Genomic DNA, 280,249 nt, shown 5'->3' with positions numbered 1-280,249 from the left:
CAGAAGCTTCTTCAGCTCTGACTGGATGGTGGGGAATGGAAGGATTTATACTCCTTGCAGACAGCTGGTCATTTGCCTCCTTTTAGAGAGTCGTTGAGGCCATTTGGAGGTTTGTCTGTGTCCTCAGGGTCACCTGAGTGGTGCAAATGGGTGTGGAGCCTTCTTGGCTGCGGGATGTGTTTTTTTTTTCAGTCCTGGGTCCCTTCACTGTTGGAGACGGGCCCAGGCTGTTGGGGATAAGTCCGTGTTGTCTGCATCTCAAACTGAAGTGCAAATGGTTCCTGTGGTCTGCAATGTTTTCTGGAAATCTGTCCATGCTCCTGCACCCTTCAAAGACTGTCCATCCCAAAGTGCATAGCTAAATGTCCATGGAGATTCTCAGTCATCCAGCTCAGGGTTGTCCCAAAGATGCTTTTTTTCAGGAGGCAACTGGACTTTCTTGTATTTCTTTGAAGATGTTTTGCTTCTCATTCCAGAAGCTTCTTCAGCTCTGACTGGATGGTGGGGAATGGAAGGTTTTAAATATGATGGGTCAGGAACCCAAGGGACATCAAGGCTTTGCGTGACAAATTAGCACAGCCTACATGCAAAACCGAATTCATAGTAATCTGTATTGTTTCTCTGCCATTTCTTCAGTGAATTTGGGAGACGTCGCTCTTCTTTCACTAAGGACTTCCACTCTTGGGTTCCTTGGGATGGTCAAAGTGGCCATTTTGTCCTCATTTACACTTCCCAGATAAATACACAAGTTGGTATGTTTTATCTTCTCTTTTGTGCACTTCCCTAAATGGCATTATTCCGTTTTCAGCTCAAAGAAAGCCCCACAGTATGTATGAAAATGTACTTTGTACTTTGCACAAAAGCACATTATTAAGAATGAAATGCCTACAAAATGAAGAAGAATAAGTGTAAGAGAGGGCTCCATTCAGTTACATAATGTAAAACAACTCTGAACAACTGCAACAACTGCACTAATCTGAACATGCTTTGATTCAGCTCCAAACTGCATCTAACTGCAGCCTTAACTCTACGTTATACCGTGGCCAATTTATTTAGGACTGGAGTGTCAGTAAAATATATAAATGACTGTAAAACATAAAATTCAGGACTTGGCAAGGAGTGGCCATGACCTCACCAAGAATGTCATGCAAATAGGTATTCAAAGCAATCCAATTTTATCTCAAAATGTTTCTATTGGTGGCTAAGACAAAATTTGAAAGACATTTTGAGTTTCCAAAGTAAAACATTTCAAGCATTTTAAGAAAAATGAAAAATTGTTTTGCCAATACTAGTAAGATCTCACAGGGTGAGCCTGCAGAGTTCCAGCTGTTACTGGTAATGTAAATTTGTCTTACAGCTGATTTTTTGGAAAAGGAATAAAAGGGAAGCTTGTCTTGTTTTAATATATACAGGTATCCAACTTTGGCACAATCCACTATGAAGCAGCTCAATTTGTAGTCCACATACTAACCCTTCCCTTAGCCATCAATACCTCCTTTTCCTTCCTCTTCGTCTTCCTTATTGTTATTACAAATAAGTTCAGTTCTCTATTTAGTCTAGCTTAGGAGGTGGGAGTTGATTTGTCCTGTCTTGCAATCCAGTTTTACTGAGCAGTTCTTTTCCCAGAAAAAATAATTTATCATTTCCTGAGCAGCATCTATTATCCTGGCCAACTACCAGATCTCTCTCTTTTTTTTTCAGCAGGAACCTAATTCAGCAGAACCTCAGAGAGCAGCAATGACCCCTCAGGTCAGCCCCAAGCTACAAATTTTCTCTTTATTAGAACGTAATTATTATGAGAGAGAGGGGGGGAGGGAGGGAGGGAGGGAGGGAGGGAGGAAGGGAGGGAGAGAGAGAGAGGGAGGGAGAGAGGGAGGGAGAGAGGGAGGGAGGGAGGGAGGGAGAGGGAGAGGGAGAGGGAGAGGGAGAGAGAGAGAGAGAGAGAGAGAGAGAGAGAGAGAGAATTGAGAAACATGTTGGAGAAATCATAATGATAGTATGCCCTCAAGTGGCAAAATACAAACTCCACCTAGAGAGTTATAGACAATTAATCACACACCAAGTTCTAATGAAAGTGATATCTGGTTCCATGCCAATTTCCTGGGGACACACTGGCCTTTGTCTTCCTTCAGACAGGAATGTAAAAATATATACAACATGGTGGGCTGAAAACACAAGAGGCACCTTATTCCGCTTTGACACGTTGTCCTGGATTGTTCACTTCAGTCAATACATTTGGTCGGTTGCATTGTGATTATTTCATTCCTTCTGGGACTCCACATTCTTCGCTTTTTCATGCAGACGTGTTCTTGCCTAGAAAGAATATTCAAAGGGAACTCCAGCTTTGCGCAGGTAAATCCTATGTTTAATGTGTCACCGCAGAATAGGACTCCCCCCAAGCCAAAGGGACGGTGCCTTCAAAGCCCCACTTCTTAATATGTGATCCTTATAAACAGGACATCAATCAGACCGTGGGGTCCGTGGTGTTCTCTGAGCTGGGCTGTTTCTTGCAGATGTTTCATGACCCAAACCAGGTAACCTCATCAGTGCTAGCCCTGGTGATGCTACCTAGTTTGGGTCATGAAAGGTCTGCAAGAAAACAAGCAAGCTCAGCGAGCACCAAAGAACCCTCATGTCAGTCCTGAGCTACAAATATTCTCCTTTATTGGCATCCCTCAAACTCTCACGGCCTGTCAGTCAGGAAATTGGCATAACCAAAGATGAGAAGGAACAACTGGTAAGGAAGGCAAGTGGCTTTGGCTGGCAGCAGTCTAAAAATGTCTATGTAGCATGTAAAAAAATTTTAAAAAACAGTTTTTCAACATTGTTTTTCTTTTCTTTATTCTACCTTAGTTTTTATCTTTCTTCTTTAAATGTTTTAATTAAAATGAAATGTAAAAAGAGTCAACGGTAGCTTGATCACTGTCATCATCGGGCCAAACGGACTCACTTTGTTTTTTCTTTTTTTCTCCGCTTGCTAAAACTTTCAGAGCAATCCCTTCCTTATTACGGCCTTAGCCAAATTTTCATGTCATCTCCTGAAAAATCTGCCATTAAGAATGACTTGAGCCCGCATAAATATGCATCCAGTCTTTTACTTTAAACATTCACCCTGGGGCAGTTGCAATGTCTAAGCCAGAGAGACGCAAAGACAGACTTCCTCATATATTTTTTTTTTTTTCCCTGCCGAAGGAGAGCTCAGAAAAACATGAAACTCAGGGCACTCAGCAATTCTGATCCGCCAGAGCGTTCCTTTCAGTGCATCGGCTGTCAGACAGATAAACTTGTGAACTGCTGCAGCCTTTCAGCCCCCTTCTTCAAAGCTGCTCTCTTTAAAGAAAACATTGATTTCCTTCTGATCAGACCAGGCAGTGAACACCTCTCCAACATACAAATTAGAAGACACCCACTCTTCCCCCCCAAAACATCAGGTTTCTTCTTTTATTTATACAGTAGGAAGCCTAGACTGAGGTTGCGTTTATAGCAGAGAATCAGAAGCCCCAATCTTCCCATCGCTACTGAAACTCAAATGCTTCCAGGAAGAAGAAAAGCCAGCCAGTGACATTCTGACGTTATCTTTCTATTCCTCTTTTTTAATTAAAAGGACTCATGGGTGGAGCTTGGAGTACAACACAGAACACAGAAGGAAGTTAAATTATAAATATAGTCAAGCAAAAATGGAGCATACCTATGTATGGGTGGCTGTTTTACAGGAAGCTCTCACTGTGCCCCATTGACTGGACCAGAAATGGGCAATCTGGTGACCTCGAGATGTGTAGAGCTACAACTCTTCACAATTGGTTACCACTCGATGTGTAGGGCACAATGGGACTACATGTGCACGGAGGGAAGCAGGCAGTTGGGTACCCCAAGATTCTGTCTTGGCTCCAGTACTCTTTAACATCTTCAAAAATGATTTAGATGAGGGGATAGAAGGGAAACATCAGATCTGAGGATGACACCAAACTAGGGAGAACAGCTAACTCTTTAGATGATTCAGAAGGACCTTGACAGACTTGAACACTGGACCTTACCCAACAAAACACAATTCAGTAGTGAGAATAGGCAAGAAAAAAAGGCACAGGTACATCCAGATTATCTATAGCTGGGGTCCCCAACCCCTGGTCCGTGGACCACTACCAGGTCATGGCATGCCAGCAACCGGTCCACACAAACAAGCAAAGCCCCATCTGCAGGATGCAGGCAGCACACAAAACCACACACTCTCCGGTCCATGGAAAAATCTCTCTCCACGGAACCGGTCCCTGGTGCCCAACAGATTGGGGCCTCTGATCTATAGGGCTGCCCATGATATTGGCAGGGGGGCTTCCCGATGCAATCAGAATGCCCTCGCTGGACTCTGCAGCGTTGAATTGACCACAACTCCGAATATTTCAGCATGGACACCTCGACACCCTTCTGTCTGGACTGCTGCTGAAAAAAACTGCCCTCTTGGCTGTTTGAACAACCAGGCGGAAGGAAGCAGAAGCAGAGATTAGCATATTTTTTTTAATCACACAGCTAACGAGGATGTTTTTTTCATGGTGACCCTGCCTGGGGTCACTGCAAGCCTCCTTGATCATCTGCCTCTGCCTTTCTGGCTGCATAAAGCTTTGGGTATCATGCACTGCGTTCAATTCACAGAATCTCTAGGGGTTATTAGCATTTCTTCTGTTAGATTCCCAGACACAGAAAGTCATTTCCCTGTGACAACTTATGCTTTTTTGTTTGTGCTGTTGCTGCAAGAGTATTAAAGTTATGTGAGTAATGATTATTGCTGAATAAGTCAGGTTTAAATGATGTGGGGCTGCCCCAAAGAAGAAGGGGGGTCAATTTATATATTAAAGCGCCTGAAGGCAGGACAAGAAGCAACGGGTGGAAACTCATCAAGGAGAGAAGCAACCTAGAACTAAGGAGAAACTTCCTGACAGTGAGAACAATTAACTAGTGGAACAACCTGCCTCCATAAGTTGTGGATGCTCCATCACTCAAGGTTTTTAAGAAGAAACTGGACAGTCTATTGTCTGAAATGGTCTAGGGTATCCTGCTTGAGCAGGGGGTTGGACTAGAAGACCTCCAAGGTCCCTTCCAACTATTATTCTATGTTCTTTTTTCTGTGTTGTATGTGTCTGTCTATCTGTCTATCTATCATCTATCTATTTAAATTCTGGAGAAATCAGAATGGATAAAATGATTTTTTATATACAATACATAATTAAAACTTTGGAATTCACTAGACTACACTAGACTAAGTAGACTGGCTTCAAAACAACACACAAGGGGAAAAGGCTGTACCAATGTATGGAACCCCTGAACCGTCTCTGTGCCAAAGCCTTCTGCAGTTGGTTAGCTAGTGTGAGGAGGGACTGCTAGACAAGATGGGCCAGTGGTCCAATCCAGCAGGGCAACATTTATCTTCTTATGAATATAATTATGCATAATTCATTCATAATCTAATGGTTAAAAAATGAGAAATCAGAGGCTGCTCCAATACCATCAGATACTCGGTTTCTATCTGCTGAATTGCTAATTGCTATTTTGAATCACGTGACTCATGCATGAATATTGTAAGTGGACAGATGATTGTATGCTTATGGCATCCAGATCTTCCCCTTACAGATCCAAAAGCTAGGATCTTAGCACAGAATTCCTTTAGTCACCTGCAGTCATAAACACGACATTTTGCCTTATGTGGGTCCCTGATTTATTTGTCAGTTCCATCACCGAAGACTTCTAGATCCTTTAGTCAGTTGTGTTGACTTCTGCAATAATTAGCTTGGAAAGGAAAAGTCTTGTTACTGCAAAGGCTTCTACCGCCATTACAACTACAACATTCTTAGAATTACCTAGCTACAAACATCCTCAGGGTATGTTAACAATGTAATCAAATGACCTGCCAAAGCTGGTATATGAATCTTAACATTTCCTGTTTGATTCCTTGGGAACCAATTTCTTCTAATTGAAAATGTACTACAAACCTGGTTTGAATTTAAACATGTATAAAGAATGAATAAGACAAGCAGCAATTTGTATTTTTTCGTTTTACTTTTTTTATTTGTTGAAAAAATAGTTTCAGCATGAAGCCTTAGTTCCCAGTTACTCAGTGATAGTTTTAATGCTGTGTATTTGCTTGACAAATGATTAAATGTCTGTTAAAATACTTATATCTCTATGTGCTGAGGGAGCACTTGCGAAACAACGGGCAATTATCGGTGACTCGGTAGGGCTGAAATATACAAATTATTCTAGTTATAATGTTCAGCTGGACTAGGGTTTTCCTCCAAACTTCTCCAGCACAGACTGGTAAAATAAGAAATAAAGTAAAATAAAGAGAACAAATAAATGGAGAGGAACAGATACTCAGAATACTCTGCTCTGGGTTTTATACTCTGGGTTGAATTTTGTGACTTTTCTTGCCACAGTTGTGAATCACTACAGTTATTAAGTTAATAATAGGGTGATTAAGTGACTCTGACCCCCCCCATGGACTTTGCTGGTCAGGAAAGGGTCACAAAAGGGGATCACATCACCCAACCGTCATTAAAAAAAGGGACGATGGGGGATGCTGCAGAGGTCCTAAGTGTGAAAAACAGTCAGAAGTTGCTTTTTTCAATGCTGTTGTAACTTTGAACAGTCACTAACTGAATTGCTATAAGTCAAAGACTACCCAGAATTGCCCAAGGCGGTCAGGTTCAATTTCAATTATTCAGTTATTTAGAAGAGACTAGACCAGGGGTGGGCAACCTTGGCTCTTTGACTTCAACTCCCAGAATTCCTGAGCCAGCCCTGCTGAGGGGAAAGGGAGAGGCTTCCATGCTGAGCCAGGCCGCCTCCAAAGGGCCCAGAGTGTCTGCTGCCTTCCATAACAGAGGAGAAAAGCAGCCTTCACCACAGGGATGACGGCTGATGTGTGAAGAAGGGAGCGAGGACAATGAAAAGGGAAGGCGGGATTTCAGCTAGAAAAAAAAAGCCGACGTAGAATGAAAGTTTGAGAGGGCAAGTCGGGAGATAAAGAGATTTAGTGGCTTAAAGATACAAGAGGAAAAAATATACAGCCAGGAACAGAAGGGAGCGATCTCAAGAGATAGGAAAAAGAGGAGAAGAGAAAGGAAAACGGGCCTGAAGGAAGGAAAAGGTGCAATCTTTAATAAGATAAAATTGTGCTTGAATTAGTAGAGGTGGACAGCTTGCAAATCACAGAGCCGGAAGCTCAGTTCATGGGTCCAGATTAAAGCATCCAAGGCAGAGGATGGTCCAGCCTCCACTTGAATGCAGCCAAGAAGGGGCAGCCCATCACTCCTTTGAATAATTGCTTCCACTGATAAATTGCTTTTACCGTTTTACATTTTGGTCAGAATTTCCTGGACCTTAATCCCCTGTCCATCTTATAATGAAGGAGACCAAGGCTTGAACTTCTCCTGGCTGACCTTACTGAAGTACTTGAAGAACAGTCTCATAACTTCTCCTCACCAACCCACCAAATCTTCTCAAGGCTGAGTCCCAAACCCAAAAAGGACGACATTATGTTACTTTGCTCATACCTTTGCGTCAATTAAAATGAAACCTTAGAGAAATCAAACAGAGCTTGAGTGACTAACAACAGTTACTATCTTTTAGAGAAAACAGAACACAGAACATAGCATAACTAGATTGGAAGGGACCTTGAAGGTCTTCTGATCCAACGTCCTGCTCAAGCAGGAGAATTTTCATTGACCAGAAAAGCATAAACCAGGGGCCTGCAATTAATGCTTATCCTTGCTTTCTATTTTTTATTTTCAAGTAAAAATCTCTAAGCAGACTAAAATTTTCTCTGTTCTGGAGTAAGAAAAATGTGGGATGGGGGGAAATTACTTCTGCATAAACTTCCTTTTTTAAAAAAAACAAGTCCAGAGATCTTCTAAAATTATTTACACTATCTGCTGCTGTTCATCACACCCTCAAAATATCCGTATATATAAATATTGATTTTATTGAAGTCCAGGGTTTATAGCAATCTAAGATTGTGGCTTGGCTTATGTTTAAAAATCAGTCTTACTCTTTCATGAGTGGAATTCAGAAATGAATCTCCACACAAAACACATTTCCTGGCCACAACAGACTTCGCATAAAAATAGATTAATGCCGATTGCACAAAACAAGACATTTCTAGAAGAGATCAATCAACCTGAGAAAAATAAAACTTCTAGAAGTAGAAGAAAGCATACAGAATATAGATAAGTAGAAAAAAAAGTGAACATTGTTGAACCAATGTTATAAACACAAAGTACAATCAAGGGAATTACTAAGGAAGTTACTTAAATATGTCAAGAAGGCAGTATTTTCACACACAAAAATGGTGCGATTAGTAAGTTTTCTGGCCCTAAGGTATTTTTCTTAAAGAAAATAATGCACATACCAATTTTCAGAGCTGCACCACTGTGGTTGGTGGAGCAAGGGGGGGAAGTGTTTGGTTTTCTATTTCATGTTTTACAAAATAATATTACCACTCAGAATTCTTTCCATCTTCATTTGCAAGGTACCATGTGGCGCAGCCAAAAATGTCAGGATGACAGCCACAACAGTGCAATCAAATGGGGAATCTCTGGGTGAGGACCTGCAGATAAGAATTTGGAGAGGGAAGATGGCTTGGCCCCTCTGACCACTGCTAAGGTAGTCCTGAACGTGGGCACCTCTCCATGTTTCGTCACATCAGCTCTCTTCTGACGCCATCCCTTTCAGTGTGATACTGCCTTGATAAACTAGGATGTTTCTTAGGTGGGAAGCACAAAAAAAGAGAACCCAGAAGCAACTTTGGCCAGCTCACTATTGGGTCCATCATGTTCCAAGTTTGAAGAGGCTCACAAGGAAACTTTATGACCCGATGTCCTTGCTGATGCTTCAATGAGCTTCAAAAGAGCATATATATGGCCGCTACTTATAAAGCGTTAAGATACATCCCTGGGCTGACTGACTTAAACATGTCTTGGGTACAATAGTATTTACTAGTCTGTATGTAGACATACATACATACATACATACATACATACATACATACATACATACTTATCACCAGTGGTGGGATTCAAATAGGTGAACAACCGGTTCTCTGTGTGACTCTTCTAACAATCAAGATGGAGAAACATTTAGTGGACAAAGATAACAGCTCTGCTGTGGGGCAGAGAAGTCCTGTTTGCTGAAGGCTTGGGAGAAGGGTGTCCCAAACAGAGAAAAACTTCATACACATCAAGGACAGATAATACATTTTAGGCCATGAAAAATGCACATGGGTTAAGCATTGCCATCCCTTCCTGAAACCAGATTATTCTTCTGACAAAATGCCACTTTGTGCCCTCCAACCTTAAATGAGGGTCCTTTGCTTCTGATGCCCCACAGACTGAGCATGTGGAGCTGTTGGGCTCTTTCCTGTCCCTTTGTTGATGTTGCTCCTTCTCTTGTATATATTGGGGTCGTAATGAATCTTCTCCAGGCCCTGAGGACCTTTCTTGTTTTGGATGTTGTTTGCAGCAGCCATTTAGTTATATATATCCTTGAGTATACAGGAAGTCCTTGACTTAGCAACAGTTCATTTAGTGACTATTCAAAGTTACAACAGCACTGAAAACAGCGATCTATGACCGTTTGTCGCACTAAGGACTATTGCAGCTTCCCCATGGTCACGTGATCAAGATTCAGAGGCTTGGCAACTGGTTCCCCTTTAGGACGGTTGTGGTGTTGTGACCGAGCAGCGAGATTCACCTCGATGGTGCTCCATCTCTTACCTTGGCTTCAATCCCCTTCAAAGAAGCCCGTGTTTTGAAAACTTCCTTGAAGTAGGACTGAAGGGGTGTTTATTAGGTCTTGTGGGGAAATAGTCACCCCAGGAGAAGGCCACCCCCTCATCCACCTCAGGCAAGCCCAGGGCCCTCCCTCAGGGAAGGAAGATGCTGCAGGTAGATTTTATTTGGAGCAGAGAGTCTTGAAAAGTCCGCCAAGCCCAAACTTCCAGGGAATCTCCAGGTGATCTACAGCACCTTGACTTATCCTTCGCCTTGGGAGGATTTGACCAATGCTAACAGCGTGGTTTTATTTTTATTTTTTTTAATTGGGCAAGCATAAAGTGTGCCCAAAAAGTAAAGAATAAGGATACAAAAGGCAAAGTTAAAAAAATAAATATAAGTTAAAGCATTGTGAGGACGAATTTTGGTCACACTTTTTCCCTTTCCCCCCCTCCTCATCACTAACTGCTCCTTAACTGTTTGCATTATACTTTAAACATTAAACATTGGAAACTTTTGCTGTATCTGTTTAAAACGTTTCACACGTAATTTTGATTGGTTTCTTATTTATTTTTTCCTAGCAATCATATTTCAAAGGTCTGAATCTGCATTGCTGTGTGATGTGTACTGTATAAAGGAGCCGTTCCTGCTTAAATTCCGTTACATTTCTGTTATGAATGTATAATGTCAGTTTTGCCATTGCTGCTTTTTCTCCAATTTTGGTTTCCAAGTCTTGTATCGTTGGCAAAGTTCCTTTTTTCCCAGTGTTGCACAAGCCTTGCTCTTGCCGCTGTCAGCAAATATCTTGATAGGTTGTGACACTTTCCATGTATGCTTTCTGGAATTATTCCCAATAAAAATATGTGTGGTTTCAGTTCAAACTTTATTTTTAAACTGTGCTGAGGTTTTGATGTATTCACTTCCAATACTCACGAGGGGATTTTTTTTGGGATGACCACCACATGTAATAAAATGGTCGTTTTTATTGAGTCATTTCCAACATTTATTATTATATCATTTGCCCATCTTGGTGATCATTGACAGAGCTATATTCCATCTATAAAACAGTTTATACCTGTTTTCCCTCAAACTACAGTTTGGAATTATTTGTATTTATTTTTATTTTGTTATTCTGAGGTTTTACTGCTTTAAATTTTGCACCCACTTTAATGTGTGACTTTTAATTTGTTCTGCCTCCATATTACATTTCAGTAATAATTTAGAAAAGTATCCCAATAAATAATCTTGATTCTGTATTTCAAATTCTGTTGTTTTTCCTTCTTTTTTAAAGTCACTTTTTTATTCTTCTAACGAATATCTACCTTTATTGAGTAATTGTTGTTGCTGTTGTTGTTTAGTCTGTTTTCTGAGTCTGGATGTAGCATATCAGCAAATCTTAATATATTTTTTCTTAAATAGAATAAAAAGAAACATTTGGCAGGGATGTTAATGGTGAAATTACCAGACATTTCCTTGTTCTCAAAAGATTCCAATTTTTAAATAAACTTTGCCTTACAATGTATTTTTTCGAATTCTTTTCTTCTTTTGTTTATATCTGCCATTTGGAATAAGAAGCTCATTTTGGGCAGTGCATTTATTTTTATTGTCACAATAAGTCCTAGCCAAAAAAGTTTTACATTCTTTCACCTATCAAAATCTGGTTTTATTTCTTTCCATCAATCAGCCACTGCCCTTCTAGAAAAGATGTTTATTGTAGTTGATAACTAGCTTCTCCTCAGTGTAATCATGGCAATAGCACAAAAATCTACCTCAGGCCTACTTGCATTAAAGAGAATATTGAGGCGTTGTCAGCGTCTTCTGGGAGAAGGGAAACTGGTCTATTGCTCAGCACTGGGTAGGCATAAGCTCAAAACTGTCTGACCCAATGAGTTAGCAGACAGATTCAGAACTGGGGTTGCCAAAATACAGTTTATGTATCCCTCTGTCAATGTTCCATGTCAGATCCTCACTGTGCCAACAAAGAGATTTAAAGCCTATATGAAATTTGTTTGAGTCAGAGCAAAAATTCAGTGTAAGATTGATTACTTTGAGACACTGTATATCCTTGAGTTAAACATAAAAGTTTGAAAATCAGATCTCTTAAAAGAGTTTAGTATTCATTGTGTGTAAGAATGAACAGATAAGGCAATGCCAGAATTTGTTATGAAGAAGGCCTTTATTGTTCTTGGATGTTGTTCAGTTTTTAAAAGGCTGTTTTGACAGTTCAAAATTTGTCAATTGGTAAATAGCTAGAGAGCCATAAAATTGGAACAAATCACTTTAAAGCTATCCAAGGGGATGATAAGATATGTTTCTGAACAAACGTCACCTCATAGGAAGTAAATTAATAACTGAGGTATTCAGTGTTTTTTCCCCTTTGGAATTGTCAGATTAAAAAAAATTAAGGGGGAGGTTGAAATATTGGAATTCCTTGTGCCCATTTCTCTTTCTACGCAAATTATCTTCCATATGTACATTGCATGTTCCACACTATGGCTACCAAAGCCCCACTGAAGGCATCCATTCTGCTTTACAAAATTCCATTTTAGTCAGAAAATACCGCCCGTGAACCAAGGTTATTCTATTTTGCAAAAAACAAGGGATACGTAACTCTGCAAATATGGGTACTGGCCTAAAGAAATGACCATCACAGCTGTGGAAGTTCTGATAGACACAAAAGACGGGGCCAAAAGCACCAGGAGGAAATGAGCAAAAACACTGGCCAGGAAACTCTTATGCAACAATTCATTTTGCAGCACAACAGATACATTTTTGTGTTAATGAACTTTTTAAATCCAAGCCAAAAACTTTTTCATTTCAACTCATGAATTGATTTAGCAGAATTTTGCTCTTAGACCCATATGCAACTAAACAGCAATAGCCGTCCTGCTATAGGGTGAATGTTAGCCAAATCTTCCTCAGCTTCCACGGGGGGGGGGCCTTCTGCTAAATTCACCCTCTCCTGCAGTGGGAAGGACATATAGTACTTCAACCAAGACCTGGGGGGAATTGGATCTGACAGGGGGAAAGAGAGCCCTTCTTGTGACCTTCATCCACTAATAGATCACAAATGGATTTCTCTGTGTCCTTTTCTACTTCAGCAACCTTGAAAGTCGGGATTATAGAGGCTGTTGCTCATGCAGTCCTTGTTTTCAAAGTGGGCAAGAGATCAAATTTAAAGATAAAAACATTTATGGACCTGTGCGTGATGACATGACATTAGTACAAAGGGGGAGGGGAGAAACCTTTTAGCAGGCTGGGACAGAAGCAAAGTCTGTAGAAAGGGGGCTGGTTTTAGGGTGTGCCTTTCAGTCTGGATCTGGGAAAAGGTATGGATCCCTCTGCACTATAGACAAGAGGGGAAAGGAGGCCCCCGTGTCTCTCTTAAAGCCTTGGTGACAAAAATGCCTTAAACAGAAATCCCAGATCATCCATCCGTTGACCGGAATCCAAGTCCATCAGAAAGTCCCTGAAATTCTGGGGAGGCCACCGTTCCCAACCTTTTTTATATAACAAGGGATTCCTGTTCCTAGACTTCAAAGCTTGCAAGTGCTTTCTCATTGCAAGAAGCCGTCCCAATTTTTTTTTTCTAACTTTGAGCACACTTTCTGGAAGGAAAGGGAAGAGGAATAAGCCTGCTTGCTACGGAATGAATTCTCCTAAATTGAGAAGCGATCGATCGTAGAATAGATCAAAAATTTCACCCATAATATCTCCCAGAGATCTGGAAAGAGTTTATAAGTGGTTATACTGTAATGAAACTCCAGAATGTATAGGACAGGGGTAGGAAACCTTGCCTCTTTTATGACTCATGGACTTCAACTCCCAGAATTCCTGAGTCAGCATATCTGACTCAGGAATTCTGGGAGTTGAAGTCCATGAGTCATAAAAAAAGCCGAGGTTGCCTACCCCTGGTATAGGATCACCTGCCATGGGCAGGGGGTTGAGCTAGAAGACCTCCAAGGTCCCTTCCAGCCCTATTATTCTATGTTCTACTTACAAATACTCCAGATTTAGGAATTTTGCATCATCCACAACGCATGGAATTTGGTAAGTGTGTTTAGCCAAAAAATGGCTCTAAACCATTTTCAGTCTGCTGTACTAAGGACATCCACAACTTCTGCTGTTTGGGGGGGTGGGGTTGTTCTTCCAGATGGTGGTGGAACTCTGTCTTTGGAATGACAAGACTTTCCTAGAAATCAAATGACATCATGGCCACAAGTGTGCAGTTGTGAAGTATACAAATAAATGCAATATACAGTATTTGTCTATACAGTATTTGACCATTAGCTTATGGACTGCCCATGTAACAGTACAATACAAATCCATATTCTGGGTCAGAGAGCATCTCTTTTTTTAAAAAAAAATGCAATTGTGTGTTGTGAGTATTGATCTATTTTCTAAGGTTACCTAAGCCTCCTGAATATGAAATGTCAAGGCAGTCGGTTCATAAACAGGATGGATGAAGGTGATATTATGCAGTGTGCAAGAATCCCTTTTATTTTTTTAATGTACCAAAGGATATAAACCTGCTAGGCATCCAGAAATGTAGTCCTTCACTTCTGAACTATTGTTTTACCTTAATCGATAAACACCCTCAAAATGTTGTGGAGATCTAGATTTACGATTACGGGAAAAGATTCAAATGAGTTGTACTTATAACCACTCCTTTCTCAAAACATAACCAGATTTCCACTGAAAATTAAACATCTAAACTGCCACTATCATCATCTTCTTCTTCTCCTCCTCCTCCTCCTCCTCCTCCTCTTCCTCCTCCTCCTTCCTCCTCCTCTTCTTCTTCTTCTTCTATCTAGATCAAACTTTAAACTGCCAGAATGAAGCCACCTTCTTGGCTTTGTCATTATAGGTATGAGTTTCTGGTAGTAGCCAACTACCAGCAGATGGGCTGGGTTCTACCTCTCTCTCCACATTCACACAGCATGTTATTATCCACTAAGGAGCCTCCACGTGAGCCTACGGGTTTTACATTTAGGCACTCCAACTCTCAACCTATTCAGAGTCGTCCAAGTAGTATAAGGGAGATCAGATCCTTCAGCCAGATCCTCCTTTAATATTACTCCTTGCTTGATGGTCTCTTTCCTCCATAAAGCTGTTCCTAGGTCTTTCTCTTTCACATGTTCGAAGATGTGCCCCACCCTGGAGGAGCAGCACACTCTCCTGCAGAGACACTCAAGGTCAAAGTTGATGAGTATGCAATGTAGATCGTTGAGCTCTAGTAGTTTATCAGTTTCCTGATGATCTTGTTCCTCATGCTGACATACCATTCCTCTGTGATAGCAAAAAATGCGGTGTCTGAGAGCACTTTTTCCAACAAACTCATTTAATTAAGAGGCATAGCCTTTCATGAGCTGCTGCTCCCTTTGCCAGCTGCACAGACTGGCTAGACTGCCATAGGTTTTAATTTGGCATGAGATATAGGGGAACTTCGGCTATACATATCCAGGGTACACATGAGGAACATTACAACTAAGCTATCAATTAACAATTGTAACATTCTATAAATGCAATGTGTTTGTTCAGACCTTTTGTGAACCCTTGGAGCACTTGACTTCAGCCATCCCTGGTTCAGTGATGCTATTAAAATCTCATTTTTCCAAGACAGTCACTCTGAGATCTGCAATAGAGTGTCTGATGCAGGGGGAGGGGGGGGGAGTTGATATTACTTTGCCCTTGTTTTGAGTCCTAATATGAAATTTGTGCCAATTTGACACAAGTCATTGATTTAGCACAAGTAATTAATTATAGAGAGGTCTTCAGCTGTGCCAACTATATGAAAGTGGTTATAAAATTAGGGGAAATTCCAGAACAACTGATTGTCCTTATGAGAAACTTATGTGCAAGTCTGAAAGCCACAGTACAACAGAACATAGTGAAACAGACTGGATCCAAGCTGCCAAAGAATTATAATAATTATACTACCCCCTTATTTATTTATTTAATTTAAGAAGGACTTTGAAGAAACAATATAGAAAGAGTGTTGATGCTTTTAAACTTTGCTGTTGGAAAAGACTTCAGGGAGTAACATGAATAGCCAGGAAAACAACAAACGACTAGGTTGTAATTGTGATTAATTAAATTAAAATTTAAAAAAGTAAAAAATAAAAATTCTATGGGCAGACTAGGTCTTTTTCTGCCATCAGTTTTCTGTATTTTGATGATATTTTGCTAATTACATTTTGGATCTAGCTCTCTTGAGAAGTCTATAGTGCTCATGAAGATGAAAGGAAAGAGGAAGAAAAAGGAGGCGGCCAAAAGCAAAATGGATGGGCTCAACCAGAGGGGTGATAAGGGGGCCATTGGAAGACCCGAAAGACTTAAGACCTGGTAGACAGATCATCTTGGATAAAATCTAGGTCTTTAGTTGCTAAGAGTTGACACCAAATTGTTGGTGCATAACCAACCAATCACAAATGTGATGACTGACTTGTTCAGGTTCAAAAACTAAGAAGGTTTGGGCCAAGAACATTTTGAATAGGAATCCCACAAAAACGTAGAATATTAACAAGCGGCCTAGAAGAAGACAGTGGCAGACCACTCTTGTAACGTTGCCCAAAAAATTGTATGGACCTGCCAAAGTCATCATCAAGAGTTCAGTTCAACTAGAGGGTGTATTTGCCTTTAAATTATATGAGCTGTCTTCGCTGAAAGGCACCAAAAACATTTTTTTTAATGTTGACACATCTCAACTTCCATCGTGCTATTGTTGATACCTTACAGTTTCCTAATCCTAAGTTTTTAAAAGACATTTCCATCCAAAATCAAACCACAAACACTGAAACTGGGAACGTTAGAAATGCATACCTTTCAGAGAAAGCCATGCTATACAAAGGGCAAAAGGAAAGAAAGGTATATTAACACAAATTAAAGGGTTGAGGTGAGAAAAATAAAAGGAAAAATACTGAACATCAGCTACGCCAACAGCATTTACTGTACCTCTTCCTTTTGCAAACTATCTTTCCTTTCGTGACCCGTGTCCGTGTGCTTTTAAACATCGCATTGTTCTCCTTCTTAGGCTCTCATCAACTCCATCCAGCCATGAGTTTCTTGGCTTCTGGCTCTTCTCTGCCTGTTCACTCTTCTATCACATGTTTGTTTTGTAATTAAATCTCTGCTGCATCTTTTGCTACAGCGCAGAGGGAGAAAAAGCTCCCAATTTCTCATTCCAATCTCTTGGCTTCCAAAAGTCATCTTTTCTTCCATCCTGCTTCAGAAGAAGCAAATTCTTTCTCCTCCTTATTTCCTTTCCTCTTTGGACTATTTCTTCAAAAATCAGCTTGGCCAAAAGAACGCTGGTGGCTCAGTGGTTAGAGTGCAGTATTGCAGGCTAATTCTGCCATCTGTCTGGAGTTCGATCCTGACCGGCTCAAGGTTGACTCAGCCTTCCATCCTTCCAAGGTCGGTAAAATGAGGACCCAGATTGTTGGGGAGCCATAGGCTGACTCTGTAAACCGTTCAGAGAGGGCTGTAAATAATAAAGCGGTATATAAGTCTAAGTGCTTTTGCTAGTGCTAAGTATATTCAAGGAGACATCCTTGCCATCTATTTCATAAAGGATTCCATTTCTTCCTACGCATGCTTTATTTCTGATATGGATTGCTCTTTGTAAAAAAAAACCTTGCATTTATATGAACAAGTTTTATATACTTATGAAAGACAAAAAATGATAAGAAACGTAAAACAGGAAAACAAAAAAATAGCAATAACAAACTAAACAGCAAGAAAGGATTACAAGCTACCTATGCATCTAATTTAAAGAAAATAAATAGTAACACTCATAAAATATCATGAAATCTGTGCCAGGGGATTAAAATAAAACAATAAATTATAGAGAAATTGTAAACAATACTGTAAGCATAAGAATAAGAGGTTAATTTATATTTATACTTTTAACTGCTGACACTTCTTTGTAATCTTTTTTTTAAAAAAAAACAAATTCTGCTCCTTTGTGTTTGCTCTTTTTTCATTTTTTATTCTCAGTATTAGTTCTTGTTAGATTTTGTATTTAAAATTGTAATAAAATTTTATTTTTAAAAAAGTCATGTTCCAAAGTTTTGGGATATAATTCAACACACATTAATAATATCTTTATCATGAAAAGAGTTTCCCATAAACCTAGTTAAGCACATTAAAATATTATTCCAAAAACATTTCAGTGATTCACGAGACCAGGTCATATAAGTGAATGGCTGTTCAATGGATTTACATAAACAATAAAGGGAAATCTGGTATCTCTCTTCTCATTTAAATCTATTAAATCCATTAATAATTTAATGATGCATTATTTAACTTTTTTTGTATTACTTTTAATTACATGTACATTCAGAGGTCTTCAAAAGGCATTTTAAGAAAACTTTCAAAATCACTCTGCATTTTGTCTGTCTTTTTTCATCTCTCTGGCTACGTTCTTCAAGAAATGTTGATATTCCGGTTGTAAAAACTAATGCAAACTAAACCTAGAGAAAGAAAATTTTTAAAAAGGATAAAAATGCAGGAAATATAAAAAGAATGAAAGAAGAAAATGAAAAAAAATGACTTCCAACTTTCATCATGACGAGGATAAACCAATTTAGTAAGGCTTCTTGCCTCTAAAAGATTGCAGACAGAGATGTCTCTTCATCCTCTTTGTTATCTAAAAGTCCATAAAACATCCATTTTTCAATTCTGGTATCAGCAAAAAAATCCATAAAAGGTTCCCAGAATTTTTGCAAAAAAAGTATTATTTTAACCTTCATCAAATAAACCTACTTCATTTTTGTCTATTTCTAACATTCTTAATCAAATATTGTGCTAGGATTTGAACTCTCTTCAATTCTTCTTTATCCCATCACACAGATTTCTTCAAAGGTTTTAACAAAAACCAATAAGAAAACATTTTTCAGGTCACTCTTGGTTTATAATTTGTGTTTCCCTTTTAATTTTTTTTAAAACTTCAGCCAGTTTCTTTTGTATATCCAATAAAACATCCTTTTCCAAATTATTCTCTCGGCCTCTCATTTGTCTTCCATTTTTAATATTTGTTTTCATCAGATAAAATTTGTTCCACATCTGTCATTCCTTTGGACATCATTGCCAACAGCATTGATATTGTAATTACTAATTTCTGAATCCGGTCTTTCAAGAGTTCCCTTCATGTTTCCGCTGTTACAAAGATTTCTGTCATGTTGTAAGTCCCAACATTAGCTGATATCAAGAACAGGCTTGTATGAAATTTTATATTGCATGTTTTCAGCATGCCAGGCTACTTCTGACTGCGGAATACCCCTGGCCCTGGAGGCTGAAACTCTTACGTGAGAATTGCTTGCTGTGCTTTTCATCTCCCTCACTTTTGGGGAAAAATATATATATATTAGAGGATCCCAAATTTTTGCCATCTAGCATTTTGAAAGCATGCAAGTGCAAGTAGATAAATAGGTACCACTTTAGTTGGAAAATAACAGTGTTCCCTGCACATTTGGGTTGCAGCCATTGTGGCCACATGACCACAGAAGCATCTTCAGACAATGCTGGGTCTCTTGGCTAACAAACAGAGATGAGCATCGTCTCCTAGACTCAGACATGGCCGGACAAGAGAAACCTTTACCTTTAAGTCAGAACATCAGCTACGCAGTGAAGATATTTGAGATTAAGTCCCTACTCAATGAGGAATTTAGCAAATCTTGGAAAGAAGCCCTGGTGGTGTCATCATAATCTCCCTTCTCACACTGCAATCTGGATTAAAATGAGGCATTTGAATTATTAACTTTAAAAAGGATGACAGCTCCACCATATTACTGTATAAAATACAGCCAAGTTCTGTGTTGTTTGTTTTTATTTATTTTTTTCTTCTCATTTGAACCATCGTATAATCTCCTCCATCATATTCCAGGCTTTCCCAGTTTGATTCAATGAAACAACGTCTGCTGTGGTGGTCTGTTTGTTTTTTGCCTGTCCAGGTGTGAAAGTGATGTCATTTTCATCAAGATGCTTGGTGTCCCTCTGCTTTCTTCTTCCAGCCAACCTACATGTTTGGCAGAAGGCATCTGGAGGGAGACAGAGCGCTTGAGGAGAAGGGAGACGCTTTCTTAGCAAAGAAGATCCGAAGATATGAGGGGGGGGGAGTAAGATGACAGTGGAGTCGAAGCTCCGCCCATTTTTATGTGTGTTGAATGGGCACACCTTTGATTGTACCCCCTGTGGCTGCCCTTCTGCCATTTTTGAGCACCCCCTGCAGACACTCCCACCTCCTTTTCCTCAAAGCCAAGTTGAAATGAAGCACCACTTCAAAGGTTGGGCAGCCCTATAATTTTCTAGCTGTGCCTCTTTTCCATTCCCCGGAAGATCGCAAGGAGCCGAAAAGAGCTCCACCTTTTTTGTGACTCCGGTTCCCATTAATATAATACAACGATGACTGACACAGATGTCTGAGCAAGATTTTCTCCATAAACTCCTGAGAAAGATATGACGGAAACACAATATTCTGCTAAAATAATAATGCTCTTATAAGCTCGGTCTCATTAACTTGTCAAGTCTAGGGATGGTCCTTAACCGCATCCGCTCATTTTATAGGTAATAAGTGACTTTTCCAAGCTATTCGGCATGGAGAGAATCTTGTAGCTGCTGTCAAGGATGGGCGTCTTCTTTTCTCTCCACAGCTTCAGTGAAAATGGTGGTGCATTTTACATTATTTTTTGGGCAATCTGCCACTAGTGTTTTCAGATGGGGCAGCTAACATTTAATTTATTTCTCCTTTGCCGACTGTACTGCTTACAAGTTTCCAACGCACTGCTTGAAATTTATGATGGCTGGGCCAGAGGCTCTTGTTGAACGAGAAACAGGGGATAAAGAAATGATTGATACAAATTCCTATGAGTAGCGACAATGTCACTACCCTTACACACTCGTAGTAAATGCTGTAAGTTGTGAAGTCGTATCTTATTGGGGTGTCAAAAATCTTCATTCTCACATAGTACTAAATGAGAAGGTATCTGTGTTTGATTTACCCTTGGAAGAAAACATTTAATTCCCTGAGAATTATTGCTTCCTCCAATTGTCTTGCTGCCCAGCATTTGCTGAGTCATCTGGAAGTGAATTCATCCTCTGTTAGTATCTATCATTGGGCAATAAATCTCAACAAACCAAATAAGTCACAAAGTGCAAGAGGTTCCTTGTTGGTTTCGTCTTATCCCTGCTTCAGGTGAATTGAAGATCGACCAAATTTTGTATATTTGGAAATGGAAAGGATTCCCCTTGGGCTAAGGACTGAAGAAATTCTGAAGGAAACGTAGAAGTTAAACATGTGTTCCCATCCTATTCAATGGGGATTAAGTAAAAACAAAAACAAAAAACCTCAGTTGAATTGAGTATAAAGACAATGTTAAGTTAGATTCCATCATGGACAGGGCTGGTATATTGTAGAACATTGAAATCCAGTCAGTCAGATTAAAGCAGGGATGGCTTTTAATCCAGAGCCCTGACATTCGTGGTTTAGTTTGCTCCTTACCATCACAGGTTAGTGGTGAGGAACACACTGTGTCACAGGGAAGCCATCGCCCAGACAGAAATGAGGTAGTAGCTCCACTCAACTTACTCCATCCTTTATTTAAGAAAGAGATAACACTGTAGAGTGGCTAAAAATGAAGCATTATAGAATTTGTATATAGCCAAACTAGAACTAAGGAGAAACTTCCTGACAGTGAGAACAATTAACCAGTGGAACTCCTTGCCTCCAGAAGCTGTGAATGCTCCAGCACTGGAAGAAGAGACTGGACAGCCATTTGTCTGAAATGGTAATAGGGTTTTCTGCCTGAGCAGGGGGTTGGACTGGATGACCTCCAATGTTAAGCAGGTTGTACCTATGTTTCTCTAGGAGGGAGGACACCTGACCACATACGTATACATAAATGTTCACATATATACATCATAGGGTTGCTATCAAAGCTTCTCCTGCAAAGTGAAATTTTGACGTAAAGCTGGAAATTACTCCAAATGAGAGAAAAACCACCACCACTACTATTGTGGACTCTCTTTAGCTAAGCAGTAGAAAAGTCAAAGACTTTTAGTCCAACAATATAATCAAAACTCCATCTTGTTTTTATTTCTTTTGGGGGGGGGGGGCTATACCCTGCAGGCATCTGTGATCTCTTGTAAGAAACATTTTGGCTGCAATAATACAATTTCCTTGTCATTTCACCAAACTTCTCTAATTCTTTAATTAATGCAATTAAAATTCTGCTTTCTGGAAAAAAATGTGCCTTCTGATGTTTTTTTTAATAGAACACCTTAAAAAAGTAAAGCCAAGTAGGTGACAAGGCAATGTCCACAGGCCTGCTGGCGCACGCAGCAAGTTGGGAATCGGCTGCTTTAGAGGGGCCATCTTAGCAGGGATCACACAGGAACTGGGGACCATACAGCTGTGCTAGAAGGAGACTGAATTGAAAGAAACAGCCTGGGAAACATGGCAGTTTCTTCCAAGAGCTGAATAATTTGTCTGCTGGCCTGTCTCTGACCTAGAGTTGAAAGTCTGTGTTCTTCCAAGTCCACCAGAGCATCATCCTGTGCTTATCAAAGCTAAGAGGGCAGCTAAATCGGAATAAACCATGAGAACAGAAGTACCAATTATCAGCAAATTACCAAGTTTCAGTCAAATTGCAGTTACTCAGCAGTTATAAACCTTTGCTATTGATGATCTATTATCTCAGAATATCTGACTGCTGACATTTGCTATTCTGAAGGCTCAAGGTTGACTCAGCCTTCCAACCTTCCGAGGTAGGTAAAATGAGGACCCAGATTGTTGGGGGCAATGTAAATATATATATATATATATATATATATATATATATATATATATATATATAAGGTGTACACCGCTTAGAGAGTGCTTGCACTTAAAGCGGTATATAAGTCTCATAAATAAATAAATAAATAAATTTATATTGTTTTCACGTCTCGGCTCCCATTTTCCCCATAGCCTTTTCATATTATCCCTGGCTTTTTGATCTCAGACAGTTTTCTGACTAGCATGCGTTCTTCCTGCTACCTGACTGGAAGACTGTAGCGGTGGTATTCAGCTTTGGCTGGGCTCCATCTTCTCGTGTCTGGAAGACTCAATAGTTTTGTATGCTATATAGCATTGTATGAATGTCAGAGGAACTCTTAAAACATAGTGTGAATCTGACTAGATCTTTATTTTTGTTCCCTTCTGAGATCTAGTGTCTATGTCTTTCCTAGACTGGTGTTTACTACAGTTGTAGAACAGTTAATCTGAGTATTAAAACAGAACCAATTTCTCCCCGTTCAGTAGAAAAGATCTTGATAAGGGTGATGGATTTTTTCTTATTCTTCCTTTCACCCAGATCACCCTTGCGGCTTAAAATTAAAAACATGTACAACTTTGGATTCAAAAGCCTGTCCTCTGTAACCTTAGAGCATTTTTTATGCTCTTCCAAGCGAAATATATGTCTCTTTATTTCAAAAACCTTATTAAGCAGTCCCCCAGCTGAGTTTCTCTCATGGCTTCCATTTATACTGTGAAACATGCACAGATTTCAGCATGAAGGTGGCTGCCTTGTGCTCTTTGTATCAACAGCTAACTGCTGGAGGTGGGGGTGTTGACTTGGGAATGACTTGGGTTGGAAGAGCAGGGTGAAAATTGGCAAACCTGGTTGAGGAACTGGGGCCATCAGTGGCCACACTTCAAGATGTAGCTGTAGATTCAGATAGCTCCCAAGTCAGAAATAATTCTCAAGCTCTGTTTCACAGAGAAGTTGATGTACGTTCAAAAGTTGAGTAAAAATAGTGTCATAGCCGGTAGTAGGTTGATGTTCAATTGTGTGTTTCTTTCAGAAATGGTCCTACAACTCTGACACCCAATTTGTTTAAGACAGATGCAAACCTTTCTAAAGACGCCTGCTTCAGTCTGAGCCTGGTCTCCAGTGGGTACCCTTCTTAATATTTAGCTTAGTTACAGAAGACTGTACAAATCAGAACTTACTATCGGTGAACAGAATTAGTGAACATGTTTTGACTTTTTTCTTTCTTTTGTTAATCAGCTATGGATAGGTGACTTCACGATACTTAGCACAGCAGGATAATGCCCATTCCAAGACTGCTGTCAATGAAAGCTTATGTGGTGTCTTTCAAATAGTAGGAGATCATAGCCTCAAGACAAGTTTCTTTCTGACAGCCTTGCTGGGTTTTCCATCAGTTTTGACTTTGATCATTCCTCTGTCATTCATTATCAGATAGGGCAATTCATTCTTGTGCCTTTCATGTACCTAATGGTTAACCACTATAAAACATTGTTCTGAATACATCTGCTCCCCAGATACATTGAACGGCAACATTGGTGCCACAGTCTGGGGATTGCCTGGCTCAGATTGGCCATGTTTAATGTATTGTTGTCTTTGATGTTGAGATAATATAGCCTTTTATTCAATAAACTCAACTTTGGTTCTGGGCTGAACTATTAGTTTGGCAATAGTTTATAGAAAAATGAGAGAAGATAGAGAATGTAGAAAACCAAACCACTCAATAGGTGTTTCTGTTCACCACTATTAAAATCAGGGAAATTTCCCTCACAGCTTTGGAAATCTTGCCCTCCTTTTATACTTATAATTTTTTATGCTATCCTGATAATATTCAGGATGTTAATGGTTGAAATCATATGTTAAAAAAAGAGAAAAAATGTGGCAATGTAAATATAGATTAACTAAAGGGAATGAACTGAGCAATCTAGAAAGATTTAGTAACTGCATATCAAATTATGCCTTTTGAAAAAAAAATAATCAAAAAGTGGTACAGGAATTCATTGAGTGAAGATTTATGAATGGAACAATATGTGCAGGATAGCTAATTTCTCCTGCCTTTTAAAGACAGTTGGCCATGTCCAGAAGCCTTTAAAACGTTGGCAAAATAGTGACCAATTAAAACCTAAATCTCACACCATTGCACAGCAAGGTCCAACAAACACGAAGGCACTGTGCAAAATTCCATCTAATCACAGTCCTAGAGATTGGTTTGCCTCTTGACAATATTTAAGAACTCCTGCAGATTTGATGTTGACTTTAGCTAGGTACTGAAAGACCTATCAACTTCCCCTGCAGGTTGTTTGATCAGCCCGTGTCGACATCTGGTGGAAAGCCCGTCATACCTTGGAGTTTGTCAGCCTCCCTCACGTCTGCTTGCCTTTGATCTGGTTCCTCCAGGTCTCCTTCCCCCACATTCTTCCTTAGGCTGCGCTGTATTTCGTATTTCGTGAACAGGATAAAATGAAAACCTGATGGTATGAAGGCTGACGTAGCAAGAGCTCAGCTGACAGGAAAATAAAGCTTCATCACTTTTCTGCTCAGAGCTGCCTCTTCTCTGACAGGCTGACCTTGTCCTCCTAATTGTAACTGGCAGGCCAACTGAACTGGGGAGGGGGGCAAACCCCTCAAAATTGGGGAAGGGAGGGAAGGCGAAGGAAAGAGAGGCATGTTCTTTGACTCCATTGGTGCCGACTTTGACGTGGAAATGTAGAAAAAACAAAACACTGGTCACCCAGCCTGGCCAATGGGTGTCTCTCTCTCTCTCTCTCTCTCTCTCTCTCTCTCTCTCTCTCTCTCTCTCTCTCTCTCTCTCCCCCCCCCCCCGTGTGTGTGTGTGTGTGTGTGTGTGTGTGTGTGTGTGTGTCTTTGAGTCACTTTTGGCTATTGGTGACTAAATGGACAAGGGCATGCAGTTTTTCTGTCTTGTGGACATGATTCAGAAGTGGTTCGCCAGCTGGGTGACTGGCCCAAGATCAACTAGCTTCATGCCAAGGCAGGACTAGAACTCACGGTCTCCAGGTTTCTGGCTTGGGGCTTTGAACCACTACACCTAGCTGGCTTGCCAAGGGGCCTTTCTGCCTTCTACTTTGTGGCTAGTTGCCATCCCGTTCCCTGTTTTTAAGAGTTAATGGAAATCAGTAACATTTTTTTTAAATCTGGCCTATTAAAAATTAACCTTTCTGATCCTCTTTGACCAACATATAAATCAACAGGATTACCCATGAACCAAGGTTCATAAATGTTTCTGGCAATTAGTAGGCTCCTAAAATTGGACCTCCAGTAAAAAAAAACAACTATTTAGTTTCTATGGTAATCTTTTAATCTCTCATTGCTAACCATTACAATCATAATGAGTGTGTTCCATAAAGTGCCTATTCATAACCTTGCTACAAATTTTAATAATCTCATAAATCGCAACCAAGAATGACTTTGCTTTCATACTTCTCTGCTCTTGATCACAACCGTCGCATTTTTAATCTCTGATCAAATTTATGGAAGTTGAGAGAGGAGAGTCCAAAATATGTCCCTCTCAAAACTGTGTCAGCATCGGGAGCCCTCAAGTAGTCGCCTGCTAAATGGTTTATATTGTGTGTAACTTTGGAATGTACTCTCCTATTTTGAAGTTTACCACTTTTTAAACTGTATTATTTAATTGTATTATTTATGGTTTTGTTTCCTCACTTGTTTTTGATTGTTTGATTTGTTGTTACTTTAATTGTGTGCACTGCCCAAAGTCACAATATCAGAATGGTGCAAGTCAGGGTATTCCAAAGAAGTGAAAGTTGAACTGTGAAGAAACTGGACAGGATGAGAAATGACACTTTTGGACTGACTCTCTTCCAAGTAGCTTTTTCACACAGAACTCGTTAAAAAGATGAATTGATGGGTTGGATTACAAGAATTTGTAAACAAAATGAAATTCAATATAAAGGAAAGTAAGGTTCTATACTTAGGCAAGAAAAAACAAATGCACAGGTACAGATTAGGTGAAACCTGAATCAATAGCAGTAACTATGAGAGAGATCTGGGAGTCCTAGTGGACAGTCACTTAAATATGAGCCAGCCGTGTGCAGCAGCAGCCAAAAAGGCCAACACAATCCTAGGCTGCATATAACAGAGGGACCGAATCCAGATCATGTGAAGTTAGTTCCGTTTTATGAGATTCTCAAACCTGGTCCGCTTCCATCACAAATCCCTTTTCCACCTGCTCACAGCTAAGCCTCTTTTGTTTCCATTGCTGTGGTGAGACCAGAGTTTCTTTAATAGAGCCCCAATATGTAATTTTCAGCCACAGGTAGTCTTTATTAAACATACTATGTTATTATTTCAATTTATAGGTTACCCAACTGCCAAACTGGACAGATTACAAATAAAAAATAAAATATATCAAAGAAAAATAAAGAGTGACAACTATTTAGGATAAGTATAATTTACCCCAGGTTTTTTTAAAAGAGAGGTCTGCATGAAAATACAGCAAATTTGCTTTTTGCTCATTATTCATAGTCCTGAAGCATTTAAAGTCTCTGTTCCTCTTCCATTCCAGATTCCACTGATTAAAACTCTGTCCTAACCTTCGGCCATTACTTTCCTTGCAGGATAAGTCAAATTCTTTTAACATGAAATTCTGCTCCATCAGTCTCCCTGAATCACCTTCTCTACCAACCCATAATTAGCTCCAACTGATTCCCTCAACTTCCATCCACTTGTCAATCAAAAGGCTTAACTCTTGCTTGCTTGCAGTGGTGTAAAATCACTGAGTGATGTGTATCCAAATTCTCCACGCTGTGAATTATTGAAGGAAATGAAAGAGTAATTGAATAGAAAGAGATTTTTTTTTCCCCTCTTCCTCCCTCAAACACTCTTGGCAAAGCAATGCTTAAATCTTTCTCTACAAGGATTAAAATTGAGCCCCAAGTTCTCAACTAAGTTAGGCCTCTAAAAATGGGCCGCACATGCCAGCGGGAGCCAAGTTCTTTTAAGCCTTAGTAAGAAGGCTAAACAATATAGCGGTGGGGCTTTTATTAATGTTGACTTAAATGTCTGTCCCTTGGAAGGAACAGCAGCGCTAGCTCTCGGACCAATTTCTCTCACTCTACTTCTGATAGGGATCCTGGTGAGGGGACATTCCAACTGCACTCACTTCTTAGGATAGCCGGTTCTCCCAAATCTATTTCCGAGACGCTCCGTTGGGCTGAAATGAACACAGCCCTCCATGGATATCTAGAGATGCTTTACCGTTTCTGACGATCCTTTCTATTAAGTCTGCTCTCCATATCCTATCAACAGTTATCCAAAGAAGTGTATCCATTACTGTCTTTGAGCTAATGGGAAATATGTCTTTGGCTAGGCATGGCACAGTAGGTTTTAAAGGTCCAAAACAAGATCTGAAAATATATTTTGTTTTATCTCCCTCTATCTATCTATCATCTATCTATCTATCTATCTATCTATCTGTATATATCTATATCTATCTCTATCTATCTCTATCTCTATCTATCTATCTATCTCTGTCTATCTTCTATCTAATTATAGCAGAATGCCATTTTTATTTTTTGCTAGGTCAGTTTCTGTATCCACTGTGTATTGGCTAGGATGGAACTGAGTTTGGACAACAAACCCCTTTCCCATTAAGGCTGTTAGGTCTGGTTTCAGCAGCTTCACATTCCCTCCCTGGGGAAGGGTGCCTTCAATTTTTGTTTCCTGCAAATGCCTAGACAAGTCCCTGCAGTTTCCTTAGCAAGGTTTTCAGAAGTGGTTTGCCACTGCTTCCTTCCTGGATGGGAGTGACCAGCCCAAGGTCATTCAGCTGCAGCTCAAGGCAGGACTAGAACTCACCGTCTCCCGGCTTCTAGCCAGGCGCCTGAACTGTTGCACCAAACTGGCTCTCCGTGTTTCTGCTCCTAGAGCACAGTTTTCAGACTGGGGTTCAGAAAAATGAAGAGGGTCTATCAGCCACCAGTAGCTTCTGTATCTCTCCATTATTATCCGCAAGTCACTTGGAGTTTGCAGTCCAACTACGGTAACCCTGATTTTAATCCAAACGCTGAGCTCTCAGACAGACTTATTTCATTCTTCATGGGGCTGTCATATCATTTTAATACCTAAACAACATAATTTTGTATTTGATTTGATTGCATATGTTTTTATTCAAATTGTAACGTTCATTGTGTTTTATTGTAAGCCATCAGAAGGCTCCGACTAAAGTTTAAATACATTTTAACAGATAAATAAAAGACAAAACAGGAATCTTTCAGTCTCCATTTGTCACCCTATTGAAAAATGAAAGTGCTGCTTTTATCATCAACGGCACCTTATTTTGTAACCATCTCCTAGGTATACGGAGACTCTTAAGAGTGGAGGTGACCTGTTTTTTCCCCGGGGCACAGCCCTGGCGAACTAGCTTGTTATTTCTCAGCTGTTCTGCTCGTGTAGACAAACAGCTTGAATTGAGAGCTGTGATTTCTTTTAACTGAATTTATTTCAATAAACACAAAACACATCACAAAAACTAATTTGTACCTAATGTAATAAGTGCACGGTGCTGATGGCATGAGCAGAAATCAGAGCAATGTTTTGGGGCCAATTATCGGAAAATGCTTTTCTTCCTCTGAAACTAATTAATCAGAATATAAAATAAGAAGCAGCTGTGCTTATAACACGGGACTCTGTATAGCCACTCTGTTTCTTCTCTCTATTGTTAATCAAGTCAAATCTGCTTTCTATTTTTGATGTAATTTGTCTGATGTAATTCCGATTGAAGGATTTTAAGAGGGAGGAAAATTAGGAAACCTCTAAGGATTTATTAAGTACTTGAGAGTATCAAGTTTTGCATCATATTGTGTCAATCTATCTAATAGAGCTATTAAATTCTTGAAACAGACAGAAAATCATCCAAATTCAGGTTTTAGCTTAATGTGCACCATTTGTATTTTAATACTAAAAAAACACATTTTTCTATGGAAAAGCTATCTACTAGTTGAAAGGTCACCCAATATGAAAAAGAAGAAATATGTGATTAATAACCTACTCTAATCAAAAGCTCTGGCTCCTACAGCTTTTTAAAACATATATCTTTCAACCCAGAATATTTGGTGGTGGGAAAGGACAGAAAAGAATTTAACATAAAACCATCAAACCTAAGGCATAATTTACACCAAATTCTTAATCCTGCTCCTGAAAAACTACTCTTAGCTGGTTTAATCCTTTCTTCTTCTTCTTCTTCTTCTTCTTCTTCTTCTTCTTCTTCTTCTTCTTCTTCTTCTTCTTCTTCTTCTTCTTCTTCTTCTTCTTCTTCTTCTTCTCCTTCTCCTTCTCCTTCTCCTTCTCCTTCTTCTTCTTCTTCTTCTTTTTCTTCCTCCGGTCTCCTCCTCTTCTTCCTCTGCCTCTTCCTCTTCCTCTGCTTTGAGTGTTGAGGGAGATATAAAGTTCTGGCTCTTCTGACAGCCTTAACCATGGTTAACTGATGGGATGACTCTTAAGAGCTGCTGTTATTGCAGATACCACTGAAATTGTATCAGAGAAGGGACACAATGAAGAGAAATAGAGGATTTGGGAGGAAAAATCACATTTATTGAGTTGAAAACCAGACCTACATATACTTTAATGCAACCCTAGAAGCTATTTAGCTTCTATTTCTGAATTATTTCTTATTCAGAATATTCCATATTGGAATAGTGCCTGGGGTTAGGTGAGGTTTAATGAAAAGGGTCTATGAAGCATAAAATAGTTAATAAAATGGTATGATGGGCTGAGGCAATGTCTTTATTCAGTTTTACACCTTTCCCAGAATAAACCAATATAACTGAAATTGCCAAATTTGGGATGGAAACACTTCAGCCTTCTGGTACTATGGGGTAGCATTATGCATAAATACTGCAGATCCCTGCATAGTACAAACTAAAACAATGCAGAGAGGAAACACTTGAGCACCCAAGAATTCTCCCCTGGTTCAAACACACAGAAGTGGGATGAAGAATTCTATATTCGTTTACTAAAAATTTGCAGACTTGGCTCCTAGAAACATAATTGTTCCATTTCTCACAACTTTTTAAAATCTCTTTTAAGGAGTCAAGAGAAATTCCAAAATGTTTAACAATCGTTGAGTTATTAAAAAAAAAATTACTGGAGGAGGAGGACAGTTTTATAGAAAATTCAATCATACAATTATGAGTTAGTTTTATAGTTGCCAAGCAAAATACAAGAGATTTCCAGTTATTCCTAAGCCTTGTTCTTCCCATCTTTTTTTCGTGATCATGCCTGATACATTTCAACACTTTTTCTTGTGAGAATGGGTTGGTTGTCTCAGATTAATGACTGTGGTTGTCCCTTGAATTGTGACTGAATTGTGAAGGAAACTGAAAGAATCCTAGATACATTTTTGAGATAAGTGATTAATGTCCTTATAAATATTATCCATGTGAGTTTTAAGCACAGTCAAGAGGAAGTCCTAGTTACGACCAAATTCCAGTCTTAGGGAGGAAGGGACGGTAGGCGGAGCCCGTCCTGCTAACAAAAACCTCAGCCTTGGGTCTTCTGTGATTGGCGCTTCAATTCCTAGTGCCTCTGAGTTGGGAGTTTGCAAGTATTTTCACCCACCAAGTCTCTCCTTTGATATTTCCTTTTCTTTACAAACTATTTGGAAAAGTTGTGTTGTTCATAAAGTTTGCTTTGGCAATATTGGAAACCCAGAAGATTTGGAAGAGAAGGGACGGGATGGGACGGGAAGGGAAGGGAAGGGAAGGGAAGAAACTCACAAGATTTGCCTTTTTTTGTTCTCCATGCTGCACACTTTACAAAGCAACGTGTCATTCTCTTGGTGGTTTCTATTATGTTTCAGAGCTGGGGAGACAAACCCACAATGCTCAGAATTCAAACTGCAGAAGGAAATCAGATTATAATTTCTGTTCAGGCAAGTGACATTTACAATCAAGTTCCCACGTATTAAGTTTCACAACTCAGTTGCATTTGTTTATACAACCTCTTAGGTATGTGTTGCTGTATATTCTCTTTCTTTTCTGGGCAAAAGATTTGGAAATCTTCAAGAAAAGTGTAGTTATATAATGAAACTATATAATTATAGCCCAAGGAAATCAAGAAAGGTTTCTTGAAATCTTCGGGAAAATTATATCTTAATGAGGCCTTTCTTACCACTAAAACACACTGTTTGTGGCACCTGAAAGGCTGACTCATTCCCTCAGGGATAAGCTAATGGATTCTTAATGCCTGCTTTAAATGGCTGTTTATCATTATACACCACCGAGGGTTGCTTCAATAGTTGAGGTGGCTAATAAACTGACTAAATAAATATACTTCCGTCTTGCAAACCAGGATGTGGTACTGTAAGTGCTGGACGGGACCAGCTGGAAGAACATATATTAGGACAGACAACATGGCCTCCGTATCTCCTCGGTGTAAAGTCCTTGAGGAGGAAAATCTGCACAGGTGGTCTTTGATTTACCATCCAACCCAAAAATGGGGATTTGCAACCCCGATTCAAAGTTTCACACTGTCGGGGGCCCTCCTTGTCACGTGCCAAATTCGAGGCACTCGGGAACAGGGCCCAGTGGCTACATTTTGCAATGTTTTTGCCGAAAACCAGCACTTCTGGGTTTTGGCAAATCTGTGCCCATAGCAAACCATTGGCACACTTAACAACTGTGATATCCGCTTAATGACCACAGCAATTCATTTTGCAGCTGCTGATTTGTTAATAGTTCAGCCTTTGCTTCAGTAACACCAATCTGCAATATTTTTAAAAGGGTGAGAATAGTCTGGAAAATGACAGAGGCGTATCATTTGCGGGAGTGTATAAAAAGGGTATTTATGTGTAAACCAGATGTAAGACTAAATCAAAGACATATAGAAACTGAGTATGCTAATGTTTTATTAGTTGAGGGGCTATTTTTTTTTTCTGGGAAAGCTTGCCTCACAGTTCACTTGAAAATATATTCTGCATTTTCTTTTGTGCTGCCGAAATTGAGCCCGGAATCTGACTTGGTGTTCCAGGTTCAGATGGCAAATTCTGTTGTAAAACAATTCAGGCTTTATTTGTTGTGCTGCCTCAGACTTCAAGGCAGATATCCTATTACCATGTATTTTTCATTTTCCTCCTGTTATAAAAACAGGTGTTGCCTATTGCAAATCACAAAGAAGATTATATCTTTATTCACTTTCTGCAATTACATGGTGTGCAGGAGAGGGATTCTCACAGTGTACTTCTCCATTTGAACTTTTGCTCCTTGACTATGATTTCTGCCAGAAGAAGAAGAAGAAGAAGAAGAAGAAGAAGAAGAAGAAGAAGAAGAAGAAGAAGAAGAAGAAGAAGAAGAAGAAGAAGAAGAAGAAGAAGAAAGAGGAGGAGGAGGAGGAGGAGGAGGAGGAGGAGGAGGAGGAGAAGAAGAAGAAGAAGAAGAAGAAGAAGAAGAAGACGAAGAAGAAGAAGAAGAAGAAGAAGAAGAAGAAGAAGAAGAAGAAGAAGAAGAAGAAGAAGAAGAAGAAGAAGAAGAAGAAGAAGAAGTAGTGAGGAAGCGGACTTGATTTGTCTTATTCCAGAAAAGATGACAGCTGCTTTTTGATTTCCCACCAGACTTTACTTGAGGTGGACTTCTGTTCTGGCATAGACTGAGCTCCTAATGATCAGAAGACCATCAGTTTACCAAACTATGGAATCTCTTTCTGCTGCTGTTGTTTCCTTTCCTGAATTATTTTTGTTCTCTCTCAGAACAAACAAGAAGCTGGACGGCTTTCCTACTGCATCATCACCTCCCAAGAAACAGGGGGGTTTTTCCTACCTCCCCTAATAAAAAATAGAAACAGTTTCCATTGGTCAATCGAGCCGAGGTGGCGCAGCAGTTAGAGTGCAGTACTGCAGGCCACTTTAGCTGATTGTGTTCAGCAGGTCAGCGGTTCAAATCTCACCGGCTCAAGGTTGACTCAGCCTTCCATCCTTCCGGGGTAGGTAAAATGAGGACCCAGATTGTTGGGGGCAATGTAAATATATATTCATTGCTTACTGGTGTACACCGCTTAGAGAGTGCTTGCACTTAAAAGCGGTATATAAGTCTCATAAATAAATAAATAAACTTCCCTTTCTGTTCACTCCACCTAGAACATAGAAGATAGAATAATAGGGTTTGAAGGGACCCTGGAAGTCATCTAGTGCAACCCCCTGCTCCATCAGGAGACCCTGGCCTATACTATTTTGGACAGGTAGGTGTCCAGCCTCTTCTTAAAAACCACTAGTGATGGAGCACCCACAACTTCCATTCCACCAGTTAATTGTTCTCACTGGCAGGAAGTTTCTCCTTAAATCCAGATTAGATCACTCATGATCTCCCATCCATTGCTTCTTGTCCTGCCCTTGGGCGTCTTGCAGAATAGATTGACACCCTCTTGTCTGTGACAGCACCTCAAGCCCTGGAAGATCACGCCTGGTCCTTCCCTTTGTTAGATTAGAATTACCCAATTCCTCAACCACGCGTATAGTTTAGCCTCCAGTCCGCTAATCATCTTTGTTGCTCTTCTTCACTTTCTTTTGAGGGGGCTCAACATCTTTATTTGTATTGCAAAGAAGGGAAGCAGGAAGATTGACCTGCAAGTGGTGTTGTTTCCAGGGTTCCAACATTAGGTGTTATTTCATATTCCAGATATGCTAGAAAACGGCATTCTTGTTGCCCCAAGGGCTCAGCTTTTAACTCAATTTCAATAGCTGCTCACCCATAACAACTCTTGATTTAACGGCGGTCTGAGTAGCGTCAAAGCGCGCCTGGAGGTTCTAAAATCGCTAATTTACTGTTAATGAAGAGGCTAACAATTGCCATCCTCCCTCCCCCTTTGGACTCCTCAGTTCTTAACTGCTGCTTAAATATTTAAGTTTAGCTTGACAGATTGTGCTCTATTGTGGAATATAGTCTCGTTATTAAATGCTAACCCAACAGTCATAAATTTCATCAGTGTATAGTATATAGAACGGCAGATAATAAAGTTAATAAACGTGGACCATTGTAGAAGGTTATGATGCTGTCAAGCTGAGTTTAGGATGTCTGAAAGAAATCGGTTTTCAGTAAAATATTCCAAGTATAGGCAAAAACATGAAACACCAATAACCACCTTCCTCTGCAATACATCACCATATAGACACTGCGGAGGAATATAATATCTTTTGCTATGTAGCTAAAACTTGGCAGCTCCTTTGTAAAATAAGAACATTATTATAGATTGCTTTTTAATAATGCATCTTCTGGGATTCCTAAAAGAATGTTATGAACCTCTTTTTCTTCAGCGTGCCCCTGCTGAGACTTTTACCAAAAAAATACCCTTGTTCCCACTCAGGGGATAAGTAGGCGATGGCAATCCCAAGATTCAGAAGTTCCTCTTTTGCCTCTTGTTTTGGAAATAAGGCCTATCTCAGCACTCTTAGTGCTTCGACGGGGCCCCACCTGAAAATATTAGAACTGCAAGGAAGACTGGCAGGCTTCTCGGATTGGGAAAACCAGGAAGGTAAAGCAACATCCCAAGACACCTCCATGCTACTGTCAAGACAATGAATTGGAAGGGGTGATGGAGTCAAGGTCCCCAGGAGCTCAGCTTGAGAGACTTCAGTTTCACTGCTAGATACATTTCTTGGTGGTGTTGGTTATACTGATAAAGTGAAGAGATGCTTTGGTCTTTTCAATGATGCCATGGATGGATGGATGGATGGATGGATGGATGGATGGATATAGATAGGAGAGAGAGAGAGAGAGAGAGAGAGAGAGAGAAGTCAGGTTCACTTAATGACCTTATAAGTCCACTTAACAATTATGGCAAGAAAGGTCATAAAATGGGGCAAAATTCATTTAACCATTGTCTTGCTTAGCAATGGAAATTTTGGCCTCCATTGTGCTTATGCATTGGGGAGTATGAGGTGCGCATTTTTTTTTATGTACAACCAAATTCCTTGCACATAATTAATTCCTTAAAAACTTCCTCGTGTTAGTTTTTTTTCTTTATTTTTCCCTTTTAAAAAAGAAGGTAGCACTTGCTAACATGCAACTCTAACTTATGAGGAGAGCTGCAGAAATCAACCCCTCCTTTTAACAGCAGTTCATTTTCACAGCATCGTGACTTCCCCTTCCTGGTGCTTCTCTTGTCCCGTTTCTACCCCAAAGGGAGGGGATGTTATTGCAAGAGCTACGATTGCCTAAATTACAATTTAATTAATGCCAAATTGAGAAATAGCATTAATGAACAAACCTTTGTGACGCGTCCTTGTGAAAAATCCCTTCCAAGTCATTAAGGGATGTTGCTAAGGATTAAGCCCTGATTTCCTGGCAGCAAGAATGTCACCTTCACCTGGCCGTGTTTGGAGAAATGTGGGGCTCAGTTGGGGTGCTTCTGGCACTGAGAAGTCCCTCCCATCCCCATTCAAGGCCTAGCACATAATAGGCACCCCGTCTGGGAGTCATGTGGAGAAAAACTAACGCCCGTTTGCCTAAAACAAACAAAATGAGGCTCAAGAAAAGCTTTCTTTTTTTTCTTTCTTTCTCTCTCTCTCTCTCTCTCTCTTTCTTTCCCTTCTCTTCCTTTTCTTTTCTTTCTTTGCCTTCCTTCCCTCCCTCCCCCCTCCTTCCAGAAGATCATGTACCATAACAAGCTATTCCTCTGGACACTGGAACATGGAGGGCAGAAGTTTCATTCTGTTGTTTTGAATCGGGTGAAAGCATTTTGCCTGCTCTGTCAGTAGCTCCTCCATTTCTCAGGCAGAGAAGTTCACCTGTCTGGTAATCTGACTCTCCCTTACAAAACAGGTGGCACCAGCAGGAGGACTGGACGCAAAGATTATGCCCAATGTCTTCCCAAAAATATGGCAGTAAGTACCCCGGTGCAGAGGCTTGAAAAGACTCCCCACCTCTTGGAAGGAAAACCTTGCCAGTTTTCATTTATGGTCCCTCTTAAACAACCTGGCATTAGAAAACCACAGGCTTCAAGCAGAATCCCAACTGTCCACTCACGGGAGTGTGGCTGTCCCATCACAACTGAAACTGAACTCAGTGCTTAATCTCCCTGCAACTGGTGCTCTGAATTAGCCCCACGGCAAGCCACAACACCTGTCTGTGAATTCGGCGATAATAGATGTAAACAGGGGAGAAGAATCCCAAATGACTTCACACTCTTTTGCTTCACCACCCTGTGACATAACTCATTTTTTTCACCTTGCGGAGAGTATTTCAAACTCCCACTCGAGAACTCGGATGGACAGGCACAGACTCTCACTCCAGGGAGTTGTAACGCTGAGTTAGCTTGGAAAGCTCGTCACAGATAAATCACTGTTGACTTGTGTTCAAATGTGGCACCACTGAGCTTTTGTGTGGAGGTGTGGAGGCTGAAAGGACCGTGAAGCATTTGTGCCTGGCGGCTTGTAAATCTGAACCATGGAAAAAGGGTGCAGCCAAGAGAGTTAATCCTTCCTCTCCCAAGCCGGTTCTCCCTGCCTCGCCTTGGCTGCTCAAAGGCCCTCAGTGGAATCTCAGACGAGACCCCGGGCCCTCGGGCAGAGGCTGGCTAGGAGGGAACCATTCAGGCTTCCTTTTGCGGAGCACACCTCTTGAAAGGTGAGACAGATCAGAGGAAAACAGGTTATGTTTACGGACTTGGCAAAAGAGGGAACTTGCATTGATCTAGAGCAGGGGTCTTCAAACTTGGCCCTTTGGTGACTTGTGGACTTCAACTCCCAGAATTCCTCAGCCAGCGTTGAAGCCAGGTTTGAAGACCCCCCTGATCTAGAGTGAGACAGAAGTAGCAGAGATTTGGCTAGGAATCCAAGGGCCCTCAAAGAGCTCCTTGCAGCAACCTTATTGTGCCATTTTATTTTCTAACGAAAACTTAAATTCAGATTAATTTTAGGAACTTAGAAGAATTTCTAAGAACTTCTAAGAATTCCACAAAGATTTTGTAAGATGAAGTAAGCGCGGGGGGGGGGAATCATGTGTTATTGTCAACATCACTTATAATAGCTATATGCTCCCTCCTCCCAGTGGTGGGATTCAAATAGGTGAACAACCGGTTCTCTGTGTGGATGCTGCTTCCAGAAGTCCATTCTGCACCTGGGCAACAAAAAATTAGCTACCGGTTCTGCCGACGTGGTGCAAACTGGCTGAATCCCACCGCTGCCTCCGCCCAAACTGACCCTCCGAGGCTTCTTTTATTTTGTCTTTAGCAAATCCTTAAAAAATATAAAAATAGAAAGTATAATAAATAGTTACCATGCTATTTGTTTGTTGGCAGCCAAATTAATAAACTGAATATTGTATTTTACTAGCTGCATTAAAACGCTGCTTTCCTGGCAATGTTTTGTTAGAGCAAATGGCAACACTTGATTGACTTTGTTTGAGCTCCTAAACTAATCTGGGATAGTCCTGATGAGTATTTGGATGGAGATCTCCAGGGAATACAATACCAAGATTGTGGATTAGGCTGGGAAATTGAAAGAATAATCCAGAAGAAAGCAGGCTGGCACAGAATTTTTGTGGAGAAAACCTGGCGGGAAGGTCAACAAAATGGCAAAATCTGAAGCTCACTTTGAAGAAGATGTTCCTTTTGAGACACAATCCCTGACAGAGAATTAAAAATGATCTCCCCCGGAGCCCTTTGGTAAATTCCAACTCAGAAAAGCCCCTCTAAAGGACACGACACTTAACCTCACAATTTTACAAGATTTATTTATTTTTAACGGTACAAGGATGTTTATAGTGCATGCTGAAGCTTTGTATATGGAAGGCAAACAACTGGAAAGCCGGCCCTCTTAAGAGACGGGAGAGAAAGAGCCGGGGGGGGGGGGGAGCCAGTGCAAAGATGTAAACCACAGAACCTGACAAGACCCTCCACAATCACAAAACAGGTCCTTTTTGGGTTTTTTAACATAGTCACCTTAATATTTGGTAAACAGCACGTTGTCTGGGTTTATATCTAAAAACAATCAATAACAATTAATTTCTATAATTTCATAATCCACATAGTAGTTTTCTTTGATTTTCTCTTCTTCCAATAATATTCTTTTACCAACCTTGAATTAGTACATTTCTTAGTATTTTGATAGATAACAGTTGAATATAAACATTTTTCTAGTATTTAACAACCACGTCAATATAAAGCTTCTTTTCTAATTGATCATCTTAATTACCTCATCATAGATCCTGTTTTCAAAGTTCTTATTTAGATTTGTTTTCCCCACAATGTTCAAAACATTCTTACCGGTTAAGATTTTCTCAGAGTTAATTACACTTAAGTATTTAAGTCTTTTTTCTCATACAAGCCATCCCAACAATTTTACATTTCTCATATCTGAAAAGAGAGAGAGAGAGAGAGAGAGAGAGAGAGAGAGAGAGAGAAGAAGAAGAAGAGGAGGAGGAGAGAGGAGAGGAGGAGAGAGAGAGAGAAGAGAGAGAGAAGAAGAAGGAGAAGAAGGAAGAAGAAGAAAGAAGAAGGAGAAGGAGGAGGAGGAGGAGGAAGAGGAGGAGGAGGAAGAGAAGAGAAGAAGAAGAAGAAGAAGAAGAAGAAGAAGAAGAAGAAGAAGAAAGATTATATCTTTATTCATTTTCTGCAATTACATGGTGTGCAGGAGAGGGATTCTCACAGTGTACTTCTCCATTTGAACTTTTGCTCCTTGGCTGTGATTTCTGCCAGAAGAAGAAGAAGAAGAAGAAGAAGAAGAAGAAGAAGAAGAAGAAGAAGAAGAAGAAGAAGAAGAAGAAGAAGAAGAAGAAGAGAGAAGAAGAAGAAGAAGAAGAAGAAGAAGAAGAAGAAGAAGAAGAAGAAGAAGAAGAAGAAGAAGAGAGAAGAAGAAGAAGAAGAAGAAGAAGAATAAGAAGAAGAAGAAGAAGAAGAAGAAGAAGAAGAAGAAGAAGAAGAAGAAGAAGAAGAAGAAGAAGAAGAAGAAGAAGAAGAAGAAGAAGAAGAAGAAGAAGAAGAAAAGAAGAAGGAAGGAGATCTTATACTAATTGAGAAACATGTCCCTCTTAATTTTATAAATTTATATCCTTTTTTTTTTTCTTTTTAAATCCGATCATCTAATCTTTTAAATCTATTCAGAACATTTTTATCAACTGAGATTTTCTCAAGATCAATTACACTTAATTATCTAAAACATTTCCTTCATATAAACCCTCCCAATATTTTTATATTTCTCATATCATAAAAAATACTATGTTACTTGAGGGACCCATCCCTCTTAAACTAAAATACATTTATATCCAGATTTTTTCTATTTTTTAACCATATTCAAACAGGTGTTTAATCTTTAGATATTCCATCTGATAAATCCCATCATCTAATTTCTTAATTCTAATTTTAGCCCCTTTTTTTGCCAAACATCTTTCCTAATCTGTATATTCCACTGAACCAAAAAATCTTCCCATAGTCTTGTAGATGTTGTTGTAAGTACAAGAGACAAATCCAGTAAGATGTTTTTGTGGGGGGGTTTCGCCCCTTCACATTCATTGAAAATCTTTTTCTTTCTTTCTTAATTTGTCTAATCATTTTTTGTCTGTCACATTCTCATAGTTCTCTTGACAGCTCTATAATCCATTTTGTCGCATTTTTTTTCTTGTCCTCAGACTTATTTTGCAATCTTGAAGTGTAGGTTATCTTTCCATGTCCGATATTTCCTGCACGTTTTTCTCCGCCTGGGTTAAATCTTAATTACTTCCATTGAGTTCCATCTTTAAATCTCTTTCTTCTGGTTTATGTTCAGTTGTCTGCTTTATCTGATCACTCTCTATTTTTATTTTCTGAGAGGGTTTTTTGTTGTTGTAAGGTTAAATTGAAGATGTGTTCATTTATATTTTCAAAGTTATTTTTAATTTCCAAATTAATTTTTAATTTGAAATCATTGTGGTTTGAATTAGTTGCACTGGAGGACATCAACTCCTCCCCTGGGGATGCCACTGTAGGGCACTGCAGGCCAAAACAACCAGGTCCAGGGACAGTTTTTTTCACTTGTGCCATCACTCTGCTGAACACCTAATTCTTACAGTGCTGTCTAATGTCTATGGATATTTACCCACGTAGTGTGGATGTCATATTATTATTTATTATTCTTATTATCTTTATTCACCCTTTTATTGGCATTATAATTAGCATTATTATTTTGTTGCTTTGCATGTACAGAGTGCTTTTGTACCAGGGGCAGAGTCCTTGTGTGTCTAATCCCACTTGGCCAAATAAAGTATTCAGTTCGGAGAAGAAACTCAACCTTGGGTCCTGTGGTCAAAAGATGGAGATAAACTGTCTGCTGCTATCAGCCCCAGAAGGAAACATTCAGAGGGAAGGAACTCGTGTTTTTAAGATGGATAGAAGAAAATAGAAGATTGAAGGGCTGTTCAAAAAATTAACTAATTTCATTACATTGTCCAGAGTGGGTATTTCTTGATTCTGCTGGTGGCAAGAATAGGGGTCGGCAGAGAGTGGCCATCACTACTGTTCTTTACCCACAATGCCTTGCTACAGCATCAGTCTGCTAAGCAGGAAAAAAGGAAGAAATTAATCCATTTAGAGTGCAGATTGTCACTGTATTAGCCTCACTCTTATTCAAATTTCTTGAGGAAACCAAAACCACAGCCTTGTGAAAACAAATACAGGAACCTATTAGGCTGCCTTTATTCCTCCATCAGTAGGACGTGAGAAAGATATTTTTTTTAAAAAAAAAAAAAAAGAAAGAAATCACCCCAGGATAAAACCTGAGTTAATAAACCCAAAATATGGAGTGCCAAACCATATGAGAATAAATTAGAAATAGCACAGCCCAGAACGCAGCATCAGCCTGAAGGAGTGTCTGCAATCCCTCCTTCCTGTGCAAAAAGTTTGCCCCATCATTTTACCCATCGCCTCCCCATAAGGGGCTGCAAAAATGTCTACACAGATAAAGAGCCTCCAAATGTGTGTGTGTGTGTGTGTGTGTGTGCTGAGCAGTGGGAAAGTGTGGGATAGTGTTGGATTGCTGTGCAGTTGCAATCCTGATGGAATCAGAACATGGGGCTTCTAACTTTCTTGGTCACAGAGGAATAATGCGGTGGGCAGCACCTCTCATGAGCTGGCAGGCAGGCAGCCAGGGATCCTGCCATCCCCAGGGAGGCTTCTGCTGAGAAACAGCCCTCAGAAACACAAAAGCAGCCGATTTCTTCATGCTTAGGAATGCTTAATGTTTTCCCCAGAGGGTTTTCTCTCCTCTTCTCCTCTTCTTAGTGTCCACAGCCTGAGCAACGAACACCTGGCCAGCTTGTGGAAAAACTCTCCCAGAAGTCAGCTCAGCGTCCTCCATCAGCATGTCGCAGCCTACACTCTTGTCCCATTTTCGGCTTCAGGGCCTGGGGTCGTCTCTCCACACTTCCTCGTCAAAGAGCCATTTTCCCACCGTTCAGTCGGGAGCTGAGGGTCCCTGGGGGTTTGCTTCCCTCCACAGGTCAAAAGGCCGACCTGGAGCAGGCGGAGGGGGAGGGTCTCCCACTGAGGGAACAGCTGAGGTTCACCTGGGTGATGGCAAGTATGCAGGCTGACCGAAGGAAGGGAGACCTTGCAAGCTGGGGACTACAAGGCCTTCTTCCCCGCAGGGCCATTCTTTTTGGCCGCGAGGGGAGACAACGGCCCATCCTCCCGTTGTGGCTTTCATGAGACTGTAGTCTGTTGGCCATTTGTTTGTATATTTCCCTTGAATCTTTTGAAAACGACAGTCTGGGTGATGGAGGAATTAATGAGGAAGGCCATAAGTGTTCTTCTTAATATATCCTGGTGAAAGAAGGGGAATGCGCACACAGAAATATTTTGCAGTTGTGTTGAAAAATTGTGACTACACAGCTGGGATAGAACATTAGTTTTCTAATGGGAAAAGCTGTGATTGTTGGATATTTCTCTCTTCCTTCCTTCCTTCCTTCCTTCCTTCCTTCCTTCCTTCCTTCCTTCCTTCCTGACAAGGAAATAATCTCTGTTTGTGAGCATGGAAAAATACTTTGAGGAATCAAACATATTTGCTACACCTTCCAGAAAATTGTGTTTGGAGGAGGGGGAGAATCACAATTTTCATAAGACAAATAGACTCACCTACCACACCCAGGTTACAAAAACCCAGATAATCATACAATAAAAGATTGAAGACTTTTCTGAATTTCTTTCAGGATTTTTGCAACACAGTGGTTGGATAAGCAAAGTATAGTTTGTAATGTTCTGTTGATGCTTTCCTTTTTCATTAAGCTCCTGCTGACCAGCCATTTTAATTAAATACTGTATAAACATCTACTTCTGAAGTCATAGCATTGACATATCATTGGAATTTCCAATTTGAAAGAGAGAGGGAGGGAGAGAGAGGGAAGGAGGGAGAGAGGGAGGGAGGGAGGGAGAGAAAGAGGGAGGGATGGAGAGAGGGAGAGAGAGGGAGGGAGAGAGGGGGAGGGAGGGAGAGGGAGGGAGGGAGAGAGAGAAAGGGAGGGAGGGGGAGAGAGAAGGAGGGAGAGAGAGAGGGAGGGAGGAGGGAGGGAGAAGAGCTGGGCTGCATTTGGAAATTTATCTTCTTCTAATTCCATAATAATTAACTCTGGTCCATTGGGAAGTTACATGCGTTATTGTTGACATTGTTGTCAACAACCCAGTGCTTTTACTAAAGACCTCTCTATTTAATGAGTGATTTCTCTCAAATGGAAGAGAGGCTCCTCAGAGCAGATTAGGTCTTTGGCCAATAGCAATCAAACCCATCCTTCCACTGAGCTTTGGACCTCAACCTTCTGATGCGCTCAGAACTCCTAATACAGTCCCAGGTAGCTAATCCTCCTGGCTGGTTTTTCTGTTACACAAGCAATATTTTCCAACGTTTCCAGCATGATAAAAATAGACTTATTTTTGGATTGTTCCTCCTAGCAATGATGGATGGTGTCTAGGATTAGTTTAATCTACTCATGGATCTCCAGAGGTGCAAGATGAAACTTCTGCTTTTTACTGCTCCAATGATTGGTACTCTTCTAAATAGCATATCCCGTTCCTGATTCCGAGGCTGCTCTAGCTTCAGGAAGTATGGGAAGAAACGGCTTGGACCTCACATAAATTCAGCCCTTGCCTGAATCACAGGAGCTTCCCATCTTTTTCAGCTGGCCTGCACTGTGAGGGCCAAACTATTTCATCCAAATTATTTTCAAAGCACGCGCAACTGATTTTTCTCCTTCTCCGCCAATGGTGCTTAGCTGTTGAATATATTTGAGCGTGTTGGACAGTAGCTGTTCTGCTTCTCTTGCTAAGCATAACAGTTTTGTAATTTTTTATTTTCTTTCAAAAAATACTTTGGGCTACAGTTATGTGCTCACATGTGGGAGAACATTCGGCTTAATTATACTAACTGCCAATAAAACATTACTTGACGCCATATTTATCTGTCAATATACTGTGATGACTTTCACAATCTTACCTTGATGTTATTGACGGAAGGACGATAGGATTCTGGAATTGGAAGGACCCTTTCAAGTTTTAGTCCACGTCCCGTTTGAGGTAGGAATCCAGATTAAGATATCCTGGACAGATTAGCATTTCTTGAACTTCAATTGAGGGGTCATCGCCCTTCTGGATCATGGGGTCCCCTGTCAACTCTCTCGTTAGAAAATGTTTTTTGATGTTTTGATATCTTCCTTCCTGTAACTTAATTCTTTCTTCCATGTCCTACCCCTGGAACAAGATAGAACAGATCCCAATCTTTTTCTATCTGACATCTTTTTAAGTCTTTGAAGAGTGCTATAAGATATCTACTGAAACATCCCTGCCTAATGCTAAGATATTTTGATCTCTTTTCATAAAACATGTTGCTATTCTGTAGTCATCTATATTGCTCTTCTCTGAATGCGTTCCAATTTCTCTGAATAATTCCTAAAAGAGGGCAGCCCAAACTGGTCAAATTATTACATTGGGAATCTGATTAATGCAGAACACAGTGGAATAAGTTCTTCCCATGATATGGAAATTATAGTTCCATTGTCACAATCTAAAATTGCATCTTCCTTTCTTGCAGCTAAATCATAATGCTTTTTCACAGAGCAGAGAAGACTCTATTCTTCCATTGAGCATTTGATAAAATGACTTATTATTGTGGTTTGAATAGTAATATGGCCATGTTTTTCCTGGGCAGCCATGTTATTCTTTTTTTGTTTAAGATGATTGAATCCTGGGTTTTTAATCTTACTGTTGTAAATCTAGCTGCAGGAGATGACCAGGCTGAGCCCAAGGGAAGGGGGGGGTCAAACGTGTCATCAGTCTGGAGTCTCCATGTTCCCACATGGAGTTACGTTAATTCTTATCTACCATTAGTAGTTCAGATTCTTATAGAGAGTTTTCGCATACAATAAACCTATATATTCCTTTGAACTGCCCGGATTCCAGATGAGCTGCAGTTGACACTATCAGAAGTATATGACCTGGGAAGTATATCTGTATGATCTAATAAATAAATAAATATTCAAATTATAGTCAACTACTCTCCCAAAAACATTTTTATGAGTTCACTCTCCATCCTATACCTGAAGAGTCACAACTTTTTTAAAAAATGCAATGTTAAGTGTACTTTTGATCAGTTTTTATTTCCAGTCCTCCTTGGGGCAAAGCCATCTACAGAACTTTTGGGACAAGTGACACTAATTAGCTGGATGACAGCCAAGGGGCGAGAGTTAAACACAGACCCCTTTTCTATCTGGCTGAGTACAAAAGGTGGCCTTGTCCTTCAAGGAAGAAATTCTCGGCCCAGCAGAGTTTTCTGGTCAGCCAGATTCTCCTGAAGAAGAGCCAGGCCTGTGATAAGACAGAGTGGGGGGGGGGCGCATCCTGAGAGGAAAAAACAGCAACAAGATGCCAAAGGACAAGACTTTCTGTGTCACGACATCACCTAAGCAAATCTATATTCCTCTAAGTGGTGTAATCCAGTGGCCAGTGATGAAACAAAGGTTAAATGCTAATCTAGCAGCTTCTTGGATTCACTAGGAATAGAAGAATAAGCTCTAAAAATCCACTTCCTCCTCTGAATGAGTGAAGAAAGCAGTTGAAAGTCCATGAATGATGAAGTGAAAAGACTATAATTTTGGAAGACAATTGAGAATTGAATCCAACAAACGCAGCACATAAAAGTCTACTCCAGAGGTAATGGGGTGAATGGAAGTTTCTAGGGAAGAAATTAGATGGAAGAACAGCTTTAGGCTTTTGAATGTCATCCTGGATCCAATATCGACGCCTTACTTAGCTATCTAATGGACTCAAATGTCAAAGAGAGAAGGAAATACGCATTTGTTTCTATTGGTAGCCAACTGGGAGGCTTAATGTCTTTCTCCCTAGAGAACCAATAAGTGGATGCAATTACTTGTTAACAGTGAAAGACTGATAATGGAAACACTTTATTCTTGATCTAACTCTTGCTGATCGCTTTGAAACTACATGATCACCCCTGAACCAAGCAACCTTTTTGGGGAAAAGGAGAAAACTTTTAGCCATAAAACAAACCTTTTGGCTGTTCCTAGCAAAGATGTTAGGTGCTGCCCATTCAGATCTTTGCTTCCCAAATGGGTTTGATTGGGGGAGGTGGGGGTGGGAAAAGAATTCAACTGCCAGCTGGCTGTCAACCACAGCTGGCACAGCTGGCATAGTGATGTGGTTCTCCACAGTTCCCAGGGAGACAATATTATAATATGCAAACATTACAAGGTGGGACACAGCAGCTCCCTGAATGAACACACTGAAAACATTTGTAAAACAATGAGTCCGTTCCCAGAGCAGATGCCACCTGAGCAAGCAGCCTTAGACGATCTATTGCTGCAAGTACGGATGCAAATAATATGCTCAAAAAGACAGTGGAGGCTTGTTTGAGTGGCAGGCTGGACCGGCGTTGAGACAGAAGTCTATTCTGTTCATTATGAAGCCTTCATATGGGATGGGATAGGTTGAGAATCACCTGGACCACTTTTGTTATCAGGAAGAGGAGGAGAAATACAGTTTTGGATAACAGATGAGGCAGTGTCTGGAGAGGGCAGAAGAGAAGAGAAAAGAGTAAGAAAATCACAAAATACAAAGGCCCAGAAACAAAAGTAGCTACAGTGGCAAAAGAAAGCAGAGGTATTAACCATTAGGCACTCTGGATGAAATCCCGAAACATCTGGAGAACCACTTGAACAAAGGCCGCTTTGCTCGGAAACAGCTAGCATCCTGCAATTTCATTAAACAACATCTGCCCATCAGAGAGTCTTGGAAAGGAGTGGAGAGATGGACAGAACTGCCACTTCGAGTCCTAATTTTTGTCTGACCGTGTAATCAACCATAATAATCGTAACAGCAACATAGGATTAAATTTTGTAACACTTTACATTCCTGAAATTGAACCAAAGCCTAAATAAGATTATTTATAGTCAGCTGTTGTGTCAGATATAAAAACAGAAAACAACAAGTTTCTCCTCCTGCCTCTTTTAAATGCAGGGGTCTAGAAGACTGCAGAGGAGGCAATTGCTTCTCTTGTCTCTAAAACACCGGGCACTGTAAAACCAATTTTTCTCATCCACTTAGAGAAATAGAAAGGAGCATTAGAGTCCCAAATATATTCAGTGTTTTGCTTCTCTCTTGAAACTCCAGGCCTTCATTCCTTCCCTGTGGTCTGTTTATCAGCCCCCTTGATTGACAGCAGTGGTAAGTCCATGCCAGGCGTCAGGACTCCTGTGGAATTTAGCTTCACCTTTTAAATTAAGGTCTGAAATGCACTTTTCTTCTGCCCTGGAAACATTTCCAGGCTGTAAAAAAGACAGGCGTGAGCTGGGGAGGTGCTGGAACTCCCAAGGCTTCCCCTGCCCCCGAGGCTCTGGTTAATTACCTGTGTGGTCCATTTAATGACTGCAACGGGGAGAGGAGGGATTCGAGTCATTAAGTGAGGCGGTCATGTGGGCACCACGCTTAATGGCCATCGTGACTTACGGCCACAATGGGCAAGCTCCACGACAGTCATAAATAGAGAACTACCCATAATGCAAATGAATGAACGAGGGAATTTACAGTGTCATAGAGATTATCACTTTCTAATATATCACGCATTACGTGCAAGGAGTTAAATGTATTGTATGCATTATATCCCATTAAAAGACTGAGAATCATTGTAAAAGCCAAAAGTGAGTATTGTGAAATGTGGTCGACACAACACAAACCACTGAATAAATGAATGCAGCTGGTTCTGGGGTTACGACGGCAGTTGTAGTGCATTTTGTTGTCTTTGAACTGTATTCAAACCATCACCCTCCTGAGAACAGCCTCATTTGAAATCTCTCAGTGTGGCCCTTTTTACAGAGGTGTCCTTAGCCATGTTGGCCCCACAAGAACCCAGACTCTCTAGAAAAAAAAGTAACTGAAACCATCAATTAAGCAAGTTTATGCACCCGTTCCTACTAGCGTTAAGAAATGCATACTTGGGTGACTGAAATGCCTATATATATATGTCGATGTGGTGTAATAGTTGGGCTGCTAGATCTGGACTAGATCAGGAGCTGGGAGGCCATGTTCTGGTCCTACTTCAGCTATTGGGTGACCTTGGACAAGAATCAGCACAGGGTAATGGAGCACAGTGGTTAAGCTGCTAATCTAAGGAATGGGGAGACCCAGAAGGTCTGAGCCCCTGTTTGGGCATGGAGTCATCTGGATGACGCTGGGCCAGTCTCTCTTCCTCACTCCAGATGGAGAGGTTGAAGAACATCTGTGTACCAACCTGAGGTGGACCAGTACAGTAGATCGTGATCTACAATATTCAAGAAAGAGTCCTTCATCCTGCAGCAAATTAAATGATGTCTATATATTCATTCTGATAACACAAAGGTTTCATACTGGGTAATGCTGTTCGTGGAAGCTTCTCCAGTGAAACCTTATTCACAGGACCTGTTTAAATTTGACAGTAATGCTGTTGGACACAAATCTCATTGGCAGATTTCATGCACTCTAAAGCTGTGTTTGCATTTAATATAATTGCAGGTGTGGGTGGTCGCCATACAAAGCTGTTTCTACCGTATCCCAAATGCATGTTTGGAGATCATAGCAAATCATGGCTGAATATAAAATTACAACTAAACAACAGAAGTTACGTACATTTGATCAGTTTATATAGCTAACCATCTCACTTTGGGTAACAAGCACAGGATTTAAACAATTAAAACAATAAATAATAGCAATAAAAATGATAACACAATAATAACACACTGGCGCCTCAGGGCAACTAAACTCAAACCATATAATCACAGTCAGGTTAATGCTAGTAATGACTGTGATCTGCAAACCGTTGCCTTTCCTGGCATCAGTAAGATCTTAGTGGCTTAATGTGATCTGTTAAGAAGCCTCAGGGGAAGTTTAGAAAGCCACACTCCACCTGAAATCCAGATTGAAGTTGTCAAATTAAACAAGAGCACTGCTGCTCCCGATGTAATGATATCAAGATTCGATTTTGCTGTGTAATTCAGTCTAGGGCTGCTAGATTTCTGCTACAGAATTCAGCCACCACTAGGGCACAGCAAAACTTATACAAAACTCTAATATTTCTGCCACCTAGTGGCCATGTGGATTTATGCTGCCCGCTTCTGATAGCCAGGAGCAAAGACAAGTGGACAAAAATCCAGCATAATCCAGAAAGCATAATCCAGAAAGTGAGAATTAAACAAAAGGGAATTATAGCTTTTGGGTACAGTGGGAAGCAAGATCAAAATCATTCAGAATACTGCATTCAGTTCTGGTCACCACAACATAAAAAACACACTGAGACTTTGGAAAGAGTGCAGAGAAGAACAACAAAGATGATTAGGGGACTGGAGGCAAAAACATGAAGAACAGTTGCTGGAACTGGGTACATCTAGTCTAATGAAAAGAAGGATTAGGGGTGAGATTATAGCAGACAATATTTGAAGGGGTCCTACAAAAATGAGGGGGTCAAGCTATTTTCCAAAGCACCAAAAGGCAAGACGGGAAACAATGGATGGAAACTAACCAGCAGTTAAGACAGAGGCAACCTACAACTAAGGAGAAATTTCCTAACCATGAGAGAAATCCACCAATGTAATAGCTTGCCTTCAGAAGTTGTGGATGCTCCATCACTGAAGGCTTTCAAAAAGAGACTGGACAACCATTTGTCTGAAATGATATAGGTTCTCCTGCTCGAGCAGGGGGTTGGACTAGAAGATCTCCAAGGTCCCTTCCAACTCTATTATTCTATGTTTTAAGAATTCCAGACTCAAAGGAAAGGAGTTAATGAATCCTGAAGGGGCCCATGTACCATGGCTCTGGTAACTAAGAAAGATCTTGTCTTTTGCCTTCTAGTCTTACTAAAACAATTAGTCAACTCAGTGACCCTTGAATAGTTAATCAAGGACAATGGCAATTAAAATCACCAAAGATTAATAGTGTTAGAAATAATATTGGATAGATGAAGGTCATCTGCAGAATGACCTTGAAGTAGTACTTCTAACTCCACCACTAATAAACCCAATGGGAAGGGTTGAGTGTAAGATATAGAATCTCATTTAGTGTACAATAAATCATATTTTATGGCATGTTTACAGTGTTACCTTAAAAGCAATGCCTATTTTTAGCATAAAACATTCTTTATAAATATGACTCTTCCATAAAAGCTTAGGAGTATTAGTATTAGACTTATAGTAAGCTAGACACTTCTTGAAGAACTAAATTATTACGGTTGTTCCCACAGCCAGATGTTTAGTCTGGATCTGGCATTTTTATCCACCTATCGAGTCCTTCCCATGGATCTGGGGTAAGGAAAATTTATTGTTTGATGTTGTTAAAAGGATGTCAGCTTTTCCAAGTAAAGCTGCCTTCGGAAATTGACTGATGGGGATTTTGTCAAGGCTGATGGGGTTCAAGTGGAGCTACAGATGTGTTGGGATTCCACCCAAAGTGCCTATCACTACTGGTACTCTACTTTTATTTTCAGGTCTTTGTGTTTTGTGAATTTTTCCAGTTCTTTATCTTCTATTCTGCTAACTCAGAATAACAGAACAATAAAGTTGGAAGGTACCTTAAAGGTCTTCTAGTCCAACCCCTTGTTCAGGCAGGAAACTCTATACCCTCTCAGACAAATAGTGGACCAATCTCTTCTTAAAGACTTCCAGTGTTGGAGCACTCACAACTTCTGGAGGGAAGCCGTTCCACTGATGAATTGTTCTCGCTCTCAGGAAATTCCTCCTGTCCTATAGCCAGAGAAACAAGTGCTGCATCTAAAATATCAATCTGTAATTTTAAAAATTAATTTTTAGGCAGGGGTTAATTCCAACTGCCAAGGGCAGTCGTTATCTCCTGTTCATTATCTGACCAGTGTCCTCCCATCCATTTAAAAATCTCCTTTTAAAGATCTGACATTCTTCATTCGGTATGTAAAAGCAAAGGCGAAACCCTTAAGGTGACTCAGGCTCCCTTCTCTGGGCTGCATAAATCAGTATATGCGCTGTCCACGTGGCAAAGGAATAAATATGTATCTAGCCTGTGGCTGATTTTTAAGTTGATATATTGACAGAATTAATGAAGATACTTGAGGATAAAGAATTTCTGAAAAAGGAACATTTTTTGTAATATTGAGAGTAGATCATAGGAAAATTAGACATGAAAAAAATAAAGGGGTGAAATAAACTGAAGAGAAGAATGATGACTAGAAATTGGAAGACATATTAGAAGACAAATTACTGTAATGTGGCAATAGATGGGAGTAAGGAGGGGGTTGTGTGCCTTTTCGTTGCCATCTAGTGGCCACTCAAAATTTTGCAGCCCAAATATGGAACCCCAAATGCCATTGCTTTTCTCCAAGATCTCAAGGTAACATTTATGGGGATACTCCTTTTTATCCCAACTCTGCAAGGCAGAACAGAACGAGAGAAAACGCTTGGCCCGAGGTCACAAGTGAATGTCTAAAGTCATCGTCTTATATACCAACAGAAGCCTTGCACGTTTCTCTGACTTTCCCTTTAATGACATGAAACCAGAGTAGAAAATGCCAAATTGGGTATCTGTGCAAAATAGGATATTGCTATTTTCAGCCCTTGTGTAGTATATCTTGCATCCTAAAGAAAATCTTGCAGTTTTTCTCTCCCTGTGAAAAACAAATAAAATAGCTCACACTTAATAACCTGGATCTGCAGCAATTCTTGGTGCCCACCGTAACTTTTCAATTTTGCTTGTGAGATGAGCAAGGAGCACACTAAAATTAGCAAATTCATTTTCTACTCTTCTTTCCGTCTTCCTTCTGTATTACTAGTTTATCATATTTCATATATATTGGAAATTATTCGATCCCATAGTATTTCATTTGCAGGAAAACGAAATAGCCCACTTGTGTTTTCTATTAAACTAGAACAAAATGTAGAAAGAGGCACTTAATGCAATATAAAGTTATATAACATCATACACACACTGCAGCCGCTGATAGATTTTATTTCATTATTATATTTTTTTCCAGTTCTGAGCCTTCTTGCCTCTATAGGAAACCTCTATAGTTTTTACTCCTAAGCAGTTCTGCATGAGAGTCATTGCAGTGCAGATTGTGAAATTAAAGAAGCTAGTTTAAGGGAGATTCCTTGACATCTCCTTCATTCAGGCCCAGCTTTCCCCCAATTATCCAAGTATCTCCAAAATCAGACCCCATGCCCCATTTAAGTATGAGACTCTCAGCTGTGCCCACCTGTAAAATTGCATGCTATTTCCAGAAAGCGTCTGAAGAAAGCAAGGTCTGACTTGCTCTGAAAACTTGGAAATGTCCATTAGAACATTTAGCCTGCATCAACAGACGAGACTTAGAAGATCCATGAATTAAAATCCAAGCAAGGGAAATATTCAAGGAATTCACATTTTCCCTTCAAAGGATGAATGCTCCTGTCTCTTTGCCTGGATGTCCAACTTCTAGCAAAAATCACTGCTTGGAGCAAAGGGTCAAAAAATATCAAGATGCAACCGCACGACTGAAGCCCCGCCCCTTCCGCATGCACAGTGCCTGTACAAGGGGGGAGGGGCCTGGTCCAAGGATTGCGACCGCCACCCTGGTTTTTTTCTACTCCCCCAGCTGACATCTCCGTGTGCTCTTATTCATGAAGGATGAGAAGAGAAACGAGACGCCCCCCTGAAAGCTATTCCTGAAATTAATCGGAGAGACGGATTCCAAAGCCAACTTTTTTTGTTACAATCACTCTGAGAATTAAATACTATTTTTCCACTGTGCTTCCTCCCCTCAGTTGCTTTTCCTGGCATGAGTTCCTGCATTTTCCAGTTACATGTTCTTCAGCAAAGCATAACACAATCTCTAGCTGAAAAGGTTATAGATTCTGGGTTGTAAAGTGAACTAATCAATGGCTGTTTGCTGTCAGAGGTCAGGATCGCCTCCAGATACCCCAGAGGAATATTTTGAAGGGGATTAGAAAGGGCGATGAATGAGGAAGGGTTAGAGGTCTGGCTTTTTCAACAAATTGCTCAATGACTTCACAGCTGAATTTTGATAATCATTCACTGGATGAAGCCTCTCTTATGATCACCATACATGGCCCCTCCTGTCATCCTCATTCCAGTCAGAGGACTAGGTTAGTTTCACAGATGTTAAAGTTTCTGTTGAGGATGTTCACGCATTAATGTTGTATCTATTTAGAAAAGTGGGGACATTCTTAATTGTTAAGCCATATAATTGGCTTGCAATGCCATTTGATGCATATTTATTTAGAAGTAAACCCTACTGAGCATAAGAAATATGCTTGGCTTTGAAGTTTATATTAGTGTCTTTTGATGGCCAAAATAAGAATAGCAAGAAATCCAGAGACTGTCCCTGCCTATGTCAGGGGTCTTCAAACTTGGCCCTTTGATGACTTGTGGACTCCAAGAATTCCTCAGCCAGCATGCCTGGCTGAGGAATTCTGGGAGTTGAAGGCCACAAGTCATAAAAGGGCCAAGTTTGAAGACCCCTGGCCTATGATGTTGAACAAGACAAAGGTGACCATAGGAAGGCAGGGGTGGAGTAAATCAAAAAGATATCAAGAGGGAACATTAGGCTAAAACCCCACATCCTTTGTAAGAGTGTCCATGTTGCACACTTATTAAAAAAAAGGAATGAGACTTTGCATTCCTGCAAACACTTTGCCATGTTTGAATGCTGCTGACAAAAGACCAGCCTAAACAGATTCCGTGCTGATGGCTACGCAGCTTCTGATTTTACACCAGTGATGGGAACCGTCTCGGGAACCCACCAAATAACAGAAAGTTACCTCTTTGTTTTCCAGAAGCTGACCAAGCTCTGTGGTCTGGAGCAGACTGTTCTTCTCTCTGTCTGTTTTATCTCATTTCTAAAAGGTTCCCTGGAATCAAAAACACCTGGCCAACTTCATCCATCCAGTTCTTAGACAAAATTAAAATGAGTCTTCACAAGTAAACCTCAGACAGGCTAATACAGAGCCATCTGACACTGAGAGGTGCTGAAGGCTGGTAGCTGAGGATGGCTTGGAAGCCAGAGTCAGCTTCCACCTTCATACCTTGTGCCAAACTACGTTTCGCTTCGTTTTTCTTTTTTGTCTTCCACCTCAATACTTTCACAGAACTGCAAGCCACAGTCCTACTAACCACATCTTGGCTAAAAGAATCAGTCATTACCTCATGCTGAGATCTGGAGCCTATCAGAAAACGGTAATGAAAAAAAAGGAGGGAGGGAGGGGAATTCTCTTGCCAATCTCCAAAACGAGTCTAGCCGCTTGTCAGCATCCAGCTTGCAAAACGTAACACTGGAAAGGTCTTCTCAAAGAAAAGAAAGAGAGAAAAAAAGCAAGCCCTGAGCCTTCTCAGCATCACCACGGAGCCTAAAGGATTTGTCATTCTATTGCCAGGACCAGATGTTTTCACACTGATTTCCACACCAGCCCACATCCCAGCCAACTCTCAAACCTCTAGGAGAGCAAAGGACACATCAAAGTCAGTAGTGAAGAGGAAGGCTACCAGATCTGGATTAAAGAGATCTGTTCTGCATCTCTCTGCTGTCACCTAGTGGTTGTCTGACGTTTTACAACTCAGTTCTGGCAGCTCTATAGTACTTTATATAATATCCAATTCTCTAACAAAAATACTGTTCCTGGAAGCCTTGCTAAGAATATGACCCCACAGGACTGTGATATATCAACTAAAAAGTCTGGTTTTAGGGTTGAGAAAAGAGTGAAATATTGGGGGTCATATTGACAAATACAAACACAAAACTGTTTCAAAATAAATATGTGCCTCTCGGGAATGATATTAAAAAGGACACGTTAAGATGGGATAAGCTGCATTTATCCCTATTGGGTAGAATTTCTGTAATTAAGATGAATGTCTTGCCAAAGATGCTCTTTTTGTTCCAGGCATTCCCAATACTTGCAACTGATACTCCATTTAAACAATAGCAGAGGGATATTTCCACGTTTATATGGCAAGGGAAACAAAAGCAAGAATTAGATATAAACTATTGCAAGATGCTAACGAAAGAGAGGGTTTGGGTTTAGCATATTTGAAACTGTATTTTGATGTTTGTTGTTTGGTCTGAGTAAAAGAGCAGGTGAACCTTCAAAATAAGAGGGTACTTGGTTTAGAATTAAGATTTGGATGGCACAGTTATTTATGGTATGAAAAGGTTAAAGTAAATGTTGATTTTTAACAATCACATTGTTAGACATTCTAGAAGTCTGGAATAAATATAAAACAAGGTGTTTTTTTTTATGAAGATGTCTCTTGGGTGTCCCCTCAGGAAACTTTTTTCAGAAAAGAAATGGTGGTGAAGACGGACTGGTGGATCCATGGTAAAATAATATCATTTATTCTTGGTGATCCATTTCAACTTGAAAATGAGGATTTTATAGACATTCTTAACAGAATAATACAAAACAGAGTTGGAAGGAACTTTGAAGGTCCTCTAGTCTAACTCCCTGCTCAAACAGGAGACCCTATAGTATTTCAGACAAATGGCTGTCCAATCTCGTCTTAAAAGCCTCCAGTGTTGGAGCATCCACAACTTCTGAAGGCAAAGCTGTTCCACTGGTTGATTGTTCTCCCTGTCAGGAAGTTTCTCCTTATTTCTAGGTTGCTTCTCTCCTTGATTTTTAAGCTATTGGACAGTTCAAACCTGACATGGCATCCTTTCATATCTTTGGTCCTAGCAATATTTAAAAGAAAATATATTCTCCCATTGGTGCTAGTTAAATTATTCTCCCTACATAATTTATTTGTTCCAACCCAAAGTCCACCTCTCTGGTGTTTTAGTAAATAAATTTGGACCCTTTAATAGGGCAACATTAGTTTTGCCTTCAAAAAGTCCAGCAACTTCGTTTCTTCCCTGATCTGAACTGTTTTGTCTGCAGGCTATACCTGTACAGTCCAGTAAGAGTATTTTTCACTTTGAAGCCTAATCACGCTATGCATCTTCATATCTCCCGCCAATGGTTCAGCTCCCAGAACATTAGATATGGAGAAAAAATAAATTAGCTAATCATCAGAGGCTTGATTCAGTTTTAATGACCCGTGGAAAGACTCCTTCCATCTTAGATCAACGTCTTTGGCAGAAAGGTCAGCCTTACAGAAGAGAAACATTTATTAACTTTAGAGTTCCCCAAGGAGAGAAGACCTTTCCAGAACCCCTTTTCCCCAATCTGCCCATCAACAAGGTTGCTCAACTCATCCGTTTCTGGGTTTGCAGACTACATTCAGCCATAAGCCAACCAGACAGGTGAGCTTCATATGATATACTAGCATGCTGAGAGAGAGAGAGAGAGAGAGAGAGAGAGAGAGAGAGAGAGAGAGAGAGAGAGAGAGAGGGAGGGAGGGGAGAGAGCGAGAATCCTGATTGTTTAATATTAATCATATTTTGCAAAGGAGAACTTTCATTGACTTGGTTAAGAATGTTGGGTGAACACAGACTCTGCTTCTAGCTATATCAGTTCCTACAAACCGACGAGACCACTTCTTACTTCTCAAGTAATTGGTTTTCCCTGTGCTTCTTCTGTGGTCCAGCAAGCCCAGCCAGTTGGCAATCAGGCCTCCAGCCATGAGGATGCCTAGTGATCAAACCACACATTCAGGAAAAGAATGCTCATGGGAGCGTGTCGTTATCCATGAGCGGAACGTATTATATTAATATGGGATTGGGTGGCCCATCAATCAATCTACTATCATTTTATTTGTATTTATGAAATCTATGGGGGGCATGAGGGGGCATCAGCAGTTAAAGAGGCTGAGCTTGTCAGCTGGAAAACTGACAGCCCAGGTTCAAAACCTGAGCACCACGGGACGGGGTGAGTTCCCGTTCCTTGCTCCAGCTCCTGCCCACCTGGCAGTTCGAAAGCAGGTGAATGCGAGTAGATAAATAGGTACCACTTTGGTGGGAAGGTAACGCCGTTCTGTGTGCTTCTGCATATAGTCATGCTGGTTACATGACCACGGAAATGTCTATGGACAAGCATGTTGGCTATCATGAGAAGACAGAACACAAACATTTGTTTGTTACATTCTGTAATTGAGCTTAGTACATTTTGGGTGCCCATCCCAGCCCTTAATGGGAGGACAGCCATCTAACCCTCACAGCCACACATCTTCCATGTATGGAGCTACCATATCTTACCAAACACCTAAAGGATGGAGCTCAACTTAACTTTGCATTTCTTTGCATAATTTAACTTCAAAGTAAATAAAGCAATCACAATGATAAACAATTCAGAGATACACATACTACCAATGCCTGCAACATTTGTAGTACAGTGTTGATTAGCAGCTTGAAATGTCAAATAATTTTGCCTCAGAGGACTTTTATTTGTTTAGCTTTTACAGTTATAATCAAAGAGAAGTCAGATGTTTAAACCATATGGCATGCTGCTCTGATTTTTATCTAAGCAAATTTAATTCAGATTTAATAAACGCTCTATACATTTTTCCAGGTTTTTTCTAGTTCCATAAAATGTAAACAAATTACATATTGTATCTCATGATGTTCGGACTGTAGTCATTCGAGCAACGATTGCAGAATTTATTTAAGATTAAGAAAAATGGAATCCTTCCTATATTTTAGCCTCCAGCCCCTTAATCATCTTAGTTGCTCTTCTCTGCACTCTTCCTATGAGTTTCAAAATGAGTGTCAAAATTTTTTTTATATATTGTGGTGAGCCAAACTGGATGCAGGATTCCACGTGTGGTCTTTCCAGGGCATTATAAAGAGGTAATTAACATGTATTTACTTTCACTCAGAATTCTGCTAAACATCTTCCCAGAGACACCAAACAAAATAATATTCCAATAGGCTTTTTTTTGGGGGGGGGGGTCTGGGAAAGGTAGAGGGAGAAAGGAGGAGGAGGAGGAAGAGGAGGAGGAGATCAGCGCAGGGTGGATGAAAATGGTTACAGCGGCAATGAGTACATTCTTGGAAAACCTGAAAAACCAGATAGAACATCATGAAGAAAATCTCTCTGTGGTTGCTAGAAGTCGAGAAAAGAGCTTGATGGCAGATAATCAATCAATTAATCAAAATACTCCCTCCAGAGTCCTCTCCCTTCAGCTTCACCTCAGGCCAGTTCTATTTTTAACTCCACAAACTGTGCCAGAAGCTCCTTCTTGAGTCCTTGTCGCTTACTTCCAAAACAACTTTGCCTTCCTTAACTTTGCGCCCTTTGCTCTTTCACTCCGCTTCTGGCAACTCCACACTCCACGCCAGGGATGCCTTCTTCACATTCTCCCTTTTGCAGCCCTGGCCTTGTTGCCTGGCCTTGTCAACATCCGTGGCCTTCTTCACACCACCGTTCCCACAAAACATCCTTCTCTCTCAGACCCACTAGCCCAGGGGTAGGCAACCTTGGTTCTTTTACGACTCGTGGACTTCAATTCCCAGAATTCCTGAGCCGGCACACTCTTGTGACAGTCTGAGTTTTTTTTCACTCTTTTCCAAATCAATTCCCACATCCTCTTCCCTTATGATTATTTTCCATTCATCGCTTTGGGAGAAACTGCACTTTCTCTCCTACAAAAGAAGAGCGGTAAGAGCTATTTAATTAGCCTGTGTTGGGCTGAGTCAACAGGGCTTAATCCTACCCTAGCAAAGCATGTACAGTTTCTCTGCTTATGCCCTTGTTCTACTTCTTTGTTGCAGAAAATCCACCACTACACTGGCACACCAAATTCCTTTTCTTAGAAGCCCCTCATTTAAACAGCCCCTTCCTCAAAAAAACATCTTTTGTCTTTGGAATTCTTGAGCCAAAATGCAAAGTTGATACAATCTCTTCAAAGCTTACTATCAATGTTCATTTTTGAATTGCTACCAACTAGGCGAGTAAGAAAAATAATATGTTAGCATATGGAAACATTGAACGGTAGAAGAAGAAGCATAATTTTATATATATATATATATATATATATATATATATATATATATATATATATATATATATATATAATTATGCTTCTTCTTCCACACACACACACACACACACACACACACACACATACATACATACTGAGACAACAGTATAACCGTCTCAAGAGAATATTCACCAATTCCTGACAGCTTTTAGGAAGACCACAATGGGCCAGCCTCAGCATTTCCAAGGGAATCTCAGCACAGGACAGTCTAAGCATTAGATTAGAATTTATGACACTTTGCCTGCCAATCCAGCTGACAATTGCAGCTGTTGACTATTTTCCTGGCATGAGATCTACGATTGAACTTGTGTTTATCCATTCTACATTGGCTATCATTATAATTAATTCTACTGCATTTAGATTTAAAAAAAAATGATTTGTGGATTTAATTTGGAAAAATGGATTTAATTTGGGTCACCTTTAGAAGTGACCTCCATTCGAAAGAAGAACTTCATATTTTAAGTCCGTATAACGAGTCCTTGTTTTATTCCAGTGTGGTTTACGGCCACCCCGGGGGTTAAGCCAGCCTGAGCATTTAAGTTGGACCCAAATATCCAGAGACTGATACTGAACTGCAGTAACCGCCTCCAGAAGTTGCAAATGCTCCAACACTGGAGGCTTTTAAGAAGAGACTGGACAGCCATTTGTCTGAAATAGTATAGGGTTTCCTGCCTGAGCAGGGGGTTGGACTAGATGACCTCCAAGGTCCCTTCCAACTTTATTATTATTATTATTATTATTATTATTATTATTATTATTATTATTATTATTATTATTATATACAGTCCCAATAAGCTACATAATTCTTTACATAATAGTAACAATTTTAACTCTTGTGGAATACTTTTTCACCTTTTATGGGTTTCATTTAGCACAGATATAGGGCAGTAAAATAAAGTTCTGTCCAAGGCCCAAAGCAAATCTCTCAGAAGGAACCCTTGTTTCCAAGATTATTCACATTACAAGACAATAAAAATACACACCTGCAAAAAAAAATAAAAATCAGAATGCTGGGAAATAAGCAACTTTGCAGTGGTGATTCAACACTTGTGAATGTAGAATAGAATAGGAGCTGGAAGGGACCTTGGAGGTCTTCTAGTCCAGCCCCCTGCTCACGCAGGAGAACCTATACATCTCAGACAAGTGACTGTCTAGCCTCTTCTTAAAAATCTCCAGGGATGGAACATCCATGATTTCTGGAGGCAACTTCTGTTCCACTGGCTGATTGTCCTAATGTTAATGTCATGGAAATTCAGTTCCTCCTGGCCATTGACAATTAAAAGAGGAGATGAAGACAAAGAACTGCCTCAAGGGGAACTGTTGTTTTCCCCTTTTCCTATTCTCCTCTCCCCATTATCAACATCATCCACGGAAGAAGAGGACCTTATTCTCTTGTGACTGCGGGAAAGGAGAATCGCTGGTCCAGCAATTCTCCATTTTGAGAACTTTCAAGGTGTATGGATCACTTCCCAGATTTCTCCAGCCAGCAAAGAGGTTGAATAACCCCGTTTCTGGCCAATGAAGGGATCGACGTTGGTCAAGAATAGGTCAGAGGGAAGGACTGGGTATTGCTGCATGACATGGCTGAGTTGGCAGCTGTGGTAACTGCCCACCTCATTGCTATTATATTTTGCAAAATTGGGTTTTTCCCCCTCAAATCACATAATCGCAAAACACTTGCTTCTTCATGTTGTTTGGGAATTTAGAGTCAAACCTGCCTACTTCTTGACTGAAAAGAAAACCCAAAACGATGCACTGCTGGACTTATTTTTAAAAGCACCGAGAAAAGTAGGAAGTCCGGGGGAAATAAAAAAAATGGCAATAACATATTTTTGCCAGGGTTCAAAGCAGCAACATACTATTTACCAGGCAAGAATTATAATCATTGTGCTGTTGTAGCATTTCTGATGAGGAGAGATTTAAAAGACATTAGAAAGGAACAGGAGGTTATTTGTATCTGTTGCAGATGCCCTTTCACGCCTATACATGCAAACAGACCTGTTAATGTATCTGCATAGATTAAGACATACATACAAGCATCTACGGTAGATACGTGGAAGTGCCCAAGGAAAATCCTCCCACAGAAATAGAAGCAATTGTCAACAAGGCAGGAGGGCAGAGGAGCAAGAGTGCTCCTGAGAGTGTGTATCTCCAAACAACTGCTAAATGTTGTGACCGGATTATCATGGGCCAATTTATAAAACATCCTGAATGAAGACAGGACAGAAACAGCCTAATAAAGCCTTGGTACAGCCCAGGAACATTTTTTGTATTTCTCTGCTGCTCTCTGGTGGCCATCTATAGTTTTACCGTACAAATATTTGACGCTGTAAAAATCCAAATGACCCTTATACAGACAGGCACTCCACGACTTACAGCAGTTTGTTTAGTGACCAAAGTTACAACAGCACTGAAAACAAAGTGACTTATAACTGTTTTTCATGCTGACGACCGTTGAAGCATCCCCACGGTCATGTGATCAAAATTCAGACGCTTGGCCACCAACTCGGATGGCTTACTTCGGTCACTTGCAGGGAATTGGCTGTTCCCTGGTTGACTTTTTTGTGAAGACAGTATTGATGCTCCCTCAACCATGTCTGCAAGCCGATTCCCATGTTGCAAGAACAACGGGCGCTGGCTTGGGGACAAGAGGGATATAGTTCCTGTCTGACATTTGCACGGTGCAGCCATCCAAAAACCAGCCTTCTTCTTCTGCTGCTTAAGCAAGGAGCGGCCACTTAAGAAACAGTCTTGCTGAGAGGCCCAGCACCAGCGCTAAGTAGATTAATGCTTCCCCTTCCAAAAAATTAGGAACAGGCAGGCGGGAGAACCCTCCTTAAATAATCCTCTTTAGATTTCAAAGCAGCTGATCTTCAGATATCCCAGTAAAATGGGGAAGGGGGAGATCTTGAATCTTTGAAGCCTGGGTGGAAAAAGGCAGCTGTTAAGCATCCATTCGGGCTCCCAATCAGCTTCTCTTTTCTTAACCGTCTGTGTGCGGTTGGGGGGGCAGAGGGAGACCCATGGATGGGAGAAAAAAAGCCCCTGAGATCCAGCCAAGTGGGTGCTCAGCAACCCAGCCCGGTCCCAGAGCCTATTTCATGACACACACACACATCGGGCCTTGGGGCTTAAACTCCAGATAAAGACAAGTGGAGGAAGGATCAAACGCAGCTGGGCCGAATAGCGGTGCCCGGCCTTGGGTTCTTGTGTGGAGGCTGGCATGAAAATATGGACCGATGTTTTATCCCCTGTGGAATTGTATCAGCAGCCACCTTCCCACCATGATTTTGTCATCCCATCAAGTCCGACATCTTAGTCATGACATCAAAGGAGAAGCATAATCCAGAATTTGTATAAAACAGAAATGGATATTAGTGGGCAAGTGAACATCTGAAGAGCTGAGCCAGACCTAAAATGGTCCATAGTAAATACTCATCGTGAATGGAAAAGTGTTGGCCTGCTGGGCCGTCAAATGGGCGAGTTTGTGCATGTTCAGTCTCAGCCCAAGAGGGATGCCAGAAAAAAACCTTATTGGGAGAGCAGATCCATGAGTTAAAAAGAAGCAAATTGAAATTCTTAACAGCAGAAGATCTAAGAAGATTCCAAGGGGGGGGGAACATTGCATATGTGACAGGAAAAAAATGCATGCGGAAAGCCACAGCTGAATTTTAATAGAAATGTACAAAGCTTGAGGACAGCCTAATAAAGGGTATCCATAACAGCTTTTCTAATGAGAAGATGACTTGAAGTAATCCAAAATGTTAATTGTACAATATTATTTCAAATTGTTCTTGTTCATTTCACTGCCTGGAAGCACCTATTTCAGCTAACTGAGGTAATGAGTATGATTAGCTCATAATTACTTTTTCACACTAAGATAATTTTAGTTGTCAATCAATCAATCATGCTTGTCGTATTTGTTTCCTAATCGGACATTTTGCACATGTCTGAAATCTTTTGCTTAAAAAAATGTAATTAGTCAGATTCTCTGGGTATTGCAACACCATTTTGATACATGCACAATCTCTCCGGTGCTTAGAATTATAGAACCATAGAGTTGGAAGGACCTTGGAGGTCTCCTAGCCAGCCCCCTTCTGAAGCAGTCAAATGGTTGTCAATTTCTTCTTAAAGATTGATGGAGCACCCACAACTTCTGGAGGCAAATTGTTCCACTGGTTAATTGTCCTCACTGTCAGGAAATTTCTCCTTAGTTCCAGGTTGCTTCTCTCCTTGATCAGTTTCCATCCGTTGCTTCTTGTCCTGCCTTCAGGTGCTTTGGAGAATAGCTTGACTCCCTCTTCTTTGGGGTAGCCCCTGAGATATTGGAAGGCTGCTATCATGTCCCCCCTTTTCTTTTCTCTAGACTGGCCATACCCAATTCCTTCAACTTTTCTTCATAGCATCCAGTCCCTAAAAATCTTCCTTGCTCTTCTCTGCACTCTATTTTTTTACATTGTGGTGACCAAAACTGGTTGCAGGGTTCCTAGTGTGGCCTCACCAAGGCCCTATAGAAATCTACCAACATTTCAAGTGGTCTCGATTCTATTCCCCTTTTACTGCACCCAGGGCTGAGTTGGCTTTTTCATTCCCATTACGACGGTTAACTGAGGGCTGCCTGTCCTCGCTTTAATGTCCTGTGCAGGAGAATGGAGCTTAAGGGGACAGAGCAGGCTTCTCCCCCCGCCCCCCCCCCACACACACACAAGAAGAGGTATGGTTAGAGTAGGGCAACAAAATGCAATTGTGGGTGTGTTTTGGAAAAGTGGACTTCTACCCCATCTGATTCTCCCCCCCCCGACGCCTTCATCTTTTGCATCATGCACAAAGGCACTTGAGCTGATGTTTCCATATCCCTTTGCTGTCTAGAAGAGATTTGGCGGAGAACATCATCCAGTGAAGGTGTCAAATCACCTACTAGCACATGGTGTCTCCGGCCCTCAAATGTTGGGACAGAGTGGCAGAAATTTCAAAAAGCAAAATCTCCTTCGACACGAGATGGACTCCTGGCGACCTTCAAGACATAACCAGAGCAGTTTCCTCTGGTAACACAAAGGAAGCACAAACTTGGTTTGCAATTAGGTTTGCTCGCAGACTTGTCTCCACGATACACACACATACACACACACACACACAACACACACATACAGAACAAAAACCGGAGGCTTGATTCAGTGACCTGCTTGTGGCACCCTTTTGACGCTTCTGCCATCCTCTGCCAGCATCAAAGATAATTTCCAGGATCTGTGAAATGCTTTCACTGTCCCTCTGTTCCATTCTGCTTGATAGCTCATTTTACTGACATCTACAATCAAAAGAAAACTGTTTTATCAGTCAAATATTCCTCTGTCTATTTGGAGCCGAAGCCCACGCAGAGGCCGAAGTGAAGGAATGCGGCTCCAGGCCATTTTCAAGTGTCACCCACGCTGGACAACCCTGGAAGTTGTTGACTAACGTTTTAACACACCGTGTCAGTTTGTATCATGTTACGACACGCCACAAGCCATCCTGTCCACCAGGCACAAATATGCTGTGACCGTTATCTGACTGGCAGCAGGACTGGAGATGGGGTGGCCAAGACCGGCTTAAACCAGCAAAGGGTGAGGGCTCAAAGGTTCAGTCCCGGATGCAAGTCAGCTCCGATGTGAGATGGATGGTTGCAAATTATTCATTTCTACCTTTCCAGAGGCTGTTTTCTGCAGGTTACTTGATTCATGCTTTGTCAACATGTATGTACGGTAAAAAAGAAGAATTTTAGAAAAATACTTTGTTTATTTCCCACTAAGAGGCACCAGCAACATGTCATTCCGTCTGTGTGCTTTCCTTAGGTCCAAATTCACACTGAAGCCTTGCTCTGCGTCTCTTTGCAAACTCTGAATTTCTGTGTGTTTCGCATTCAAATCCAGATCTGATTGCAAAACCCCGTTTCATTTATGACCGTTGTTTTCTGTAGATTCTCACTATGTACAAAACGGCTCATGCTGCAACCCATCCTCAGGGAGAAGTTCTCTTTACCAGAGCATGTGCCTTGGGTTGCTCTATGTGTAGTACTTACTCGGTGCCTGTTTGTGTATGGCAAGCAAGTGTAAATAAATGTCTTCAAGTGAGTTACTGAGGGAAAATTGAAAACTCTTTGTCATTCAATCAATTTTTATTATGATCACAGACAAGCATTACAAATAAAAACATTGAAATGTTTTTCTTTCTTTTAACAACCCTGTAATCTCTTGTCTTGTGGCGGGGTTGGGGTGAGAAAATGGAGACGAGCATTGACTAGCTGGATGCCCTTCCTGTTGCCTATGCAAAGCTCAGAGCAGATATTTTCTCTTTGCATCCAGACAGAGAAATATCTGTCACTACCTAGGATTGAACTCACGGCCTCCCGATTGCCACCACATCACTCTGAAAAAGAAAACATTAAAAATAATAATAATAAATAAAAAGCAGAAAAAATAATATATTACAATTAGTGGTGAGTTATCAGTAGGTGGTTAGAGTCTGCTGAATTTCGCATACAGCATATGCTCGGTGTAGTCTGTTCATACCGTACATGCCTTTTATACAAACATCTTTCCAACTTACAGCCTTCATCGTCTGGATCCCATCGTGTGTAGCCCTTGGGCTGGCTGTTTGCTCACAACCTCAGTCATTCATGGCGCGGGGGGATACAAAACGAGCTAAAGGCTCTGGAAGGTGGCTCAAAATGCCTAGTTTGGGCTCCTGCGCCTGGTTTGCTTGACGAGGTTTCTCAGCCAAATTGGAATTTGGAAGGAAAGAAGGGCCAGCCGAGTGAAACTCACCAAACAAGAACGGAACAGGAGGGGGACAACAATCTAAAGTCCCAGCTATGCAGTTGTGAATGGTCGTTCTGCAGACTTGTCTGGAGACCCAAACAAAATTAAAAAAAGGCTTCTGCAAAGTGGAAGCCCCAGAAGCAAAGATGTTTTCTTCAGGGGAAACAATTGGGATTCAATCCATCCCCCCTCCCCGAGAGAGGGCCACCTAAAATCTGTGCCCCCTTTCTGAAGGGGTTGGTTCCAAGCCAGCAGCATGGGCACTCCCCTCCCCCCACTCCTTCTCTGTCTCTGCTTCCCAAGAGCCAGGCTCAACCTCAGGCAGGTTCAGAAGAGGCCCAAAGCAGGTGTGCTACTTGAATGAAGCTATTTTTCTTCTGGTTAGGCTTCCCCCCCTTTTTTTTCCATGCACAATAACACAATCCTGCTTCCTGCCGGCCCTCTCGTAGGCCATAAATACATGTCTGCATTGTGGGCAAAATTCGGGAAGGCGCCAGGACTGGAGTGGACGGGGGCAAAGGCAGGAGCGTCTGTGCCTAATGAAGCACTTCAGACTCAGCTCCCTAAAGGAGGGGAGGGGAGGCTTCCAACTTGGCTGTCTGGAGAAGCAAGATGATAGAAGGAGGAGGATGAGGCCGGACCCACCGAGAGCAACCAAAACCCTCAAAATCCTTTTCATTCTGCAGAAAACCCCCACCGACTTGGCCTTTGCTGTGCCGAGAACTGTACAGATTATGGCCTCCGTCGAGTTTGCATTTCACTCTGGAGGCTCTGAGGTTTAAGGGTGAGGTTTTCTCTCTCTGACAAAACCAATATTTGTAATGTCAACAAACATTGGTCTGTAAGCTTTCTTCTTCTTCTTCTTCTTCTTCTTCTTCTTCTTCTTCTTCTTCTTCTTCTTCTTCCTCTTCTTCTTCTTCTTCTTCTTCTTCTTCTCCTTCTCCTTCTCCTTCTCCTTCTCCTTCTTCTCCTTCTTCTACCATATCCGTTATCGGACATTGGCGATCATGTTGGTGATCCTGTTTTTATCAGCAGCTGCATGAAAAACTGCTGCTGAGTTTTGTCCAAACCAGTCCCTTAGATTTTGAAGCCACGATGTTCTTCTTCTGCCTGGACCTCGTTGGCCTTCCGTCTTTCCCTGGAGGATTAAATGGAGCATGCCGTGTTTTTCTGGGTGTCGCATCACATGTCCGAAATATTCTAATTTTCATTTTTTAATTGTTTTGATGATTTCCCTTGGCTTTCCCAGGTGGCTTGTAAGCTTTGGAGTTCCCAAATTACATTTTCCTATACCTGCTTAGGACGGCAGACAATTGGAATCAAATGCATAAACTCTTCTTAAATGAGGCCCCTTCAGACCACGGTTGCATAATCTCACATCTGAAGGTTTTCCCAAAGAGAGGGATGAGTGGGGGGGGGGATGGCTGCAGCATTTCCACCCAGAGAGCTTCCCATCCCCCTCCCCCCCCCCCCCCGTGGATAGATCCTCAGGCCAGGGACACAGGCAGCCAAGATCCCGTTTGCCTCCAGGAATTGCCCTAACTGGGCTTGACAGAAAGGCGCTTGCTGCAGAGTCCCAAATAACTAGAACTGCTAGAACGGATTGAATCCCAGTTTTTGGAGCCAACGTAAAACCGTATTTAATCGCATTTTTAAATAAAGTAGATTTCCGGGACTCAAATAAGACACAGCCGTAAAGCAAGGAGAAAACAGCTCGATAAATGAAAAGGTCAAAAGGGGGGAGGCTGTCCTTCTTGAATTCTGAACGGGTCTCTGGCAGACCTGCATTTCTTTAGTGTGTTGCTTACCATGCTGTGGGAATGTTGTGTTGTGCAAGGCCCCACCGCCATCTAGTGTCCACCTAGACCTCTTCCGTATGACCGACCTTGAATGGAGAGCTATTCGTGCTTAATTTTAAGGAACATTGCCTGCCAGATACAATTCAAAATACAATTTTCTGGCTTTAATGAGGAAAAACCCATTTGCTGCAGAAAGAGAAAGTCGTTAGCCTTTAGTGAACACAAATGCACCAGACACTCCGTCCCCAGAGTATTATTATTCACCTTGATAAGAGATGTATTAATAAAGCAACATACAACCAGATAAAAGAATAAGCTTGTGTGTGACTGTTAACTAGTGGCAAAAAGTGTGTGGCCTCCCCTGGGCTACCTGGAGTTCAGTGCAGGAAACGAAGGTCAGTTTCTTCTCTTCGAACCAGCTTGCCAGCCCCTCTCTCGCCCTCAGACCAAAATTAGGATATCAGAGGCTGAACGGGGGGACGGGGCTTCCGACTGTTCTGGCTCACTCAGGGCCCCCACCCTCGTGTAGTTGTGATCCAGGCACTCAGCGCCCAGCTGGCCATTGTGACTTTGCAAGGAGCTGCAGTTGCGATTTCCGCAAGGACAATGGCAAAGCCGGCAGGAGTCGCACACCTCAGTCATGTGGGATCCTGATTTAATGACCCATGGATTCCTCGCTGACCAACGGCAGCGGGATGGCCGTCGTGAAGTGACGTGGTCATGTGGCATCACACTTTTCATGGCACAGCAACAGAGTTCTGGTCCCAATCGCCATTATCCCCTAAGCAATAGCAATAGCAATATTTTAGACTTATATAGCGCTCCGCAGTGCTTCACAGCCCTCCCCAACAATCTGGGTCCCTCGTTTCACCCATCTCGGAAGGAGGGAAGGCTGAGTCAGCCTTGAGCCAGTCGGGTTGAACCTCCTGGCTGTGGGAAGAGTTTGCCTGCAACGCTGCACTCTCACCTCTGCGCCATCCTGGCTAAGGACTACCTGTACACAGCAAAGCCCATTGCTAGTGAAATGCTTAATTTTGATCTTGAAAACTACACTCTCCAAATCCTCAGAAATGTTATCTAGAGAATTCTCCTCAAAAATTTTCCTCTTTCAGGATGTATGCTTTCTTTGGGATCCCCTATGGAAATACAGGCCCACATTTTAGCTGTCTGGGTCATGAACCCCACCTACGAGTCCTAAAATCTTTTTCTTTGCATTCCGTTAATATCATTTGGGCCTGCAAGGACTTCCTGTCATCAGGTTTCCAGGAAAACCCCACCATATCACAACTGATTTTCATACAGTAACAACTGGAATCCTGCCAGCCCCCAGTTTTGCTAGTTCTGTGGCTCTTGTTACTGACATCCCACTTCGACCTTAATGTACCACTGGGATGGTAGCATTCTGCATTAATAATGCAGGAGTACATTTGTGGTAGATAATAGCAACTGTGTGGGCCCTTTGAATACCTGGGTCTGTGGCATGGTGGCAGGATGAAAAGTGCAATTGTTGTTAGCCACCACAAATGAAGTCCTGCTAACATCAAGATTTTGCTAGCCTATCATTCCAGAATCCCGCATGATCAAATGCAAAATGCTATTAATCCCAATTGTGTATTAATTAATGTCAGTAAGAAACACAGAACTTGGGTGTCAAACTTGTTAAATTCCAGATAATCTGATTTATTGCTCATGCCCATAGGTAAGAATCTAGTCAACTAACGGTCAGCACTAAACTGGCGCTAGATAAGAGTCAATAGGACTCAAAAGAGGCTGGACTTGGAACGCTTATGGGAACATAATGACTCGAGGCTGATTCCTTTCTTGACTCCACCCTCAGGCTCTGCCTGGCCTTCTCCTACAGCCCGTTTTTTAGGAGCATCGCACTGGTGCACTGCAGCGCAACCTCTTAGCCCCTCCCTCCCGGAAGTGCTTTAAGTGGATATATGTGGCTAGAGTCCCAAAATTCCCACCACTTCAAAGTTCCTACATTTTTCTGGCTCATATTCAGGTTTCCTCAAATTCTGGAAAGGATAATAACTTTATTTAGGGGGGGGCTGGGGAAGGAGTCTTCAATTTGGGAGTTCTGTGTTTTCCTACAGAAGCCCAGGAAAGACTCAAGCAAAGGCTTTTCATAGCTTTGATGGGGAATCTACCAGCTTCCAAGGTTGACATCTTCCTTGCAAACAGGAGCTTTGCTGCTAATAAAGCTAAATCCAAAAGTTTCACAAACACCCCTCCTTTTGTTTGTGCATTTAAGGTAACCTTTACTGTCATTTTTTACTGTGGGCACACTGGCACACATTAAAAATGGAATTCTGTTGCCTGGTCTCAAAATTGCACATATACATAACACACATATAAACATGCTATATACATACATATGTATATACCTACACCCATACACATAAATACATATAAATATTAATCACTGTGCGTCTTGAATACATAGCGGAAGGAGGAAGCTTGAGAGTTCATAAGGTTGATACTGTATGGAACAAAACTGTGACTGAATCTGGATGTTCTGCTTTGGATTTGTGTGTGTGTGTGTGTGTGTGCGCGCACTTGTGTTTCTGTGTGTGTGTGTGTTCGAGGTCTTAAGGAGGTAAAGGCACAAAATGTTACATCTTGAAAATTATTTGCTCACCTTTGTTTAAGCAGATACAGCTCTTCCATTTATTTCGTCTCTAGCCAGAAATTACTATTGGAAAATTGTGCTTCAAGGATTCCCTGGTGTCTGCACATTTTAGATTTGCCCTCTCTGTGTGTAGTTTAGCTACAGATGGACATTCTTTTGAAATATTTCCAAAATAAATTGTGAGGAAACAATTACTGGAAGCAATAATTAAAATAAAATACCATGCAACAGAGTATAACTTAAAAACACATTTGGGAATACAAGGCGGTTTTGGAAATTGAGCTTAGTAGACCCTAATCAGGAAATATCTGAAAGTGAGGAGCTGAGATAATTCTCCTCTTCCTCATCATGGAAGGCAGGGCTAATCAGCCCATGGAGCAGCCACCTGCCAAGACTCCTGGATCCTTCATCCACAAAGGGGGGGGGGGAATGGTTCAAGGAGAAAGTTGCACGTGGATATAGCAGCTCTGCCCCCATTTGCAGTGGGGAAGTGGTGACGACCCTTTTCCTTTGGGGTTTCAGCCGGTTCTCCTTCAACAGAGGGACAATGAAGAAAATCTGCAAATAATTTGGTCACCTATGCAGCTTCTCAGTCATCAGGGTCACGGCTGACCCAAAGGCGCTTTTTTCAAAAGCAACTGGATTTTCTTTGTTTGCCTTTGAAGACGTTTTTCTTCTCATCCAAGAAGCTTCTTCAGTTCCCAATGAAGAAGAACTGAAGAAGCTTCTTGGATGAGAAGCAAAATGTCCTCAAGCAAAAACAAAGGAAGTCCAGTGGCCTTTTTGAAAAAGCACCTTTGGGGAAATAATTTGGTTAAACGTCATTGAGTTGTTTTGCCCAGCATTGGATACCCAAATCTGTCATGTTTGCATTTACTTTTTCAGTTTAGATTACTGGATAGAATCTCAGATATACGTGTAGCATAACCAGTGTGTCTGTAAAAAAACAAAAAGTACGGTATAATGTGGACGGAATAAAGATTAAAAATCGATCAATTCCCATCGAACAATGGGCGTCTAGATGGACTAAGGCCAATCCCTTTAGCCCTTCCCTTCCTTCCTTCCTTCCTTCCTTCCTTCCTTCCTTCCTTCCTTCCTTCCTTCCTTCCTTCTTCTGTTAGTTTTTTTCTTCTTCGGGGGCTGGTGTTTTTTACTTTCTGGAGCATTGCAAGAGTCACCTAAGAGCTATGATGAATGACTGCACATTAATAACTTGGCATGCGCTAACAGCTGCCACGGAGCCATTTAAAATGACCCTAGATGGAGTCAGCTGCTAATTTACAACATGGCTGGGATCCCTCTAGATACCATGAATTAGTTTTGAAAAATGCAGTGAGGGAGAACCCTGTCTGCTTCAATTTGTCCGGCTTCTGCAACATTACAATATTCTTTGTAAATACATTGCAGAAGGCTTTATTTTTTTTTCTTTTGCTTTAAATTTTTCTTCAAACAAACAGTGAAAAATTACAGCACGTGTTGGACTGCCTTAGAAAATTAATCAGATCTTCCCAGGAAACAAAATGTGGGGCTATGTTTTCTTTTCTTTTTCTATTTATCAGGAGTTACCTGCAAAGTGAAAAATCTGCTCGGGGACTGGCTCAAATGACGTATATTTCCAGAGGCATCCAGCGGAAAAAGCGAAATGCCCAGATTCTGTCTGAAATCAAGCAACCTTAAACCATTTTTTTTACAGGCAATATGCGTCTGTTACATGTATAATGCTGTAAACACGTCTTACTTACCACCCTGATGAAGTGGCAGATGCCATGGATGCTTCCAGAGGACCCCGATCCCCACAATTCCTTGTCACCGAAGAGCTCCTAACGCTATTGAGGATGGTTCTTAATTTCTTTTGATAAAATTCACATGGTTTCTTCTACATGGAAATATCCCCTTATTTGCAACTCACAAATGTCATACTTGGAACACTGAGTCCAGTTCTAATCGCCATGATTAAAAAAAAAAAAAGTTCCTGAGACTCTAGAAAAGTGGTGCAGAGAAGAGCCACAAAGATGATCAGGGGTCTGGAGGCTCAATCCTGCGAGGAAAGCCTGAGGGAACTAGGTATGCCTAGAGTCTAGACCAGCGGTTCTCAACCTATGGGCCGCGACCACTTTTCGGGGGTCGCCAAAGGCGGCGATCCGCCATTTTGTCCCCTCCCGGGGCGGCGCCGCACATGCACGCCACGCATGGGGCGGCGGTGCGCCCCCGGGGGCGGCGGCGCGCATGCATGCCACACACGGGGCCCCGCCCCCATGCGCGCCGCACACGGGGGTGCTCCCATGCGCGCGCACCGCGCATGCGCATAACATTTGTGTGACGGGGGTCACCGTCACACAAATGTTGAGAACCGCTGGTCTAGACCAAGGGTAGGCAACCTTGGCTCTTTTATGACTCGTGGACTTCAACTCCCAGAATTCCTGAGCCAGCCATGCTGAGAGGAAAGGGAGAGTTCCCAAGCTGAGCCAGGCTGGCTCAGGAATTCTGGAAGAGCCAAGGTTGCCTACCTCTGCTCTAAACTAATAAAGTCTACATTAATTAACATTAATTATGCTTTCATATGTTCCTCTAAGTGAGGGGTCTTCAAACTTGGATCTTTTATGACTCGTGGACTTCAACTCCCAGAATTCCTGAGCCAGCCATGCTGAGGGGAAAGGGAGAGGTTTCCAAACTGAGCCAGGCTGGCTCAGGAATTCTGGGAGTTGAAGTCCACGCGTCATAAAAGAGCCGAGGTTGCCTACCCCTGGGCTAGACTAAGGAAGAGGAGGATTTGGGGAGGACATGATAGCACTCCTCCAGTAGTGGAGGGGCTGTCAGAGAAGAAGAAATTGACGTATTCTCTAAAGCATCAGAGGGCAGGACGAGAAGTAACAGCTGGAAACTTATAAAGGAGAGATCCAAGCTAGAAGTAAGGAATAATTTCCTGACAGTGAGAACAATTAATCAATGGAATCGCTTGCCTCCTGGAGTTGTGGCTGCTCCATCATTAGAGGTTTTCGAAAACAGAGGACAATCGTTTGTCCAGGATGGTGTATAAGGTGTCCTGCCTTGAGCAGGGGTTGGGCTAGAAGACCTCCAGGATCCCTTCCCGCTCTATGATCCTATATTCTGAGTATCTCTTGCTCTCCAGGAATTGGCCTCTAATGTTCTCCTGGATCTAACCACTGCTTCCCCTACTAATCTCCCCACTCTGTAGTAGACCGCAGGTGGACCCCAGCTGCAGAACTGTCCATTCCTCAGGGCTGCTTTACTAATTCTGCTCAGTCTATCCCACTGAGCTTTATTTATTGCCATCAGCTGTCGCACTTTGTTGACCTTTGCAAAGTGCAATCTAAGGATGCACACCAGCACAATATATTTCAGATATATTTCCCTATTAGAAGCACCATAAAATTTAAATTAAGGAGATTTGGGCATAATGCTCGTAACTTACGTTTTGGTATTTTAGGAAAGGTGGTAACAGCTTTTCCTGGAATAGCTACTAATAATTAGGATCTGTGCTCGTCTGCCTTTGATGGTGTGGGCACAGAGCGAAGCGAAGCAGAGCTATTTATTCGTGCTGTTGTCACAATTACAAAGCCAGTTCCCCAAGACATCATTTCAACCTATTTATGGCTGGGAAATTAAGATTTAGTCCTATGTCTCCTGAGACTAGTGAATCTAATTACTTTCCCAAATCTAGAAAGTGTTTTATTAGCTAAGAAGCTGAAACTAACACAGGGACCTCATTACTTCTTATATGTTATTAATTTGTCTCGACCTTCATTATTTAAATTGCTAATTAGAAGTAACAATATGAAATTGTTGTAACAAATCTGTTCAGAGCATATGTATACGGGAAGCCAGGGTTTCCGCCAACAGCCACTGTGCACTATGGATTCCCTCTCCCAAGTTTACCTTGGATGGACTGGATATTTTATCCATGAGTTAGTGGCTCATTTCCTACCTGAGCAGCACGATGGCCTAGAGGGGAAGACGCTCGCCTCCCACTCAGAAGGTTGAGGGTTCAATCCCAGGCAGCAACAGACGTTTCTCTACCAGGGAGCAAAGAGGAAATGTCTGCTGTGAACGCTGCACAGGCGTCAGGGAGGGCAGCCGGACAGCAACTGCTCAGCTCCACTCAGTCGCCCTGACCCCACCCCGAAGCAAGGCATTAGTTACACGGGTGCGTGCGCCAGCCGGCCGTTCGTGCAGCCCAGTTCCCCTCCACTCCCTCCCCTGGCCAGGCCACCAAGCCCCAAAGGCAAAGCTCTAAGATCTTGTCCAGCTCATCATATATGAAATCCTTTGCTCAGGTCCTCAGCTCCCAGCTCCCATTTGCCTCATCTGCAAACAGCTCTTTCAACCTACACTCAATACTGAATTTGCTACTGCACAAAAGTTACACAATAGCTGCTGAACGAGGCAATCATCCCCCTCCAGTTCTTGGCAATACAGATCTGGGAGGAGGCACCACAACGACAGGCCTCTTTCTGCAGGGTTTCCTTCGAAGAATAGCCCCCCCAAAGCTGGCTCTGAGATGTGCAGGGCAAGTGGACAGGAAGGGACATTACTTAAAAACGAAAGTTTGAAGAAAACCTGCTTGCAAGAAGAATTTGGGTGGCTGTTACAGTTTCTCAACATAACTGTGTTGAAAACTATCTCAGGTCTTGGAAAAAGGATTCCGACATCTGGAAAAAAGCTCTGTATTTTTATGGCAGTAACTTGCCTGTTCTTTGATCCAGCCCAAAAACTTTTTAATGGGTCAGGTTTTTTTATCATGACATAAAAATTATTATCACAATACCAAAACATGTTGGGATTCTAGAAAGAGTGCAGAGAAGAGCAACTAAGATAAATTAGAAATAACAACAACAATAATAATAATAAAGTTGGAAGGGATCTTGGAGGTCATCTAGTCCAACCCCCTTCTCAAGCAGACAAATGGTTGTCCAATTTCTTCTTAAAGATTGATGGAGCACCCACAACTTCTGGAGGCAAATTGTTCCACTGATTAATTCCTCACTGTCAGGAAATTCCTCCTTAATTCCAGGTTGCTTCTCTCCTTAATATGTTTCCATCCCTCGCTTCTTGTCCGGCCTTCAGGTGCTTTGGAGAATAGCTTGACTCCCTCTTCTTTGGGGCAGCCCCTGAGATATTGGAAGACTGCTATCATGTCACCCCTAGTCCTTCTCTTCATTAAACTAGACATACCCAATTCCAGCAACAATTCCTTGTATGTTTTAGCCTCAAGTCCCCTAATCATCTTTGTTACTCTTCTCTGCACTCTTTCTAAAGTCTCAACATCTTAAGGATCCGGAGACAAAAATATATGAAGAACAATTGCAGGATTTGGGAATGGCCAGTCTAGAGAAAGGAAACACTAGGAGTACATGATACCAGTATTCCAGTATTTGAGGGACTGCCACAAAGAAGAGGGGGGTCAACCTATTCTCCAAAGCACCAGAAGGCAAGACAAGAAGCAACGGATGGAAACTGTTCTGAAAACACTATAAATGCTTCGCCTGGATGTTTTGGTTTAAATTTATAACATGTTCATCTAGCTGTGGCTGAGAGTGATGAGCAGTGCAGGCAAAGGGGGCGGCATTAAACACGCCTCGTTTGAACCCAACTGCCAGTGGCGTTTTCTTTGTATGGTTCATTTCACAAACAAATTATATTTCAAATTGATCGTTATCAGAATGTCTGTTCATCACTTTCTGTATAAGAAAATTGGAAAAATTGTCATGGTAATTAGTGAGCTACTAGATCAATCAAATGCAATGTGTCGTTGATAAACTTTAAAGAATCCAAGGAGGTTTTTCTTATAGGCAAAAGTCATTCAAATTTAGGAAAGTTAATCATCTCCCCACAGTTTCCCCCCACAAATTCCTCAAGTGCCCCATGATTCCCTTAACCGTAGTGATTAACAAAAGTTGCAAAAAAGGTCATAAAAACAGATGTGATTCATTTGACAACTGCCTTGCTTAGCAATGGAAATCCTGGTCATAATTGCTGTCGTAAGTCAAGGACTGTCTGTACTACGACATAAACATGTTGCACTGAGGGGGTCCCGGATCCTCTCTGAGCTCGGCTGTTTTCTTGCAGATGCTTCATTGCCCAGCCTGGGTGAGGCCCTCACTGGCACCGATGATGCGGGGCGGCCTAGTTTGGGTGAGGAAACGTCTGCAAGAAAACTGCCGAGCTCAGAGAGGACGCGGGACCCCCTCAGTTCAACCCAGGCTACAAATATTCTCCTTTATTGATACTCGGTGCTTCTCCTGATAGAAATGGACTGAGCAGAGACGCTTCTCAGATCCATGTAAGTATGCCAGGAGGCTCCTCTGATGCCCAAGGCCTTAAAAGGGAATGTCCCTCCTTTGAAGTAAGCCTTGTTGTGCTCTGTAGAGAAGTTACACATTTAGAAGGGGGGCAAGGCGTCCATTGTGCCATCTTGATCCCTCCTGCGTGGCTGGAGGGTTAGCAGAGCAAAAGCACCTTAAAACCCGTCCCTTCCCAAACAGCCAAGTTCCGCCTATTTCCAGATAAAAATGATTTAGGACCTTGGCAGGTTTGTTGCGTGCAGCAGAGGAGGGAGAAAGCCATCAGCTTCATTTTAAGAAATGCTGAGCCAGCCAGAATATGTCTATAAATAAAGAGATATTTAGCGTTTCTGGCAGCCTGGCAACCTCTGTAGACTCTAAAGAACCCCCAGAAGCTCAGCTCCAAAGCACAGCTTCATAAATCTCACTCCTGGTCCTTTATCATTCATTCATTTGTGCGAGTAGCCTTTCATTTATTTATTAAATTCCTAATAAGGCTCAGTTTCCAAAAGTTTAATTTCACTGGCGTGGTTTCTTTCCACTGAGAATGATCGTGAACCTCGCACAGGATTCCTTAAAGCTTTTTGTTTTAAAAAACTTTTTGTGTGTGTAAATAGTTTCATTTACAGCTTCTTCTTTTTTTTAACATGCCCATGAACAATTTAACAGCCCCCTCTTTTAACTGAAAAATTAAATTCTATGTCTACAATGCTAGGCATAAAAGAAGCCTATTTACCTATTTTGTGAGGATTCTACACTAACATTAGTTGAGAATGAAATTCAGTAAACGGACGAAGAGCAAGTGAAATTCTTCACACACACACACAAACACGTAACGTGGTTTTAGCAAGCAATATAAGAACACTGCTGGAGCGACCATTTCTTATGAAGAGCAACCCAAGATACAGAGCACACATCCGGTATCCAGCGGAGCCACGCTCAGCCTTGCTAGTTCCCGGCGGCCGCCACCAGGGGTCAGGAGCGGACGCTCTGGGAGGCAGCACGGAGATTCGGCGGCTTCGGGCGCCATCTCTCTGGAGGCGCGCAGAAACCGGAAGCGGAGGGAAGCGGGTTTCCGGTTCCGATGCCGGGGCGCGATGGCGCCTCTGTGGCGCTTCGTCCCGGTCTTGGCCGGCTTGGCCGCTACGGTGGGCCCGACCCCCCCCCCACCCCGTCGCCTCCTTCTGCCCCGGGGCCCACCTGGGGGACGGCCGGAGGGTGGAAGCAAGGCGGCCATCTTCCTCTCGGTTACCCAAATTGGGCGACACCATAAACGCCGGGAAGTGGGGGGGGGCGTCCGTTTGATACCCCTGCGGCCCGCCCCGTCGGGGTCGGTGGTCTCTTGGGAGGCTGTCCTCGATTGGCTTCACGAAAGGTCTGCAAGGAACCCACCCAGCTCGGAGGGCACCGAGACTGACCCCTCGCGTCAACCCCGAGCCACAAATATTCTCCTTTATTGGTGCTACGCTTAACTGGTCTCCTGTCCGAAGAACTGGCATTCAGTCCAGCCACGCTACTCCCTTCATTTAGTTATGCGTCGGTTTATTTTTAGATTCTAAAGGCTTCAGCCTCATGGGATAAACACCCCAATCCTCTTTTCGGCTGAGCCCCTTTTCCCGTGCCCAGATCAAAACAGCCAGGCAGCATCTTTTTCAATATAACAAGTTTGGCTGAGTTGAGCTGGCTCCCTTTAATAAAATTTGTTAGTTAGAAAAAATGCTATCAGGCCCCTCCCAATTTTTGGCTTTCAATAGACAAATATAGCTCCCCTCTTCTCCTAGGGATCCCTCTTCCAAGGATGATCTGGGAATCTTCTGGTTAGATCTTACTTTAAATTCTCAGTTGTAGCTCTGGCTTTATCTCATTTTAACTTCTTACACCTCACATTCATAATCTTACTGTTTTACTGTTATTTTACTGTATTTTGTGATACATTATGTGTTATGACCTGTGGTTATAGCAATAAACTAACCAACTTATTATATGGCCCAAACTGATCAGAAAAGTCACAGTCTACCATGAGGCTCCTTGCTGCTCTCTGAGCTTGGTGGTTTTCCTGCAGACGTTTCACGACGCAAACTAGGTGACATCATCAGTGCACCCACCTAGTTTGGGTCATGAAACATCTGCGACAAAACAATGCTCTCCAGGACTCACAATTTAGCTCCACGGACTGACTCCATTCAAAAATGTTCTGAGAAATGAGCTTTTTAGTAAAAGGGGGAATCTATACACTATACATTTTAATGCATAATGAATATCCATGATTAAGAAGATAACTCAGTTAAGCAACCCCAAATGCTGGTCAACATTTTTGTTGTGCTGTTCCTTTTGTCCTAGGAACAGAATAAAAGATAGAAGCTGCCATGAAGCTGCTTGTGACTTTTTATTTAGCAAAGTTGAAGTAGCAGCTCTTTATTGCCCGGCGTGATTCGTCTTTGGTTCAGCTCGGTGGCTCCATGGGCATAAGAGCAGGAGGCCGAGGGCAGAGGGCAGCCTTGAGGGTGATGCTGGTCGAACCAGCACAACCGAGTTTTTGTAGCTTCAGAAGGGAGACGGGCTCTCCTCTGCTTCCTGGGCCTCTCCTCTTCTCTCCAGTTGCGGATGCAAACTTTCCCATGTTGGACTGAGGGGAGGAATCATAACGATAGGCCAATTAGTGCCAAAAGATAAACCCCACATGCCCCTCCCCCAATCTTACTGAAGTAGGCACACGCAGGATCCTTTCTCCCATAGAAATCCAATTTTCCCATGGATCTGAAACCTAACTCAAGTGCTGGGGTGTTTGTCAGCTTTGGGGAATAACAATTGCAAGACTGGGAGGGCCGGGATTGCGTGAGTTGAACGAAGGCAGTCGTGTGTGGGAACCATGCAGAACAAATGCTTCACTCAACGACTTAATTCGGATGCAAGTCAAGGATTACCTGCAAAGCAAGTTCATCCATCTCCCCCCTTCTCCCACCGCCGGTCCCTCAAAGAGCCCCACCTTCCCAGCAGTGAGAGAAAGGGCAAAAATGCGTCTCTTCACGTTCCCCTTGTGTTGATTGCAGTGATTTAACAGTCATATTTTACATTTTGTACCTGAACCCTTGAGGGCTTTTAGAAACAAATGGTGGAGTATAAATCTTACAATAAATAAAGGTTTGTTAATATCCATGCAGCTGACAGTTGGAAGGGAGGAAACTTTTGCTCTCATCCCATCCATCAATCTTAGTAGATCAAAACAGTCTGTCTAGGATTTCCCCCTTATTTTGGCAGCTTGAGAATCCAAGTGATGTACAGATTAAAACTTAAAAGTAGTATTTTTACCTGTTGCCCAACCAACACATCAATGAGATTATAGGGAATTACATAATTCATTTATCATTTTAGGAGATCCTAAAATTTGAGAAATAGTGATACACAGAACTAGTTTGCTGATATTAAAAATAATAAAGTTGCAGATAAAATTGTCTTCCTTCTAGACACCCACTGCCCTTGACCTGGAGGAAACATCTAGAGATCTTCCCAGGATAATCAATCACACCCCAAGTAGATGCCTAAAGGAAGAAGAGAGACTCTAATCTATGACTCACACCGAAAGCCTCCAAATCTCAGCCCAGAAAGGGACAGTGACGGAACTAACTTCTTACCTTTAAATACCTGATAATTATTTCTAAGCAAGGTCTGTAGGCCTCCGTATTCCCTCTTCAGAGTTTTCAATGTGTCCTTGTCTAAATGTCCCGCAATTTCACTCAAGGGAAGACTCTCTGCAGAAAACAAGGTTTGTAAAAAACTTAATTCTCTGGAAATTCATGTCCTCTGGATTATTCACCTCTCCCTCCCCCCCTCATTTGCTTTCCCCCTTTTTCAAGATTATATCCCACGCTGTGCTTTGTGAGCCTCCAGACGGATATTAATCTTTTTATGATGTCAAGCATCGACACAGATTTCTTTTGTTACTGGTGAGACTCGCGTTCTATACAAACTCTTCCGCCACTGAAGAATTGCTGAAAGACCCAGGATGTCTGTCGCTAATTAAGAGTGTGGTGAATTTGACCTGCTCGTTCAAATCGCCCTCCGGAGCCTAACCCTTCAGGTGCCGACCTCACAGCTGGGGCTCACCTCCTCCGTTCCAGGGGCTGGAGGGTCCGCGGAGGCTCCCTTCCGCCTCCCTCAGCAGCAGGTGGGCTACTTGCAAGGCCACCCGGTCCACGAAGGCACGCGGGAGGGCGGTGCAGTTCCTGACCTGCTCCTTGCCCCGAGGCAGAAACCCAGAGGGCAAGGCAGTCCTGCCCTCCCTCTCCCAGGGGGCCTCTTCGCACAGCCGCTGACCGACGGCCTCCGCTGCAGCCGAGAGACCTTCCTCCCGGGGGTGTGAGGGAAAGCCTTTGTCCGATGCCCGGCTCAGGTGGTGGGGCTGGCGCCTTCTGATGTAGCCCCTTCTCTCCTCCGCGAGCGCAGCGGCCTCTGCCGCCGGACAGGTTCTGGACGTCCCGATCAGACAGACCTAAAACAAAGAGGATTCCTGTGCTTAAGAGCCTAATAAGGGGATCATCTGGGATCTACGTGCAAAGGCCTATCGGGGCCGCCAACGGCTCCCCTCACGCAGCCGAGGCTCAACAACCATAAGGCTGCTAAAATCTAGAAAGAGCCACGAAAGCAGAAGTTACCCTTTTTGTGGAAGGAATTCTGAGGCAATCTTCTTCTACTTTAAAGCCGCATACGGCCCCGACTTCCGTCACGAAATCAAGATATTCCCTGTACTGGCTCGTCTGACTCCGCCTCCGGTTGTATTTCCCATAGAAGTCAAAAAAGCAGCAAGGCAGCAGAAAATAGCGACAAGAATACGACGACCTGCAAGCAGGGGCACAAGGCCGAGTCAGGCACTGCTCACAAAGCCTCCACACCACGGCCTCCCAAAAGCCTCCCGGGACTTGGGATGACGTGTGCCCATCGAGCTGTCAGAAGCCGAGGGAGGGAGGGAGGGAGGGAGGGAGGGAGGGAGACTCTGGGAAAAGGAGCCAATTAACTCCTACTTTATGGGGTGAACAATGTCTCACAGCTTTCTAAATACTGGATTAAATTGTCTGCTCAAAATGGACATCTGCAGTTGGATAAGCCTGACTAAGGCTTCCAAACACTCACTACTAAACACAACCGCTAAATACTGTGAGCCGCATCCTCTGGGTACTTTACGGGTGTGTGTGCGTGCAGCTCCATTTGCAAGAGTGGCAAGCGTGCATGCCCGCCATTTGTGCAAACGGAGCTGTGCCGGCACACGTGCTTGCCCGCCGCTCACGAGGAACCATCCCTTTCCCCTCCCCTGCTGGTGCACAAAGCCAGAAAGGTTGGGGGCCTCTGACTTAATAAGCGGCACTGCTACTGCGCTGGTTGCTGTGCACCCTTTGGGAACCGCTACGGACCCTGTGAAAAAATTCAGAGACACTTAGGAATGCTACAAACTGAGAAAATTTGGGAAACTTTGCTTTAGAAATTTAGTTTAGTATTCATGCTGCCTTCACCCATTTCCACTTTCTGGAAATTTGTCACAACTAATGTAGAATTTTGGGCAGTCTGTTTTCTACCCACTCTCTGCAGGAGCTCAGATGCTGACTGGCCTCCAATTTCTATTCCACCAAATCGAAACTTTCTTAAGCTCCTTCTTTTATTCATAGCTCACTTCCTCTTTCAGTATTTCCCGAGATTCTTAGTATCACTTTCACTACATACACTCCTTCAGATACAAAACACGTTCCTTGGCGTAACTTAAAGACATCCGTTTTTAACGCCAGTGGTGTTTATACGTGTCCTGTTTCGAACTGCTTGGGGCAAGGCGGCCGTTCCCAAAAGAACGGCTGCGGAAGGCCCGGATCGCTCCGCTTTCAGAGGCCCCCTGGCTGGTACCTGGCTGCCATTACGGGTATCCAGGGCGTCAACTCGTCAGAGTGATTCCCAATTAGCCAGTCAACATCTGGATAAAGGTTGTTTGGGTTAATGGCACTTTCCTAAAATAAAGAGGAAGAAAACAACTTAATAAAATATGGAAAGGGTTGCCAGTATTTTTCCACTGAAATCTATCAGTACAGGTAGTCCTCAACTTATGACCTCAACTGAGCCCAAAATTTTTGTGGCTAAGTGGATCCCCCGTTGTCAGGCTAGTAACACAGCTGCTAAGTGAACCCGGCTTCCCCGCTGACTTTGCTTCTCAGGTGGTCACAAAGGGAGACCACGTGAACCCAGAAGACGCTGCGACCGTCATAAATACGACCCAGTTGCCCAAACATCTGAATTCGGATCACGTGGCCACGGGGAAGCTGCAGTGGTTGTAAGCGGGAAAAATGTTCCCAAGTCACTTTTTTCACTGCCGCTGTAACTTCGAACAGTCACTAACCGAACCGTCGTTAAGTCGAGGACTACCTGTATTTCGGCTTAAGGTCATTTTGCAGAGTGTGGCGGCAGAGGAGCCCGTCGGAGCAGAAGCCCCGGCTGAAAGGAACCCACATCTGCGCCCTACCTCCAGGCGGGTCTGTGGGCCGTACGTGTCCCATATTTTCCTTCTCCTGACATCGACTCCTTTTCCCGAATGCTGGAAGAATTCACACAGGAAGCGTCGTTAGGGAAGCAGCCTTGATCATAACAAGCAAACATTCCTCTCTTTTCTTCTGACAACTGATTAAAAGAAAACAAGCCCTTCGGGGAACAGGAGGCAGCCTGGGGATCGGAGCAGCCTCGACCCTTCGGCTCCCCGGAGGGACAGACGGGGCCCCAAATTGAACACAAGAAGTTAGTCCTCAGGAGTTGTCGGAAGGAAAAGAGGAGAATGAAAACCAGAATGTTTGGGCGTGGAGTTTCAAAATGTTACACTTGCAGGTCAATCAGTTAAGAAGCTGCGGTGGCTACAATGTGGTTGGAGTGTTGTAATTTATGTATCTGTAGTTAAGATTCTTACTTCACCCCTTCATAATAAAAAAAAGTTTCTATTTGGAGACCCAATGCTGAATCGAGGTCAGTAAATGCTTATTTATTTAGAAAATTTATATGGCCACTCAACTCACTCCAACAGCCTGTTTTCCCTTCTACACTAAAAAAGGTTAAATGTAACAGCAGTATAATAAGAGGAAACAATAACACAGAACCGCAACAACACACCAAGGAAGAAACTAAATTGCCAAGGATAAAATCTGGCCTCCCAACTTTAATTAGCGGGAGAGCCAGAGAAAAAGTGGCTTGATCAATCCTGTACAACCGACTTACCCCCTCGTTACTTAAAATATGAACTAGGAGTCCATTTCCACAGCCAAGGTCCACAAAAGACTGCCTCTCGGCCAGGCCTCTCCGAGCTCTCTCATCTTCCCAAAGGATCTAGCAAGACAGGATCGCCATTCAGAAACGCCAAATAACCACCAGCATGGAACGAGTAACTGGAAAGGATCCAAGGGCGAGTTGGGTTCACAGAGGCCCAGGAGATTCCACGTCAGGGCTGGCTCCTGGGGTTACGAGCCCACCTTCCCTCTCCCCGTGGTACCTCTGTGGGGGGAGGGGCTGAGAAGTGGGGTTGAGGCTTTGCCCCCCCTCCTGAGCAGCCCTGCCACTCGGGGGGGGGGCTTTAGAGATATACAAGCATATGCAGACACAGAGGCCACTCCTAGTAAACAAATACATAATCTCCTAACTGAAATTATTAACAGAATTGTGCTCAAAATGTATCTTGTATATCCAGTTTAAAGTGTCAAACATTCACATTCAGAAAAATCTATTCTTTATAGCTGAATTTTAGGAAAGTTATTATTTTGGAATAATTTATACTTTCAGAGTAAACTTTTAATTAGTTTTAAACACCACCTACCAGTAAGTAAGTAGCTATAGCAACATCCTCATACACAAACTTTTCAGGATCTGTTACTTCAGGCCAAACCTACAGGAAAACAAAGGTTCAAATGATTAACTATAAATATAAATTAACTATAGATATTAGAGATTACAGGTTATTTCAAATTTCCAGCAGTTGCCTACCTAGTGCACATTCAGGCCCACAGAACAGCTGCCATAGCAGGTTGGGGAGCCTCCGTAAAGAGAGGGCGACAATCCTTAAGTCAGTCAGCTCTCCCTGCCAACACAACCCACACAGAACACCTTCCCAGCAGAAGGCAAATCTCCCTCCGAAGCAGCCCATCCCCTTTTACTTGCGTGGCTGAATGGATTCAGACGTCGCTTTGGAGGCAAGGATGTCATTTTCTGCACACTGTCAAGAAGATCCATGTTACTTTCAAGAGGAGCCACCATGCTGGGGATAAATACCATTAACTATCCGTTTTCTCCAAGTACCTTTTTCTTCCTTGCCCTCCAAAACTGGCTGACTTTGCCCTCAGCCTTCAGCTGGCACCAAGTGCAAGTGGCCCGGTCAGTCACACGCACACCTAGATCAGGGCACGTCTGACCTCTGCTCCAGGAGTCACACTGGTTGCCAGCTGCCTTCCGGCTTCAATTCCAAGGGCTGGCAACGAACTCTACAGCCTCACCTGGCATGAGGCCGGGCTGAGGGACCCCCCTCTCCAATCACACCGACCTGCCCACAGGGAGAGCACGTTGTGGACCCTTTACACCTGCCGGGTGCCGGGAGGAGAGGCTTTCCTGCTGTGGGGCACCCGCCCTTTGGCCCATCATTCCCCCAAGGTCAGACTGCTCCCACCCTGCCCGTCTTCAGGAAGGGCCTGGAAACTGGACTTTGCCCTCAGGCCTGGGAGGTTAACTATAAAGTCCTTATATTGTTAGGGAAACTGACTTCGGTCTCCTGGAAATTTATGTTTTATGGTTTCACTACTTTTTCTCATGTTCTTTCATTATTAGTTTTACTCCTTTTTATGGTGTCCAGAATCATGTATACTGTGTAAGAGCAGGAGTGTCAAATTGCCGGCCTGCGGACCGGTTGCATCATACGGAGGCCGTACCCACCCCAGCTCCATCAATGCCCAAAAAGTCACGCTACGTCATGACACGTGAAGAGTTTGACATCCGTGTGTTAGAGGGACAGCTGCATAAATTTATCAAATAAATAAGCAAGCACACACCACCCACCTTGAAGCTCATTTTTACAGAAGCAGCAGAATGTTAAATTGGGAAGCAGGTCCTGCGACAAACCCAAAAGTCTGCTTTCCTCCCACATTTACACCAACAGCTCCACGCACGAGACTAGGCGCTGCTTTGCTTCTGAAAGGGATGCCTCCATCAGCAAAAAGTGCCTCCAGATTTCGCGTATCTCATAGCACAAACAGGGCAAATGTTGTACAATAGGACACAGGTCTGGCATCAGGTCTCAACCACGGACAAAAAAAGGCAGCAACGAAGCATTTCAACCTTCTAGAAGCCTCCTTTAAACAGAGCTCAAAGCAGCCACCTTGGGGAAAATCAAGGTGCACTTACTTCCCCAGTGCAATTGAGTGAGATTGCTGAGCTCACACAATTTACAGATTTCAGGCTATCTCAGTAAATCTCAACAAACCCAACAGGTTTTTAACACATTACAATTGTTAATTGATCAAATTCTTGGAATCTGCCTCATGTTTAACTCTCACCTGCATAACCAGCCTGTAATTACATTTCTCCATCAATCTAGCCAGTCTATAAACCTAATGAAGTGAGTTGCAGCTCATGACAGCTTCCTAGCATTTGCTAATCCAAAAAGTTGCAACAAGATTCCCTCAGATTTCACAAACTCGGGTGTGGCTCCGAGAATCATGACGCCGCTTTAGCACATAGTGCATTTCAAGCAGATTAACGGCCAACACAGGCAAGCATCCTCTCCATCTGGCAGTGATGAATTCTCACACATATATGCAGATCTCACGTTTTTCAATCATAATTCATGCTTTCCTCTGACACAACTGGATTTCAGCTTCCCCCTTCATTTCCTCCGTGGTTTTAGGAGGTCTGAATTCTCCACACACTTTCCCATGAAATCAGAGGAAGACTAAACTCGGCCCAAGAAACATCTTCTGTTCCCAAGGCGCAAGCATCCTCGATTTGATTTCCTTATCCAATTAAGAACAAAGCTTATGCTTTTCATTTAAGATAGAGACACTTTTCTGCATGTACATTACATTCAAAAATGTCAAAGCAAAAAGCATCCAGATCGACTTACTTTAACCATCTCTTTGTACTTTTCCTTTAAATCTTGATAAACCTTGCTGTATCTAGCCACAGAAATTAGAGAGAGCGTACTCTTAAATTCATTTTTTGTGATCTCCGTAGACCATTTAACCAGTTTAGAAAGCAATTCACTTCCGAGCCACGTTGCTTTAGGATATACGATTCCATCAGGAACATATTTTTCTGGATTCAGGAGCACCGACAGAGTCCTACAAACAAAACTAAGGATCAGAGTCAATCCGTTAAGTAGAGCACTAATTTAATTGTGCCTCTGGCCAATCAAACAAGATTCTTGATTTAGTTTAAACTGGGATGCAGCAAAATGAGACAATATTTTCTTTCTCAAATGGAAGAACTGAAGGCAGAGCCAGTTTGGGGAGAGGAACACAGCTTGTGGCACACTCTCACCTGCAGCCTTCTTAGAAAGCAGCACTAACCGGCACAGGTGAGCTTCCCTGGATTTTCCAATTAGAAGGATTGGGAAGCTCCTTCATTGCCACAGGGTGAGGGATCTTCATGATGCTGACAATACCCAATTAGAGAATTCCACCCTGGCGAACTAAGCAACTAAGCCATGAACATCTTATCTTGGTGTCAGAAAGCCATGAGGATCTGGGAGGGGAACAGCTGAACCTTGGCAAGACTCGGGTTTTGGGGGCCCACCAGGACTAAGCCATCCTTGCTACTAGATGGAGTTAATACTCTCGCAGACCGGTATGCAATCTTGGAGACCTCCTAGGACCTAGACCAGTGATGGCAAACCTTTTAGAGACTGAGTGCCCAAAGTGCAACCCAAAACCCATTCATGCATCCTCGAGTGCCGAGTGGGTGTGGCCCATTGGCTGGGTGTTGCCAATTGGGTGGGCGTGGCTAGGGTGGTAGTGGGAGACTGGGTGGGACTAAAAAGTTCAATCAATCAATTCCAACTTTGCAAGATCTTTTTTTTTTCCCCGCGAGAAGTTGAAATTGACTGAACCTTTTTTTTTTTTTTACACATGGCAGAGGAGGCCTAAAACGAAAAGGTTTTATAAAACCCAACTGAAGGCCTAGGACTGGGGTGTGCCCACAGAGAAGGCTCTGAATGCTACCTCTGGCACCCGTGCCATAGGTTCGCCACCACTGACCTAGACTCATGACTCCTGCTGAATGAGCAGGGGGCAGTCATGGCTAAGAGGGACTTTGCACACCTGCTTCTGGTGTGCCAGTTGAGCCCGTTCCTGGAGCAGCAGCCCACCCAGTCGCTTGCAGAATGAACTACTGCAATGAGCTTTATAGAGGGCTGGCCCTTGAAGAGTATCCAGAAGGTTCCGCTGGTACAGAAAGCAGCGGTGAGGGCAGCTCCGTGTATGCCTAGAGTAGCGCATGCAACGCTTCTGCTCTGAAAACTGGTTGCAAATTACTCCCAAGTCCAACTCACACGGACTGTGGTGCCAAAGCCCAAATAATATCAAACTGAGGGCAGTGACTCCCAAACCAGATGCAACCTGCTAAATTTACACCTTCATGAAGAAAGATGCCGTATACAAAAAAACCTGGCAAGGCTGAACGATGCAAACAGAAGTAAAGAATGATCACTCTCTTAAATGCATCTTGTACTGTGGTGAAAGGATTCAAGGACAGCAACATCTTCTGAGCACCCACCATTCATCGTCCCGTATGTGCCGGAGCCGAATCTGATAAATATTGCCAACCTTCACCTTGTATTCGCCTTCGCGGGTCTGTTCCAAAGGCAGAAAGGTCAGTGACCCGTTAAGGACATCTGTAAAGAGTTGCAAATTGTACAGCTTTATTCTTTGTAAGATATGCTTCTTTTAGAAAATGACAAAAAGAACGTTACATAGAATTCTGAATTGATTTACTGAGCATATATCGCTTGGCAGGGCCAAACCATCTAGGGCAGGCATGTCAAAGTGGTGACTTTTTCCCCATTGCCGGCAATGGGGTTGGCGCGGTTTTGACATGACATATCCGCCCCACCGGCTGGCAGTTTGACATGCTTGATCTAAGGGGTGGGGGGGGGATGCAGACCAGACTGAGAAATGGAGAAGGTAACCCAGAGGGGCTGATAGAAAACCACTCCCAGACTGCAGGCTCCTTTGTCTCTCTGAGCCCGTTTCCTTGCAGATGCTTCATGACCCAAGTAGGGACCCTCATTAGTGCGAGGTTAGGTCAAACTCCATCCCCTCTCCTGGCCCTGATGATGTTCCCTACTTGGGCCATGAAACACCTGCACAGACCCCACAGTCCTTCCCCTTTCCTTTCCCCTCCCCTCCACAAACCCCGTCCCCCCCTCCCCCTCCCGGCCCTGATGACCTTCCCCGGCTGGGTCAGGAAGCATCTGCAAGGAAAGGTCCGGGGGGGGGGGCTCCAGAGGATTCCTTTCCCGTCGGTGCTTCCAGACTGTCTCCCCCGCCCCCCCCCCAGAGGCAAAGGCGGGCAGGGCGGCGGAGGGGGCGGCTCCCTCTCCTCTGGCCCACCTCCCCGCCCCAGCCCGCAGCAGACCCGGCCCACCGTCCCGCCCAGGCTGCCGACGCCCGCGGGGGATGGGCCTGCTCCCTCCCGGGCCCTGGGGAATAATCCCGGGCGGGCGGCCGCGCCCCCCTCCACTCTCTCGGCCGGCGAGGCTGCAGGCAGAGCTCCCGCCGCCCACCCAGGAGGCCGCCGCCATGCCGGGCGAGGCGAGGGAAGGTGAGGCGACGGGGAAGAGGGGAGGGAAGGCGGGGGGAGAAGGAGGCCGGCCGCCCACCTCGCACCACCAGCTCCGGGACGGCCGCGGCGGGCGGCGGGCGGCGGGGCAGCAGCCGGCGCACCACCAGCTCCAGCGGCCCCTCCAGCCCCAGAGCCGCGGCCCCCGCGCCTGCGCAGAAGGACCGCCAGGCGCGCTCCGCCGCGCCGGCCGCGCCGCCCGTTCTGGGGAGGCGGAGGGGCGGCTCCGCGCAGGCGCCGCTCAGCCGCTTGTTGGCCACCTGCGGCCGCTCCAGCCACACGCCGGCCGCCGTCCAGAAGCCGCCGGGCAAGCGCCCCGCCGGGTCCCGTAGCGCCGCCTCGCCCGCCGCCTCCATGGCTCCGCTTCCGGGTCTGTCCCGCTGGCGCCTGCGCGGTGGCGCTGGCCGGGCGGCCGGAGCCGGAAGGGACGGCGGCCGGGGCGGGACTGTCCTGGCCGCTTCTCGAAGGTCGCCTCTGCGCAGTCCGGAGTACCCGCCCCGCTGCTTTTTCGGTAGAGGCGGGAGGGCGCCCTCGAGATCGTCTGTCCGAGCTCCCAGAGGCTGTTGAAGGAAGGCTCGGCTCGCGGCTGCCTTTCTGCAGGTGCGGAGGGGGGGGGCTCCGTCTCAGCGAGGCGCCGGGGTACTTAGTCATGGGGGGGCGAGATCAGGAGCGGGCGAGGAGTCCGAGCGGGGGCTGCCGGGGGTCGCGAGGCGGGACCTCCCCTCTGGCCCCGCAAGGGGTGGGAAGGGGAGAGGCCGCCCCCTCCCCCCTAAAGGGCAGCCCCGCAGGCGACCCCCGGACTCGCCCCCTGCCCGGGGTGGGCGAGGCTCCCGCAGCCGCTCCTCCGCCAGCCCGGATGGTCCCTGCCGCTGCCCGGGAGCGCCTCCTCGGCCCGGCTCCCTCCCGAAAGGCCGGGCGGGGCAGCGTCAGCCCCCGGAGACCCGCACCGGGACCGGCAGCTGCTGCTTCTGCCGCTTCCGGGGGCGACCGGGAGCCTCTTTCTCCGCCTGGGGAAGAAGCCCTGGGTCTCTTCCAGCGCAACATACCGGTAGTGCTCGGCTTATGACCGCAATTGAACCCGGCATTTCTGTGCTTAAGTGAGACCTTCGTGAATTGAGTTTTCCCAGGAGACGCTTCATGACCAAATGGGGGACTCTCCTCATCTCTGGGCCAGACCAAACCCTGTTCCCCCCCCCCGGCCCGGATGAGGGTCCCTGGTTGGCACCGAGACCTTTCTTGCCAATGTGGTTAAGTGAATAGCTGCCATTGTTCAGTTAGTAACCCGGTCGTTAAGTGAATTGGGCTTCCCCCTTGACTCGGCTTGTCAGAAGGTCACCAAAGGGCATCACGTGACCCCTGGGCCACGGCAACCGTCATGAATACGAGTCAGTCATCAAGTGGCTGAAATTTGGATTACGTGGCCACAGGGATGCTGCGGCGGCGGTCGTGTGTTTAAAACCGGTCGTGTCACTTTTTTCATTACCATCCTAACTTCAGGCTCTCTTAAGTGGAGGACTGCTGGAACGTTTGCCAGGAACTCCTCGGAAACTCCATCTGTCAAATTAAATTAGAAACAGATGGTGATCTCCGTGCAGACGTGGCTGCAGGGCCCAGGGCACAACGTTGAAATGGTAATCTGCACGTTTCTGCCTTCCTGCCCAGCATTTCTGACGTCCTCTCCTCAATTTCAGTTCTATTTCCAGTCTCCAGCTTCCGTATCAAGATGGCTCCGTTTGGGGAACTGGCACCGTCCAGCTCCTCGAACCCCTCGCTGCTGCCGGACCTCCCCAAGGGGCCGTTGTGCGCCTACCGGAAGAAGGCGTCCTTCAAGTGGAAGGAGATGGCCCTCTTTGTGGAGGAGGAAGACCTGATCCGCTTCAAGGTGAGGCTCCGCAGGAATTGGGAAGGAAGCCCGGCCCATATATATATATATATATATATATATATATATATATATATATATATATATATATATATATATAATAGGGTCGTTTTTTTACGGAAGCTATTTGTTCCCTATTGTGTTCAATTTGGGTGTGTCGGTTTTCTTCTGTGTGTTCCCATGTGGCCTCATTTTTGGACAGTCACCTGTCTGAAACGGTCTAGGTTCTCCTGCTTGAGCAGAGGGTTGGACTAGAAGACCTCTGAGGTCCCTTCCTGCTTTATTCTGATTGTAATGATAACAGCTGGATTTTTATCTAGATTTTTTAAAAGGAGACAAAAGCTACTGTAAGAAAAAGAAAATAAGAAATCAAAGAGAAAGGTAAAAGCGCGAGAAGGAAAGAAATAGAAAAAGATACAAAGACACAAAAAGGTACAAAGCCAGAGTGATGAGTTAATAAAAGTTCTGAATTTAGGAATTTACGTGCAAGACAGCTCCATTGTTTGCTTGCTTTTTTGGTGTTCCTGCTGAACTAAATTACTCCACATTATAACAGGAACGTATCCAGAGTTCCTCGTTGCAAGGATTCCAGTCCAGCTTTGTGCTCCAATTGTAGCATTTTCAGAAGCAGGATATTTGTGGCTCAGTTGAATTATGGAGCTCTTACTGTTCTTTGGTTGTTTGCTTGCAGACGTTCATTACTTGGCTCGATAATATCATTGGCACAAGTCAGGGTAGGCTTTGCTGCCTCTTTTCGTTTAGATGCTACACAAAATGTCTGCAAGGAAACCACTAAGCTCAGAGGGCGCCAAGAACGCTGCCTTTCCAGAAATGTTGGTGATGAGAAGATCTCCACTACTGCCACCACCACAAATAAAAGGAAATACATGCCCTATTTTGTTACCAAATACAAGGTTTTAAGAACCCGGAAGTTGCTGTGACATGAATTATTCCTTAGAGGAGCGTTTGAAGCGTCGTCACCCTTTTTTCTAGCGCTAAAGGCTCCAAACTAGCATGTGGAGACCTATCCTGCCTTTAGATTGACAGTCCTAAAGAGGAGGAGGAGGAGGAGAAAAACGCATTCTGGGCTTTTGGGTTCATATTTTCTTGCATTATTTGCCAGAAATGCCTCAAGGATGTATGTCCTGCCGACCGCAGGATGTTCGGAACTGACTTGAGCGTTCTGATTTTTTTGTTTGTGAAGCACAAAATATTCTCAGCTCTTGAAAACGAACCTCTCTTTGCTCGTGTTCCTGGGGAAGAGTTGTCTCTGGAGAAGTACCGGGAGCTGACCTTTCTGCGCTGCCGGAAGCTTTTTGAATACGATTTCCTAACTTTGGAGGAGATTCTTGAAAAACCCTTGAAAGTGGTCATTCTGATCAGCTGCCTGGGCATGTACGACTGGTCCCTGGGAACCAAGTACTTGCTCAACTACCAGGTAGGTGCAGTTCTTCTCACTGGAGCCGCATGATCATCTTTTCTTTTTCCTATTTTGTGGTTTGTTGCTGTTGAGAAACTTCTGGATGGCTGTTCAGCTAGATGTTTACTTTGATGTCAATTACCAACTTCGTTGCTCAAGCCTGTGAAATTGCCGGTGCCAGGCTGCCAGGGCTGGAGCTCTCATTTAAATACGAAGGGAGTAGACTGCCAAAGCTGCAATTCAGAGCCACATTCTGCTCTGAAAGCATTAGCAGCGCTTTCTACTTTAGGCTTAAGCAACGATACAGGTAGTCCTCGACTTAACGACCACGGCTGAAGCCCAAAGTTTCTGCTGTTAAGTGCGACATTTGTGAAGTGAATTTCATCCCCTTTTACGACATTTCTTGCCACCGTTGTTAAGTGAATCCCCACAGTTGATAAGTTAGTAACCCAGTTGTTAAGTGAATCTGGCTTCCCCCCTTATTGACTCTGCTTGTCAGAAGGTTGCTAATGTGGATCACGTGGTCCTGGGGATGCTGCAACAGTGGTAAGTGTGAACCACGGCCATATGTCACTTTTTTTTAGTACCGTTGTAACTTTGAACGGTCACTAAATGAACTCTTGTAATTATTCTTTTGTGAGATGGATCCCTGCTGAGCTGAAAGAGAGAGGGAGGCCGAGGGCGAAAGCTCAGGGCGGGGAGCGAAGGAAATCTCCCGGGCTTCCCTCTAGGATCAGCAGAAGATCCCAGGCAGCCTCAGCCTCTACAACTGTCAGATGGGTGGACTCCATCTCCCAGAATTCCCCAGCCAGCTGGAAGAGAAAGGGGAGGGGAAGCACAGGGCACGAGTGGGGGGGAGGGAGGAGCCAAGGGTGCCCGGCTGGCCCCGCCCACTGAAAGTGGACCGGCTCCAGCTCTGGGGTCTGGGTTTTAGTCTAGCCAGAGATGCCTTCCCCTCAGGCTGGCCTGGCTCAGTTGTTTCTTCTACACACAGAGCAAAACGCAGTTTCCAGAATTTGTTTTATTCCCAGTGAAAAGCGATTTTGTCCTAGTGTATTTCTCCTTTTTATTCACTTTATCTGTTTAATATAATCCTTCATAAAATTGTTGGGAAAAAACTTATCTTGCCTGGAAGAATACTTTAGATTATTTTATTTTTTTAACTTGAGCAGCAAATAGTGCAACATCTTTACATTTAAACTTTTCCGAACATTGCACGATTCTTAACTGGCTTGTTTTGAGTTCTCTGGCTTCGGTTAATGTCACAGGTGTTCAAGGACAACATTGAGAGTTCTGGATCCAAAAGACACAGAAAATTTATTGAACAAGTTGAAAGCATGGAGGTACGTCTTTTCTACTATTTGGAATTTGAATTTGTTGACATCACTTAATTAATTTCATTAAAAAGGGTGATAGGAATCTTCTGTAAAATAGGGAGGCTCTCCCCTTTTCAAGTTTGACTGTGTTAATACTGTAGATTTTCTAGTTGCCGAGGAATCGCCAAAGGGCAGGTAAGATGCTGGTTGCAACAGTGCAGTCCAGCCTCCCCCTCCAGCAATGCACATAAAAAATCCTTGTCGTGGCCACTATTGTGACTTATTTGACACACACACACACCCTGCGAACGCCTTACCAAGAATGGATCTGCTGGATGTGGGTAACTTCCTCTTAGCCCTAAGCCCCAGGCTCAGCTCACAGCTCACCAGTGGAACCATGGCAGAACAATGCTACTGTGTGATTATGTTCCCACTCTTAAGATCTCTTTTGTGTGTCTCTTGGCCACAGATATTTGGATGTTTTGCACTGACTGAAGTCAGCCACGGCAGCAACACCAAGAACATCCGGACGGTTGCAAGATACGACCCAGACGCGCAGGTCAGATTATCAACAACCAGCAGCTTCTAATCCTCCGTCTTTAGTTTTATTAAAATAATAGAATTGGACGGTGAAACTGTGTTTAAATGGACTCAGGGCTAGTGGGGCGTCAGTTTTTCACCAAAATCTGTTAAATGACATATCTATGGCCTTTCAAGCAACTCAAATTGCTTCATTTAAATAATTTACATGACCTCTCTGCGCTGGAAGAATGTATACCTAGGCCTTGTTGCCTAGCAAGGCTACTTTTGAGGTGTCCTGTAGAATATTTCCTGTTTCTGTTTAAAAAGACTTAGCATCAAATACAGGCAGTTCTTGGCTTAGGGCCACATTTGAACCCAAAGCTTACGTTGCTAAGCAAGACATTTAAGTGAATTTTGCCCCATTTTACCACCTTTCTTACTACGGTTGCTAAGTGAATCACTTCGGTTGTTAAGCTAGCAACCCGGTTGTTAGGTGAATCTGGTTTCCCCTTGACTTTGCTAGTCAGAAGGTCACAGAAGGGGATCGCGTGACCCCAGGACGTTGTGGCTGTCATAAATCTGAGTCAGTTGCCAAGCACCTGGATTTTCATCGTGTGACCGCAGGGGGGAGGGGCTGCGATAGTCACAAGTGTGAAAACGGGTCCTAAGTCACTTTTTTCAGTTCCGTTGTAACGGTCACTAAATGAAACCTGTAAGTCGAGGACTGCCTGTAGAGCTGGGCAATTGTTTTCTTCTCTGCTCGGCGCTGAGTGTCTCTCTCCCCCCCCCCAACTGTGCAGGAGTTTGTTCTTCATTCGCCTGACTTCGAAGCCGCCAAGTTCTGGATTGGCAACATGGGGAAGAACGCCACGCACGCCGTGGTCTACGCCCAGCTCCACACGCCCGACGGCCAAAGCCAGGGGCTGCATTCCTTTGTGGTGCAGGTGAGGGGCGCGCTCCGGCAGCAGCTCTGCTTCTCCTTCACACCGTGCTCGATGTGCTCGGCACGGCACAATGTCCCATTTTGCGGCATCCTGACAGAGAGATCCCGGGTGTGGGGGGGGGAAGGGTTTCTTTGGTGCTTTCGGTCAGGGTGGACAGCCCTGCGGTTTTCTTGGCAAGGTTTTGGAAATGGCTTGCCGTTGCCACCTTCTCCCGCGGGCTGAGTGAGGGCAGCTGGCCCAAGGTCACCAAGCTGGTTTCATGCCTAAAGCAGGACTAGAACTCGTGATCTCCCAGTTTCTAGCCTGGTGCCTTAACCACAACACAAACTGGCATTCTTGATGCAGTCAGAACATGTGAAACCTGTTTTCATTGCTTGCTGTCTAAGCCGGCCTCAGTCCCCACTGAAGCCAAGGAGAACCGGGATGGTGAGGTGTTGTTTTCTAGATCAGATGAAACCCAGGTGTGATGGATTGTTCACATATAAACTTTAGGTTTTATGGCCACTCGCTCATGCATGATTCTGGGCAACTCGGGTCCTCCCAGACTCAAGTTCAGCCCAGGCCGTGAAAGGGGACTGGAGGACGGATGTTCCTGTCATGCTGTACAGTAGAATAGGAATGTCTTGTGACCCCAGTCCCCCTGGAGGGGAGGGCGAGAGTCCCAGGCGGTGATGGCCCCAGTGCCCCTCCCCAACGTCTTGTCCTTGTTTCAGAACCCTGGAGAGCTCCTTCCCCTGAGCTTCACCCTCTTTGCCTGGCTGTGTAATGTAATTTCTCAATCATCCAGGTCACAGTTGTCCCAAAGGTACTTTTTCCAAAACTGAAAAAGCTTCTTGGATGAGAAGTGAAACCTGTTCAAAGAAAAAAACCCAAGAAAGTCCAGTTTCCATTTGGAAAAAGCACCTTTGAGGCGATAATGACATCAGTGAAACGAACACCTTCAGCACCTTAATCTAAACAAAAAGGGTTCCCGTAAATGCACTTACTGATCTGGATGTGCCTCTGTGCTTGCAGATTCGGGATCCGAAAACCTTGCTTCCCATGCCAGGGGTCATGGTTGGCGACATAGGAAGGAAACTTGGGCAGAATGGGTTAGATAACGGGTGAGTACCCTCAGGCAGCAGAAAGCCACCACTTCCACTCCGGGTGAGGGTTCAGGCTCAGGCACCAGGTGAGAAGCCGGGAGATGTGCTGTTCTGGCTGAGGGTTGCTTAGTGTGTACGCTGAGCCCGGGAACCCCCCCCCTTTCAACCCTCTCTTGAACTCTGCCAGGTTTGCCATGTTCCACCAAGTGAGGGTCCCCAAAGAGAATTTGTTGAGCCGAACGGGCGATATCACTGCTGAGGGGAAATACACAAGCGCCTTCAAGGTAGGAACTCTGCTTCCTGTCAGGAGCTTCTCTCTTTCCTCTCTCTGCTGTTTTTAATCCCACCTTTATTAGTTTTTACAAACAGTTCAAGCTGTTGAACAGACCTCCTCCTGTTTTCCCCACAACAACAACCCCGTGGGGTGGGCTGGATTGAGAGACGGAGACTGGCCCAAAGTCACGAAGGCCTGACGTAGGACTAGAATTCCCCCTCTCCTGGTCTCTAGCCCGGAGCCTTCCCCACTAGGCTACATTGGCTCTCTGAAGCTGGATTCCTTTGCCTCACCTGCTGGTTTGTCAGCAGAGTTGCCGTCGCACGAGAGGACCGATCTCCCTGCAGGGCTAAGCAGGGCGTGTCACCGCTTCCTTGGGGCGGGGCGGGTTGTGTCTCCTCAGGATCACAAGCAGCGCTTGGGGGCTTCGCTGGGCACCTTGTCCGCCGGGAGAGTTATGATCATCGCCATGTCTGTGGCCAATCTGAAGCTGGCCGTGTCGATAGCCATTCGCTTCTCCGCCACCCGGCGCCAGTTTGGGCCGGCCGAGGCCGAGGAGATTCCCGTCCTGGAGTACCAGATGCAGGTGAGAGCAGCCCGGCCAATGGGAGCTGCCTCAAGGCCAGGCCTGGTTCTTGGCAGGCAATGGCTCTCGCCACGCGGGGAGCCTCGCCAAGCCGTAATTCAGTTGAGAATTCTGGTCATAAGCCATTACGGCGTAGGTACTGAGGCGGCCGCTTGACCAGAAGGAATTTTCCGGCCTTTTTCATGGTTAAGGGAACGTGTCGGTCAATAAGCCAGCATCTTTCTTTGAACCCGAGATGGTGTCTTCCTATCCTCCCGTCACTGGCCTGGGAGAACCTGGGGAAACGGGGCCGCCCCTGGATGGGCGGGAGCAGAATCGCAATGGAATCCGTGAGGTTGTAGGCTGCGTGGGGGGCGCGTTCCGCTTCATCTCAGAGTTTGTGAGGAAAACTGCTTGAAAGGAAGTGACCCCCCCACTCATCCAGCTCACCTGCCCGTCTTTCGATTGCAGCAGTGGCGCCTGCTTCCTTACCTGGCGGCCACCTATGCCTGGGACTTCTTCTCCCGCTCCCTCTTCCTCAGGTTCATGGAGTTCCACATAGGGCTGCTGATGAAGGACAAGAGCGCCCAGCAGGTGGGAGAGTCTCCTTCCACAGCAGGTTTCGTGGCCCCCCTGAAAGATCCTCTTCTGGTCTCTGGGCCTGGGGCAGGCTGGGTGGCTACGCCAGGGACCCCCCAGAATATCACGGGCGGTGTGGGTTTGTTTTTTTTTTCATGGTGCAGACTTCATTGTGTTTGCACAAAAAGGGTGGACGTTGCTTGGGGCAAAGTCCTTAAGGTCATCGCAAGGACACGGAGGGTTCTCCCCTTCTGTCTGCCTTTCCCCAGGGAGGGGCTGCTGGAGGGACCCCCCCCCCCTCCTGCTGTGGTGATGACCGCCATGTTGTTCCTCCTCCTCCTTCCTCTCCCCCAAGGCTGAGCTGGGCCGTGAGATCCATGCCTTGTCCACCTCGGGGAAGCCCCTCTGCTCCTGGCTCACCCAGCAAGCCATCCAGGAGTGCCGGGAGGCCTGCGGGGGACACGGCTACCTGGCCAGTAAGTGAGGAAGCTCTCCTGGGTCCCCTGCCGGGAGGGAGGGAGGAAGGGAGGGAGGGACGGACGGAGAAGGGCAGGCAGGAGGGCCCCCCCCCTCAAAAGGCTGCAGCCGCCTGGTGACCCCCTAGTGCAAAAGTGTACTCCTTTTTCACAAGTTAAAGGTTTGATTCTGACAATATTAACTGGTAAATACAGGTAGTCCTCGACATACGACCATCATTGAGCCTAAAATTTCTGTTGTTAAGTGGGACATTTGTTAAGTGATTTTTGCCCCATTTTAGGACCTTTCTTGCCCCTGTTGTTAAGTGACTTGAGACTCAATGCAGTTAAATTAGTAACCCGGTTGGTCAAAGGAATCCGGCTTCTTCCCCCTTGAGTTTGCTTGTCAGAAGGTCGCAAAAGGGGTCACGTGACCCCCGGGGGACCCTGCGGCCGTCGTAAACCATGAGTCAGTTCCCCAGTGACTGAATTTTGATCACGTGACCGGGGGATGCTGCAACGGTCATAAGAGCAGAAAATGGTCATGAGTTGCTTTTTTCAGTGCCGTTGTAACTTTGAACGGTCACTAAATGCACTGTCGTAAGTCGGGGACTGCCGGTACGTCACTTCCTCTAGCAGCTCTTTGCACTCGACTGAGCTCCTCCTGAGCTCAAGCTCTCTGGATGCTTGAAAATGGATATGCCTGTAGAAGTGAGTTAGATAATTAAGGTTCACCCCAGTTTCCCCATGGAAAGGCAAAGGGGGGGGGTTCCAGGGTGCCCCCCCCCCACTCAGTTACCCCAAGGTTTTGCAAGGCCCGTGCCTCCCCCGGCTGGAGGCCAATGTTTAAAAATCACTCAACCTTGACAGAGATAGATTTATTTATTTTGAAATTTTCAACAAGAAGGGCTTTTGTAGCTTTTAAATAGGTGACAGTCCCTTCATAATGCTTGTGTCTTTTGTGTGCCATTTATCCCTGACCCCCAGTGAATCGTCTGGGCGATATTCGTAATGACAATGATCCAAACTGCACTTACGAAGGAGACAACAATGTTTTGTTACAGCAGACAAGCAACTACCTGTTGCGCTGGATGAGTGAGAGATCCCAAGGTTAGTGGGGGGGGGGCTGGAGGTTGCCATGCTCGGAGCCCAGAGAGGGAGGCAATGAAAGGAGTCAGCACATGCTTCCCCCTCCCCCTCTCCCCCTGCGCTACCGTGCCTTTGCCTCCCCCACTCTAGTGGGCCAGGTAGACGGTCCCTTCAAATATCCCATGTCGGGCTTTGAAGGTGGCAACCAGCACCCTGAATTGGATCCGGCAGCAAATATCCATAGCAACAGCATTTAGATATATATTGCCCCATAATGCTTTACAGCCTTCTCTAAGCAGTTTACAGAGTCAGCCTGTTGCCCCCAACAATTTGGATCCTCGTTTCACCAGAAGGACGGGATCGAACCCCTGGCAGTGGGCAGAGTCAGCCTGCAATATGCCATTCTAACCACTGCGTCCACCAGGGCTCAGCAGCCAGTGCAGCTCCCACAAGAGAGGTGAAATGTGCAAATCCAGACTCGCAGAAAACCAGGCAGACTGCCTCCTTTTGAACCAGTTGATACTTTACACAAGCAGAGCCCCATGTAGAGTGCATTGCAGGAGTCAAACTGCACTTACGAAGGAGACAACAATGTTTTGCGTATGAGTAACTATGAGCAGGGACTGTTGTTCTGAGAAAGAGTGTAACTCACCATAGGCTGAGACATCTCTATCGAATAAATGGTTAGTTTTAGTCTTCACCAATCCCCTTCTCTTGACTTTAGAACATAATGCGTGGAGCATCTGGGATGCAGAGTGGACCCAATTTGCAAAATTTAGCTGTATTTTGGAAACGGTTCCCTCACCGTGACAAAAAAGGGGACTTCTTCTAAAAGCAGATATTTTTAGGAAAAGTCCTGATAGGAGTTGAGACCGGAGGTCCAGGAAAACAGTTTGATGGGTGGCAAAGGCAGGGGAGAGCACCCGACCTCCACAGGGCCTCAGAGCAACAAGTAACTCTTCGTGCCTTTTGGCTGGAGGTTTGGATCTGATGTCGCTGGCACTTCATTTACAGGTCACCCTGTTTTGTCACCCCTGGGATCGGTTGATTTTTTAAACGATTACGATGATATTCTCTGTCAGAAATTTGTGGTTCCATATGGCCAAGACCTCATGGACTCTTCAGGTATTTCTCTTTTCCCGCTGTCCTTCTGGGATTTCCTTTTGGGATCGGGGAATGTTCCGGGGGACAAGTGCCTGCTCCTAGTTCCTTGAGCCTGTGGGCGCTTACCCGCTGCTTGTGGCTCAAACCAGCCTGCGTTGTGTGGCCCTCCTGAGCAAGGTGGCCAGTGGGCGGAGGAGGTGCAGGGCAGAAGAGACAGCAGCGCTTCCGGGGGGGGTAGAGGGGAGTTATCAGAAAGGTGGCTTGAAAAGCTGCGATCTTGGTGCATTGTGAACTTCCCGATGTCAGTGAAAATGGATTCATCCCTGTAGGATTTGTTGGTCACGGTGCCTGTTTATCCTTTTCTTCTTTATGAACTGCATGCAAGAGAAAAAAAATCTCCCTGGCAGGTGCTCTTGAATTCTGGCAAGGCTCATAAAGCATCCAGTGGCCTTCATTACACATATGGCTGCTCGCTGTCCCCTTCATCACGTTGAATTGCCCAAATGAATGTCTAAAACTGCAGTTCCTTCCTCCAGCATCTCTGAGGGCCTACAAGTGGCTGGTTTGTTACTTGCTCCGAGAAAGCATCCAGAAACTGAGGAAGCAGGAAGAAAGCGGCTGTGCTGATTTTGAGGCAAAGAACAACAGCCAGGTAACTTCCGCTTCTAATTTCAGAGCGTTCTGCGTTTTCCTTCAGGTGATAGTAGCAGCCTCCACTCACTTTCATTCCACAGACACCCTGTGTGGAATAAGCATCAATTCATCTGTAAGGCAGAATGTGTTATATTTGTAGCTCTGCTTTTAAATTGTCATCCTGAAGTATGCTTTCCCTTTTCCCCCACAGGTGTATTACTGTCGTTCATTAGCTATAGCTTTTATTGAACACACAGTTTTAGAAAAGTACCACAAACACGTGCACAGTCCCAGCACGCCAGTGAATCTTCAGCCGGTACTAAAGCTTATTTGTTCACTCTATGGACTCTGGTCCTTAAATAAGCACACGGCAACACTCTACCAAGGTGAGGCTGGCTTTATGTCTTCTTGAGAACTCTGTACAATTCATCTTATCTGCTAACCCACTCAGAAATTAAAGTGCCCAAATTATACCATTTAATAATAAGGGTGAAATACATTACATGCCTATAATTTCAGCCTCTGTTTTTGCATTTTTTAGTCATGCCTCTTTTTCTAAAGGATGAAGTATTTCTCTTGAATAACTTAGAGTAAACTTTAAACCTTCCATTCTGTTACTTAACTTATTTCTAAGTTGTCCCAAGTAGAATCGGGGCCAGACTGAGCTCTAAAATAAAACTGGCAAATTAACTTGCTGCTTGCATTTCTAGATTTCCTTGTTAAGAGACGCTGCTCCTTCAAAGGCCTGGGACACACACACCCCAAAGCAGGCCATTAAGAAAGGCCATGCAGCGCTTTGGATTCAGGACCCCCCCCCTCCCCTAAGGTGTAGGCAGGGCCAGGCGGAGGCTGTGGAAAGGGGGGCAGGTGTCTCTTGGATCTGCCTGTCCAGGCCTCCACCCTCTGAGGCACAGTTTGTGAATCCCCAGTGGGATATTGTTAAGAGTCACCCTTCTCCGTGCACAGGTGATGGTTCTGCCTTCAGCCCAGGAAGACCAGCTCCCTCCCTCCCTTCCTTCCTTCCTTCCTTCCTTCCTTCCTTCCTTCCTTCCTTCCTTCCTTCCTTCCTTCCTTCCTTCCTTCCTTCCCAGTGAGATGTGGAGATCTTTCCCAGTCGTGCAATTTCCATATCCTGAAGGCAGGAAGGTCTCAAATGCAAAGCACTGGAGCATTAATCCTCAGTACAGCACCTTCGGTTTATTTCAGGGATTATTTCTGCATATCGTGTATCCAACAGGAACTTAAAGTATGCTTCAGTATGAATGAACTGTTTCATTCTGAATGTATTATTGCTCTAAATACGTTTCAGGTGGCTACATTTCAGGTGAAAACGTCAGTAAATGGATACAGGATTCAATTCTGGAACTTTGTTCAAAGGTATGTGCCAGTAGGGACTACTGAAATCTTGAAAATTTGGCGATCTCATCAGATTTCAGTGGACATTTAAGTGCACGGTGTTAACTTCACCATCCATGATGTAAGAGAAGACCCAAGAAGCTCTTCATATCCTGAACCTTCCTGTGTTTAGCTTCAGTGCAGGACCACAAGCGATGTCCTCGCTTTCCACACCCTTTGTGACCTGCCTGCCCTTCCCAGCAAGTCACAGTCAGCTCAGGTCCCTTTACCGAGAGGGAAATTTGTATTCAGAGAAACAAGAGGGGTCACTTCCCATCTGCCTCCCCTGAGCTACATTTTCCAATTTCAGCTTCTTTGGTCCAGTTTAGAGAGATTCTTTGGAGCCGTTTGCAATCCCTGTTGGGTGTTATTACCCTTATGTCATTCATGAAAATGTGTTAGTCAGGTTCTCTGAAACAAAGCAAGTATGGACACGGCTTAAAAACCAAGGCTGGATAGGCCTTTGCCTGATCAATTAGGCTGGTCTTCTACAGTTGTTGTTGCCGTGGCCAGTTTCTTCCCTCTGCCTCTCTCCTAGCTGAAGGACGAATCGGTGGCTCTGGTGGACGTCATTGCCCCTCCTGATTTTGTCCTCGGCTCCCCAATTGCCAAGGCCGATGGAGAGGTAAGCAGGGCTCGCCCCTCCTTGGGGGTCTGTCTTCTAGCCCGTCTTCTTGCTTTCTGAATTGCATCACACAATGTCAGAATTGCATCCCAATCTCTGATACCAACTTCCTTTTCCTTCCTTTAAAACCTACTGCTTTGACCGAAACCTTTCTTGTATTTTATTATGTTTTTCCAGCTATATAAAAATCTATGGAGTGCAGTTCTTCAGAGCCCAAAAATCCTGGAAAGAGCCTCCTGGTGGTCAGAATTTTGTAACAACAAACCTGTCGTTGGCAAGTTGAGGTCCAGAATGTAAACAGGAAAGCCCATCAAGAGCTGCTAATGAACCTTCATCACTGGAGGGAAAGGATCATGTTAACGGAAATGAAAGAAGACACCGAGCTTAGGAGAAACAACCGAGCAGGGCCTCCCCGAACCGGCTTCTTGTCTGCTTTCAAAATGATGGAATATTCCTTCTCTGCCAGTTCAGCATTCCTTCTCGAACAATAAGCTGTTAAAATAGCTTTCTGACCATAAATTAATGACAATGTTGAAAGCCATCAGCTTTTTTCTTAGATGTCCCTTTAAATATTTGCCTTTGGTCCACAAGATTAATATCATTTTATTCTTCATAATTGTCATTATTTTGCATCTTATATCAGTGTTCCGTCTCAACCCCGAAGGCAATAAAATAAGCAGCAGCCCAATCTTGTAGCAAACAGGAAAGGCGTATTTCAGTTCCTCTGAACTGTCAATTGTGGAAGGCTTTTTTCCTTTTTTAAAAAATTCTCTGCATGCTTTTTAAGAAGTTTTAGGATAAACAACGCTGGAGAGAAAACCCTGAATGTCTCTCTGACTTTCTAGCTGCTAGGTGCCTGGACGGCTCTGCTAGGGAAGAACAGACTGCCTCCAGAGGAAGGGGACTATGACACCCTGGCAATGGACTTTGCAGGTCCCCACTCTCTCTCCCCTTCCTTCCTTCCCAGTGAAATGTGGAAATCTTTCCCAGTCGTGCAAGTCCATCCAACACCCTTTTTATTACTGGTCAAAAGTGTCCAGTGAGAGACCCCAAGCACAATCACCTCCAATTTTTTTTGCCAGTCTGCTTTTGAGACCAGGTTCTTCTTCTTAGCTGGGACTCAGATCAGAAAAACTCTACTTTGAATCAGGAAAGGCAGCCATTTCGGTTCTTAAGCATTATCGACTTACAGGGTTGGAATCTAATCCTGAAGAAGTGGCTGAGGAAATCTGTTTGCTCAGCTGGGATTATTATGGGCCGACTGCTGCATCCTTAGACTCTGAGGATCCTTAGACTTAGACTCTGCATCCTTAAACTTAGATTCTGGCTCCCAGTACCTATAAGGTAAATCTTGTAATCCGTGTCTGGTTGATTCAGTTTTCCATGACTATGTATGTCTGTACAGTAATAAAAAGATATTATGATGTTTGTTCAGTATGTCCATTCAAATTCATAGCAGCTTACAAGCAAAAAATAAAATTGTCTGGTACTACATGAACACCCACAGTAAGACTGAAAATAAAAAGCATCTGCAACAAAAACATGACAATACTCATGGTAAGGTAGAGTTCTAGGAGAACCCCCAATCATTCCACACATTTGCTGCTCTGTTCTGCATGTTGATTTGAGGAAGAAATGCAAAGAACTGGGCATCCAATGTTTCTTTCATTGATCTTCAGTTCCTTCTGTGCTTTTGGGTTGAGGAAATTCTTGTTGGATTTATTCGAGGATGAGGACATACGTGTTCTGCTCCAACAGAAAGAATCTGTTGTAACGCTCAGTTGCACGGAGGAGCATCTAAGGATAATCCTGAGACAGTGACAGTTGCTATAAAAAGAATGTACTGGAAGACACCCAGCTTCCTTATGTCACGCCTTGTCAAGTTCTCTTGAATGGCTCGGACACATTTGAGCTTTTCTTTCTCACCCTAAGAGAAAGAAGACTACGCCAAGGCCCAACTCTCTAGATCCTTCAGAACATCTGAAGACCGCAACTGCTCTGCAGTCCTTCATGGACACAAGAGGCTGAAGAGGATGTTGAACAGAATTTGATGAGCCCGCACTCTGAGAATGCTAGGGAAATCTTCAGACTGTAACTGGGTCCCCCACCAAAAGCTGTTACTTTACTTTTAATTCTTTTTCATATGGAGATCCATCAGTTGCTGCCTCAGGTAACATGCACTGCAAACACCATTTCCCAAACCTGGAACTATTAAAATTGGAGCATGAGAAAATGTTAAGCTTCAGTTTGTATATTATTTTAGCCCATTTATTATTTTCAGTTAGATGCTTTCATTTGAACACGATCACCGTTTGCTGACTTCAACTGTTCTGTGGTTTCATAGCCAGTTCCTTCCAGGATCATCCCAATGCCCTTTTCTTTCTTGACTTGGTCCTTATTTTGGGGGGGAAATGGGTGGGGAAAGAGTGTTGCAGGAACTGAAGCTCTTGGCCTCTGGTGCCAGAAAAAGGGGGGGCTGCTCTCTGCTCCTTGCAAGCCCCCCCCCCAGCCAGTGTCTAGAGGGAGAGCCTCATGGGCCCTTCCTCCTGGGAGGCTGGTCTGGAGAGAGGTTGATTCTGCAAATATTTAGCTCCGTGGCAAAGGTTCTGGCTTTCTGGTAGAAGAAGAGGGACATCTCTCGGTCGATAAGGAAATTGTGGTAAATTATGGCCAGTCTGGTGTAAATCTTCAGTTGCGCCTTCTTGTTCCCCAAGTCCATGGCAGCAGCCAGGGCCAGATTATAGTATCCTGCAGCATCAAAAGGATCCTGAAACATCAAGCAATAGAGGGACTAAGATTACCTTTTTTAAAAAAAAAAAAAATGGAAACAGGCTGGTTGGTAAGTCAAAGTCTAGGAAAACAACAAGGGGATTGCCCAGCAGCTGTCCAAATGAAGTCAGAGACGCTGACGCGAACTTGCAGTTTTATGTAAATAAATATATTTTACATCTATGTAGCCAACAAAGTAGTCAGGCCAACAGGAGCATCATGAGGTAAACCCCAGAGCACCCAGAAGAAAAAAGGCGGGGAAAAGGGCAACTCCCCCTCCGCACCCACAGCAACCAATCACAGAGCCAGCATTCCCCAACCAATCAACGATAACTCCATGATCTGTCTCACTCTTGGCTGCTCCTCCTAGCGGCTCTGCTCGGCTCTGCTCTGCTCTGCAAGCCGGAAGTTGGGAGCTTTGGACGTCTTTGCCCATTGACACCCGCAGGGGTGATGCAGCCACAACCTCCCTCCGTTATTCCAAGCTCAAACTGCAATTTTTTGCTTTAACAAAAAGATGCGGCCTTCCCACACACACACACTCACACACACACACACACGCACACACACACAAACACACATCTGCCACTGAGATTTGGCAAAGGGGGCAAAGCTCATTCTGGGCCAACGTTTCAAGAAAGGCCAAAGCGCCTTTTGTGGTCAGCCCCTTGGCCCCTCCCCTGCCTGCTTCTGCCGGGAAGGGGGCAGACGACGGTGGGGCGGTTTCGGTGCTGCCGCCTCCAACTGCTTTATTCCCCGCTCTGACCCTTCTTCCCCTGGGTCTCCTCGCCATGCCCCTCGTCTGCCTGCCATGGGGTCACTCCAGCCATCCCAGCCCCTCAGGACTGTCCCCCACTTTCTCCCTTTCCTCCCCGGCTTCTTCCTGGGTTTAATCTCTGCATTTCGCTTCTGTTGCGGATGTCACAGGAGTGATAACAGGCCGGGCTTCTCTCCTGGCTTCCCAAGCAGGTGGCGGGGAGAGGCGAAGCTTCCTCAGCCTGCAAAGAAGGCAGGAAGGTGCAGAAGAGGGATGTGTGTGTGTGTGTGTGTGTGTGTGTGTGTGTGTGTGTGTGTACACGAAAGGTGTGCAAGAACAAGCATCTTGTGTAATGAGGACTGCACATTCCCTCATCTAAAATTAGGAGCCATTTTCTACAAGAACATTTTGCACCTTTGAACTATTTGTAGGAGGCTGTGGACTGAAGGCCGCAACTTGATTGCGCCTCTCTTTTACACAAATTCTTCAAAAGGGGCCAATGCACGGCGGGGGGGGGGGAGAGACAGAGGCAGCAGTTGCTGGGGGAAATAGCATTGGAAAAACAATCACAGCCCGGGTTCTCTAAATCAGCAAGGCTTCCTCATCAAATTAAAGGGGAGAGGGACACAGGGAAGCTGCCCTTAAGAAGAAGTCATGAATCTTGGGAGATACAGGCCAGCCCCTGATGAGCTTCTTCTTGTGGATCTCTGCCTTTCTGGTAAAGTGATCCAATTTATTTTGGGCAAAACATGACAAAAGCCACCCTTAGCATAAATTGTCTGAAATCATCCCAGCTTCTCCTTCTGGTCCGCTCTGTTCTCCCGTGTCTCCCTTCCTAGGAAAGATTCCACAACCAGGTGAAGCGAAAGGGATTTCCTGTCTTCAGGTTCTCATTCCTGTCTTACCTTCAGGTCGTAGAAGGTGATATCTCCCAGGAGAAGGTACACTTTGACATAATAGAGGGCTTCCTCGTCAAACTCCAGCGGGGAGGGGCAGAGGGAAACGGCTTTGAGGAAGAAATGCTCAGCCAGTTCACTCTGACCCAAGTGATGGTGGATGACCGCCAGGCGGTGGTAGGCCACTCGCTCACTTAGCTGGTCTCCTGGCCAAGAAGCAGAGAGAAAACCAGCCATCAAAGAGAGGAAGACGGCAGGCAGCAGACCAGGGATGGTCCTGGTTCACCATGTTTGGGAGTGAACAGCAGACCCAAAGTATGCCACCAGGAGAATGTTTCCTTAGCGCAGGACTTGGCTCTTTGCTTGTGCTGAGATACCTGCTTTGATAGCGGCAATAAAATCTATTAAAGTTGGCCACTATGTTTGCTTCTACAGGGGATTTCCAAGGATGACAGGAAACATAATTTCCCAGAATAGTTTGGATTTTGACTCGCCTGCTTGGCAAAATACCAGCTGCCAAACAGTCTTTGAAGCCTCCAAAACTGGCCCTTGAGATGTTGCTTCAAGAGTGGTCCAGCCTGAGACATGGGGCTGGGCTGTTGGGAGTAGGGGTTGGGGGAAAAACAGTCTCAAAAGAATACCGAATGTAAATACTTAAAACAACTCTGGCAAAACCTGCCAATCCCTGGATTCAACCCTCCTTTTCCCCTCTTTTCCACCCTGCGCACCGCAGAAGCATTTGTGGAGAGTGCTCTGACACAAGGCCAACAATGCGTCTCTTTAGCTACAACCCTGAATCATCCTCAAGGGACTGAAGGTTGAGTCATGGCAACTGGACTAGTTTTTTCTTAGCTTGAGACGTTTCGCTGCTCATCCAAGGGGCTTCATCAGCCAGAGCAAGTCAGGTGAGCAGAGAGTCATTCAACCTTCGGACACCTTTGCCTGCATGACGGAGAGTCTTTGTCGACATATTGCAATGTATTTTGGGGAGAAAACCCCTGAGGTTGGTGTGGCAGGCGTTGGTACATTTCAGGGATTCTCTGCCTAACTAGCTTGCTCTGACTGATGAAGCTGCTTGGGTGAGCAATAAAACATCGGAAGCTAACAAAAAAATTAGTTGCCACGATTCAACCTTCAGCCTAAATGACCGAGAATCTTCATCGACACCCCCAGGTGACTTTCGGAAATGCACCGGACAGGTTTACCTAAATTGACACTGAGCATTAACGATGTCTGGGCGTATCCGAGGCATTCTTCATACTTCCCTAAGGTCAAGAACAACCCAACCAACTTGTTGAAGAGACGAAGTTCAGCGCTGCTGTTTTTGGCCTTCGTGGCGAGTGGCAGAGCCTTGTCCTAAAGCAACAGCGGGAGAAGAACACGAAGGGCCGTCTCGCAGAGTGTAACGTCACAGAGGTATCAGTCACCCAGCCTTATCTGCCCAATGTCTCGAGGACGACCCGTGAGAAGGTGGGAAGAGTATACCCACCCTGTAGAAGGGCGCTGCCCTTTCCTTGTCCCAGTCTCCGTTGAAAAATATATCTCCTGAGGCTTCGAGCATTTCCATTTCTAAATTGGGATCCTGAGAACTCAGAGCCGTGTTGTGAGCAACCTAGGAAGAAAGGAGGCTTCTACCAGACGGAGCAACACAAAAGGAATCGTTCCAACAGGAGCCCTACATAACCAAAAGCTGCTTCTAATCCACTTTCTTCTCCTTTTTCCAGTGTTCCCTAAATAGACCTTATGGAATTAGAACTGCTGCTAGCTGCCTCTCCCTGATGTCACATTTTACATTTGAATAAGAACTGGGTCATTTCCTCTTTGCTGGAAATGTAAAAGATCTTCTTGAATCACCCCAAATCCCATCATTTCAGCTAAACTTGGTGACATCTTGAAGATGCTAAAGGCACCACAGAGAAGATGGTCTAGGCAAGAGCTTCTGGAAGAATCCATGGGGGCTGCGATTCAGGACGTGCTAGTGGGACCCGATCTAAAATAAGATTCCCACCTCTAATTGGCTGTCCGGAGAAAAGCACACTTGCATGCAATTTTTCAATTGAAAGGGATAAAATTTAAAGGAGCAATGGACACTTCCAGTGAGAGGAACACTATCTATTACAAATTGTGAAAGGGATACATAGTTAGAGAGTGTATACTTCTATTCATTAGAAAAGTATTTATAATATTGAGATATATAGAAATAATAGGTAGAAAGAATTAATTGCAAGCACATTTGCTCCTCCTGAGAAAAGTAAACTTAGTAAGTTTCAGAGGGCATCATGGAAGACCCATCTCCTACTTATACGACAGCTCGTTTTAAAAACAACCGAATGAGCATCTTTTGATTTCAAAAGATTTCAAAAGATGGTGGCTGAGGAATTCTGGGAATTGAAGTCCACAAGTCATAAAAGGGCCAAGTTTGAAGACCTCTGTTCTAGGCAGTTATGTCAAATTTATTACACAGGTAAGCCCTTGTTTAACAACCACAATTACAACCGCAACTCAGTCATTAAGTGGTTGCTAAGTGAAACCATGACCGTATTTATGGTCTTATTTCAGCTTTCTTTTGCTTTACAAAGGTCATAAATGTAAGAATTGGTCACAAAATTACTTTTTCACTGTTGAAACTGTGAGTGGTGACTTAATGAGTCAGTCACTAAACGAGGACTATTTATGTAGCATGTTGAAAGATATGCGCTTAATTTAAACTACTAACTTGGTAACATTTGAAAAACACTGAATCACTGAAACACACATTTCTAGATTTGCTGTCACATCTTTTTCCTTTTTCAGGTAAAATAACTGAGGAAAAGTTCAGCTCCGGTGACCTCCCCAGATCGTCCCTCTTACCTGGATATAAACATCAACCAATTCATTCTCCCGCAGAGCGTAGTAGATCTTTCCCGCCTGAAGCCAGGCCTGGGCCTCCTTTTTTTTGGCTTGAAGATCGATGAATATCCCGAGGCTTCTCTTGAGATACTCCAGGGCGGAACGGCAGGCCCTGAAGCGGACAGAGGAACACCATCCAGCTGACCTTGTACTGTTATTCTCAAAGCCTCTGAGGACCAGCCAACAGACCTCTTTGGTACGTTGTGGATCCTTTAGTTTAGATCCTTCTGCCATAGGCAGGAGACCCGTGAAACCAAAACCATGTTTGAGAAGCTTCCCGTTCAGTTCAGAACTGAAGACGCTTCTTAGATAAGAAGCGAAACATTGTCAAAGAAAACACTTTTGGAAAAAGTGCCTTTTGGGAAAAAGCCTCTTTGGGAGTGACAGGGGAGAATTGTACATTCAGACTTGTTAACGTAGCTTTACAATAAAGCAGAATTAGCTTATGCAGCCATATTTCCTATCTGGTCTACCTGGAAAGCTAACATCAGTCTTGCAAATCTGAAAGTACAGAACTCCCACTATCACCATTACAGTCTGATAACTTAGAGAGACTCTGTCCTGAGCCAGTTGCTCTATCTGCTGTGGGATATTCTCCCTCTTATCAGCTGTGGAAACCATTCTGGTTAGAAACTTTTTGGAGGCTGTGATCAAACTAGCTACACTTGGGCAGAAATATTACGAGATCTAAAGTAACATCATTAACACCAGCCCTGCAAGCTAGAGATTCTCATGCAGAACTGCAGTCAATCAATCTCTCCCGGCTGGTGGAATTTTTTTCTGGCATGGTTCCTGCACCACACAGGGATAAAAGTGGAGCACATAAAGCTCTCAGTATGAGAGAATTTAGAAAAGCTCCACCAGTTGAAATTCTGCTTGTCGTGAAACTCATAAAGTCAGAAGGAAGGTGGCAGGCCAGGGTCCTCCAGGGCTTTCCCTGCAGTATCCGAAGCCGGGTCTTCTTTCTGGGGGTCTCTTAACTCAAAAGAGCGGAATGCCTGACCCCCTTAGAGAGAATGTAGGCATCCTGCAGCAACTGTGAGGAAGGGCTGAACAACAGAGCTTGTCCAGCAGAACTCATGCCAGGACAGGGTAAACTGGCTCGCGATGATGGAAACTTTAATCCCGGACATCAGAAGAGGGCCTGTTCTTGGGATAAAATAACTTTTTGTCCGGAGGAACAGAGCCTCTTCTGCATGCAGAAGGGCACTTTTGTGTCCAGCTCACTAACCAAGTGGCCGAGTGACAAAAACCTCTTCATCCGAAAGGCAGAAGCTTGTGCATTGCAGTTCTTACCTTTCGGTTCCCAGAGACAGATAGAGCTGGCTGATGGTCTCCAGCACCTGCCCTTCCATGACCTTGTCAGACATCCTCCTAACCAAGGTGAGCTGATATTCGTTGTAAAGGACACATTGCGCCAGATCTGGGACAACCGTGCTGTAGAAATGACACAGATGCTGGACAGCCTGGAGTTGCCCTAAAAAGGAGGAGCGGTTGACCGATTAATGCGGCAAAGTCTTTCAACAACAAGACACCTTCAGCCCCCACAGCTTTTCATCAGCCTGCAGAGCAGCCATTTATGTGCATCAAGGAAGAAGGCAGTCAAGGAGAAACTCAGTCTTACTCTACACAGAGCCTTGCTCAAAGCATAATCCGAAGAATTTGCAAAGTCTTAGAAGCTTACAAGTTCTTTGGGCATTGAAAGTAAGAATAGGAATAACGGGAGGGGGGAGGATGAGGAAGAGGGGGCAGAAGCTGCCACCGTTTCTTCCTGTGTCTTCTGCCCCTTTATGGTTCCAGATCATAGCAGAGGGAGAAGCGAAGCAGACTTGCCTTGAAATGTGTGCCTGAGCAGACAAAAGAAATCTGAGCAACACTCTCAAACCATAAGATATCCAGCTTAGCTCCTCCAGGCAGTGGCTCTTAAACCTTGGTAGCTGGGGAAAAGCTGCACATTATTTATCCTAATTGTGAACCCTGGAAATGAATTTACCTTCCACATCCTCAAGTTCCATCGCGACCAGAAAGGCCCACTCATAGCAACTCCGCCCCTTCTCCTTCTGAACCCCACAGGCATAGTGGTGCCCCAGCCGGAGGAGGATGGCCACAAAGTTCCCCCCACATTCTTCACTGGAGAGTTGGGAGAAGAGTTGGATGGCTTTGATCAAGAAACATTCCCCCAGGCCTTGGGCCGACGAGTGCAGGCACAAGATGCCCAGGTTGGCCAAAGCCACCGCCTCATTAGCCACGCTTCCCATCTCTCTGGAAATGCTCAGAGCTTTGAAGTAGCTCTCTGCGGCTCGCCTGGACTGGTTCTGCCGTCTCAGACTAATGGCCGCCATGTTATGGATGACACCCAACTGCTGGCGGGTGCTCCAGGGGGACTCTGTGACCGCGTTTAAAATGTGCAGAGCCGTGTCATTCTGCTGAAGGAGGATGTAGAGCCAGCTCAGGAAAATGAAGTGCTCAACAGTGTCTTCCATCTGTACACTCGTATTTAGCTCTAGAACCTCCTCCATGTAACCAATGGCTTTTTCGTACTGCTTGTATTGGCTATGCAGCTGAGAAAGTTCATAGTAAATGATGCTGCACAGTTTCTGGCTGCCCCTGCTCCCTTCCAGCTTGCTAAGCAGTTCTCTGAGGTAGAAGGCCATGAGGGAAGGGTGCGTTTGTCCCCCAGGTGTGGGACTGTGGACTGCGAAGGCGTTCCTTAACACCAAATCAATGCTCCTGAACAGCTCCTGCAGAGAACAGGAGCTGTGGGAAGTCACCACCTTGGCGCAGCTGAGCGCCAGACGGGGCAGGCACTTCTTGCTGTAGAGTTGGCCAAGCTTCAAGTAGCAGTCCACGGACCCTCTGCTGTTGGGCAACCCCTGGCGCGTATTCAGCAGCTGCTGCAGCCTTTCCAGGAAGGGGGCCGGTTCCTGCCCTTGCTTGAAGCTGAGGCAATGCTTTGCCAGCAGGAAGCAGGCTCTGGCCTCAGCGTTTCTGCTCTGGCTGAGCACGGCCCTTTTCAAGGCATATTTCAAGATCTCCAGTGACATCTCTGCGCCGTCTGTGTCGCTGGCCATGCCCATCAGCAAAGAGGCAGCTTTGTCAAGGAAGCGAGCACTTTTTTCCACGTTCTTCTGTTTCAGATAAATGCCTGTTAGATGGATGTAGAGAGTAGCTACCAAGTGGAGGTCACGGAAATCCCCCCGTAGGGTTGCCAGAGCTTCTTCAAAATACACCCGAGCCTGAGACAGCTTGAACTTCCGGAGACTCATTCTCCCCAGCAGGTAGCACAGCCGTGTCACGGCCCAGGGCAGGTCGGCTTGTCTGGCCACTGCCCGGGCTCGAGCCAAGAAATCCATCAGCTCTTGCTCAGTGGCATCACCACAGAAGGACGTCTTGAGAAAGGACAACGGAGGGTCGTAGAGGCCCCCGAAGCCGTCTTCGTAGCCTTCCCGATTCAAAAATGACAATAACGAATCAGGAATTTCTGGCCCCAAAGTACCATCCTGGCGCATGGAGAAACGTGGCTTTTGCAACAGGGGAGGATCCTCCCGCCTGTCGGAAGTGGGGAGCTGCTGCTTCTTGTCCTCAGTCGGTTGAAAGTCCTTCATCTTCATTAATGACCGCACCGCTCTGCATGGAATTGGACTCTCCTTTTCATTAAAGAAGGAAGATGGCATTTCTGAAAGACAAAAAAAGAAGAACTCCCAGGGTTCGTTGTAGGTTGGATCGCTCCTTGACAAGTTTCCCTCTGTTGCTTCTTGTCTTTCCCTCAGGCCCTTTGCAGAGTAGGTCAAACCCCCTCACTCTTCTCTGTGGCAGCCCCTCAAATGTCAGAAGACTGCTATCATGTCACCCCCACTCCTTCTTTTCATTAGCCTACATATGAAACATAACTTCATTAGGTATCTTCATTAAAGGTACCACATAAAGCAGCGATTCTCAACCTATGGGTCGCGACCCTATTTGGGGTCGATCGACCATTTTTCGGGGATCGGCAAAGGTGGTGATCCGCCATTTTTCACGGCGCCGTGCACGCACGCCGCGCATGGGGGCGGTGCCGTGCACGCGCGCCACGCATGGGGGCAGCGACGCGCACACGCGCCGCACATGGGGGGCGTCGTGCACGCGCGTCGCGCATGGGGCGGCGTTGCGCATGGGGCGGCGTCGCGCATGCGCATCGTGCATGGGGCGGCATCATGCACGCGCGTCGCACATGGGGCAGCGTTGCGCATGCGCACCGCGCATGGGGGCGCCCCCATGCGCGCGGCGCCATGCATGCGCAGAACGTTTGTGTGACGGGGGTCGCCGTCACACAAACGTTGAGGAGCACTGACGTAAAGCTTCCATCACGCATCATGTCAGCCCAATGTTTCCTCCTCCATCTTGTTTTACACTTTAAAAAGGGGGAATGTTCCCTCCCTCTTGAATATTTACTCCTTTTACCTTGTTCGCGAGGTTTTTGAAGGCCGGCGTCATTCTCTGCATCTGTAAGATGAGACAAATGAGAGCATTGTTCAGGCCACGTTTGGCTCATTGACTGTCTGCTGTGGGAGGCCTAATACTGTAGTGAGACTCAGACTCCCCTCCTGGTACATCACAGGGGACTCTGCAACAACTTGGGGACAGTATGTGGCAGTAAGCAGACCTTCCCATTTTTCTTAAGTGCAGAAAAGTTGAGAAATGACCTATTAAATCCTTTGAAATTGAGGAAAATCCTATTCCGGCTATATTCATTCTCATTTAAGCTTCACCCTGCTGAAATATTCAAACGATTGAATCTTTAAATTCACGCTCATTCAGTTCCTTGAGCTGGAGACTAACGAAATGTAAGCGATATATAACTTGGTAGTCCGTACAGCCACTTGTATTTTTCTTTTTATCAAAATGTCAAGTCCAAGAGGCGCCCAGAAGCCTTGCACCTACGTTCTGCACAGGAACTGCTCACCAATTTGATAGGTGCTGCAAATATTCTCCTGGGAGGTTTGTGTCAAGAGCCTGGTCAGGTTCTCCAGGAGGGATTCTTCTTTCATGAAAGAGTCACCGTCCTCCTCAAAGAAATCCATATATGGAAGTCTGAGAAAGGGGAAAATATGGCAACTTTAGGACATGTATGGCTTTCCAGGCAGGTCCTCCTTACCAAAAAATGAGGAGGAGCAAAGAAGCAGTGTGAAAAGTAGGGAAAAAAAATGGGAGACGGGAAGCTAAAACCGTTGGCGACATTATCCTTAAGGAAAGTCTGCTGATCGATCCCAAGGCTGTTGTCCTGTGGGCTCTCATCAAGGTCCCATCAGCCATCTTCCTTGATGCAGAGAAAGGGACACAGATGATGGCCAACAGATCTGCTTCGTTATCACCAGCCCGGTTCAGAAACAACCTTTTTTGCCCCACTTGACGTGACAAGTGTCATTGGCTTGAAGGGTGCTTACTCTGCAGCGATGGCCACGAAGCCCTCGGGCACCACACAGCTGCTCTGCACAAAGCCAACCTGGCCCGTAGAGAGTCGCCTTCCCACAAACCAAGGCATGCATTTCATGAAATAGCCCATGATTTCAATTGTGTCTCCTTTTTGGAAACTGATCTCATCCGGCACAACGCTTTCATGGCTGACGACTGCGGCAGATAATCCTGTGGCTGGACGATACAGAATTAGGAAGATATCAAACAAGTCCATAACATGTCAGAGATGTTAATTTTAATGTTGCAAGTTTCACAGGGAGTAACATTAGAAATAGGAGGTCATTAAACCCATTCAGCTTAAACGTGGAGCGTATTTCTTAGTGTATGACAACAACTCTTGGCAATAACCAGAAAAAAAGACCAGATAGAAATAATAAGCTTTGAACATTCCTCATATAGGATCCTGATGATGAGGGCGGAGGAGGTAAAGGCAACTGGGGATCCCATCACAGTGCCGTGCCTATTGGGGCAAGATGGAGGTTGAATGTTATGGTGAAGAGACATCTTCCAGATACAGAAGCAGAAATTAAAAGACCGATTTTAATTATTGTTCCTTACCCGCTTGATCTGTGACTGGAAGTGCAGTTACGCAGGCAAACCCGTCAGAGGCTGCATTTGCTTTCAGAAACCATCTACAAATTCAAGAAAATAATATTCAACCAACCATAAATGCCATCGCTGCAATGCGTTGAAGACAAGCTCAGTCTCCAGAGCTCTCGTTCAGACAGAGAGAAGCTCCGCAAGGGAACTTGGGTACCTACTGGTGGAAAGGCATCGAGGTTTCCAAGACATCTGTGGTGCGGCCATTCTGGACTTGCTCTAGAGCTGCCGATTCCACCTGGCAAATGGCACCTCCATCAGCTATATCAATGTTCTCAGGAAAAAACCCAAAATAGGCACCTGAAGGGGAGAAAACACCACATGAAACGGGGGAAAGTTTGAAGTTGCGGACGCAGTTGTCATTCATCAAGGAGTAACATTATGCTTTGAGTACTACTTATGGGAGAGTGGAGGAGAGAGACCTCATGATTGAAGTAGCTCTTTTTCCCCCAGGTGGAGCAGATGGGCTGCAAGAATAACCTCGGGAGACAGGAGGAAAAGCTACAGCCAGGACAGCAGTTAGACAAGGGATATCTCAGCCCCTCAAGCTAGTCCAGAGAGGAAACCAAAATCGTGAGCAATAACACTCCCTTTAATGTAAAGTTAGAGTAACAGGGTCTTGCCTGAAAGTGCTTCCCCCCTCTCCTGCCTAGGGAGGGTCTCTCTGAGACCTCACTTCCTGCTATCCCTCCAACTGGTACCAGCCAGTCCTTAGGCCGTTTGTTGCACTTGTATTTGAGGAATCCAGAAGGCCAGTCCTCCCCAAGGAAGGGCTTGGGAGCTGACTGGGGACAAATTCCGAGCCAGAATTCCTGCTTTCTCAGCCACCTTGGAGGTCTACTGTGGCATGGACTGCAACAAGGACCTTGCTCAGCCACTTGTCACTCCTTGTTTCTGTGGGAGCCCAGCAGCCAGCAGCTATTTTAGTGGCAAGAATGAAAGCTTTTTCCTTTTCCTGTTTGCAGCTTCCCTCTGGTGATGGAGAGACTAAGCAAAGTGCTGACAAAAGGGGGGAAACAGCTCCCCATTTAATTTTTTACGGGCAAAGATTTTAAATTCTTAGGAGGGATTTTTCATCAGCTCTTTAGCCAGAAAGACTGGCCTCAACTGCAAGATGGAAGTCAAAGAAGACTGGAGAGTATCTTGTATAACTAAATCCTTATTCTTCATGGTGGAATTGGGGGGGGGGGGGAATAAAGGCAGATCAACAGCCTCCCCCCTCAGGGAAATCCCTGTATTTTTCACTGATCAGCAGCCTTTCCATATTTTGTTCTAATTACAATTTCTGGAGACCTTTTTTTTTTTTTTTTTTTTTTTTGAGGTTAGCATCACAGAGAGCACACTGCAGATAACTGTTGTCAAATGCAACCATGTGTGAAGGCAACTCCTCAAATATGCCTCTCCACACAAACACCAGTTCTGAGCCTTGGCACAGCTGAGGAGACGGACGGACGGACAGAAGTGTGATCCCAGCCATCTCCAATTCCCTTCTAACCAACAGAACCTCTTATTTTTTTCTTTATTTGAAGTCCTCTTTTCCTTCCTCACCCAGATGGTTATGGAACTGAGGCAGGGCCCAAAGCTTCTACTCGCATCTCATTCAGCTCATTAAACACAGTTTCACAAGTGCAGATAAAAACTCAGGTACCTTCTTGAACCAAGAGTCCTCTGTACACCCGGTGGAGACAATTTTCATCTAGGAGGACCTCAATTCCAGCAGCTTCTTCTGGTGAAGAGAGCCAGAAAGAGTCGTCCAGCAACAGAGTCTCCAGACAGGGATTTAAGAAACCTATCAAAGGCATTTTTCATATTATCCAACAAGGTTTATTCTTTAAAAATAAGTAGCATTAATCTGAAGCGTATTCTTCCTGGAAGTACCACAACTTTTGATGAGGTACCCAAACTCCTTGACCTCCAGATTATTTCTACCCTTAATCCATCCCAGGTTCAAGAAGAAAAGGAGAGGCAGAGCAGTGGGGCAGCTGTGCCTTATGGGGCAAAAAGGATCCCTTGATCAATACAAATTGGAGAATGAAATGTCCTTATTTTGACAATCGTTGGATTTTCCGATTTTGTCCATTTCAACCTGAATACAGTAAAATAGTAACACAGTCCCTAAACTGAGGCCCTTTCCCACCTCTGAGCAAAATCTCCCTTTCCTGATCCTTCAAAAACTCCCCCAGGGTGGAATTGGCAGATTGGGGCCCGGGGGCCGTGTTGCTTCCCCCCCCCCCAGTTATTTGCCTTCTGGTGGAATACAACAGATTGTATATTCCTGAAGCTGTCCTTGGACGGGGAAGGAAGAAGCGGGGAAGGCGACTTTCACAACCCTAGCAATTCTGTCAATCTCTCAGCTCAGAGGTTGAGAAAACTAGAAAGGGAGAAGAGGGGCAGACGGCGCAGCAGAGTCAAACAAATCTACCCGAAACCACGGTTAGATCTCGGCCTCAGGGAGGTGGATCCAGTCTGAATAGTTCTGGCCTCTACCCGTGAAAACCCCTGGTGTGAAATTGACTGAGGCACTATCAGACACAACATTTAAAACTGGATCTTTAAATTTGATTTCTTAAACCATGTCTTCATATTCACAGGACCAACAACCAGCAAAACACCAAACGTTCTTGTGTGTGTCTTTACCAAGAGAATAGTAAGTTATAAACTTCCAGATTTCCTCCAAGGTCCAAAATGTGATGGCAACGAGGTGGTCTTCACTGCGGATGGACAGCAACCTGGCCGACAACTCCTGAGGAAGGCAAAAAGGAACTGGGCATTTCTTCTGGGAACAAAACTAGTAAATCTTTGAGTTTAAGTGCAAGAAAGTCATCGTGGCAGCCTGGTTCTGTATTACACTTTGCTCCCTTCTTGAACAATGGCACAAATATGGCTGGCCAAAAATGGAAACAGACTTTTGCAGCTAATTTCTGCCTTTTACCGGCCCGGTTACATCTGCTCTTAAAAGTGTTTAAGTTTGGTAATCATTATTCCATTATGCTATATGTTAAAAAAAATCTATTTTCTGAATGGGTTAAGACAATTACATAGGTAGAAACGGACACTGACCTCCATGTAAAGCGCTCTGTGGAATCTTGTGAGACAAAAGCATCTCTAAATCTCTTTAGGAGAGAGAGAGGAGAAGGGATGGGGGAGCAAGAAGAAAGAGGGGCTCACGGTCAGGAGGTCCACAACCCTGATCTCAAATTTGGGAAGAGCCCTCAGCTCCTTCCCACGTCGTTCTTTCCAAGCACACAAAGGGGAATCGCAGAGGAGCGTCAACTGCCTCCCTCCCTGCAGCTGCCATACATTCAAGAGAACCTCTGACATGGGGCAAAAGAGGCCACGGAGGCACCGCCTGTCAGGAGGAGGAAAGCCGTGGCGCAGATGTCCCCCCTCCTCTCCACACCACCCTGGAAATAGGATGGAGGAGCCACTGGGGTCATAAGACAAAGGCTGTCTTTCATCCCACCTTTACAAACTTACACTAAAGACTGCCACGGCCCCTTGGCTGTCGTTCTCCAGGAGACGGAGTCTTCCCTGCAGATACTCCTGCAGCTGAGAATCAGGAAGGCCCGTCCGTCGTCTGATCAGGGTTATCCTCAGGAAGAGAGCTGAAAATGTCAGGTTTACGGGTGACGGAAACGTCCCCAAGAACAGCCGTTCAGTTTTCCTTTCGCCCCCTCCCTGCTGAGGACAGTGGCGCTTCCCGGCCTGTGGAGGGCAAAACCCCCTCTCCGTTTCTTTTCTCTGGGGCAGCTATGGGGCTCAGGTGTGAGCAAGGGAATTTCACTCTGTGTTGCAAAGAGTCAGAAAACAGGTCAGTGAAATAACCCCTACCTTTCCTGAAACGAGTAATAAAATCTTCCCTGCAAACCCGTCCAGAAAGGAGGGCGGCAGGAGGGTCCCTTGGTGCAGAGGGAGATGGAGAAAAGCCCCCAGCCGGGCAATGGCCAGATCAGAGGGTCCTGAGCCCGGCCAAGAAGCCCCCTTTCCTTCCACAGGGGCCAGGAAGAGAAGGGGAGGGAGGGGAAGCACTTTCAGACCTGGCCAGAGCTCTTCCACAGACGTAGTCCTGACCCTCCATGGCAACTGATGGACCTTGCCTGGCTGAGGCCTGGTCTGGCCTGCCCAGCAGAGCCCCAGGTGGCCAGCAAGAGGAATAAAGATCTTCCCCCAAGCTCTGAATACCCCCCCCCCGTGGACTGCTTGACCCCCTTCTCCCAGCACTGAAACTGCACGTCAGAGCTTCACTTTTCCATCCTTTGAGGAACTTAATCTCCATGGCAGACTTTATTCTCTTTGGCATATTTAATTAAATACTCTCCTTTTGCTATCAATTTTGTTTGTAGCCTTGAGTGCTTCCAGGGTAGAAAGACAGGGAATCAATCCAAAAATAAAAGATAAACATTAAAATACCATTCCCGTTCCTTATGATAAAAGTATTTATCCATACTTATTTTTGGCTGATGTTATGTATTACTTTAGCTGATACCCATCTCTCTTTGCTACAAGCCATGGGGTGGTAGGAATTGTGCCCTGCAGCAGTTTTTAATTTGCTGAATCACAAAAGCTTTGGCATCTCAAATTAGTAAAACGGTTATTCAGTGTCACAAAATGAGATCACAAACTTTCACTCTGGCTTCTGGCCAACCAGAGATTATATGGGGGGGAGGGTGGCGGGGGGAGCATCCCTAAAGCCCAGAGAAGAAACCCATTCAAAAGTCAAGGAGCAGCTGGAAAGATTGGGGGGATGGGGGGGGTTGTCTCTCTCTGTGTGTGTGTGTGTGTGTGTGTGTAACCTTTTTGCGGCTGCTGCAGTGTAGCTCCCTCCTTCCCCATTGGAGACGGCAGGACTTTCGAGTGGGCGGGTGGACACATCTGTCCGGGGTCCGGTTGTCCCAGGAGCTCAGGCTCTTCTTCGCAGCTCGGTGTCTGCCCTGCTCCGGGGTCAAGGGGAGCGCCAAGGGGAGGCTTTTCCCGGGGAACGAAGTCGGACGTGGTGGCTTCAGGGCTCCCGTCAGCTGCTTCTGCTGCTGCTCCTCCTGAGGGCTCCATGTTTTCTAGCTGCGGCCTGGGCAGCAGAAACACCCGGTCACACAAGGCCTACATGGTGATAAACCATCTTAGGTTAAAAGGTCGCCTTTGCTAGGAGCCACGCGCTGAGTGGACTTTGACAAGGCGTTTCCTCATAGCCCCTTTTTCACCCTCAGCTGCGCAGTAAGACTGTCCGGCTGCATGAATGCAACTAGGTCACGTCTGGGAAGTTTCTGGAGCCGCTGAAACCACCGCTCATCAATTTAATCGGAAAGCGAATTCACCCGCTTTATTCCCGTTTAGCAGTTAGCCGTCCTGCATAATTCCCGCAGACAGGTCTCCATTTCTGACAGATCTGAAGAAAGGAACACACCTGGACACCAACTCTCCTAAAATGGAGATCCCCTGAATCTTGAGAAACGTGTGTGTGCCGAGGCTGCCTCTTTATTTCTTTGATTTCTAAAAAGATGGGAGACCTGCCTGGGCTTAGGAGACTCTCCCCGAGCAATGGAACATCTGCAGCCATGACGATGGAAGTTGGAAGGAAGGGGACCTTCTCAGCTGCATGGACCAAGATTTCTCCCTGCCTTTGGCTGCCGGGGGAGGAGTGCTTGCTGGGGAGGGTTGTCAGATGGAGAGGGGCAGTTTCGTGCTTCCCAGACGCCCGCAACCATCCTAGGGGACGCTCCCTCGGCCCTTTCCCTTCTCGGACATCTTAAGGGCCCCTGGGACAAAAGGGCAGGGAAGGCGGCAGGGTGCAAATCTCAGAGGTTCCAAGGCCCCTCCCCTCCTTGCAAGAAGGCCCCGCCCTCCTTTTCTCAGCCGCTCAGACTGATGCCGCCTTTGGGGAAGGGCTGTTGGTGCCACTGCAGTGCCCCTTTCCACCAATGGCCCTGGGCCCACCCTGGTGTCCGAGAGCGAGCAGCTGCGCCGGCAGCCTTTTTGACATTCCTGCCAAACGCTGATCCCCTCTCCTTGCTCAGGATCACCCCTAAAGTCTTGCTCATCGTCCAGGTCGTGAAAAGAACCAGTAACACCCAAAAAGCCAACTTAGCAGGCGCCTACCTCCTTCAGTCTCGCTCGCTCCAATTTTCGCTCTGCCACTCCAAAAGTGCTGATCCTTCCCTTCCTGTTCAGGCTCCCAGCTCGTCCCCCACCCAGTTCTCTCTCTCTCTCTCTTTCACACACACACACACACACACACACACACACACACACACTTCTTTTCCTGTTGGCTGTGGGCTAATCGGGCCCTTTCTGCAAACACAGCATGTTGACCTTTAACAGGCTCTGTTAATCTTCACAGCCTCTTCCTGAAGGTAGGTCTTGCTCAGAAACAGCCTATCTGACCTCCTGGGCCTGAGTGAATTTATGGACCTCTTTTTTCCCAAGAATTCCAGGAGCCGAAATATCCCTGCTTCTTCCTAGCCGCAGTTGTCAGCCCTGCCACTCTGGCCTCCTGGAAACGGCTGCCGGCCAGGAAGCCCTTCCGAGACAAGGCGTGGGAGGGGGGCTTTCGGACCCAGGGGCCTTCAGAGCCCCCAACAGCAACTTCTGAGCTGGCTGCAAATTAACCACCAACGGTATGAGGGCACACGTTGCGATGCTTTAGGCTTGCATAAATTGAACAGGCTGAGAGTGACCACACATTGAGGTTGACCTCAACACCCAGGGGCCCCACTCAGAAGCCCCATTCAGGCCCTTTGGCCCCATTTTCTGGATCAAGGACTCTGTAGAGTCTGTTTCACCCTCACGGGGCCAGTCCAGGCAACGGTGCTCAGACTCACTGGAGCGTTTGGAAAGCAGTCCAGCCCCCTTTTCTCACCTGTCCAGGCTTGGAGCACAGAAATGATCTTCTTTCCTCCACACACACACAGACACACCTGAGGTTCCTCTCAATGGCTCATGAATTACGGAGCCTGGAGTGGACTGCTGCTTCTGCATCCAGACTGCTGCCTTGGGTGCTCAATTCCTCAGGGTGGGGGTCTCTCACTTCCCTAAAATGCCACCACAGAAACATCTGTGAAAGTGCCAAAGATGCTCACAAGAAGGGAGAGTTAACAGAGGCTCCACCGTTGGCTAATTCTACAGGAAGCTTTTCACTTTCCTTTCTTATACTATAACCGCCATTGCCGTGTCGTCTTCAGCCTGTCCTTTGGAAGCTCAAGGGGCGTCTTCATTCATTTTATCCCACAAAAGTTTCCTGCTCAGGGGAATGGAAGGAGAGCTGGACAGCAGCCCCAAAGCACCCAAGAGCCCCCACCCCACCCCGCCCCCAAGTCATCTGAGTTCTGGAACTGGTAGAGCAAATAATTTGTCTCAGAGTGCCGGCAAATTCACAACCCATCTAGCTTCACCTCACTTCTTATCTCCTGCTTCACCACTTAGCCATCCACAAGGGGGGTTTGGAGCATGCAGGAGGCACCACCTGCATCTGGGGGGGGGCTGGGGGGAGCTTCCTTTCCCTGCCAAGGGCCGAGGTGCTGCTGGACGGGGGGAGGGGAGGACCTGATGTTACACTCCTCCCTGGGCCCGTGCCAGACCCCTAGCCAGATGGCCTGAGGCCATACCTGCATTGGCCCCCCAAAGCCTAGCGTCTCCCCAAGGCCTGCACAGGAAGGGAGGGGGCAGGAACAGAGCCCCCCTGCTATGAATGCAGGGTCCTGGGGGTGCAGCTGAAGGCCCTCAAGGACACCTGGTTTCACAGGGCCCCTAGAAGAACTGGGAGCACCTATTTAATATGGGAATTGTTTCTAAGTTATTCCCGAGATGTTCCTTTGGTGCACCACCCTAGAGTCCATCTGACTAGATCAAATATCAGGATTGACCAATAAAAAGTGACTGAGGTGTCCATATGAGCGAGAGCAGATTCTATTCATGCCGCAGAGGGCCAACACATGTCACAGTCAGTTACTGTCCTGGCAGGACTGGCAGAGAAGGATTGAGACCTCCTCCTCCTCTTCCTCCTCCTCCTCCTCTTTGCTGGAATCTTTTTGCAGGCAAGGAAAGGGGAGGCTCAACCATCAGGAAGGGATTCTCCTTGCTGAAAGATTTCCCTATGAGGATGACCAAGCCTGTCAGAATCTAAATGGACTCTCTCCCTTCTGACAGCAAGTATGACAGACAGTTGTGGGACTGTGGGCAGAATTTCCAATGGATGCCCTCATTTTGATTGGAATTCAGCCCTTGGTCACTCAGGTAGATAATCTACACTGGGAAGAGGAGGATAACCACGCTGGTTCTGCCGGATCCCTTATCGAGGACAGAACCAGAGATCACAGGATCCCAACCTGAAGCACTTCTGGAGTAGAAAAGTGGAATAACAACATTTTAAATAGACTTTTTCGTTAGGCCATTTGATGGTGCACAACGTTCTCTTTCCAGATGCCCAGATTTGGACTTCCTTGTTTTTGCTGCACATCAAAACACAAAAACACGATCCCTCCCTTTCCAAATTCCTTTTCGGTGGATCTGCTGTTTTGAATTTCTCTGAAAGGAAGCTGTGGACACAACCAGCGTTGGGATGGTGGGACTCCAGCGCTTCCTTTCATTGTTTCCTTTAGGACCGGCCTGTTTCCTGCTTCATTGCCCTGCCCGCTTGGCTGGCTTCCCTGCAGAGTTTCTGTACCGTCTGCTGAGGAACATCCACACGATGCAGGGGCTGGGCCGGGGTTGGAGCAGAGAGCTGGACATGGGCAGCCGAAGGGATTGTGGCTCTCCTCACACTGAAAGCGCATCACGCAGTGCCTTGCTCTACGTTTAAGAAGAGCAGCTCCTGAAGAGCATTTAAGTCGCACCTCTGCACAAACTCTGGCAGTGGGGAGGTTTGGAACAGTGTCCTCTACGCCTCTGAATTCCTGTTCAGAAATGGAGATTGCGAATTACTTTGCTGAAAAGAAGGTGCCTCTCGACTCTCACTAGCAAGCCAGGGAATAACGGGCAGAAAGCAGGTCTGTGTGAGGTGGATCCCGGCTACTCCAAAAGGACTCGGAGTCTCCTTGGTGACCCTCATCAAGGGTGGGAAGGGTCAGTTATGGACCAGGTCCACTGCTCTGTTAACAGCTTAGATCAGTGTTTCCCAAACTTGACAATTTTAAGGCATGTGGACTTCAACTCCCAGAATTCCATAGCCAGCAATGCTGGCTGTGGAATTCTGGGAGTTGAAGTCCACATGCCTTAAAATTGTCAAGTTTGGGAAACACTGGCTTAGATAATGGAAATCGGGGGTGGGGAAATAGCTGTGAAAGGGGACACTCAACTGTGAGGTTCAGCTCATCCTCCGCAGGACAGGGACAAAATTTAACATGGTTTTGAGTGAGCGAGAGAAGCAGACTGAGAAGAACAAGCTGAAATTTACCAGAGGCGAATGCAAAGTTCTTGACTTGGGAGGCAGGTTTGCAATCCTCAGACTTGATCACAGCAGCGATGGGTGCCCAGCACTGTCCGGAGGCCTGAAGGGCTTGGTTGGAGACTGACCATCTTAGAGAAATCTATCTATGTGGTGGCTAAGAGCCAATGTCAGTTTGATAGCTTATAAGCATTGTGATCAACCAGGGTTATGGGTCCAGGCCAATTCAATTAGCAGGCCCAGTTTTGCTTTTGGTAAAAAGCTACAAGTATAAGTAGTCATAAAGTACTAGCTTATTGCATACATTTAACTGTATATCCTTGCATTTGCATTCAAAGCAGCATTTTTATCTCTCTCATTCGGAAGTAAGAAGCTTCCTGTGTAATTTTATAAACTGTCTTTCTGACAGTTCATAAATCTTTCCAGCGTTACAGAAGATAGCAAGCAAAATGTACTTTTTTCTCCTAGTAAAAGTTTGGGGAACGTCAACCGTCAACAAACAAATGAACAACGCCCAAAGATCATAAACTCACAACAGCAACACCTGAAGGGCAACAGGTAGCTGGCTCTACTGGCATGGCCACAAATAACTCAGGATTAAAATGCAGGCCCACACTGAGCAAAGGATGGCTTACTGGTTGGATGGCTGCATTTTTTATCCCTGTTCTTCACTACTACACTATTATTGGAATCAGAAAAGCAGGTAACATAATTTAATTTCATCACCAGGTTTAAGGCTTTTGCCTCTAAAATGTTAGAAAGTGTAACTGAAATATTTCTTCAGTTCCCCACTGTCAACCAATGTTAGCTTTTCATCTACAGAAAGCTGCTAATAAGTAAAAATAATTTCAAAAAAAGGTGGGGGGGAACCTTTAACTACGAGGTTGTAGTAGCCACAATTTTAAAAACAAGACTTGCAGTCAGGAAAATATTAACTCAACCACGCCTCAGAAACAGTCCCTGAAAAATTGCCAGAGCCTCTTACCTCTTTTTGTGGACTCTTGGGGCTATTGGTAGTCATACCACCAGACCCCAGAAACGAACCAAAAACCTGGTGAGAAGGAAGGATAATGAGATGCAGAGCTGAGGGGGGGAAAGCAAAGCAATTTAGCAGCAGGAAAACAGCCAGGGGTGGTTTCAGCCAATAAAGAGGGGAGGAAGGCTCAGCTTAAAGGATCCCCACAAGGCCACTTCTGACCACCCCCTGCATTTCCTTCCTCGACTGAGCACCGTGTATCCGAATCCACCCCAGGAGGAGCTTCCAACGGCTGCTTTTCCTGCAACGAAGGCTGCCTCCTGGCCCAGCAGTCTGACTGCCACTCTTTGAGCAGGCCCGGCTGAGGAAGCAGGCCTGGCTGCCTCCGCTGCCCAAGGAGTCCCATTTGCTAATCAGGTCCTGGGCTCTCTTGGTGCTTTTGGGGTCACTTCAGCAAGGGAAGGTCACCGGAATTCAGGTAGGAGATACTTGAGGGGAAGTCAGGCAATTCGCTTAAAAGAACTGGGTAATTTCCGAGACCAGCAATTGGGTGAAGGGATTGGAGCATGTGTGAATTCTCCTCACACAGGGGGAGGAATGCTCCGCCTGCGCCTCCCTTACAGCCCTGAGGACAGTGCAAATTTGGCCACTTAACTGTGGCTTCACTTTAGGCTTCCGGCCTTGGCTCAAGGCGGGAAAACTCCAATTAAAGCCCAGCTAGATTGGTGCAAAAGGTATTTGTGAGGTAAACATGAGAAGACAAATGTTTTTTTCTTGTTCCCTTTTCTTGCATTTTTAGCTTTCTCTTTGATTTCTTCTGTCTTTTTTCTCACTTTATATTAATCTGGTTTTTTAAATAAAATATTTAATACAGTTATACCACGCTCACACAAAAAAAGAGTCCGGGTTTCAATGTTGTGGTTGCGTCTGCCATTCTGTTTTGACTCCCGCCCGGAGCTCCAAGGAATAACCCCAGGAACTAAGTAAGAAAATCTACCTGACAACGAAGCCCAAATGCAGATTTGGGGCCTTTCTCAGCAAGAATTCAGCACTTGTTGATTTTAAATATTCCATTTCTACCTTTCTTGTTGAATTAGGCGATCAAGTTCATCTGAAGAACAGAATGACAGGGTTTACAGGGGCCTGTCAGGGTGGGCGAGGGGACCCCATGAATCTCATAAGACTGGGGTTTTTGTGGTGTATGTAAACTTGGGGGGCTTTGAGGGCACCCTCATGACTCCTCTCCCCTTTGTTTTTCTTTCTCTTTCTGGACTTCACAGGCCAAAAAATGAATCACTCCTCAAGGAGTTAAGACTTGCTGCCCTGTAGACCTTTGTGTGTTACAAGAAGAATTAAGACTACAAGAGCAGCCTCAGTTTAGCAAATGAGCACCAATTCTATTTTGTTTGTTTGTTTGTTTTCAACAGACACGTGTCCTGCCTCCCATGAACTTGTCCTGAAAACCGTTGAGAGTATTGGATATGTTTTCATTTGATTTTTATCTGGCCTTCTAAATTAGGATGAAGTCTGGCTTTGACTAGACTGCTTATTCTTCTCCTTTTCCACATATAGATGTAAATACCTGGGCAATTTTAAAGACTGTGTACTTCAATCCACAGAATTTGGGAAGTTGAAATCCTCTGTCTCAGCTGCCCTGATGGAGGAAACCCAGCAGCAACGCATCAGGGTCCATCCGGGCACCCTGAGGAGTCCTCAGATTGTGAACAGTTAATGGAGTGTGCGCATCGGTCATAACTCATGACGGTCATAAATTGGATCAGCCACCAGTGCGATTTTACAACTTTTTTTGAGACGGTTGTAAAGCAACTGCCACAGTCATTAAGTGAAGCAAGGGTTCGCTTTAGGCCAGTTTTGCTGAAAAAAATGCTGCTTTTTAAGAAAAGAGGCATAAAATGCTGGAAATGGTCATATATACAGCCCGGTTGCCAAGCTCCCAAGCTTTGAATCCAGGTCATAAATGCCCCCCCCCGGGGATGGGGGGGATAGGGGTGTCCTTCACAACTTCAAATGGTCAATGACTGACCAGCTGCAAGTCAAAGACTAGTGTTTTATTATATAAATTATAGAAAAAAATAATAAAAACAGCCTTATTGTTGCAGTAGTTATTAACACGGTTATTAAAACAGACAATTTTCTTCCTTTTGATTAGTTTATTATTTGCATAAAAGGAATACATCGACCGTGCTGGAGCTAGGAAAAATGCCCCAGGCTGCCTGAGCCACCAGCCACAGGTGCCAGGAGGGGGGAGCCCAAACCAGCCCGCGCCCCATCTTTGGCACAGCCTCGGTCGTGGGAACCCGGAGGAACATTGTCCATGGGGTCGCGATGGGTCGGACACGACTTCGCAATTAACAACAACAACAACGGTCCTGGGAGCCAGGAGGCCCAGCCCCTCAGGGACCGAAAAGGCGAGTAAAACCCGAGTTTGCCGCAGGGCCAGAGAAGGTTCCCCACTTCGGGGCGGCGGGGCCCTGGCTCCTCGGCCGAGGCATTCGTGCCGACTTTCAGCCTGGTTTCTCGGGTGGGCAGACCGCCCCAGGCGGCCGTTCCCGCGGGAGTGGGGTCTCCGCCGAGGGCCGGAGCAGCCTGCAGAGACTCGCGGCGGCTGCGGGCAGGTCGGAGGCGCTCTCGGTGCCTTCCCGTCCGCGATCTTGAGCTGAGCCCGGGAAGTGCCGTCCGAAAGCCGCCTCGACCCCCAGGCCGGATCGTGGGGCCCGCCGCCAGCCCAGAGCCCGCCTGGCCGCCCCCAAGAGATGCGCAGCAGCCCGTCCAAGTTTGCGCTCAGCCGCCCCCGCCCCGCCCCGCCCCGCCAAGCCCGCCAGGAGCTTCACCGCCCCCCCTCCGCGCCCAGCTGCCCCTTCCCCGGGCCCCGCCCTCCCCGGGACTGCGGGGGGGCTTGTGCGGGGGGGGCGCCCGGGTCTCTCATCGCGCCTGCTGTCTGCGCCGGGTCCAGCTGGCGCCCAGCCCAGCGGCTCCGCAGAGGCGCCGGTACCCGGCGGAGCGTGGCCGTGCCTGGCTGGCTGGCAGACGGCCGGCGCGGATTCCCTGGCCCCGCCGCCGCTCGCCCCACCTTCTGCGCCGGAGATCGACAGCGCGGAGGAGCGGCAGCCGCAGCCGCGCACAAGCGCCGCGGCGCGCCCGGCTGGCCAGCCGCAGGGAGGAGGCGGGAGCCCGCAGGAGCTCCGCAGAGGAGCCGCCGCCGCCGCCCCGCAACAGGTGCCCGGGGGATGCGCGCCCCGCAGACCAGCGCCAGGGGCAGCCCCTCCGCGGCCGGGGCGCGAGGCGGGCAGGATGAGCTCGGCCACGGCAGGTAGGCGCGGGGCGGGCGGGTCTGGCCGGGCGGCCACGTCCGACTGCGGCGGCTGCGGCTGCCGCCCCTCCGGGGAAGCGGGGGAGGGCGTCCCCCTGCCCCACCCCGCCGGGCCCGGGAAGGCCAGGCAGGCCGAGCCGCGCGGGCGGGGGGATGGGCGAGGGGGCTTCCGAGCGCTGCCGGCCCCTCCGGGCGCCCCCCGCGGCCCAGGCACCGCTGCGCTTGGCAGGTGCCGGTGCCCTCCGGCGCCGCTCTCCGGCCGCTGCGGCTGCGGCCCCGGCGGAAGCAGGCTGGGCTCGGAAGGCTCCGCGAGGCGCCGGGTCTGTCCGCCGGGCGCCTCGGCCGCAGCCCCTCCCCGGCGGGGCGGCCTGGGCGTTGCTGGGAGCAGGTGTCGCAGCGACGGGAAGCCCCCGGCTGCCTCCTGCGGCGCTGCCCTCCGCCCCGACCCTCAGGCCGCAATGGGGGGCTTAGCTCGGCTTTCCCTTTCGGGCACCGGGCGCGGCGCTAATATCCGGCTCGGGGAGACGATTCTGCGATGCAGACATTCCAGGCGGAGAGGGTCGCCGTTGCGGGCGTGGGGAGCCCGTGGCCCTCGAGCGGCTCCTGAACTACAACTCCCGGCATCCCTCGGGGTCGACCGGTCCGAAGTCCGGGAGCGGAGCGTTCTCAGGAGCATCACCCGAGGCCTCTCCGGGTTTGCTCGGCTGCAGCAAATTCAGGGCAAGCAATGGCGGTGAATTTGCCAATAGCAGCAAAAAGACAGGCGAGGGCGGGGGACTGGACGAGGGGGGGCACCTCCTGCCCCTGGGAGGACCCCCCAGTCCCTGCTCTGCCTTCCAGCAGCCGCCCCTCCCTCTGGCCTGGCAGCCAAGAAAGCGGAAGGCCGGCCCTCCCGCCTCCCCCAGTGGGACGCCCGTCTGGGTGCTGGGCGCCCCGGGCCAGGAGGGCTGCAGCTGAGAAGGGCCCCCGGGGGCAGAAAGGGCAGAGCTGGGGAGCCTGCTGAGGGTCAGCCCCACACTTCAGTGGTCCAAAGACTGGGGAAGGGCCTACTCTCCTCAGGGCCCAGGAAGAGCAAACCCACTAGATCTCCCTGGACTCCACCCGCGGATGGGAGATCTAGAAGATCCTGGAGGGAGAGGAATGGCAAGAGGCAGTCATGGGGGCAGACGAGGGAGGCCTTGGATGCCCAGCATGGTGGCTCCTGAGAAGGTGAGCAGGCGCAGGTGGCCCAGCTGCCCGTGGCAGCTCCAAGAGCTCCTGACAGAAGCCCCCCCCCATCCCCCCATGCAGCGAGTCTTGCCCTGTCAGCTGCCTCTCAAGAGGGAGGGTGAGGCACCAAGAGAGAGAAAGAAGAGGGATTGCCCCCCCCAATCAGGTCCCACAAGAAAAAGAAAAAGACTCAAAAGTCCCACTATGAGATCTATATGGATTCCAAACAGTGGCGTCTTCTTGCTGGAATCCTTATACTGGGGCTTCTTTTCGCTTTAAAATCTTACTAGAGGGAATGCTACTGTTGTATTTCAGTTCAGGTTGCTGCCAAAGTCTTGGGCCAGATTGCCTTCAGCACCAGCCTCAGGCCCATCCCAGAGAGACCCTTTAAACACAGAGGCTCCTGACCACCTGAGATTATTCCCAGAAATGCTGGAGGGAACCGCCTGCCGTAGAAAAGGCAGTATAAGCAGGCAGTGGAGAGGCCAGAGCGGGGACTTTGGCTGTTTTAATCAAATGACTTAAATACGTTTGTTATCTGTAATTTGTGGTGCTTCAAAATGCTGCTATGTTTTGCTGTTAATTTGCACAATACATGGATTTCTGCCAATCTGATTAGTAGGCTACATTGAGTGGGTTGGATGGCATGACAGGTAAGGGAGTACAAAAATCATGGAAAGGGACTCAGGGGTTCCTGTTAAACTGGAGGGATGGAAGAGTGCTGAAAAGTTCGGCCCACTGAAACATTTTAAATAATGTGTTTGATGAGGGAGGTAAAGGATGCTTATCAAGTTTGCAGATGACATAAATCGAGCGGGATGGTTAATATTCCAATAGACAGAAATAAACTACAAAACTGTCTTGGTGGATTAGAGAAACGAGCAGAAGGAAATGTCTTTAATTTAAAAATCAGAAATGAAATGTCCAGGTATAAAATAGGGGATATTCACAAAGAAGACATTTGAATTATAGTTGACAGTAAATTGAATAAGATTCATTAGTCTGACACAGCTGTGAAAAAGGGCTGCAGATTCCAAATGACAAAAGCTCCACTCTCTTTGGGTTGGATATACCCCACCCCTGCCCTGCGGACAGGACTCTCGGAAGGATCGGAGGAGAGCATCAGAGAGGCCTGGAGGCCTGGAGAAATAGGAGAGTCCCTGAAGGGAGATTCTTCGGATGGACTTGGTTAGCCTTGAGAAGACAGAGGGGGCTATGCTAGCCCTCTTCAAACACCTGAAAAGGTGTCGGGCAAGAGAAAATTAAGGGGGGGGGAAATTGGGTCAAAATCTTTTAGTGTAAGCTCGTGAAATAGTTGAGCAATGGGTTCAACAAAGAAGCCGTTTGCCCTCTGAAGCAGGACAGGTGGGGGCATTTTTAGCCAAGCATGTTGATTAATTTGATTTACACAGCCCCCCAGACTCTTGCCTGGACCAGAGACAGACAGGAGAAGCGTGCTGGTGCCCTTTGCCCCTAGGAATCTTGCACCGTCTTTGGCTACAAGAGGAGGCGTCTTCACATGCTCTGCCTGTCTTGTTTCTACTTCACCTATTGCTAGTTCAATGTGTCTCTGTTTGAGGGAGCTTCTCTTTCTCGTGTTTCTTCAATGGGAGAAGGTATCGTGATTGGGTCTGCAACTGGCGCACGGGGCACAGGATCCATGATGCACCCACTCAAAGGATGGAACAGCGAGCGTAGCTCTCTCTGAGGAGAGCAGGGCCAGCTGAGGGTCAAGCCTCAGGATCTCAACCCAACAGCCGCTAGCAGACAATCCCTCTGCCCTATTCCCTGTTCCCTCTTCCAGGTCAGTTTTACAGTGCTGGTTGAGGTGCAGACAATTGCAGAAACCTAACACACACACACACACACAAGTCAGGTTAATGGACAAGATCCAGGCACATGGGAAACACTCAAATATTGTCCGTTTGGAAAAACAACAAAAGACTAGAGTGTGGCCGCTTGAGGATTACGAGGCCATAGAACTGGCGAGGACCCTGGTGAAACTATCCCTGCTGCTGCTGCTGCTGCTGCTGCTGTGGAAATGCCAGAGGCAGCCAGAGGCACGGAAGTTCTGGACACAAAGGCCTTTCTTGCACGGAGAATTAGAGGAAAACATTGCTGTGGTTTGTTTTGTTGATTCATTCATTTATTTAACAGAATAATAGAGTTAGAAGGGACCTTGGAGGTCTTCTATACCAGGCAGGAAATCCTACATCATTTCAGACAAATGTTTGTCCAGTCTCCTCTTAAAAACTTCCAGTGTTGGAGCATCCACCGCTTCTTGAGGCAAGTTGTTCCACTGATTAATTGTTCTGTCAGGAAATTTCTCCTTAGTTCTGGGTTGCTTCTCTCCTTGATGCGTTTCCATCCATTGCTTCTTGTCCTGCCTTCAGGTGCTTTGAAGAATAGCTTGATTCCCGCTTCCTTGGGGCAGCCCCTGAGATTTTGGAAGACTGCTATCCTGTCTCCCCCTCGTCCTTCTCTTCGTTAAACTAGACATATTGAGTTCCCGCAACCGTTCTTCATATGTTTTGGCCTCCAGTCAAATCTTTATGGCTCTTCCAGTCAAGTCTTTGTGGCTCTTCTCTGCACTCTTTCCGGAATCTCAACATCTTTTTTACATTGTGGCGACCAAATTAATCCAATCTGGGTGAAAAGCCTCTTGGGATTTTGGAGACTGAAAGAGATGAAGAAAGAAGTCAGCTCCTCAACTGAACGCGGCATTTGGTTTAGAGCACCTGGAGGCTCCTCCGGTCAGCCTCCTTGTGGAAGCCAAATTTCCCAAGGGAAGATTGAACAGCGAAGCTGGGAACAGGAAATAGAGGAGCAGAGTTGGGGAGCTCCTGGATGTGTCGACACAAACTAGACCAGAGACGGTCACAGTGGGGAGAACCGAAGGCAGGAAAACAAGTGCCAGGCTAACACAAGCAGGACTGCAGCCAGAGGGCTGGGCGGAGGGCTTAACTCCTGGGGGATGAATTGAGCTGAAGTCGAATCTGCCAGCCAGCAGCTACCTTGAACCATCCGGCCACCTGGATTCAGACTGAGCTGAGGATAGTCTACAAGTGGACATCACATCGGTGCAGCAATTGGCCATAACCCGTGGCTGAATAGGTTTTGTCTGGCCAATTATGAAGCCACAGGGGCTTGCAAATCACTAGAAGAGCAGCCAGAACAAAAGCTTCTGCCTTTTAATAAAAAAAGGGCCGCCAGCCTCTCCCTGATTTCTGGCTACTATCTTTGGAGTGGCTGAACTCAAGCTTGTGCTAATTTTAGGAGAGACAAAGGTGGTATTCAGTTCTCACAGAAAGAAGGAATTCATTACTGTGAAGAGAGGAGCAACTGACGCCAAACAGTCCTAGTTCTGGATTTACAAACTCCAGACATGTCCGTCTGCAGGACTGGCTCCCAAAAGCTGTTGGCGGCTGATGCTCTGAGGACCCTGGGAGAAGATGGTGGCCAAGAGGAGGAGAACGGCCTCTTCTCCTCCCATTGGCCACCACAAAGGCCGATGCTGGGAGATAGATCAAGGGAAGCCCCTGCCTCCGTCCATCGGTGAGTCTCGTCTTCCAACTGGTCTGTTGTTATCTGAAGGACCCCTTGCGTGTGTGAGGGTCAGGGCCCTTTCATTTCTCTTGTCCCCTGCTTGCCCCCCTGCCCACAGCTTGCCTCTCTCTATCTAGTAGCCTAGTTAGAAGTGAAACTTTCCTAGTCTGCATATTTCTTCTTAACAAATGGAACTTTCCCTAAAAACAGTGTAAGGAGTATCTGCCAGCATTCACTGAAACACAGGCTTAAATCTCCAAGGTAACTATTTTTTGAGCATTTTATTCTCTTTAAAATGACTTTCTGCTGCATAATTACCATCATTAATTTAGCCCAGGAGAACATCCTCTCTCCAGGCTCCTGCTGGGTGTAGATCCACAATGCCAAGCTTACTTGCAGCCAAGGAGGGCAGCAATCCAATTAAAGCCTGGATGGGTAGGAGAGACACCGCTCGAGCATCAGTCCTGGTGCAGCCAGGCCACCATGAAGGGTCCGGCTTTGATAGGAAGGCAACGTACTGGGCAAGTTCACAAGCAAACAACCTGATGCCTGAACGATCATAAAAATAGGGGACAAGTAGACAAATAGCCTCTCTTATTCCATATAAAACACTTTACTTTACACACCCTGTAGGAAATGAAAATGATTATCGCTCTTAATTTCATTAAGGTAATTATCCGATGATAGTTAAGGCGGTCTGGTGGCCTAGAGGGGAAGACCCTCTCCTCCCACTCGGAGGTTGAGAGTTCAATCCCAGGCGGCGACAGATGTTTATCAGGGCATGAAGAGAAAATACCTACTGCGATCTCCACGTAGGTATCAGGGAGGGCATCTGGCCAGTAAATGCTCAGCTCCATTCAATCGCCCAGACTCCACCCCGATAGAAGGGATTACTGGGACCTTGAGCTTGTTTGGAGGTTCTAGCAGGGGAGCGCAGCTATCGTATACCCTTGACCGAAGATCGGTACACTTGTTTCATAGGTTATGGAGTTAAAGGTTAATTATGATAAATTTTTTTTCTCTTTTTTCTTTTCTTTTTTTTCTTTTTTCTTAATTATTATAAATTTTGTTATTATTAACCCTGTATTCTGCTCTGGGAAGTGAAGGGAGGGGGGTTGGGGGCGGGAGGGAGGGTAAGGGGGTGGGTTTTTTTTTCTACTTTAAAATTTTATTGTATTTTTATAAATGCTTGTATATTAAAAAATAAAAAAAATTCAATAAAAAAAAGGGATTACTGGGTCGTAAAAAGAAAAAAAATCTGATAATTATTGAGTTAAAGAAACCACTGTGGGAAATGGACTTTGTCCAACGTCCTCTCCACCCCATCTCAAAATTTCAGAAACAATCCCTCTCCATTGTTTTCATGGATCTTTTTATGATCTACTTGAGGATTCTTCCAGGTGCTGAGGACAGTGAGTGGTCTATACTTCCTAAATTATCTTTTTTTTTTTTTTTGCCCTATTTTCAAGCAGAAACAGTTGTTTTCCTTCACTTGTTGGTTCTTGCTGGCTGGGGAATTCTGGGAGTTAAAGTCCACAGGTCATAAAATGGCCACTGTTAGAGACCCCCGTTCCAGGACAGGCAGAGTCGGGTCGGTCTCTGCTGAAGGACCAAAGCAGGGATGGAAGCCACCTTCTCTGTAACCCTCTGAATAAAGGCCGTTTCCCTTTCCAGCAGCCTCCCAGCGACAGGCTGTGCACAGCCACCTGGAGACGCCCTCCGGAGCCGCCATCCTTTGCCACAACTGTGGGAGTCCGTGCAAAGGAGAAGTGCTGAGAGTGCAGAAGAAGTATTTTCATATTAAGTGTTTCGTTTGCAAAGGTACGTGCGATAACTTCTGTAGTGGGAAAATGACGTGAACACTGAGCTTTTTTGCCATTTTGCTATAAGGGGGCCCGGATGTTCCTCCCTAAAATTTGCACACCGGCACGCTTTGCAGACATTCACACATGGGAAATAGGACAGTTAAATTAGGGGAGGGTCCTGTCCCCTTTTTGCAGGTATTGCATGCAGGAATCACATAGTCACAGCCAACCGCTGGTCTTTTTTGACCCACACACATGCTAACCTTCTCCTCCCCCCCCCCCCGTCTACGCATAGCCAGGGTATTATATCGTTCCTTATTTCTGAACAGAGGTTTAGATTTGTATTATACCCCAGAGCTGAAAATTAATTGAGGGAAACATAATTTGCACGTGGGAAAATAGGACAGTGAAATTAGGGTGGGGTGTGACTGTGCTACTGAGTGTTGACGATCCAGTTGCTGCTACAAACACAAAGGACGAGGCTTGGGAGGAAAGGCCCTCTCCGTGGCGTTAAGTCTCTCCCAAGCCTCAGCCTTCAGGGTTTGTAGCAGCAACTGGGTGTCAACTCTCAGTGGCGCAGTCACACCCCACCCTAATTTCACTGTCCTGTTTTCCCACGGGCGAAGAAAGGCCCAGGACCCTTCCAGGGAAGGGAGAATCGGATTTTTTTCTGGTCTTGGCTTTTCCTGGGAAAGGAAGAGGGGCCTCTTCTGAGCACATCAGAAGGAGACCGAAGCATTCTGCGACGGTCACAGATTGGCCAGTGAGGAGACTGCAGGGTTAAGAGGTAACTTCATAGTAAACACTATGTAAACACAAGGCCATTGCTGGCGGGGGCGGGGGGGGGGGGCTCAGGCAGTTGGCCCAGAGCAGACCCCTCCCTGGGCAAATCTAAAAATAGGGTCCTTCCAGAGAACTGAAATGTCATCCTGGAGAGCCGGCACACGGCGCGAGAGGGACGGGCCAGTGGCTGGCTGGAAACAGTTGCTGGATCATGAAAGCTAGAATCAGGGCGTCCGCGTTCCCAGGGCCAACCAGGAGGGCACAGCAGAGACGCCGCGTCCAAAGCAGCGGCTGTGCCTTGGCGTAAGCTGGGCTGCAAAGGCCCGGTGCCCCTCACAGGCTCCCGCTCGGTAGGAATGCCGGGGGTTGGGGCCCTTTGGAGCAGGAGAGCTTATTACCACGGGGCCTCTGTGGCCGAAATGCAATGCTGGCCGTGGGCTCTGGCTCGGACGCGGGCGCCTGGACGAGAGGACCTGCAGCCCTTTTGCAGAACAGGCCACGGCCTCTGTTCATAAGAATGAAGGCAGCTCTCCAAACAACCCAAAGGTGTGTCTCGGGACTCCTGAGCAGCTGGTCCCTTAGATTTCTGGGGTGGGGGTGTCGCTGCTGCTTCTCTCGGTGGGGAGAAGCGCCTTGTGAGCTGGTGGCCCCAGGACCTTGGACATCTTCTAGTCCGACCGATGCTGGAAGAGGACAGGGACCTCTCCCCCCCCCATGGTTTGGTTCCCAGGGGGTCCTGCAGGAGGATGAGGGGGAAACGGTCAGATGCCTGGCCTGTTCCCCCACCGCTCCCGGTGCCTGGCCTGGGGCCTCGGAGAGGGAGGCTTTGTGCTTCAGCTCCCTGGGTCTGTTTTGCTTGCAGCCTGCGGATGCGACCTGGCCCAGGGGGGCTTCTTCGTGAGGCAGGGGGATCACATCTGCACCTCGGACTACCAGCGGCTCTACGGCACCCGGTGCTTCAGCTGCAATGAGTTCATTGAGGGCGAGGTGGTCTCCGCCCTGGGGAAGACCTACCACCCACGCTGCTTCGTCTGCGTGCTCTGCAGGTAGGCGCCTGGGCGCCCCCTTTTCCCCTTTCCAAAACGGGTTCGGCCCACGCTGTTTTTCCCCTGGGGCTGCTCCAGAGAGTGTCCAGGGCAGCGGACAAGAACCTGGGGCGCCATCCAAGAACCGGCTTCACTCCAGTTCAGATCCTCTGCTGATGGGGAAGCCGGAAGCCTCCATCCAGGGGCCCAACATGGCTCCCAAGTGCTGTGAGCCTCAAGGGCCGCCCAGATCTGTTTGTCCCTGTAATCCCAGAACCCTCCCCTCCCCCCCCCACACACCCTCTAGAAGGGAGAGAGGCAGCCCAACAGCCTCTGGCCTCTTTGTCAAACCTTCAACAACCGGAGAGGCCGGAATTGCCCAGGGTGTTAATAATCCCATTTAATGCCAGGAGAGAAAGGGGCTGGGATGCAGGCAGAATGCCGGCCTTTGTTGATTAGTGAAATCAGGAAGGTGACTGTCTCTCCGAATTGCTCGACTTTCTTTCTCCCAGATTGCGAAACTGGGGGTCTCGGAGGTCTTTGGAGAAAACTTTTTTCTGCTCTGGTTCTCAGCTTTTGAGATGCTCCTTTTTTTCTCTCTCTCCTCTGAAAACTTGTCCACTCGGCTGCAGCCTTTGGGAACACATCAGAATTCCCCAAATCTCAGAGGAGGAGAAACTTTGATTTCCCGCCTGTGACTGATGATGTCCAGTCCTCCAGGCTGTTTGTTTGGGGGTGATGGTGGGGATTTCTTGTGTCCTTCTCCATCCCTGCTTTGGATAAGACCTAGAAGAGTTCTGGAGAGACTTTGTGCTGGTCAGAGTGTATAGCTCTCTTAGGAATTAAGAACTCTCCCCTTAAGGGATAGCCTTCTGGGTAATGTAGTTTAAGTTACCTGGTCATATCTGTATTCGGACTGGCCACTGGGAGGGACTTCAGATTAGGTACCGGATTTCCTGGCTACGTGCCAGCCAGCGAGGTCTTTATGAAGTCCAGCCACAAGATCTGTTTGCTTCGTTAGCATGGAAGAAGCTATCCTTTTTTAACTACGTGATGGGTCCAGATTATGACCTGTATTTCAGAAGGATCTCTACAGTAACTGTAAATTAATGTTTGGAGAATGCCTGGTGAATTAAAGTAATCTGCATGCAGCCTTTCCGTGGAGTTAATCTGCCCGTATCAAGTAATAGGTAGCAGCAGCCTCCTTGCTTGATACAGAACAGACTTCGTGCTAGTCGAGAGAGGTCCAGGCAGCTTCTCAGATTCTTGGAGAATGACCCTTTATAGCTTTCTCATTCCAGCTCATGTGGTTTGTGTAAAATATACCCCTTCAGAAAGTGAACATTGTGCCCTTCAGTGTGTCTGCGCAAAGACGGTTAAATGTTGGTCTGATCTGAAGGGCAGCCACAAGCAAGAGTCATCCGGGTGACTGAGAAGGGGAGTGAAGGAATGTTTGTGGAGGAAAATGACCCCTTCTGCAGAGGATTTCCACGGGGGAAAAGATTGAAGGGAGGGGAGACAAAGGGGAAAGAGAGCCGGAAGACCCCTTTAGTGATGCCGTTTCTACATCCTTCTGCAGGCAGCCGTTTCCTCCTGGGGACCGGGTGACTTTCAATGGCAAGGAGTGCATCTGCCAGAAATGTTCACTGCCCCCTGCTGGTGCCAGTTTTCCATCCCTCCGAAGTAAGTCGTTATCTTTAGGAATCTATTGCGAAGCGGCTGCTTTTAATAGCTGGAGGAAAATATCCTCCCTGAATATTTGCCTCTGGAGCCTCCAGTTTGATGTTAAGTAAACGGTGCCCAGAGTACCTTTTCAACCTCTGGCTGGCCTCCTGCAATGTGCGGGACGTGGTGCTGCTGATGGAGGCAGCCTATGCCAGCCAGATTCCTCCCTGTTTGGGTGAGAATAGGATGGATCCTGATTGCTGATCCCTGGCTCTGGGCCCAGTTCACGATGTGAATCGCTGCTCGGTGGTGGAGCCCCAGGACACCCCCTCAGCCTGCTCGGCTTGATCTTCCAGACAGGGACACACACACACCTGAAGGGGCTCTTAATTGTCCAGCTGTGAGGCTGCCCCCAGGCCGGTCTTGTCGGATCCCCTGCAAGGCCTGGTGGGTGTGGCAGGTGCAGCTTCCGGAGGTTTGACTTCCTCTTCACAGATTGCGGGAACTGTGGCTCCGAAATCAAGAACGGCCAGTCCTTGGTGGCTCTGGACAAGCACTGGCACCTGGCCTGCTTCAAGTGCAAGGCTTGTGGGAAGCTGCTCACCGGGGAGTACATCAGCAAGTAAGTGGGGGGCCCCCTTCGGTCACCTTGCGGGGGGGGTGCAGGTTGGGTAGTGCCAGCTGTTCTTCTGAAGTGCTGCGTGGCCGTGATCTTTTCTCCCCTGCAGGGATGGCGTTCCATACTGCGAAAGAGACTATCACGCTACCTTTGGGATCCACTGTGACCGTTGTGGGAAGTTTATCACCGGCAGAGTTTTGGAGGTAAGGCGAGGCTAAAAGAAAGGCGCAGCAGGAAAAAAGCAGCAGAGTTTGACTCGTGAGGTACCCGTCGGGCCCCAAGAACGACACATGGAGTTACTTCGGAGTAGTTTCCTTTACTGTTCTTCGCCTACAGGATCTTGCTGGAGTGAAGCAAGAAGAGGCTTCTTAACACTCTTCCTGCCACCCAAACTTCCCAAAGCAGTCCCTCCCTCCTGGGAATCCAGGCCACATTCCATCACAGTAGCAGAAGCTTTGTTTAATGTCATTTAAAAATCAGGAGAGACCCTGTTTCTCGAGGCAGACATCTTTATTTTGGATAGTTCTCTTGCTCTTCCTTCTCCAGTCAGACCTGCTTCTTGGACACTGCAGGATTTCAAGGAAGGCGAGCAACGGAATCTGGCCGAGGGGATGATGGGGGTTCCCTTGCCTGAGACTCCATTGATTGCCTCCCCCCTCCCCGCTTTTCTCACTTTTAAAATCCAGGCTAGAACTTTAAAAGCCCCCTTTTAAAACTTGGAGCAGAGAACGGAGGACAGATCCTGAAAACCTGAGCCCGGTGGCGTCCATCTGCTCAGGGCAGCAGGCTCTCTGCCCCACGCCCTTCCTCCCCTCTGGAAAGGAAGTGCCCCACTCATGATCGTGTAATTTCATTTCTTACCCTGCTCCTATGGGAGGAAGTGACTTTAAGGCCTCAGATGGATTTTTATCCCCTGGGGGGGAGTTGTTCAACCATGGCAAACCCGGCAGGCAGCGGGTGCTTATATGCAAAGCTCAGGCTAAATCCAGCCTTCTATTTAAAGCCGAAAGATCAATCACAGGCAGAAGAGTTACTGCAACTGGTGGAAGAAACTGGGCAGGGCGTGTGGAAAGGAACTGGCCAGGCACCTGCTGGAAGAGATCATAGATTTTATGAAGTGCCACTAGAAGAGACAGGGAAACGCAAGCAGTGACAAGCCTGGGGGGGGGAAACCCACAAAAATCATCATTTCAAAACACAGTAAAACTGTAAAGCAGATTTTTTTTTTTACATTTTGTCATCTGTTTGATAAATTACTAGTTACAGCCTTTTTATTTTCTTTTGTAAAGCAAGGTTGTGACTGTATCTCCGCTGTGAAGTAAACCGGGAGTATTTAGGATCTTTTCACATATTTAAAGCTGCCTCTTCCCTGAAGCCAGGCGGAAGCAGTTTTATGTGTGACTTGCGAGTCGGCTCTTTAACACAACTGGCCTCGCACTTCAGGGGACAGGAAGTGATTGTGCCCTCCGTGATTATGTTCACATTCACTACTTCCCCCCTCCCCCAGGCTGGAGAAAAGCACTACCACCCCACCTGTGCCTGCTGTGACAGGTGCAGCCAGATGTTCGCCGAAGGGGAGGAGATGTATCTTCAAGGTAAACCAACCCCTCGGACAGCCAGGCCTGCGAATTGACTGGCATTTGGGGTGGGCAAATGTTTCTCATCCGATTCCAGATATTCCAACCTCGAGATATCCTGTCAGGAGTTCAGGACGGTTAGTTTGTGTTTGAAATGGGAGGCTAAATATGATTCTCAGTCACGGTTGTCTCCAGGGTGCAACTGGACTGTTTTTTCCTTGAGGAAGAAGACATTTTGTTTCTCATCCAAGAAGCTTCACCAGTTCTGACCGATGAAGGTTCAGAAGTGATGAAGCTTCTTGGATAAGAAGCACATTGTCTTCTTCCTCAAAGAAAAAACAGTCCAGTTGCCTTTTGAAAAAAGCACCCTTGAGAAATGGGAGACTGTCTCAACAATTCCAGTAGCGAGGAGGAGCTGTATATTGAATGCAAACCACTTCCGGGGTGGCCAGAAGAGCTGTCCTCCAGTCTGCAACAGCTGGCTCTGGGGCTTCTTAAGCAGGAGGGACAGCCAGTTTGCAAGGTTTTTGTTTCATACGCAATGCCAGACAGAGCTTTCACTGGGATCATTCACTTTCAGTAAGGGAAATAGTCTAAAAAATAACTGAATAAACGGGCTGTGATTCCCCCCCCCAAAAAATATATGTACAATGTATATTTAGGACAGGGGTAGGCAACCTTGGCTCTTTTATGACTCATGGACTTCAACTCCCAGAATTCCTGAACTTGCCGTAGCCAGCTCATTGCGGCCAACTCACTGCGGGCAGCTCACTACAGCGAGTTGTCCCATTGTGTTTCTAAAAAGCTGCTGCTGGTTGCTTAGTAATACCCAAATGACCTTTGTGTGTCCGGTGACCGTGATACTGAAAGGATCAAAACATTGTCCCATACTTAGAATCGTGCAAATAATTAACTCACACGTGGAGACATCACCCTTCCCTCTGAACTTGGTTTAGCACATTCACCCCAACTCCAGAGGAATGAAACCTTCCCTGTTTAATTCCTGGCTGTCCAGCTAGATGGCGGCATCCGCCTGAGTGATGGAAGGTCAGACTGGCCAGGAGTTGGAGGGAAGCCCCCACCCCGAAGAAAAGCTGTGGGGATGTTTGCAAGGAGGGCGACCCATGAAGGAGGGCAGGGCTGGGTCTGAAGGGGGCTCCCCTCTGTAATCCGTGGCTGGGCAGAACCGTCCAGTAAAGCGGTCATTTGTCGTCTGTAGGCAGAAGGCTGAAGAAAAAACTTGGACAAACAGCTAACTGAGACTCTAATTCTGTTTTCAGGATCTTCTATTTGGCACCCAGCCTGTAGGCAGGCAGCCAAAGGTGAAGAAAAGGCCAAGGTAAGGGGGCCCGGCTGGATCTTATTTTATATCCTGCTGGACGTCTTTCTCAGAGCACAGGGCAGCATCCAGCCGCCTCTTCCTAGCTGCCCAGAAATCCCCCAGCCACCAGCCGGGAGCTCAAAAGAACCTCCTCTTTGAGGCAACGCTGGCAGAACTTTCCATTTTCCTCCGAGAAAGCAATGAGGAAATGTCCTGGGAATCTCCAGGCTCCACTCCCGGGACTGCCATCGCCCTAACTCACATCTGTCAAACTGGGGGTGCTTTTTCTTTCTTTCCAGAGCCATTGAAGGTGGTTCCCCCATTGTGGCGTGGAGGCCAAGCTGGGTTGCATTGCAGCTGGGCCTCTGTGGAAAGAGGAGAGTCTAAATGCCCCTCCCTCTAACAGCTCTACCAAGGCCGTGGAGAGCCCAGCCTCCCTCCTGGTTGGCCTGGTTGGACTGATTGATCCCCCCTGCATTGGCCCATCCCTCCAGCCCACCTGGGAAAGGAACGCATTCCACTGGGTGATCTTGTGAAACTTCTGCCACCCCATAAACAGGCAGGCAAAGCAAGAGGTTTTTGGATCCTGGGCTTAGAGTGGCAAACGAATTCAGCCTCCCTTTTTTAGGCAGCTCTGCTCCTGGGTGGGGAAACTATTGGAGGCACAGGACCATACGCAAATCTAGAAGCGTCTCCCTGTTGGTTCTCTGTGGTGCTTTGCCTGTTGCTGTCCTGGCAGGAGAATCCAAAGGGGATTCTCCTCATACTGATGGATGATGTCCTTGTGCCTGGAGTGCCCTGGAACTCTTAAGTCACACTTTGCTCTGCAGCCTTTGGGGCAGAGAGGCTGGAAACACCTGGTCCAGTGGGCATCGCAGGAGGTATAAACTGCCCTTCTGTCTAACCGCCACTGGCCACTCGGTACAAGCCCACATGGCTGGCAGGGGCTGAATTTTGCCATGTTCAGGATCAGCAGCCAAATTCTGACCTTGCAAGAGAAATGTACTGTTCCTAGAAAGAATTTTAGTATCTTTTTTTTTAACCTGGCTTCAAAGCTATATTTTATCTGGAAGACATACCTTTTCTTTCTCTTTCTTTTGTAAGTCATGACCATAAATTGAATAAACTGAGTTAAACACTCAAGGGAGACCTTACTTTTTACTGGGATGGGTCTTGTCCCCATCCTCTCTAACCGTTTGGAAAGTGAAAGAGAAGAGCGTCTCCCGAACGGAAAAAGGGAAGGTGAAAAGGATGCAGACCATGAAATGTTAAGAGCAGCAGCCTCCGTGCTCAGAGTTAGTGATGAGTAAAGGAAAGGGGGCAGTGTTGTTGTTTTCTTTCTTCAGTTCAAGAGGAGACGGGCAAAAGAAAGGCAAGTATAGATTTAGCCAAGATAAAGGATGGGGACATTTTGAAAGGGAACCTGAGGGTGAAGACCTTGGGGGACGAGGGAAAGAGATGTTGCCTAGGAAACAATCAAACGAGAGAGGGGGGGAGTTAAAGGTCAGAGGAAGAAATTTAGGAAGTTAAAAATGGTGGTGGGAAGTCTGCAAGCATCTGTTAATGTGGCTTTACGATGAAGTAGAATTCGCTCACCACTCATCATGTTTCCTGTCTGGTCTTCTTGGGCAGACTCTCGTACGTCTCATCTAGTCTACAACTAGTCAAAGGAAGTTGTGCAACTGTGCAAGTGAGATAATTGTGAGAAAAATGTTCCTTTGAGCGATGGATTTGGAGACGGTTACTAAGAGGAGAGTCCCTGTAGCTCCCATGCTAGCGAAAAACGAGGGGTAGTCTGTTTCTGACTCACACAGTTTATTTATAGGCATAAGTTTTGATGAGCTGCACTTTCTCCCTTTAAATAAAATGTATGAGCTGGAAAAGAAAATAGCAGACTCCAGGAGATCAAGAATACCAGGGACAGCGAGTCTTTGTGGCGTTTCTCCGTCATCCAGGTCATGGTGCTTGTCCCAAAGGTGCTTTTTTTTTTTTTCTAAAAGGCAATTGGACTTTCTTGGGGTTTTTTGCTTGAAAACGTTTTGCTTCTCATCCACGAAGCTTCTTCAGTTCTGAAGTGCAGAAGCTTCTTGGATCAGAAGCGAAACATTTTCAAAGAAAAATCAAAAGAGTCCAGTTGCCCTTTGGGAAAAAAAGCACCTTTGGGTCAGTACTGGAGACTCTTGGAGCTGAGAATCAGCAAACGGAAACTGACGTATTGGACTTTGCTAGGTGGTGGGGGATGGACCAGGAAAAAAATGACTGCACCTGGAAAGGTTGAGAGAAGTAGGTAAAAAAAGGATCAGGTGAGTGGACAGAATCAAAGAATGTCCTGGAATGTCCTCGGTGTGTTGTTTACAAGACGGGGAGCATTTGGCCCAGAAGGCTCCTATCAAGATGGTGGCACTTTTTCAAATTCCTTGATTTTTGGCTTGCATAGATCCAGTGATCCGGCTCTCCTCCTTTGCTTCCTGCGTGATCCCGGACATGAGAAATAAGAGGAAAATGGAAATGGGGCAGTGAAGGAGGGACCTTTCCTATGGAGTGAAATTCTTATTTTCCTCGTGTTGCTAGAACTAAAAATGGTTGGTTATAAAACTAGTTGGTTAAAAAAATTCCAGTTTTGAAGTAATTGAGCCCTTTACCCGCTAATTTTAGGGCAAAGTTTATCTGTAAGCAGGAGGCTTTTAAGGTATTTTTACAAAAATAGATATGTTACAAAATTCATACCTATATTTGTTTTCAGTTGCAGGAAACCCGAACATCATCTGAAAGCATAATTTCGGTGCCTCCTTCAAGTACATCAGGTTCCCCAAGTCGAATAATTTATGTACGTAGCCGTGGGTAAAATGCAAAACAAAAAACAAAACAAAAAACGGGAAAGTAGGAATTTTTCAGAATACAACCATTTAGAAAACCGGTTATTTGTAAGGGATCGTCACCCGGAGTTCTTTGGGAGGAGCCTCTGGGTTTGGTGAGGTGGAGTGCTTGCATTTATTTTTATTTTTTTATATTGAAAATTTTTACAGTTTTACAATAAAATAGTCCCCCTCTCCCACCCTCCCCTTCCCCCCATACCCTCCCCCCTCCTTCCCAGAGCTGAATACAGGGTTAATAAAAACTAAAAAAAAAAACCTTACAACTTGAATAAACATCAAACAATTATAAATACATTCAAAAAAACAAATTTTTAAATACTTTAACTCCAATATATAAAAACAAAACAAACCAATAGTTCAAGTCGTTACCTTAAACATAAATTATTCAAAAGCTAAGTAATACTTTTTAATCTCATATTTGTGCTGTATAAAATTCACCCATCTTTTCCACACCAAAAAATATTTCTCTTGCGATTAATCTTTCAAATAAGCCTGAAATTTTTGCCATTTCAGATAAATAAGAAACTTTAAGAAACCATTCTTCTAAAGTAGGCAAAAACTCCTTCTTCCAGTATTGCCCTATCAGCAGCCTTGCCGCTGTAATTAAATTCAACATTAAAATAATTTCTTTATCATCACAATCAACAATAATGCCTAACAAAAACAATTGTGGTGTAAATTTTATCCTTCTATTAAAAAATCTTTGAATGTTCCACCAAATCTTAATCCAAAAAGCCTTTATATTTTTACAGGACCACCAAACATGATAGTTCGTTGCATCCAAACAACCACATCTGAGGGCTTGCATTTATGTAAGACACTTGTGTGGCTGACCAGCTCAGACAGCTGTCCAATATCTGGACTCAAACAAGAAAATAAAAAGAACTCCCATGATCACAGTCAAAGTCAGAGTGACAAGAAGCAGTAGCCAATTGGGAACACCAATATGCCTTAGGCCTGCCCTGGCAAGGATGCCCACCATCCTGGCCCCAGAGCTCGTTCCACCGTTCGGAGGGCCGGCCGCCTCGGGGCTAGCCGGACATTGGTGGGAGGCCATTGCTGAGGCAGGCCCATCGGACGGCCTTGTTTCAGAGAAGGGACCACAATCACGGGAGAGGCTGTGGGGGTGAGGGGACCCTTGGAGCAAGGTGGAGGGGGCAGGCAGAGCCTTCCTCCCTTCTTCAAGAGCTGGAAGCCAGAGGACGGTCGGGAGCCGCTTGGGCAGAGGCCTCCCTCACGGGTCCCTGGGCCGTGAGGAGGAGGAGGAGGAGGAGGAGGAGGAGGAGGAGGAAGGTTAAAGCATCATCAGATTGGCAAGGCTGCATTTGTGTAGCCCATCTCCATAAAAGGCCTAGCTCTGGCCTTCCTTCTGGCCCGCTCTGCCTCTGAGGGGGCCGATACCACCCCACGAGGGCCGTCCTGGAATGGCTCTTAAGCAAACTGGTGATCATTTCCAGTAACCTTCCCCAATCCCTTTTTAAAACGGAAGCTACTACTGTACGTTAGCTATTTTCCTGTTCTTAGAAATAGATGCTATTTCAGGAAAAAGTTTCATTTTCTTTTCTCTTGCTGTTGGCAATTTCACACTGTAAGTTCTCTAAAATCTCTGGGGGATCCATTGTAAGGAGCCAGGATTTTTTTATTATTATTTTTGTTATTCCCTTTTGCACTTTGTCAAGGAAGCTGCTACCTTCCGTCCTTCTCTCTTCTCGTTCAGGCGAAGCTCGGGGAGGAAATCCTGGACTACCGGGACTTGGCCGCCCTCCCTAAGAACAAGGCCATCTACAACATTGACCGCCCAGACATGATCTCCTACTCTCCCTACATCAGCCACTCGGCCAGCGACCGGCCCAGCTACTACGTTGAGGTACTGCCGGTCCCTGCGGGTCTGGAGCAGCGCCCGTTGCACTGGGACTCCAGTCTCGGTTTCCTCTCCTGCTCGGGTGTTCACGCCCTTTCACGGGGCAGGTGTGAACACTCGAGTTCAGCGCAAAGCCCTGTCCGTTACACCACAGTCCGGCCTAAGTGCCACATTTGTTTCGTATCTTTTGCTTCCTGAGGGGGGAGATGAAAGTTCGCATTTTTTCTAAAACTAAAATCACAAAATTGTGGGATCCAACCTCCTGCTCAGGGCAAACAGTCCCAAGAAAGGAACGTTGCCTACCTCAGGACGGCTGCCGAGGGCAGGGCTGCCTTTCCCTCTCCTGACGGCGTAAAAATAGGTCCACCTTCCCTGCCTTCTTCACAGGGTGACCAAGAGGACCAGCCCCTCAAGCCGGGCCGGATTTCGAGCCCCAGTTCCACCAGCTCGCTGGGCTACGGGCGCACCACGCCTCTCTGCGCTTCGCCTCCGAATTTCAGCCGAGCAGGTAAGAGGCCCGGCAGGCTGAGGCCCATCGTCCTTCCTCCCCCGGAAGAGACCCCTTTCCCTCTTCCGGAGCGGGTAGCCAAGCCATCCCAGACTGGGGGGCCGGTGTGGCCCGGAAGGCTTTAAGCACGGTCGGACAGCCCTCTCAGGGAGCCCTTTCTGACCAGCAGCAGCCCGTATCCCTGGCCTCCAGGCCTCTCCAGGGAAGGAGAAAAGCCACGTAGCAGTAGGGAGCAGGGAGCAATTCTTCCGCCGTGGCCTCTGCTTTTCTGGGGGGGAGGCTGGGGATTCCCTGGGCTGCCTCCTTCTGAAAAATTAATGCCATTCAAACGGGTCCCGGGTGTCGGAAAGGCCTGTGGATAAACACACCTGAGTTGACTGGCCATTGTCATGCTTGGCAGTTGTCTGGGACTGATTTTATTATCCATCTATGGTATTTTTTAGGGGAAAGGCAAAACATAGACATTTTTGCCAAAGATATTTATATTTTTCTGGTGTATCTGCATGTGTTTGTATGCCTTTGGCTAGAACAGTGGTGGCGAACCTATGGCACGGGTGCCAGAGGTGGCACTCGGAGCCCTCTCTGTGAGCACGCACGCCGTCGCCCCAGTCCTGGGCCTTCAGCTGGGTTTTATAAAACCTTTTCACTTTAGGTCTCCGCCACCGTGTGCAAAAAAAAAAAAAAAAAAAAGATTCAATCAGTCAATTTCAACTTCTCGTGAGAAAAAAAAAGATCTTGCAAAGTTGGAATTGATTGATTGAACTTTTTAGCCCCTCCCCCAGTCTGCTGTTACCACCGCAGCCATGCCCACCTAATGCAGCCTTTGTGAGCAAACGGAGAGTGTGAGAAAGCCGGCCCTTGAGGGCAATTACCTTGAACGCCTTTCTCTATAGAAGAAAATTACGGACGTTTTTAATAAGACAGGAGACATACGTGTGCCTTTCAGTTTCTTTGTTTGTTTATTTCGTGTCTTGTTCTGGATGAAAGTAAGGGATGAATCGCCTTCCCCTTCTTTAAAACTGCTGAGGAAGCGCTGGAGAATTGCGAAGGCTGGGAAAAGCCCAACAGGCTGAAGAAAGAAACAGGGGTGGAAGAGGCTGAGCTTCAGGATTCTGCCAGAGCCCTTGGCCGAGGGGAGAACCTTGAACCCAAACCACCGGCCTGCTCCGAGAGGGTGGAGTGCGGGGGCAAATCCCCTAACCTGCTCTCCAGGGTGCTGCCCTCTTGGTTTGGCTGGGCTGAGAGGCAGGCCGGATCCCCTAGCAAAAGACCCAGAACACGTTCACACAGGGAGGCTGAGACCTGGGAAAGGCAGTGCGAGGAGGAGGGGGGGTGGCTTTCGGTTTTCCAGGCAGAGCTGAGGGTCTTGGGGGGGGAGGGGGCGGAGAGGGCCCTCTGCCAGTGAGAAATGTCCTCGTGCCAGGCACTCCCTTTCCACAGGAGGATCCGTCTTTGAGACCCTCGGGGGGGGGGGCACATCATTTTATTTGCAAGCAGGCTTTCTGAAATGCTTCTGGGATGGGACTTTTTTCTGACATTTGCCTCTTTTCTGTATTTCCAAAACTGAGAGGAGCTCAGTAGCCCCTTTTCCAACTAACCAAGCTGACTGGAAGGCGTAGGCCGCAGAGAGGGGGGTCTTGGGGGTAACGCCAGCCCCACTGCACCGGCCGGCTGCTCCCCGAGGGGCTGGCGGCATCTCCTCGTGACCTGCATTGGAGGGCTGGGGCGCTCGAGAGCTCCGAATAGTTGAGCCTGATTGGCAGAGCCAGCTAATCCAAGTGGGCCTTTACAGATGTGGTCCTCTCCCTGCCCCCAGCCCGCTGGGGAGACAGCTGTCACTCATGCTTTTCTGCCACGCGTCAAAATTTGTGTTTTCTGGATCTCTCTCTCAAGTCCAGCTGTCTGGATGGGTCGATGGACGAGAGTGCTAAAGCCTCCCATGCGCACACTACAAATTCCCTCCTGAGCCAAGACCTTCACTCTGTGGTGTGCCGCAGAAGTGCTCTCGGATAACCTTCGGGGCCATTTTATTTCTATTTTTAGCACATTTATCCACAGATTGGTGAGAAAGTTGGCTTTAAAAAAAAAAAAAAGAACCAGTTTCACTGATGGAGCAGTCAGAGGAAGGACCGGTCTTTGAGTTGTGCTTTTTGTTTGTTTGTTTGTTTGCATGTTTGCATGTTTTTGTGTTTGGCCTGCTGAGATTGGCAGGAGCCCCGCCTCTTTCACTCTCATGTTGTGGCATGGTGACGCAGGCCCCGCCCCTTTCCTAAGCCTGTGCACATTCACGGAGCCCATGTGCCAAAGGAGAGCTGCCATTGGGCCAAAGCCATGCTGTGTATCCCACCCCTCTCTCTCCACAGTCAGCTCTGCTGGACCCTCTAGAGCAGGGGTCCGCAAACTTGGCCACTTTAAGACTTGTGGACTTCAACTCCCATGGCTGGCTGGGGTGTTCTGGGAGTTGAAGTCCACAAGTCTTAAAGTGGCCAAGTTTGAGGACCCCTGCTCTAGAGGGTCACAATGCCCCTGATGTGGGCCTGGCTTTTCCGCCAGAGGGGGGGGACCTTCAATGTAAGATTGCTCTCCTCTTGGCCAAATTGCCAGGAGTGGCCCTTGGAGACTGGAGATGTCACCCATGGCTGACAACTGGCTAGACCTCCTTGCTCGCTCCAGCACGGCTACCTCAGCATCTCACGTTCCCCCCCCCCCTCTCTTTCTCTCTCTGTCACACACACACACACCCTTGGTAAGAGGAGGCCCCATTCCTGGCACTTCGTTTGGGCTTTTGTGATATTGTCTGAAGGGCGTTTGTGCCCTGGCTGGTGTGGTTGACGTTTCCCAAATAAGCCATGAGTTTGACACTTACCTGTGTTCACGGACTTGATGGCCGTGGTCCTGAGTGACCTTGGGGATAAGTAGTTTTTCTTCCAAGTCCTAAAGGAATAATAGCACGGTTTAGTTACTGCTTTCCTGTGGCTAGTAAAGAGCCTTTAATACGGTCTCCCTTTGAAATTCAAATCAAAATGTACTAATGGGTATTAAGATGGACCCTGCTGTGCCCTGCACATATTACACCCTGACACATTAATTTTAAGATTAAGGTTTTTCTTTTCATCCACTAAATAAGGTTGATTTTACACATGGTGCAAAACATGAATGCCTTTGGGTGCTTGTTTCCCTTTTATGGGGTTGGATGTTTAGGGTGATGTATCAGCCTAGGGACTGTGCTGATAAGACATGGTTTATGGCTACGTGGGCATTTCTGTTGCAGACCCCCTGGTGTGAGCAGCAGCTGCTCCTTGCTAAAGCAGCCTCTTTTCAGGCTCCAGAGCGCTTCAAGACTTGCATTGGTTTAAGGAGATTCCTCCTTAAAGCAGCCACATCTTTTTTCAGGTTCATAGGAAAGCCGGGGGGGGGGGGGATGGCTGTTTTATTGGTTAGCAAAGAGGTGCTGTGTGCACATGAGATCCATGGGACAATTTCCAAATCTCTTTCAGGCTGCACACCCCCATAATGGTCACGTCTGAACTATGCCACTGTGGTCTGTTCAAGTAACCGTTGCTTACTGTGACTTGAACCAATGCATTGCTGCACAATTGAGATTAATTATGGACACCCTGACTGGCAGAAGTAGTGATAATGGGGAAGCCCTGCACTGGGCAGGAGAACAAGGCTCCAGCTAGGAGGGCCCTGCCAGGAAGCGGGTGGGCTGTGTCCAGACTGGGAAAGGAAGGGGGCAGGACCTAGACCACCCCTTTTCTTTGGGGTGCACTTCCTACTGAAGCAGAGGGGCTTTTTGTCCTGGGTGCAGAGCAGAGGGGCTCCTGGGGTCCTTGGCCTGAGAAACCGGCCGGTCTGGGGCGCTGCCTGCTGCCAGGATGGCAGTCTGACTGGGATGCTGGGAACCGCCAGAGCCACGGGAAAACACGCATTGCGTGCATTGAAAGATGTGTTTGTGCGAACTTTCTAGCAAGTGAGAGAGCGAGTTTGTTTTCACTGAACTTTCTGTTGCCCCCCCAGCTGGTACCGAGACCCCTGGTACCAGTAGCTGCATCTCCCTGCCCACCTACCCCAGCCTTCCCTCCGCATTCAGACATCATTACGTCCCCTTCTTCAAAGGTAAGGCTCAGGAATGTGCTGTGGTGCCTGTGGACATCTCCCGCTGTGTGCTCCATGCCTTGTGTGTCTGCATGTGCCTGTGTGGCGTATTTTTTCTCCTGACGTTTGTGAGTCCTTTCTCACTTTAATTTCCAGCCCAGGCCCTCCACGAGAACAGAACGGTTACAGAAGGCAAAACTTTTTAAATTTGATAAACCATGTTGCATTATTTTAAACAGGTTTTGTCACTGTTTGGGTAAAAAAAAAAAACCCAAAAAACCCTCATGGAAATAAAGAGACTTTGCAGGATCAGACGCAGAATTTGTGTGGGGATTTGGAGAACTGGCCAGGACGAGGATACTGAGGCAGGGATCTCTTGCCGTTCGTCGCTGTAGCATCGCAGAGGCTGTTTCGGCCTCCCCGCGTCTCCGCCGGTTGCTGTGGGCCGAAGGGGCTTTGCTAGCTTCGATGTCAGTGCTTGTGATCAGACACAAGGGGAGGGCTCTGGGGGCCCATTTGAGACCCTGGATGACCTCAGCCAAATGCAGGAGGAGGAGGAGGAGGAGGAGCTGGGCTAGGAATGCCCTGAAGCTGGGTGGGCAGCCGTCCACCTGACCTGCTCTACCTAGAGGAGAACAAAGCCACAAGTGGCCTCTGGGATCCCAGAACCGAAGCGGATCCCAGAAGCCCTTCCCCTGATCCCTGCATCCGATCTGCCAGAGGCCCCTGCCAAGGGATGGCCTTCCCAAGAGGGTCGCTGCCCTTTGGCCCTTTCCCCTTAAGACGCACACAAGCACCCTTCTCACACCGGGTGCCCCCTTGCTGGTGCCTCCTTCGGTGCCCCTTCCTATGGCTGATGGGCCACCCTGGACCTGGAAACAGGAGGGGGGGGAGTGCAAGAACGGAGGGAGCAGAATAGGTACCAGGTCAGAGAAAGGAAGCTTTGCTGAAAGTGGTTCCCACCATCCTCTTCCCTCACCCCTCCCCCCACATCCTGACCCTGAGTCACGCTGGGTCCTTGATGGTCTGAGTTTCTTGCTGGCAGCCGTGAAACTGCAGGGGACCCTCAGCTGCAGCCCACTCGCCCCTTACCAAACATAGCAAGTTATTTCACACACAGAAGCAGCTGTGATGATGCTTCTGCACCTTGTGCTTTTTCGTCCTGCCTAAAGAGTCTTTCAGCTCCGTCCAGGGGAGGCCTTCCTTCGCGGGGCCCCTTAAGACCCCCTTTGAAAAGAGCCAGGAGACGAGCCGTTGCTTGTCACATCGGAGAGGGGGGACGCTGAGTTGTGCAGCCGAGTGGTGGGCCGGCCGTGCCCAAAAGGCCGAGCAGAGCAGCCGGAGGGAGGGGGCTTTTTTGAGAGAGGGGGGGAGACCTGTCCAGAGAGCTCATCACATGCGTGGGGTCTTCCAGCTACAGGCTTTGCCTGGTGAGACAGAGGATGGCGATCAAGGAATCCCCCTGGCGTCCCAGAATGATGGGTTCCTTCCAGATGTTCGGGGGAAACAAGCAGGCACAGTAGCCCTTCTGAAGGCGGTGTTTTGGCCCTGTGAATCCGTGACTTGATAGTCCCACATCTTCATTTATTGGAGAGATAATTCTGAGACCGATTCAAGCTTTTTGGCCCCAGAATCAGAGCCAGGGCTGAAATATGAGTCCCAAAGTGTTTTACGTGAATATTTGTTGGATTAACAAGTTATTTGAAAGAAGCTTTTTTTTTCTATTGAATTTTATCTATTTTGCTTGCCATTTTTTTTGTTTTGTTTTATATGCTTTTTCTTTTCCTTTTCCATTTTTGTGCTCTTCCCCTTGGAGGCAGTGAAAGTGGCCGGAGCACCCCAAGCTTATCCCTCTGCTCAGACAGCAGATCTGCGTCCTCTCTCTACCCGCAGGCACCCAAACATTTTCATATTCCAGGTAGGATTCACGACTCCTTTCTCATCCTCCCTTGGGGCCCTCTGCAGCGTCCTACAGGCGGACAGGGGGGCTGCTGGGTAGTGAGAGGCAGAATGAACAAAAATGCCTACGTTGTATAAGATCTAAAATAAGATTTTCTTTAGAATAAATGGCATGTTTCTGTGGAACCATCTCTTCAGAAACCCTCTCACTGGTGAAAAGCCCTTCTGGAAGCATCTGCAGGGAAAATAATTCTCCAGCATCTGTTCCTTTGCTAACAAGGAGTAAAAAACAGAGAAGTCCTGGAGTTTGCAGATTCCCCAGTTGAAGTCAGCGGTGTCCCAAGCTGGCTTTTTAATAGGAGAATTTCACCTCCGTCTCTCCCCACCCTCCTTCCTCTCTCTGTCACAGGGAGAGGCTGGTGCTGGGGGAGAGATTGAGGGAGGAAAGGGAGGAAGGAAGGAAGGAGGGGGGGAGGGAAGGAAGGAAAGGAAGGAAGGAAGAAAGGAAGGGAAGGGAAGAACAGTGAGCTTCCCATTGGCCTGGATCCCAATGTTCTGCTCCGTGAAGGGGGAAGGTGAGGGGCTCCAGGGAAGCCGGTCCTTCCTTCCGTGGGAAAGAAAGTGGCACTGCCCCCCCCCAGAAGAAGGTGGAGTCCAGTTCAGTGCCCTTGCTTGAGACGGGTGGGGAAGAGGGCGGGAGGGCTTCCAGACAGAGAAATCCGGTTTCCATTGCTTGTTTTTTTCTTTCCTTTTTTTCTTTCCTTTTCCTCAGAGACTGGAATAAAAGATAACATCTATAGGAAACCCCCCATCTACCGACAGCATGGTACAGTCTGCTTTGCTCAGCTGCACTTTCCCCTTCTTGGCACACTCCCCCCCCCACATACACACACACTCCCGGGGCATGTGGGTCGCTGCCTTGTCCTCCTGCAGTCAGTCCTGGGCTGCCATTGGGGCATTTTCACACACACACACACACACACAGCAGCCCTCTGGAGTTTTGCTGGCCAGCCACCGGTGGCCTGCCTGGATCTGGCTGTCCTGCTTTCCAGGGCGGGGTCTCCAGATCACGCAGGGCCCCTCAATCCGAGCAGCCTCTGGCTTCTGGGGCACCTGCCTGACTTGGGGGGGTGGGCTTCGTCCAGACGGAAGGCTTGGCTCTGCAGCCCTGCTTTTCTCCAGCCCCCGAGGGGAAGCCCTCCCGAGGTGGCCTGGCGCTTCCATGAGCATCCTCTGTGCCGGCCCTCACAGCCCTGGGCAAGTTGCGTGGTGCCTCGGCTGCAGCGCAGGTCTCCTTTCTGCCTTCCTGGCTGCCTCTTCTCCGTCCTTTCTGGGGAAAGGAGAGTCCTTGCGGGAGGCAGCTGGTCTCCTTCAACACCTGAGGGATGGTAGGACAGGATCAAAATGTCTTTTTCAAGAAAACGTTAGCATAAGAAAACGTTAGCATAAATTCGTGTTCTGAAGACTTGGCTGTGTACTTAAAGCTCACTTTTTCAAGAAGAGTTTGTAATTGCTCTGCAGCCTTTGGAGTGTGTCTGGATGTCATTGTGTGCAGGGTGGATTGTACAGGCGAGGAAACAAGGGCGTTTGACTTGTGCAGGAGGGCGCGTCCACCTTTTTAAATGGAAAGAAAAAAGTGAGCTCCACTGGATCTCAGGCTAGACACGGCAAAACCAAGAACGTTTTGTCTGCAGAGAGTTGGACGGTTCCAGGTGGTCCTCGGGCGACCTTGCTGGCTTGTGATCATCCTCTTGTTTCAGTTTATGGATCGGAATAGCTTTGAGCCCCCAGGACGGACAGTGCCTCTCGGGCTGCAGTCGGCCACGTCACTTGAGACGAACGCTGTTTCTAGAGAACAAGCAGGCCACGGCTGTCTTTTGCAGGTCTTAAATATCGACCAAACAAGCGTTTTAGGAACTCTTGTTAGCTTTTTTTTTTTACATTTTATTGTCACTCAAGTTTTCTGTCTGGATCTCAGAAAATCAGGCATGAGGTTTCCAGTCTGGGCAGATTAGAATGACTAAGAGGTGTCGCTGTTTGGAAATCACCACTGGCCACGTGACCTGAACACCCAGAGACAGTGAGGGATTTCTGTGGCCTCTCCCACATCTCTCCCTCCTGGAGGGGGGCAAACTGGCAGGTCCAGCTGCTCTCTGGCCCCTCGTCCGGCCCGCAGGGCCTTCGGACACAGGTCCTGAGGGCAGGCAGGCTGTTTTAGCCTAGATGTAATGGTGCAGTGGGAGGGAGCGTCATCACTCTACCAAGGCTCCAGCCCCACACTCTTCGTGATCCCCTCTCATGGCAAAGGGCCCCTCTTCAGGGGGGTGGTAAACAGCCCCTAGGAGCAAGAGCGACTGGGTCCCAACAAAACTCAGCCCCCCCCCAAAGTGCCACCATAGCAGGGGCTGCACAGTGAGACTGAACGGTGGGGTCAAATGGCCAAGCTGGGCACCTCGGCTCTCCCTCAGGCACCAGGCCAGCCGTGATGGCAGTTGAGAGCACGTCGGGCATGGCCTGTGGGCCGGGGCTGGGAGGAGGGTGAAATGAGACTGTCTGCGGCTGACTGACGTCATCCCCACATTTCTCCTCCGGGGCCAACTCCAGATCTGGTGCCTCCCCGGCAGGGAACCAGCCCTCCCCCCTTTGCCTCAGCAGGGATTCCACCAGCTTCCTTCCTCCTCCGAAGGGACCCCTCCCCACCTTTTCGCCACCTCCCATCTGTTGGGGCAGAGAGAGAGAGAGAGAGATTTAAAGTCAGGCCTTTTTCTCTTACTGGGACATTTTTCTATGGTCTAGCCTCAAGAATATCCGATGGCGACAGGAGCTCCAATCAAGACAGCAAGAAGGTAAATTTCAGTGGGATCCAGTGAGGATTCCCAGTAGCACAAGAGCCCTGTTTTGCGGTCCAGTACTGCGTTAAAACAACAGTGCATGTGTTTAATTGTGGTTGTGTTCAACACTTGAACAAAAATAAACCAGCTTTCCAAACAACCCTTCCTCCTCCCCTTCCTTCTTCACTGTTGTGATAAGTCTCAGTGATTTAAAAAAATCCCTTTGGGTAAAAGCAATGGAAATGGGTTGTCCCCAGGGTAGAAATCACTCTAAAGCTGGAAGAGAAATGCAGTTTTCTTGGTTCACCTAGAGAGCCCCCTTCCCTCCCTCCCTCCCTCCCTCTTGACATCAGACGAAACGTGGGAGATTTCTAACGTGGGACCTTGTTTCTCGCAGCTAAAGTCCAGCTGGCTGACTTTGAAAGGGGACATGGATTTTAGGACTAACTCTCCCGATCTGGATACTCAGTCGCTGCCTCAAAGCCCTGGGACAGACCGGCAACTTCAGCGGCTGCACAGCAACACACACTGCACCTTCCTGCGTGAGTAGCTGGCTGCTGCCAGGCCTGCCTGCCACGGGGCCGGGGGTGCCGGCCCTTCCAGGAGCTCCAGAGCAGGGAGCCAGAAGGGCAGAGCTACGAACGAGCTCCTCTGGGATGGAATAGAATAGAGCGGGAAGGGGCCTTGGAGGTCTTCTAGTCCAGCCCCCTGCTCTCCCCTGAAAGAGGACTCTTTCCTCTTCCCTACAGGATTCCCCTATTCCAAATCGGCTTCTCTTCCCGACTACGGAAAGCACGGCTTGCAGCAGCAGCAGCAGCACGTAGGTGGAGGACGTGAGAACGCCACACCGGGGCCGGGTGGACGATGGACCGAGGGTTGGCCCTTCACCAAGGCCCCTTTTTTCTTGCGCAGTCCATCCGGGGGTCTCCCGCCTCTCGGCTGCCATCATTCTTGGGGGTCTCTGGCCCCTTCCCTGAAACTCCCCCAATCCTCTCCCCCCACCCACCACCCCAGGTTTTCAGCAGCATTTTGAGAGCCTGCAAGCTCTGCTTGCTTTGGGCCTCCTCCCCATCTCCTGACTGGGAGAGACGGACACAGGATCTCCTGGGAAAACCTCTTGGCCCACGCTGGCCCCCCCTCCGCAGGCTGTCGTTAAGCAAATCCTGCCAGTCCTTATCCAGGGAGCCACCCCAATGCAAGCCATGGACGGGCTTGGCCCATAACCCTCTCAAAATGGGCCTAACAAATAACCTTGTGATGCCCGCTGTGTGTGTGTGTGTGTGTGTGTGTGTGTGTGTGTGAACGTGTAGGAATTGACTTCTACAGCAGCCTTCCCCCCCCACACACACACACATTGAATCTTCCTTTCTTTCCTAGGCCGCAGTGGTGGGCCCAGAGGACCCGGAGGCCGCCTGGGGGAAAAGAGGTACTTAGTCCACCCCACCCTCCCTGGGGCGGGCAGCAGGGGGGGGCGAAGGGGGTTTTTCCCCACAGGATGGATGCTGCAGCCCACAAATCGGGCTCCACAAAAGCCACCATCAAAACAAACGGGCCACTCCAGCTATACAGGACGGATGCGAACTGTAAAGCTTTAGGGGTCAGTGGAGGCCGGACTCTGGCTCCGGATTAGCCCCCTCGCTGGGCCAGACAGCCCCTCCCTCCTCCTCTGTCCTTCTGGCTCCGGAAGCGCACACCTGTTCTTCCCCCCCCCCTCCCCTGGCGCCTCCCCTGTGGTGCTGCCCCTCAGCCTCGCTTCCTCCCTGCACTCGCTTAGCATCCAGCCCTGAAACTTGGGGCGAGAAAGGAGTTGGTCTCCCCTGGTCTCTGCTAATCCGGGGATGGACCTGAACTGGCCAGGCCAGAGGAGAGGGTCAAGAGGTCCGTGTGCACCTGTCTGGCCAGCCCCCTTACCCCTGCTCATTGCCCAATGCAGGACCAGCCCTTGCTCTGCCCCAAAGGCCCCACCCCCCCACGACGGGGCTGCAGCAGCTGTCCTGCCCCCAGGCAAACCAGGGCTGCCCCTCCCTCCCATGATGGCCAAAGTCCTGCCCCTGGGGGGGGGCTCCCTCCCTCCTTGCTTTCCCCCAGAGAAAACAGGAGATTGCAGAAAGAGGCACACTGTATTCTAGCTGAACCTGCACTGATTAGTTTATTTTTCTTTGTCTTTTGCAGAATACAAGGTAAGGACATCAAAGCATGTTGAAATTCAGCCTTTTTGTCCCAAAGGTTGACTCCTTTCTCTTCTTTACTCCGTGTAAAAACTGAGCAAGTATGTACATCTCTCTAAAAATGGCCGCAAGGAGCCTGTTTTTCCAGGAATCAGACTTTTCCCCTTTCCTCCCAGGTCTACCCGTATGAAACCCTTATTGTCACCAACCGAGTTCGGGTAAAACTACCAAAGGATGTGGACAGAGCCAGACTGGAGGTAAGGAAGGAGGACATGGTTACCCTGGAGATTAATTGCAAACGTGAATCATAACAAACCCATCTCACAGAACTTCCAAGATTGGTTTTAGATTGATAGATTTCATTTTCTTTTTTCACACTGGCTTTCACACTGGCACAGACATCCTAGAATGTGAAGTGAAATGGGCCTTAGAAAATCTGAGCATCAACAAAGCTAGTGGAGGTGACAGTATTCCAGCTGAGCTATTCAAAATCTTAAAAGACGATGCAGTAATAGTGCTACACTCAATTTGCCAGCAAATTTGGAAAACTCAACAGTGGCCACAGGATTGGAAAAGGTCAGTTTACATTCCAATTCCAAAGAAAGGCAATGCCAAAGAATGTTCAAACTATCGCACCATTGCACTCATTTCACATGCTAGTAAAGTTATGCTTAAAATCCTACAAGCTAGACTCCAGCAGTATGTGGATCGAGAACTACCAGAAGTACAGGCAGGATTTCGAAGAGGCAGAGGAACTAGAGATCAAATTGCCAACATACGCTGGATCATGGAGAAAGCTAGGGAGTTCCAGAAAAACATCTACTTCTGCTTCATTGACTATGCAAAAGCCTTTGATTGTGTGGATCACAACAAATTGTGGCAAGTTCTTAAAGAGATGGGAGTACCAGACCATCTCATTTGTCTCTTGAGAAACCTATATGCGGGTCAAGAAGCAACAGTGAGAACCGAACACGGAACCACTGATTGGTTCAAAATTGGAAAAGGAGTCCGGCAAGGCTGTATACTGTCGCCCTGCCTATTTAACTTATATGCAGAGCACATCATGAGAAAGGCAGGGCTAGATGAATCAAAAGTTGGAATTAAGATTGCCGGGAGAAATATCAACAACCTAAGATATGCAGATGATACCACTCTAATGGCAGAAAGTGAAGAGGAACTAAAGAGCCTCTTGATGCGGGTGAAGAAGGAGAGTGCAAAAGTTGGCTTGAAACTCAACATTAAGAAAACCAAAATCATGGCATCCGGCCCTCTCAATTCCTGGCAAATAGATGGGGAAGAAATGGAGGTAGTGACAGATTTTATTTTTCTGGGCTCCAAGATCACCTCAGATGGGGACTGCAGCCAAGAAATTAAAAGACGCTTGCTCCTGGGGAGGAAAGCTATGGCAAATCTAGACAGCATACTAAAAAGCAGAGACATCACCCTGCCAACAAAAGTGCGTATAGTCCAGGCCATGGTTTTCCCATTTGCAATGTATGGCTGTGAAAGTTGGACCATAAGAAAGGCTGAGCGCCAAAGAATTGAGGCCTTTGAACTATGGTGCTGGAGAAGACTCCTGCGAGTCCCTTGGACTGCAAGGCGTTCAAACCGGTCAGTCCTAGAAGAGATCAACCCCGACTGCTCTTTAGAAGGCCAGATCCTGAAGTTAAAACTCAAATACTTTGGCCACCTAATGAGAAGGAAGGACTCACTGGAGAAGGGCCAGATTAGAAAAGAGTCTTTTGTGGGATTTGAGAATTGGCATCTGATCTAAATAACTACACACTTTGATGGTCTCTCCTATTTAAACATTTCAAGACCTAAACTTGCTAAAAAAGAACCCACCGCTAGAGGACTTTTTACTAGGGCTACATTTCAAGAATCGATGTTTTTAAAGGTTAATAATGGTGTAATTTCACAGGCTGTGCCATTGCCTGGAAGGTAACAGCCTTGAGCTCAGCACAGGTGGCGGTTCAGTATCATTTGGCAACTATTTGTTAATTTGAAGAACTTGAAAAGTGACTAAATGATTAAAATTCCAATGAACCTTATAAATGTAGGTCTCTCTCTCACACACAAATACACATATACACATACAAACAAACAAGTAGAATTGTGATCCATGTGACTGAAATTCCAGTATGTAACTCAAGAATACTTTCACATCTTGGAAATTCTCTCTCTCTCTCTCTCTCTCTCTGTTGTGTGTGTGTGAGAGAGAGACTGCATTAGATATGCATGCATGCCTGTGTGTGTGTGTGTCTCTCTCTCTCTCTCTCCCTCTCTCTGTTGTGTGTGTGAGAGAGAGAGAGAGACTGCATTATAGTCAATGAGGGATTCCCAAATTGACTGTGGGTACTTTCTAAGTATGTGGTAGAAATGAATGTTTCCAAAGCACGTTCAAATAAGTCTTCCAAGGGCCTGTTTGTGAGCCAAAAGTTTCCCTCCCTCCCTCTCTTCCTTCCTCCCTCCCTTCCATTTGCACAGGCAGCTTCCTCCGAGCGCGGGGGACCCTTCCGATGCCCTCTGGCCTAAGGAAGCCGCCTTAACAGCATCTGCGGTTCTTGCTCTGTAGACAGAAGTTGTGGGTTGATCCACAACGTCGCAGTCCCTTGGTTTCTGGTCTGCCGCGTTACGTGGATCTCGCCTCTCTTTGAAGTACTTACCGTGTCCGTTCTCTGTCTCCAAGCACCACCTTTCCACCGAGGAGTTCCAGGAGGTCTTCAAAATGAGCATGGAACAATTTGAACGACTTGCACTTTGGAAACGCAACGAGCTGAAGAAAAAAGCTTTGCTTTTCTAGCCCGCCCGGAACTAAGAGAAACGTGCTTCTTGACGTAGGCCAGCTCCGTCCTTCCTCCCACCACCTGCGCGCACCTGCAACTCCCCCTCATCGCGCTTCACTGTATTTGGGCAGAGAAACCGACCCCGCGGGAGGCCTGGCTCGCTCTTCCTTCCCCCCCTCCGGCCAGCTCATTAAAGGGTGTGACAATCTCGCTTCCAGTTATTGCTTTATTCGTTGCTCGCTGCAAAGGCAAAACCAAACCTGATAATCTCAGATAGGAAAGAAAGAACCGTCATTTTGACCAAAGCAAAATATTCGGCCACAGTTTGGCCTCCACATTTTTGGACTCGTGAGCAGACCCCATACAAAGTCAGGAGGGGGCATCCCCCAGGGGGCAAAATGACATAAAATAAAGCCAATGTGAAAAAGATCAAAGAAAAGAATGACAGAAACTCACTCTTGCCAATGATTGTGTGCGACACATTTTTAGAAATAAAATAAGAGCAAATCTACACTGTAACATTGTGAAATTTAATTTTCTCACATGCCAACCAGTATTTCAGATGCAAACTACTGTAAAAAACAACAACAACAACAAAAAAACATTACAACTAGACTGTAACGTAAGTGTGTCCAGATTGGCAAAATACAATTCTTAGCTGTACTTTATTTAAAACATGTGAAATGTTTGCATTTGTGGAACGAAATTCTCCTAAATTTAAATTCTAGGGATTATATAGAAAGTCTGTATTTACAAATAATAGTGCATTCTGGTGTGGAAAAAGTCATCTGGCTGTGCAATCCTGGCTGTGTATCCTCCTGTTTTGCTCCACCGTTTCATACTGACACAAAACTTTGTAATTTTCCGACACACATGTCAGCATCCCCATTAAATGTCTTGTTTGGTAATCCACTGCTCTCTCCCCGGGTCGTCTTCCCATCACCTGGTGGGAAATTTCAAAGATAAATTTCTGTGCAAAGGTAAAGTTTGACGATGCAGCTGTCCAAATGCAAGGCCAGAAAGCTAATTAGCTCTCAGAAGTTAGGGAAAAGAATAAGGGATGAATTTTGTAAGAGGCCAGTTTAGGAATAAAAAAACCACAAGGACCCTGGAGACCAGCGGTCGGAAATGCAGCAGTCCTGTGCTGGACAGGACCAACAATGGTCTGTTTGCGACAACTGGTCTCATTTGAGCTCAGGGCTTGGGGGGGGGGGGGGTCACCATAATCACCAAATCCCTTCCTTGTGGGCATTTTACCATAATCAACAATGTTCCTTTTCCAACCAAGTTTCTTCAGAGCTGAAGCTCCAGAGAAAGTTGTGGGGAACCAGAATCAAAACCAAACGGGTCAGACCCTCCTTTTCCAAGGAGAACCAGCTCCGTGATTTGCCCCGTTCCGCAGCTTCTGACTGGCCTGCTCTGGGACACGGTGCAGCTGGCAACCCGGTGTGTTGTGTTGTGTTGTGCTGGCAAAGGGTGGCAATTGCAAAACCAGAAGTCCCTCAGCCGCCCCCCTTTCCTCCCTACGGGGCTTCATTCTCCCTCTGCGCTGTGCTCGCCTTCATCCTGCCTGCTGGGGCTCTTCAGGGAACCTCAACCACGAAGGCCATTTTGCAGGGAGGATGGAGTCATTGTTGCCCTTCTGGGCTGCGAATGGAAAGACAGGCAGGGGGCTGCGGGTGGGGGGGGGGCCTCTGGCAAAGGCCCTGCTAGGCTCAGTGGGGCCACATGAATCTGGAAAGATAAAGCCTTGGCCTTTTGTTCCAAATGTAGGAGAAGGAAAACGTTAAGATTTGGATCAATAAAGACAGGCCCATATCCAGCCAAAAGTTTTGTTTTGTTTTATTTATTTTTTTAAAAAATGACACATTCACAATAACATTTATAAAATTCTTCACCACACAAGAAACCAAAAACTTACAAACGTACTTCAGGTGTGGAATATTTTGCACTCCCACAGTTTCTCTGTTGGAAGGGAGGAGATAAACGAGCATTCAGTGGGCTAAATAAAGATTTTTTTAAAAAAGTATTCAGAAAAACAAGGCAGGATGGAGATGAGGTACAGATTTCTGAAGGAAGAGAGAGAATGCAAACTATTCCAGAGGTCGGTTGAGGCAGGCAGTCAAGCCACACTCCAGAAACCATCCTTCCCTTTTGCCAGCTTCCAATTAAACCAGACATAGACACATCCAGAAGATCCCAACTTTTGCGCCGTATCCCCCGTCTACCTTTCAATCTTCGACTCTCTTTTACAGCCGGGTAGCTGCTCAACATCCCTCCCAGCAGAGAGAGGCTGAGCTGGAGAAGGCGGGTCCCTCTCCTGGCCTACGTGACCGTCCTGGAGAATCAGCAGCATCCCAGCAGAGCCGTGGGAAGAGGGGGGCCCAGGAGGGTCTATTCCAGACCCCCGAGGAAGGTTCACACCCCTGGGAGCTCTTAATCCAGACTAGGACTTTGTCCCCTAGCCATAGAAAGAGCAACCAGCAAAGTCACTTTGCATTATATAAATATATACCATTTAATTCTTTAATTCTTTCCAATAAATAAATAGATCAGGAAAAAACTATACTTTAGTTCTTTTATTTGATAGCTTTGGTCTCTAAGTTCCTTCATCTGAAGTCTTAGCTGCCTATTCTTCATCCTCAAAATTTCACCTTTGATTTCATCTAACAACAAAAAATTGCAAAAATACACTTTAGCAAATAACATCTGATATTTTTTTTAATGTAATCATATCATAAAGGAGGAAATTAAATCAGTCACCAGAATCAGTAGGTCAAAAGTGTCTGGAGAATTAAAAATTCTCTATATTTCCTTCTTTACAAGACAAAGGACTGCTCCAGGGATGTCTGGGGTGGGGGCCAATAAGGTCAAGAGCTGCAGCTGCACCATTCCAACGCTGCCCCTTTAAGATCAATGGGGAAGGGCACCCCCTCAGGAAGTAATTGGATGGAGGGGGGCCCTGGAGAAGACTCCCCAGCCCAAGACCATCTTGACCATCTTGCTGTTTATCCAAGTTGCCCCCCCCCCGAATGGGCGACCTTTGGGGCTGGCACTAAAATGCTGCCCTGCCCCTCCGTTCTTTGGGAATTCACAGTCTGCAGCCCCAATTGTTAAAGTGGGAGAGGATGATGGGGCCCACCATCTTTGGTCCCAGAAGGCACCCCCGCCCCTGCCTTTGCCGTCCCTCAGACCCCATCAGGGAGCCCCCCTAGATGCCCCAGGCAAGTCCTTCCGGTGACTCCCTGGCATGAGAGCCCGGCAGACAGAAGCTCTTAGGGAAGGGGTGCAAACCCCAAAGCTCCCCCTCCCCCACCCTATCCGGGCAGGCCTGGGGTTCTCCCCAGTGGGAAGGGCAGGTCTCCCCCTGACTGGCAGGACCTCCGCCCTCCACCTGTGCTCCCCACGCCATGCCTTTAACTTCCCCACTTTCAAGGGACCCTTGACGGCTGGTTCCAAGGGTGTCAGCTGGGGGGTCCCCTTTTCCAGGCTCAAGGGAGGCACCACCCACCCTTGGTCTCTTTGGTACCCCACCATCGCTAGGACTTTTTTTTTTAAAGGCCATCTTATGCTTATTTCTAGTCTTTATACTCAGAGGAGAGGAATATTGCATAAAAATAAATATTTCCAAGTAAAGTGACGTAAGGAATAAATTAAAACTGGCAAATAAAAAAGTAGTTCTGATCATAATTTCCCAAACATAGAAGTAAACCTCCATTTGACGAAGTGGAGCAAAATGTCTCTTTGCCTGGCATTTCAGTAAATTCCAGTGTGTTGCACTTCACCCTGCAGGAAACACTGTAAAACATCAGGAGGAAGGGAGGGTTAACTCACAAGGAACTGGCCTGTAAGACATGAGTGACCAACACAAACACGGTTTAGCCTCCACGTAAGATTCAAGGAGCTCAAAGGGCCATTCCTCAGTCCTCAGGAGGTACGTGGCCGGAAGGAGGATGGCAAGATAAACAGCCGCCTTCCTCTTGTCCTAGTGGAGCACTGAAGTCATGGCAAGGACCAGGAAAACACACGGAGGACTTGGGGAATCACAGCAGTGGTTACAAGGGAGAGCTCCTTTCAGAGACAAGCAAGGATGGCGGGATTAGGCATCTTCCTTAGGCTGAATGCTAGTTAATTCCACCATTGAGCTCTTGTTGCCAGTCGCTGGAGCAAGACCGTTCGCGGTTCGCCTCTCAAACCCACTGGAGATGTCTTCAAAAGTCCTGCCTTTTGTCTCAGGGACTTTGAAGAAGGTGAAGAAGAAGAAGAAGAGAAGGAAGGCAACGAAGATCAGGAAAACATAAGGCCCACATAATTTCTGTAAGGAAGATGATCAAAATGTTATCTTTGCTCTAAGACAATGGGCCTGAAAGTTCACACATACAATAGCTCTGGTCTGCAAGGAGCAAAGGGTCAGGGCCCGGTCTTTATTCAACAGCCCACTTTTCCCACCACCTCTGCCGCACCCTGTGACACGGCCAGACTAGACTGATGCCGTGCCTTAATGAGAAAGGCCTCATTCTCTGGGTCACTGAAGGACATTTGAGGAGCAGGAAGTGCAAGGATAAGGCCCTCCTGTGGTTTAGTTCTTCATGAGGAGCAGAAGTACGAACTTTGCTCAAGTTGATATTTATGCAAAGCCTCTCCTACTGGGCTTCAGCCGAGCAATGGACTACAGTGAAGCAAGTTCTCCCTCTCAACAGCCATTCTGATAACAGCAGCCTGCAGTTCTTGACCCCCTTTTAGTGCTTGTGCTTTCCTCCTCCTATTCCCCACCCGACGGCCAACTTCAGGGGAAAGGAGCAGACCTCACTGTGTTCACACCAAGCCCACAAAGAAGGTCCAAGGTGGAGGCCTTACCTCTGCATAGGGGAAGAGCATGCCCACCAGGAAGTTGGAGGCCCAATTGCAGAAACCAGCCACCGCCACAGCTGCAGGACGAGGGCCCTGGCTGAAGAGCTCGGACACAATGAACCACGGGATCGGTCCAGGTCCAATTTCAAAGAGAGCCACAAAGGCAAAAGTGCCAAAAATACTGACGTAGCTGATCCAAGTCACTATGTCCTGCAAAAACAGAGATGCGGAGTTAACCGTTGGTAATCCCAGGGTAGCACTGGTTGATCCCAACTCTTAGCATCTGCTGACCCGGGAATTGATCAACCAGGAACCTTTCTTCGGTCAGGTGGTCCAAGAAATCTGCATAACTCCAGATTTCCTTGGAGAGCAGAGATGAGCAGCAACCAGTTCATTCTAATTTCTCGCCTTGCTTGGGCAGCAAAATATTTTAGTCAAAGAGGTGGCTAAAACTGGAGGACGACCTGGAGAAATAGCTCACACTTTCTACTCTTTCTACCTTTCCAGAACACTTATACCAATTTGGTGGCACTCTGCATTTGAAGAGTTTTGGTTCAACCTAGCTGGCCACTTAAACGTTTGGATATATGGAAGTGGGTGTGTTTGTGTAGTGTGCCATTGTTATCTTTCCCATCAGCATGAATGCCTACATGAAGTATCCAAGAGGGGTCCCAGAGTCCACAGTTATCAGAATGGTGGCAACTGTTTATTTCTCTTTTTACTAAATTAAATGAAGCCATTTGAGGAGGGCACTTTGGATATGCAGGAACCAAGACCACACTTGAAAGAAAGTGGCCTCTTTGCAGGCTTGCCCAGCAGATAAGCTCTTCTGGGGATTGTGGTAGATGACCTGCATGCAGAGTTCAGTAAAGTCCATGATGAAGATCAGATACCGACGACGTTCCTACTCTGAAAGCCCAGGAACATAAGACAGCAATGGGACACTAGGTTGGACTAAACAGTGATATGCCCAAAAGAAGATCAAGGTGTGGCTGACAGATCAAAGCATCAAGAATCAGCACATGGTCTTCCATGATCAGGAACTGCTTGAGAACATCTCAACTCTTCCCCAATTTGTTTTCTCAAGCCATAACAAAAGCCCCATGATAAAGCCCATGAAAAGCAGCTGTCAGAGTTCAAGTTATAAAATAGGAGAGGAGCTCAGTGCGTATGTTGTGTATGTGTGTTTGAGAGAGAGAGTGAAGGGCTCAAGGGCTCCTCTACTCTGCACCTTGTTATTTTAGCTGCTGCTGCTGGGAAATCTTTCTGGAAACACGGAAGTAAAAGACAAATTTTGGTAACTATCTAGATTACTAGCTTGGTTAGCCTCTCTGCTTAGAGTAGTTGGGAAAGTCATCTCAATCAGCAATGTGAGCTCTACCTAGTTGGGCTGGAATTGGAAAGTGCACTAAAGGAAGACTTATATTCATGAAGCTATGCAGACATTAATGATTGTGCCCACAAAGCCCCCCCGAGAGAAACGGGGAAAGGGCTGGCTAAATTTCCAGCTTCTGCCTCTCGATAACTACGATAGTGCTAATATGGACTGTAAGTTATTTAGTAGGTCTAAACTCGGCCCTGATAAGACCATTTGGTGATAGGCATTTGTCCATAGTGGACATTCATGATTGTCTTCTTTGGACTATCACCACATCTCCCCTGTTCTTCTCCCATGACTAACAAAATTCTGAGGGTGCAACAACATCTACTGAAATCTCTGGAGCCCATAGAGAGTCCAAAGTTCAGTTGGAATTTCAGAAACTTAAAGTTTGTACAAAATGCCAAAGCTAAATGATTGAGACCAGAAGAACATTATCCCACCCTAGTTCATGACCTCGATTTTGATTCCTGCTTGCCTAAATCGCCTGGAGGAGGACATCTCAAGGAGTTCCTGTTCTCCTATGAACCATGTGGAGAGGAGTCTCTTGTCTCTAAGGGGCAGCTGGGCAAAGTGGCCTCAATTATCTTGTTTCCCAGCTAGATTGTACAATCTGTGACTGCCAGGAAACTTGATTAGAAATCAGTGGTTTTCCACATGGGGATGAGGAATGGGGGAGGGTAGAACCCCCTAAGATATGTAAGTCCAGACACAAAGCTGCCTCCGTCCTCTTTCCTCAGGGTGTGTATTTCATTTCAGTCCAAACTGGGAGGGGGGGCTACCAGGAAGCAGAAATGCTGCTGCCTACCTTCAGCGCCAAGGCCACCGTCATGAGGGTTGCGCAGACAGCCATGCCCCCTAAGCCAATCAGGTGCAGGGTCCGACGTCCCGCTCGCTCCACAAGGAAGAGCTGCAGAATGGGAAGGGGACACATAAGATTGTGGTGGGCAGCAAATCTCTCTGCAACCATAGGAACAGTCACCAGAGAACGGTCAAAAAACTCTCCGTGAAATGGTAAATTGGATCCCGTTGCTGTGACTGCTACCCTTGACTTATTGAACTGCACCCTCTGGAATCCCCTCGCCACACAGCGGTCCAACGTGGTACCACACTTTAAAGGCAACACGCACACGAGCCTTCCGCGATCGATCGTCTGGTGGGCGGCAGAGTGTGTAATGCCCATCTTAAGCCCACTCCAGGTCAACATGTCAGCCACACTCGGGTGATCTAAGCCCCATCCTTTTTTAACAGAATGGGTCCTCACCCCCACCCCCCAAACTACCCCTGAGGCTAGGAACATTTTCTCTGGCAAGTCCCTCCAGATTTCCAAGAGGATCTTCCGCCTCAGGCCCCCCAATGCAGGGCGATCCCATCCTTTATCACCACGTACCGACACCACAGTAAAGACGGTGTTGACCACGCCGGCCCCGATGGTGGCATAAACTGGTTGCTCCACTCCAGCATCACTGAAGATCCCAGTGGAATAGTAGAAAACCTGCGAGGAAGACCGAGGGTGGAGGGCGGTGCTTAGAATTGGGAGGGAAATTTGAGCTCTGAGCACATAGCACCTGCTGGAGGACAGGTGATAAAGGGAGGCGCCTCTTGCACCCCAGTGAGCGTAAAACATGAAGCCAAACAAAAGCGCCAGGTGCGTCCACAGGAAGATCCCAAAACCCATAATGCCACTGTGCCACTGACCCCCTGCCCTTTTGATCCTTCAATGGCGTGGTTGCAGAGGGCCTCCTGGCCTTTTGAGTTCCCCTCTTATGGCTGCTCCCCGCCTTCCCTCGGACCAGCTCCCCTCCCTTCCCAGGTAGCTCCGCCCATCTCCCTCCAGACCAGTGGTTTCCAGCAGGCCCAGCATGGAGAGAGGCCCTTGGGGGACGCACCGCGTTGATGCCCGAGAGCTGCTGCGAGAGTTGCAAGGCGATGGCGATGATGATGGCCTGGCGGTAGCTGGGGGAGCGGAAGAGTTCTGGGATGGTGACTTTCTTCTCCTGGGACATCTTGGCGCTTTCCTCTTTCATCTCCTGGATGTCGCTGGACACATCCTGGACACCCCGCAGGCTCTGGAGCACTGAGGGAAGGAGGACATGGACCGAGTCAGACGGGAGAGCGCCCATCCGTTGTGTGCCCAACCTACTTCTAGGAAGGGTTCTCCTTCCCTGAACTCCTCCTCCTGCCCAGGTGAGGACAGGAGCCCCATTCACTAGCCCTGGAGACGACGGATGGCTAATATTCCAGTCCTTTGTGGTCAGGGAGGAGAGGCTTCTGCACACACATGGACTTTTGTGCGGTGTTGCATTCCAGCGTGCCAGAACCTCAGCCTCAGAACAAGCAGAGGATTGTGCCTGCCGGTTCAGAAGAGGGGAGCAAGAAAGGCAGAGATCCACCTTCGGAAACAACAGAGAGACCTCCTGTCCTGAGCCATCTGCGATCTGGATGGAGCGGCCGGACCAGCAGTGACATCGGTGAAGACTCCGTTGCCGTTCTTTCAACAAGGAGGAAGGACAGCCAAGTTCTGAAAACTGCTGTGCCCTTCCCAGGAACCGTCTTCCTAGCAGGTATTATTTATCAAAGTTTTCATTTTCACCCGTCCTTTCACTTACTGCTACAATGCTTTTGGGGTTAGCACCTGCCTGGCAAAATGTTTTGCTAAAACAGGCGTGCCATTGTGCAGCTCTGCAGGACAAATACCTTTGACGGCCTTCTCTTCCTCCATCTTGTTGATGAGCAGGAAACGGGGGCTCTCCGGGCAGAAGGGGAGGGCCAGGAGCTGCAGGAGGGCTGGGATGATGGTGAACCCCAGCAAGACGGGCCAGAGAGCTTCCGTCCCCAGGATAACATGCAGGCCGAAGATCTGAGGGCAAGCAAGAGAGAGGCACAAGAGGGGTCAGGCCCCGTCCCCAGAAACCGAAATGCGAGGAGGGAGTAAGTCGGCTGGTCAGGATTTCCTCGGAACCTCCGGAGAACTTTCTTGGGGCTGCTGAGGCTCAAGAGATCCCTGGCCTTCCACAGACTGAGCCGACCCAGAAGTCCCCCTGCTGCCCCAGATCCCACGGAAACTGATTTAGCTGAGGAATCCTCTCCTGCTCGGCGCAATCGCTGCCCACAGCGGATCTCAGAGCATCAATCTCTTCCCCAGGAAGTCCAAGGGCCAAGTGGACAACCCCAGGCCTCTCTGCCCTGTGAAGGCAAGGCTGCCCAACGCAGCCACACTTCTGGGACGAGGGCTCGCTCACCTGGGCCACCAGGATGCCCACCACAATGCCCAGCTGGTTCAGGGTGCCAAAAGCCCCCCGCAAGGTAGTCGGGGAGACTTCACTGATGTACATGGGCACAAAGCCGGTGCAGAGGCCACAAAAGACCCCAACGATGAAGCGCCCGATGATCAGCATCTCCACCGCCCTGGCCAGCTTGGAGAAGCCCATCAAGATGCCAGCTGCGATGGCCAGAACGTTCACCAGCAGCATGGAGTTTCGCCTGCAGAGGGGGGAAAAAGTTTGAGAGAGAGAATTGAAAGAAGCATTAGAAAAGGTCAGAGAAGGGGGAGGGTCTCTGGGGCTCCAGCACAGCGTCCGAATTCAGAGAGCAGCCACAACATCTCAGGGCTTCACCAGTCTCTGGGACAGCCACGATCTGCCGGTCATGGCACGGAGGTGCCCACAGGGGATGCCCAGCTGGTGCTTGAAGTCCTGGTCTCGTAGCGGCTGCCTTGGGGGGAGCCACCCCAGACCCTTCCCTGGCCAGACTCAACCCCCAGCAGCTTCACCTCAAGGCTCCTTTCAGACCTGGGCCCCTGCCTCTCCCCTGCCCCTCTTCTGGGCCAACCCTCACCCACCTGCCAAAGCGGTTGACAAAAAAACCAACGGAGAAAGAGCCAATCATCCCTCCGACTGAGAAAATGGCCACCGAAACGGACCACAGAGCGGTCAGCAGGCTATCCGGGATGTGGTGTCCCGTCCGCTCTATCCAGGTGGTGTTGAGAAAGTCCTTGATGATCTGCAAGGAGAGAAAAGGGAGCTGGGGTTTCTGAACTGGAAGAAGAGGAGGAAAAGGGGGGGAAGTTGAGAGTGGGCACGGTCAGCAGCTCATCAGGGACGGCCAGGAAAAGAGGAAAACCACCAAGCCAGGAGGCCTGGCAAGTTCCCACACCTGGAGCAGGGACGGCCAACCAACCCGGCCCGATGTGAAGACTCCCCGTGGAGAGGAGCTCCTGGCCAAGCCGAGGCTCCCCGCTGCCTCCTGAAGGGGCGGCCTTCCAGCAAAGCAAGCCAGCGGGGAGACTGCCCATTGTTAGGCCTGCGGTTGTGTTCACACAACTTTCCCAGGGGCGTTTGGCTGCTGCCCATCCTGAGTTCCCAGTACACCTCCCTGCAAAGAGCAAGGGGACATCCATGGGGGGGGGGAAGGGGGGGACCGGGACAAGCAGAGGAAGCCGCCTCCTTCGCCTCTACTTGAACGGAAGACTCCTTGCCAAGACCACGTCCTCCAGGGGGACCTTCTTTGGCTAAGCTGGGACCAAGTTATCTCTCTCAAAATAGCTAGCAGAATAATATTTTCAAGAAGCTCTTTGTGCTCCTCACACATTCCTCTTGAAGAAAATCTTATTGCATTCCATTATATTAATGGCTTTTCATTCTGGATAAACTGAACAAGAATAACAACAAAAATCAAAGACGAACTTTCTGCAGTTTTGAAGAAAACCTCCAGAATGATCCTTTTTGGAGAAGAACGGGTATCCAAGAAAAGATAATCAGACTGTAGATGTTCCCAGGATTAAATCAATATGTACAAGCAGAAGTCAACAATAAAAGCATCCAAGATTTGAAAAATCAGGAAATTTCTTTAATAAATTCTGGCCGGGTAACTTCAATATTCCTACAAGTCAGTTTTTTCTCACTCATGAGGGAAAACCGCTTACGCTCTCACGTTAGTAGTGTTAGTAGTTAGTAGTAGTAGTAGTAGAGGAATACCAAATGCTCCTCCAATACCCACCAGGTTTATTCCATGAAACATGGGTTGGTAGATTGAAAGAGTTATGTTTTATTATTTGTAGCCCTTTAAATGTACCCAAAGGGCTAAATTGTTAACAGGGAGGTAAAAGGCTTTCCTTCGGAAAAGGGCATCGGGGCTTTGTTAAAACGGGGAAAGTCCCCCTGCTGCCCCCAGCAGCTCCCTTCCCCCGCAGGGCTGGCTCCAGCTGCCCCTGTCCGGGTCTGAGCTGCAGGGGGCAGCCGGGCCAGGGATCCCCTGAGGAGACACCAGGGGGCAGCAGGAGGCCAGCCCGGAGACCCGTCTAGCCGCTATCCTGTCTCCCCCCACCCAGGAGCGTGGAGGGCAGGATGCGGCACGTGAATCACCAGCCTGAGGAGTGACGAGGAGCGCGACCCACGCATTTCCTCCGCCGTCCTTGCCGTCTTCATTCATCAGAGACAAATGATTTCGGAATTCCCTGAGTCATTTTCCTTCCCCTGTTTTGACCACAGTGTGGAAAAGATGACAGCTGGAGGCGCTGGCAGGATGAAGGAGCTGGAGAGATTACCGTAAACCTGCCGGTCTCTGGCCTGCCAGGGTCCCCCGGGGCTCTCCTTGCTCCTTCCACCCTTCTGTGACTCAGCAGCAGATTTTCCCCACCCACCCCCGCTCCTCTCCTCCCTCCCCTCCCCTCCCCCCTCTGCAGACCCTTCTAGGGAAGGGTGTGTCACAGCTGGGCGCGCGGCTGAAGAGCCTTTCTGGACAGGGTCTTGCCAAGGGGCCTCGCCCCACAGCAGGCGTGGGGAGCCTCCCTAGATTAGAAAGAGAGGCAGGAGCAAATATTTTCAACCTTGCCAGATTCTCTTAATGCAACCTTGCAGTATAAAAATCGAACCGGGACTCCTGGCTGTGCTTCTCGTCTGGACTACCTCGCAGGGCTAGCTTTCCAAAGCCCTAGCGATCCAAATTTAATCTCAGCCGAAGGTAAAGTTCCCAAGATCTTCTCCGCTCTCCGCTCCTGCCGCTGCCTTTGGGGATGGGGTGGGTGGGAGCGTTATCCTTGTCAGACTGTTCCTTAATTTTAGGTCTTGCATTAATAAAGGGGGGTTGTACAAAAAAATTGGAGCCAGAGTGATCCTTATTAAAAAGGCTCAACCGTGCAAGTTGTGAAGAAATGTGGTGCCTTGGAGGGGAAGGCAACTGCCCTCCCACGATGCACCAGGACATCCCCCTGGCCAGCCACCCCCGGTGAGACCTGAAGGGGATCCCTGGCCTCGGTTCTCCCCGTTCGGCATGGAGGCCCAACCCCTCCCTCTGTCCCCCAACGCCTACATGTTTCTCCCCAGAAGAGACAGCCCCACTGGCCCAAAGTCCCCCCGGGAGTCCTGGGGACCGGGGATGGGGGGGGCTCCATCTCCAGACGTGCTGGCAGTCTGCAGAAACAGCCCCCCCCCCCAAGCCTCACAACGAAATGTGCGAGGCCCTATCGGCACAGAGAGAGGAAACGGGGCCGCTCCTTCTCTGGCGGGAGACGCAGAGGGCAGCGGAGGGGGAGCGCTTCGAGGACGGCAACCAGAAGGGGCTCCGGAAATGGGGGCGCTGGCTCAAGCCGGCTGCCTGGGGACGAGGCGCTTTCTTTCTCCCGGGCCCTTCCCCGGCCGAGCGGAGGGAGGGGAGCCCAGCTGAGGAGAAGCGGCTGCCAGAGCCAGGCGGGTCCTGCCCCGGCTGGGCGGAGGCGGCGGGAGGGCCGGCGGGGAGAGGACTCTCCCCCTCTTCGCTCAGCTATTCGGGCCCGTTCCGCAGCCGAGGAGGAGCCGAGTCCGTGGGCTTCCAGGGCCGAGGAGGGGGACGCCCTCTCCGTCCCAGGGAGGGCTCGGGCCGGCCTCCCTCCTGCCCCCGTCCCCACCTCTGAGCCGGCCGCTGCCTCCGGGGCCCGGCGCATGGCGGAGCGGCAACAACGCCGCCCCTCCTCGGCGCTCTTTCCCCCGGAGAGGCTCCTCCCGCCTCCGTGGAAACAGGCGAGTCCCGGCGTCACCGTTTCCCAGCACCAACCCGGCAGCCAGGAGCCCTTCGCTCCCGCGCAAAGCTGGCAGCTCCGTCGCCTCCCTCAAGCGGAGACGCCGCGTCCTCCCACAGGGCCGCCTGGCCTCACACAGCGACGCCCCCCCCCCTTGGCCGCTGCAGCAAATTCTCCGGGCAACGGAAAGCCCCCCCCCGCCCTCGTCCCCCCCCGCTTACCTTCTCGGGGGCGTTGATGACTCCCGTGTTGTACCCAAACTGGAGGGATCCGATCGCCGCCACAGACACAGCGGCGAGCAGGGACGCCGTCAGCTTCCCCTGCAAAGACAGCGCCGGGCTAGTCAGGCTCTCCGCGGGGGCGAAGGGGGCCCGCGCGGCGGCTCGGCCGGATTTTGAAGGCGGCGAAGCCCGCTGATGCGGCGTCGGTTGGACCAGAGGCGACTCCCTGGCCAGTCCCGGCAGTTTTCCTGGCCAGGTTTCAGGGGGTCTGCCCTGCCCTGCCCTGCCCGCTTCTTCCTCGGCGGAGAGGGAGGGACCGGCCCGGGGTCGCCCAGCCTGAACCGCCACCCCCAGCAGGCTCTCCTCTCCCCATTCGGTGCAGTCGTGGGGCAAGGTGGGGCAACGTCCCCCTGTTCTGTAGAGGGCCGAGAGACCTCAGGCCGGCTTCACTCTCTGCATCTTGCCAAATATCTAGGGATGCGCAAAGCACTCAGGCCCTCTCGCCAGGGGGCCTCCCACAGCCAGACCCCAAGGTAAGCCCCCCCCCCCAGACCCCTTATCTCATCCCCCAAAGGCCTCCCTCGTTAGCCTTTCACTGGCAGATGGGCTCCTTACCCACCCGGGGAGTCCATGTTTCCATGGCAACAGGTAAAATGAAAAGACTGGTGGGAAGTCATTTGCTTACTGCCTCCAGTGGAACCGATTTCCCCCACACAAACACAGCGTGCCCCTCCCCCCGTTTTGCACTGTTCACAAGTGTCTTTTGGTAAGTCCAATGTTAAAATTTTCTGCTTCGTTCTATATTAAGTCAGAGTGGATGTTGTTTTCCTTTCATTGTGCTGTTTGGCTCTTTCTAGTTCCCTCTAGTGCCCAAGCTTCAAGGTAGCATCCTATCCTCTTTTCTAAAACAGCATTTTTCCACAGAAAGTAGTCGTATAATGAATTTCAAAATATTATTTCAAATATATCTGGACTCTTAATCAGTTTGCAACTTTCTAAAATCAATCATTATTTTGTTCTTTATTTCACAAACTTGTATTTAAAACTAAAGACTGAAATTCAACTAGTATTGTAAGAGCTTGTTTCTGAAGTTTCCCAAAATCTCTCTAAAAAAAAAATTAACAAGCAATTTCAGAAAGTGATTACAAAAGGAAGTTGCAAATCCAGTGTCCTTCTGAAGGCAGCAAACGCGGATTGCACAAGACGCCTCTTTCCTCATCTCCCAGAGTTTTAAATTCACTGCAGATTGCTGTCTTGGGGTCTCCCCATTAGGAGCAACAGTCCGGAGCACTTGTGGGTGATCCTAGGTCATCTCACGATCCAGAGAAGAATTTTTGCTTCCGGTAGAGTTGTGTTTGGTTTGCTATCTTTTCCCTATTTTTATTTTCATTTTAACTATTTTAGCGGCCTGGTTTGCTTTTTAATTTTTCTGATGTTAAAAGATTATCAGAAAGAGATAGAGAACCTCTTCTTCTATGGCTGCACAAATCGATTAAAAGGGACACAGTGCGCCGAGAAGGAATTTAGCACCCACCGCTTTCTTGAGGTTCTGTCTTAAACCTCCAAAAAATGTTCAGCTAAGGCTTCTCAGCGTTCTTCTCAGCTGCCACTCTTAAATGCCCTTAAATTGAGTGAAAATCACCCAGCAGACCAAGGCAGGTAGGTAAGTGATCCAAGAATAAGGGCGACCCAATACATCCCTGGCTACAGAGCCACAAACAATGTCACACCTAGGCAGGTGCACAACTGAGGCCCCGAGAGTCAGAGGCCACTTCCTGGTGCTGCAGCCCAACCCTTGAGAGCCCCGGGGCCACCCAGCTTTAGAGCTGCCGACACTGTGGCCCCTGGGGCGTCCAACTGCAATTCCTTTCCACCAATCACCTGACTTGTTGTCTCTAGAATCCTGGGGGGGAGGGGTTTATCTGGAGGGTAGGTGGTTGACGTCTCTTGCACTGGAGAGCCATTTGCTAGCAAAATCCCGCCTTGCCACCCTTCTGCCTGCCTCCCCCCAACTGGGAGAGGGTCCTGTTGCTGGCCAGCATCCTTTGCAGCGTCAAAAGATACAGATGGGAGGGAAGGGAGGGAGGGAGAGGCAGCAAAATGGCAGAAAATCTGCCAGAGAGCCAACCTCCTGCTCCTCCTGCAGGCGCTGGCATTTGCACAGACGGTGTTGGCAGGGGGTTGGGTGGATCTTGCCCCCCCTTGGAGGTCGGGCAGGGGGGCTTGTTCTCTCCCACCTCCAGATGACCTTGACACCTGCTGAGGGTCCCAATGCGAAGCCGCCCCGGCCGAGCCCGTCTCTGCTCCAGGCACCCTTCCGGAGCGCGCTGGTTCTCCTCCGAATGGGCCCTGGCGAGGCAGCCGGAGGCAGTCCGGGCAGAGTCCTCGCTGCCGAAGCCCTGGAGACTTTACACCCGACGCCTCGGGAGAAGCGACGTCCCCGTCCCTCCGCCCGGCATTTCGAAGCCTCCCGCCCTGCCCGGGGCAGAGGCCGAGCCTCCCTTCCGGCGAACGGCCCCCAAAGCGCCCTTGGCCAGACGCCACCCTCGCCGCGTCCTCCGCGGAGCCCGCCAAGCCCCCTTTTCCGCCAAGCCCCGCGGCCTCCCAGCGGCGGCCCCCGCGCTGACCTTCCCCTGCTGCGCGGGGCCGGCCGCCTCCATCCCTCGCCCGTTCGCGCGTTCGTCCGTCCGTCCCCGTTAGGTCTGCCGCAGATGCGCCGCCGCCTCCGCGCCCGCCCGGATGCCGCTCCTGCCTCCCGCCGCCTCCGCCGCCTTTATAGCCGCCGTGGGCTGGAGGGCGAGGGGGGCGGGCAGAGCAGCCCCCGCCCAGGGGCCCGTCGGGAGAGGCGCGGCTGCCTCGCCCCCCGATGACGCGCGCGGGGCGGGCTATGGGCCACGAGACGGGAGGGGGCGGCTGCGGGGCTCCCAGCTTCCCCTCCTCCTCCTCCTCAGCCGGGCGGGCGAGGCAGGCAGAAGCCCCCCCCCAGCCCCTCCTGAGCCAAGGCGGCCGCTGCGAAAGGCCAGCAGGGCGAGCAGCCGGACCCGCCCGAGGGAGCCCCGAGAGCAGCGGAGCCGAGCGGCGCCGCCTCCCCGCCCAAGCGCCCGCGGTGGGAAGCTGCGAGGAGGCTCGGGCGGGTTGCGGAGCCCGACGGCCCCTCCCGGCCCCGCCGCCCCCGGGCGTAGCCCCCGCGACCAGCCGCCGGGCCGGGGAGAGCCCGGAGGAGGGGAGCCGAGCGGGGCCGGCCCGGGAGGAGCTGCTGCCCGGCCGGGCCGAGGCTTCCTCGGGATTTCGGGGCTTTCCTCGCCGGTCCGTTCCTGCCTGGGGACCGGCGGGGCTTCTCCCTCCCGGGAAGCCGAGCCCCCGAGCGGCGGCGGCTGCCGAGGGAAACGCCCGGGGCCGGCGGGCTGCCTGGGCTCTGGGACTGGCCGCTTACGAGCGGGACGTGCCGCCTCGCCAGCTGCCCCCCCTCCCCCCTCCCTCTCGCAATCGCCGCCTCCGAGCGGAAAGATGCGATGCCGCATCCTCGCCGTCCGCAGCCCGGCCTTGGTCTGTTGCCATGGCAACCGAGGCCTGGCATCCCAAAAGAGGAGCCGCGGAGCCGTGGAAAGCCGCCGCTCCTGGGCGCCGGGTGGGATGCGAGAAGAGTCCCGGCGTTAGGCCGGCACCTGTCCGGGCAGCGTCCCCCAAAGGCCTCGAGGCTCCCCGGGAGCTTGGGAAGAGCCCTCCCTGGGGGGCAGGCAGAGTTTGACAGAACTAAGGGAGGACTCTCCAAGGGAGGAGGAAGTTGAGCTCCGTCCCAAAGGTTCTGCTGAACGTCTGCCAGGGTTTTATTCTAGGCCTAAAGCCAGCAGGGCTGTCTCGGACCTTGTCTGGCTCCTCTTTGGAGAACAGCTCTGCTGTGTGTGCGGTGTAGAATGAGATGTTCCGATGAGGCTCCCCGATTGAAAGATTCCTTTTGCCCAGAATCTCAGACAGATCCATCTCGTCCTGCCTTCTAGTCGTTTCTTAGCGTTCTGGTGAAGATCCAGCCCCCTGATTCAACGGACCTTCTTGGGAAAAAACTGCCGTTTCTTCCCTCTCCTAAAATAAAGGTTTCATTGTACTGATAATTCACAAGATTTCGATGTTGCAAAAGCCTTAGGACCAAATTGCAAATTCGACTGATGTCCATTTGAACATGCTGCCTTTTCTCAATTTTGGGCAATCTGAATTCCCTTTGCAACAACTCACTTAAAATGATTGATGATAAGCCGAATGAAAGTTACATGGGGGAAGCGAACCATTTTACAGCTGGGGGGTCTCCTTCCTATTGCTCTTCTTCCCCAGGGGAGGAGCCCACCAAAGACGGGAAATGCAGAACCCCCCCCTGAGACTCCCATCCCCCCCTGCTCCGCCAGCTCCAGCCTCGTTTCCTGCCGGGACGGGGAGCCGGGCTCCCAAAGGGCCAAGGCAGGGAAGCTAGGCCGGGGTGGGCTACCCAAAGGGCCCGCCAGGAGGCCTGAGAGATGGCAGGAAGCCACAGGAGGAAGTGGGGGAGATGGTGAGAAGCCCCCAGGAAGCCAGAGCCGGGGTGTGCAGGAAAGGGCGGGGTCACACTACGTTCTTAACCTGGTTTTTTGAAGTTCTCATTTGGAACGAGCACGTTCAAAGTTCAGCCACGGGGGGGGGGTTCGTCTTCCTTGGGGGAAGTCAAGAAATAGACCTTGCTGGACAAACCTTTCAGTAACAAAGAATCTTCTAAGGTCATTCCAATTTTAGACGGTCAACAGATGAAGCGACAGCTCTTAAGATACTCTTCCTGGGGGGGGGGAGGTCTGAGGGATATGGTCAAAAAAGTCAAAATGATGGTTGGAATGATGGGATGGAGCCCCCCCCCCGCCCGTCTGCGAGGCCGGCAGAGCTCAGCTTCGGGGAAAGGGCGAGGGAAAGGCCCTCGGGGCCCGGCGGCGGCCAGGCTCCCTTCCCGGCTGCCTGGTCGTCCTGGGCAGGGCGGGAAGGCGAAAAGCCGGGCGCAGAGCTAAGCGACGGACAACGCGGCTGCGACGCAGCCTTCCCCGAGTGGCCCCACCGGCCCTTCCTGTGCTGCACCGGCAGGAATTTGTGACGCGCCCTTCGCTGTTCACCAAGGAGCAGGAAGGCAGATCCTAGGAATGTTCGTTGCGAAGCGGCCGAGCTTCTGCACATGCCCAGGAGCCCTCCGGTTGAAGCAAAGGGGAGGGATGCTCCTCCGACGGCTCCGGGGAAGTCTTCGCTTCCGGCCCTGCAGAAGGACCCAGCTCCCCGGGGAAGGGCGCCCGCGAGGAGGTCCCCGCTTCCTACCTTCCAAGAAACTGGGGAAGAGGGGGGGGGGTCCTCTCGGCCTGGCCCTCCTGCCCGGAGCTTCCCGAAGGACTGCTGTGGCCAGTGGGAAACCGGGAGGAGGAGGAGGAGGGGGAGAGGAGCCGGCGCCTGGACCCAGCTGCCCTGGCCAGTCCAGGAGGCAGGCGGGAGGATACGGCAACGGCCACCCCCGGGCGAAGGGCTGGAGCCGCCCGGGGTCTGCGAGGGAAACCGCTCCGAGACCCGCCGGAGAGCGAGAGGGTCCGCGGGGCCAGGGGGACTCGGCCGTCCAGACCCCTCCGCTCCGGGGATACCCTGAGCGCCTGCCAGCCGCCTCCCCCGCGGGCCTTCCCTGCCGAGGCTTTGCGCTTGGGATGCTGGCTGGGGAATTCTGGGAGCTGCAATCCGCCCCTCTTAAAGAGATGCAGGTTGAGAAACGTCTCAGCAGGAAGGTGGGTGGGGGGTTTTTTAGTCCAGGCGGCGTGAACATTTTTCGCCCGGATGTGTCTGATGGTGGTGGCTGTGATGGTGGGAACTATCAAGTTCCAAAAACACCAGAGCAAAACAATTCAGCCCCTGCCACAAAGTATCAAGGCTTGTAAACTATTAAGACAATGAAGTTAGCCACAAAGATAACATTTCATCTCAGAGAGAGAAAGCGGAATCTAGAGGGAGTAATTTGCAACCTCGGAGATAAATGTTACAAATTGCTAGCAAATGGTTGAGAAAGCATTTAAGCCACAGAAGAGCTGCATTTTCAAAACCTTTTATTGCAACAACTCATTGCAAATCCAGCATGACCTCAGCATGCAAAAGAAAAGAAAAAAAGGAACCGGAAGGTGACAGAGAGGAACCGGTGTCTTTAACGGAATAACGATCTGGGAGGGGGCATCGGAAGAGGAGGAGGAAGAGGCATTCAAGAGTAACGGAGGCTGAGGGAGCTCTTAACAGGGGAAGGTGCAGCCCCTCCCCCCTCCCGTTGCAAGATGACAGGAGGACTTTAGCAGGAGCTGCAATTCTGCAGAACTGCAGAAATCTTGTGGCCTCAAAGCCACAAGTTTTATCTTCCTCCTCCTCTCCCTCAACATCCGGACTGCCGCACCCTGATTGCTCTTTTTGGACCAGGGGAGCTGAACATCTGGTTTTCTTCAGCCACACCCTCCTAGACTAGAGCATCTTCCCTCTCTGGATGAGGGGCACAGGTGTGGATGGGGATGTGGGTCATGGAGAGGGCAGCAGAGAGAAGTAGATTCAGAAAAACACTGCTGAGGCCTTTTCCATCCTTGTGGAAGAGAGAATGGCCAGCTTGGCTAGTGCAGAGCTGGGCAAACATCCAGCCAGATGGAGCAACTGGGCAACAGCTTTTTCCTTCCAATGGCCCATCCTGCTGGGCTCAGCGGCACACCGACGGAGCCCACAGCCCAGAAGGCCCACTTGTCCTGAAGGGAAGACTGGTGGATCTGACCCATCGTGGCCACTGAAGCAGCCGCCCACCCCACAAGGCCACAGGCCCCATTGCCAGAAACTGCACGGGGTGGCCCCTTCTGGGGCCTGGGTACTTCTGGGGCTGATGCTAGAAACGGGGTGCTCTGGCTCCTTGAGGGAGTTCTTGGGAAGCAGCAGGCCTTCCACGGAGGGTCCCAGCCTGGGAGCGCCTAGCGGGGCAGAGATCACCTGGGTAGGATCAGGGCAGGAAGGCTGCCTGGGGCAGGTGGTAAAGGTCAGAGGGCCCAGAGGCAGGGAGAGGCTGAAGTCAGGAAAAACTGGATGAAAAAGGCCTGGGGGAAGAGCCTTGCTTCTCTCTTTCAATTAGCATGCAAAGGCTGTGCCCCCCCACACACACTTGGGGAGGGGGGGCCTACCTGCAGGAGCCCTGGGGAAGCTCCTCTCCCAGCTGGAGAGCCATCTCCATCCCCCCCCCCCCAGGCTGGGCCCTGCCTGAGGCACGATGCCTGGCCCAGTTTGAAGTTGACCCTTAGATTTCCTTGGAGGTGACCTCTCTCTCACTTCCTGGAACATTTTCTATCTGGGACCTGCCCGCACTAAGGGAGGCCCTGGGCAGCTCGGGCTACAGCTTGGGCTGCACTCCGTGGGAACAGAAGAGACAGCTCCTCACAAGTACAAAAGTTAAAGTAATTTCAATGGAACCGTGGCCGATGGGAATAAAGCCAATCCAGAAATACAAGAGTTACAATAATTTCAATGAAAACATGGTCACCAATAACAAAAATAACAGTGAAATGATTAATACAGGGTTGAATTGTCCTGCAGCCAGTTGCCCCTTGGCTAGTTGTCCTGGACCCCTCTGGAACATGGGTTTTTCTTCATTATAAATTGTTTAAATTGTCTGCAGTCAGCTCAAAGGAGACTAGCTTTTATCAGATGGTGTGTGAACCTTTACCTTTAGAAATTGTCCAGCTACAGTACCTGGAAACTGATCTGGTTCTTGGAAGATTTCTCTCCCTCCCGCCCCCCCCCCCATTAAGAAGGAGCACGTGAGCAACTGGTATTCTGGTTTGTTAAGAAAAATGGAACACTGTTTTGTGTGCTTGAGTGTTCTTTAAACCAAAGGATTGCTCAGTGGGTCGTAGTGTGCCCCCATTCCTAACTGCACCGGGGATCTCCCGGCTCCATCCAAGCTGCCTTCATGGCACGGCCACCTTTGCTGGCGTCTTACACAGCGACGTGGTCCTCGGGTGAATTGGGGCCTGCAGGCCCACCCAGGGCTGGGACCATGCCAGTCAGCAAATGGCGGCTGCTTCCTATTTTCTTTTCTTTTTTTAAGTTATTTTTTTTAGTTCAGTATTTTTTCTGAACTTTGATCTCTTGATCCAGAAACGTTCATGAGGATCTGAAGTGAAGCTGCTGCCAGGAAGGGCAGCCCCAGCCCGCTTGGTCCCCGGGCCTCGTTATCGGCAGAGCCGAGGTGCTTCTGCTCCTTCAGGTGGCTTTCTGGCAGCTCCTGTCTGCTGCTTGCTTAAACAAAACTGACTTCTACCTCTGAAGATGCTCACGAGTCTAGCTGGAAAGACTGTTTTTTCTTTTTAAACATCTACAATTTTGGCAGCCAGTTGCCTGGTGACAAACGGAGACTGCCTTTTAAAAAGTTCCTCTTTTCTATTTATTTACACAGAAACTATTGATATTCAGAATTGATATTTGCAGAGTTTCTTTGTTTCCTGAAATATTTTTTCCAACAAAGCAAATCTTTTCTACAACAAGAGTAAAACCTCACTAAGGACTAGGCACTTAGCCCCATCCACAGGCATTTGGGGCTCAAAGTGCAAGGTGAGAAGATGTAAACATGAGAGCAGGCTTCCTTCTCAGCCGTAGTTTGTCTTCTTAATCCACCACAACTGTTTAACTTTGGTGGGAAAACGATGCTTCTGTCGCATCCGGCATCTGGGAGGATCTGACCGGACCTCTTCCAGAAGGGCAGCCACAAAACAGCGGTGGGAACCGCGGAGGGAGGCCAGCGCTGCCTTAAAAGGTCCCCTGAACCAGAGTGTGCAAACATGCTGTGTTTGCTTCCTTGTTACTCCACACACACCCCAACAGTTTGTGGTGCTATTTAAGAAAACAAAGACCTCACCGAAGGTCATCGTCTCCTGGGGGTGGAAGGACATCGGCTGGAAGGAGCTGGGCTCTTCCAGGGAGGGCTGCACTTCCAGACCTCCCACGGCCAGGTGGTCTCCTTCCCTCTGAGCAGGGCGGAGGGTCTTCACCTCACTTAGGCAGAGATTTTCCTTCCCTTTCAACTCTTTTATCCATTAAAGGGAGAAAAAATGTTTTCTGCCAAAGGGTTTATCTGATTAATTCATCGGCCGAACCTATCAAACAAGCCTCAGCAGGCGACACAGAAAAATGTAATCTAAAAGATAACCAGCGGTAAAAAAATAAAACAAGGCCAAGGGCTGCAATAATATAGGGAAACCGGGGACAAAGCAGCGCGACGCAGCTGGCTCTCCCAGACCAAAGGGGGCCCGGCTGACCTCCAGGGGAGGCTGTCGGCAGGCCGTGGAAGGTGGGCCGTGTTACTCCGGGTCAGTTTTCCGCCGCGGCTTTTTATCGGAATGGCCTCAAAGTCAAAGATAAGGCTTGGAAAGAGGCAGACACGGAGGAAGGCGGGCCGCTTCTAAACCAACCCGGATGAGGCCGGCTCCGGAATCCGGGAGCAGGAGACCCGCAGGCGCACCGCCCAGCCGAAGGAGGGACCCCGGACAGGCCGGAGAAAGCCCGTCGCCCCCCTCCGGGCCCGGCCTCCGAAGGGGCAGCAAGCGCGGCCAGCCCTGCTGGGAAGCGAGGCCGCTGCTCCCCGCCTTGCCCGCCCGGAGGGAGGGGCGGGGGGCGTCTGCCTGGCCGGGGGACGCGGGGGGGGGGGCGCCGCCCGTTGGGGCTCCGGTTCCGCCCGGCCGAAGCGCAAAAGGCGGCTCGGTCTGGACCCGGCGCGGGGCTTTCGCGGGGCTGGGCGGGGGCGCCATTGGGAAGTGGGAGAGCTGCCTCCTCCGCCCAGGGTGGCCGCGGCGGCTGGAGCCGGAGCTTCTCTCCTGCAAAGGGAGCCCGACCAGGATCGGGGCCCGAGGCTTCCTCTGCTGGCCAGGGGCGGCCGGAGCAGGAAGGCTCCCAGAGCCGAGCGCCCTCCCCCCAATCGCCCCGCCAGGCTTAGAGGGCCCGGAGTGGCTCGGGCGCCCCCTGCTGGCGACGGGGCGCGCGGCAGCCTCAGTGTCCAGCGCGAACCCAACTGGCGCAGGGAGCCTGCCCGCCTCCTCCGTCCGGGGCGGCCCAGCCAAGGGTTGGGTTTGCGGCGGAGGGGCTTGTAGGCGTTCTAGCGGCGCTCCGCGACTCTTCCTTCAAACAGAAGGAACGGCCGAGGAGGAGGAGGGGCGGGCTTTGCCTGGGGCTGGAGGAAGAGCGAGCGCGGCTCGGCTGGCGACCCGGGTCGGGTCCGGCGGCTGCCGCGGGGGCCCGCAGCGTTGCCGGTGGGGAGGGTTTCCCGCCCAGTCGGGCTAGTTTTGGGGATCGATTGTGGGAAATGTTTGGCGTTTGCGGATCGTGGTGGTCTGAGCCTTCTTCAAGGAGGTGTAGGGTTTTCGGGGGAGGGCGATCTCTCTGTCTTGAACAACACCTGCCACATGCAGCTGCCCCCAGCCCCGTCTCCCCCACCTCCCCCATCTCGCTCTCCCCACCTCCATCTCCCCTGAGTTGAGAGGGGTTCACGCCTCGTAACTCCCGACCCCTCCCCCGGGACCTCAGCCCCTGAACGCTGGGCTCCCCTCCTGCCTAAGTCTACTCCCGCCCCCCCCCCGTACAGAGGCTGTACCCCACAACGGAAACTACCCACCCGGGGGGACTTTCTGATGTCAGATTTACAATTCCGGGGGGATCCCTTCGAGGGAGTCAGGGGCAGACCGCCTCAAAGCCCTCCTCCCGCAACGCCACTGGGCATCTCTGCGCGATGTGGTCGCGAAGTCTAATTGCGTCAATAGACACACCGGATTTTTTCGCGAAGGGCTTTGAGTGGGACTGGAAGAGGCAGAAGCAGCACTTAAAGCTCCTTCAAGCGCGGGAGCAACTGAAGCCGAGCATCCCTTCCCCGCCGAGGCTAGCGCACCTAAAAGCCCCCGGTCCACTCCCGAAAGCGGACTTCCCCACCCGGCCGCCCACAGATAGGCTGCTCCCCCCGCGCCGAGCGCCGCCCGCCCTCTCCGTCCGCGCCCCGGAGGGTCCCCGCCACCGCCCGGCCGTGGCCACCGCCCGAGGTTGCCCGGAAGGGGCGTCGGGGCAGGGAGGCGGCCGCGGCCCACGTACCGGGACTGCCCGCCACACGGGGCTGGGAGGGGCGCCCGCGCGCGGCTCCCGGACGGCGTCGACGGCGCTTAAGGTGGCCTCGGCGTCTTCAGCGGAGCGGCCGGGCCGAGCGACCCCCGCCCCGGCGCTGCGGGAGGCGGCGCCCCTCGGCAACGGCGGCACTCCGCGCGCCCCGGGCACGGGCGACCCCCGCCGGGAGGGCCAAAGAGGAAGGGGGCGGCGGCCGGCGGGCGAGGCGGCCGTAAACTCCCCAACCGGCGGGAGGGTCGGGGCGCCGGCAGGCTCACCCGCCGCTCGCCTCCTGGGCGCCGATGCCTCCCGGCTGCTGCTGGACGCGCGCCCCCCCGGGCGGGCATGAGCCGGTGAGCGCCGGGGGGGAGGCAGGACCCCCGGCGGACGCCTGGATGCCTCGGCCTCCCCCGCCCTCGAGCGGGCGACGCCGGGGGGGCGCTCTCTCTCTCCACCTGCGGGCGGGACCGCGACCCTCCCCCGCCCCCCCCGCCGCAGCAGGCGCCCCCGGGGGGTGAGCGGGGGGCGATGCGCGGGGGGCTCCGACCTGCCGCCCGGTGCCCCGCAGCCCTCCGGGGGCCGCGCGCTCCCTCCCTCCTCCCCCCCGGGTGTGGGGGGGTCTCCTCCTCTCCCCCCTCCGAGGGACCCCGCAGAAGCTGCGGCCCCTCCGGCGGGAGCGAGCCCGGCCGCCGAGATGCCGCCGCCGCTGCCGCCGAGGGAGCCTCCTTAAGGCGGGGAGGGCGGCGGGTGACGCGGCCCGCGGGGAGGCGGAGCAGCGCCGGGGAGGAGCCGGGGCCTGCAGTGGAGCCGCGGCCCAGCGCGCACCGAGCCCGAGCCCGAGCCGAGGCGGAGGCGGCGGCGGAGGACGAGGACGAGGAGGCGGCGGCGGCGGCGGCGGAGGAGGAGGCCGGGCCTGCTGCGCGGGAGGGTCGGGCCGGGCGCTGCGAGGCTCCGGGGCCGGGCCGGCCTTTCCTGCCGGCGGCGTCCGCAGCGGCCCTCGCGAGGAGGCCTCCGCCGCGCCCTTCCTGGTCCGGCCAGGCCAGGCCCGGCGCCCGCTCCGCCGGAGATGCGGGAGCGGCGGGCGCTGAGGGCCGGGCCGAGCAGGAGGCCGGGGCGCGGGGCGGCGAAGGAGGCGAAGGCGAGGGAGGCGGCGTCCCCCTGAGGAGCGGCCGGTGAGCGAGCGGGGCGGGAGGGCGGGTTGCTGGGCGCCGCCGCGGCCTCTCCCGCCGGAGCCGTTGGCGCCCCGGCCCGGCCCCGATGCCCTTGAGGAGGCCTGGGCGGGGAGGCGGGCGTGGGCCGCGCGGGAGCCCGAGGCGGCGGCCGGATGGCGGGGGCGGCGGGCCCGGAGGGGAGGGGGCGACCGGGGAGGGCGGGGGCTGCCCGGAGACGGGTTGGGGAGGGGGGCCCGCTGGGGACGTAGCGAGCCCCCCCTTGAGGTTGTTCATAATGAGCTATTCCCCCCCCCTGCAAGTGGAGTTATGTCCAGAGTTGGGGCTTAGGGACGCTGGTCGTCTGAACAGGCAGGCAGAGGATGCTACAACATAATGTGATTTTTTGGATTTGACTGGCCACCCTTAACAGCAGCGGGAGTTTCTTTCAGGAGCCCAGCTGGCTTCTGGGGCTGCCTTCCTGGTTTCCCAACTTTCTCCCACTGCAGCTGCCTATGGTGGAAACTGTTGTTGCTGCTGTTACATAATGAACCCATTGGCTTCTGTGATCCCCAAAGATTTATCAGCACATCTCAGTCTCCCTTCTGCCTACGCCTTTTCTAGACATTTCTCTGGGTAGAGCTAGAAAACGCTTGTCCCTGCAAACTTATGAAAAACCATTGAATGACTTGACCTCCTCCGGGCCAGGGGTCAGCCTTTTGCCTTTCTTAATGGAAATAAAAGTGGGGAAGGACCGATTGACCCCAGAAAGTCCATTACGAGTGGGTGGGAGTGTATTTTGCTTTTGGCTGGGTATATTCAGGTCACCACCTTCTTCCCACCCCAGAGGTAAATTAATTTAGTTGCTGGAGTCCGCCAGTAAGGCCAGGAGCTGGATTCTGAGCTGAACTGTTTGATTCCTATTATCTGTGCTTGCAAAACCGTGACACATAATTCATACAGCATTCATAACAATTCTGGCATTGGGAGTTGAAAAAACAGTGGCAGAAGAGAAACCCTGTATTAATTAAGACAGGGTCATACATATTAATAGTTATATTTTCTATCATGCTTAATAATTGCTTTCCTTTTCGAAATGACCTGTTGGCAAAAGCTGAAATAGGAATGGACAGAAGCTGCAGCTTTCATTGCGTTGCAAATTGTCCCCACCATTGGCCACCATCAGTTTCAGTCAGTTTGGCACAGTTTTTCCTGCCCTGCCTTGTGCTCTGCAGGATCCCTACGGTGCCCACCAGCCCCAAAAGTTGGAGAGCCAGCACTAAGCCCAAAAAAAACCCCAAACCACTAAATTGACCCCTCTCTGCATTAGCGCCATGGAGCTCTCCATCAGTCTCTATTCACACCTCAGTGTACATGTTGGTTACAGTAGGCAACACAACACGCCATGTATTCAGGCTAGCTATGTATATTATTCACGGATTATGTTCTTGTATCACCTGAAGCCGAAAGCAGGCAACCATATCATGGCTTAGTACAATGTGTGAATGCAACAGAATGTACTTCTTCACAATTGCTTTTGTTTAGTAGTTCGATGTTTAGTCTCTAAACTGATCTCCCTTAGCTCTTAGGACTAATTACTCAGAGTTTTCTGTCTTAACCGTACAATTCTTTGCATATTTATTGAGACGCAAGTTCTATGCACGCAGTCTAGTTAGGATCCTTGCCAAATGGCTTATGATTAAATTACAGCAATGGAAGAAGTTGCTTTAACAAGAACAAAAAAGATCGTAAAAGATTATGTTGGATTTTTAAAAATGAGCATATTTCTTTTCGGATTTCATTTCAGTTCAAGGAAATATTTATCTTTTTATCCACAACAGAGGGGCCAGTTCACTTCCCTAGAATCCAAAAGGCAAACGGGCAATTGTTTGGGGGCTTTACAAATAAATTTTCTGCTGGATGCATTGTGCTGGATTTTTTAACTCGTTTCATTAAATGGATAGGTACTTTAAAATCACATGCCTTCTGCTAAGAAGAGTGGATAACAACGTCCCATTTTGTGGTGAACGACAGGGCACGGGGCATGTGCAGAGCGCCATTCCCCAGCCGCTCATTCCTTGCTCCCACGTGCCAAGAATTCCGCCCCTTCCTGACAGGTTGAGGTTCCCATTCCAGAACTTAACAGCTGCAGCTTCTGGTCTGGGGTGCCCTTTCGGCTTGGGGCCTCGTGGCATTTGCACGGTTTATATCCAGATAGTCAAAAACATGCTGACTGTTTTCAAAATGACACAAAGTTTGCATGTAGAAGACTTTACACGGCCTGTCTCTTAAATGAGCTTTTTAATGAGTGTAATGAAAGAAGAGGAATGGCTCTGGAGAGGCCCTGTGGCTGTGGCAGGAGGAGGAGGAGCCCGCCCACCTCCAGCGATGGCAGGAAATGCCCAGAGGCACCAGGTCCCCCTCTTAAGAGCTTTGATACCTGGACCGATTGATGTGACGGGACCGTCCATCGGCAGATGGCCTCCTGCATTGTGAACTGGCTGTGGATTCACAGGCCTTTCAAGGGGCCGTCCTCTTGTCCGTAATGGCCGAGTTTTCATTGCAAATTTCATGACCCTTGTAGACACGATTGCAGAAAGCATTCACAAAGCTCAGGGCTGTTTTGTAACATAGTTTTTCTCAGCAGGAATCCATATTTAAACTGCTAGGTTAGATTTCAGACTAAATAATTAAAACATGAACAAGTTTTAAACTTCATTGTTGCGGTTTAGGTATCTTACCATTAAATTTTGCAGCTGTCCTGTTTTGAAATCAGATATTATGAATCAGCTTATGTTGCATTCTTCTTTTTAGTGATAAAAGGTAAAGAATTATATTCAGGCTTGAATGTTGTTGTTCTCGTTATTATCCACTCCAGAATCAAAGGTATCTGGGCAGAGTAAAGCTTATAAACATAAAAACAGCAAAAGAATAATTAAAGCAAGCTATCCTAGTATAAGACAATTTATATTAATGTATATTTAAAAAATGAGAAAACAACGTCCCTGATGTTAATTTTTTTGAACCAGGACGGCAATATGGTGACTTCAGGTGCTTCCCATCAGCCTTCTGGCAATGGGCAAGGGCTTCTGGGAAATGTAGTTTAGCTAGCAAGTTGCCCGTCTCTTGCATCGGCTTAGAGTTTTTGTTTTGTTTGCTTTCAACGAGAAAACCGCCCACCCCGCAGAAGAGAGGGGTTATTCACAGTCTTGCTATATAGAATATGTTAGGCTCCTTATTTTAATATCTTGGTCACTGAAGTAATTTTTAAATATTTTATAGATAAATCTGACCAAAACAGCCATTATTTTTCAAAATATATGTCCTTCGTGGTAGGCCCAGACAATTGTGTCCTTGTGGGTTTCCCCAGATTGAATTGTGCGTTCCAACTCTCAAGGTTCCCCAAACAAGGAAGTCTAGTTCTCTTTTAGTATCTCAAACGTGGTGCCAGGAGATTCTCCTCCCACCCGAATTTAGTGGCTTGTTACCTGCTTATCGCATGAATCAAATGCTTTATGTTAATCTCTTGTGCTTCCTTTCCTGATATTCATGTTTATTTTCTTTTATATTTATTTAGTTTCATTTAGTTCGTTTTTATCCAAAGGTCCTTGGTGCCCCCCCCCCCTCCCGGAGCTGGAACTGTCTTTCTGATTCTGTTCACTTTTTGATGGGCATGGCTTTTTTCTGTCCCTTTTCCTCCCAAGAGTTTATCCATTCTGTTTTCAAGCACTGGAAGTCTGGTTTTGTTTTATGTTTACTCCTTGTCTTGTAGACTTAGCAAGTGCCCACAAGGAGTGCTGAAAATGGAATAACTGATCTTGAAAGGGTTAGCCTGGTCATCTCCTGGTGCTTCAGACCTGGAAAGCTAATACTGAAGTAAATAGTTCAGTCACTAAGAATAGAAAGGGCAGCATGTTTCATAATAATAGCCGGGCTGCTCTCTCCTGCAGCAGACTCCGAAGGGGTCTTCACACGGTGGGTGGCGTTGCTTCTAGTCCAGGGAGGCCCCAGAGCATCTGACGAAGAAGGCTGCTTGTATGGTCCTCCCACAGCTGGAGGAAGGCTCCCTGCCTGCCTGAGCCCAGGGGCAGAAAAAGGGTGGTGGAACTTGAAGGGTGGAAGAGACTGTGGAGGTCTCCCAGGCCAGACCCCTGCCCAGGGAAGGAAACTGCAGGCCACGTGAGACGAACGAGGGGGGTCCGCCTTTGATTGGAAACCTCCAGTGGTGGAAGCAGCCCAGCAGTTCCGGGCAACAGGCTGACCCACCGCCTAGATTTTCCTCCTTATTTTAAGTTGGATTCTCCCTCTGCAAGGCTTCCATTCTTTGGTTCTTGTCCCACCCTCTGCACTGTGACACCCCTTCAGGCCTTGGAAGGTTGTCACGTCTCCTCTCCGCTTTCTCTTCCTTAAGCTAAACATAATTGCTCTTTTAACCATTCCAAGTGGGACTCAGCCTACGAAGCCCCGCACAATCCTTGTGACGCTTCCCTCGCTCCTTCCAGTTCTTTAGCATCCTCCTTGCTTTGGGACGACCAGAGCTGGGATGCTGTGATCGGTGTGACGTAGAGTGGAACGCTATCCCTCTCCATTGATGTAGCTCAGGACTGCGTTTGCTCTTTTTGTCGCTGCAGGACGTTGCTGGCTCTGGCGCCCAGACTCTCCTCACAAGTATGACCCCTGCATTGTCTCTCTCAGTGTTTCTCTACCTTGACCACTTGAAGAAGTGTGGACTTCAACTCAGGGAATTCTGGGAGTTGAAGTTCACACATCTTGAAGTGGCTAAGGTTGAGAAACGCTGGTCTGTCTCCTTCTCTGTCCATCGGGGTCTTCCTATCTAAGGGCAGAACTCCACTTTCCTTGTCACTGAACTGCATTTGTTCAAATCGGTTTGAAGGATATTCTAAGCTTAGTCATAATTGACTTGAGTTCATTCTTTTCGTGGGTGGCTAATTGTCTTTGAATTAAGGCTGTGTTGAAAAATCTATAAGGGTTAGTAGTTTACCCATACGAGAGAACGCATAATTCAGGGCCACTTAAGCCAAGAGTGTGCCTTAGCCGGGTTCTGCCTTCCGAGCAGACTGAAAGGAGATACACACCTGAAGCTGTGCTTTCCCCACCTCTTTGTGAGTGAAGCGCATTCAGAGGTTTTGAGTGTGAAACTGAAGAGTGGTTATTGTTCTAGAAAAATCAATTCAGTCTCGGGTAGCAGTTTATATGGTTACTTTCCTTTTCCCACCTTGTTTTTGTCCTCAAATTTCTGATCAAGTGGGCAAAAGGCAAATAATTGAATTTATTACCCCTTTTTATACCCTTGATCTTATCTAAAAGGCTGAGAAACGAAGCATGGCATGGCCAGTGGTTAAAAGAATAAAAGTATTATTATGACATGTTGCCCTTAATATAATTTCTAAAAAAACATAGAATGAAAGTTTGGGAGATGCCTACTAAACCTCAGAGAATGTTTGCTGCTGGTGGTTCCTTGCAGGAAAACTCTTAATTTCTAGACTCCTTTTGAGTCAATGGGCTGCACAGATAGAAGCTCATTAAGCTTCTTTGTATCAAAGATACTAAACAGATCAGCAAATAATTGTAACCCTTGTGAGAGCCGGGAGGCCTGCACTGGTCCACAGTTGGATCCATCCCTTACAAATTTACAAATGTTCCAAAAACTCTACAGATTTTATGATCTAGCTCCTGTCTCAGTATTGTTAAAAATATATTATTCTAATAAATTAATAGAAGATTCCATACATGATCTAAATAAGTCATATTGAGGGGTCCTTGGTGCTTTCTGAGCTGGCTTGTTTTCTTTCAGACATTTCATTACCCAAACTAGCTAACAACATCATCAGTGCTGATCATCATCCCCACCACTAGCCCTGATGATGTTACCTAGTTGGGCCTTGGGCCTCTGTGGGAGCCCCGTCCCGCTCACCCCTCCTGTCTGTGCTCTGCCTCGGCCACAGGTCTCGCCCTCCGGGGTCATGGCTTCCGACCTGGAAAGCAGCCTCACCTCCATCGACTGGCTACCGCAGCTTACTCTTCGGGCCACCATTGAGAAATTAGGGGGGGCTTCCCAGTCAGGCGCCCCGGGAGCTGGCCGGAAGTGTCCGCCTGGCTCTCCGACGGACCCCAACGCCACCTTGAGCAAGGATGAGGCTGCCGTCCACCAGGATGGGAAGCCTCGCTACAGCTACGCCACCCTGATCACCTACGCCATCAACTCCTCGCCCGCCAAGAAGATGACCCTCAGCGAAATCTACCGCTGGATCTGCGACAACTTCCCCTACTACAAGAACGCGGGCATCGGCTGGAAGGTGAGCACACCCGGGCCTGGGGCTCCCTTGTTGCTTTTAAGAAGCTAGTCCTCATTGCTGTGGGCCGCCCCCAGTGCAGGGAGGGCTCAATGTGAGCCAAAGCCAGAAGGCTGTGCGCATGAGGCGGATGGGAAGCCCTTTTTTTTATACATGTAGTTATTGATTTAGCACATTTGTGTGGCTGCAGTGTGACGGACTCTGGGTTGCAGGGGGAAAAAAAAGATCAAGCAAACTTATAAGAAAAATAGCACACGGTGTTAAAACTAGCTGAAACAACAGAGGGGCAATGGGAGGTACAACGCCCTCTTGTCTCTCCCGTTGGGGACCCCGGGGTAAAAGAGGCGGGACACAGAGCCGTGATGGCGAACCTATGACACACGTGCCACAGGTGGCACACAGAGCCCTCTCTGTGGGCACGCACGCCATTGCCCCAGTCCTAGGCCTTCAGCTGGGTTTTATAAAACCTTTTTGCTTTAGGCCTCCACCGCCGTGTGCAAAAAAAAAAAGGTTCAATCAATCAATCAATTTCAACTTTTCACGGGAAAAAAAAGATCTTGCAAAGTTGGAATTGATTGATTGAACTTTTTTAGTTCCACCCAGTCTGCCGTTACCACCGCAGCCACGTCCACCTAATGGGCCACATCCACCCGGCACCCGACAATACATAAGTGGGTTTTGGGATGCAGTTGGGCCCTCAGTCCCTAAAAGGTTCGCCATCACTGCCCCAAAGGCTCGGGGCCGATTCCGGAGGCCGACGTCTTTGCTCAGAGAGCCGAAGTTTTCTGCCCTGGGGGAGCCCAGGCTTTGGGGTAGGTTTGCCACATAGGCCAAACCCAAAATATGAGATCGGCCATAGCAGAGGCAGAGGTGGGGGTACTTGTTTATGTGGGAAAATGCCACACATGCTGTTTTAGTCCTGAAAAGGCCAGCAAAGTTTCCTACCCTACTTCTAGAGGAAGTTGTGGAATTCCTTTGTCTCTGTGTGTCCTCGTGTTTCTTTATCAAGATTTTGCTGTTGCTCGAGTAAAGCTTTTCCACTGCTAGCCTATCTTGTCTGAGCAATAGTACCTACTGGAGCCTGGTTTTCTGGCAGGCAGCCACCATATTCTGAGGATTAAGCAAGTCTGGATCCGGAAATATTTTCAGAGGACAGATTGATTGGGGACGGGAGATAGGAGAAGCTGAGGGTCAGGCTGGGACTCTCGTAAAAAGGGCTCCAGAACTTGACTGGCCAGGCAGGAGATTGTGGGGAAAGTCCTGCTTCTTTTCAGAGTGGAGCTGCCTGGAGGCCGCTGGGGGTCTTCTCGGTCCCTCTTCCTGGACTGCCTGGGCTGGGCTGAAGAAGCCAGCAGGGCGGGAATCTGTCAACAAGCGACATTCGTTCGTTCGTTTCTCTGTCGAGCGTTTCTGTGCTGATTTGAGATGATTACAGTACAGAATAAGACAGATAAATAACACAACTGTACTTCCCCGAGTCCTTTTGGAAACAGTGTTTTTATCGGGGTCTCCCATCCAGGTCTCACCCAGGCCAGCCGCTGCTCCCAACAAAATTTGACCCACAATTTCTCGGCTGCTTGGTGGTGCAGAGAACGAGGGGACCCCCGGGACCCCCCCCCCAAGGTTTCCAGAGCCTCAGGCCGCAGCTGCCTTCCCTGGGCAGGAGCTGGGGAGGGTTGCAGAGTCCTCGATGGCCGGGAGCCCTCGTGGAGAGGCCAAGGAGCTCTCGGGGCTGGGGGGGCTTGGATTGCCAGGGGGGGGTGTGGCGGGGTGGGCTGAGGCGCAGGAGGTGGGGAAGCTGCCGGGCTGACCCCTTTTCCCCCAGCAGTGGGCAAGGCGTGTGGAGGGACAGGTGGGAAGGTGGGGCTGAGCAGCTGCTTGACTGCTGCAGCGGTTCCTCCGGTTCTCCTCCTAGAACTCCATCCGGCACAACCTTTCGCTGAACAAATGCTTCCGGAAAGTGCCTCGGCCCCGGGACGACCCTGGAAAGGTGAGCCGGCTTTCCTCCACGAAGGGGTTCTTCAAGCACCTCGCCTTCTTTGGACCCCCGTGAGGCGAAGGGGGGTCGACGGGCAGGAGAAGAGAAGCTCAACTGACCCGAAGGGGCCGAGCTTTGGGCAGAGGGGGGACTTCGGAGGGGGGAGTCAGAGGCAGGTGGACGGGAGCTGCGCCCGGCAGGCCCCCTTCCCTTTCCGTGGGGGTCACGCTCTTTCCCCCACGGCAGCGGCCCTCCCGGTCCAGCCTGTTCCTCCCAAGAGAAAGACTGAAACTCGCTGGGGATGATGGGGGCCTGGTTGTTGCCAGAGAGGGGAAGGAGGTTTCATCCCCCCCCCTGTCTTTTCAGGGCTCGTACTGGACGATTGACACCTGCCCCGATATTTCCCGGAAGAGGCGCCATCCGCCGGATGAAGATGTGAGCTTGCCTCCCCAGCAGAGCACGGAGGGGGGAGGGAGTAGGTCTTTTTCCCCAGGGGGCACCAAAAAAAGCGCTCCCCCGGTTCCTTCCCCGTACATCCACAGCTCAGTGGCGCATCCCCAAAACCAGCTTCCTGCTGAAAGAAACACAAGAGACTCCTTTGACTGAGCAACTGCTTGGCCATCCTGTTCAGTTGATCCCTTGATGGCCGTTTTCTTAAACTCCCAGCCCTAATCGAACCATATTCATTATGGGCCAGCGGCCTCTGGAGGCTCCCTCAGGGCTGCAGCTGTAAGAGAGTTCCCCCCCCCAGCGCAGGGGACCTTTGCCCCCAGGGGAGGGCTCCTCTCAGAGGCCCCTTCCTCAGGAGACTGCGCCAGCCCTTCCGGCGCCCGGCCCTGGCACAGGACGGGCGGCTGCCTCTCCGCCTGCTCAGGGCTGAACTGCCTGCTTGGGTTTTCCAGCTGTCCCAGGATTCCCCGGATCAGGAGGCCAGCAAAAGCCCCCGGGGGTCCATCTCTCTGGGCCCAGAGGCGTCGCTGTCCCCCGAGTCCAACCAGCAGCTCTCGATGCAAAGCACACCCCCTCTGGGCAATTACGGCCAGGTGCGTGGGGGGGGCGCAAAAGGGGGGGCGCAAAAGACATCTGGCTGGGTGGGGGCAGGGGGGCCGGTGAGCCTTGGCCCCATCCAGCAGCCCAGAACAGGTGCCCCCCCGCGGCGCTCTCGTTTCACCCCCCCCCCACTTGCTTGTCCTCTGCAGCAGAGCACTGGGCCAGTGGAGGTGGCCGCCACGGTGGCAGGCGGACAAGGCCGTGACGGGACCGAGGTGCCCCCTCCGCACTACAGCACCAGCAGCGACTTGAAGTTCTCCTACTCCGAAATCAACTTCCAGGACCTGAGCTGGTCCTTCCGGAATCTCTACAAATCCATGCTCGAGAAGTCCTCCTCCTCCCAACACGGTGAACGGCGGCGGCAGGGCCAGGAGGGGGGTCTGGGAAGGGGGCAGAAGAGGTGAGCCAGCGGCACCCGGCACCGGCTCCTCGGAGCCATCTGGGACCGCTGGATGCCTGGGGACCCTCTGGTGGGGACGGGCAGCTGGCCTGAAGCAGCCCTGGGACTCTGCAGGGAAAGGCCAGCAAGTGAGAGCCGGAAGGCCGTTTCCCCCCCCCCAGCCCCCCCGTGTGCCCCCTGAACATTTCCCTCCTGATCTTCCCTTCAGATTTCTCCTCCCTCCTGGGGGAGATGCAGCCCTCCAACCACAGCTACTACATGTACCAGCAGCCACAGGGGCCCCCCTCCGTCGGAGCCGTGCCCCCCCTCCACACTCCGACCTCGGAGAGCTGCCAGGGCAGCAAGCAGCAGGCGGGGGACGGCTACGGCCCCCCTCCCGTGATGTCTCTGCACCCTTCCGCCATGCAGCACGGAGGGTACCACCAGCACCATCATCCCCACGCCCACCCACCGCAGTCGCAGGCCTCCCTCAATAACGCCGGCTTCGGTGAGTTCCCGCCCGGGGAGACGTTTCGCCCGATGGTTGATTTTAACGGGACGGAAAGCGAAATTGCTCCCTGAGGGGGGAGGGGCCACGCCAGGCTCCGCCCTGGAGTGCCTTGGGGCGCATCCCATGAGCCCGGGGGATGAGAGGGGAGGCCTCGGGGGCGAAGGGGCAGCTCACTTCTCTGCCGGCTTTGTCTCTCCCCCCCCCCCCCAGCTTTTCCCTCCGACTGGTGCTCCAACATGGACTCTCTGAAGGAAAGCTTCAAGGCAGTCAATCGACTCAACTGGTCCAGCATCGAACACTCCCAGTTCTCCGGTGAGGGCATCTCCCTCCCCCCCCCCCGGGGGTGGGTGAGGGAGGGAGGAGGAGGGGTCCCGTCCTCCTCCGCAAGGGGGCGGGGCCCGTGGTATGGGCAGAGCAGTGATGTCCGGTTCCCCCCCTCCCCTTGCAGAGTTAATGGAGAGCCTCCGCCAGGCCGAGCGGAAGAACTGGTCCTTAGACCAGCACCACATTGCCAACCTCTGTGACTCCCTGAATCACTTCCTCACCCAGACCGGGCAGCTCCCTCACCTGGGGGGGCCCCCTCCGCAGCCCCCCCGCATCTCCGAGTCCTGTGCCATGAACAGCAACAAGCAGGAGCAGCCCATGAGCCAAGGTACCGGACAGGGCGTTCTGGGGGAGGGAGGGGCGAGACCAGCAAGCAGGGCCGTGTCCTGGGGGGGGGGGAGAAGCAGGAAGAACTTTTCCTTGACCTCTCAGCCACCCTCTGTACATCCTGTCCGTCTGGGGCAGCCTCACTGATAGGGAGCAGGGCCGCCCTTCTGCAGCAGCCCCCAGCCCCCTCTTTGCCTCGTGGCTCTCCCCCTGCCTCTCTTAAAAGTGACCCCTGTCTCTGAGGTTGGGGCCAGCCCCATAGATGGTGGGGAGGCCCCATTGGACATCTCTGCCCCCAGCTGCCCAAATGAGGCCCCCAACTTCTGTCCCAGTCCTGGGGGGGCAGAGGGGGAAGAGCTCTGAGCGACTGGGGGACCCTAACCCTTTCCATTTACAAAACGTGCCACGCATCGGATATTCATCATGGGGGGGGGGGAAGCCAGCAGACATCATAAAACACTGCAAACCCCCCCCCCCGCTGTGGAGCCAAGGGGGTCTCGGAGAGACGGTACGGATTTTCAGAGCTGACCCTCCCTGTCTGTCTCTCTTCTCCCCAGTAAACTCGTATGGCCAGCCAGCGCCTCCCCACCTGTACTCGGGGGGCCCCTCTCCGATGTACCCTATTCCCACCCAGGATTCGCCAGGGTACAATCGCCCAGGTAAGGAGATGCCCAAATCGGCTCCCAGCTTCGGCTTGAGCTGCTTGGCAGATGCTCCTCACCGTTTCCCTGCAGGCGCTCTGGACATCGGCCTGCCCACTCGGTCCTCACGAACGTTCGGCCATTTTAATTCTTTAGATTAAATGAGTTGCTTCAATTAGGGCTCCGTCCAGTGCCATATCGAAGGGGGAGGGGCAATTCGGAAGAATTCAACTGACTAAACCCCTTAGTCTGTCTTTCCCCTTGTGCAATTTACTCAGGTCATCATTTGGTTTCGCGGCCCCCTCCCGGCGCCCCCGAGGAGATCCCTGACGATTTCAACTGGGATTTGATCACCTAGCAAGCGAGAGACTCGGCAGCCCGTCCCTCCCGGGGGGGCTCCCTGCACGAGAAGGAAGCCGCCCACGCCGGCCGTCCCGGGCCAGCGCTTGGCCTCCTTCCTTGCCTGTATATAGATATATATTCTCTACTTCAGCCGGAGAAGCTGCCACAAGATGCTGCCGAAGATAATCTTCCTTGCGCTCCTCGTTTTTACCTTCTTTTCTTCTTCTTCTTCTTCCTTATTATTATTATATTATTATTCCCATCATCATCATCATCGCTGTACGCAGCCCTTTTTGCTCTATCTGCCAGCTTCGGATTTTACACGTTTATTGAGCACCTTGTCTGGATGCAAGTCAGAAGACGGCCTTGGTGCCGGAGGAGACTTCCAAAGAACGGAGGGCGTCGTCACCGCCATCATCATCCTCATCCTCATCTTTGTCACCCCTTGCATTGTACAATCCCCCTTTCCCCTCGAGGTGGCCAGAGACTCCCTTGATGGCTGCTGAAGTGAGTGCGCCCGTGGGTCTTGAGAGTCTGTAAGAATTATGTTCTTCCTAAATGTTGTAACGTATGTGTGTGTGTGTTGGGGGGGGGGGAGTTGGACTGGTCTGAAGGAGAAAGCCGCCCGCTTTCTTGCACCCGCGAGCGAAGGGAGGCCAGGCCCAGTGGCAAGATGGGAGGACGGAGCTTGGAGAGACCGAGAGAGGCTGGAACAGGAAGCAAGGACGACCACGCCGGTTCTACTCTACTCTCTACTCGCAGGCGAAGGCGGCAGGGGGTGTGCAGCTGCTGCTGAGAGAGAAGGGCGGGGAAGGCCGTCCCCTTTGGCAGACCAGAGGTGCCGGAGGGGTCTGCTCCGCATCAGGTGGACTGGGCAGTAAGGACCGCTGGACCAGACCCTTCAGGGCTCGCACCACCACCCCCTTCTCTCCTCCGTCCCTCCCCGAAGGCGACAGGGCTCTCGCTTTGGATACGCAGATGAGACAGACAAATCAAGAAGAATTGTACTCTTCTCCCCTTCAAGGTTTTTTTTTCTTTTTTTAACTTCTGGATTTTACTTTCCCCCCCCCTCCCTCATTTTGCTGGAATGTGTTGTGACTTGTGATGCAAAAATGGAAGAGGTTTTTTTTTTAACCCCTCGGCCTTGCATAGCTAAGCAAGTGATGCTTCCTGTGTGGTGGACAAAGCGAGACAAAAAGAGGAAGGCCGTGCTGGGCAGAACTTGGAGGGTGCAGATTTGAACCTCTCTCTCCTGCAGCGAAGTGCCCGTCTCTGAAGGGGACGCGAAAGTCCACGATTGGGAAGGGAAGCTGTCCGAGAACCGGGAATGGCAGGGGCTTGATGGATTGCCTAGTCAGGCCCTTCCGAGCACGGGCGCCAGAAAAAACCCCGCCTGGGGTTCCGTTTTGGACTGGCTCTGGCACCCCAATGCATTGCTTGGTCTCCCCTCCCCCCCAGTGTGTTTCTCTTGGCTGGACCTCTCCTTCCCCTGCATGCCCTTCCAGCTGCAAGCCTGCTTCAGGGGTGGGGTGGGGGGAGAGCCGACTTGGAAGCGGAACCATCTCCTGGGGGGAGGGGCCGGTTCCTGCAGCATCCAGCTCGCTGCTGCGTGGGAGGGAGGGAGGGAGGGAGGGGAGTTTGGACAGGGGGTGCATCATCTGGTGCTCTCAGGGGAGACCCTGAGCCGGATGTGCAGGAAGCCTCCCGTTGTGAGAATGCTGCCCAGGGCAGGATGCAGGGATGACTCCTCCAGGTTCTAGGCAGGGGGGCTTCTGAGGAGCCCCCTCCAAAGGGTCACTCGGGAGGCAAGAGATCATCAGGCTCTTTGTCCACACAGCTGCTCCTTTTTGCATATGTAAATATGTGCCGGTCAGTGTCCAAATCTGTCTTGTTCTCCCTTTCCTTCTGAGCAAAGAAACGGGGTCATCCTGGGGGGAGGGTTGGGTCCAAGGCAGTGCCCCGCCAGCGGGGGTCTCGGTTGCCTGAGGAAAAGGTCAGCCAGGCGGCCTGCCCGCCCACCACAGAGGGGGACCCCCCCCGCTTGCCCATTGCTCTGTGCGGTCCACATTGCTTGATGCCAAGGAGAGGGGAGGGGGTGGCCTCACAAAAATTATTTTTGTGCATGCTTTCTTAATTAAAAAAGTGAATGTTTATGGTTTAACCATTTTGGTGCCCCTGTTTCAATTTGTGGCAGCCTGCAGGACTGACGTCTTTAAGGCCCTCTTAGTCCTTGTTGAACACAAAAGCCTTCCCCTTGAACCTGGGACCCGCTCTGGGCCAGCCTCTCTGCTCAAAGGGAGGCTTTTGGCTTGGCTGGGGGGGGGGGAGGCTGCGAAGGGCCGAGCTGCCTGACGGGCTTCTCTGACAAAGCCTCCATCTCACTTCCCCCCCCCCCATAGTCGGAGGCCCAGAGTCCCACGGTGGCGGCAGTCCCGGAGAAGCCGAGCACTTCCTGCTTTTCCCTGTGGCTTCCCTGGCTTTGTCCTGCTGCTCTCCCAGGCAGCTGCACCTGCACAGGGGGACTCCTCAAATCACGGCCATTCATTCAGTGACCTTTTAAAATTAGAGTGGGGCTGAACGAAGGGGCACAGACGATGCCTGCCCAAAGTTCCAACTACTGCAGCCCCCACCCCCCCATGGACATGTGATCAAAAGCTGGGCAAGGGCCTTCCCTTATGACGGAGTGCTGCAACCCCCCCCACACACACACTGGGCCAGAAGCCCTCCATCGCTAGCTAGCCCTACCCGTTGGCCAAGAGCCTCCCCCCACACACTCCAAGTGGCCTGGGCCTTCTCCCCGCTCCCCCTCGGCCCACTCCCCTTTCCTTGCTGTGCTGACAGGCGCACCTGGCCGATGGATGCCAGCTCAGAAAGCTCTCCAAGGGGTCTCCAGGAAGGCAGCCTTTGCCGAAAGTTGGCTCTCTCTCATTCTCTCTCTCTCACACACACACACACTCATCCCATCCAGCCGGAAGAGGAGCTCTGCTTCAGATTGAACATTGCAAGGAAACGGACGGAGGCCGTGGAGAGTTCCAGGTTTATTTTTCATGAAGTCCAGAAGCGCAATAAGAGAAACCGTCCCTAATGAATGTATGAAAAGTATCCCTTTCTCTCCCCCCCCCCACTGAATCCTCAATCCTCGCAAGTGCAGCACCAACCCCCGCCTCTTGTGGCTCCTCTGAAGGCACTCCACTTGGGAGGTGTTTCAGTGGGAACCAAGCGCTGGGGGAAGGGGGGCATCTCGCAGGAGCCCAGCCCAGGCTCCAGACCCCTCCCCACCCTGGGTTGCTGATCTGCTGACCCAACTGAACGAAGCACGCTGCCCATCCTGGCTGAAACATAAGAGCTGGATTCTAAGGCAGCTGGTGGGACTCTTGTACAAGGAGTGGCAACTGAAGAAATGTTATCTTCTTTTTAAACATCCTCAAAAATATGTGAAAAATACTCATTGCTGACGTGCTACAGATACAAGCCATTTAAAATAGCCCAGATAAAATGAATGCAAAAAGGTCAGTAGGAGTGCCGATTGTAGCCTAAGCCAGCATTTCCCCACACACACACACACACACAAACTTGACCAGAGACTTCCCTGAGCCTTTGACTGCCCGGAAGAGGCGCGTGAGAGGACCGAAACATCCACCTCGTTGCCCACTGTGGTTGTCTTGCTTTTCTCCTGGGAAGAGGCTGGCGAGGAGGGTTCCACAAAGGCCCCCTCAAATATCTCCTGCACCGTCTGGCAAACCTTCTTCCTGAAGTTCTGCCCCACAAAGACGTAGAGAAGAGGATTGATGCAGCTGTTGGCATAAGCGAGTGCGACGGACACACTGTCCCACCACAGCAGGGCCTGGTGAAGTGGCGTTTGGGGGGCAGCCAGGAGGAAGAGCAGCCCCGTGACGTGGTAGGGAGCCCAGCAGAGGAAGAAAGTGGCCACCACGAGCAGGATCACCTGCAGGGCCTTCCGGCGAGGTCCCACGAAGTGCTTCCTGAGCATCTTCCAGGCAATCAGAGCGTAGCAAGTGGCCATGATCGCAAAAGGCAGAAGGAAGCCGAATGTGGCTCTGGTGATGGTGGTGGACACAAAGATGCCAGGCGGTTGGGTTTCAGGGAATGGGGAAATGCTGGCTGGAGCGAAACTCGGATGGACCCTGGGAAAGTCCTTCGGCCTGGAAGGAGCAACAGTAACCTCCCTCATCAATAAATCTGTCTCTGTCTTGACTCTATAATGGTGTGATGCAGACAAGGGCACCATGATGTTTCCTTTGATTGCGTTTACAGTGGGGTAGGAAGGGTGTGGATCCAGATTCCCACCTGGGAAGGCACGGCCGTAGGTGCTCCCGGTGACCAAAAGAGCAGGGTCTTGAATGGGGGTCGTCTCCTCTATGGCTCCCAGATCATTCAGCCACTCGTCATCGTCATGTCTCCCCATTTTCAGCCACTCATCATCGTCATGTCTCCCCGTTTCCCAATTGTTGAGGCACTTGATATTGCCAAATTGATCCTCCAGGGCCTCCCGGTAGAAGAAGGAAGGGCAGCACAAAAGGAAGGCGAGGATCCAGATGACACCGCAGACCACGGACGCCAGCCTGACTGTCCGGTGATTCTGACACCAGACGGGTTTCATCACCAGGAGGCACCGGTCAATGCTGATGGTGGTGAGGAGGAAGATGCTGGCAAACATGTTGAAGATGACCGCAGAGGGGAGAATCTTGCAGAGGAGCCAGCCAAAAGGCCAGCGCTCACGGAGGGCCAGCTGGGCGATGGAGAACGGCAGGGAGAGGCAGCAGACCAGATCGGCGATCGCCAGGTGGAGGAACCAAACCGTGTTCACCGTTCGCTTCATCTTCAGGACTATTGCCCAGATGACCAGCCCATTTCCAGGAAAGCCCAAGAGGAAAGTGATGGAGAAAATGGCCAGAGAGGCGACTGAGGTGGAAGGCAACGGGAGAGGCTCGCCGTTTTCATCCCAGCTGCCGATTGCTGGCAATGGAGCCATTTTCCTTCACAAAAGGAAGCCTGAAAAAAAGTTTTTGAATCATTATCTCAGGTGTCAGGCGGATGTGGGGTTTTGCAGATGCCGCCTTCCCCAAAGGGCCCTTTATCCAGAGCTACGGCTGATCTCCTCAGCCAGCGTTGGGAAGATGGTTGTGGGGCAGATTCCCACAAAGTGTCGCTATTCTTTATCAGCCGGAAAGTGCTGGCCAGTCGGGGGATTTTTGCTTTGCTTTCCAACCACAAGATCCATGTCATTAGCTGGGTGGCTCCATTTGTACGTAGCAGAAATGTTAAGACAGGTTTTATAAACCTGTTAAGGGAGATTGTTTTAATTAATCCAGAAAGGATGTGTCGGTCCTGGTTAAAACTAGAAAATTCATTTGCTTTTAACTGTAAAAACCTATGGCTTTGAGAACTATTTCTCAAGATGGCAGAGGAGAGCCCGTTGGGAGAGTCTGGAACTGCGGAAGCTTCCTAATGTTCCCACCTGTAAAAAACCCCAGAAATTTGCCACCCACCAGGCTCTCGGCTCCCGAACCTTTGCAGCCTAAGGATTGGACCATGGAAAATCTCTGCACACTTTTACAGGATCTGGCCATATGAAAATCCGGGGATCACTTGGTTACACTGCTCTGACAAGCGTACCTGAAACAGCTACCTGCCCCCTTGAGAAAATGGGAGGGTGGCAGCCGTGGGAGAGGAAGCCCACCGCGTCCTGGCTGACCATCTGAAGCAGAACCCGAAGACAAAAGCCTCTCTTAGCCGTGCATTAAAGCGGCATCTCCGGGCTGGAAGCATGACAGTTAAAACCATTTTAAGCAGTGGACCTGGAACGATCCATCAGTGGAAGGGAAGTTGCCTCCAGAAGCTGTGAAGGCTCCAACACTGGAGGTTTTTAAGACTGGACAGCCACTGGTCTGGAATGGTAGAGGGTGAGGGTTCCTTCTCGGTTTCTGAACGTTTCGTTACCAGACTAGGTAACATCTTCAGCGGGGTTTAGGTATAGGGTCTCCTGCCTGAGCAGGGGGTTGGACTGGAAGACCTCTAAGGTCCCTTCTGCTCTGTTATTCCGTTAAAACCGACTTTTTGCCAAAGCGGCTACTCCTCCCTCCTCGGCTCCACAGAGCCCTCCTTTGCCCGCCTGCCCGGGATTAAGAGAAGGGGAAGACAACGCCAGGGGGTCGACCTCCTCTCCCGGAGTGGGCGGAGGCGGGCAAGGGGCGCTTCGTTCTGGCTCTCCTCAGGTTGCAGGACAACGGGGGCCGCCCAAAGCGAGTCGCCGCTTGAAAGCCAAGGCAGAGTTGAGCGGGGAGGGGGGATGCAGCCGGTCCAGGGAAAGCCCGGGGCTCTGGCCCGCCGCCGGGGGAGGGTCGCGGCCCCCGCCCCCCTCCTGCCCGCCAACAGCCCCTCGCTACCCCCCCCGCCCCTACCTGGGCTCCCTCGCTGCTGCTGCTGCCGCTGCTGCTCCTCCGCGCAGGCGAGACAGAGGGGAGCGAGGAAAAGTGCCCCATCAGCGCTTCGGAGGCGGCGGCCGCTCGGCCAGTTCCCCTTTCCCCGGGCGAGGGGGGGGAGGCTGAGCCGGGGCAATTCCCGGCCACTTGCGGGGCGGGGGCTGAAGCCCGCCTCGGCCGGGCAGAGAGAGCGCGCAGCTGCCCCGGGGGGGGGCAACCTGGGGCTGCCGTCGGTGGGAAGGAACTGCGGGGGCCCCTCCCCTCCGGTCTCCCCCCCACCCGCACCCCCCGGGAGCGGCCCCGCAGCCCCCCCACCCCTCCTGCCCGCGCACATGCGGAGCCCCCGGGAACGCCTTCCCGGCCCTGCCCAGGGGCGGGGCCGACATCGGGCTCCACCCTCCCAGCCCGGCCCCTCTGCCCCGCGCGGCTCTACGGCCCGGCGCCGCCCCCGCGGTCAGCCATAGAGGCCGGGAGGCAGGAGTGGAGCGGCGCCTGCGCGCTAGGACGCTGGGCGGAAGCGGCGGGCGAAAGGCGGCTGCGGGTCGTTTCCCTTCCGGCTCGCGGTCAGCTGGCGGGGGCGATGGCGGCGGCGGCGGCGGTCGAGGCGGAGTATGAGTCGGTGCTCTGCGTGAAGCCCGAGGTCAGCGTCTTCCGCATCCCGCCGCGGGCCTCCAACCGCGGCTACCGGTAGGAGGCCGAGCCTTGCGGCGCCGCGTCCCCCGCGGCCTTCCCGCCCCGAGCGAAGGTCGGCCCGATCCCCGCTGGGCCCCCGGGCGGAGGAGGGGCGGCGGTGCTGGGGAGGGGAGGCGGCTCTCCCGGGGCGGGGCAGGCCGCTCGGGGTCCGCCCGGCCTTCCCGGCCCCCCCTTGCTGTGGGGAGGGGGGTCCCCGGGGAGGGGGGGCTCCTCGGGCGCGCGGCCCCTCCGACGCTCAGCCGAGGCCCCCCGGGGAGCGGCGTCCCCCTCTTGCCGGAGCCTGCCGGCCGGGCCTTTCGGAGGGGGGCTCGCCCTCCCCCCGTCTTGCTTTCGCCCGGCCCACCCGTGGGGGGTGGAGGAGGGCGGGAGGGGCCTCCTCTGGGGCGGGGAGCGGGGCCCTGCCGGGGGGGGGAGGAAGGGGGGGAGGCGGGTGTCCCCCAACGTGAGGCCTGGCCAAGGGTCCCCTGCTGGCCATGATGCCCGCACAGGCAGCCCTCGACTTACGACCACCCTAACTGAGCAGAAATTTTTTGTTCCTAAGTGAGATGGTTGCTAAGTGAATTTTGTCCCGTTTTGCAACCTTTCTTGCCACAGCTGTTAAGTGAATCGCTGCAGTTGTTAAGCGAATCTGGCTCCCTGTTGACTTTCCTTGCCGGAAGGTCGCAAAAGGGGATCCCCTGACCCCGGGAGACGTCATAAATATGAACCACTTGCCAAGCATCCGACTGGGATGCTGCAACAGTCGGAAGTCTGGAGTGAGGGTCGCGGGTCACGTTCTCCAGCGGCCGTATGACTTTGAGTGGTCACTAAATGAACTGCCGCTGCTGCTTCCCTCGCAGGGCCTCTGACTGGAAGCTGGACCAGCCGGACTGGACGGGGCGCCTGCGCATCACCTCCAAGGGGAAGGTGGCCTATGTGAAGCTGGAGGACAAGGTCTCAGGTGAGGCAGGTGGGGGGGGTAGGGGGAGGCGGGGGGGGGGGGCACGAGAGCCCCAGGGACCCTGATCCAGGCATCCATAGGATGCATTGATGGGCTTTCAGCGTCTCGCTGCGATGACCTCCATCCTACGTCCTTACTCCCGATAGCCCAGGGTAGTTTCTCTCTTGGTGGGAGTGATAGGAACCTGCCGTCCTGCTTGGTGATATTTCAAACCACGGTTTCCGTTTAGTGCAGGTAATGAAGAGACAGCGGCCAGTGAAGTACTTGAGTTGTTTTTCTCTCGGCTTATGGAAAGTGATGCTATAAAGCAATTCAAACCAGTCCGTAATTATCTCTGAGTAAGGAGGTGTTGGGTGGTGTGGAATAACCACTAGTTTTATGGTGAGCCTTATTTTCAGTGCGTTTTTGGCAATACGGAATGCTTTCTGGCCTGGTTCTTGGATGCCTCCAAATCAGGATTTGTGCAAATTGGATTCCTTACCTCACTTGTGGCATGGCTGATTTTTGCAGTAGGCCCCAGCTTGAAGGTTTGTTTTGTCTTAGTCTTTTTTAGTTTTTATGCCAGAGTCCAGGCTGATTCTTTCTTTGTGTTCCAAACTGGCCTTTTAAGCCAAACTGGGCTCCCCCCCCCACATCTTCCCATCTCATTCTTGCCCATTTACCTGCCCCTCCTCATTCAAAACAGACCGATTGACTTTCAAATCACAACAAATAAAAGGCATCTTATTTATCAATTTTTTATTTAGTTAATTTGATTTTTTTAATTTGATTATTTTATAAAATATATAAATTGACTTGATATTTTGCCGCAGTGGTGCAGTGGTTAGAATGCACTATTGCAGGCAAACTCTGTCCACTGCCAGGAGTTTGATCTTGACTGGCTCAAAGTTGACTCAGACTTCTGTCCTTCCGAGGTCGGTAAAATGAGGACCCAGATTGTTGGGGGCAAATAGGCTGGCATTTGTGAACTGCTTAGAGAGGGGCTGTTTTAAAGCACTGTGAAAAGGTATATCAGTCAAAGGGCTATTGCTGTCTTCCTATTTATTGATCCAATCCTGTTGCAAAGCGTTGTCCTGGTGAGGGACCTGGTTCCAGGGGTCAGCTAGGGTTGCAGCAGGATGGCCTCCTGAGAGGGCGGGATGGCTTGGACCCACCCATCTCTTGGCCAGCTGGACGGAGGCTAGTCAGCTGCCTTCCCTGCCCTGGCCATTTTCTGAGCGGGCAGCTCTCTGTGGCAGCTGTTTGGCCAGAGCCCCCCAAAGGCGTTCTGAAGAGAGTCCGCTTTCCATTTTGCCTGCTGGGCCTCGAAGGCGTCTTTCTTCTTCTTGTTTCCGCCCAGGGGAGCTTTTCGCCCAGGCCCCGATTGACCAGTACCCTGGCATCGCTCTGGAGACGGTAAATGATTCGAGCCGGTATTTCGTCATCCGGATTCAGGATGGAAACGGTAAGAAAAAGGAGGAGGCTTCCTCTGGGCTGACGTGCTTGATGGGGGCCCCACAGAGCCCGCCTGCAGCTGCCCTCCCTCACAGGGAACTCTCACCATGGCCCAATGGCCATGGGACTCTAACTTTCTGCGGAACAATTTAACAATTCTGTGTAATTATTTAAAATAAAAAAAAATACCTTAATTTTTGTCAGTCCCATTTCATTCTGTCCCGCCTTTTGCATCCTTTATTTCATGATTCTGTTCCACCATTTCTTTGATATTAATGTAACTTTTGTCCAGCAACGAGTTGTCCCGTGGCAAGTTGGCCGTGACAAATTGTCAGAGACACACCCCCCCCCCTCTCCCATGGGTCTGGCCCCAGGAGACTGTCTTCAGAGAGCCAATAAACACCCCTCGGGGGCAGGTTAAGCGAAGTGTTTCGGGGCGGCCTAGCCCTGAGCAGAGCCCAAATGCCCGGGGAGGAGAATTCTGAGCCAAACGTGAGAGAGACGCTGAGCTTGGGGAGCGAGAGGAGAGATGAGGTGTAAAACTCCTCTCTCCCCAGTTGGGTCTCCTGCTGGGTGGAAAGGAGCAGGAGTGGCGCGAAGGACGGGTGTGGCGCGACTCCTGTTGCCAGCTGGGCTGTGACCGCCAGGCCTCATGGGCCTAAGGAAAGGGCTGTTCTTTGGGGCAGCGGCTGAGGCAGAGGCTGGCCTTCCTGTGGGAGGATCAGAAGGCCGAAGGCAGCGGAGTCGGCCCCTCCGCCTGATGGGGAGCCAGAGACTCCTCCCTGAAGGCCCCACACCCCACCAGGCACTGCCCCGCCTTGGCGAAAAGCCGCAGAGCGTTTCCAGGCGCTCTCAGTCTCCCCCGGCCGGCGGCTGCTCTAACCACTGTTGGCTTTCTTGATCAGGACGCAGCGCCTTCATCGGCATCGGCTTCGGCGACCGAGGCGACGCCTTTGACTTCAACGTGGCCCTGCAGGACCATTTCAAGTGAGTCTGCCTTGCTGCTCTGGCTCTTGATGGGCGGGGAGGGGGGGGGGAGTCTGCTGGGGGAGGGGCTGCACCCAGGGCCAGCCTGAGGGGGGGGGCGGGGGGAGAAACCTTCTTTTCCAGCTCTGCAGAAATGGAGCTGCTTCTGTCTGAAATGGTGTTCAGCTCAGTTCGTGTGTGTGTGTGTGTGTGTGTGTGTGTGTGTGTGTGTGTGTGTGTGTGATCCAGTCTCAAGGGATCAGGCTTTCTTAAAGGCTAAGGCCAAAAGGTGGGCCTGGTTGCATTGAAAGGTGTTCCAGCGTCTCATGGCCAGTCTCCTCTCCACAGCCCAGTGGCCAAAGGGAGGGAGAAGGTTTTTGAGCCGTTCCCTTGGGCAAGCTCACCAGCCAGAGAATAGGAGGTACAGGCAGACCTTGACCATCAACCATTCAGACTTAACGGCAGTGCTGAACTGATGGTGGCTAGGACAGATCCTCAGAGTTGCAGCATCCTCATGGTCACCCGATCACGATCTGGGTGCTTAGCAACCAGTTTGGACTTATGACCAGCTTCAGGGCCCCAGGATCGCATGATTGCCATTGGCAACATTTCCTGCAGACTTCCCCAGAAAGTCAGTGGGGAAGCTGGCAGGGAAGGCCGCAATTCACTCAGGTAAGCTTACTCCCCCCCCCCAGCACCCTTGCACTTGCTCAGCGCCAACCACTTGCGCACTCTCACTCCCCCTCCGCTTCCTCCGGGCCTGGCACTTGCAACTTCCTGCCAGCTTTCCTTCCAACTTCAGTTGTGGGAAGCCAGCAGGCAGTTGCCTCCCCAACAACAGCTTCGGGGTTCAGTTAACAACAGCAGCCGCCACTAAGCGGCACCCTCACGCTTTATGTCCGTGTTGCTTAGTGACAGGCCTTTCGGTCCCCGTTTTTGCCTCTCTCCTGCCTGGTTGCCGCCCTTCCCTGTCGCCGCCTCTCACTGCCTTCTCCGCTGCCTTTTGCCCGCAGGTGGGTGAAACAGGAGACGGATATCTGCAGGGAGTCCCAGGAGCTGGACAGCCGGCCCAAGCTCGACCTGGGCTTCAAGGAAGGCCAGACCATCAAACTGAACATCGGGGTGAGGCTCCCCTGCACGTCTTTCAAGGGGGGAGGGGGGTGATTCTGAGAGACCCCTCTTAATGCCGCTTTTCTCCCTTGGCAGAACATGCCCACCAAGAAAAGTGGGTCAGCGAAGCCCCGCCCAGCTGGCTCAGCGGGACTTAACCTCCTCCCCCCACCCCCGGGGGGCAAAGTGGCCCCTCCTCCCCCCGTCCCCCCTCTTTCCTCAACGGCCATCTCCAACCACGTAACTCCGCCCCCCGTGCTGAAGTCCAGCTGTGCTGGCCACGCAGGTAACGGCCGTTCTGGGGTGTCCGTGGGGTGACCCAGCTTGCCAGGGGCTGAGAGGGGGGGGCAGTAGGGGGCCCCTGACGGTCGCTGGGCAGGAATACCAGGCCGGCCAAAGGAGAGAGAGGGAGCCCCCGTCCTCCTTCCCTCTTGCCGGGCAGCAGGACCGAGGAAAGGCTGGGGCTTCAGGTGGGCCAGGGAGGGAGGCAACAACCCAAGCAAAGTACAGATAGTCCTCAACTTACGACAGTTCGCTTAGTAACCGTTCAAAGTTACAACAGCGCAGAAAAGAATGGCTTGCAGCCTCCCCCGTGGTCATGTGATCAAAATCCACAGGCTTGGCAACTGGCTCAGTTTTATGACAGTCGCCGTGTCCTGGGGTCACATGATCTCCTTTTGTGACCTCCTGGCAAGCAAAGCCAGTGGGGGAAACCCGGCTCACTTTAGGACCGTGTTACTAACTTCACTGCAGGGATTCAGTTAACAACTGTGGCAGGAAAGGTCGTAAAGTGGGACAAAGCTCACTGAACGAATGTCTCACTTAACAACAGAAACTTTGGGCTCAGTTGTGGTCGTAAGCCGAGGATTGCCTGTCTACACTGTGCTGGCACATTTGGGAGGTTCTCGGGCTCCCGGCAAGGTTTAGTGGAGCCGGGCAGCCCAGAGGGCCCTGCCTCTCCCGGCAAGAACGAAAAGGGGGCCGGGAGCAGAGCCTCCGCCAGGCGCAGTCAACCCGCTCCTGGCACTCCGGGTGCTGAGAAAGCCAAGCCGGGCGCGGCTCCCGCCTGGTGTCCTGAGCGAGTGCCAGAGGAGAACCGCTCTTGGTCCTCCTAACCCAAAACCACCTCCTTTGACCCATCCCCACTCCCCCCCCCACAGATGTTCTCCTAGACTTGGATGATTTGCCACCCCCCACCTCCAAGGCTCCCGCGGCGCCTACTGCCGTCCCACCCGGTGCAGACCTGTGGGGAGACTTCAACACTGCGCCCAGGTAAAGCGCCAGTTCTTAGACCTCAGACACTCTACTAGGGTAACATAACGGACACGTAATGTGTGAATAGGTCAGAAGGGTGGGGGGGGGCAACCGAAGTCCTGGCTCTTCTATCTCGGTCTGCCTGCCTCTTGAGTTACTTCTCTCGTGTGTCCAGGCAGAGGGGATTTCCTCTCGTTCTCTGTCCGGCCTCTGCTAAGCCCTCCCCACAGCGGCTGGAGATCTTGCTGGAAAGATGGGAGGGGTTCCTCTGGGGTGGGCCAGTCCTTGGGGGCCCCGGCCACTTCCCTCTCTCTCCTAATCCTTTCCCTCCCCCATTCCCCCCCCCCAGCGCAGTTCCCAGCCAGCCCGCTCAGCCATCCAGCTGGGTTCAGTTCTGAAGAAGCAGCAGCAGAACGGAGGAAACGGACACCGAGGCAGACGGACCCCCTGGGACTGGAGTTTCCTGACCTCTTTGGCCCTTCAGTTGAATCCTAATTTCCAGACAATCCTCCCCTGTTTTTCTTGATGTCCCCATTCCATTGACGCCCATTGCATTTTACCTCCTCCAGCAGAATTGCAAAAGCCTCCCGGAGCTGCTTCAGAATTTGCCCCACCCGGCGCTCTGGGAGAGCGAGGGAGGATGGCTGAAACCCCAGTTCCTGCTTCTGGTCAGTCCCCGAGGTCCAGGAGGCTGACCAGACGCGGCTTTTTGTTTGGGATCTCCAGCCAGGCTTTGTTTCCTTTCTCCCTGTGGGCCTCAGCAAGCAGCCATGGCCGGTCTCCATGCCAGCGCTCTGCCTGATGCTCGCCTGTTGGCGGAAGGCCAGAGCTGCTGCTGCAGATCTCTGCTCTGGGGGGGGGGGAGGAATCTGTTGGATACCTCTGTGGCAGCCCCCCCCTCCTGTTCAGATTGTAGTCGGGCCCCACTGGATCCTTTTTCTGCTTTGTATTTGGGGGGTCCTGCAATTTCCCCGGCTCCCTTCTCCCCGCTCAGTTCTGGTAAGGAGATCCCTTCCAAAGCTGGGTGCAGTGGTAACACCCAAGAGACCCTCCCGCTCCCACCACGCCTCTTCCCCGGGGGGGGGGCTCCTCCGCCCCCACCAGAGGGCTCCCTTCTGAGCCCAGTTTGTTGTGCCCTTGAGACGGGCTGCCTGGCATGCACGTAGCAGGGGGCCTGTGCCTGCCTGACGGAGCACGGCCCGCTCCTTAATCCGAGGAGCAGGGTGGTGTGGGGGTCTGCCCCTGCCAGGGAGGGTTGGGCTTCCTGGAGGCAGATTTCTGGCCAGTGTGCTTTGTAGCTGGAGAGCCTTTCCTACTCACGAAGGAGTTTCTGGCAGCGTCTCTTCCCTCTGCCTGCCCGCCCCGTGTCTTTTCGGGATCTGCGCAGGCCTTCCCTTCCCTCCTCTTGCCGTTGGCGACCTAGAATGGCTCTGGAACGCCTGCTTCGCTTGGCCCTCGCGTCCGGAGGCCGTTTTCTTGTTGTGCTCTAGATAACCGTTTTTCCCGGCAGGCTCGTGACCTCCTGGCCGATGACAGTTACGCTGCTGTAACCTTGGCTCTTGCCTGTGCATGTCCTGGGTGACCCCTGTGGTTTGGTGCTTCTCCTGTGGGTAGTTTTAAGTGAGCAAGGCACTTCCAGGTAGCCTCTCCCTGTTTTGTCGTCTCTCCACTCCCGGCCACATCTCGATCTCCTTTGCAGGGGAGCAGAGGACCTGCTCCGTTAGTATCATGAGAAAGACCGCAAAGAATGAAATGCACTTTCTGAAAATAGAGCCCCCTCCCCACTTACTCCTGAAGTTTTCTCTCTCTCAGCCGGCAGCTGAGGGCTCTGTTGGGCTGCAGCTCCTGTGGAAAGTGGGAGCCGTGGCCCAGCACAGCCGGAAGGCGCCTGGATGGGCTTGGCCGGTCCCACCCCTCCCTCTAGCCCTGCCATGCCCTGCCTGGAGGTTCTGGGTCCAGCTGACTCCTCTCCTTCCCTGGCAGGAGGCCCCTGGCCATTTCCACAGCCTCACGGTCATACCTCAAACAATTACGTGGCTTCCTAAATTGACTAATCGAATCGGGAGGCTGTCCCTCTGTGTGCGTGTTTTCTTAAGGCTAGTATTACCTAAATAATATGTATTGTCACAAACAGAAGTAATATTCATCTGTATGTATATAAAGTATAAGATGTACTGGATCAATAATAGCAAATAAAATGAGAATTAAACCTGGGAGAAGCTGTTCATTAAAGGGCAGCTCAGGTCTTTAAAGCCCCCCCCCCCCGCTCCTCCGGGCAGAGAGCTGGGAGGGGGGCTGGCGAGCTGCAGTGTGAGCCTTTAGCCTCCCTGGCAGTGCTGGAAGCTGCCCCTCCAGTCGGGAGGGGCAGAGGGGCCCTGCAGCACGCTGGCCTCTGCAGGGGGGCCGTCGGTGCGGGTCACGAATGGAGCCTCTGAACCCGTGCAAAATCCACGCGTGTCCGAAGGGGAGGAGCTGTGACCGAAGCGCTCTGACGGTCGCGTTGCTTGTTTTGACCGCCCCTGAACCTCCAGCCTTGGATAATTTTCCAGAGAAGGCGCTCGAGGGCTGCGCTGAAGTCAACCGGAGAGGAGACAGGGTTCACTTCCGAGAGAGAAGACGGGCTGAAAGAAGAAACGGAACCGAAGCAACTTTCCTAAGAAAGAGGAAGGAACGAGCGAGGAGGCGAAGGAGAGCAGAGCAGCCAGTGCCGAGAGAGTTCTGCAAAACCCGGCGGTTTTGTGGCCCTGGCAAGTGGGGGGGGGCAGGGGGGGTGTCCTCTCCAGGGCGGAGGGGGTGCGGCTGTGCTCTATGGAGCCACAAGGAAGAGCGTCATGGGTTTGGTGACTCGCCACTACCCAGGGATCGCAACGGAGGTTTCCGTCCAGAGCCCTCCTGGCGGCAGAGAGAGAGGCGGCTTCTCGTCGACCCCTTTCGGCCTGCTTTGGGGACGGGAAGCCGGCCTCGGCTGCCCTGCGGGAAGAGCTGCGCCGGGCGGGGGAGCCGGGGACGGGGAGCCGGGGGCTCGGCTGGGCGCCAGCCATGGGGAAGGCTTCTCTCTCGCCAGCTCTGCGGGAGGGCAGCGAGCCCCGCTTCTCCTGCCCGGCCAGAAAGCCCAGGAAGCGCCGTCTCGGGGCCAAGGGACGGAGGGCGCCGCTCTTCCGCCCAAAAGCCGGCCTGGCGCGGGGGCCGAACGTCGCCCGGTGCCCGGCTGCGCCCTGACCCGGCTCGGCCCCCGGACGCGGCGCCTTCTCCGGAGCCCCCCTGCCGCCCGGCGCCCCGCTCTGCGCCCGCCCTTCGGCCCCCCAGAGAACGAAACGGTGCTCGGAGCTCTTGGCCGGGAATCGGGAAAACAAACGGCTGCCTCTTGGAAAAGGGCGTCCGGCGCCCCCTGGTGGACGGACAGTTCGGCAGCAGGCCTTAGGAAGCAAGCGCGGGAAAGGTTGGGGGGCGAGGGAAGGGGGGGGCGAGACGGACCTGGGTTTGCGGGCGCTTCGGTGCGATCCTCAGGAAACCGAGGAAGGCTTGGTGGGCGCATCTGCCGCAGGGGGAAAGAGAGGCTTTGTCCGGTGAAAAGGAAATGCTGTTGCTGGGGGGCGAGAGTTGTTATTCCCCGGCCGAGTCAGCCTATGCCTCAGCCAGGAGGGCGCTTGAAGATTTGCAGAGAAGTTGAAGGGTGGCGTCGGGTGAGGCCCATCTTTGCAAGGGCTGCTTTGCACGGAGGCAGGAAAGCCAACGCAATCCTGGGCTGCATAAACGGAGGCGTGAAATAAAAATCACCTGAAGTATTAGGACTGCTTTATAAAAAGCCTGAGTAAGGCCGCATACCGCATCCAGTTTTGGTCACCCCATTACAAAAAAGATGTTGAGACTTTGGAGGAAAGTGCAGAGAAGAGCAACGAAGATGACCCAAGGCATGGAGACTAAAACATACAAAGAACGGTTGCAGGACTTGGGTGTGGCCAGTCTAGGGAAAAGAAGGACTGGGGGGGGGGGGCAGGATAGCACTATTCCAGTATTTGAACAGCTGCCACAAAGAAGGGGGGAGGGTCAACCTCTTCTCCAAAGCGCCTGAAGGCAGGACAAGAAGCAACGGATGGACACTCATCAAGGAGAGAAGCAACCTGGAATTAAGGGGAAACTTCCTGACGGAGAACAATCAACCAGTGGAACAGAAGCTGTCTTCAGAAGTTGTGGATGCTCCGTCACTGGAGGCTTTTAAGAAGAGACGGGACAGCCATTTGTCTGGAATGGTGTAGAACTCCTGCTTGAGCAGGGGGCTGGACTAGATGACCTCCAAGGTCCCTACAAGTTCTATTCTGATTGATGAAATGCTCCTTCCGGAAGGCTCTTGACAGGGATGGAATGGGCGTCCTTCGTCCCCTTTGGTTCTGTTCTCCAGCCCACCAGGATTTGGAAGGATTTCCGCTCTTCAGATTTTGGCTGGCTTTGAACTCGTTTCTTCAGGGGCCCCACTTTCTTCCCACACTGGCTCAAGTTCCAGTTGTTCCTGCCTTGCCTTCTCTGACGCCTCCTCTCTTTCATTTGAAGTTCTGTTAGGGAAAAAAACAGAAAGAGGATGTCTACTTAATTGTGGTACGGTTTCCTATTTTACACACCCACAAGGTTCTAGGGTCCAGGCCTCCTCCTCTGCAGTGCTGCTTAGTGATGCCCCTGGGGGACAGGCGGGTGAGGGGGGAGAGATGGGTAGTTAACTGCTTCTTAGGGGCAACTGAGGGCGGGCCATACCAGACCATGGCTTGCATTGTCTCCCAGTCGCCCCGGCTTAGAACCGGCTTTAAACAAAACCAGATTGCCTGCTCCCTGCAGTGTCCTGGTCCATCCAGGGCTGCTTTTGGCTTCTTGGAAACAGACCTTTCATTAGCCCTAACAGGTCCTCCTTCTCCTGCTCTAATCTCCTGCAGATGCAGCCCCCACCCCAAGGCGGCCCCTCCCAGGTCTGGGTCACACCTGCACCGGGTTGGAAGCCCACCGTGTCCAGAAGCTGCAAAGGGCTCAGCCAAAGCGCTTGGAAAATGCTTGGCGGGTCTCCATGTGCTCTGGGGCCTAAACGGGGGCTCTCACGTTCTTCCCAGGGTGGGGGGGGATATCACCCCTCAACTTGTTCTAAGAAGAGCTTTTGAAGCTGCGGAGGGGGCTCTGAAAGACAAGGAAGCATCAGAGGGTGGAAATGTCGCCATCTCTTCTTGCTATCATTATCCAACCCCAGATATTGCAAATAATCACATTTTAACCTCTTCATTCAACCAAGCATGTTTATTTTAAATATTAAAAAGTATCCATTTTAACTTGATTAAATAAATCAAAATCACTTCCCCTTATTTTATGCATTTATGTTGTTCCCGATCCCTGTTATCTCACCTGCAGTGCGTCCCAAGGATTTCTCAGGCTCCCCCCCCCCATTCTTAAGCCTCCCCCCCCCAGGAGAGGGCTTAGCCACCGAGGGAGGGAGAGCCATGGGTGATGCCAGAGCAGAGAGCAGAACGCTGTCACCTGACTTTAAGCTATGAAGAGTCAAACCAGTCTGTAAAAAGATGAACCCCCTGCTTTCTAATTTTTTGCTTTGTTTACTTAATAAATCAGAACACAGAAAAAAATAAAAGCACATCAACAAGAGGAAAAGGAAACAGAAGACTTCTCATAGACATGTATGGACATAGGAAGTTTTATGCAACAGTCTCAAGGAAAGACGGGCATATTTCCTGGGGATCCTCCATGTGTAACCTACGTCTATGAGCAACTGGCATCCAGGCTTCCACCCACGGAGCGACTGGAGCCACACATTTATCTTTCTCCCATTCAGGGACTCCCTTTTTGCAAAGGGAGGGGCACAGAAGATCCGTTCTGTTGTCCAGCCATCAATTTCCATGTAATCGGTATGTGGTTCAAAAGAATATGGACGTCCAAAAATATTAAATCATACCTTAGAGTTAGATTAATACATTTAATTACCTTTCCCCAATGCATAATAACTTTATGATATGTTTTAATGAATCTCCAACAAAATGGTGTTTTAATTGCATCTTCAAAAAAATGGTGAGCCACCCATTTATTTTCTATTCAAACACAATGAGTTCAATGAGTTTGAAATATTATTTTTGGTTGAATAAATCCTAATCTAAGATCTACTGACATTTTTGACACTGAGGCAAAACAGTTTCCCGTTGTTTAGACAAAAGAGGAACCCTCAACTTCTTATTCCATTCATTCTTTAAAATTTGCCTATTAAATTGATTTATTGATAACAGGATCGTGGGCTTTTTCCTCTCATAAAACTTAATGATGCATTATAATAATTCAGGTGTTTTTGAAGCTGAAAATGCTGCTGCTCCGAATTACAATGTCAGTGGCTGCTGCAGTTGTGAAAACTGCAGCTGAGGAGCAGTGAAAAGATTTTAAAAGAGAGCAATCAGGCCAGCATTTCCAGCTCCAGGGGAACTTTTGTGCCTGCTAAGTACTTTTTGGGTCTGCAGATTTCTCCCAAGTCCTCTTACACAAGGATGGTCTTACACAAGGATGCCTTCCTCCCTCCCTCCCTCTCTTTGCCTCTTTTCTCTCTTTCTCTCTTTCCATCTCTTTCTCTCTCCCCCTCCCCACATGAGAGGACAATGGTGAGAGATTGCTGCAGCACGCGTGTTAAGGTAGAATGTTACTAATTTATTGAACAAACATTTATGTTTCCACTTTTCACTGTATCATTCAAGGGGAGCAATTACGATTCTTACTCAGGGATGGTTTTATTTTAATATCTATACTACCAGCTCAGTATTCTAGTCTGGCACGGTGTTTTTACACTTTTCAAACTCTTGCCTCACCCACAGAGAGAGTCCCTCTTGGTATGTGTTTCCTCCTGATTTGCATAGCAGTTCAAAGGGATTGCGAGAGATGGGGGTCAAAGGGGCCATGGCATCCCTCCCCCCATCCCTCCCACCCACCGTGGGGGCCACTTCAAAGTTGGGCGGGGGAGGAGAGAAGCCCAATTTGCTTGCAGTGCAACACCTGGCAGTTCCCTCCACCAGCCCCCCTGCGAAAAGCCCTTGGTCTCTTCCTGCAAAAGGAACAGACAGTCCCGGGGCCAGCAAGGCCATGTTTTTAAAAGAAGCCTCTATCCCCAGGAAGGAGTGCCATCCCCGTGCCAAGTCTTTGCCCTCTTTGGGGACGCTCTTTCCCCCAGCCTTTGGGCCTGGATGGGCCCAGCAGCTGCAGCAGCTCTCGGATGCCCCCTCCTGGCCAGGGGTCATGAAGTGGAAGCCCCCCCCATGGGAGGAGCCTCTTTCTGGCCCATCCCCAGGGAGCTGCCAGGCCACCGAGAAAAAGGATGAAGTGAACAAGAGGAAGAATAATATTAGGAAACTGCCTAATTTAAATTCCCTCCCGTTGTGCCCAACTGATGATTACACTGACACGCTAATAAATCTTGAAACGGTTTCTAATTACTTTCTTCACATTGATTATTTCCCTTTTAAAAATCCTATTCCGGAGTTTCCCTCATTTTTGTTTTACGACACGTGAAATACACGGGGGGGGGGGGGAGGGAGGACACTCCCGCTCACATTTGGGCCAAGCCTCTGCTCCGAATCTCTGCTGGGGCTTTGTCACGGCTGCGATTGGGTTTTCCAGTGCAATCCTGGGAATTATAAATGAAAGATCCTGCCTGGTGGATCTATGGACGTTTCAGCCTGTGAAGGTCTCCTGCATCTCTCAGCATGGATCTTATTATGGAAATTTGCATTGGTTCGTTTCTGACTAGTGGGATTGTTCTGGAACATCTCCTAGTAGAGGGAAACCCCCAAGATTTCAATTCAAAGTTAATTTTTTTTCAAATTTTTAAATAAACTATGCATTCTCCTTCAGTACTTACAAGTCATTTTTACAAGACCAGCCCCTAGGATTAAATTTTCCTTCAGTGTTGCAACATTTCTAGTATTTCTTGTTACATGATTTTTTTCTTAAATTATAGCATGGGGAAGTTTTACTGATTTTTTCCCCCCTATGTTCTCCCAGTGTTACATTGTAATTATTTCTTTAAAATGTTACATCCACTTTATCATGATATGTTTCTTTGCTGTAACTTTGTGTTGATAAATACGTCTTACTGAATTATTTTGATCCAGCGAAAGTGTTCCTAGGCCCCGTTTTATCTTAAAAATACTCTTCCTTCCTTCAGTTTGCTTTTTATCCCAGCGATCTGTAAATCCATCAGCCATGGTGGATTTGGGCCTTCACCAGATCAATCTCTTTGCCCCTTTAATCCCTTTCTGGAGCCTGGGTGCTCCAGGTCCACATAATACACAGAATTACACTTTTCTTCCAATAATTTTTTTCTATGACAAAAAGCATTTCAGGGCAATCTCAGAAGCAGCCCCACTAAAGGCAAAATTGCTGCACTTATTACAGGTTGGGTTTTTTTTATGGTAGTCCCTGTTTTTGTTCACCTCTGCCTCATAATACATCCTTTTAAGTTTTGGCTTCTTTTCTATCTGCATTAGCATCTGTGAAGTCCATTAGCCAGGATGACCTCTTCTAATGCTGACACTCTGTTGTTCAGGAATTTTATCTTCATTCTAAATGAACAATTTGCATGGTAAAATAATTCACATTTTGGAAAAGCAAGTCTAGGATTGAAATTGGCACTTTTTGATGTCTGTGTGTGTGTGTGTGTGTGTGTGTGCGCGCGCGCGCACATGTGTCTTAGATAATGTATTCATTTTAAGGGTCACGAAAAACCACCCACTTTTCCAATGCCCGCAGGTCTCACCGACACCGCCAGCTCCATGGCCACGGCTGTGCCACATGGTGGCTGCCAAATGGCTGCTGGGGGGGGGGGAAGCCATCATTGTGGCTCAGCTTCCTCTTTGACGCAGAACTCTGAGCAAGGGGCTCTGGGTGGAACCTGCCCCAGCAGCAGCCAAGTCCTGCCCCCATTGGAGGTCCAGGGCTCGGGAGGGGGCAGAGGGCCTGCAAGCGGCATCCGGTCCATCCAGATTTGGTTGAGCGCTTCCCAAGGAAACTTCTCAAAGGGCCCGAGATGCTGCTGGGCTTTGCTGGGCTTGAACACATTCAGAGACCTTTGGAAAGTTTCAGCATTCGCTTCTGACCAGATCCTGCTCAGAGCAGAGGGGCCAAACATTTGCTACCAGGTAGAGAAAGGCCCTCCCCATCAGAAGGTTTGTGCTCAAAACAATGAGACACAAACACGTTTCCCCCCCCCCACCCCTGCCGAACACCTATTTCCCTCTGCCCTCCCTGAGGCCTGCAGGCGTTTCCCCTCTAGTAGGGCTGCTTTGGTGTTATCCTTCTCACCTTCCTCATCTTTCCTAGTACCTTCTCCTATTGGTGTCTATGGTTGATCACTTGTCGTACCTTATGATTAATGGTTGCAGCTATGATCTATGGTCTGTGACCTATCACCTTGTTGCTTGCATGTACACTGAGAGCTTATGCACTGGAGACAAATTCCTCGTGTCCAATCACTCTTGGCCAAGTAAAGTTTGTTCTATTCTATTTTTTGTTCTGTTCTGTTCTGTTCTGTCCTACTCTAAACAAGGTCTTCTCAGTCCACACTGCACTCTTCTCTCACTCTCCCATCAGAGAGGTGGGATCCGCGATGGAGGGCCCCCTCTACATGAAAGCAGCTATGCCAGGTCCCCTCCCCCAGCCAGAGTAAGGCTGAGTCCCTCAGGGAGAGAGGAGCTGGGCTCCCCCCTCCCCCCTTGCACTGCCTGCTGCTGCTTCCCAGGGGGGTCCCCAGGATCCGGGAGGAGGGAGAGGCAGCTCTCCCAGATCAGCCAGTGGTCCTATGTGACGTCAAGATGGAAACACCTGGGCTTTCTATCCCTGGTGCTGGATTCTGAATTCGCTCTTCTCTTTTCCTGTTACTGGTGAGGCAAATCAAACACAAACCTTGCCTAAATAAAGTTCTTTTTATGAATGTCCACACTAGTGCCTTTCACCCTTCACAGCCACAGGGGAATTGCAAGCAGGGAGGAGGGAATTACCTTGAGAGTCAGTGGGAAAAGTTCCAGTTTCCTCTGAATGCAGGTTTTCGTGTTTTACCCAGCCCCTGCTGGGTTCTGTGGGAAAATTCATGGGTCGGGCCTGAAAGCGGCCCATGGAGGGTGGGGAGCCGGGCGCAGTTGGGCCTGCCAGGCTCTGACACGGCGGCCCAGGGGTGCCGGCTCCCTGCTCTGCCACTGAGGGTGGGTCCGCTCTTCCAGGGAGGCAGCTGAGAGGCAGATCAGGCAGAGGGACGAAAGGGGCATTTCAGAGCCCGGCAAGACGGGGCACCCTCAGCGGAAGGGATGGCTGACTTTACTCAAATTTCACCTCTGGGGAGAGTGATTAATAAAATACAGAACAGGGGAGATTTCTTCAAGAACATGTGGAAGCTATTTATGGATTATGCTGATGGGCCTGGCATTAATGTATGAAAATATGCAATACTGCTGCATTTGTTGGAAAGATTGCCACATAATGAAGGTTTTATCGGTAAATTATGCATTCCTCCTCAAGCTGTACGTTCAAAGAAGAGCAGGAGAGGAAGAAGGAGGGATGGACAAGCGGGGTTTGGCAGCCTCTCCTGCCTTGAAAGGGAGGCCCTCTCCTTCAAGGCACGGCCCAAGGCCTGCTCTGCCACTGGGGAGAGGCCGCCGCCGGCTCGGTCCCTCATCCTGACAAGCGCTGAGCGCCTCCGCCCGACCAGCACAAGGAAAGAGGAGGCCCACCTGGGCCAGAAAGGGGGTCCCCGGCCCAGCCCTGACTTGGTCAGAGCACAGGGGCATTCTGGGAAGGCCCATCCAAAAGCCGGTAAGGGAAAAGAGGAGGAAGAATGATTTACTCGGATGTCACACAAAGTCTCCATCCTGGAGGAAAGGTCAGGTGGGTGAGGCTCTCCTAGATCCCAAGGGATCCGGTTCAAGCCTAACAAACGTGGTGTCGTGTTTGATCTATTTTTGAAAGCATAACATGCCTTCTTATCTGGATGCTCTCTCAGGGGTGACACCACAGTTCTAAAGAAGGCAATAAACAGATATTAGAATTACGCCGGATAATACTTTTGGCTGCTGTTATTTCAGTAGAATGCAATTTGAGGGGTATTACCTAGTGGTTGGAGATCCTCAGGCAGCATCCCTCTCATATTACAGTTTTACAAACAGTATCCAAATCCAAAATGTAAAAATAAACCATAAAAATGTATAATTACAACATTTTGTAAACATCTACTTTTCATTAATACATCTATTAGTTGCCAATTTTTTTGTGCTTTTCCAGATAATGAGAGGTTTAAGGTAGGATAACAGACATATAGGCCTCATCTTGGTCTTCATAATTAACCAGCTAATAAAGCCAAACATTTAAATTCTATTTCAGCAAGTAGATCCATAACTTATCAGAGCATTCAGCAAAATCAAATCAGGAGATCTTTTCCACTATTTAGCTCTTCTCAATTTTGCTAGCCGGCTATCAACTTTCACTCCCCCAAATAGCTTAATCCTCGGATCCGCAACGGTTATGCAACCGTATATATTTTTTCCATTCTGCTTTCCCTGCTTCTGAAAAATGGGCTCCTTTTCTAATTGTGCCGAAGAAGACGATGTTCCAGTTGCTGAATCACTTATTCCGCTATTCCTCTAATCTGTGAAATTCTGCTGGGCTTTGCACATTATTTCTACCATAATGGCAAAGGAAGATTTCTCAGTAAGGAAAGAAGAACGATAATCAGTCCCAGATCGCCCTAACTCACATCTTCTGGATGTAGCCCAGCCAGGTACCCAAAGCGTTGTTGATGTACTGGAAAGCTCTTTTTTTAGTTTGTGGGTGACCAGTTCAGGCAGATGTTTCCTCAGAGGGAGTGGAGTGGGACAGGGAAGGGGCCCATGGCACTTCTAGCTGGCTTGGGCTGTTGACCAGGAGGCCTGGGGGGGCCCTTTGGATTCCAGGGCAGAGGGTAGGGCTTGGGTGGGGGACACCCAAGTTAGCCCTGCGTAGGGCCGTCACGAGAACACCTAAACTGTGGCAGCTTTCAGAAAGACCAGACCAGCTGACCAGTCTCCAAACTTCTCTAGCTGGATGAGTGGACAATTGCTTTTCCTTTGTCATATTCAGGCTGGGGAGGGGTGAGCACACTGGCTATTTTGTCCGCTGCCTTTGACAGGAGAGAGATGGAGGGAATGCTGCTCTTGGGGGGCTGGGGACCCACTGAGAGGTGGAAATGAAGGACTCTGTCTCGGCTGCCCCATCATGGTCTTGGAGGCGACGGTTAGGGGATGGTGGGGCAACTTGCAGGCTCCGGGCCAGGGTGTCTGTTTGGCTTCTGGGCCGTCTTTTCTTCAAGGAGGGAAGGAAGGAGTTAATGTCTTTGGCTCCCCTCCCCGTCCTCCCCCCTGGCAGTCCACCCCAGTCCCAGGATGGATGAAGGGGCGCCATTATTCCTTGCCACCCGCCTCCCTTGCTGAGAAGGCCCTTCTGCTTGCAATTTGTTACAGAAATCCCTGCCAAATGCCCCCAACACAGACTTCACTATGTTTTCTCTCAGAAGTAGTTTGTGGACATTTTTTTTTTCTTTATAAATTCAGAATTTGAAGGAACATGGTTTGTCAGTCTCTTGTTTGACTTTTGTTTCAGTTTGGTGCACTTTTTAATAGCAATTTCAATTTCCTGTAAATTCTGTTCTGGTGAAAGGGATTTCTTTTGTACATTGCATATGAAGAACAATGTAATAGTACATGGTGCAGACTACACATATGTCCAGCACCCTTAATTTCATGAGCAGGGACTGGTTACAGCTGCATGTGCCGGGTCTGCCCCTTGCTAGGCACAGCAAAACTTTAAGCCTCTCAGCTCTCTGGGTTCTCTAGAAGGGGGGGGGAGAGAGAGAGAGAGGGAGGGAGGGAGAGAGAGAGACAGAAACAGAGAGAGAGAAAGAGAGAGAGAGAAAGGATGTGAGAAAAAAGAAAACCAGGAAAGCTGCTTGGTGGGACAGGCTCCCCTGCTTAGATCAGGGCTGCAACAGTTGCCCTCCCAGGAACCGAAGCCTGCTGGGAAGAGCGGAGAGGAAAGGGACGGGTGGCTCTTTTCTAGCGTGGGATGAGACACCTGCTCTCTTTGCAACTGTTAAGGAGAATTTTTTAAGTCCCATCCCATGAGTAAAACTCCCTCAAAGGCGTTAGACAACCATAAGGCAATCTTGTAAGTCACAACTGCTTTATTATTGTTGTTGTTGCTGTTGCTGCTACTTTGCTGCATACCTTGGAATGATAAAACGTAGCAGGGAGATCTTTGCCCAAGAATCTTGTAAGACAAAAAAAGGGACAAGCATAAGGGAGGTATCTGAAAGAAAGTGCAGACAAGCACAATAGAGGGAAAATTAAAGAAAAATTAAGATGACGAGGTTAAGATGCTGCTAACAATGGCAATATCAACTAAAGCTGACCAATGCTATTGATATGGTCAACTGTGAGTGATTGGCAGAGATGCTTGTAAAAGAAAAACACAGTTAGAGGTTAATCCTGACATAATATTCAGAGGATTCCCTTGTTTTTCCAGTGATGAGAACAGGTCCATGTTCAAATATTGTTAATGTTCATAGGAAAATTTCATGAGCTCAGAAGGAAGTAACTACAATGTCTCATTTAAAAGACAGTTGGAATTTGATTGCTCAGTAAAAATATATGCAAGAATATATGCAAGGGTTAAATCCTTTAAGTTCTTAAAGCAGGGGTCTTCAAACTTGGCCCTTTTATGACTTGTGGACTTCAACTCCCAGAATTCCTCAGCTAGTGTGCCTGGCTGAGGAATTCTGGGAGTTAAAGTCTACAAGTCATAAAAGGGCCAAGTTTGAAGACCTCTGCCCTAAAGCTTCCCGGTTTTTTGGCCATATTTGTTAGATATATTAAAAGGTAGCAAGATAGGAGAATCAGTCAGATGTTGCTCCCACATTTTCCATGTTTTTAAGATCTCTTCTAAATATGGATTTGTAAACTACAGGAAGGTTCAAGAACCAGGACGAATCACATTTTCCTATGAGATGGAGAATGCAGGACCAGCTCAGTTTGTTTCCACTGAGTGTTGTTTGAATTTCACTAATCTGAATCACCTCCTCACATAAAGGGCAATTGCTTCAGCTATTTGTTAAGGGCTGGCTAACTTGCCAGGGACAAAAGAGGCCGAGACAGGGAGGTGTGGACCACTCTTTTGTGATCTGCAGTGGTGGATCTCTGGTAACAAATGATTCCAGCAGACCCCTCCTCTGATCCACCTCCCTCTTCACTGGTCAAGTTGGAGGACTCTGGGGGTTGAGCCTCTTTAAGGATTCTTCCACTTGGTGCAGACCAGGAGCTTTGGAAGCAAAAGAAAAGAAAAAACACACAGAAGACACGGGTGTGCACGTTTACACACAATGCACACACAGAGAGGCAAAGAGCATTATTTGTAAATCAATTATTAAAAGCCAGACTCTTTTTATATGAAGACTTTGAACCTTGTGGATTTTTTTTTCTTCTCACTGGACAAAATAATCCACCTCCAGAGCCTGAAAGCTCTAATGCAGGGAAATAGAACAGATGTAACATTTTATACAAATTCAATTTCTAATTCTAAATGTTAGAAAAATACAAACTGGAATGACATGTGGAGTAATTCTGGCAACTGAATCACCTGAAGCAGAGCAGATCATTTGATCTCTCCCCCCCCCCCCAAAGCCTGGGCGCTCTCTCGGCTCTCAAGGCTGGGACTGTTTGGGGTATTTCGGAGCCAGGCGACCTTTCAAATCCACGCCCTATTTCTCCTCCTTTTTCAGGGGTAATTCTAGGTTCCAGGTGGGACATTTCCACCTAAAATTCAGGAAAGCTTCTGAATTCCTTAACTAACTCCTGAGATTAGGCACGGAGTAAAGGGAGATAAACAAATTAAGTGTGACTGACTGGATTACAGAGAAGCTCTCTGGCTAGACGGAATGCAGATCACGAACGATCTCGCTCACCATTTTGGAGGAAAAGGCAGGATCCAAACTGGGTCAGCCATGGCCAAGAACACCCGGCCCCTCAGCCTGCTGTGGATTAGCGGCCCAGCGCCCGCGCCCTTTGCCACCCGCGATCCTCCTCATTCCTGGACAGGCGGACGGGGCGCTGATCAGCCCATCCGGGCTCTCCTCCCAAAGCGGGAACCCCCCCCCCCGCCGGGTCCGCCTTGCTGAGAGGCTCTTTTGGAATCTAAGCCAGCTCCGAGACCGAGTCGTTGCCGTCTCTGAATGCAGCCGCGGAAGGAGCTCCGTTCGCAGAGAGGCAGAGCCGGCCCCAAAGGGAAAAGGAGCAGCTGAGGACCCTTAGATATTTGGGTCTCCGTCTTGGCAGCCCTTCTGGGTGCCCCCCCCGCCGTGGCCACGGAAACCACACAGGCTCCTGCACAGATTCACGGGGTGCAGCGCAGCTTGAGAAGGATGCGGAAGACCCAGCCAGCCAGCCAGCCAGGAGACCACAAGGGCCTCGTTTCAAAGGAAGCAGAAAAGTCATTTATTTCCTCAGAAAAGCAGCTGGAAGGAGATTGCTCAATGGTGTGGAAAGAGCCCTAGGTATAAATCACCAAGCCAAGCCCAGGCCTGAGGCCTCCAGCCCCCCCCCCCTCCCCCCATAAGGCCAGGGGGAAGAGGACTCTCGCCTTCCTTGCTCCCCCCGACTTTTCCCTCCCCAAGGAGGAAGCGAAACCTGCCGTCCAAAGGAGCCTCTGTTCTTCATTTGCATGCAGCAACCCCCCCCCCCTACAAAGGGGGGAGCTTGGATCTGGCCTCCTTGATGTCCCCCAGGTAGCCAGTTTACGAAGAGCAGGACAGGAAGAGGGACCAGCAGAGGGACAATCCCCCCCACCAGAACCTTCCATGCCTGCATTTCAAAAGAAGAACACCCCCCCCACCCCCAGCTGGGGACTCCAAGCTGAAGTTTCTTTTTTCCTCTCATTGGCTCTCTGGGAAGACGGCTTCCTGATCCTGTTTTTGCCCGATTGCCCCATTTCCCCCTTCCCTTCTTCCGCCTCCCTTCCCTTCCGCAGTCTCTCTCTTTCAGCTTCCCTCTCAGCTGGTCTCCGAGAACTGCGGCCTTCCCCTCTTCGCTCATCTCCGCCTACGATTTAAATTAAGCCGCGTCCCAGCCTCTCTCGCTCGGCGGCCCGAGGCCCATCCGCTTCCCCTTGAAATGCAGCCTCGTCCCGTCAGAGCCTCCGCACTCGGCCCCCGGTGGCGCTGGAGGGAAGCTCAGCTGACCTGCTGCAGGAGCCCTGTGGAGGCCCCGGTGGGAAGCGGCCCTCCCTCCCTCCCTCTTCCTCCTCCGAGCCCCCGGAGCCGGTCCCCCCTCGCTCCCTCCTTCCACCCCGGCTTCCAGGCAAAGGCAATTCCGCCGCTGCGGCAGAGGCGGCGATTCCTGCGGGGGCAACGGGGGCGCTGACAGCCCGCTTTCCCTTACTGGGCGGGGGCAACAAAAAACGACGCCGGGAGGACCTTTCTCGGCTCTTTGCCAGCTGCTTTCCCAAGGGAGGGAGGTGGGAGAGGCGGTCGCTCGGGGGCCAATCAGCTTCCTCTCCTCAAGCGACCCGGTCCCTGGGCGGAACCCGAGGGGAGACGGTCCGGAAGGGGCCGCGGCGCCTCCGCACCCGCCTGCTCGCCACCGGGAGAACAGCGGGGAGTCCCGCAGAGGGACGGAGGAGGCCTTGGGCTGAGGGCGGCAGCCGACTAGGGGTTAAAATACAGTGTGTTCCTCCGTCACATTTGTCAAACAGATAATCCATGGCCCCACCCACCTGACTCTGTTCCCCAAATAGGAGAGCAAAAAGATTGGGAGGCAAGGAAGGAAGGAAGGAAGGAAGGAAGGAAGGAAGGAAGGAAAGAGCTTGAGAATCTCAGATAGTCTCAGAGCTGCAGATGGTCTCAGCACATATGAAATCTCTTCAGGGAGAATTAAAATGTTAGAGCAGCAATTTAAGGTCCACATCAGGGAAACTGGTTGGATGCACCATCATAAAGAACAAGTGAAATTGTGACACCCCTGAACATAAAAAATGCAGAAAGGTCTGTGCAAATGCCAGACTGAAACCTGGGAACCAAGGGAGGCCAGCTCTGGCAGCCACGCCGCACAGGCCACGGGGCCACAGGGCCTCCTGTCTGCGGGCTGGTGATTCTAGCAGGCATTCAGAGGGCTGCAATGCCGTTTTCCTCTACCCAAACCTCTCCCGGCTGCCTAACATGTGGAGAGGAGGAGCTTGGTGGTTTCCAGCCAAAGTATATGGTCTTCTAAGTGTCTGTGGAGATTCTCAGCCATCCAGGTCATATTTTCCAGGTGCTTTTTCAGGAGGCAACTGGATTTTCTTGTTTTTCTTTGAAGACGTTTCGCTTCTCATCCCAGAAGTTTCTTCAGCTCTGACTGGATGGTGGGGAATGGAAGGATTTATAGTCCTTGCAGACAGCTGGTCCTGTGCCCCCAGGGCCTTCAACAACTCACTAAAAGAATGCAGAAGACCAGCTGACTGCCAGGAGTATGTATCCAGCCATCTTGGATGAGAAGTAAAACGGTCTTCAAAGAAAACCAAGAAAGTCCACTTGCCTTATGAAAAAAAACACCTTTGGGATTATCTATTGAGGCATAAAATCTTGGCAAATAAGGGTTGTAGGAAAAGGAGTGGCAGAACCTGGGTTGGAGTTAAAAAGAGGGATCAGCCTTGAATCCTTATGTAGTCACAAGTTAAGTCCAACCCCCCCCCCTTGAATTCCGTGGACCCTTATCTTACTCCTAGCTGGTGCTAATCATTAGTTGACAAGATTCCTGCGCAAAGACTTTCTAGCAATAAATCAGTTTAATTGGCTCTTAATGTGGAACTGGTCTTTTCTGCCTGACATTGATCAATGAAACAAACTACAGTGGAAATAACTGAGCTTGGACTAATAGCAGAGTGTCCGTGGGTGGGCACATCAAAAGAAAAGTCAAGATGGCAGCCAGGGCCACAGGATTCAAGCTCAGCCCTAAAGTGAATAAAATGAAATTGCCACCTTGACTTTTCTAATGGACAAAGTGGGTGGGTCCCTTGGCGCTTCTATCTCCTGGTGCCTGGGTAGCGCCAGGGCGGGTGTGTGCGTGCACACGTGTCTAGTCAAGGGCCGTGTGTGTGTGTGTGTGTGTGTGTGTGTGTGTGTCCACAGCAGGATTATTCAGAGGTCTCCAACAACCGTCCTCCAGAGGGAGGTGCAGGCAGGAACTGACCAGACCGGGTGCCAGGCTGGGTGCAGGGTGGGCGATGCCTTGCCCGAAGGGTTTAACAGCGAGGGGCTGGGCTCGTGCAGAAACGCTTTGGAAGCGCGGTGACTCCCTCGGAGCCGGCTTGACAACAGCGGGAGAGGCCTGAGCGCCGGCGGCATGAACAGAAGCGCCCTTCCCAAATCGCTCCGCGTTATCCTGCTTCCGTCCGACCCCAACCTGAGCGCCAAGGCCGAGTCTCGGCTCTGCCCTTGAAGGAGGACCCGGAGAGCGCGGGTAACAATGAAGAGGACCCGGGACTGAAAGAGGGGTCTCCGGAGCCGGCAGAGAATCTCCCGCAGGAGGAGGTCGCGGCTTCTCTCTTGCTCCGGACTGCAAGGATTTAAGCTCCAAATCTAGGCTTCTGGACGGAGCGGTATCTGTCTATCTGTCTGTCTCTACACACACACACACACACACACACACACACACACACACACACACACCAAAGTTGTAGCGTTTCAAAAAGCAGAAAAGTTGGATTTCGAACATTTCAGCAGCGCATCTGCACTCGCTGCTTTCGGAAAGGTCGAGGACGGCAGCTCCACTTTTCGGTTGACGCAGCAGGAGGCCCGGTCTCTCTTCAAGCGCAGCGCCGGTGGCGGGCCTGGATCCGTCACCGGAAAGACTCTGGGGAGGCGCTTCCACGGCGCAGCCGAAGCGCTTCGCTCCGCACACAGAAGGAACAGCTAGTGGCGGCGTCGACCGCAAAGTCGGCCCTCCACCGCGACCTGTCCGGCGGCCGCTCCTGCTTTCCGGCTCTCGACGTCGCTCCCGGGAAGCCTCCGCCGTCGAAAGAGAGTGGCAGGACCTCCCCACGGCGGAGGCTCCCCGGCACCGCTCTCCCCCGCCGGCCGTGGGTCAAGCAGGCGACGCTTCCCCGGGCGCTACAACGGCACCCATCCGCCCCGCCGAGCCTTCGCCACCTGCCCCCTGCGGAATCGCGGCGGCGGCGCCCCCGGAGAAGCCACCCCGAGGCCGCGGCCGACTCTTCCTTCTCCAGGCGGGGCCAGAGTCGCCCATCGCCCTCCTCTCCGCCAGTCGCGCGCTCGGAGGGCTGCACGCCTCGGCCGGTCGGGCGCGCCCTTGACCCGGGACTCGGCCGGCCGCGAGTCGGCTTTCCGCGAGAGAAGGAGGCGGAAAGAGCTGCCAGCCCTGCGCCGGCCTTCCCGCGTCTTCCCGTCCCGGCTTTTCTGAGGGCCGCGGCGCGATTCTCTCCTCCCCGCTTACCGCCTTTCCCTGCAGGGGCCAAGCCGGCTCTGCCTGGGCCAGGTGGGCTTCTCGGCAGCCAGAAGCCCCGCCGGTCGTCGGGCGACCATAGCCGGGAGACCGTTACTTTTAGGCCCCCTGAGGGGTTCGTTCCCTCGAGACCTCGCCAAAAATGGGAGCCCCCTTCGTTGCCTTTAGCGCAGGCTCCCCTGGAAGTGAACCCTCCATCCGGGAGGAGGCCTTTCTGAATTCGATAGAATTTGCTTCCAAGTAAACGGGCACCCGAAAGGATGAATTTTTGCTTAATTGGGGGTACAGCACATATTCTGCCAGGCAGAGCGGGGCTTCCTGCACCTCTAATTCGCAAAGGGCCGCCTGGTTTTGATCGGCGCTGCCAGATCCGAGGGAAAGCGGAGGAAGAGGCTGCGGAAGCCGCTTTTCCACGGAGCTGCGAATCCCTCCCCCCCCCGCACAGAAAGGCTCGGGGGCGTCCCGCAGAGGAAATTCGGCGCGTGTGGATCCGCTCGCACGTGAACGGCGGGGGTTACGCAACCCCGGGCCGGGCGGCTGAAGAGGCCGGGGGAAGCGGGCCGGGTCTTCGCCCAGAGCGCAAGGCCGGCCGGCAGCCGAGCCGCCGCGGAGCGGAGAGGGACGCGCCGATCTCGCGGGCCGGCGGGGAGGAAGGGGGCGCCCAACCCGCTCACCCCGCGGTCGTTTAAAATTAATTTATTTATCAAATATAGCTATTAATATAAACGATAATAACTTTTTCGACTGTACAGTATGGTACACGGGGCGCCGCGCTCCTCTCTCGCGGGGAGGCCGCCGAGAGCCGCGGCGCCTCGTCCGTCCGGGGCGGCCCCGCCGGGGCAGCGGAGGGTCCGGGCCGCTCCCGCGCTCGGCCTAGGCCAGGTGGTACATGCTGTAGCCGACGTGCGCCGCCGCGTAGAGCCCGACGGGCGTCACGGGCATGGCGGCGCGCTGGAAGGGGCCTCCGGAGGCGTAGAGGGAGGCGCCGGCCACGGCCGGGCTGCCCAGCGGGAAGGAGAGGCCGAAGGCGGCGGCGGCGGCGGGCGGCAGGAGCGGCTTGGCGGCCATCTTCAGCTTCTCCAGCTCGGCCTCCTGCAGCCGCTTGGCCTTGGCGCGCCGGTTCTGGAACCAGATCTTCACCTGCGTCTCGGTGAGGCTGAGCGAGCTGGAGAACTCGGCGCGCTCGGCGATGGAGAGGTACTGCTTCTGGCGGAACTTGCGCTCCAGCGCCAGGAGTTGCGCCGTGGTGAAGGGCGTGCGGGGCTTGCGGTTGGTCTTGTGCTTGCGGAGCGTGCAGGCCGGCGGGCTGGAGCGCCCTGCGAGAGAAGAAGGGAGAGAAAGAGCGGTCCTTGAGAGGGGAGTCCGTCCCGTCTCGTCCCAAGGCCCATTGCCTCCTCCCGCGCCCCAGCCATCTCTACCGCTGGACGCCTCGGACCAGCGGATGGAGCCCTTACCCCCCCCACCACCAGGCTCGGGTCCGGTTTGGTTCATCTGCAAAGTGCCCCTGGGTCGGAAAGGCTCCGAGGGACGCCGAATGTTCCCGGGACCTCCGCTTGCAGCTTCCACCCCTCCTTCTGCAGCCTTTGGCCTGGCTCAGGATCCAAGTGAAATTGCCCGGAGAGGGAGGGCAGAGTCGATCCTGGGATGGAGGCCGGGAGCTTCTGGGCGATTCGGCCTGAGGTCTGGGGCCTTAAAAGGAGGGAGGGCTCCCTTTTCCCTCCCTCGGGAAATTCCCAGAGAGAAAAAGATAGAGGAAGGGGCCTGCTTCAGCTCCCCCCCCCCTAGCAGTAGGAGGGCCTTTTGCCTCATTCCTAGATGGAGAAGGTGGCAGGACCCCCCCCCCCAGGCTCTCCCCTCCCGGATGGGCTTGGAAAGGAAGTCCAGGTTAAACCGGGCAGGGTTTGCTTTCCTCTCCGCCATCGGTCAGAGAAGGGGGGATACCCCAGGAGTGTTGGGGCTGAAAGTGCCCGGCCTCTTCTCAGCATCTTGGTCTAAAGAGGTGGTGTGGGGAGAAAGCAGCGGACAGGAAAGGTGGGAGGAGATCTGGAAAGACAGCCCCTCTCCCGCCTTCCCCACATCTCCTGGGGGGGGGAAATGCAGCTTGCCCCCCATTACAGACATGAAGGGATGGTGGTGCTCCTTCCTTCCTCCCTCCCTCCTGCTCAAGCACTTGGGGGGTGCCCAGGAGGGGGTCTTGGAGATTTCCCCTCCAGAAACTGTGCCTTGAAGGCAGATGGGATCTTTCTGAACTATCTTCCATCTGAGTTCAAGGAATGTTGTTGTGGGCCATGTGAACAAGGGATAAATAAATCGGATTCATTCTGGATCTTCCCACTGAGCCAGGGAGAGGCCCACTCCACTTACATGGAGAGAGAAAAGCCGCTGGCGTGCAGTTGTGCCCTTGCACACTCACTGTGAAAGGGAGCCTCTGAGCCTAAGGGAGCAGAAAAGCAGAAGACTTGAGAGCCTCTTTTCTAACACATTTATATATATATTAAAAAAGCCCCAACGATGTTTCATAAAATCTTGGCTGGAAGGGGGGCTGCCAAACTCCTTCTGGGTAAGGCAGCTGCGTCTTTGCAGGAGGAGCCGATTCTGCTTAATGCCCCCTATTCTGTTTTGTTTTAATGCCCCTATTTTGGGCCGCAGGGATAATACTAATAATACCCTGGTTTCTATTCTACTGCTTGTGTTTTCCAACTGCTGCTCTGCACTGATTTATGCCGGGCTTTCTTCCCTGCCCTTCCATTCTATCCAGAGCAGGACAGAAACTCACACCTGGCTCGGGAGCAGAAAACACCTGGAAGGCGGCAAGGAATGGTTCCCAGGACCCTTCAGGCAGATAATTTGGACACCACAGTTTTCACACTAACTCCAAGGCACCAAGACTGGGGATTCAGGGTGTGTAGACACAACACAGGCAGGCGTTCACACACACCCTATCAGCAGCCAGACCCAGGAGGCGGCAAGCGGTGGTGGTTGGGCTTCCCTGGGCAGCACCCCTGACTGGGGGTCTCAAGGACTGACTTTCCTTGGGGAAAAGCAGCTCCAGCTCATAGAAGCGTTGCTGGGCTGGCACCCAAATGGGAAGGGGCTGGGCCGATTCCCGTGGGGCTGCACAGCTCTGAGGCGGGGGGGGGCATTCTCTCCAGCAGAACCTATCAGGGGCCGCAGTCTGGGAAGAGCCTTGGGGGGGTCAAAGCAAGCCCCTTGCCGAAGGGCGCTTGGGAGGAATTCTGGGCTGGGAAGAGGCAGGCAGGCAGGCAGGGGCCAAAGGTCGAGCCAAGCCTCGGGACGCTGGAGGGTCCTCGAAGCCCAAGAGGACTTTGGGCCTTTGGTCAGTCACCGGTTCTGGGGAGCGAGGCCTGGGAGGGCCGGCCTCGCAGCCGATGGCCAGGACCCCGGGCCTTCCCGCAGGGGACTTCCCAGGGCAGCCGCTGGGCAGGCGAGACCGGGAGCCGGGGCGCCTGGAACCCGACCGGGAACCGCGCCGGGAAAGGTCCGCGCCGAGTCCCCCCCGGCGCGCGGCGAGCACCCTTCAGCCGAGCTGGAAGAGCGGGGAGCCCCAGTAAAGGAGTCCCCCCCTTCTGCCCAGCGGCTTCGGCCTTCCACCTCCTCCCGGCGGCGGCGGCGGCGGGGCGAGGGGCGGGCACGGGCGGCGGCGGCGGCGGCGGCGGGGCCACTTACTTGGCGGCGACGGGGAGAAGCGGCGGGCGGGCCTCCAGGGCGGGCTTTCGGCCTTGACCGGCGCTTCCGCGGGAACTTTCACGAAGGCTCCGGCGCCGAACGGGCCGGGCAGGGCCGGCGGCGAGGCGGAAGCCCTCCTGGGCCGGGGACTGGGGGCTGCCGGCGGGCGAGCCGCGTGCCCTCCGCGCTCGGTCAGGCCCTCGCGGGCGCCGCTCCCAGGCTTGCGGGGCTCGGCCATGAGCGCCTCCACGCTGAAGGGCAGCAGAGCCGCGCGGGGCTTCTCGCCCTCCTCCTCCTCGCCCTCCTCCTCCTCCTCCTCCGCCTCCTCGGCCCGCATGGCGCCCGCGGGGCCCGCCTTGCTGCGGGGCTGGGCCGGCGGCTCCTCGGCTCGGGCTGCGCACTGCACCGAAGTCATGGCGGGCCCGGGGGCCATGCAGCGGCGGCGGCGGCGGCGGCGGCGCGGGGGGCGCGCCTGGAGCGGGCCAGGGCGACGGCGGGGCCGGGACCGCGCGCGGCTGCACTCCGGGACACTTTCCGCGGCGCGGCTAATAAAGCGAGGCGCCTGTCCCGCCGGCCAATCCGCGCGCCGAGGGGTGGGCCTCTGCCTTCCCATTGGACGCGGCGCGCAGCGAGGGTCCCGGGCGGGGCGGGCGGGCGGGCGGCGGGCCTTCGGCCGGGAAGAGGCGGCGGGGCCGAGAGGGCGGCTGGCTCGGGCGCGGCGCTTCCGAGGAGCCCTTTCGGGACGTTCTGCGGCTGTCGCTGCACCGAAGATTGTTGCCGCCCCGCCGGACGGGACCTGCCGCCGCCCCCCCGGTGGCTGTTGCTGCCCCGGAGGGAAGCGGCGGCGGGCGCTTCGCTTGGATTCCGGCGGAGCTGAATGGGGAGGAGCTGCGCATCGTCGCCCCGAATAAAGTCCCGAGCCTTCCAAGCGTTTCCCCGAGCAAAGGCCCCGGCCTCCGCGGTTCCCTCCCAGGCAAGTCCGGTCGCTGAGTTGCCAAATGCCGCCGGTCCGCCCCGAGTCCGTCGGCGGCCCGGGACGGCACCCCGGCTTGCGCCAGCAGCGGAACGCCTCCGGGGCCAGCCCTCCTCCCCCGCCCGGCGACCCTCCTTTAGGCTGGCGTCGGCCTAAAGGAGGGCCCTCTCCCAAGGCGCCCGCCGGGAAGCCGGTTCAGAAGCGCGTACATCTCGAGGGAGCCGGCGGGAGCGCGGAGCTACTGGAGCCGAGCTCGTCCGGCCCCTTCCCCCGGCGGGCGGGCCGGCCGTCTTGCAGGCGGAGGCTCGGGGAAGGGAACCGGTCCTCGCGGGCGCCCCCAGACTTCCTGCGGGGTCCCCGGAAGGTCTCCAGCCGAAGCCTTCTAGCTGCCTAGCCGCCTCTGCCCCTCCGGCCCTCCAGTACGTGAGGACTCCCCCGCCCCTTCTCGGGAAGGCTTCTCCGCGCTCCCTTTCGGAAAGCGAAGGTGTGGCCGTGAACTTCGTCCCCAGATTTGTCGAGGCATTTCTGGCACCTTGGCCAGCAACCACCTCCGGCGTCCTCGGGAGTTTAGTAGCCGTCGGTGGGCGATCGCATCTGCATTACGTCGCGCAGAGGAAGCGCGATCCGTGCAGCCATTTTGCTGTCCTTTGGTGTGGAGGGTCCAAAAAGGGATTTTGGGTGAGACTCCCCTGGCAAAGGGGGCGAGGAGGGGCGGGGCCGCGCCAGGGCCAGAAGGTGCGCCTTGAGAAACACCCGCCCCCTCCGGCCTGCCCTTCCCGCCCCTCTCCGCCGGCCCGGGCAAGCGTCTGCTGAGCCGCCGTCCGGGCGCCGGGAGCGCAGCGCGAGAGGACTCGGCCGCCGTGTCCCCCGTGGCCGCTCGCCGGGCCTCCTTTTCTCCGCGAGCAACGCCGGCGAACGCCGCCTGTCCTTTCTGGGGAGCGGCCGAAGGCAGGCCGACCTGGGCTGCGTTCCGCGCCCGTTTCCCACGGAGGTCTTTGGAACGCCGCCCTGGGTTCGGCCCCGGCGCTCGGTCGCCCTCCCGGGCGGTGCGGACCCAGCTTGGCCGCCCGCGAGATCTCCGCCTCTCCTCGAAGGACCGGGCCGGCTGCCCCTCTGCGGAGGGGGGCTCTTGGCCCGAGGTGGGGCGGGGACGCCTACGCAGCTTTCCCAGCCTCGGGATCCGCCAGCATCGCAACTAGCCAAAGACTTTGAAGGAGAGTCCGAGGACAAACCGCGCCCTCCCCGCCCTGTTTCCAACGACCAGGTCTTCGCCCCCAGATCGGAGAAGGGGGGGGTGCGTGACTCTGCAAATTTGGTCTTGCGACAGCAGCCCCGTGCGGGCTTGCGGCAGCCCGCGCCTCGACGCCCTCCCGGTAACGCGCCTGGACTGTTCCGAATGCAGGAGCTGCTTCCTCGAAGGCTCCGGGGGCGCTCCGGGAGGGGTGGGGAGAGGGACGGTCGCTGGTGGGTCAGAGGCTAACGACCCCTCCCCCCCCAAGGCCGGCTCAGCCTTGCGAGCGAAGAGACCGGCCCTGGAGGCAAAGCGGAGGGGCTGGGCGATCGGCGCCATCTCACCTGCCCCCCCCCCCCGAGGCCTCTGCAGCAGGAGGCCTCCCCTTCCGAGCCAGGCGTCCTCGGAGGTGCCGGGAGGCTTCTGTGCCTCCGGCCGCCCACCCACCCGCGGGTTCCCTCTGGCGGCGCCTGCCCTTTCCACCTGCGGCGCCTCCTGGCCGGGCCTCTCTTCCGGGCCGCTTCCCCGTGCGGGGCCGGGGCTGCTGGCCCCCCGGGAGAGCAGAAAAGCGGCCGCCCACGCGCGACTCCGAAGACTCGGAGCGGCGGGAAGGGAAAACGCCGGAGGCGAAGCGGGCGCGGCTCCGGCGCAGCAGAAGGCTGCCTCTCTGCTCGGGGCTGGTGGAGCGCCTTCAGCGACCCCGGCCGTCGTGGGGGCCCCGTTCCCCCTCCTGGCCGAGGATGTCCGGGAGGCTCTCGGAGGGGCAGGGGGGATCCTAAACCTCGGGGTCCAAGCCTCGCTCGCTGTTCGGCCGCCTCTTCTGCTTCCCCTTTGAGACCAGCGCGGAGGACGCCTGAAATTTGGACAGAGCGGGGAACCGGCAACCCTCACACGGGATCGGGGCAGACGCTCCAGGGATCGGGGCTTCCAGGCAGCTTCGCGGGGAGGGGGCGTGCGTGTGTGCGTCACGCTGGACAGTTCCGGCCGTTTCAGATACGGAGAACTCTGGCATCGGATCCCATTGGCTTCCTTGGAGGGAGAGCACAGGTCCCCAGAGACCACCGAGTCCGGGGTCGCTGCCTCTGCCCCAGGCCAGCCCAGCTTTCCCCTCGAACAACGGGCAAGAAGGCCGCTGCCGGGGCGTCTCTCTCCGCGCGCCCGTTTCTGCCTGCCTGGGAGCTGCGGGAGGCCCGGCCCAGGCCAGCAGGTGCCTCCCGAACGGAGGGCTCTCCGGAGAGGCTCCGGCTCCCCTGCCTGAAGCGAAGAGGGTCCCGCCGCCCGGGGCTGAGGTGGGTTGGACTGGGCGGCTCAGTGGTGAGTGAGGGGCGGCTTCCTCCTCGCCCGCGCTGTCTGCGGCCGTTTTCCCACGTTGGGTGGTTATTTATAGGGAGAACCTGAGAAACAGTCCGGCCTAAATTATTTATTTTTATTATTCTTATTATTAAACTTATACCCGGCCCGTGGACTCTACCACAGTTGATCCTTTTGGCCTGCCCGTTCCCCTCTTTATCAAGCGAAATTCCCCCCCCCCGCGCGCCCTGTGAGCCAGTAGTTCTCCAAATCTGCCGCCTGCCGGGAGGCCTTCAGCCTGGGGAGACCCCTCGCCCCCCCCCCGCAGGCTTTGCCCTCTCCAGCCCAGCCCCGGGCCTCCCGCGGAGAGAACCTTTGGCCGGATTTCACGAGCGCCTCTGCTGACTGGGGAGCGCCCGGGCCCTCCGCTTCCGCCAGCGGCGCTTGCCCGCGGCCTCGGCTTGGCAGGGGTCGCCGACACCCCACTTAGTAATGGGACAGTTCTCCCGCGACCCTGGACCCCCGGGGGTGGGTAGCCAGAGGGGCAGCGGGGAGGGACTTTGTCCCTTTGGGCCCCGAGGAGGTTCCTTGGCGCCCCACCGGCCCCCGGAGCTGGGCGGAACTTGGGCCAGGCGCCGGCTCTGCCTTCCAAAGGGGCGGGGCGAAGGGGCCGGTCCCGGAGCTGCCCCGGGCCTCTCCGGTTCGCCGGCTGGCCCCGGTGGCTCCCACGTTGCCCGCCCCGCCCTCCCAGCAGGCCTCTTCCGCTCCAGCTGGCCCTCCGCCGACGGGTTCCAGATTTCGGGCCTGGAGAGATCCGGCCAGCGCCGCTGCAGAGACGGCGGGGAAAAGTCAGGAACAGCTTCGCCCGCTGCCCTCGCCGTGGGGCCATCGGGGGCGCCGGAGCTCGGGCCCTGCGGGGTCTCCCTCTCCCCGGCCGGACATCTCTGCCCTTAAGCCCCGCCGGACGGAGCTGGGCCCGGACAGCGGCGCCGTCGGCCGAGGAAGCCGGGCCGCTCCGCCGAGCGCCGGGGGGATCTGGCGGCCCCCTCGGATCTGGCGCGACGCCCTCCTCCGGCGGCCTTTGGCCTGCTCCCCCCGCGAAGGCAGCCCCCGCCCTTCCCGCGGCTCTTTCGTCGGCGTCTTCTCCGTTTCCCCGGCTGTTCCCTCCCGGGTTGGGTCGCCGTCATTCGTGGGCTCGGATTTTGCTTCGATTGAATGGGATCCAGTCTCCGTTTCGCGCCCCTTCTGGGCCCTTGGAAAACGGGGCGGTCCGGCGGCGGCGGCGGGGAGGCGGGGGTGGCTTCTTGGTTTGGGGTTCGGACGCCCTCGGACCTGGCGCCCTCGGCCTTCGGACTGAAGCGCCTGGACTAGCGCCGACGGCGAAGGACGCTGCTCTGGAGACTCCCGGGCCAGTTCGGAGGCTGCAGGCGAGTCCGACCGGTGCCAGCGCCTGATGGGCGGGTCCGACCAGCCAGGGGCAGAGCCGCCCGAGTCGAGGCCCGGTTGGCCTCGAGACCGCTGCCGGGGTGCCTGGCTTGTTGCCGCCGCCCAGCCCCGAGCCTCCCTGCGGGGAAGCGCAGCCGGGCGGCGCTCCGAGGCTCCTGCCGGCCAGCCAGCCGGCCTCTGCTCCGCGGCCCTGAGCCCCGCTCCAGAGGAAGGGGGGTCCAGCTGGCGGCGGGCGCGTCCGAGTCCCGCGCTTGGGTCGGAGAAGCGCCTGGCCCCGTGGGGCTCGGCCGGCCCGCCTTTGGGGTGAGCCGAGCCAGGCCGTCGGGCGTCTTCTCCAGGGCCGAAGCGCAGGCGGGCCCCGCGACCGTCCCGAAGGCCGGAGACGTCGGCCTCTCCGCTCTTCGGGCCGGGGGCAGGTGGAGCGGATCGGGGCGGCCAGCGAGAGACGCCGCGGGAGGAGGACGCGGCCTGCCAAGACTGCTGCGCCTCGGCTGAAGTCGTCAGCGCCTAGGCGAGCCTCCCTGGCTTTTGTGCCGGCCTGGTGGAGGGACAGACCCTCGTGCCGGGCCTGGACGAAGGCGAGAGGCCACAGCACCTGTTTCCCTCGGACAGCAGTTTATTTCTGAATATATTTTCTAAAAAACAATGCAGCGTCTCAAAGGTAAAGTTGCGGTCAAGCCAGTTGTTTGTTCTCTCTTCTGGGTGGCGCCTCTGGGCCTGCCTGGGCCGGGCTGAAACCTCTGCCCAGTGGCACCTCCCGGAGATGCCAGGTGGGAGAGCCTGGCCCGTGGGGGGTTGCCCTGGTTCTGGGCCTTCCCAGGTGATCTGCTTCCCCCAGGTGAGCCTTTCACCCAGCGGCACAGCTGCCCGGACCCACCTGTTGGCAGGCACCCTGCATCTCTTCAGTGCTGGTGGCTTTTCTCAGTCTTTTCTACCTAAAAACAGGTGCTTTTTCTTTTCTTTTCCTGCAAATCTGCAAAAATTTTCCTTTGCGCTCACACAGACACGTGCACACCTACGCCTCCCCGTCTGAATTCGGCATGGTTTCTTTTCGGGGAAAGGACAGGTGTCCCTGCAAATAGCATCTAATTTTGTCTCAGCTGGAAAGGAGTGTCAGACGCCACCAGGGAGCTGGACCCACTGGGTGAGTCAGAATGAAAGTCAGCAGCTGGGGAGCCAGATGTGGAGATTCCCCTTCATCCATCCTCCTCCTCCTCCCTTTAGTCAGAGTAGCAGAGTTGGAAGGGACCCTGGAGGTCTTCCAGTCCAACCCCCTGCTCAAGCAGGCAGCCCTAGGCCATTTCAGACAATGGGCCGTCCAATCAGTGCAGTTACATCACATATCATTAAATGCGAATTAAAATTTAAGGTGAAGGGAATCTCCACATCTGGCGCCCCAGCTGCTGACTTTCATTTCGACTCACCCAGTGAGGGGGGGGGGTTGGCCCTGCAAGAGCATTTCCCTGGCCTGCAGTTTGGCAAAGGGGGGGGGCTCAATGGAGAAGCCCCTGAGCTCTGGGGCTCTCCAGATAGAAGGCCATCCAAGGGTCCCACTAAGGAAGAGCAAAAAAAGGAAATAAAAAGCCCATTAAGATGATTTTGTCATAATATTTAGGAAGGATGATGGAAAGCCACGCAGATCAAGAAGAGGCCCACAGCACTGTCCAGGAAGGTCAGAAAAGGGAGGATCAATTGAGAGTGGGTCAGCCAACAAAAGAGACTGAAGATGGAAAAGGGAGGGAGGGAGGGAGGGAGGGAGGGAGGAATTTGGTCATTTGCAGTAAATTTTACCAGTACCTAAGATCCATTCCTGAGGCAACTGGCTGGGCGAAATGCAATTGCAACAGCAGTGAGTATATAATGTGAGGCAGACCTGCTGCACCCCCTTCTCCTTCGGGCGATCTCCCCCCCTCCCCTTCCACCATTCAGAAGACACAGTGAGGAATGTGGATTGGGTTCGCTCAGTTCCTTTAGCTTGCCGTGAAGACCTGCCTCCCCTTCCCTCCCCCTTTCCCTGGGAAATACAGCTTGGCTAAAATCTGACCAGCTTAAGGCTTTTCTACCACGGTTTTAGCGGTTCTCCTTTCCTTCCATGGAGGATCCAGTTCAGGACATTCTGAGTTTCTGGCGGCGCATTCTAGGGGGGAGGGCTAGAACTAACCTGGCTGTATGTGTGTGTGGGGGGGAGGGGGCTTAGCTGTGACAAGTCAGGAAGTGCCTGCTGTTATTGCCCATGGGAGGATTTTCCCCCCACAGAGTGTAAGCCTCCCCTGAATCGAATTTGAAAAGGGCCCAGCCAGAAAAAAAACAAAAAAAAACAAAAAAAACCCGGTAATGTCAGCCTGGTTTCCTGCGACAGCACACAATTCCAGACAAATGTGTTCAACCTAATTGGACACTTGGTGGGGTGCTTGTGGTTAACCCAACTGCTTTTATTATATGGTGAAGTAACAGTGTGTCTTTTAACCACAGACACAGGGTCACCAACCCACAGGATGGGAGGCGCCATCATCGTCCTCTTGCATAATCCCACTGCTTGTATGCACTATCCTTACTGTCCAAATATACATTATTTTTCCTTTCATTGAAGGAATAGTTGTACATTAAAGCTTTCCAAAAGACCAGACCTTCCTCTGTGTAGGGGTCCAAAGGCAACGTATTGGCACGCATGTCTGAGGGAGGCATGTAGTAGGTTTTGGAGATCCATTAATCTTTTCTCTTGGAGAATTCAAAGCAGATGTCGATAACCAGTATTACAATTATAAAATTATAACAGTCTAAAATTGAAGCAACTTTGGAAAGTTGAAAAAGCAATTTTGGCATTCAAGATGACTAACAAGCTAGCCCCTCCCACCAGGTGTTCTGTGCCAATGAGGTAAATGACAAATGTAAAGAGGCAGAGCATTTTTGCACAATGTTCCTGCTTTTCAGCAGGCAGGATATACGAGCATCTTCATACACATTTTACACAATTCCTCAGCATGCTGGCTGTTGCTAATTTGTGCATTGAAATTTACTTCAGAATTTGCAGGATGGATACAGAAGAACAAGAACTATTAGGCTGGCAATGAACTTTTAAGAAAGCTGAGTAAAAAATTGTCCCTGGATATACTCCCAGCACCATGGGAAGCCCAACTGGCGAGGATGGTCTGAGAATCTGACTCACAAAGGGGCTGCTTTTAGGGATGAAGAGGATACCTAGTTGGGCCATGAAATGCCTGCAAGAAAACCACCCAGCTCAGAGAGCACCAAGCATCCCACGGATCAGCCCTGAGCTGCAAAATTTTCTTCTGCTGGGGCTGCTTTTTGTTGGGAAGCTTCTATAGCTCTTCAACTTCTCTCTCCCTCTACTCCAGAGTAAGAAAAGTTTACACATTAGGGTTAACTGGCTGCTAGGTTTTGTGTGCTTGGCTAAGAAAAAGGAGCGGAATGATGATCTAATTGCAGTTAGAGCAGAAAATTTGTTATCCTGCAGCTCATGTAAGAGTAAATAGGAAGATAAGCTTGTCTAAGCAGTGTCTCTTCCAGATGTTAATTTAAAAATTCAGGACTATCTCAGGACTATGCCTTTCTACTTTTTTTTAATCATCATTACAATTCCTACAATGTGCCGACATATTCAAAACCAAGGCTTGCCACTAATTAAATCAAGAAAATAATCTCATGTAGATGAGGGCTGCTTATAACTATTTAATAATTCTGATGACTTTAAATATCTAGACAACTTGGTCAGTTGTTGATTTCAACCCCAACTGTGTTTTCCTGGATTCCTAAGGAAACAATGTGGAGGGCTAGGCTAAGAGAAAGATTGGGATCCAGGCACAAGGCCAGTTTCCCCCCCCTTCCTCCCCCCCCCCAGACAGAGCAATGAAGTGCAATGGGATCCCCCATTAGTGCCTTCAGTCATGGAAGGAAAGTCTATAACTATTGTGTAATATTAAGGGAGCCTGATTAACAGCCTCCTGTAAATTATTGGATAAAAATTCACCTAGCCCTTGTTTCAGCATTTACCAACTGAGTGTTGCTTTAGGTCAGGGGTCTTCAAACTTGGCCCTTTGATGACTTGTAGACTCCAAGAATTCCTCAGCCAGGTACGCTGGCTGAGGAATTCTTGGAGTCTACAAGTCATCAAAGGGCCAAGTTTGAAGACCCCTGCTTTAGGCCAATATGGCAGAGAAAGCAATAGATCCTTCAGGGATCGCCTGCATGTCTTGGCATCTGGTCTAACTAAGAAATGGGAGGGGGGAGCATTAAAACCTGGGCTTGCTCCTTTCCTGGGACCCATCTGTCTGCCTCTTGTCCCAAATCCATTCAGACTGCATCTGTCAGTTTAGTAGTTTGTTTTTATCAGTTATTGCTGTCTTCTTTGAAGCCTCAGACACACCTAAAGTAACTCCGTCACCATCACTTAGAATCACAGAACGCCCGATTGGAGGATGGCTCAGAAGGCATGGAGTGTTCCAAGGAGCCTCCCAAACTTGGGAGCAGAGCTTTATCCGATTTCTTTCAGCCTCTTCCGCTCAGGTCAAACTTCACAGCTCAAAGAGTTCTGTCAGTAGAAGGAGTTTGTTTTGATGCAAACATGACTGTAGACAATCTTTTCCATTTCAGAACAGTGATAATATTTCTGTATGGTGAAAGAATTCAAATTAATTTGCCTAAAGCTTGGCCTGCATGTACCGCTAAGAGCAATAAAGTAAGCGGGGTTTTTTGTCGTGAAATAATTGCTGGAAAACTTGTAGTTTAGGCTCTTGTTCAACAGTAGGCAATATTGTTTCATTCTTGTTGTATAGAAACGTACCAATTCTGACTCCGGAAGGAAAAAGAAAAATGCAAAGATTTGGCTGCCTTCACAGTGAGGGGAGGGCCTCAGCTGAGCAGGGAGGAGCATCTGATGGCCCTCCCTGCCTGGGACGTTTTGGTGGGGCAGCTTGACAGATGGCTGAAGCCCCCAAGTAGAAAGCCCCTGGGACCCCTTGTCCTTGCCCCCCTCGAAGCTGTAAGGCCTGCCTGGCTGCCCTCTGGCTCCTGAGGCCAGAGAGGCTTCAGCCATCGGGGTGGGTTCTTGCCGGCCACTGACTGGCCACTGGACACTAACTCAGCCACATGACAAGCCTTTTCTGCCCAAGCCTCGCGAAGCCCCCCCAGCTCTTGCAGAAAGCCTCCCGTGGGAAGACATCAGTCCTGCAGCTGGGCCATCCTGAAAATCTTCTGCAGGTACCCTGAGTTGAGCTTTTGAAAACCTTCTCTTCCTTTTTAAGAATTGCAGATAATGGAGCAGCCTGGCACTTTTCAGCCTGACACTTTCAGCCATTGGTCACAGTCAACAAACCAAAGGCATTTAAATCCAGGGCTTGGAAATAGATGAAAGGCAACGGGGCGGGGGGCAGGGGGGGGCTGGAGTGAGGATGAATGTTGCTAACATTCAGCTCTTTTTGCCTCTCGTTATTTAAAAGACAATTAATACATTTGTAAACTTATTGTCGACATTACTGGAACTTAATCCAAGCATATTTTCTTTTCTTGCTAAGATGTTCGTGCTGAACTTAATGCTACCAGTTCTTGTAATTGTTTTATGTACAGCAAACCGTTATGCCATTTGCTGACAATCTGAATAATACAAATTAAGAACAACCGATTTTGTTTGCTCAGAAATAAACCCCTTGGAATTTAGTTCAACAAAACAAGCTGGGGAGGGGGAGTCACGTCTGAAAATGCTGGCCTTTTCTGAATTCTTGGAGAAAACAAAAACAGCATCCACGACAAGCACATTGCCAACTTGATACTCTGCCAGTTTCTATACGACTCTTATTGAAAAGGAGGAAACAGAGAACAGGATGGAGCACATTTACTAAAACGAGCATCAAGTTTGTGTTTCCACCCCATCAGCCCCTGATGGGGCTAGCCTGGGATTGTGGCCGCCTTCTCAGAATATGGTGTCACTAACTCAGTTACATCTCCTGACTGTGGTTCTGGCAGGGACCCAACATGCTCGCTAGGTCAGAATTAAGCATGTGTGGCAGACTGAATCCCCACCCGCTTTCTCCAAGAAAGAACTATTTATTTACAAATTGTTAAGAAAAATAATTAAAACAAGAAGACAATGCAACACACACACACACACACACACACACACGTCAAAGATGGCAGCAAGGATGAACCTGAATGGGAAGAGAGAGGAGGTGGAAAAGGGGGACCTGGGCCAGGAGCCAGGCCTTAAGACCCTTTGAAGGACCAGCAGGTGGAGGCTCTTCAGACGTGCGTGCAGGGGAGCCCATTCCGGAGGGCAGGCAGTGCTGGAGAGAAGGCGGCTCCTTCGGGAGTCCTGAAAAACAAGACGGTTTAATGGCAGGAATCGGAGTACACTGATCCTGCCAGATGGGATCAGCTGAGTGGCTCCCACAGGAGACAGACCAAGGGGCCGATCTTGTTGATTCCATCAGAATGGATCATTTTTGAACTGTGCTGAGTGAAGCTGCAGAAGAAGAAAAAAGACTCTCCAAATCCAAATGGTTGAAAAATACATTTAATTCCAGACATCGTTTTGTACACATCACAGATAGATTTAAAAAATGGAGAAAATCTACCTATATGGTTACTAGGAGTCAAAAATGGCTTTGTGACACTTCATCAACCCATCGCAGGTATTTTACGTGCCAAGAAAATTCAATAATAGTTGAGAGAGGGAGGGACTACCTGGCCAGCTTTTGGGATCCAGTCTGGGACAAGCCATTCTGTAACCAGGTTATTGTGCTCTCTTAGGAAAAGTTGCTGGGAGGTTTTGGAAGAAACTCTTGGGCTTGGACCAGCCACGGAGACTTGGAAACGTGCTTGGGACAGCAAAGAAGGGAAGGTCTCATATACCTGGATATAAAGACCTTCTCTTCCAGGTCAAATGTCACCTTAATCTCAACAAATAAATTCACAGCCTTACCCCGAATGGCAGCGTGGCCTTGTCACCACATGGCCAAAGATGGTTGCTTCTAGTTGACTAACTTGCACCCGAGTGGAGAAAAGGACTGCTAGGAAGAGGCTTCCGTAGGGCCACAGCAGACAGAAGTAGGATTTTTCTCAGCCTGGGGGGGATAGGTCTCATTCTCCCCCCTCCCACTGCCTGCTCTCTGGACGTGGAGGAGGCTTTTCAGACCACATTCCCACCCTGCCCTCCACAAGACCCACACACTAGCACTCCTCTCCTCATCTCTTTCCTCCATGGTGACGTTTTGCCTCTGTGCCATAACAACAGCCACAATGACCAAAAAGTACCCGATCCATCTGTTGGCTCTGAGAGCAGAGGTGGACTCTCTGAAGCTTCGTGTGTTCTGTGTCCACAAAGTCTTGACCCTCCCCAAAATTTGTCTGTGTGTTATAATTTTAAATTTGATGGAAGGGTAGATTTTTCCCCGCTTTCTATAATTAACTACAATTAATATTGACCAATCTCAAAAAGCTAAGCAGGGTCAGTTGTGTTAGTCCTTGGATGAGTGACCACCACATAATCCCATGGCTGTCTGGGAAGGAGGAAGAAGTCCCAGGAGAATTAACCTTTTACTATTAGCAACAAACGACCCGGAGCCTTCATGAAACCAACATGAAGCAGCATTAAGAGCAAGAACTCTGTGACAGCTGAATGAAGAGGGAGATCCAAAGGACTGTTCCTCCCCCCGCCCCGGGTCATGGCACCAGTCCAGTGGTGGGATTCAGCCGGTTCGCACCATTTTGGCAGAACCGGCGGCTAATTTTCTGTTGCCCAGAATGGACTTCCGGAAGCGGCATCCACTCAGAGAACCGGTTGTTCACACATTCGAATCCCACCACTGCTCCACTCCCAGTTTCGAAGCTGACCACCAAGGCTGCCCACAGGGTCTATCTTGGAGCCACGTTCCCCCCCCCCCGGAGCTCCGTAGGTCTTCCTCCCCGAAAAGTGGTTCAGAACTAAAACTGAGAACGAAGCGCAAAGAGTGGGAGGCCTGTAGGATGGACTAGGCCCCGGCCTCTCCAGCTTCTCCCCCGCCTGGCCTGAAGATGGCTGCGGGCAGGAGAAAGAAGGGAGCTTGATTTCAGGCGGCAGCTGCTTCTGATTCTGCCCCAGCAGCCAAGAGGTTTCTGAGGCACGGAGAGGGGGGGAACTTGGCCCGTCGCTCTCTGCCAGCCTGCCCACAATGGGGGCACAGCGTTCCTAGCAAGGATCGGTCCCGGGTGGGGGGGGAGACGCAGCTGGGTGACTGACCGGCTGGGTTCACTTTGATCAGATCCTGAATGGCGGCTGGCTGGTTTCAGAATATTTCTCTGTTGCCCCCAAATCAAAAGATGCCGTGAACGATTCATGAACCGGTGGACGGAGGGAGCAGAGGGAAGAGCCCAGAGGAAGGGGGAGGCCAGCTGGGAGGCGAGCAGTGATCATGGCACCCAGAGGCTGAGCGCCAGCCAGAGGTGTGCAGGCAGGAAAGCCAGAGGCCTCCTGGGGCACTGGGCTGGCCTCTTCTTGAGCTTAGGCTCAGGGCAGGCGGGGGGGGGGATTCTGTCTGCACTGGGAAGAGAGGCTCCCTTTGACCATCACCTCTCCTGGGGGGCTCGTGTCCCTTCTCCCTTCCTCATCTGACTCCTGGCTTCTCGGCTGGAAGGGATGCTCAGAGCCTTTGCAGATTTACCAGACATCTGGATTAGATGTTGCTCCGTTGGAGGGAAGCTCTTCGCGGGAAGATGTGGCTGTGAACGCCCCAATCTGGGTGGACATGGCGCTTCTCTTCCAAAGCAGACATTCAGGTCCTTCTCTAACCTGGTCTCCAAAGGCCTCAGGTGCTTCCAACCAATTTCTCAGAAGCGGGAAGAGCTGCTCCTGCTTATCCACCCTCGGTTTAAGAGCCCGCAGTGGTTTGTGTTACGCCAGCATCTCAGCCAGGTTTTAATCGTCCCCTGGCTTGGAAAGGAGCACCTCAGGGGAGGGGGGAGGAGGGGCCCTCCAGCAGCCAGAGGGGCCTGGCACGGAAGGACAACAGATCTGGCACCTCCAGTTGTCATCGCTTTCCCAATGACTTTGGTCTCAGCGTAGATTTGCTGTATGCAGTGCTGCTTATTACTCTTTTTTTTTCCCCAAGCAATCTTCTTAACATTCAGAATTGTTATGCATGCATAATCTGTACATTTTTTATATGTGGTATAGATGTTTTAAGTTGGAGATTGGGGTTACAAAATGCAGCTTTTAAAGGAAAACTGGTTGAATTTACCTCCCAACTCTACCCACAGACAGAAATTGTAAGTATAAACTATCAAGGGGAAAATGTACACAAAGATTGGCCCTATGTCACAGGAAGCTGTATGCCAGGATAGAGATGAATAGGATAGAGAGAAGAACAGTTGAGAAATGGGTACAAAGAAGCAAAACATCAGGAATTTTATTCTATATTCCTAAAAACAAAAGGAGATAAACAATTTGTCTCAGAATCTGAATTTCCTAAGGTATAATCCCCACCTAACTTATTTAGGTGCCGAATGAAATTTGTAAGCTTATAAAGAGATTGCTGTAAAAGAGTGAGGCCAACGTAGAATTAAATTTAAATTAGCAGAGCAGTCAACTGTGCCAAAATGAGGGATGTGGGAAATGATTCAGAGACGTCGTTTGGGATATAATTTTCATTTTTCACTTTGGTAGGGACCGGAATGTTCCAAGCTGCTTTGAACAGAGATAGTCCACCTCTTGTGCACAAAAGAGAGTGCCTTAAAAAATGGGCTATGGAAGTGGATCCTGTCGTTTAATCTCATCTATGAGATTAGGGGGAGATCTCCCCTATACTATCCAGGGGGTTTCCTCCAGAACCTAAGCAGGGCCACAAGGATTTGGGGATCTTGTACATCTGCTCTTTTCGCCCTCTGAGGAAGCAGCCCCCCTGTGCAAAGGATTCCGTTACAATTCACTGGACAAGAAAGAGTTTGCTTCCTGGATGCTTCTGAGTATATCTTATAGACTTTTGGCTGCTAATCACAAAAATAACCTCTAATCTAACCTTTTTCGTACCATTTTATAGAAATCTCCTCTTTTTATCCCTTTCCGTGCCTGTGGATATGAAAGAAACAAACGAAAACATATTTGAAGAGATAATGCCACCATTATGGGTATTTCAAATTCTTTTCCATTTTTTATCAACTTGTCTTTTACCTTTGATATGAATTAACCAGCAATCCCATGAAGGTCTGATCTGTTTATTTAATTAATTCCTAATAATGCCAAAAGGACTTTCACCAAAACGGGAACCTTTCAAATTTATACAGTTATCCGTTCGTAACTTTCTTGGTCAAAACCTTGTTAAGATCTTTGTTGTTGTTTTAAAGTTTTTAAAAAAAATATTTTCCTCTTTCTGTAATTCAGAAGGAAGGCTGACTCACTGAGGGGTCGTTTTCGTTGTTTTCAAGGCCTCCCTCCAGCTGTACAGGGGTTGTGTCCCAAAGGGATTAAGGCAGACTGGGGGGGGGGCTGGGTTGAACTTTACTGTCCTCCACTGTTCTCTGTTCCTTCCTCCTCCACCAGGGAGGCTACTCACAAGAAGACTACCAGACCCCCCCATCCAGGGGTCTCCTCATGACCAGCTGCTGTCTGGTGGCAGATCTCTTGGTCTCATCTTTATCCAGAAAATGTTTTCAGGCCAGAAACCTCTGCTGGTTGCCATTGACAACTGCAGCAGCATCTCTGCCCCTTCAGAGACATGTAATCTGCCGTAGAATCTCACCTGGAAGGCCTGAAGGAATCTATCTGGAACAGTGTGCCCCCACCCCACCCCCGAGGAGATCCACACCCACCCTTTTGGCCTTCAGAAAGGGCTTGAAGACCTGGCTCTGCCAGTTGTCCTGGGGCCCAGTGGGGGAGCAGCATCTCCCCCCACCTCCTCCTCCTCCTCCCAGGTCCATTTTGCTCCCTTCTTCTCCATCTTGGACAACTGAATGTCAGCTGAATTAGAAGTCAGTCCTATTACATTTATTGAAGATGGGCGTCCATTCCTATCTTCACTAAGTTGCCAGATTAAAACTCTTTCTGAAAGTCAGGCAGTCTTAAAAATCCAATAAATTTAATTACCTTAAATTAATTAAACATGCTATTCATTGTCTTAGTTTCCTGCAGCACAGAATCCAATGTAAGAAACGGGGGCTGGGGGGGAGACGTTCTCCCTTGTCTTCCTGATAGAGATAGTCTCCAAGGCTCGTCCCAGATCAAGCTATATAGGCAAGGCGATTGAATTGCATCTTTAATTCCACATTGTTTTAAGTCCCCTCTCTTCCAGCCTGAGCCCCACGGACTGTTAGGTAGAGGGGATTGCCAGGGAAGGCGTAGCCCAGAGCCCCCCCCCCTTTGGCTGGGCACCATGGTGTCTCCCTGCCCAAATCCAGCTGAATGCCTCCACCAGGAGAGAGAAGGAGGGTTTCACAGGGTCCAGAAGTTAAGCGAGGAGAAGGACCACCAGTGACATGGGGCTTCCCTCCCACTCTCAGGGCCTTGGCTCTCCCTTGCCTGGCCTGCTGTAGGTCATTGCTCCTGGAGCCCTTTCAAGAGTGGCTGGATGCTCCTTCTCGCCCCCTCGTCTCCTCCTCCTCCTCCTGGGTGGAATCCATCATGTGGTGGAGCACGGAATCCCATCAAGCCGGCTGGGAGGCCGGGTCAAGTGGTCCGCTACTGCTATGCTGTTGCAGCTCATCAGAGACATATTTAATTTAATTAAGGTTGTCAGTGCTATTGATTTTGGCAGTTTCAATTACAGTGCTGTTACGGCTTCTGGATCTACTGATCTGTGATGAGGCATATCAGCACCAGTGCACATTGAGGAAAGAGCCCTTTGTCTCTTTTAAAAGCTGACACGTCTGCCATCGGCCATAACTTATGACTTTTATCCAGCCGGGCTCCTCTCCTGTTCCTCATAATTAATTTCTCATTAGACAGGTCTTTATTGTTTAATTTGTGCAGTTTATAATCAAATTGGGCACATTAATTGTCACAGAATTTAAGGCTAATGAAAAATAAAGGTTTTCAATAACTTACTCTTCCATTATTCCAGACAAGATAAAATAAAACACTTTAAGGATTGTCAGCTTCTTAAATTATAAATTAGGTTGTTTAAAGAGCAGGGGCATTTAGGAAGCAGTTATCACACATTTAGTAATGATAAATCCTAGCCTGCAGTGCAATTATTGGGGTTATATTTACTATTCCTCCTCACTTTCCCCCAATCTACCCTTTTCTAATTTAAGGGCATTACGTCTTTTTCCCTGGGAGTCAAAACAAGCGAATTCTCAGATAATGGGGTGGGCACCGGAGTTCACCGCTTTACACGTGTCACTGCCCATCTCAACTAACTTCAGAGACTTCGGCTTCACGGCCTGTAAGGCTGCTCCAAAGCTTCTCACGTTGGACGGATTTCCCAAAAGCCCAAGAGTACAAAACATGGCTTAGACCTCACCTTCCTCCAAATGGAGTTTTGTCCATTTTGCTCTCTCCCGTCCTTGGCTGATTCTTTTTAGCAAATGCAAATGGAACGTTTCTGCATGTTTGATTATTTTTGCCTAATAAAAATCACTTGGGCAAGAAATTTGCCCTTCATGAATGTCTTCTACGTTTTGTTGGTTCATGGCGCAACACTTTCCCCATATCGTTTTGTTCTGAGAATTGCTGCCCAGGATTGCAGTCTTCCAGAATTTTCCAGTTTTCCAGGATTCTATTTTCCTCGGTCGTCTGAGAAAGTCTGAACTGTCCACGCTCCGAGAAAAGTTCTCTCTTCTACCTTAACTCTGTAAGAACTGTGGGAGATGAAAATATAGCCCCATATAACAAGATGAGGCTGGAGCAAACCTCTGAGAAAGGCCCCACAGGAGTGATTTAAAACAAAACTTTAACTCGAACTCTATATTGTTTCACAATACGGACGTATTATTTGTAATCTGCTGAGCTTTGTGCAATATGAAATTGCAAAGTAGGTAGTTCTGTGTATATTTGGAAATGAGTATTGTAACAGTAAGAAATAGGAAACTGAAAGTAGTTGATGGATGCGGATGCGGGGTTCCAATGTACACGGGTATATGTGAAAAGTTATGTTCAGCAGAAGGTCAGCAGGAAGTCAGCAGATGCCAGCAAAAGTCAGCGGACCATCTGACTCCAGTCTTAGAACGAGAAAGGGTATAAAGGGTTGGGACTGGACCCGACTGATTTGCCATTGGCCTAAAGCTGTCCTTTGGAATCTGCTATGCCATATGGTCCTCATGGCAATGGGTTATTAATGTACGTGATGATGTGTTATGTGCTATGTGTTATGTGCTATGTTCCAAATTATTAGCAAAATAAACTTCTGAATCTTAAAGTAAGAATTAATGTTTTGTGTTGCTGTCTCTTGTCTTTTCCACTGGGTTTTTCCACGACAGAACCTGCAGGACCATCCTGTGCCCTGCAGTTGGTTGGGGGCTTCTGACGCTGGACGTGGCCTCAGAACACCCGGAAGTGCAGCAGGGATTCTGTAGGCAGGGCGGAAGCAGGAAAATAAACCTGTGTCTTCCCCCCCCCCCATTTCAACAAATTCCCTGCTGAAATCCACAAGCTGCAGTCAAACCAATTTCAGAGCAGGTGAACATCTATTCCTGTGAGGTGAGGTTGCAGCTGCCATAACTTCAAGATGAAGCAGTCTCTGCACAGAGAGAACCACAGCCAGGAATCTTGTGAAAAATATCCCTCCAGGAGACTCAAGGCGCCTAATTTAAAATTGTATTATGATGCGGCGGCTTTAACATTGATTAGTGATTGGCTCAACTTAACAAACAGAAATATTCTTTCTCTTGAAGGATGGGATTTATTATATGGATGGCACGCATATCTAATTTATAATAAAAAAAGTAGATCAGGCTTTTAAATCTCACATTTTAAGAAATGCTTTATTACGTGTCTGGAAGAAGTATTATTATAGGTTAAATTATAAAATTCCAATTTGGGGGATTCCCGGACACGTGATAGAGGGGGTAGCTAGAGGAGTGAATTTGGATAGGATTTCTTATAAGGAATTACTTGATTTGGTAGGGAAGGATTGGCAATTAAAATCTTTAGCTGAGTTGGAGCAAGAAAATATTGTACACTATTGGTTTCAATATAATCAACTGTTAGTTAGGTGGAGTTTAGATCAAAAGATGGCATTACTTTAGAGGATGCGAATTTGATAAAACAGATTAAAGATCAAACTCTAGCTCATATAAAGAGAATTTATAATGTCTTAATAGAATTGGATTCTGAAACGGAATTAGTTAAAGATTGTATGGTAAAATGGGCACAAAATATTCAAGAGCCGATTCTATTGGATACATGGGAGACAATTTGGGTTAGAAACGTAAAATTTACTCAAGCTCAAAATTTGAGAGAAAATTTTTATAAAATGTTTTATAGGTGGCATTTGGATCCCCAAAAGTTGTCTTGTATGTACCCTAACTTGCAGCCCAAATGTTGGAGATGTGGTAGTTTGGATGCAACTTATTTTCATATTTGGTGGACTTGTAGAAATGTAAAAGCTTTTTGGATTAAAATTTGGTGGATCATTCAGAATATTTTTAAAAGAAAGATAAAGTTTACTCCTCAATTATTTTTGTTGGGTATTATTGATGTTAAGGAAACTAATTTGATGTTGAATTTAATAACAGCAGCAAGGCTGTTGGTAGGGCAATATTGGAAGAAGAATTGTTTGCCTATTATAGAAGAATGAATGCTTAAAGTGTCAAATTTAGCAGAAATGGCTAAGATTTCTGCTTATTTGAAGGATCATTCACAAGAAAGATACGTTTTGGTTTGGAGAAGATGGATAGATTATATTCAGAATAAATATGGGACTAAAAAGTTCCATTTATTTTATGAATAAATTATTGAATATTATTATTGTTATTATTATTAATAATAGTTTAGTGCAGTGGAATTTTTATTATATTGTTTATAAATTGGGATTTTAATTTGATTATATGATAAAGTTTATTTGTAATTTGTTTATTCTGTGTTAAAAGAGAGTTAAAGTGCATTATATTTGTTTATTTACTTAGTTGGTTAATGTTAGTTAGATTATGATTATTATATTTGTTACACTGTATTCAGCTCTGGGAAGTGGGGGAGGGGGTAGGGGGGTAGGGGGGTTGGGTTTGGGGTATATTTTGTAATTTTTGTAAAACTTTTCAATAAGATAGATAGATAGATAGATAGATAGATAGATAGATAGATGATAGATAGATAGACAGATAGACAGACAGACAGACAGACAGACAGACAGACAGACAGATAGATAGATAGATGTATATCCCTCCAGGTAGATAAGAAGGAAAGGGGAAACATCAAAGGAGAAATGTCACCAGAAGGTGGACAGAGGAGGCTGGGCCTGAACACCTATGGAAACCTCCCTCCATCACAGCTACCTGACCTGCGAATCAAGAAAGGAAGGACTTGGGGGATCAAAGGGGTCCTGAAGCCGGCCCACTTGTCCAGCTGTCCTGGATCTGGTCTTGTTGGTATCTGTCCCTCTAGCTCATGCCTGGCTGCCTACTTCAGAGGGAAGTGAGTAAGTGGAAGTGTGTGTGTGTGTGTGTGTGTGTCTTCCATTGTTGGGCCTCAGAATTTCATCAGCAATTATTACCTCTGCGTCCCGTTCTCATCCCAGTGCCTGGGACCCGTTTCCAGAGGCCGGACCCCTGGTAGGAGGCAACACTGATTCCTTGCACCATCTTTATCGGAATCCACTCCGCGCCCCAAAGAGACGAGATTTGCAGCAGAAACGAGCAGATTGATCCTCAGTGGGACATAAGTCTGCCCACAGTTTGTGGAGGCAAGAGGCAAACCTTCCTGTAAGGACCCTGCCAGAGAACGGACGGTGGCATCTTCTCTGGGACTAGTTCAAGTAGATAAACTGTCCCGACGCGTGGCAAGACACACGGGCAGCAGTTCTCCTAGTGAGCAGTCCCCTAGCAAAGGGCCCAAGCCCAGTCTGACCCAGGCCCAATGCCAAATGCGTGGAAGATAAAACTCCACCTTGGAGTGGTCAGCAAGGGCGGCAGCTCATGAACTGCAAGGCTCAGCCCAGTCTGCGAGGACAGCACCCCAGCCCACCCCCAACAGAGCCCCTGGGACCCCACCCAGCAAAGGGAAAGAGACGGGGAAAATTCAGCAGTCACAAACTGATATTGGGAATCAACCCCTAAAACGAGGGGATTTCAGAAAAGAATGTTTAATATTTGGAAACACCAACATCCAGACTCCGGAACAGAGATGATGACTGGATCAATATCATTTATCTTTAGAACAAAAGCTTTTACAGATACTAAATTGCAAGAATTAGAAAAAATTGCTGAAATATGTGAATAATATTAACCAGAACTGTAGGGAAAAAAAACCCTGAAAATCATCAAACGATTAAAATTTTTGAACAGCAGCCTCAAACTTTATTAACTTCCAAGACAGACATAATGGCTGAAAGGCATGGAAATTGAGCCAAGCAGAGCTGAAGATCAGCTCTCTTATGGAACTGAAAAGGAAAACTATGAATTCAAATGGCAGGAAAGATGTTTGCCGTTGAAAAAGACAAATGGAAAAGAACTACCAAAAGTTCTGAAAGGCAGAAATCGTGCACTAGGAAACACTGAATCCTTGGCCGAAGCCCCTAATTTATAGCACAGCAGCGGTGATAGCATCAGACTTGGGACACAAGACTGTAAAAAGCCAAGCAACGAAATCAATCACCAAAATGGAAAATTTGATTGGAAAGAATGATCAATAAATTATAAGCTGATATCAGCAAACTGAAGAATTTGAAGGAAAGAAAATTGAAATATAGTTACATCAAAGAAAGTTCACAGAAGAGATATTATCTTCACACTAAAACAACTTAATTAAATGAACAAAGCCAGGGCTATTTCAAGTAAAATTGAATAATATGAAGATGGAATAATTAGGTTTCAATAAAATTAGCAGTTTTGAACAAATCAGAATTTGTTTTATAAAGTATTGTTGGGAAATACAAAAAATGCCTGCAAGTACAACACAAAACTTGCCTTGATAAAGATAAAACATTAAAATTTTGAACTGACATCTGAGATAATTCAAACACCAAACAAAAGAAAATAAAGATGCAAAATGGCTCAGTCAAAACAGATGATCTGGTCATAACATCAGACATGATTTTTTTTTAAAGTCAAAAAAAGTTAAGAATCGGAATGGATTATTCTTTTGGCACAAAGAAAGCAGTGGGCAAAGGATGGATATCTACCGGTACTTAATTTTAGCAGCCAGTTGTGCAACATTGGACAATTCTAGACAACATAACAATTGAGTTTTGGGCCAACCCTTCAATTCCACATTAGAAAAATTCACAGTTAAAGTTAAAATAATGAGGCTTCAGAGGCAGGAACCACAATTTTATCCCTGTTTGCTGAAGTTTATTGTTTACCTTTATATTAACAGATTATAGTTTGATTTATTCCTTATATATAGTAAATTTTTACATGTATAGTACCTATCTGTTCACATTGTTGTAGATGTAATTTGTATTTTTATGTTTTTTTTTCTTTCTTTATGTTTCTTGAATTTATGTTACTGTAATTATCTGATGTTACTTGAAAAAATAGGTAAAAAAGAAAGAACTGAAATAATCATGAAAAATGAAATCCAATAATTGGTAACTTAATGCAAAGAAATATTAAATTGGAAAAATTGAAGGATAAATGGTGACTAGTAGAATATCCTTAATAATAAAAGGCAGATTCAAAAGTATAATTGCGATTTTGGAAACAATTATTAGCTTGCTAATAGTGTTGAAAATGCCAAGTACTTGGTAAACTTGCAAATGTCATTTTGGCTTACATGTTTCCTTGTGTCTGCCTGAAGAAAAAAAAGATAAGTTGTGAAATTCATGAGGAAGAGAAAATCAATTGCTAGTGGATAAAATGAAAATAGACTGCAAAATTGTCCCAATAGTTATTGACATATGAGGCAAATATATTAAAGAGAATTTTACAAGAATGAAATAATTTGCCAATATCAACTGTGGAATGATCAAAACAAACCATGAACCTTTTCAGAGCATAGTTTACAACTCAGGATTTACTACGTGGATGATTTCTAGGGTACAAGAAAGGGGAATATGTGTAGCTCAGGGCTGGCAGAAGGGGCTCCTGGGCGCTCTCTGAGCCTGGGGGTTCCCTTGCAGACGTTTCATGAGCCAAACGAGGTGACATCCTCATCAGGGCCAGTGTAACATGCCTAGGTAACATAGCTAGACCTGTTGATGTTGCCTAATTTGGGTCATGAAACGTCTGCAAGGAAACCCCCAGGCTCAAGGAGAGCCCAGGGCCCCCCCTTTCTAGGTTCCTGGCAGAAACTAGAATTGTCAAAGAACACCCAGATTTCTGGTTTCTTCTCTGGGCTGGTTGTTCCTTGGTGAGAGGGAGGTCTGATTGTGTTGGCATCACAATCTTGAATTTTTTTGAAAGCTCCCCCCCCCCCATAAGTGCCCCAGCTGAGATCTTCCTTTGAGGGCATCTTGTTGAATTTTTTTTTTAAAAAAAAAAGAAAGAAAAATAGCATTCTTTTCTTATTATCAGTATTTCCCTTTTTTCCATTTACACCATCCAATCAAATGCTTTCCAGAAAAAATACACTAACGTTTTCAGCATATTTATGTATTGGTTACTATCAAACTTTGGATCCCTTTCTAGTGATTAAGACTTCTTAATTCCAAAATTCTCTCCAGGTTGTGTCACTTTTCAAAATTTATAGCTGAAAAAGTCCCATCATTTTTCTGAAAACCGCATCGCTTTTTTGTCTAGACTGGCATCTCATTCCTTAAAAATGTTCCTCTAAAAATGTAATGTTAATCCTATCAGTATTTCAGAAATTGGACGTCTGTGATGCTTGTAGCTTTGATAGTAATTCGAATGCCTATTTTAAGTGGCCTTTGAAAGTCCCCCTGCTGAAAGATCCATAATTTGTTTGGCGAATGGAAAGGGAGAATTCTTTCATTTCAGAGGGGATTCGGTTACCTTCCCTCTCTCTGGTGCTATTAAGGCAGCATTGTTGTCTCCGCTTGGAGGAAAACGGGCAACGGACACTTAACTCTTTCTCTGGCTCTTGCTGGGTGGCACGGCAGGTGCAGCTGGCCCGGTGCCACGGACCATCTCTGCCAGGAGGGCCCAGCTGTCTGGCCCCCATCGGCACAGGGGCTCTGAACAGACGGCGCAGAGAAGAGCGGCCGTTGCTTCTGAGAAGGAGCTCCTAGTTCCCAGAGGTGAGACTTGTGGGACCCAGAAAACTAGGCCTGGATGAGGAGCGATGGAAGAAGAGGGGCTGCCCGCCTTGCGTCACAGGACCAGAAGCCTCCTTTGGTCTCCAAGGTCCAGAACGCTCTCCCCACCTTGCGAGGGGCCTTCCCCAGTCAGGGCAGTGTGGGGCCTTGGTTCCCAGACAGGCCCAGCAGTTCTAGTTTCTTATGGCCAGTTGGTTGGCTCTCCTCCAGGCGCTCAGGGCAGGTGCTCAGGGCCTTTCATGGGCAAGAACCTTCTGCACCAGGGACCAGGCTGCTCTCCTGACTCTACTGGCCCAGCTGCTCCTCTTTCTCCTCCAGCTGTGCCAGCCTCAGCATCCCAGTAAGCTTCCATCTCGGCTCTTCCTGGGCTATCTCCATAGGTGCCTTTGTAAGAATTAACCCCTTCCTTTCGCTGGCCATCCCTCTGGGTCCATAGACGGTTTTCCTTCGGTAGGCTCTGTGGGAATTGCCTGGCATCCTTGGCACTCCCGTCACAGCCCCCCGGCTTTCTTCCCAGTGACCGGATCTCTGCTGCCGGCTAGTCCTGTGAACTATGCTGTGTCCTTCAGAAATGGAATTGTTATGACGTTATGACGTTGCATTACGCAATGGGAGGGGAGAGGAGAGGAGGGGAAGGGAGGGGAGGGGAGGGGAGAGGAGAGGAGAGAAGGGAAGGGAAGGGAAGGGAAGGGAAGAGAAGAGAAGAGAAGAGAAGAGAAGAGAAGAGAAGAGAAGAGAAGAGAAGAGAAGAGAAGAGAAGAGAAGAGAGCTGGATAAGGAAAAAAATTAAGTGGGAAAGAAGACTTCTTTAATCCTTACAGCAGTACTTCTCAATTTCACCAACTTTAAGATGTGTGGACTTCAACTCCCAGAATTCCCCAGCCATTTGCACCCCCATCTTCTTCCACTGAAGAAGCATTCCCCTCTCCCCATTGGTGGGCACTCATCTTATTCAATCAACTTTAATGTTAGTATGAACAAATGTCTTCTGCCCAATTATAGACAAATGCCAAATATCCAATCATGGACAGCTGCAAATATTTATTTCAATAAAATTATCCTTACTTGTAGAATTCTTCGAAGATCTTTGTTATTGTGCTTTTTTTGAAGTTTTCTACATTTTTAGATCTCATTGATGCAAAGAAAGATGTACTTTAATTTTCCAGTATTTTGCAATTATAAACCTGGCAGCTAAACAAGCATTGAATTACTTTCTTATGTTGCACATGTTTATAAGTCTTGGAAATATGGAGAGTAAGCCAGGAAGATTAATTATAAAAAGAAGTCAGACAGCAAGATTAATTATGAAAATTTGTTAAATATTTTTTTCCCAATTTTCCTTAAAATCTTCTAATCAAAATGAATAATTAAATGGCATTGCCATTTGGAATGTAATTTCTATAATTTTGATTCCAATCCCTCCAGTAAAATCCAGAAAGTTTACAATACATAGAATGTAACTTTAGAGGTGTGTGTATATAATGGTTTTTCTGCCCCTGTGGATGCGGTGAGAGGGCTCAGGGGCTCCAGGGGCCGAGGGGGGCTTTGAGGGCGCCTCCCCTGGAGTCCACCCTGGAGGCTGAGCTCAGGTGGGGAGCAAGGAGAAGGCCAGCCTCACCCAGGACGGGGCTGGAGGGGGCTGGGGGCTCTGCAGGCGGGAGAAAAACCGACCCTCCTTTTCTCCTCTTCCAGGAGAGGAGCCAAAAGCAGGCTCAGAAGGCGACAACGGCCCAGCCCTTTCATGTGGTTCCCAAGAAAATGTACAGATGCGACCGAAACGTTCAGGCAACGTTCAGATGCCAGATGTTGGTCCCTCCAGTCAGTCGGCAGGAAAGGGTCTCTCCCTCTCCTAGTTCTTGGAGAAAAGGCTGATCCTCTCAAGTGGATTTGGGCTGGGGACGTGGCCAGACAAAGCCACCACAAGATCGCGTTATTGAAGGTGCCAGTGCTGAAAAAGGAGTTCCTGACTTTGTATACAATCAGAATAGGAAACATGAGGAGTGTGAACCAAAGAAACATTGACATTGTCTATCATTGTGATAAATTAATAAACAAAAAGAATAGGTTTTAAAAATATAAAATCATGCCATACAGCAAAAGCAGAGTATCAAGAAATAGCCCAACTGTGTAAGGATGGGGGTCGAGAAGAATAAAGCTTAGGATAAGCTGAGGCTCGCAACAAGTGCCAAAAATAACAACAAAAAAAGCGCGTTCTTTGGTTTTGTGCAGAACAAGAGGGAAGTCAAAGAAATGGTCCATCTGCTGGTGGGACCTGCACGGGGCTGGGCCCTGAGCCCTTTCTCCAACAGAGAAAAGAAATACTGTATTCTGGGGGGGAAAACATCCACAAATGGCAGAACTTCACATTTTCCAAATAATGATTCCTGTTCAGAAAGGAGCGATGAAGGAGAGGCGGGTCCCTCTTAAAGTGGGCCAAGCCATCCTTACACAGCTCTGCTGTTGGCTGCCTGAAGATCAGAGCTACTTAAAACAATTATTATTATAAAATAGAAAATAGAGGCTTAATTCCGTGACAGAAGACACTAAATAGTAATGGCCTTTATGCTGAAATGCTGACCTCAGGAAAAGCTCACAACCCAAGCATAATAATCTCACTTAATTGTGAAACCCAAACTCAGCTAACCTGGAGACCACGTATCTGATGGAAACCCCAGGCGGAATTCACCACCGGGGCTAATGGGAGGCAAGGCAAAGACCCACCTCCGGCCGCTCAAACATCTGCATTCAGATCAGAAGGTTACATTACCTGCTGAGACACAAGAAACCTCCTTTCCTGAAGGCTGCAGACACCACTAAGTCTGACTTCTTCTCAAGTTTAGTTTAGCACACCAGCAGTTACTTGAAATCAAAGTGGGAAAGAGTGGGGGGGGGGCAACTGGGCTAAAATTCGGAGCTCTCGCCTGTCCAACCGCTTCCCCCTCTGGGAAAATAGACTGGAGCTTTTCGGGGACGCGGCCTCTTCAGGGCAGCTGTGCAGGAGGCCTTCTTCAGAGGGCTGCTCTCGGTTCCCCCCTGGCCTGGGCTTTTCTCCCCCTTCTGGGCTGTGGAAGTTTTCAGGAAATTTGAACACAAGTGCATCTTTTAGCACAGTAAGAGTTTAAACCGTTGCAACAAATGTTTAGCAAGCCAGAAGCTTCGAGAGGGCATCAAGTTTTGCTGCGGTGCAATGCAAATTTGGCCCACTTAACTTCAGATAGACTCTCTGACTGTCCGTCCATCCATCTGTCCCAACCAGCTCACATTTAGGGCTGCAGGTCCCACAGTCACATGACCGTGCTTTGTGACCTCATTTGCCATATTCTAGGGTGGAAAATGCCCAAAACGTGAGCAGGTTGCACTTGAAATGCAATCGCCTGGCCAAGATGGTGGTGCAGCAGTTGTGACTTCAAGGACAGGTCATAAAAAACTTTTTTCTGTTGTAACCTCAAGTGATTGTTAAGCGACTGGTCATAAATTGAGGACTACGTGTAGATTGAAGTTGGCATGAAGACACAATTGCTTTTTCTTCAGCCGTAGCATCTTAAACTCTGTGGTTCTTTCTTCCAAAGAGTTCAAAAGACACTTTGCGCCTTTGGCTTTCCTGCTGTTGGTTGTTGATCTAGCCGACATCTCTGCCCTGAGACCTCCTAGTGGGGCTGATCTCTTGCGATACATTTGTACAAAATTGCATCATAGTGAGGCTTCTTCTCCACCAAAGCTGCTAACCTTCATCTCTCAGTTCCTTGGATCCATCTCCATGGTCGGGCAGATTTATACCAGGCTCCCCTTGATAGATGCTGTGCTGGATGAATGTTGTTTTCCAAAATGCAAGGCGTAGGAACAATGGCCTGTTCCAGTGCTCAGATTTCCCAAGGCCCCACAGTCCAGCCTTAAACATTAACAGCTGTAGGATGAACAAGTCAAGGGGTGAATCAGCATTTGTTGGCCTTTGCAAAGGGGAGCCCACAAAGAAGGGGTGATTTGCAGAAAGGATGAGTAACAGAGCTCACTGGGGCAGCTTTTGGTGTTGAAGGGCAGCATTTCATAAATCTCTGTCTCAACTAAGTAGGGACTACAGCTTTTATTTTTCCATACAAAGCAGCGGAAAAATTAAAGAATTATCAGCGAAACAGGTCAAATTCTTATTAGTTGAATTGAATACTTTATTTGGCCACACAAGGAATTTATCTCTGGTGCAGAAGCTCTCAGTGTACATGCCAAGCCACAGAATAATTCCAAAAAAAGAGAAGATAATAAGAAGGACAAATAAGAATAATACAATAGCCACCCTACATGGGTTAATAGACATTAGGCAGCACTGAGATAAAAAAAATATTCAGAGGAGGGGGGAAAAATGTCCCTGTGTCTAGTTGTTTGGACATACAATGCCCTATAGCAACTCCTGGATGAGGGAGGGAGGGAGGGAGGGAAGGAAGGAAGGAAGGAAGGAAGGAAGGAAGGAAGGAAGGAAGGAAGGAAGGAAGGAAGGAAGGAAGGAAGGAGGGAAGGAAGGAAGGTTGGTTTCTGCCAGCTGCCTGGACCATGTCAGGTCCGGCCCCTTCAGACGCTCCTCAAAACTGCTTTGCCCAAGTGAAAAGATAACCGAGGCGAATTGGACTGTAAGTGGACTGAGAGGAACTTGCCAAACCCAACCTAGGTGTTGCACAGCCAATGGCAGTGCTGTCCCTCTTAGCTGCCGTGTCACCTTCAGCTGAAAGAACCCAAAAGGCTGCTTCAGATTCAGCTCGGCTCTGGGGTGTTTCCCTGGCCTCTGGCTTTTTAACAATGTTCTCATGTCTGAATGGGACCCAGCTGAACTGGGAAGCCGAGAGGCTTTTCATCTGGTTTTATCTGGAGCAGAGGGTTGGGTTGTCAAGGGCCCTGAATTATGCGTTAAGGTTGAGATGCCGGCGTAGATCACAGAGTTTTGCTTTCAGGAGGCAGCAAAAAAGCCTTTTTGTTACAAAGATCTTTTGACTTCTTGACTCCCAGCTGTAAGAAATCCCTGCTTCTTTCTCTCCCAAATTAAAAAGGAGATTATCTACTGTAGAGCCCCGATTATTTTACCTTTTCAGTCACTGTAAACTCTGTTTTCATGCTTGTTGTTTCCTTCTATGCCGCCTACTTGGTGCTAAATGCTAACCTTGCCTCGGTTGCCAGGCTTCCTCCTGGACCCTTTCAGCCCTTCAAAGGAAGAGCCAGCCGGGGATTTCCCCCCGTAGTGGCTCAAAGGCCAGCTGGCAGGGCTGCTTATCTGCCTACTCTGACAAACAGGGCAACTGCCGGTGCTGGCTGGGCCGGCCTGGCCTGTGGGCAGATTAAGCTCTTCTCCAATTCTTAGCCCAGTGGCCCTTGGCTCCCTTTGGACGCCCAGCCAGGATCTGAGGGGCTTTGGCCTTCTCAGGGAGGAGCCATCCTTTTGTGTAGCAATAAGAAGCTTGTGCTGCCTTGTGGAGGACCACTTCACTCCGCTGTGTTAAGCAAGAGGGATCTGGGCAAGGTTGGATTCCTCTCCATTCGTGTAAGAAGAGGAAACAAAATGGGCCACCTTCAATCTATCCTTCCTCTGGACCAGCATCAGGGCTTAGCTGAACTTCATAATGGGGCAACCATTTTCAGAGCTATTTTAAAAAAACTCTGCTCTTGCCCCTTTTTAAATGGTAGAATGGGGGGGGGGGAAGGAAGGGTTTTAATCAGTTGGCAGCATTGCTAGCAAATGTGGGGAATCTCCGCTTACACAATGTCACTGACACCTAAAAACCTGACTGAGATGGCTCTGCCCAAGGACGCCTGTGCAAATGTGATAAGTCTGGTGACCTCAAGAGGTGGCTCTCCTCTTTAGGAAGAGCTACAAGATAATCAAAGCCAAGAAGACAAGAAGTTGCCAGGATTACATCACTCAATCCGATGCTGTTGGTGGAATAAAAGCTGAGTTTTTGGTCTCCTGACCTCCTGTTTTCTGCCTCCAATACACTCTCCGTTCGGCACATCGCTCAGCTGAAAGATATGAAAAGGTATATAAGGAGTGGTGTTTCCTCCCCTTGTCCCTGGCCTTCACGTTGGGTTCCTGTTAAGAATGGGATGGGATGGGATGATAGAATGGGACAGGACGGGATAACAAGAGAACAGAACAGAATATTCTTTATTGGCCACGTGTGATTGGACACACAAGAAATTTGTCTCCAGTGCAGAAGCTCTCAATGTATATGCAAAGCAACAGAGTAACAATAATCATAATAGCGACACCAATAAGAGGAGGTAGTAGAAAAGACGAGAAGGAGAACAATAATACAGTCCTGCTGCCTGGGTAAATATCCTTATAGACAGAGGCAGCTCTACGGGAACTGGGTGTCTCCGTGTCTGGTTGTTTCGGCCTGCGATGCTCTGCCTGGCTTGTCCAAAAGAGTCGATGTCCAGGATGGGAGGGGTCTGTAGTTCTTTTCTCAGCCCTCCTTCTGACCCCTGCAATATACAAGTCCTCGACGACGGAAGGCAGGCGGGTTAATACTGCCTGTTGTACCTTTTCTCTGCTTGGCTTAACGTTCCTTATTTCCAAACAGAAGTCGGCATGGGATGGTTGTAATGAGTGGATTAGCCGGTTTCAAAAGAAGCCATTGGTGCAGCTGAACACTTGCACTTCGGCAACGGTCCCGGCTGTGGCTGCATCAAACGGTGCGCAGCTCGTTCTAGGGGCTCCCAGGGATTTAAAGGCGTGTGTTTGTTTTTTTAAAGAACTCCGAACCCGTAGGAACGGAGGAGTGGGACGAGGGCGGGAGGGGGGCCAGGCGGGCAGCGCACCCCCAGTGGCGAAGGCTCTGGGCCGTCGGGGGGCTGGGCTGCCCTTCGCCCAGACTAGGCGGCGGGGCCCTCCGCGGGGCTCTGGGCCGGGGCCGAGACGCGGGAGGGCGTTGATCGGGCACAGACACGCCGCAGCACCACGTAAGCAGTAAGTCACGTCGGAAGCGACCAAACCCGACCGAGCCGGGAGGGGGTCGGGGGGGGGTCGCTGTGCAAGAGACGCCGCTGCCTTCAGCACCGGGAGCGGGCGGGGCCTCGTCCTCTGCCGGGGGGGGGAGGGGGGAGGCCTTGGCGCCTCGTGGCGAACTTGCTCTCAAAACAAGCCCCGGAGGCCCAAGCCGAGCGAGGCTACGGCAACTCCGGGAGGCACCAACGATCGCTGCGCGGAAGTGAACAGTTAACCGAGCGATGGGCATTGACACCGATGGACTCTGGCCATCGCAGGGGCAGCGCAAATCCATTGGATCGCTCCCGATTCCCCCCCCCCGCCTGCCCCCCCCCGCGGCTGCCTTTTTCGGAGGGGCTCCGGGCTGCCCTGGGAAAAGCCGGCTTTCCCTACATCCCTTCGGGCTCGGGAAGCCGGGTCGGCGGTTCCCTTTCCTCGCCGGAGACAGAGGCGCTTCCCACGCTCCCTGCCGTCCGGGCGACCTTCCCCCTTGCAAAGCCGGGCTGCAGCGTTTAGGGGGAAAGTCCTTGGCGAGTCTGCTAAGAATTGCTAAGAAAAACGGGCTAGAGAGGCGGAGGTTCCCCGCCCGCGGGGACTTCGTGAGGGTTTTGAGCGCTGGAGGAGCCCAGTCTGAATCTCCTCGGGCTGGACGTTGGGAAGTCCCCAGCAGTTCGGTGGTTTTGCTCGGGCGGAAGGTGCAAGTCCAGACATCCTGAAGTTCCCCGGCGGGAGAAAGGCCCCGGTGACCCCGAGAGGCTTCCTCCGGTCCTGGCGGGTCCCCCCCCCGCCTTGCAGAGCCCGACGGGATCCATTGGGCAGACAAGCCGGCCGTGGGGAGAGGGGGGTGCGCCCCTTCCCCTCGCTCGCCTTTCCCCCTCTGAAGCCGCAGAGGCGTGCCCGGGGCCCAGCCTTGGGACCGCGCGGGCAGAGTTTGAGGGCCAGGGAATCCCGGCTTGTCCCGCAAGCCACCTTTGACGGGCCATTCAGCCAGACGCATCTGGGTTGCAAGCTGCCTGCACTTTGACCACCAATGCCACCTTGAAAAGAGGAGGTAACAGTGACCCCCCAAACTATAATCTATGGAGCGGAATTTATTTTAAGTGTATGTAAAGGTTTATACACAAAGTGTTTTTTTTTTTCAGTACGAAACAGGTTATTTATTTCTCCCTTTATTTGCTTTGTGGTTGAATGCGGAAACTCTATGAGGAGATCTTGAAAGCCAGCTGCCAGAATATGGATTCAATTACCAGCATAATTAATTGTACTGGGAGAAAAAACAATTTGTGGTTAATTTGCTGAAATAACAAAGTGCAAAAGCAGGTAAGGGGGTAGTTCAGCCAATCCGAGTAAATCACTGCCTTGCTCCGACTACTGTTCACTAGCGGAGAGAGATAAGTGTTAATGGAAGAACTCTCCCCGGGGCTGCGCATTCATTTCGGGACAAATAGAAAAATGGCACTAATAGGCCCCTTTTATTCATTCATCATCCATCACCAGGCAAACGTCAGAGACCCGAACCGTCCTCCCGTGAACAGCGGAGCCTTCAGCCCCGCTCTGCGGCTCAGCCGGCAGACGGGACCAAGCTGGAGCTGCAGGAGGACCAACAGCCCAGGCAGAGGGCTCTTTCAGCTCAGCCGCTGGTCTGGAACGTCTGGCAGAGAGTCCTCCTTTCTGCCCACCAGTCAAAAGAGCCAAACAGGTTTTGCAAACTCGCAAAAAGCTACATGGTGACACAGGTCTGACCGTGAATTTGTTGCTTTGAAAAGGGACGCAGAGAAGAAAACTATGAGATCAGAGGAGCAAAATAGACACATCTCAGATCCTTAAATATCTTCAGATCTAATTCCAGGCATTAGAATTGCTGTTGGAGTGTAGTTCTGAGCCAGGAATATTTCAAAATTCTTGTAAAAAATGTATTTTCTAATTTTTTCTTTCCCTGTGTTCAGGGAGTTAAATCTTACATGAGATGCTGACCTGGGTCTCCAGCACCAAATTTTTCTCTCCCAAGTAAGTCTTAGGCCACAACATTCTGCACCAGGAGCAGAGAATTGGGGTCTTCCCAAGAGCGTTCTTGTGGCCTCACTTACCACCGGTTGCATTGCTGACTGGGCCAATTGCACTTCCTGCTCTCCCTTGTGTGATGAGGAGCCCACAACAACTTCCTCGTGGGGATTATTTAAAAACTGAGTGCAACCTATCTGGAGTCTTCTCCAGCAGTATCCATCCATCCATCCATCCATCCATCCATGAGACCCCAGAAAAGTGGATCAGCATGAAATTTGCTGCCTCCATTGCCAATGGTGGCTCCTCCAGGCTGCCCCCCCCACCCAGCATCAAGAGGAAAACTTCCCTCCCTCACTGTCCTTCATCTCTGATGGGGCTGGAAGCGGCTTGAAGACCTGTTTGACAGATGGCTAGACTGGCAGGTTTAACCCCTGTCAGAATTCCCTCTGCGCATCCAGGTGGGCTTTGCCTGGTTGCATTCAAAAGCAGCCCTGGAAGCAAACCCTTCTTGCAACTGAGCTGATCCAGGGAAAGCTCTTAAGGTTTGTCAGCACCCCCCCCCCTCGCCCGGGTCCCAGCCTGAAGGAGGAACTGGCCAAGCCGCCTGAGCCTCAGCCGGGCACCTCCCGCTGCTGGGCTGGAGCAGATGGCTTGCCTGTCCTCTGCTGGTTAGTTCTTCTGGCTCTCCCCTATTTAACACCTTTTTAAAATGTCTGTAAACCCTATGCATCTGCTTGCACTTTCTCTAAATGTTTGTTTCTAGGATTATTATTACAGATTCTCTTATTAATAATGAGCTTATATATATCATAGCATGGGAGAAGTAGTTGCTGAGTTTGCCTCTAAAGCCACTGCTGTTTAACCGTTCTTAAGAATGTGTTTAAATATTTTTTCCATGACAAAGTATCCTTTTGTGTTTACCAGTTTTACCAATGATACATAAATTGCACAACGGATACTATTCAGGGTGGCAGTCTTCTGGCTTGGCACTTGCAGAATACACAAAAACCTGTCCTAAATGAAAAATCTTTAGGTGCTTTACGTATTTCCCTCTAATAAAACGCTCTGGGCCAGCTTGGTTGGTGGAAAACCAGTTCTCTGACCTCAGATCCTGAAAGCACCCCTGATCTTCCGGGGTCTGCCCCCTCCCTCTCCAGGGGCAGCTAAGCTGAGGGGCCCGGAGTGGGGACCCTGCTTAGGAGGGAGGCAGAGGGCAGCATCAAGGCAAAGAGGTCTGTCCCAGCCACCGGCCTTTTGCTGACTCCTGCTGCACTTGAAAAGCTGCCCAGCTCAGCTCAGTTGCTGCCTGGCTCAGCCTGTCCAGCCTTAGAAGCAAGACCTGGAAAGGGAGGGTCAGCTCCTTCACGGCCGGCCGGCCGGCCGGCCTGAGGAACTCGCAGGCCTCTGCTCCAGCCTTTGCAACCGTTAAGGGCAGAGAATGGCCACTCCAGATATTTACTTCAAGTGGTGGTACCCGTGTCAGGAAACTTGGTTGTTTAAAATAGGTTGTAAGGAGAGAGAGAGATGTCCTTTCTGGGGAGGGATTCTTCTTTCCCCAAAGCAGGGTGATTGGAGAAATCCTAATGTCTCAGTCCCAGAAGACCATTTTGCCCCCCTCAGCCCAACCCATGGGGACCCATGGGGGGCATGCAAAAGAAATCAAGGTGGCGATTGCAACCATGTGACAAAAGCCTCATCGTGGACATGCAATGCACAGGGAAGAGGAGCAGGGCTTCAGCCTCCCGCCCTCTAGTCTCCATAACCCCCCCCCCTTGCCTGCCTCCTGCAGAACCCCCAGACCAGCTTCCCCAGCTTGGACCAGCAAATGCCAAAAACAGTGGCAGCTACAAGTCCATGATCCTCCTGGCCCAGTTTGTGCCCTTTCAGCTTGGGGAGCTACAGAATAGATCTGAAGTTCCTGGGTTCAAATTAATAAAATGCAACCCACATCTCTTTCTTACACCACCTTTATTTAATTCCCTGGTTTATGAGATAAATCCTACAGTCTACTTAAATTCATTTTACTTTCTGGTGAACGTTGCCAAAGAAATAACTCCATCCTTTCGTTCCGGTCCCATGCCTTTATCTTTGGGCAAGAGCAGACCCCTTTATAGGACTTCCCCACAGGGAGCTGGTGCCACCGGGCCCTCGTCTCTGCCCTGCCCTGCCAGGCTGTCCAGCTTTCTCTCCTCTGGGGGTCCCCGCCATCTGGGGGGGGGCTGGTGGTCTTGGGTGACCTTGGCTGCTCCTCCCTCCCTCCTCCCTTCCTTCCCCGCCTGCCCCTCAAGAGTTAAAGGGGAGCCTTCCTTCCACCCCTCTGCAGGGCACTCCAGGGGAGGGAGGGAGGGAGGGCAGGCTGGCGCTGGCGGCAGGCGGCTTTCATTACCCTGATCGGATACATGTGCTCCTTTTTTTATCTCCAGCATTTTCTCAGTAATTCAGCACTTTAAAGTCTCAGCTGTCTACCGATCTGCAGACAATTGTTTGGTGTAATACTATCCGGAAAAGACTGATAAAATGCAGATGTGGGCAGGGCTCTGAAATCTGCGCTTTGCTAAGTGGCTTTTCTCCCTGGTACTCGCCCATGGCCACTCGGCTCCCCCCCCCCCCAGGCAGGAAGGCAGACTTTCATATTAAAAGGTTGTAAAGAGGAAGTAATTGCTCAGAATTATCCGCAATTAAAGAAGTGGGGTGAAATGTGAAACAGCAGAGTTAAATGTTCTATATTTTTATAATATCCTCTTCCAGCCTTATTTTCAAATTTTAACCAATCTGAGTTTAACGATCATTTTCATTTCATTAGGCTCACTTGACAGAGTGGATGGCTTTCTGCAATTCTCTTCAAATGCTGAATTATTGGGTTTTTTTTTTTTTTTTTTGGCTTTGTAATTAAGATGCTTTCACAATCCACAAGTTTGTCTGGAGCCCCTCCTCGCCCCCTCCCCACGTCTGTTTGGTTCTCAGTGCGCCTGAGAAAGTAAAGTGAGAGCCAAGAACCACCGTAGGATGGCTCAATGGTTAGTGTGGCCTCAGATAACGGTGAGTGTTTGCTGTAGTGATGGAGATTTGAGATCTGTTCTTGCTGTAAGCAACGTGGTCCAGGGCTGGCTTCCCCTGCTCCTTCACAGGCCCCTCAGGACAACCATTAAACTGATCTGAAATGTATTTAATGCAGCCTGGAGCTAGGTGCCCGATCGGGCTGGCATGTCACTCTCTGGAGCACTAACAGGCATCGGGGCGTCAGGCACCAACCTTATGAGGTGCAGGGAACTAGCCTGGGCCCGTAACCGGTGTGGCCTCTGCGGCCACGCTTTAAATGGGGACACAGCATGAAAAATGCAGGTTGCTTCCTGATAGATCTGAGGGAATTTCTTATGGAAAGTACAAAATTTGTTGAGAAGCTGTAGTGGAAAGCGCAGAAAATGAAGGCGGTGTGTGTGTGTGTGTGTGTGTGTGTGTGTGTGTGTGTGTGTGTGACCTGGAAAGGCCAGGAGGGTGACGTGGACCTGGGCACAAGCAGAGAGAAGTGGCCTCTGGGGAAGGCCTGTTGTGGAGGCTGGCAGCAGGTCCAAGGAGAAGGTGAGAGCAGAAGGAGCCTGGGCCACAAGGGCAAGAGGGGGCCAAGCTTCTGGGACCCCCACGGGGGCCACTGAGGGATGGCTGCCCTTCAGGCTGCATGCCAGGAAGGAGAGGGAGTGGGCAGGTGGACTCAGCAGCCCCCTCCCCTCCCCTCGCCTCATCCAAGGCCCTCTTCTCCTGCGGGCCAGGGGGGGATGGGTGGCTGCCTCCCCTGCATGGCGGTGAGATCCCTTCCCAGGCCTGTGGAAGGAGAGCAGGTGGGTGGGCGGGCAGGGCTCCTGTCCACATCCTCCCCAGACCCCTTCTACCGCCCTCAGAGGATGGGGGGGCTGATTTGGATCTTCTGGAAAAGGCACCCTTCTGCAGAAACCAAGCCAGAACCTCCCCTTCGTCAAGGGCCCTCCCCCGACCCAAGGAAAATGCAAACAGCTGTAACTGTTTCCCCACAGAATGCTGAAATTTGCCTGAACATTATGCAATTATTGGGGGTCAAGGCCTCCCAATTTTTAAGAAATAGAGGGATTTGGGAGCTAAATTCCTTGAAATGTCTTTTTTCTAAGAGGGAGGGGGAAGGAAGGAAGGAAGGAAGGAAGGAAGGAAGGAGTTCGTTGCTTTTTGAAACATATTGGATGAGCTAAATTGCTCCTACAGTAGAGCTAAATGTTACTAAATTTGAAATAATGAGATGAGGGTTTCTTTGGCAAACATATTTACAAATTTGGAGGTGGTTAAAAAAGGTTCAATTAATCCTTCCAGTTTTGGGGTGATCTAATGCTGATGAAATAGAGATAGGCAAATGCAGAATTTTAGAAAGATGAAAGGTGAAAGATTTTCTTTATGTTTAGAGGAAATTAAATAGGAAAGATTATTTTAATAAGTTACCATTTTGAGCTGGAAATTATTTTTAAGGAAACACATCTGCTATTACTTATGGAAAAGAATTTCTAACTTTCAGATAATTCCTAGAAGCTTCCAGTACTTCTTAGGGTCCTTCGGAAGGGATCACTGGGGTAAATTATGTAGTTCAGCATCTGGGCCAAATATTTCTTCAACCTGCTTGCAGAACCCCACAACTGGAAAGCTGTTTCTTCTCCCCTCCCCTCCCCTCCCCTCCACCCCATCCCTCCCTCCCTCCAGAAATTTCAGTGCTCCTTTTAACCGACTCTTCCAGAAGACCAGCAGGTAGATCAGATGGCCTGAGGTAATGGGCTCCTCTGGCATTCAGGTACTCCCAACTCCTCTTCAGGGATGTTTTCAGGTGCCGCCTTTCCCCTCTTCAGGTGCTTCCTGATCATCAGAGGCCCAGGTACCTGTGTGGCTCAGGCAGGTGCACCCCTCCCCCCACATCTCCTAGGAGGGAGAAGGACCTGCCCTGGTAGGTTCTCACTTAGATCCTCCTGCTCCTCATGGCCCAGAACTGCAATTTGCCTTCAACAGAGTGACACTCTTAAGCCTCCAAATAACATTTCTTGGGGGACAGAATCCTATTAAACCCCACAGCTAAAATGCCAGGACTTGTCCCACAACTCCTCGCCTCCACCCGTGGGGCACAGTCTTCCATTTTTCTCCCCCTCCTACTGGAGACCCCCTCTCCAGGAGGAGAATGCTGTGGTTGGTTGGTTTATAGTCAAGGACCCAACGTGGCTGATTACACTGAACACAAGCCAAGCACAATGAACAGTGAAGAAATGACCCTCTCTCAAAGGGCAAAAGTTGCAGGGCCAGGCGGAGCAGCCTTACTGCAGGCAGCTGGAGCGTCATCTGACCTACCAAGGTGCAGAGGGAAAGGCAGCCATGTTAGGTCCATGCCCCTGGTCCAGGAGTGGATAAATGCATAAATAGGCCAAGAACCAACTGGCCGACAGGCCTGGCTGTCACTAGGCTTCTCCAAACACCTCACCTAATCTACCTGGGGGGGGGAGTTTCACCCCACTCGTTCAGGTCCTGCCCTCCCATTTTGTGGGGCAGCCCCAAAGCTCTCTTAAGACTCCATCCTGGCTTCTTTTCTGCAGGGTTTTGGCTTTGTTGCCACAGGTTTGTAGATCATATCGTGACCAGCTGTCAGCTGAGGGCATCTCCTGGTCCAGAATTTGACTTTTTTCATATAAAGGATGCTGTGCGTCAGTGGTTAGATGGGCTATTTGAACACAGATCTTTCTAACATGTATAAAAGTGTGAGGTGGGGCAGGGGGGGCACCCTTGTAGCACCCTTCTGGAATCTTCTCTAAAAACATCCTCTCATCTAGAAAAGGGAGACTTGCCCCTCCCCTCCCAAGGCAGCCTCTGCCACCAACTCAGGGATGCCCAGAGGGCCTGGGAGCTGGAGGGGGGAGGAAGCCCCTCCTGCCTCCCCCAGCCCCATTTGTGCTTGAGGGAGGGGGCCTCTCCCTTGCCCACAATGGGGATTTTTGTTTGTTTGGTTTGTTTTGTTTCCCTGCCTGCCCAAGAGGATCCCTCCAGCCTCCGAAGGGAAGAGGGGGGCGTTCCCCTTGCTTCCCGAAACATCGGCTGCTTGCATGCCTGGCTGGCTGCAATTTCCCACAATGTGTAAATTAGTCAATCCTCCAAGTCTGCAAACCTTTTGCTTTGAAGTGGACATTAATGAAGTGCCCCCCCTCCACCCCGAGTCCCCTGCCTGCCTACATTGGTATGTGGAGCAGCCTTCCCTCCCCCCCCCCTGCAAGCTCGCCTTTTCATGCCTTCCCGGCCTGGAGTTTTTTCTTCTTTTTCAGGCCTCTGAATTGCTCAGACTGCAAAACTCCTGGGGGGGGGGTTGGAGGGAGGGGAATTAATGAAAAAAGTGACTACAGGCCTGACTGATGTTGGCACTTCAAAGCCAGGAGGCTGAGTAAATTGCTCTGGACTGCTTAATTCAGAAGGGCTCCCTTGTGGATGGCAGCCCAGTGACAAAGTTCAATTGGCGACAGGAGACAGGCGGGATCAAAGGCTGCCCATTGTCCTTCCTGGCCATGAAGAATCGGCCATTGTTGGGGCCTTTCAGGCCTCCCTCCCTCCCTCCCTCCCTCACGAGCTCCCGCTTTGCATCGGGATTCCCAGTTGAGAAATGGCTCAGATCAGTAACTAATGACTTCCTTCTGATCCTATTTTTCTTCCCTAAATATGACATCTTGAATCTGCTGTAAAATTCACCCGAGAAGGCGATGGAATTGCCCCTGGGGAGAAGGCAACCCAGCCCCCCCTGCAGGACCTGCCTGGTGCCCCTGACGGGCGCTGACGATTCCCCCCCCCCCGCAGAAACCCCCCAACCCTTGGATGTGAGGCAAGAAATGCTCCCTTTCCAGCACTCCAGTCAGTTCTCTGCAGGCTGCAGGTCTGTATGCTGGGCACTCTGATTGCCTTCCGACCTTTGATTTAAACACCTGCCCAGAAATTAAAATTCATTTCCCTCTTTTTATTCATCAAAGTAGTCTATATAGGGCTTCCTGATCATCATAGGGCCACTTTTCTACTCATTCTTCTGGAGAATACAGCGGGATTCTGTTTGTTCCAAAATGCTTTCACAATAATCACAAATCCACAACTTTAATGTCTTAAGTCCTCTGGAAAGTAAACTGAACCCAAGTAGTTATGTATTTATTTATTTATTAGATGTTTATCCTGCCTTTATTACTTTATGAATAACTCAAAGCAGCGAACACACTTGTTCCTCCTTCCTCACCCAATTTTTCCTACAACAACAATCCTGTGGGGTGGATCGGATGAGAGCGGGTGGGGCCCAAAATCTCCCACCTGCTTTTCTTGCCTAAGGCAGGATTAATAATAATAACAACAACAACAATAACAATAATAATAATAGTAAAGTTGGAAGGGACCTTGGAGGTCATCTAGTCCAACCCCCTGCTCAGGCAGGAAACCCTACACCATTTCGGACAAACGGCTCTCCAGTCTCTTCTTAAAAACTTCCAGTGTTGGAGCATTCACAGCTTCTGGAGGCAGGTTGTTCCACTGGTTAATTGTTCTAACTGTCAGGAAGTTTCTCCTTAGTTCCAGGTTGCTTCTCTCCTTGATCAGTTTCCATCCGTTGCTTCTCGTCTTGCCTTCAGGTGCCTTGGAGAATAGCTTGACTTCCTCTTCTTTGGGGCAGCCCCTGAGATACTGGAAGACTGCTATCCTGTCCCCCCTCGTCCTTCTCTTCCTTAAAGTAGACATACCCAATTCCAGGAGCCGTTCCTTGTATGTTTTAGCCTCCAGTCCCCTAATCATCTTTGTTGCTCTTCTCTGCACTCTTTCTAGAGTCTCAGCTTGAACTGGTGTCCCAATTTCTAGCCCAGCACTTTCGCGCAGCACCAACCGCCATTCTTTTGATTTCAGCAGAACCTAAGCAAGAAAGGATGGGAAAATCTGGACGTGGCAAATAGCCCGGGGTCTCTGGGCAGACAGGACCAGCCTTCCTCAGGGTGGCTTTGTCCAAACAACTTGCTTTAAATTCCAATGTGAAACTGTCCTGAGATTCAAGGCCACATCCTCTGAGCAATTCTTGTTTGGAGGACTCACAAAGCAATTGTCTCTTCATACTGAATGCCAAATTAGTTTATTGCATAGTCATTGACAAAACTGTCATTTTGTAAGTTTAGGATGTACAATCTTTTGTATAATGTTACAGGGAAGAGGAGCAACTTCCAAAACTATAATTTAAAGATTGATTTATGTGGGGTTTTTTTTTAAGTTGGAGTTTTAATTTGCAGTTTTGAAAAGCAGCTGCATAATTGAGCTGTCCTGCTTAAACCCAGCCCCTGTTTTCAGCCCCAGCAGTTTGTGTCCACAAATGAGGGTGAGCAGCTCATTTGTCCCCCACTTGCCTGGCCCCTCCTAATCACACCAAACTCTGCCTAAGCCACGTCAGAGCAGTTGCAAACAACAAGTCCGTTACGGGCAGCCCAACGTTTGGATATTGTGGTTAATCTGGTGTCAACGTTCATAATATTTTATCTGTAAATGCAAATTTATGGCTTTGAGAGCTGAGAACAAAAGCTTATATAAATGCCAAAGTATGTTGCTTAGCGATGGCTTCACAACAATTTTCATGACAGTAATAAAGTTTTCTTCCATAAATGAAATTCCAATTAGTTTGAGCAAGTTTGAAGGGTTAGAAATGAGTTAATTAAAAAAGGATAACACTCAGGCTCTGAAAGAAAACTGCTGAATTACTGTTTTACATGTTTTAAAATCCATGTATGTCTTAGTTCTTTTTTAACTCTAGAAAAGCCACAGTAGCTCCCCCCCCCCTTAGCTTAGTTTTGAGAGGCTGAGGTGAGGCTGAGTTATCTGTTCCCCATCCCTTTCTTCTGCAACATTTTGAAGGACAGTGCAGTCATTAAAGCGAATATAAACTTATATACAGCTTATATACAATGTAAAATATATACAGCTTTGGGCCTTAAAATTAAGCAGAGGGCTACTCCGTAAGTCTCTTTGACATCAACACAAAATACATCTCTAAAATATTGTCCACCCCCAAAATACCAACAAATACACAAACTGTGATATAGCAAAGATAAAATTAAAGACCACTTCATCCAACAATGGTTTAAGACATCCACAATTCCTACAAGCCCAGGAGACCATCCGGGGTGAGAGGGCGCAAGTGCTGTCTCGCTGCTGTGATGCCCAGCGCTGGAGCCCGAAGGCCGCCCAGCTCAGTGGAAAGGAAAGGGGAACTGGGGGGGGGGGAGAGGTCTCTCCCCCGCCTGAATCCTAGGGCCAGGAAAAGGTCCTTGGGTCACAGCCAGCCAGGGATGCCTGTATGCGGCAGGCAGGACCCGCCAAGGGACTCTAGTAGAGGTTGGGAAAGCCACCTGACAGTGAGAACAATTAATCAGTGGAACAACCTGCCACCAGAAGCTGTGAATGCTCCAACACTGGAGGTTTTTAAGAAGAGACTCGGCAGTCATTTCTCTGAAATGGTGTGGGGTTTCCTGCCTGGACTAGATGACCTCCAAGATCCCTTCCAACTTTATTATTACTACTACTACTACTACTACTACTACTACTACTACTACTACTATCATCATCATCATCATCTTCTCGAATTTAGACCTCTAAGGAGACTTTTTGTTCAGATGATTTCAAATAAGAGGTGTGGCCCATTCCAGCTGATTGATAGGTTTGTTCACACCGTGCTCAATCATTATAGATTTCAAACCTGTGGAATTTCTGCCTGCTTAATCACTAAAGAAGGTAGAATTTTAGAGAACAAAGAGCAGAGCAGGTAGAAACTGACAAGAGAGCTTTCTCTCAACTGACTGGGGCAGCTGCACCTGTTGATGTCTCCCTGGAGCCATGCCGTCCCATGTAGACCTGCATGGCAAAGCATGTGTGTACAGATGTATGGGTGTGTGTTTGTCTTCCGGTTTGTGGAACCCTCTTAGGATCGAAGACTGGACTTTGTCCAGATTATGGCGGAGTAATCCAGTCTCATGGATTACGAAGCCAGGGACAAGCCAGGTGGCAGCCCCTGTAAGAGGCAGAAGAGGCCTTTTTGTACGTGAGTGCAATTTGCAGAGCTTCTGTGGGCTTTTTGCAGCAGCATCCCCCCCCCCCCAGAATCCTTCTGGCAATTCTGTTTTGAACTGGGCCAGAACAGTGCAGAGGGCAGAGTCAGTCCACACGCCCGCCCCCCCCCCCCCGCAGATTCCCTCCAGGGCTTGCAAGGCCAGTAGCAAGAAACATCTGGCGTTGCTGGACGTTCACATGGAGGAAGCAAGGGGAACAAGGAAGGCTGCCCAGAAGGTTAACTGTAAACAGGCATTGATTGGATGGTGTCTGTGTGTCAGTTTACATACATGGCATTATAAGATGGGGGTGAGGAAGAAGGTGACAAATAATTTTTTTATATATCCTGCATGTCATATATCAGATGTTAGTTAGATTATCTTACAAATGTATTTTAACTCTGTCTTAAATTGTATTTATTTATTATCTGCACTGGTCTTTGATCACAATAAATTGAATTGAACTGAATGAAG

General features: G+C 49.2%; 10 protein-coding genes across 22 annotated transcripts; 4 read left to right on the top strand and 6 right to left on the bottom strand.

The window, feature by feature from the left end:
* Positions 1–78,857: 78,857 nt before the first annotated feature.
* TRMT44 (tRNA methyltransferase 44 homolog) lies at positions 78,858–89,706 on the bottom strand. The gene is made up of 11 exons (XM_039335884.1): positions 89,365–89,706; positions 88,260–88,377; positions 86,611–86,827; positions 84,319–84,387; positions 83,727–83,834; positions 82,987–83,058; positions 82,377–82,477; positions 81,143–81,326; positions 80,595–80,979; positions 80,123–80,239; positions 78,858–79,116 (listed from the first exon to the last, which is right to left on the bottom strand). Exons 1-11 carry the CDS (start codon positions 89,678–89,680, stop codon positions 78,881–78,883), a joined length of 1,923 nt encoding a protein of 640 aa, XP_039191818.1. The 5' UTR covers positions 89,681–89,706; the 3' UTR covers positions 78,858–78,880.
* Positions 89,137–104,637, top strand: ACOX3 (acyl-CoA oxidase 3, pristanoyl). Of its 2 annotated transcripts, none has more exons than XM_039335877.1 (18): positions 89,137–89,306; positions 91,016–91,206; positions 92,411–92,644; positions 93,895–93,969; positions 94,412–94,501; positions 95,265–95,408; positions 96,423–96,511; positions 96,681–96,777; positions 97,171–97,353; positions 97,804–97,926; positions 98,267–98,387; positions 99,354–99,476; positions 100,470–100,580; positions 101,096–101,211; positions 101,404–101,578; positions 102,502–102,569; positions 103,126–103,212; positions 103,390–104,637. In XM_039335877.1, the coding sequence occupies exons 1-18, from the start codon at positions 89,162–89,164 to the stop codon at positions 103,507–103,509; spliced, it is 2,292 nt and encodes a 763-aa protein (XP_039191811.1). In that variant the 5' UTR covers positions 89,137–89,161; the 3' UTR covers positions 103,510–104,637. The 2 variants fall into 2 exon arrangements, with proteins under 2 accessions (XP_039191811.1, XP_039191812.1); XM_039335878.1 differs by lacking the exon at positions 89,137–89,306 and adding an exon at positions 89,782–89,924.
* Positions 103,968–127,402, bottom strand: SH3TC1 (SH3 domain and tetratricopeptide repeats 1). Of its 6 annotated transcripts, none has more exons than XM_039335871.1 (17): positions 126,939–127,402; positions 121,371–121,674; positions 120,055–120,182; positions 119,215–119,320; positions 118,226–118,366; positions 116,739–116,877; positions 116,536–116,609; positions 115,947–116,151; positions 115,466–115,593; positions 114,964–115,005; positions 112,517–114,199; positions 111,820–112,000; positions 110,485–110,635; positions 109,124–109,246; positions 108,840–108,990; positions 107,644–107,840; positions 103,968–105,979 (listed from the first exon to the last, which is right to left on the bottom strand). In XM_039335871.1, the coding sequence occupies exons 1-17, from the start codon at positions 126,972–126,974 to the stop codon at positions 105,743–105,745; spliced, it is 4,026 nt and encodes a 1,341-aa protein (XP_039191805.1). In that variant the 5' UTR covers positions 126,975–127,402; the 3' UTR covers positions 103,968–105,742. The 6 variants fall into 6 exon arrangements, with proteins under 6 accessions (XP_039191805.1, XP_039191807.1, XP_039191806.1 ...); XM_039335873.1 differs by lacking the exon at positions 126,939–127,402 and adding an exon at positions 125,963–126,616; XM_039335872.1 differs by lacking the exon at positions 126,939–127,402 and adding an exon at positions 122,671–122,783.
* A 1,718-nt stretch (positions 127,403–129,120) lies between these two features.
* Positions 129,121–163,348, top strand: ABLIM2 (actin binding LIM protein family member 2). 5 transcript variants are annotated; one of them, XM_039335879.1, is made up of 21 exons: positions 129,121–129,358; positions 136,690–136,836; positions 138,466–138,649; positions 140,208–140,311; positions 140,789–140,915; positions 141,022–141,115; positions 142,420–142,507; positions 143,770–143,828; positions 146,554–146,637; positions 148,404–148,553; positions 148,935–149,055; positions 153,076–153,174; positions 154,970–155,071; positions 155,825–155,878; positions 157,849–157,898; positions 158,281–158,425; positions 158,633–158,703; positions 159,261–159,309; positions 160,056–160,063; positions 160,228–160,308; positions 162,741–163,348. In XM_039335879.1, exons 1-21 carry the CDS (start codon positions 129,265–129,267, stop codon positions 162,852–162,854), a joined length of 2,025 nt encoding a protein of 674 aa, XP_039191813.1. In that variant the 5' UTR covers positions 129,121–129,264; the 3' UTR covers positions 162,855–163,348. The 5 variants fall into 5 exon arrangements, with proteins under 5 accessions (XP_039191813.1, XP_039191817.1, XP_039191816.1 ...); XM_039335881.1 differs by lacking the exon at positions 129,121–129,358 and adding an exon at positions 130,014–130,260 and having other exon boundaries at positions 136,693–136,836; XM_039335880.1 differs by lacking the exon at positions 129,121–129,358 and adding an exon at positions 130,015–130,260.
* Positions 163,349–164,655: 1,307 nt separating this feature from the next.
* LOC120304862 (solute carrier family 2, facilitated glucose transporter member 3-like) lies at positions 164,656–179,060 on the bottom strand. The gene is made up of 10 exons (XM_039335870.1): positions 178,909–179,060; positions 176,282–176,380; positions 172,908–173,068; positions 172,309–172,549; positions 171,764–171,926; positions 170,956–171,143; positions 170,457–170,561; positions 169,875–169,976; positions 167,695–167,898; positions 164,656–167,152 (listed from the first exon to the last, which is right to left on the bottom strand). Exons 1-10 carry the CDS (start codon positions 178,939–178,941, stop codon positions 166,937–166,939), a joined length of 1,512 nt encoding a protein of 503 aa, XP_039191804.1. The 5' UTR covers positions 178,942–179,060; the 3' UTR covers positions 164,656–166,936.
* A 7,874-nt stretch (positions 179,061–186,934) lies between these two features.
* On the bottom strand, positions 186,935–191,036 carry LOC120304929 (translation initiation factor IF-2-like). Its single transcript, XM_039336060.1, has 2 exons — positions 191,006–191,036; positions 186,935–188,142 (listed from the first exon to the last, which is right to left on the bottom strand). Exons 1-2 carry the CDS (start codon positions 191,034–191,036, stop codon positions 187,157–187,159), a joined length of 1,017 nt encoding a protein of 338 aa, XP_039191994.1. The 3' UTR covers positions 186,935–187,156.
* FOXJ2 (forkhead box J2) lies at positions 188,220–201,496 on the top strand. The gene is made up of 11 exons (XM_039335869.1): positions 188,220–188,589; positions 194,532–194,882; positions 196,795–196,869; positions 197,224–197,292; positions 197,760–197,900; positions 198,057–198,255; positions 198,516–198,794; positions 199,008–199,109; positions 199,246–199,449; positions 200,006–200,107; positions 200,368–201,496. The coding sequence occupies exons 2-11, from the start codon at positions 194,550–194,552 to the stop codon at positions 200,445–200,447; spliced, it is 1,584 nt and encodes a 527-aa protein (XP_039191803.1). The 5' UTR covers positions 188,220–188,589; positions 194,532–194,549; the 3' UTR covers positions 200,448–201,496.
* Positions 201,497–203,470: 1,974 nt separating this feature from the next.
* LOC120304860 (C3a anaphylatoxin chemotactic receptor-like) lies at positions 203,471–207,129 on the bottom strand. Its single transcript, XM_039335868.1, has 2 exons — positions 206,854–207,129; positions 203,471–205,444 (listed from the first exon to the last, which is right to left on the bottom strand). Exon 2 carries the CDS (start codon positions 205,422–205,424, stop codon positions 203,877–203,879), a length of 1,548 nt encoding a protein of 515 aa, XP_039191802.1. The 5' UTR covers positions 205,425–205,444; positions 206,854–207,129; the 3' UTR covers positions 203,471–203,876.
* Positions 207,130–207,336: 207 nt separating this feature from the next.
* On the top strand, positions 207,337–215,483 carry NECAP1 (NECAP endocytosis associated 1). 3 transcript variants are annotated; one of them, XM_039335864.1, is made up of 9 exons: positions 207,337–207,561; positions 208,407–208,507; positions 208,906–209,034; positions 209,847–209,951; positions 210,847–210,928; positions 211,921–212,029; positions 212,114–212,303; positions 213,178–213,289; positions 213,621–215,483. In XM_039335864.1, exons 1-9 carry the CDS (start codon positions 207,455–207,457, stop codon positions 213,667–213,669), a joined length of 984 nt encoding a protein of 327 aa, XP_039191798.1. In that variant the 5' UTR covers positions 207,337–207,454; the 3' UTR covers positions 213,670–215,483. The 3 variants fall into 3 exon arrangements, with proteins under 3 accessions (XP_039191798.1, XP_039191800.1, XP_039191801.1); XM_039335867.1 differs by having other exon boundaries at positions 207,377–207,514; XM_039335866.1 differs by lacking the exon at positions 208,906–209,034 and having other exon boundaries at positions 207,343–207,561.
* Positions 215,484–233,480: 17,997 nt separating this feature from the next.
* Positions 233,481–236,977, bottom strand: MSX1 (msh homeobox 1). Its single transcript, XM_039335842.1, has 2 exons — positions 236,488–236,977; positions 233,481–234,116 (listed from the first exon to the last, which is right to left on the bottom strand). The coding sequence occupies exons 1-2, from the start codon at positions 236,918–236,920 to the stop codon at positions 233,674–233,676; spliced, it is 876 nt and encodes a 291-aa protein (XP_039191776.1). The 5' UTR covers positions 236,921–236,977; the 3' UTR covers positions 233,481–233,673.
* Positions 236,978–280,249: the final 43,272 nt, after the last annotated feature.

This window comes from Crotalus tigris, unplaced genomic scaffold, assembly GCF_016545835.1.
Source record: "Crotalus tigris isolate CLP2741 ecotype Arizona unplaced genomic scaffold, ASM1654583v1 scf7180000017663.5292952, whole genome shotgun sequence".
Classification (NCBI taxonomy): Eukaryota; Metazoa; Chordata; class Lepidosauria; order Squamata; family Viperidae; genus Crotalus; species Crotalus tigris.
Note: the sequence above shows the minus strand (reverse complement) of the source record. Positions and strands in the feature narration are given on the sequence as shown.

Bases quoted from the DNA above. Each gene is read 5' to 3' on its own strand.
- ACOX3 (XM_039335877.1), top strand. From the start codon at position 89,162: ATGGGCCTGCTCCCTCCCGGGCCCTGGGGAATAATCCCGGGCGGGCGG. The intron at 95,409-96,422 runs GTGAGGGGCGCG...CTGTGCTTGCAG, and splicing joins TGCATTCCTTTGTGGTGCAG to ATTCGGGATCCGAAAACCTT. The intron at 98,388-99,353 runs GTAAGTGAGGAA...CCTGACCCCCAG, and splicing joins GGGACACGGCTACCTGGCCA to TGAATCGTCTGGGCGATATT.
- TRMT44 (XM_039335884.1), bottom strand. From the start codon at position 89,680: ATGGAGGCGGCGGGCGAGGCGGCGCTACGGGACCCGGCGGGGCGCTTG. The intron at 88,378-89,364 runs GTGGGCGGCCGG...AACTCTTTACAG, and splicing joins CCCGGAGCTGGTGGTGCGAG to ATGTCCTTAACGGGTCACTG. The intron at 80,980-81,142 runs GTAACTTCTGCT...TCTTTGTTTTAG, and splicing joins GAATTCCTTCCACAAAAAGG to GTCTGTCTGATCGGGACGTC.
- SH3TC1 (XM_039335871.1), bottom strand. From the start codon at position 126,974: ATGACTACCAATAGCCCCAAGAGTCCACAAAAAGAG. The intron at 115,594-115,946 runs GTAAGCACCCTT...CCCCTTTCTCAG, and splicing joins TTCGTGGCCATCGCTGCAGA to ACTTCCATATATGGATTTCT. The intron at 114,200-114,963 runs GTAAAAGGAGTA...TTTGTCTTTCAG, and splicing joins TCAAAAACCTCGCGAACAAG to AAATGCCATCTTCCTTCTTT.
- ABLIM2 (XM_039335879.1), top strand. From the start codon at position 129,265: ATGGGGTCGCGATGGGTCGGACACGACTTCGCAATTAACAACAACAAC. The intron at 141,116-142,419 runs GTAAGGCGAGGC...CCCCTCCCCCAG, and splicing joins TCACCGGCAGAGTTTTGGAG to GCTGGAGAAAAGCACTACCA. The intron at 155,879-157,848 runs GTACAGTCTGCT...TCTATGGTCTAG, and splicing joins CCCCATCTACCGACAGCATG to CCTCAAGAATATCCGATGGC.
- LOC120304862 (XM_039335870.1), bottom strand. From the start codon at position 178,941: ATGGAGGCGGCCGGCCCCGCGCAGCAGGGGAAG. The intron at 171,144-171,763 runs GTATTTGTCCTG...TCCTTCCCTCAG, and splicing joins GGAAGAGAAGGCCGTCAAAG to TGCTCCAGAGCCTGCGGGGT. The intron at 169,977-170,456 runs GTACGTGGTGAT...CCCATTCTGCAG, and splicing joins CCGTCTTTACTGTGGTGTCG to CTCTTCCTTGTGGAGCGAGC.
- LOC120304929 (XM_039336060.1), bottom strand. From the start codon at position 191,036: ATGGACGGTCCCGTCACATCAATCGGTCCAG. The intron at 188,143-191,005 runs GTATCAAAGCTC...CCCCGCCTTAAG, and splicing joins CGTCACATCAATCGGTCCAG to GAGGCTCCCTCGGCGGCAGC.
- FOXJ2 (XM_039335869.1), top strand. From the start codon at position 194,550: ATGGCTTCCGACCTGGAAAGCAGCCTCACCTCCATCGACTGGCTACCG. The intron at 196,870-197,223 runs GTGAGCCGGCTT...CTGTCTTTTCAG, and splicing joins CCCGGGACGACCCTGGAAAG to GGCTCGTACTGGACGATTGA. The intron at 198,795-199,007 runs GTGAGTTCCCGC...CCCCCCCCCCAG, and splicing joins CCTCAATAACGCCGGCTTCG to CTTTTCCCTCCGACTGGTGC.
- LOC120304860 (XM_039335868.1), bottom strand. From the start codon at position 205,424: ATGGCTCCATTGCCAGCAATCGGCAGCTGGGATGAAAACGGCGAGCCT.
- NECAP1 (XM_039335864.1), top strand. From the start codon at position 207,455: ATGGCGGCGGCGGCGGCGGTCGAGGCGGAGTATGAGTCGGTGCTCTGC. The intron at 210,929-211,920 runs GTGAGTCTGCCT...TTTTGCCCGCAG, and splicing joins GCCCTGCAGGACCATTTCAA to GTGGGTGAAACAGGAGACGG. The intron at 213,290-213,620 runs GTAAAGCGCCAG...CCCCCCCCCCAG, and splicing joins GACTTCAACACTGCGCCCAG to CGCAGTTCCCAGCCAGCCCG.
- MSX1 (XM_039335842.1), bottom strand. From the start codon at position 236,920: ATGGCCCCCGGGCCCGCCATGACTTCGGTGCAGTGCGCAGCCCGAGCC. The intron at 234,117-236,487 runs GTAAGTGGCCCC...CTTCTCTCGCAG, and splicing joins CTTCTCCCCGTCGCCGCCAA to GGCGCTCCAGCCCGCCGGCC.